The sequence below is a fragment of the Oncorhynchus clarkii genome, chromosome 17 (assembly GCF_045791955.1).
Source record: "Oncorhynchus clarkii lewisi isolate Uvic-CL-2024 chromosome 17, UVic_Ocla_1.0, whole genome shotgun sequence".
Taxonomy (NCBI): domain Eukaryota; kingdom Metazoa; phylum Chordata; class Actinopteri; order Salmoniformes; family Salmonidae; genus Oncorhynchus; species Oncorhynchus clarkii.
Window position 1 is genome coordinate 35,239,002 of NC_092163.1, and position 288,358 is coordinate 35,527,359.

Below are 288,358 nucleotides of genomic sequence, written 5' to 3' on the forward strand. Positions count from 1 at the left end.
TCTACCCCCTCTGCCAGACCAACAACGAGAAGGTTATTACGTCTGGATCGGCCCTCCAGGTCCACCACTTTCACAGAAAGCCTCTGCACACTATCCTGCAATGACGTGCATAGCTTCTCTAACTCGTCGATCCTACCAGCGTTGAATTCAGAAGCTTTCTCAGGGTCCACAATACTCTGGCCATGCGAAGCGACCGTTCGAATGATGCTCTCGATTTTGGTGTTCAGTTCAGCAATAGTGGCCTTAAGATCCTCAGCTATAGCAACACGTAGCTCCCCCAAAGCCCGGGTAAGTTCTGTAAGTGTCACGTTGTTGCATGTGCCTCCCGCCATGTCTGTCTCGTTGTTTAGTGGGGAGTAGGCCTCCGCTGTGGATTTATTGTCCTTATTACTCTGCATTTTCATATAAAAAGTTACAATCTTGTATTAGAAAGAAACGTTTGTTGTAAAAAGTGCCATAAAGTAGGTTCAATTAGATTATCTCGCAAAAAAGTTGCAGGAGCCTCTCACGCACAGCCGTTCACTCCAACATGCTAGCTCTGCCCCCGACTAGGGGGTGTTCTAGTCGATTATTTCTATGTTTGGGTTTGAGTATGGTTCCCAATTAGAGGCAGCAGATTATCGTTGTCTCTAATTGGGGATCATACTTAAGGTGTCCCCACTGTACCCACCTGCATTTGTGGGACATTGTTTTGTGTATGTGTATGTAGCACCACGTAGGTCACGTTTTGTTGATTGTTTATTGTTTTGTTGGAAGTTTCACTGTAAATAAAGATGTGGAACTCTAATCACGCTGCGCCTTGGTCCGTCCATTCTAACAACCGTGACAATTACTATGTGCAGGGATACTGGAGTGATAGAGGTAGATATGTATAGGGTTAAGGGGGGAAATAATATAAGATAAATAGAGTAGCAGCAGCTTGTACTGTATGTGAGCGGGTGTGTAAAGTCAGTATAAATGTATGTGCTTATCATGTGTGAGTTAGCAAATTATGGAGTAAAAGGTCAATAAAGATAGTCTGTGTGGCTATTTTGTTAGCTATTTATCAGTTGCATTGCTTGGGGATAGAAGCTGTTCAAGAGCCTGTTGGGGTCAGACTTGATGCACTGGTTCCTCTTTCCGTGTAGCAGCAGATAAAATTGTTTATGGCTTGGGTGGTTGAAGTCAGTGATAAACTGGGCTGTCCGCACAACCCTCTGTAGCGCCATGTGATTGAGGGTGGTGCTGTTGCCATACCAAGCAGTGATGCAGCCAGTCAATATGCTCTCAATGGTACACCTTTAGAACCTTTTGAGGATTTGAGGGCCCATGCCAAACTTTTTCAACCTCCTGTGGGGGAAGAGGCACTGTTGCGCCTTCTTCACGACTGCGTGTGTGTTTGGAAAATTTTAAGTCTTTAGTGATTTGGACACCGATGTACTTGAACCTGTCTACCTGCTGGGATGGGGGAATGCTCTCCCCCCTGTTTCCTGTAGTCCACATTCAGCTCCTTGGTCAGTGACTGGCAGTGACTGGTGCTGACCTCCCTGTAGGCTGACTCATCATCACCGGTGATCAGGCCTTACACCGTTCTGTTGTCAGCGAACTTGATGATGGCATTGGAGTCCTGGGTGAACAGGGAGTACAGAAGGGGGCTAAGCACACACCCCTGTGGGTTCCCGTGGGTCGGCCCGTCAAGAAGTCCAGGATTCAGTTGCAGAGGGAGTCTTGAGTCCTGAGCTTGGTGACGAGCATGGAGGGGACAATGGTGTTGAACGCTGCGCTGTAGTCAATAAGCAGCATTCTCACATAGGTATTCCTCTTATCTAGGTAGATGAGGACATTGTGGAGAGCAATTGAGATTGCGTTGTCTAATGATCGGCATGCAAATTGGAGTGGGTAAAGGGTGACTGGGATGGTGGAGTTAATGTGTGCCATAACCAGCCTCTCAAAGCACTTCATGATTACAAAAGTGAGTGCTACAGGGTGGTAGTCATTGTGGCATGAAGCCTTAAGAGTTCTTACTCTAAGACTGGTTGTACAGATCTTATTCAGTCAATTGATTTATTTTTGTTATGTTTTATCAATTCTAAACTCAGCAAAAAAAGAAACGTCCATTTTTCGATTAGGAGGTGGACGGTCCATCATGCTCTGGGGCGGTGTGTCACAGCATCATCGGACTGAGCTTGTTGTCATTGCAGGCAATCTCAACGCTGTGCGTTACAGGGAAGACATCCTCCTCCCTCATCTGGTACCCTTTCTGCAGGCTCATCCTGACATGACCATCCAGCATGACAATGCCATCAGCCATTCTGCTCGTTCTGTGTGCAATTTCCTGCAAGACAGGGATGTCAGTGTTCTGCCATGGCCAGCGAAGAGCCCGGATCTCAATCCCATTGAGCACATCTGGGACCTGTTGGATCGGAGGGTGAGGGCTAGGGCCATTCCCCCCAGTAATGTCCTGGAAATTGCAGGTGCTTTGGTGGAAGAGTGAGGTAACATCTAACAGCAAGAACTGGCAAATCTGGTGCAGTCCATGAGGAGGAGATGCACTGGAGTACTTAATGCAGCTGGTGGCCACACCAGATACTGACTGTTACTTTTGATTAAGACCCAGCCTTTGTTCAGTGACACATTATTCAATTTCTGTTAGTCACATGTCTGTGGAACTTGTTCAGTTTAAGTCTCTGGAATCTGGTTAGGTTCATACAAATACAAGTTTGCTGAAAATAAACGCAGTTGACAGTGAGAGGACTTTTATTTTTTTGCTGAGTTTATTTAGCCTGATGAATATGAGCATCTCAGAAGAGACCATAGAATTAACTTAATAGTGTGTGAGTGTAAGATTTTTCTTAGTATTTGTGATGTGCTAGTGTGCTTATTTTTGTTGTTTGTATTTACAATGTACCATTATATTATTATGTCTTATTTGTGATAGCATCGATGGGATGATGAAGTTGGTGCTGATGAGAGTGGTGCTGATGAGACCTGGAGTCCCTCAAAGGAATCCTAGGTGAATGAAGATTATGATGAAGAGGAGTCTGACGAGATTTACGATTTTAGGGACAGCAACTCAAATTGTCCTCCTTTTCAAATTCATGAACAATGGGATTGTTTCCAGTAGCACTTTTTTCAATATTCAGAACTCGTACTGTGTGGACTCAGTAAAATTGTTGGAGAAAAGGGATGTGATCATTGACCGTCTGCGAACCAAAGACATTGTTGTAGTCCTAGGTAGGACTTAATTGTTTGTGTGCTTACAGTACACCACAATTATTTAACACGGATACAATGGTTTTTTATTGATTACTTCAATGTCTCTTACAATTTCAGCTGATGGCCGCATGGACTCGCCAGGATACTCTGCACAGTATTGCACCTACACTATATTGGAGAATGATTCCAGAGAAATCGTCTCCGTAGTGAACATTGACAAGAGGGAGACCCAGAGAAACTGTCACCATGGATTAGGACCATGGATCAACTGATTACAGAGATCCCGCTAAAAATAGATCTGCACAGATGCACATTCTCAGATTCCTACTTTAAGGAGTAAGTTTGGTTATGACCATTATTTTGCAAGATTGAATCGTTTAGAAATATATACATCTCATATTTTCTCAGCCCCTGCAAAAAGAAAATATAAACACAGCGGAATAAAGCACTCTCTCGATATGTGGCATGGTGTGAAGATGTTGCTCCAGTGTTAGAATTGTTATCATATCTAAACAGCACAGGTTAAAGACCACGCAGAACTCATCATGTGGTTGAAGGAGGTTGTCAACCACTTTTGGTTGTTCTGTAAAAGGGCAGACACATATTAGGAGTTTATTGTAAGTCATATTTATCTTGTCTTAATTATTACTCTCATTTATGTATTATGGTTGAGTGATATTGTACTTACTGTATTGTCCTTTCTGTGAGCAAGTACTTGTCCCTGAGTTTGTGAAATCATATCTGCAATACGTGAAATGGGGAATAGCACTGATTATTGTTGAAAAAATGCATGCATTGCAATTGTATGTTTCAGGACCTGTGGAGAGGTATTATTCACCATGTGGTGAATAAACACACATGGACACTGGGACATTTCGAAAATGACTGCCTAGGGGACAACTTCACGAAGGAATGGATAAAAAAGGGTTAGGGTTAGGCTCATCAGGTATATTGGTCACAGAGGAGAGGGTTGGGAATCCTGGTATTAGGGTTATGTTTGACATGTACACATCCAAAGGATGATTACACATTTGTTGATTTCATGATGCATTCATTATGACTTGTCTGTGTTCAATTATTATTTAAACTTTTTTACAGATCAACAGCTGATTCGACCTGCTCGATTCGGTCTTATGTAGCAACATTTTGAAATTGTGATTTTTACATTAGATAAATGTAGAGACTCAGAGCTAGAAAATGGTATATCATACACTACAGTTGAGAAACAATGGGAAAGTGATTCTGCCTTTAAAGTTGATAAACTTGTAACCCCACTTTTGAAAAAATGGCGCTTGAATGTTTTGGTACACCTACTGGTGAGCTATTCTTTGTCTACACCCGTTCAGCATCATTCACACCCTCTTAAGCCTTATCCCCACCCATCTCTTTAAGGATTCACATGCATGACATCAGCAGCCTGGTGGTCCAAAATAGCATAACTGGTGTATTTTAACACCAATAATCACATCTGTTTAAAAATGAATTTAGTATATCTCAATCTAGCAAACCAGGCTACTAAAAGCTACTTTCTAAACAATGTTTTGGTTCGTTTCTAGCTTGTTAAGTTAGCTGGCTAGCCAGTTCAAATAATGACCATATCATATAGCTGACAACGTCTTTAGCTCATTTGTATTCATTATTACAGGAAAGGGCATTTCTGCCCCCAAAAATTCAAATGCCTCTCCTGTGACTTCACAGGCAGAAATGCCTTGTGGAACGTGTTTCCTGAAACAAGTCACATATGGAGTCTTACCAGAACCGTATTCTGATGTAGGCAAGCAAGCATTTTTCCTTTTCACCACCAGTCTATGAAGCCAAATAATTGCTGCACTAGCTTACAACTTCCACAAGGACAGACCAGCCAGGCAGAACGTACATGGCACCAAGTCCCCACTCTATTAAGTCGATAGGTTAGAGAAGGAAGTTTTGAACAACAGAACTTTTCAAGTCTGCCCACACACCTGTTCTCACTCACAAAATGGTTAGCTAGATATGCCTATGTAAACAAATCCACACGTTTTAAAACGAAAGAGAGAGTGTGCAAAGGGGGACTTTTGGCTTGTTGAGAAAGGGGGCGGAGGAGGGGCAGGGCAGGGGCGGTGGAAAGTTGTTTGAAAATAGCCTAACTGTTATTGTAATTCACCAAGCTTCCACAATGTGGAATCAGAGAGGTGCGGAGGGCTGCCTTAATCGACATCCACATCTTAAGGTGTTTACATGAGTAAAGCTATACTTGGCCTTCTGACATAATCAAATGAATATTGAATTATTAGTGTGCATGTAAACATACTCATTGTAGACAACCTTTAAAGTCCTATTTCTGTGCAATGTCTGAAACAATGATTTGTTGCATATTATGCATGTTTATGGCAGAGAAACAAGGGAATTGTAAGTGGTGGTGTTTGCAAGTACATCTGACTGTGAAAACAGGCGCCAATAAAATCCTCTAGGTACTTTAAGAGGTTCTCAGTCATGCTTTGCACAAAGTCAGCCAGAGTAAAATAAAACCCCATATACTTAATGAGCACTTACATTACAAAATAATGACAGAGTAATTGCAGGGAAAGCTGCAATAGGTGTTCTAAATGTTTTCCCTCAGACTGTTTGAATTACCCAGCACACTGTGTCCTGAAATGTGCTCTTTTTCCACAGAAAGGAGCCAAAACTTAAAAAAGGTCAGTCATTATTCTCTCCTGTTTTTCCGGTCATCACTAGTTACCAGAGCCACAAAGTCAGAAGCCCCTTCTACTTGACTAATCAGATGAGGGAGTGTGATTATGTGTATTCTGGTTTCTGGAGAAACGCCTCATTTTCTAAATGGCAAATTTGAAGTAAAATAACTAAATACATTCGGGATCAATAATGTCACTAGAATTCATGACATTGAGAAAGGACAAAAATATGAATTATCTTTTCTTTTTTGGGATTCCATGCGGGATTCCAAGCCTCAGTAATATAGAATATTATTGAACTTAAAAAAAAAGAACGCAGTTGGGAGAGTAAAAAGTCTCCCATTCAGGGGTGTTCTGTTTCAAGTTGTGGGCACAAAGACGTATGAATGCCACCGGGGGAAAGACAAACAAAAGTCAAAGAGAAATATGCTGCTGAAATCAACAAGGCCATAAGTTAAAAGACAGATCCTTGTAATTCATACCATACACTTTTACAATATTTATTTCATTTTGATCATGTTGAAGTACTAACTAACAATGGAATGTTCCTCAATGAAATTGAAGATGGGACTTTAAACGGGTGACCCAACTCTGTGATCACTAAAGATCCCGTGGGGGGGACCGTATATTTGTCCTGTTTTCACTGCATGTGTATATCAAACTGTATTCCTATCATGTAATACTGTGTATAAAAGTACCATGTATGTAAAAATGTATGAATAATCTACATGTAACAAAATCTGTAAAAAAAGTAAAACAAAGTTACTTTTGTCCTCTGAAGAAGAGGGTGGATGGGACAATGAAATAAATACAAATAAGGAGTATGTAAGGGGGGTTAGAAAAAAAAGTGATGTAATCAACGGCCAATGTTTACTTTTTTTAATTGGGACTATAACAGTCTATTACAAATCAATCTGAGTACTTTTGTCAGTATTTCAAGCTGAAGGAAGCATGGTTTGAAGGTATTGGTATCATCATTGATGATGTTCTGTCTCCCCCAGTCTGATTTGGTCTTGTCTACTCTGTTCTAAGGAGGCTTGTGGCCATTGTAGAGGGAAACGAAATATATGCGTGTTCCTGAGAGTCTTATCTTTCAGCAATGGAATCATAATATTTTGTAACTTAAACTGTTCAAAAGATAGAGCTACTGGAGGTTACTGAAGTAACCTCGGTTCTATGAACCAAGTGTGAGTTTAGCTTTTTTAATTTCAGAGTTTCTCCTGACCTCTTTTTCAAATGAGGCATCCGATTGTTGGGGACTCAGCAGAGGCTACTAGTAATGGGTTCTAGTCTTTGGTGAGATTAGCCCCTTATTGGGTGGAGGGTTCCATGTGAAGTTGTTGAGACGACGAATATCCTACTTGATGAGAGTTTCAATGCTAAGACAAGAGGGCTGCTAGCACACATGGTGTTGTGGTGCTATAACATATCACAGAAGACCAAACAAGTAAGATGATAGAAAGACCCAGCAAGATGATACCAATCGATACATTTCTCAATCTGAAAGCTGCAATATGTCATTTTCTATGTTCAAAAGCACCAATAAGTCGCTAGTGGTCATCCAATGTGATATAACATTAACAATATTACACCTCTATCATGCCTGAGAACCACTGCATTCATTACCTTTCATTTTCCCTGTCGAGTCCGATTTCCCCATCAGATTTTGTGCAACACATAAAGAGTGATGTGTTTTCTCGAAGGTGAGTTGGGTGGTGCCACTGTTCAAGGATATTCTAACGGGTAGTGGTAAGATATCTAGCTAGTTGAGCCCATGTCCACACTTGGCTTACGGATATCTAGCTAGCTGAGCCCATGTCCACACTTGGCTAGCGGAGACCTAGCTTACAGACATGGCAGATGTGAGGGGCAAATGACCTGATCTAGCAGTAACTACTGTACTCCTCCATCTAAGCCAAAGAAACAGAGACATTTGGAGAGCAGACAGGCGAAAAGGGAAAGTGATAGAGTCCTTGCTAAGGCACGAGTAAACCTTGGATTTGCGTTTACACAGTGGAGAGAACTAAAAGAGTTAAAGGGAGTTTCATTTTGTTGTGCTGTAAAGGTAAGACATTGCTAGCTAGATAATATATCACCAGAAAATAAATGGGATGAACTGAAAGCACATATATCCTACCAACGGGACATTAAAAAATATAATATCTTATGGTTCACAGAGTCGGGGCTGAACGACAACATTAAGAACATACAGCTGGCGGGTTATAAACTCTATCGTCAAGACAGAACAGCAGTGCCTGGTAAGACATGGGTCGGGGGCCTATGCATTTATGTAAACATCAGCTGGTGCATGATATCTAAGGAAGTCTCAAGGTTTTGCTCGCCTGAGGTAGAGTATCTCATGATAAGCTGTAGACCACACTATCTACCAAGAGAGTTTTCATCTGTATTTTTTTGTAGCTGTCTACATTCCACCACAGAGCGAGGTTGGCACTAAAACTGCACTAAAACACTCCTCCAGAGGCAGCGCTCCTAGAGGCCGGGGACTTTAATGCAGGGAAACTTAAATCAGTTTTACCAAATTTCTATCAGCATGTTAATTGTGCAACCAGCGGGAAAACATTTCTAGACCACCATTACTACACACACAGAGTCGCGTACAAAGCTCTCCCTCGGCCTCCATTTGGCAAATCTGACCATAACTCTATCCTCCTGATTCCTGCTTACAAGCAAAAATTAAAGCAGGAAGCACCAGTGACTCGGTCTATAAAAAAGTGGTCAGATAAAGATGCTAAGCTACAGGACTGTTTTTCTAGCACAGACTGGAATATGTTCCGGGATTCGTCCGATGGCATTGAGGAGTACACCACATCAGTCACTGGCTTTATCAATAAGTGCATCGAGAACGTTGTCCCCACAGTGACTGTACGTACATACCCCAACTAGAAGCCATGGATTACAGGCAACATTCGCACTGAGCTAAAGGGTAGAGCTGCCGCTTTCAAGGAGTGGGACTCTAATCCGGAAGTTTATAAGAAATCCCGCTATGCCCTCTGATGAACCATCAAACAGGCAAAGCGTCAATACAGGACTAAGATCAAATCGTACTACACCGGCTCGGACGCTTGTCAGATTTGGCAGGGCTTACAAACTATTACAGACTACAAAGGGAAGCACAGCTGAGGGCTGCCCAGTGACACAAGCCTACCAGACGAGCTAAATAACTTCTATGCTCGCTTCGAGGCAAGTAACACTGAAACATGCATGAGAGCACCAGCTGTTCCGGATGACTGTGTCATCACGCTCCCCGCAGCCAATGTGAGTAAGACCTTTAAACAGGTCAACATTCACAAAGCCGCTGGGCCAAACGGATTACCAGGAGCATGCGCTGACCAACTGGCAAGTGTCTTCACTGACATTTTCAACCTCTCCCTGTCTGAGTCTGTAATACCAACATGTTTCAAGCAGACCACCATAGTCCCTGTACCGAAGAACACTAAGGTAACCTGCCTAAATGACTAACGACCCGTAGCACTCATGTCTGTAGCCATGAAGTGCTTTGAAAGGCTCACATCAACACCATTGTGTTGATGGCTCACATCAACACCATTATCCCAGAAACCCTAGACCCACTCCAATTTGCATACCGCAACAACAGATCCACAGATGATGCAATCTCTATTGCAGTCCACACTGCCCTTTCCCACCTGGATAAAAGGACCACCTATGTGAGAATGCTATTCATTGACTACAGCTCAGCATTCAACACCATAGTGCCCTCATAGCTCATCACTAAGCTAAGGACCATGGGACTAAACACCTCCCTCTGCAACTGAATCCTGGACTTCCTGACGGGCCAACCCCAGGTGGTAATCGTAGGTAACAACACATCCACCATGCTGATCCTCAACACGGGGGCCCCTCAGAGGTGCATGCTCAGTCCCCTCCTGTACTCCCTGTTCACTCATGACTGCATGGCCAGGCACAACTCCAACACCATCATTAAGTTTGCTGATGACCCAACAGTGGTAGGCCTGATCACCGACAACAATGAGACAGCCTATAGGGAGGAGGTCAGAGACCTAACCATGTGGTGCAAGGACAGCAACCTCTACCTCAACGTGGTCAAGACTAAGGAGATGATTGTCGACTACAGGAAAAGGAGGACCGAGCACGTCCCCATTCTCATCGACGGGGCTGTAGTGGAGCAGGTTGAAAGCTTCAAGTTCCTTGGCATCCATATCACCAACAAACTAACATGGTCCAAGCACACAAAGACAGTCGTGAAGAGGGCACAACACAACCTATTCCACCTCAGGAGACTGAAAAGACTTGTCATTGGTCCTCAGATCCTCAAAGGGTTTTACAGCTGCACCATTGAAAGCATGCCGTGTGGTAGCAGAGAGAACAGTCCATGACTTGGGTGGCTGTAGTCTTTGACAATTCTCAGGGCCTTCCTCTGACACCACCTAGTATAGAGATCCTGGATGGCAGGAAGTTTGACCCCAGTGATGTACTGGGCCGTACGCACTACCCTCTGTAGTGCCTTGCGGTCGGAGGCTGGGCAGTTGCCATACCAGTCAGTGATGCAACCTGTCATTTTGGAAGTTACAAGCCTGAAACCTTGAACATAGACTGCTGACACTCGGTGCGGCAGGGTAGCCTAGTGGTTAGAGCGTTGTCCTAGTAACCGGAAGGTTGCGAGTTGAAACCCCCGAGGCAGTTAACCCACTATTCCTAGGCCGTCATTGAAAACAATAATTTGTTCTTAACTGACTTGCCTAGTTAAAGAAAAATAAAGGTTAAAAAAAAAGTCATAGGAATTGTATCCTGGGAGCTAGAATTCAGTATGTCCCTATACTTTCCATTGTAAGAGCATGGTCTCTCAAAAAAAATATACATATTCTGGTTGGATTTTCTCTTACCATATCTATTGTGCTAGCACTAACCCTACCTGCATGTACATAATTACCTTGACACTGGTGACACCACACATTAGCTCTGTATATAGCCCCGCTATTGTTATTTACTGCTGCTCTTTAATTATTTATTTTTCTTATCTCATACTTTTTTTCGTGACAAATACAATTTGATTCGATTTGATCTAGCTAGATATAAATTGAAATGACGGCTTTGCTATTTAGTTGTAAATATGTATGCAAGTGTTTTTTTGGATTACTTGTTTTGATTGTTGTTTTCAAGCCACACATCCAATAGTTTCTTTAGCTTGCTAGCTAACATTAACTAGTGTAGCTTATTAGCTGACTGACTGGTTTGTTTCATTTTTATATAAAATGTCACTTCACTAGATAGTCGTAATTAGTTAGCTAAATTATATGTATGGCTACTTTACCTTGTGTTATATTTCTGATTTCTGGCTTACTGGTGCTCTTCCATGCCGTCCCTAGGAGGGGTGTGTCACTTGAATGGGTTGAGTCACTGACGTGGTCTTCCTGTCTGGGTTGGCGCCCCCCCTTGGGTTGTGCCATGGCAGAGATCTTTGTGGGCTATACTCGGCCTTGTCTCAGGACGGTAAATTGGTGGTTGAAGCTATCCCTCTAGTGGTGTGGGGGCTGTGCTTTGGCAAAATGGGTGGGGTTATATCCTGCTGTTTGGCACTGTCTGGGGGTATCATCGGACGGGGCCACAGTGTCTCCTGACCCCTCCTGTCACAGCCTCCAGTATTTATGCTGCAGTAGTTTATGTGTCGCGGAGCTAGGGTCAGTCTGTTATATCTGGAGTATTTCTCCTGTCTTATCCGGTGTCCTGTGTGAATTTAAGTATGTTCTCTCTAATTCTCTCTTTCTTTCTCTCTTTCTTTCTCTCTCTCAGAGGACCTGAGCCCTAGGACCATGCCTCAGGACTACCTGCCATGATGACTCCTTGTTGTCCCCAGTCCACTTGGCCGTGCTGCTGCTCCAGTTTCAACTGTTCTGCCTGCGGCTATGGAACCCTGACCTGTTCACTGTGATTACTATTATTTGACCATGCTGGTCATTTATAAACAATTGAACATCTTGGTCATGTTATGTTATAATCTCTACCCGGCACAGCCAGAAGAAGACTGGCCACCCCTCATAGCCTGGTTCCTCTCTAGGTTTCTTCCTAGGTTTGGCCTTTCTAGGGAGTTTTTCCTAGCCACCGTGCTTCTACACCTGCATTGTTTGCAGTTTGGTGTTTTAGGCTGGGTTTCTGTACAGCACTTTGATATATCAGCTGATGTAAGAAGGGCTACATAAATACATTTGATTTGATTTGTGGTCAGAAAGCCACGCTGATATTGGCTAGCTAGCTAGCTACTTCACATACTACCCCAACTGGCACGGAATATCCCTGATCATAAAGCCCAGTTCAGATACATAAGATGAGACACGATGTAATGGTTAGTTTGGTCTGTAATTGGCTGGAGTTTCCAAGAAGATTCAACATGTAACTAGGCCTACAATAGCTAAACTCTTGCAATGAGACGGATCGATTTAGCTTATCATATTAACAGTGCGCTAACGTTCTGTGTTCAGCCAAGCAGAGAGCTAGCTAGCTATTTTGCTGTACATAGCTAGCCAAGCTATGCTGATATTTATCTAAGAGGTCAGAAAGTGTACCCTATTTCTGGTGCATGTACTGTATACCATGCGTATCCCATACATTCGACTACTAAAACTTGAAACTAACGGTAGGTTCGGAATCTGCTCGCTACATTCTGCCTAATAACCTTGTTTATCCAATGATGAAAAAAATACTAACTCCCTTTATCCTAAAGTGAATGTATTTACCCTGGAAATCTAAAAATGATGGTCATGAAAGAAAATTCTGTCATAATTGTGAAATGGTAAAATCATATTCCAAATTAGGATTGGGATTGATGGAGCATGTTTGATTTGTTGTCTATCTAGGTCAGGGATGGTCAACTCCAGTCCTCGGGGGCCCCAGCCCCAGCTGACTCCAATAATCAACTCATCATGGTCTTCAGTTTAGAATGCAATTAGTTTAATGCCAGTTAGACACTGGGGAAAAGTGTGACACCAATCAGGTCCCTGAGGACGGGAGTTGACCTTCCCTGATCTAGGTCTTAGCTGGAGTCCTTCCATAATCACATACTTATGTACGTGGATTGCTTTCCCTCCACCAGTCTACGAGGCTGGACCCTTACAGGCAGCACTTGACTCAACCTTTGTAACCTTCGTCCAGCCACTTGGAGATCTTGTTAGAGTAACGAGTGCGCTAAGAGTCGGGAAGCAAGTTCAGAGAAGGAAGGTTTTAATAAATAAAATAAAATATGAACACGAAACACAAACAACGCACCCACATGAAAGCAGAGCCAATAACACCTGAGGAAAGAACCAAGAGGAGTGACAGATATAGGGAAGATAATCAAGAAGGTGATGGAGTCCAAGTGAGTGTCATAAGATGATGGTGACAGGTGTGCGGGATAATCAGCAGCCTGATTACCTAGAGACCGGAGAGGGAGTATACGTGACAGTACCCCCTCTCCGACGCGATGCCGTCAAAAGGGACGAACCCGGGGATCAGGAGCGGAAAGGTCACACCAGCTGAGGCACAGGAACCTGCCTAGTCAGCTGGGGCACGGGAAACCTGACAGATCGGTTGAGGCAAGAGAACCTGACGAGCCAGTGGAAGCAGGGGAGCCTGGCGATCCGGCGGAGGCATGAAAGCATGACGAGACAGCTGAGGCAGGGAAGCCTGGCGATCTGGTTGAGGCATGAGAGCCTATAGCAGTTCCCGGAACCAACCATTACACAAAAAAACACAAAAAACAAAACAAAAACCACTTCCTGATGCTTCTCTTAGGTGATGTGTTATTCTGTAACGAGTGCGCTGAGAGTCGGGAAGCAAGTTCAGAGAGTGAATGTTGGGTCCGAGTGTCTGAACAGGAGCTACCTGGGAGGCCTCAGCCGGTTTGTCGGGTTCCCCTGCCTCCGCTGGCTCGACTGGTTTCCATGCCTCAGCGGATCGACAGGCTGCCATGCCTCAGCGGGCTCGATAGGCTACCATGCCTCAGCTGCTGAACAGGTTCCCATGCCTCGACCGAGGCAACCCAGGGAGGTCTCAGCTGGTTCATCAGGTACGTCAGCGGAGGCGACTGGTCCGCTCCGGATCCCAGGGATTGTCCCTTTGTTTCCTTCCCTAGGTGTCATTGCTCCTGTTTCATGTCTAGCATAGTATTATGTCCAGCTAGCAGCAGGAAGCTTGGTCACGAAAATCAGAAAAGCAATCAAATGAACCGTTTACCTTTGATGATCTTCGGATGTTTTCACTGACGAGACTCCCAGTTAGACAGCAAATGTTCCTTTTTTTCCATAAAGATTATTTTTATACCCAAAATACCTCCGTTTGTTTGTCACATTATGTTCAGAAATCCACCGGAAATAGCGATCACGACAACGGCGAAATTCTTTTCCAAATTATATCCATAATATCGACAGAAACATGGCAAACTTTTTGTATTATCAATCCTCAAGGTGTTTTTCAAATATCTATTCGGTAATATATCAACCGGGACAGTTGGCTTTTCAGTAGGACCGGGAGGAAAAATGGCTACCTCTCTCTTTTATGCAAGAATCACTCTGAGAGCCATCAGCTGGCCACTTACGCAATGTGTTTGTTTACGCTCATTCTTAAACATAAAGGCGTGAAACTACGTCTAAAGGCTGTAGACACCTTAGGGAAGTCGTAGAAAAATAAATCTGGTTGATATCCCTTTCAATGGGCAATAGGGATGCATAGAAAGACAGGGGTTTCAAAATAAGGGTCACTTCCTGATTGAATTTTTCTCAGGATTTCGCCTGCAATATCAGTTCTGTTATACTCACAGACAATATTTTTACAGTTTTGGAAACTTTAGAGTGTTTTCTATCCTAAGCTGTCAATTATATGCATATTCTAGCATCTGGTCCTGAGAAATAGGCCGTTTATTTTGGGAACGTTATTTTTCCAAAAATAAAAATAGTGCCCCCTAGCTTCAAGAGGTTTAAGAGGTTTTGAAGCCACCGTTCGGCGATATTGGCACTCCCCGGTAGGAGCTGTCCTCGATAGAAATGAATGGAATTCTTCAGTATTTCAATCAAATGTTTCAAGGACAGAATTACAAGTATTTAAGTAGTTATTTGTTGTAGTGGGGACAGTAACATTAGTAATAATTTGTTTTTTTATCTAGACATTATTTTTATATACAGTACCAGTCAAAAGTTTGGACACATGTTTCTACATAGAATAATAGTGAAGATGACTATGAAATAACACATGGAATCATGTAGTATCCAAAAAAGTGTCAAATCAATGTAGAGTATATTTTACATTTGAGATTCTTCAAAGTAGCCACCCTTTGCCTTGATGACAGCTTTGCACACTCTTGGCATTCTCTCAACCAGCTTCACCTGGAATGCTTTTCCAACAGTCTTGAAGGTGTTACCACATATGCTTAGCACTTGTTGGCTGCTTTTCCTTCACTCTACGGTCCAACTCATCCCAAACCATCTCAATTGGGTTGAGGTTGGGTGATTGTGGAGGCCAGGTCATCTGATGCAGCACTCCATCACCCTCCTGCTTGGTCAAATAGCCCTTTCACAGCCTGGAGGTGTGTTGGGTCATTGTCTTGTTGAAAAACAAATTATAGTCCCACCAAGCGCAAACCAGATGGGATGGTGTATTTTTGCAGAATGCTGTGGTAGCCATGCTGGTTAAGTGTGCCTTGAATTCTAAATAAATTGTTTCTCTTTGCTTATTCTCTTTGCTTATTTGAGCTGTTCTTGCCATAATATGGACTTGGTCTTTTACCAAATAGGGCTATCTTCTATATACCAACCCTACCTTGTCACAACACAACTGATTGGCTCAAACGCATTAAGGAAAGAAATTCCACAAATTAATTTTTAACAAGGCTACTTTGAAGAAGCCTTTTTAACAAGGCTACTTTGTCGTCTGCCACGACAAAATGCTTTTCACCAGTGTATTTAATTAATGCATATCCCGCTCAGTGCATGATGCAATTGTCTATCGGAACATTTGCCTCTACAATGATGATACCATTGATGGTGTGCTCCTGGGCATGCTACACTGTGAACAGGAAGGAGAGCAGGATGTCATCTGATGATGTCTGTTGCATCATAGAAGCAGAACTACATTCCTGTCCTGTTGTCTCATGGGCTGTAGGCTAAAACCCAAACCCACCCCAAGCCCCTGGACCAGAGTAGGGCACCCCACCTCAAGATGTGTGTAAGCGATGGAGCCAGCATTTATTATTCCACTGCTGTTCTCTCTCTGCCCCCCCCCCCCACCCCCCACCACTCTCTGTATGCCCACAATACATAGTTTACAGTTGAACAAACAAAAACAGAAAACAATGTTAAATAGTTTCAAGTCAAAACATTTAATTTACTACAAATAATGAACTTGTAAATAATTATTTTGATATGCCTATATCAAACCTACAGTGCCTTGCGAAAGTATTCGGCCCCCTTGAACTTTGCGACCTTTTGCCACATTTCAGGCTTCAAACATAAAGATATAAAACTGTATTTTTTTGTGAAGAATCAACAACAAGTGGGACACAATCATGAAGTGAAACGACATTTATTGGATATTTCAAACGTTTTTAACAAATCAAAAGCTGAAAAATTGGGCGTGCAAAATTATTCAGCCCCTTTACTTTCAGTGCAGCAAACTCTCTCCAGAAGTTCAGTGAGGATCTCTGAATGATCCAATGTTGACCTAAATGACTATTGATGATAAATACAATCCACCTGTGTGTAATCAAGTCTCCGTATAAATGCACCTGCACTGTGATAGTCTCAAAGGTCCGTTAAAAGCGCAGAGAGCATCATGAAGAACAAGGAACACACCAGGCAGGTCCGAGATACTGTTGTGAAGAAGTTTAAAGCCGGATTTGGATACAAACAGATTTCCCAAGCTTTAAACATCCCAAGGAGCACTGTGCAAGAGATAATATTGAAATGGAAGGAGTATCAGACCACTGCAAATCTACCAAGACCTGGCCGTCCCTCTAAACTTTCAGCTCATACAAGGAGAAGACTGATCAGAGATGCAGCCAAGAGGCCCATGATCACTCTGGATGAACTTCAGAGATCTACAGCTGAGGTGGGAGACTCTGTCCATAGGACAACAATCAGTCGTATATTGCACAAATCTGGCCTTTATGGAAGAGTGGCAAGAAGAAAGCCATTTCTTAAAGATATCCATAAAAAGTGTTGTTTAAAGTTTGCCAAAAGCCACCTGGGAGACACACCAAACATGTGGAAGAAGGTGCTCTGGTCAGATGAAACCAAAATTGAACTTTTTGGCAACAATGCAAAACGTTATGTTTGGCGTAAAAGCAACACAGCTGAACACACCATCCCCACTGTCAAACATGGTGGTGGCAGCATCATGGTTTGGGCCTGCTTTTCTTCAGCAGGGACAGGGAAGATGGTTAAAATTGATGGGAAGATGGATGGAGCCAAATACAGGACCATTCTGGAAGAAAACCTGATGGAGTCTGCAAAAGACCTGAGACTGGGACGGAGATTTGTCTTCCAACAAGACAATGATCCAAAACATAAAGCAAAATCTACAATGGAATGGTTCAAAAATAAACATATCCAGGTGTTAGAATGGCCAAGTCAAAGTCCAGACCTGAATCCAATCGAGAATCTGTGGAAAGAACTGAAAACTGCTGTTCACAAATGCTCTCCATCCAACCTCACTGAGCTCGAGCTGTTTTGCAAGGAGGAATGGGAAAAAATTTCAGTCACTCGATGTGCCAAACTGATAGAGACATACACCAAGCGACTTACAGCTGTAATCGCAGCAAAAGGTGGCGCTACAAAGTATTAACTTAAGGGGGCTGAATAATTTTGCACGCCCAATTTTTCAGTTTTTGATTTGTTAGAAAAGTTTGAAATATCCAATAAATGTCGTTCCACTTCATGATTGTGTCCCACTTGTTGTTGATTCTTCACAAAAAAATACAGTTTTATATCTTTATGTTTGAAGCCTGAAATGTGGCAAAAGGTCGCAAAGTTCAAGGGGGCCGAATACTTTTGCGAGGCACTGTAAACCTGTTCTGAGGTGACTATATTTATTTGATATAGAATGAGTAAATGACATTGTTTAATTTATTTAAATTAATTTAATTTCAGGTTCTTAATTTTTGCCACTTCACTTGATCCATTACATTTGGCAATATGTTGAATTATAACTTCAAATGTATCAATATATTGTAGCAACATCCATCACATCTTCCAGTTACATACACTGCCATTTTGAAATTAGATAGAAGGATCAAACTCTTGCAGATGCTTGGATCAACCCTTCTCCTTGGCCAGAGCGTCCAGTGAGCGTCCAGTGTGAATGAACAGACAATCTGACAACGCTCTGAATTTATGAACGAGTGCTCTCTGGAACTCGAGAGTGAATTTACGAACGCACCCATAGAAATAGAATGAATAGAACGGGTTTGGAAGCTCTAACCCTGGCAATTTGACTTGTAAACTCATGGCCCTGGGTACCCTCGTAATGGCTGCCTGGTATAGTGATGCAATTATTTCCATGGTAATTTGGAATGTTCTATCAACTGATGCTGAATTGACATGGTAATAGAATGTTCATTCAAATTATGCTAACTGGTGTGGCTCATGCAATGGAATGTCCTTTTTGTAATGTCAGTTGAGTTGATTTAACAAATCACAGCATAGAATGAAGGGTAAACTTCCTGCATTTAGGGCGCACACTTGACGCTCTGGCTGAGGAGTATGGTTGATCTGAGAGGGTTCTGACCTCAGAATGGCAGTCAAGCACCTAAGCTAACTGGCTAACGTTCGCTAGATAGCTACTTCCAGACAAACATGAGAGAACCTCACTGTGACCATTTTACTCGCCCAAGAAGAGCTGGTAAGGCTGTTTTCATGTTATCCAGAGCGTTGGTGACTGTCACTGTGATGCTGGCAACAATTTAACTACATTTATTTGCTGACATTTACTGGCACCGGCTGTATTCAATGGGTGTTGAGCGTTTTTAATTCATCAGTTATTCTGCGCTCTGGCACACTCAGATGACATGTTCTGAAATCAGATTAGATAGCCAGAGTGAATTTATGAACTAGGGATGGGTACAGTCGAAATGGCTGCCAGTCCACTCATTATGCCACCATTGACTTGAATGGGGACACAGGTTCTATTAATTATATTTCTGTGTTCATCTCTGCTGCCCCACCATTCCCCACCCCTTATCTTAAAATGAAGTGCACTGTTGAAAATGCGAAATTTTAACAATCTATGCTTAGCTTTTTTTAATCGACTTTGATGGGCCTACATCTCATAGAACACACACACACACACACACACACACACACACACACACACACACACACACACACACACACACACACACACACCAAAACAGGTAATGAGTGCTCCCACATCCCATGTTTAATATCCAAAGCTCCACCCCGAAATGTATCTCCCTCCCCGAGTCTAGATCAAGTAGCCTATGAGAGCGAGGAGCAGAGTGTAACTGGGTCCTATTCAATTCACAATTAATTGATGGTCTCTGCTGGAATATGCATTACCAAACATATTATGCAGGCGAATGATGAGTTTCACACCTCGCAACATATTAAACAGTATCTAGCGATTCGATGAAAGAAAAGACGCACAAAAGAAATGGGCACTGGACGGCAATTTGCAACAATTTCAGTAAACTCAACCCCGCGAAATCCAGGTTATTGCGCCCTGTTCGTTGTACTTACATTGGTTTTTATCCAGCAGTGCGCAACGTTTAACTTGGAAACGGAAAACCGCGTCGTCTACACTGGACCTAAGGACAGTTTTTTCGGTTATTCGGTGGATGTTTTCTACAATAATTCGTCTAGGTGGGTGCTTATTTATTTTACCCCTCGGTTAGCTTTGCTTTCTTTATATTGTTATAGGCAACTGTTTGGCACAAGAATACACAATTTCATTCACTTAAAAAGTTGTGATTTTAATGATTCCATATAGGCTATTTTGATATGGTTGTTATTCACAGTCTAATATCACAGTTTAGGCCGAAACTACATTACCATGTTATATAGCTGCCTAACAAGCATACACATACGATTTGAATAACGGTTTGTAGGCTACATAGAGGCAAAGGGAACACGTTTTTGACAAGCCCACCGCCACAGCTCCTGCCCCCTTCTTCCCTACAATACCACACCGCTTTTGGGTGGAATTATTCCCAATTTCCCCTCCTGGTGTGATATTATCTAAAGTTTTAGCTCAGGGGTATTCAATCAGGGGTCCACTAAAATATATATATAAAAGGGGGAAATATATATGTTTTATATCAAATGTTGTATGAATACAGCTAGCAACAAACAGTATAGACGGATTGTGAATTACATACCTACAGTATAAAAGAGGAGAATATCTTCTTTCAAATGATGTCAACTTTATTTATCAGCTAAATATATTGAGCAAATTACACTCGCTGGAGTATCTGACATAGGCTTTGTAAAAGCACCCGCAAATAGGCTACCTACCAGTCAGGCAAGTGCCGCTGGCTGCAGGGAAGCTATCTTGACTCGGACACCAACATATAGCTAACACATAACACATTTTTGGCAACACATAGCGAAGCTTTTTTTAAACCAGCTTAATGCCTCGAAAACACCTACAGTGTTTTGTGCAAAATGGTACGCAGCATCATCTGGACATGGGTGGAACAAAAGTTCAACATTCACCATCTGTCAAGCCTTCTACTTATATAATTTGATGCATATGTTCGATTTATCCACACAGAAAGCTGCTAGGCAAACGCAACGTTCCATTGAAAATGAATGTGCTTGGGTTCCAGTGTGTAAACTAGGGTTCCAGTGAGCATTTCTTGTAGTGGACAACTGTTTCGAGCTGTTACAAAGTCATTCATAATACTAATTTAAAAAAATAATGTGAATACATTAAGATTTAAAGGGGGAACATGGACACATTCAATATAATTCACGAGGTGAATCAAACCTATGTTTAAACCCTTTCTCATGCCTTGGCAAATTTTTTTTTACATAAAACACTCACCTTTCTTTCCTTACATTTATGATAATGTTGTTTGTTATATCATATACTAAGTATTTAACAATTTAATCAGACATTGACCTTGATCTTGTGAAATTCCTGGATATCGCCGTTGGACTCATTTTGTGTGTGTGTGGCGATCACGGAAGTGTACTGTAACCTCATAACATTTCATGTCTCCCTATGTTAAGGTGTAAAAACCGTTTTCATGGGCACACATCCAAAATAATGTATGTGTTTGCAAAATCCAGTACTTCAAGCACAAAGAGTAACTTTAATATTATTAATGAAACAAAAATCGATACTGTCATTAACAGAATTATTCAATAATTACGCATAATAGTTGTTTGATGTCTAGCTGTTTAGTTACATGGAGACATTATCGCACAACAGCTGATTCAGGAAATGATTTTCTGAATGACAGTCAAGTGATGAAGACCTTGTGTGATACTGCACACGATTTAACAACAGCCAAAGTGTGGGAATTCATGTTGACTTCGAGGATTAACAGATTGTTTTCCAAGTTAAAACGGAGCAATCGGGAACGTGGAACGCCTGGTCAAGTACACATCCAACACTTCCTCTCCTTTCAAAGTAGTTCACTCTTCAAACTTCATTCTATGAATCTATAATCTATTAACTCATGGATTAATAGTTGCTCATACTGTGCCACAGTGCCAAGATAAGGTACGATTTCTCAATTTCTGCATTATAGTTAGTATTAGTATATAGTATTAGACTTATTAATGAACTGCTGTTACTGTAAATGGTTAGCTGACTGATATTAGGGTTGGGCAGTATCATATCATCATACTGTCCTTTTCTACCCCGGGATTTACAGTATTACCGGTTTAGTACACAAGGTGGCGGCAAAAAAAGGCTATTGGGCATCTATAATCCAGAATGCTTTCAAATTAGTAAAAGTAATAGCGAGTTTCCATGGAGGCTGCTAGCTAAGTATGCTAACAAGCTTAAATGAACATAAACGAATTGCAGACAGGTAATCCAGCTCATAAAGATATATATATACAGTGGGGCAAAAAAGTATTTAGTCAGCCACCAATTGTGCAAGTTCTCCCACTTAAAAAGATGAGAGAGGCCTGTAATTTTCATCATAGGTACACTTCAACTATGACAGACAAAATGAGGAAAAGAAATCCAGAAAATCACATTGTAGGATTTTTAATGAATTTATTTGCAAATTATGGTGTAAAATAAGTATTTGGTCACCTACAAACAAGCAATATTTCTGGCTCTCACAGACCTGTAACTTCTTCTTTAAGAGGCTCCTCTGTCCTCCACTCGTTACCTGTATTAATGGCACCTGTTTGAACTTGTTATCAGTATAAAAGACACCAGTCCACAACCTCAAACAGTCACACTCCAAACTCCACTATGGCCAAGACCAAGGAGGTGTCAAAGGACACCAGAAACAAAATTGTAGACCTGCACCAGGCTGGGAAGACTGAATCTGAAATAGGTAAGCAGCTTGGTTTGAAGAAATCAACTGTGGGAGCAATTATTAGGAAATGGAAGACATACAAGACCACTGATAATCTCCCTTGATCTGGGGCTCCATGCAAGATCTCACACCGTGGGGTCAAAATGATCACAAGAACGGTGAGCAAAAATCCCAGAACCACACGGGGGGACCTAGTGAATGACCTGCAGAGAGCTGGGACCAAAGTAACAAAGCCTACCATCAGCAAGGGCATTGAAGATGAAACATGGCTGGGTCTTTCAGCATGACAGTGATCCCAAAAATTTGCATTTTATTGCATGACATAAGTATTTGATCACCTACCAACAAGTAAGAATTCCGGCTCTCACAGACCTGTTAGTTTTTCTTTAAGAAGCCCCCCTGTTCTCCACTCATTACCTGTATTAACTGCACCTGTTTGAACTCGTTACCTGTATAAAAGACACCTGTCCACACACTCAATCAAACAGACTCCAACCTCTCCACAATGGCCAAGAACAGAGAGCTGTTTATGGCCATCAGGGATAAAATTGTAGACCTGCACAAGGCTGGGATCGGCTACAGGACAATAGGCAAGCAGCTTGGTGAGAAGGCAACAACTGTTGGCGCAAATATTAGAAAATGGAAGAAGTTCAAGATGACGGTCAATCACCCTTGGTCTGGGGCTCCATGCAAGATCTCACCTCGTGGGGCATCAATGATCATGAGGAAGGTGAGGGATCAGCCCAGAACTACACGGCAGGACCTGGTCAATGACCTGAAGAGAGCTGGGACCACAGTCTCAAAGAAAACCATTAGTAACACACTACGCCGTCATGGATTAAAATCCTGCAGCGCACGCAAGGTCCCCCTACTCAAGCCAGCGCATGTCAGGCCCGTCTGAAGTCTGCCAATGACCATCTGGATGATCCAGAGGAGGAATGGGAGAAGGTCATGTGGTCTGATGAGACAAAAATATAGCTTTTTGGTCTCAACTCCACTCGCCGTGTTTGGAGGAAGAAGAAGGATGAGTACAACCCCAAGAACACCATCCCAACCGTGAAGCATGTAGGTGGAAACATCATTCTTTGGGGATGCTTTCTGCAAAGGGGACAGGACGACTGCACCGTATTGAGGGGAGGATGGATGGGGCCATGTATCGTGAGATCTTGGCCAACAACCTCCTTCCCTCAGTAAGAGCATTGAAGATGGGTCGTGGCTGGGTCTTCCAGCATGACAATGACCCGAAACACACAGCCAGTGCAACTAAGGAGTAAGAAGCATCTCAAGGTCCTGGAGTGGCCTAGCCAGTCTCCAGACCTGAACCCAATAGAAAATCTTTGGAGGGAGCTGAAAGTCCGTATTGCCCAGCGACAGCCCTGAAGCCTGAAGGGTCTGGAGAAGGTCTGTATGGAGGAGTGGGCCAAAATCCCTGCTGCAGTGTGTGCAAACCTGGTCAAGAGCTACAGGAAACGTATGATCTCTGTAATTGCAAACAAAGGTTTCTGTACCAAATATTAAGTTCTGCTTTTCTGATGTATCAAATACTTATGTCAGGCAATAAAATGCAAATGAATTACTTAAAAATCATACAATGTGATTTTATGGATTTTTGTTTTAGATTCTGTCTCTCACAGTTGAAGTGTACCAATGATAAAAATTACAGACCTCTGCTTTGTAAGTTGGAAAACCTGCAAAATCGGCAGTGTATCAAATACTTGTTCTCCCCACTGTGTATATATATATATATATATATATATATATATATATATATATATATATATATATATGACTCCACACAGACACAGGTCTGTGTGGAGTCTGGAGTCGCTACAGCAATGGGCCTGCCTGCTCTGATTGGAGAACAGGGGGGAGGAGCTAATGAGCAGAGAACGGAGAAAATGTATTACTAATTTATTTAACTTATTCATTTAGTATAACTAGAATTCAGCGTTTTTCACTCAGGAAAAAAATATGAAACACTTAAGAAATATCTTGCTGCGTTTTGCAAACGCAGATCTAAAATTATTCTTATTGTAATTTCTGCTCGGCATCAGACTAATTCCGTGCTTCAGTTGCACTTCTAAACTCTGATGAGAATTCACAAACGGGCATTCTATCAGCAGACGATCTGACTGATGTGTAGCTACTTTTCTCTGTTACTTTTATGTAGCCATCCTTTTTCTCCTGTAAAATGCATGATTACATTTAAGCAAAACATTTGGAAATGTAGGTGGTAACACTTTTTCTATGATAGGCCTAAACATTCGAAATACGAAGGCCATCCATAATTTTTGCAAAAAAATAACTTGCTTTTTCATTGTAAACTCATCTACTTGTGTGGCTGCCAGTTGCACTGATGAAAATTAAGCTAATGTATTTTCTGTGAAGGAAAGCTATAGTTGCACGTCCCTGATCACTCTATTGAAGCAAAAAAACACTTCAGACTTTCAATATATCAGCTCAACAGAGCTGGACCGTTTTCTCCCATTGTGCTATTTACAAACAAACACATGACTGGCTCAACTGTTCTGGGTAACTACACAAGTTTCATAATGTAAAATAATGTGACAGGTGAAATAAGAACGCAATCTGCTTTATCTCCTAACGCATTGCATAATTTGACAGCAGGTATTTACTTAGAAAAATAGCTGCACATTTTTAAATGTAAAGGTAAACTTCAAAGATATAGTTTCAACGGTATTGACGTATTGAAAAATACCCAGGTATACGGTATATAATATATACCGCCCAAGCCTAACTGATATATCCTACATTCCTAGCTAACCATTGGTCATCTTATTAAATTACGCTATTCAGCCAAAAAATCAGTATCTATTGATAGACTAGAGATATGCCCTAGCTGCAGTTTGCAGTTGCACATCTAACTGTTTGGATTGAAACAAGGATGTGTGGTTTCAATGGTTTACCGATTATAATGATTTCATTATTGGTTATTATTGTCAATGATTTTGTTGACAGAACCCAGATATATTATATTATTGTATTCAATTCTTATATCTATTTAAAATATAGAAATCCTGTTGTTTATCTTTTATATGTTTAACAGGGCTATACATGATTGACAAGTTGACTAAAGCACAGACAGACTTGGCTACTAGGCATGACAAAGAAAGATGCAGTGTCCATGTTTCATGTGACAATTTGAATGACATGTAGATGTTTTGTTTTGCTTGGAGTTATGGCGTTATGGTCTCATTGTGCCTATCTGGACTTTTATTCCTGTAACTGCACATTTGAAACTGAAAGAAAATAACATTTAAATGTATATCAAACCATTTAGAAATGTTGACCCTGATGTCACACATTGCAATGACGCTGTAGGTGTGATCGAGGCGTAACAGCTGTTCTTAGTGAAAATGTGTTTGGAGTTTCCTTTCTAGCTAATAGGCTATGTTATGATGTAGAGAGGTCAAAATAATGTAAAACTCTCGACCAAAACGATTAATTTTAAAATGTTGTTTACTTCTCCTTACCATTATCATCCACCTGATGATACTTTTTTTTCTTCTGCCAATGATGGTTTCTGGGTCACCAGTTTGCCTGGGAAGAGGTTCCTAGGCAAGAAAATGTTGAAGAAACTTGTTTTTGCTTGTAATATCTCTTTCATACACAGACCAAAATCCCACAAATGTACCATGCCTGCTTCTTTTTGCCTGTTTTTTGGTGTATCTGAAAGGGGAAAGGGGTAAAAACACATTGCAAATTCAAATCCACCAAAGACCTAATCACGATTCCTGCAATTTCACAGACCCTGTAATCAAAATACAGGTATCGGGTAAATTCAATAACACTTCCATTGTTTAACACCTGCCTAATTTAAAATGCAAACAGCCCCCATGGTTAAAAAAAACTGATTTGTATAAAAGGGTATACCTGCAAGAAAGTGGTATTTTATATTTTTTTATTTATTTAGGCAAGGCAGTTAAGAACAAATTCTTATTTACAATGACGGCCTACCCTGGCCAAACCCTAACCCGGACGACGCTTGGCCAATTTTGCGCCGCCCTATGGGACTCCCAATCAAGGCCAGTTGTGATACAGCCTGGAATCGAACTAGGGTCTGTAGTGACGCCTCTAGCACTGAGATGCAGTGCCTTAGACCGCTGCACCACTCGGTAAATAAGGGGCTGTTTGAATCAGGGTCATATAAACATTGCCATACATTTTTTACAGGTAATATATCACATTTTCTGTCCGAAATTGGTATAACTCAGCTAAGAAGGCCATTTGCCAGATGTTCACTTTCTTCAGCAACGCCTCTGATCAGTAACTAGGCTTGTACCAGATTGAGCATTTGTCATTATTCAGCTATTATTTTGTGATATATTACACACTTACATATTCAGCATTTTGTGGGAGTTGGATCATATATGTTAAGGGGAAATTCAAATCCTTGGGTGAATAGGGATGTCATTGACTTTGACAAATACAAGAGGGACCCCCTCCCTGCTGTTTTACTAATTGGTGAGTGAGATTAAATAAGATTCAAACATGTAGCTAGGCCTACTTAGCCGACGCCCACAGCAGGTAACACCACTTTTCACCTTTCACTAAAAGAAAAATCTTAGCATTCACAGCTGAAATTAAGTAACACAATTAGGCCTGTTCTACCAACTGAAATGTGTTTTTGTCTTGAGTACCATCAAATTAGGTACTCAAGAGTTGCATTCTTTTTGTCCAACTAATGTTATAGGAATGTAGTGGTACCACAACCTTCATGGATCAAATCAACAACTGAACTTGTGTAATGTGCTCGCACTTCATACAGTACATCACATGTACACAAATGACGCAGTGCATTGTAGGCCTGCTATTGTCATAATCACTTTGACAAGTGCGCATCGCTGCTGTGCCACCCCTACAACATCCCGATCCTTTAAGGAAAAATGCATTAAACTTCAAGTTCACTTGTTTATAATAAATTCTCTCATATTTACGGATTCATTGATATAAAATGATATAGCCTACAGTAGAAGGAAAAATGTCATGAAACTTTAACACCATTCCCCTAAAACCTCAAATTTTTCCAGGCCTATGCTGATAAAAAAAAAATATTCGAATGAATAGGCTTTTCGGGCAATTGTGGCAAAGGCTTATCCTACATTTTAGGACGGACACACACACAGCCTATTTAGAACGACTATCGTCATCAACAGCATCATGGCAGCTGAAGACAAAAGGGCATGGGCCGCAAGGCATCTGTTATAGTGAACTTACACTCCTTTTTCTTTTAAATGACCAATAGGAGACCATCAACAGAGAGGAACTCCAACGGTTTTGACTGAACTGAAGTATCATCTTGCCCTATTACTAAGTAAGCACAGCCCTTGTACATGTACTGTAGGTTCATCTCATGGTATCAATTGAGCCTGGGGACAACTACAGTGTCAAATAGTGAGAGATGACGCTCCCTAGACCTAGGTTTTGAAACTCTACAGTGTCATACTATGGTTGAACTAATCCTGAGAAAAGGGCATCAAGTTAGTCATGTAGGCCTAGTTCACAATGGGAACACTAGAGATTTAGCTGTGACATTATCATTAGGCCTATCGTGTAAGTCAGGGGTTTGGTCACTTGTTGCAAATGCTCATTTCACTAATTGTCAAGGACAACCCATTTACTCAAATCTGAGGGTCACCATATGGGCAGAGCCAATATTGGCATAGGGGCTGAGCTGAGTGATGTTTAAACAAATAGAGGCCTATATCAACTCCGGCTGCCACAGCGCCCTTTCTACCATCCTCTGAGGCAGAACTGGATTCATGCCATTGACTTAAATGTACACGTTGTCTGACACCAGCAGGAAGGAAATTGCTTAAGTCTCCCTCTGTTTGCTTAGTTAAGCATGGGGGGGGGGGGGGGGGCAGAATGTGTGTTGTGGAGCCATTATGAAAATGTTGATTCAGTCGCCTTGTAGGAGTTGGCTCTTTTTCCCCCCCCATGATGCATTTTTTTAATCTGGTTGTAAAGGAGACACTGAGAGTTGAGAAGCAGGTGAAACGTTTAATAAAACATGGAACGAGACAACAGTAGCATCTACACATAAACAATACTGACTGGGGAAAGAACTTAAGGGTGTGCCAGATATAGGGGAGGTAATGGAGTCCAGGTGTGTCTCATGATGACTTGCAGGTGTGTGTAATGATTAATGCCAGGTGTGTGTAATGATGAATCCTGGTCTGGGAGGGGAAGGTGGAAATCAAGGATGATGTTGGGTTCCAGAATGTCCTCCACCGGAACCCAACGCCACTCCTCTGGGTTCATACCCCTCCCAGTCCACTAGGTACTGGAGCCGACCCCCATGACGTCGGAAGTCCAGTAGAGATCTGACGGAATAGGCTATACCCCATCGATGTCCGGAGGGGGGGTTGCACTGTGGTGGTGATCTGCCTGCCCCTTTTGACGGTAGACGGCGCACTGGGTCTCAAGTGAGCGTCAAGTGAGCGTCCACACTTCTGCGCGCCTGAACCACTCATCAACTGCAGGGGCTTAGGTCTGGCCCGGGGTCCCTGGAGCCAGGACCGTCTGAAAACCCAGAACACACTGGAAGGGGGTTAACCCAGTGGAGGAGTGGCGTAGCGAGTTCTGGGAGAACTCCTCCCATGGAAGGAATCGAGCCCACTCTCCCTACTGGTCCTGACAGCGACTCCTCAGGAACCTACCCAGCTCCTAGTTCATCCGCTCCATCTGCCCGTTGGACTAAGGCCTATACCCAGGAGTGAGGCTGACCGTGACCGTCTGGCGAATGTCCACATTATAGGTGCATTTTTTAAACGACCCTCTCCCGAATCGTAGAAAGGACAGGGCATCGGCCTTGGTGTTTATTTAACCTGGGCAATAGGTCAGTGAAGTGAAGTCGAACCTTGGGAAGAAAAGGGTCCATCTTGCTTGGTGCGGATTCAGCCTCTTTCTGTCCGTGTGTACTCTAGGTTCCGATGGTCAGTGAAGATGACGAATGGTTCCTTGGCTCCCTCCAGCCAGTCTCTCCAATACACTAATGCCAACTTCACCGCCAGGAGCTCTCGATCACCGACGTCATAATTCCTCTCTGTGTGGGACAGTTTCTTAGAGTAATATGCACACGGATACGATTTCTGTCGTTGAGACAGAACTGCCCCCACGCCCACCTCTGAAGCATCCACCTCCACCACAAATGAGATCATGGGATCTGGGTGTTTGAGCAATGGGGCGTAGCCTCGTTGGCTGCTGGGCTCCACACCAACCTACAGGGGCCACCCTTGAGGGGAGAGGTGAGGCGACGGAGCTGAAGTTCCTGATGAAACGGCATTAGAAGTTGGCAAACTCCAAAACCGTTGTAACCCCTCTATGGTGGTTGGGACTGGCCATGACCTGACCGCATCTACCTTGTCATCCTTCCTCAGTCCCTGCGGGCTGATTTGGTAGCCTAAAATTGGCACTTCTCAGTCTTGACAAACAGGTGGTTAGCCAGGAGGCGTTCCAGGACTGCTCGAACGTGAGTGATGTGATCCTCCAGGGTAGCCTAGTAGACCAGGATGATGTCAATATACACGACCACCTGGCATCCCAGCATTTCCCTGAACACCTCATTAACGAATGCCTGGAACACTGACGGAGAATTGGCTAAGCCAAATGGCATCACCAAGTACTCGTAGTGGCCAGTCCTCTGTTATCAATACATGGACATGACCCTCCATTCTTCTTGGCTACGAAGAAGAAACCAGTCGACGCAGGAGATGTGGACGTGCGGATGAAACCTTGTTGGAGCGCCTCTTGGATGTAATGCTCCATGGCCAGAGTCTCAGCCACCGACAGAGGGTAGACGCGTCTGCGCAGAGGCACAGACACTGCCAACAGGTCGATGGCAAGGGTCTGGTCAATAAAGTTCCCCGCGGCGCCAGAATCCACTAACGCTGTAGACACAGTACATGAGGGACAGTCAACTAGTGTGATGGAAACCAAAAAGAGAAAGTGATAAAGATGGAATACTCAGTCCTTCCCTAGGAGGTGGAAAATCACGTGACCGTCCCTCTGCGCTTGTGGATCCCAGATTAGGAAGTGCCTGACACCATTGGAGCCCTCCTTGACCCAATTCAGACAGAGCCCCGGCTGTCTCCGTCACTGTCTCCGTGTGTTCAGGCTCTGATCCAGAGTGTTCACTGAGGGAGGGAGAGAAGCAATGAGAGTACCGGTGCTTCCGAAGTACGTTATCCAGATGGATGGCCATCACAATGAGTGCGTCCAAGGAGAGGTTGTCGTCACGACAGGCCAGTTCCGTCTAGACCTCCTTGTGCAGACCGCTTCTGAATAGCATAGAAAGTGCCGGTTCGTTCCATTCCCTGAATGCTGCTACTGTCCGGAAGGTGAGGGCATACTCAGCAGCCGTCTGGTCCCCCTGCCGTAATTGGAGTAGGCACTCACCCCCCTCTCTGCCCTCCGGGGGATGATCAAAGATGCATTTGAACAGAGCCATGAACCCCTCATATGAGTCTAGCTCTTCCTCTCTCCCATTCCAACACCCACCCAGTCAGCAGAGAAATAACCGTGGCAACCTTGGACCTCTCGGTGGTGGGGGCTCCCATCTGGTGCGTAAAGTAGAGGGAGCACTGAAGTAGGAAGCCACAGCATTTACATGGCGTGCCATCATATTTATTCGGGAGGGACAAACAGGTATCATTGACCTGAGCTAGTTGCTGAATGTGCTGTTGTGCTGGCTCGACTGGTTGTAGAATATCCTCCACTAGTTGATGACAACTCCTCCCGGCATGTTCGAGACGTTGCACACTGCGAAGAACCTCTTCCATAATTGTCTCCAGTTGTGCCAGCTGGTCATGGTGTTGACGTAGAAGGTATCCCTGCTTGTCAATCTCTGGGAGATATTCTGTTTTCCTGCTGCTTCCATTGTAACAGAGATGCTGAGAATCGAGAAGCAGGTGAAACGTTTAGTAAAACAACAAACATGGACCGAGACAACATAACAGTAGTGTCAACGCATAAACAAAGGAACAATACTAACTGGGGAAAGAACCTAAGGGAGTGCCAGATATAGGGGAGGTAATAAGTGAGGTAATGAAGTCCCGGTGTGCCTCATGATGAAGTGCAGGTGCGCGTAATGATTGATGCCCGGTGCGCGTAATGATGGATCAAGGACCGGTGGTTAGTATACTGGCGGCGACGAACACAGGAGGAGATGAGCGGGAGTAGACGTGACACTGGTCAGGACTGGACAATGTTAGTCTTTATGCTGAAATAAACAAAATAATTGAATACCTAGCCATTGTTGCCGTTTTGATTTCCCAAATGTTATCATATGCCTGTTGCAATTGTGTCTGTCTTGTTTGGGGTCATATAAGTCAAGTTGGGATAGGTGGAGCAGTTGCGGTCGTAGAGAGACAAATAGAGTGACACACTCGCCCGAAAATGTTCTGCTCAATTTCATGCATGCCACATATTAGATTGGATATCGCCTGTATGGCAAAACAGAGTTTGCTGTTTTTCAGCATACCACTGTTGTTTGTGTCTCGGCGACATCCACAGTGTAAGTCAATAAGCCTAGTTAAGATAGAAGGCCATTGTTTTGGTAAAGAGGGTGTCTGGCAATAATATGTAACAAGCATTAGCTGTAGAATGGTTTTGGTGAATAAGCTATGTTAATGCAGTGTTTCCCTTAGATTTTATTTTTTAAGGCAGGGCAACAACTGCAGTAACACCCTGAGATGACATCAGTTGAAGGGGAGGGAGTTAACCATTCCAATGTACCCGACCTGGGTTCAAATAGTAGTTGTTTTCTTTCAAATGCTTTAGTTGCACTTGATTTATCCAGTGGTGGAAAAAGTACCCAATTGTCATACTTGAGAAAAATTAAGATACCTTAATAGAAAATGACTCAAGTAAAAGTGAAAGCCAATAAAATACTGCTTGAGTAAAAGTCTAAAAGTATTTGGTTTTAAATATACTCAAGTATCAAAAGTAAATGTAATGGCTCAAATATACTTCTGTATTGAAAGTAAAATTGTAAGTATAAATCATTTAAAATTCCCTATATTAAGAAAACCAGATGGCCACATTTTCTAGTTTTTATTTTATTTACGGTAGCCAGGGGCACACTCCTACACTCAGTCATGATTTATAAACAATGAATATATGTTTAGTGAGTCCACCAGATCTGAGGCAAAAGGGATGACGAGGAATGTTTTCTTGATAAGTGCATGAATTTGACCATTTTCCTGTACTGCTAGCCATTCAAAATGTACTTTTGGGTGTCAGAGAAAATGTATGGAGTAAAAAGTACATAATTTTATGTAAAACTAAAAGTTGTCAAAAAATATAAATAGTAAAGTAAAGTACAGATACCCCCCAAAAAGTAGTATTTTTATTTCAGTACTTTACACCACTGGATATGGCTTGCCTGGTGTCATGGAACCAATGGAATAGACTCAAAGGTGCAAGCCCTACCCATATAGCACTCCAGGCAAGCTCAATCAAAGTACTCAAAGTAACTCAAAGTACTTGAAAGAAAACAAATATTATTTGAATCGAGGTGGATAACATTACTGTGTTGCTATTTGTTTGGCCAGTAGATTCAAGTTGGCTCATTCATGTGTCATTACTCTGATATTGTTACTCTAGCTATGGTATGGTTTCCCTTTGCTTTATGTTTTCATATTCTTTTTAGTTGTATATCATTGACTTAAAGGGCACTTAGCAACTCAACACTTTGAGAAATCACAGGGGAGCTCGAGAGTGTATCTGAAAGAGAACGGCTCCCAAAAACTCAGTCGTCAGAAGAGTGAGAGACTGCATAGTGAATGGTTTATAGGAAAGTTAATCCTGCCGTGTAAATATTCCTCTTATGCTCGCCAGACATTTGGGGGCCCCTTGACTCGGAGGCTGTCTGATCTCTGTTAATGTCATCATTCATTGACATCTAAAGCTTTGCAATTCCCCTGTGCTCGGCTGTTTGTGTGGCTGACTTGAAAGGGTAGACGGATTGTCTCTCTCGCTCTATCTTTCTCTCTTTCTGTCTCTGTCCCCCCCCACACACACACTGTTTTAGCTCAGTTAATTCTCAGTCCCACTTTTTCCCATTTAACATTTTACATTCTCATTCTTAGGAAACTACAAGGCTCCACAATGCCTAATATTCACTGTATGTCTATGATTACCATCTTGCAAAGTCAGAAAAACCTGCTAACTCCCAAACAGACATGCTTCCCACTGGACACAGACGTCAGTTCAACGACTGATTTTGATTCACATTTGGTTAGGTTGTCAACTAATCTGAAACGTGAAATCAACAAAGAATGTCACCATTTCATTGGATTTAGGTTAAAAGTTGAGACGAAACACCCTTACGTTGATTACTTTTTGCATATCCAACCAGTTTTCCGTGTTGATTCAACGTCATCACATAGATTTTGGGGGGGTTGAAATGACGTGGAAACACCTTTGATTCAAGCAGTTTTTGCCCAGTGAATTCTGTCTAGGTACACTTGATAGTCCTGTCAGGCAAAATCAAATCTTGATTCAGTAGCTTATTACTCAGGCATGGGTAGATGGATCCAGAGATCCTAGATGTTATCGTTTCATACCCTAGGAAAGCAAATACTTTTAAACCACAAATCCAAAACCCTCCACCCCAGCCACTCTTTAGCCCAATACCTCAATGGAATATGTGCCGTGTTTAGCTTCTTCGGTGGAATACTATCTGAACAACTAAATGTTTCATATGTAGTCTTTTTGATTGTGGAAAGATGTTTGAGCCCACTGGAAGTAGACTGGACTAGAATGGGTTTCCTGTTACTTCAGTCTCACCACATGTTCAAAAATGGCCTTTTCACTGTATTCAGATTAGAACCTCTCACTTTAGGTTATTTGAAAATTAAATGATCTCCAAAATATTGCTATTTTTGAAACAAGCCATATAAAGTTGGTTGCAATTTCAGTTTAATCCACCAGAAAAGACAGAACAAACGATACAAAAATATTGTGGTTAAACTCAAATGTACTAATTGATTAAAAACACATCATTTTTCAATAACATCAGAAAATGTATAATCTTTGTAAATGATATCATAAATAGGACTGGTGGAGTTATGTCACACATGCAGCTAACAAAAATGTATGGAAATGTCTGCTCTACCCAAAATTACAACCAACTAATTGCAGCATTACCGCAAAAATGGAAGGGACAAGTGGAATGAGGAAATAGTAAGGAACTTGTCTGTCGGCCCTGCATTAAAGACCACCATTGGTTAATTAAAGAAAATTTTAATAAATAGAAAAGTATACCAGTTTCCTCTACGACAGTGGTTCCCAAACTTTTTATAGTCCCGTACCCCTTCAAACATTCAACCTCCAGTTGCGTACCCCCTCTAGCACCAGGGTCAGCGCACTCTCAAATGTTGTTCTTTGCCATCATTGTAAGCCTGCCACACACACACGTTACGATACATTTATTAAACATAAGAATGAGTGTGAGTTTTTTGTCATAACCCGGCTCGTGGTAAGTGACTAAGAGCTCTTATAGGGCCAGAGCACAAATAATAATATAATAATAATCAATAATTTTGCTCTTTATTTATCCATCTTACATATGAAACCTTATTTGTTAATCGAAAATTGTGAATAACTCACCACAGGTTAATGAGAAGGGTGTGCTTGAAAGGATGTACATAACTCTGCAATGTTGGGTTGTATTGGAGAGAGTTTCAAGTCTTAAATCATTTTCCACACACTGTCTGTGACTGTATTTAGTTGTCATGCTAGTGAGGGCCGAGAATCCACTCACATGATACTCTGATCGCAGCCAAATCCAGAAATCTGGCAATGGCTTCTGATTATATTCAAATTTCACAGAATCGCTTGTTGCAAAGGCTCTCTTGTTCAGATATCAGTAAGTGGACTGGAGGCAGGGCATGAAACAGATAACGAATCCAGTTGTTTGTGTCATCCGTTTTGGGAAAGTACCTGCGTAATTGAGCACCCAACTCACTCAGGTGCTTCGCTACATCACATTTGACATTGTCCGTAAGCTTGAGTTCATTTGAACACAAAAAAATCATACAATGATGGAAAGACCTTTGTGTTGTTCTTGTTAATGCAAAAAGAGAAGAGCTCCAACTTCTTAATCATAGCCTCAATTTTGTCCCCCACATTGAATACAGTTGCGGAGAGTCCCTGTAATCCTAGATTCAGATAATTCAGGCGAGAAAAAACATCACCCAGATAGGCCAGTTGTGTGAGAAACGCGTCATCATGCAAGTGGTCAGTAAAGAAAACTTTAAGCTCGTCTCTCAGTTAAGAAAAACATGTAAATACTTTGTCCCTTGATAACCAGCGCACTTCTGTATGTTGTAAAAGCATTACACGGTCGCTGCCCATATCATTGCAAAGTGCAGAAATTACACGAGAGTTCAGGGGCCTTGCTTTAACAAAGTTAACCATTTTCACTGTAGTATCCAACACGTCTTTCAAGCTGTCAGGTATTCCCTTGGCAGCAAGAGCCTCTCGGTGGATGCTGCCGTGTACCCAAGTGGCGTTGGGAACAACTGTTTGCACGCGCGTTACCCCTCCACTATGTCTCCCTGTCATGGCTTTTGCGCCATCAGGGGCAGAGCACAGCTACGTGCTCTAGCACAGCTACGTGCTCTCTCTAATGTGTTTGAGCCAATCAGTTGTGTTGTGACAAGGTATTTTTTATTTATTTTTTTATTTCACCTTTATTTAACCAGGTAGGCTAGTTGAGGACAAGTTCTCATTTGCAACTGTGACCTGGCCAAGATAAAGCGTAGCAATTCGACACATACAACAACACAGAGTTACACATGGAATTAACAAAACATACAGTAGAACAAAAGAAAACAAAAAGTCTATATACAGTGAGTGCAAATGAGGTAAGTTAAGGAAATAAATAGGCCATGGTGGCGAAGTAATTACAATATAGCAATTAAACACTGGAATGGTAGATCGGCAGAAGATGAATGTGCAGGTAGAGATACTGGGGTGCAAAGGAGCAAAATAAATAAATAAATACCAGTATGGGGATGAGTTAGGTGGACAGATGGGCTGTTTACAGATAGGCTAAGTACAGGTGCAGTGATCTGTAAACTGCTCTGACAGCTGGTGCTTAAAGCTAGTGAGGGAGATGTGAGTCTCCAGCTTCAGAGATTTTTGCAATTTGTTCCAGGTAGGTAGGGTTGCTATACAGAAGATATCCCTATTTGGTAAAAGACAAAGTCCATATTATGGCAAGAACAGCTCAAATAAGCAAAGAGAAATGACAGTCCATAATTTCAAGAACTTTGAAATTTTCTTCAAGTGCAGTCGCAAAAACCATCAAGCGCTATGAAGAAACTAGCTCTCATGAGGACACTTCCACAGGAAAGGAAGAGTTACCTCTGCTGCAAAGGATACGTTCATTAGAGTTTCCAGACTCAGAAAACAGCAATTAACTGCACCTCAGATTGCAGTCCAAATAAATGTTTCACAGAGTTCAAGTAACAGACACATCTTAACATCAACTGTTCAGAGGAGACCAAATTAGGCCTTCATGGTCGAATTGCTGCAAAGAAACCACTACTAAAGGACAGCAATAAGAAAACGAGACTTGCTTGGGCAAAATAACAGGAGCAAGGGACATTAGACTTGTGTAAATCTGTCCTTCGGTCTGATGAGTCTAAATTTGAGATTTTTGGTTCCAACCGCCTTGTCTTTATGAGACGCAGAGTAGGTGAACGGATGATCTCCGCATGTGTGGTTCCCACCATGAAGCATGGAGGTGGAGGTGTGACAGTGCTTTGCTGGTAACACTGTCTGTGATTTATTTACAATTCAAGGTACACTTGACCAGCATGGCTACCACAGCATTCTGCAGCGATACACCATCCCATCTGATTTGCTCTTGGTGGGACTATCATTTGATTTTCAACAGGACAATGACACAAAACCTACCTCCAGACTGTATAAGGGCTATTTGACCAAGAAGGAGAGTGATGAAGTGCTGCATCAGATGACCTGTCCTCCACAATCACCCTACCCCAACCAAGTTGAAATGATTTGGGATGAGTTGGACCGCAGATCGAAGGAAAAGCAGCCAACAAGTGCTCAGCATATGTGGTAACTCCTTCAAGACTGTTGGAAAAGCATTCCTCATGAAGCTGGTTGAGAGAATGCCAAGAGTGTGCCAAGTTATCAAGGCAAAGGGTGGCAACTTTGAAGAATCAAACATGTCAATTATATTTTTATTTTTTGTACACGTTTTTTTTGGTTACTACATTATTCCATATGTGTTATTTCATAGTTTATATGTCTTTACTTTTATTATACAATGTAGAAAATAGTAAAAAATAAAGAAAAACCCTTGATTGAGTATGTGTCCAAACTTTTGACTGGTACTGTATATATTTACACAAAAATATATGGGGGGTTGGAAATGATGCAGACAACTACATTGATGGAATCTACAATCTATCTGCAATATTAAAGCTATATTAAAGCTGATCTACCTGCCCCCCCCGCCCCCGCCCCCCAAAAATGTGTTTCCTGTTTCTCCCACCTTTGCTCTCTCTTCTACCCCCTCACCCTTTTCCTCCCTCTATCAGTCCAGTAGAGTTGATGGAGATAAGAACTAGCCTTTGCTATGATCTGCCCTTTGTCCTTTATCTTTTCCCCAGATTCAGTACTGTCATCATCTGCTCTTTCAACAACTTCCCAAATGATAACCTTAGTTACGCAAGTCTATTTCCTGAAACGGATCTAATGGGGAAGGTTAAGACAGATTGGTGATGATGATGATAATGATAGGGCACCTCTAAAATGAGAGTTGGGGGACCTCTAAAATGAGGGTGATGCTCACACTGCATAGAGAGGATCCTTGTATTCACAAATGGTCTCAGAGTAGAAGTGCTGATCTAAAAATCAGTTTTGCCTTTCAGATCATAATGCAAAATATAGGCGAGAACCAGATCCTAGATCAGCAATACCTCTTCAAAATGCTTTGTGAAAGGCTTACAATTGTATTTTGGGTGGGATTGGATCTCTGACCTATCTGAAGGTATTCAGACCCTTTCACTTTTTCCACATTTTGTTACGTTAACACCTTATTCTAAAATTGATTACATCGTTTTTCCCCCCTCATCAATCTACACACATTACCACATAATGACAGAGCAAAACAGTTTTTTAGAAATGTTTGCCCATAAAGAAAATAATAATAATGGACCTTTTACTCAGTACTTTTTTGAAGCACCTTTGGCAGTGACTACCTCATTGAAGCTTGGCACACCTGTATTTGTGGAGTTTCTCCCATTCTTCTCTGCAGATTCTCTCAAGCTCCGTCAGCTTGGATGGGGAGCGTCGCTGCACAGCTATTTTCAGGTCTCTCCAGAGATGTTCGATCAGGTTCAAGTCCGGGCTCTGGCTGGGCCACTCAAGGACATTCAGAGACTTGTCCCGAAGCCACTCTTGCGTTGTCTTGGCTGTGTGCTTAGGGTCGTTGTTGGAATGTGAACCTTCGCCCTAGTCTGAGGTCCTGAGCAATCTGAAGCAGGTTTTCATCAAGAATCTCTCTATACTCTACTCTGTTTATCTTTCCCTCAAACCTGACTAGTCTCCCAGTCCCTGCCATTGAAAAACATCCCCACAGCATGATGCTGCCACCACCATGCTTCACCGTAAGGATGGTATTGGCCAGATAATAAGCGGTGCCTGGTTTCCTCCAGATGTGACGCTTGGCATTCAGGCCAAAGAGTTCAATCTTGGTTTCATCAGGACCAGAAAATCTTTTTTGTCATGGTCTGAGAGTCGTTTAGGTGCCTTTTGGCAAACTCCCAAGTATTCTGTCATGTGCCTTTTACTGAGGAGTGGCTTCCGTTTGGCCACTCTACCATAAAGGCCAGATTGGTGGAGTGCTGCAGAGATGGTTGTCCTTCTGGAAAGTTCTCCCATCTCCACAGAGGAACTCTGGAGCTCTGTCAGAGTGACCATCATGTTCTTGGTCACATCCCTGACCAAGGCCCTTCTCCCCCGAGTGATCAGTTTGGCCGGGTGGCCAGCTCTAGGAAGTTCCAAACTTCTTCCATTTAAGAATGATGAAGGCAACTGGGTTCTTGCGACCTTCAATGCTTCAGAAATCTTTTGGTACCCTTTCACAGAACTGTGCTTCGACATAATCCTGTCTCGGAGCTCCACGGACAATTCCTTGACCTCATGGCTTGGTTTTTGGTTCGACATGCACTGTCAACTGTGGGACCTTATACAGACAGGTGTGTGCCTTTCCCAAATCACATCAAATGAATTACCACAGGTGGACTCCAAGTTGTGGAAACAACTCAAGGATGATCAATGGAAACAGGATGCACCTGAGCTCAATTTCGAGTCTCATAGCAAAGGTCTGAATACTTAATGTAAATAAGGTATTTCTGTTTTTTTTGTTTTAATAAATTTGCAAACACTTAAAAAAAACTGTTTTTGCTTTGTTATTTGGGGTATAGTTTGTAGATTGATGACAAAAAAGTAATTGTATCAATTTTAGAATAAGGCTGTAACGTAACAAAATGTGAAAAAAAGTGAAGGGGTCTGAATACCTTCTGAATGCATGGATCCATGAAAGGTGTGTAGCCAAATCATTAAAAAATTATTACTTGGGGCGGCAGGTAGCCTAGAGGTTAAGAGTGTTTGGCCAGTAACCAAAAGCTTGTTGGTTTGAAACCCCAAGTCGATTTGGTGAACAATCTGCTGATGTCCCCTTGAGCAAGGCATTTACCCTTAATTGCTCCTGTAAGTTGCTCTGGATAATAGTGTCTGCTATATGACTCAACTGTTTATGCTTCCTGTTCTCCCACTTGTTATTTTTGCCCAGCTGTGCACTAATGTTGTGTTTTTGTGTTCTATTTTAACTTTATAGTGTCAGCATTCTGATTGGTGCTCCCAAAGCTAACACCAGCCAACCGAATGTCAACGAAGGTGGATCTGTGTACTCATGTCCCTGGAGCCAGGGCCAATCGAATTGCAGTGTCGTCCACTTTGACAATGAAGGTAAAATACCTGACTGAATAACCTGGTGGAATTAATAGTGAATGAGTAGCCCTAACGTAGTGCTAACGTGTCAACTATCCACTGTGTGATTCTCTCAGCTATTCCATCTCAGATCAAAGCCTTTGAGTAAATTCATTTTTTGATTATTTAACCTGTTTGAGGGGATGAGGATAATTACTTTACCATTCATTAGAAAACTGGTTGTTTGGATCCTGGATGCTGATTGGACTAGCAGCATTCTGACACATCTATGCCTGCTAACAGTTCCATCTGAAAATGATCACTGCACCTCCATACGAACATCATGTTCATGTTGCTGTCCGAATCATCGATTGTATTTATTTCAACTTGCACAATATTTCCCCTTGCTTCCAGCCTAGCATTTAGTTTTGTCTAGCGGGGGTTAATATACGCCTCACTGTTTGCAAGTCTGACTTCAGGGAACAATGTTTCACTTTTGAAATTTCGGATCTCTGAGACAAAACAACTTTTTCTACGCCAGTCGAAATCACTCATCAACGACATTATCATGGATATATCCAAGTAAATACCAATAGAAAAAAAGCTCAAACAAACAAAAATCCAGCTTGTGTACTGTTATTCCAGGTTCAATGTTCGACGTGACTGAGTTAGCTGAAGTTGGCTAACTAGCTAGCTAGCAAGTGACAAGAACGTTATCCAGCCTGCATAGCAACCATTTTGTTTAGTACTGACGACCAGTCCTTTCACGTCTGTAGCGATAAGGCCAAAATAACTAACAACCAGATTTTTGTCCCGACTATATTTTGGTGGAAGAATGAAATGGTATCAATTGACTTATCAAAATAAAGTTCTAATGAAAATATGTAATTCATTGTTATTTTAATATGTTGGTAACAGTTTTATAAAAGTGATAAGGTGCGCGAGGCTCTGCTATCATTTCGGGCAGAACAACGGCATTTACCTGTGACTGTATTCATGATACAGCACTGCAACATTTATTTATTTTACCTTTATTTAACTAGGCAAGTCAGTTTAAGAACAAATTCTTATTTTTAATGACGGCCTAGGAACAGTGGGTTAACTGCCTTGTTCAGGAGCAGAATGACAGACTTTTTTACCTTGTCAGCTCAGGGATTCGATCTTGCAACCTTTCGGTTACTAGTCCAAAGCTCTAAGCACTAGGCTACCTGCCACCCCAGCATTGTGTTTCCTTGTACAAACGTCTAATACAAACGTCGAAGAAATTACCCGATTAACAATGTTAACGTCAGGTGTCACAAAGGTTTCATACGTACATTTTTTACAAATAATGTATATCGCAAGGCTTTCTTAGCATACCTCCAGTTAGTTGGATTGTATATACAGAAACATGTGTCTTCAGCCATTAAAGAATAAGGCTTCTATTAGTGAGCTCACTGGCTATGATGACCCTGAGGTTATAGTGGCAAACCTCTCTGTCAGGCTTCGAGATTCTTCACCAACGGTGCTCTGTTTTTATTTAAACCATTCTTTGAAGTTTCTCCTCCTGTGCTTAGCAGTGAGTGAGCCCTGTCTCATCTTCCCCCTTTCCAAAGCCCCTAGTTTGAGGTAAAGTTTAGTTAAAGCTCTGTATCCACTACATCCAGTGTCTCCACAGGACTTTGGTTGATTTCCTGCCTGGCTGGATTGAAGCCCAGTATTGTAACTTTAATTAGGTCAAAGCAATGGGCCAGGGTTCCGGTCTAGAAACACTGTTACGACTGCTCTTAGAGTTTTGCTTTGGTACTGCAGTTTACTGACACCCAGCCCAGGAATACAATTTCCATACACGACCACATAGAGAAATCAGATTTGAAAATTTCATGGTGCACAAAACATCCATTGAATTATTCAAATAATTGTTGCTGAGGCTCATTTCTTTTCCCCTTCGCTCACAGCCCGAAGATATTAAAATGTTTTATTCATCCAATGTCTGCCGTGTTTTTGGATGACGTGATTCCGCCGCTGCTGCTCTCGCTACGCCCTGTCGGTTCGTATAAACCGGACGCAACCGGATATAAACGGTCCATGAATCAGCGAATGCAAACATGAGTAGATATCTTTGAGACCAACGGGCGGACATCTTGGACTCGGTCTCCAGTTGTTATTATACCTCATTGGGCCAAAGTCATTATGGGGACAAGGACCCCTGGGCTGCCTGCCCTAGCTCTCCCTGCCAGTGAAGCAGTCACAGCCACATCAGATATAAGCAGGAAGTGATAAGGTCCACAGTTTGAGGATCAGAGAGTGCGTTATCGCATATGCTCACACACATGCTACACATTACATATACACATACACACATACTCTGACACACACACACAAACGCACGTGCACACACATACATACATACTGTACATTACATAGACACATACAGACACTGGATACACATATTCAGACACACAAACATGCATACACAAAAACTGGATGCACGCATTCTCGTGTACCTAAACTGTTTATAAGTACACAAATATAGACACATGCACTGCTTACAAACACAAACTATGTACACAAACATGTACACATCCACAGGCTTACATATGCAGTCATGCCCACACACACCCCCTAATATGTACACTCTCCAAATTGAAGGCACAGCTGATGTGATATGTGAATTCAGGAAATTAGCTGACAGCCGTTTTGCACAGACAGTACAGGTACAGTAGACACACACACACACACACACACACTGCCCCAGGCATTTCCTTTCCCAATTGTGTGCAGTGCAGCTTTTCCCATGCAGGTCTCTGGGTTCAAAATGCATAGTGTGTACAGACTCCAGCAGCCAGACAGACAGGGCATTGCAGTGGTTAGGGAAGGTTAATGTCACCTGTCAAGTCCATGAGTCAGACAAATAAATCAAACCACACACCCAAGTCTACTGCATTAAAGGAATGGTTCATCCACATTTCTACATTTGTTCAGATTTTTCTTACCTTGTAAGTAGTCTATTGGCCAGGATTGTTTCACACCCTGATCTGTTTCACGTGTCTTGTGCTTGTCTCCATCCCCCACCAGGTGTCTCCCATTTGTTCCCATTATCCCCTGTGTATTTATACCGGTGGTTTCTGTTTGTTTGTTGCCAGTTTGTCTTGTCTTGTCAAGCCTACCAGCGTAGTTTTCCGTACTCCTGATTGCCTAGTCCTGGTTTTCTAGTCCTCCCGGTTCCGACCTTTTCTGGCTGCCCTGAGCCCGCCTGCCATACGATTCTGCCTGCCCGAACCTCGAGCCTGCCTGTCGTCCTGTACCCATCTGACTCTGACCTGGTTTACGAACTTCTGCCTGCCTCAGAGACTCGAACCATCTGCCTCCTGTGTCTGCATTTGGCTCTTGTCCTGTGTCGTTATAGATTGACTCTCTGCAGTTGAGGACACATGTTTTTTTAATGAATTTGCGTGAACTATCCCTTTAAGGAACATTTAAGGGTGTTCATAGCCAGGCTTGTCCTCATTCGTGTTCATTCTCTCTCAACTGTAAGTTTGACCTAATGTTACCACCCAGATATTTTGGGTGTACTTTCTCAAAGCCAGCTGCTCAATGTTTTTGTCTGTCACAGGAGACTGTTTTACCCCCCCCCCCCCAAATGTTTAGATTATAGTAAAAACGCGTTCCAAGTCCTGCTGAACAGTTTGACGTTTGCCAATAGCATGGTGGATGGATTAAGAGTTGAGGCTCGGAGACGGAGGTTATAAAAACAGCAACGCTTAAAAACCCAAGGACACGCATGGAACCATCTAACATGTGACAGGAACATCAAACAGGGATGACATGGGGGATCATGTTGAGACATAGTTACAGTAGAAATCACTATGGTTGTTTGGAAGTTTTACTCTCAAATAAGGAGTCACGCTATGATATAGTGTGTGGTCCTTCCACTATGACTCGATAAACCATGCAGTTTATTAGGATACAGATGAAATAAGTTATGAACTTCGCAGGGTGATGAAAGTGCACAGTGATGAGCTTGATGCTGCTTTCCAAGAAATATTGAGGGTCCTATTCTGGTGACACGATGATCGATGCTTGACTGCCATTTGACGAATAAAACTATTCTCGCTCTTATCCATAATAATCTCAACATGTAGACTAGACAACACAAACTGTCCACCCGCACTGTATCTGCGAGCAATTGGCTAGAGCACTGGTGCCAAGACCAGAATAGGGACATTTGCTATTTAACGTAACTGTTTTTGTGACAAAACTCTCGGTAAAGTTGAAAATGCGATGGAAACAATTTAAACTTTATATTTTTATTTGGTACATTTTGTCATGCACTGATTTCTGTCTGCAGCTAGTCCTTTTGGTGGAAACATACCATTAGTGGGAAAATGCATATATTTTCTCTACGCCCTATGGTAAAATGTGGAGAATTGTGGGAAATTAACTCTAAAATGTAAATTTCTCTCCTCTGTCAAGAAGGGAGCCGCTAAAATGCTTTGCTCGCAAGGTGCCTCCCCCCAATAAAATGTCACTTAGGGCCCCCAAAAGGCCAGTTATGACTGCATGTGTGGGTATGGATATGAGTATGCAGACCCGCAAGCCACTGTGGCCCCTCATGATGAGTTACATTTTTTTTTGGCCCCCAACCCATCAAAGTCGCCCATCCCTGCTTTAGGCTATTAAATTCATAGAAGTATTGTATTCTAAATGTAAATGTGCATTTCTTTGGCATCTTCCAGGAGATCGCCGTTTCCATGTCAACGACGTAGACGTCCAGGTGGAGTTCAAGTCCCATCAGTGGTTTGGGGCGACAGTGCGTTCCCATGGCAACACTGTCCTGGTAAGATACTAGGGTCTGTGGGATAGAGAGAATTAGGTCATAATCTAGCTGTCCAGTTAGAATTGATCATCAGAAAGCCAAAACGGACTTGATTGATTTGATGATTTTATGTGTATTTTGATATTGTTTATTATTTGACTACTGTCACAAGTCGACCATAGCCCCAGTCATGAAAAGCTTTTCATAGTGTGTCAGTGATGCCTATGAACATCTGACAGCATTGTCTTCCATCAGATAGCACAACAGTGGTTTTAGAAGGATGCCATCTGACAGAAGACAATGCATCTGACAGACGATATTAGAGTTTCTTGTGTGTTGTTTTGAATTTCAACCCTGCCTGACCCCTATACCCTTCTCTTGAATGTGTCCAAGGCTTGTGCCCCGAGGTATTACTGGAGAACGGAACACGACGCCCCCTTCTCTGACGTCACAGGAACTTGCTACCTCTCCGTGGACAACCTCAAGACATTTGTGGAGTACGCCCCCTGTCGCACAGGTACAGTACTGCAAATGACACCCTGATCCAAAATACTGTACCTGAAAGTAAATTGAATGAAGTAGTGCCAAGGCATGCAGCCACAACTTTGAGTTGCATGAGGGCTGAGTCCTGTTATGATACAGCTCTGGCTAGCCCATTTGGGTAGTAGCCTTTCAGTGTGACTCAACAATGTGTTCTGCTTCTCTTCCGTTTATCTCAGAGAGACATGGTCCTGCCGGACAGGGCTACTGTCAGGGCGGGTTCAGTGCTGACTTCACCAAGGTATGTTCAAGAGGAAAATGAACAGTTCAATTCCAATTCAAAATTGATTATCTTGGGAACTTTTTATATGGGGGCTTATGTCTTGGAGGCTGTTCCAGAAATCAGGATCAATGAGTTAGCCAGCTAACTGTCCCAGAAATCCTGATATAACTTCATCCTTTTGAGAAATGTATACTTGAAATTAGCATGGAGTAAATTGACTCGACAGCCAACAACCTATATTCAAGTTTAGCTTTCTAAATGAATCAGTAAATCACAAGATATATTTGACTGCTTATCAAAATTAGCTGGCTAACTGAAGGATCCTGCTTTTCTGGAACACACCACTGTAGGAATTCTGTACGTTTAGCGACACAAGACTTCAAATGGAGTTATACAGTGCCTTGCGAAAGTATTCGGCCCCCTTGAACTTTGCGACCTTTTGCCATATTTTAGGCTTCAAACATAAAGATATAAAACTGTATTTTTTTGTGAAGAATCAACAACAAGTGGGACACAATCATGAAGTGGAACGACATTTATTGGATATTTCAAACTTTTTTAACAAATCAAAAACTGAAAAATTGGGCGTGCAAAATTATTCAGCCCCTTTACTTTCAGTGCAGCAAACTCTCTCCAGAAGTTCAGTGAGGATCTCTGAATGATCCAATGTTGACCTAAATGACTAATGATGATAAATACAATCCACCTGTGTGTAATCAAGTCTCCGTATAAATGCACCTGCACTGTGATAGTCTCAGAGGTCCGTCAAAAGCGCAGAGAGCATCATGAAGAACAAGGAACACACCAGGCAGGTCCGAGATACTGTTGTGAAGAAGTTTAAAGCCGGATTTGGATACAAAAAGATTTCCCAAGCTTTAAACATCCCAAGGAGCACTGTGCAATCGATAATATTGAAATGGAAGGAGTATCCACTGCAAATCTACCAAGACCTGGCCGTCCCTCTAAACTTTCAGCTCATACAAGGAGAAGACTGATCAGAGATGCAGCCAAGAGGCCCATGATCACTTTGGATGAACTGCAGAGATCTACAGCTGAGGTGGGAGACTCTGTCCATAGGACAACAATCAGTCGTATATTGCACAAATCTGGCCTTTATGGAAGAGTGGCAAGAAGAAAGCCAATTCTTAAAGATATCCATAAAAAGTTTAAAGTTTGCCACAAGCCACCTGGGAGACACACCAAACATGTGGAAGAAGGTGCTCTGGTCAGATGAAACCAAAATTGAACTTTTTGGCAACAATGCAAAACGTTATGTTTGGCGTAAAAGCAACACAGCTGAACACACCATCCCCACTGTCAAACATGGTGGTGGCAGCATCATGGTTTGGACCTGCTTTTCTTCAGCAGGGACAGGGAAGATGGTTAAAATTGATGGGAAGATGGATGGAGCCAAATACAGGACCATTCTGGAAGAAAACCTGATGGAGTCTGCAAAAGACCTGAGACTGGGATGGAGATTTGTCTTCCAACAAGACAATGATCCAAAACATAAAGCAAAATCTACAATGGAATGGTTAAAAAATAAACATATCCAGGTGTTAGAACGGCCAAGTCAAAGTCCAGACCTGAATCCAATCGAGAATCTGTGGAAAGAACTGAAAACTGCTGTTCACAAATGCTCTCCATCCAACCTCACTGAGCTCGAGCTGTTTTGCAAGGAGGAATGGGAAAAAATGTCAGTCTCTCGATGTGCAAAACTGATAGAGACATACCCCAAGCGACTTACAGCTGTAATCGCAGCAAAAGGTGGCGCTACAAAGTATTAACTTAAGGGGGCTGAATAATTTTGCACGCCCAATTTTTCAGTTTTTGATTTGTTAAAAAAGTTTGAAATATCCAATAAATGTCGTTCCACTTCATGATTGTGTCCCACTTGTTGTTGATTCTTCACAAAAAAATACAGTTTTATATCTTTATGTTTGAAGCCTGAAATGTGGCAAAAGGTCGCAAAGTTCAAGGGGGCCGAATACTTTCGCAAGGCACTGTATCTGAAAGCCCCTTATACATTGATAAAAGGTTGCTTTATACCTAAGGTTCTCATCAGAGTGGTGATTTTTCCTGTTTGTTTCAGGATGGGAAGATTGTTCTTGGAGGACCAGGAAGCTTTTACTGGCAAGGTAAGTGCACTACTGGATTTATGATAGGATCCTATTGGGACCATGTGTGGATTTATATGAATTGGTTCAACTACAGGACGTAGAGATAGCATACAGTTTAGCCTTGAAAACCATTCATCAACTCGTTTTCCCCCCTTTACTTTAAAGGCTGGGAATTTCCAATCTTTCAAACGTTTCCTTTTTATTCAACAGATACAGTGTAGAGAGACACGAGAGAGATATTATTTACGTCAGCATAACGACGGAGCGGGATTGAAACCTGCGCAGACGCGTACATATGGTTTCCAAGCGGCGAAGTTACCCCCTAGACCAGTGGTTTTCAAACCTCTCCTCAGGCACCCCCAGCCGTTCCATGTATTTCATCCATTCCAGAGCTAGCACACCTGATTCCACTTGTCAACTAATCATCAAGCCCTTGACTAGGTAAAGCAGGAGCGCTAGTTCAGGGCTACAACAAAAGTGTGAAATGTCTGGGGGTCACCAAGGAGAGGTAATTTTACTGCAGCTAAAACCCCATAAGGCAAAGTTCAAAAGTCACAGCTCGTCTTTACCCCTGACCTCTGACCCTTATCCCCATCCGTCCTTCCGACAGGTCAGCTGATCTTAGCAACCACAAAGGAAATAGTCAAGGCCTACTACCCTTCCTACTTCCTGCTCTCTGTTGCTGGGCAGATCCAGACCCATCAGGTGCAGGGGAGCTATGATGACAGTTACCTGGGTGAGCATGGTCCACTTCTTCATAGGTGTTAGACAGAAGCTGCGTCTGAAATGACACCCTATTCAGTTCACAGTGCACTGCTTTTGACCAGAGCACCAAGTAGTTGCTTTACCCGATTTCGCATTGCACTACTCCCTCTTATTGACCCATCATTTTTCTCCCATTCTCTCTCTCTCTCTCTCTCTCTCCCCCTCTCTCTCCCCCTCTCTCTCTCACTGTCTGTTTCTCTGTCTCTGTCTGTCTGTATCTCTCTCTCTCCAGGTTACTCTGTGGCAGGCGGGGAGTTCAGTGGAGATAATATTGAAGGTGAGGGTCATATTTACGGCGCCAACTGACTGGCTTGCGCATGATTTGGCTTAGGGTTTGCTTACCCCATAATTCTGTCTAATAGTTATTAACTGTCGGAAGCCCATCTAAAGTCCCCTATGCACTAATATACTTGTGTGCTCTAATCAGTAGAGCTTTAGTCATTAGAGCACACAAGTATATCCAAAGAATATCAGAGCACAATGTAATAACCTACTTATTACATGACATTGGAGTCTACTGTACTTAAGTAGCTCACTCAAGGCTACAACATGAAGATGTTCTGCTTATTTGAAAATAAATGAGAAACTTGCACGATGTGCTTGGCCGTATCACCTCAGTTCATTGAGCTTTTAAGATTGAATGAAATTATTGGCATAGACCTGCAACAAGCAAACCTCAGCTTTTCATATTTTAAACAGTGCTTATGATCAGCAATGTTTTAACCCCTTGGTTGTTCATATTTGGAAGTGGCTGGAGTCCTAGCCCTAGCTTGACCTCAACTCTTGAACTTCCTTTCTCTCTTTCTCATTTTCTGTCTTTGCAGATTTCGTCACGGGAGTCCCCAAGGGACTCATGTTGTATGGTTTAGTAAGGAGTCCTCACATATTTTATACATATTTCATCATTCATTCTAGATGAAAGGTAATGAGGGGTGACATAGGGAAGACCTAAAGATGACATAGAGGAATGTTACTGTGAAGAAGAAGAGGGGGTGAGAGAACGCCAGTATATAAAACGGGAAAGGTTTCATGTTTCAATGTCACATGCACAAGTACAGTGAAATTCCTTTCTTGCAAGCTCTAACCGCAGCAATGCTGTCATCAATAACATTGTAATACTTCTGGAAGTGAATTAAGAGAGGGATTTAAAGAAAGATGTTCTTATACAAGAATGATGTGCATACATATTCATAAATGCATGTGTTACAACTAGGGCTGTTGCGGTGTCCGTATTACCGCCACACTAGCCGTCACGAGTCAAGAAGGCAGTCAAAATCCATGTTACCGTTGAGTCACGGTATTTAGGCTTCTCCAAGCTCTGATGAGGCTGATGGTCATTAGTAGCCTACCAAACTTGCTAAGTGCCTGGTACTCCACACTCTATTGTCCCTCTAATCACTCTGACATCAAAGCAAATGTATTTCGAAAATTGAATCAAACACTTCATGAGAGCCCATGAGCTTATATTGCGCAACATTTCTATAGGCTATGCAATTAAGTAAGAAAACAGAGTGATGGCCTCTATTAAAAAGAGGAGGATCCCATCAGCTTTCTATAGGCAAGGCCTACTATATTTATTTCTCAACCTACCTAATATTAAGCACATTGCTTCTCTTTAAAACAGTAGTATAGCCTACCTGGCTGGCATGAAAATAAACCACGGAGAAAAGCGTCCTCCATTCGCTATTTAAGTGCATAGATGACATGTCTTTTTTTCCCCTGCCCCTGTTTCGAGATAGGTGCATGATAATGGTCCATTCTAAATCAAAACAAATTTCACACTTATATTATTTTGAATATGTAAAGACGCGATTAAATCAAGAATAGTCGGATGGGTGACAATATTAGCCTATCACTTGTGAATGATATATTATCACTTGTTAATGATGCCCAGCATAAAGGAAACAGCGCATGCTTTTTTCCCGACTTTTTCAAATCATAGTCCCACACCTCATGTAGCCTAGCCCATAGCCCTATATGTTTTGATAAGGTTTGTATCACAACTAAAGTGGCCAAATAACTTCTTAAAATGAAGCACATTAATCCGCTTTATAATGGTTGTAGAGTCGAACTGGCATACATACGCAGCACGTGAGTTTCAAGTTTGGGGAAGATCATTTTTACCATCAAAATGCACCTTTATAATAAAATCAAATTTGTGGTCACTTTTGAGAATGGTATTTTTCTGCTAATGGAACATTCGCGCTTATAGCCAGCCTACTGCCGTGTGCGCATTGCTGCGCTTATAATGTGAAGAAATAGCCTAAAAGTTTATCAACATTTTAAGCTAAACGTTTTAACCTGTTGCATCAGGCGCATTGCTTAAAACAGTTTTTTTTATGCTAGTCGTTGTATTTAATTTGGGATCTATCTCATCCCACAACTGTCCTGGACTATGCTCGGAATATTTATTTCTCGCACAGAATAGAATAGGTAAACTTTTGTACTATGTACATAGGCTAGTGCTTTTGCTCTTCGTTAGGCCTACTCGTCTTGTTGGCTGACAAAAAGTAAATGTGGACAGTTCTTCCAATATCTTCAATATGTGCCTCGGAATTGGAGGACGCGCGCAGTTGCATCCCAGATGTGTCTGTCTTCACTTGTAGCCTGTGAGAAAGACCCGATCACTTGAGAGCCTTGTGAGTGAGAGGTGCTTCGGCACGCAGTGGGGAGAAGGGAATTATAATTATTGTATTCAGCCCAAGGGCATAACGGCCACTGACCTCAAAAGGCATATATTTTTTTAGGGGGATTATGGCCACACAAAGGGGATGCAGCCGGGAAATTCGAAGCATTATCAAGTGCATTATCAAGTGTGTACAGCCTGTGCAAAAAAAAACAAAGCAGAGCGCATGCCTTTCATGCAACTTTTTTCAAATCATCATTTGCGTCCCATCATGCAGCCTTAGAATGTATTGAAATCTTAACATAGAGCCCAATATTGGTATCACAACTAAAGTTACATAAATAACTCTAAATTAGCATATAGGAGTAGCTGTTTCTTTGTTAACCGCTCAACACAGAAGAGCCGCATGTGAGCACTCCCTTAAATCATTTCTAGAAAACATCCTTTCTATTTTATTCAGCTATGTTCAATTGTATTCTTCATACTATAAAATTATTCCACGGAATTCTAAGCAAATCTTGTCTACTAAATTAACTAGTGTAGCCCACAGCCATATGGCATAGTCAGATCAGCGCCTAAAATATGGACAATGCAGAGTATGCTATTCTGTTCTTATGAAATATACTAAATTTTTTTCATATCATGTTTCTTTAGACCTGTCTCAAATAAATCATGGATTTATTGTGATGGTGTAGGCTATATTATATTGATTTATTATGTATTAAAATGTAGATGTTCCAAAGGTCTGCATCAGTGGCTTGTAGGCTATGCATGGAATACAGGAGATGCTAAATGTGTTTATGTTAATTAAAGGTAAATTACAGTGAGATCGGCAGTTATTTGCTTACAATCACCGGCTGCCAAAATTGAATGACCGCCACAGCCCTAGTTACAACCAACAGTATTATTGCATGTCATTTTCATTCATTTTCATGTCATTTTCATTTCTCCTACAATCATGGTTGATAACTGAAGGTTTTTTCTAAACTCTCTCAATGCAGGTGTCCATACTCAATGGAACAGACCTGAAATCCATGCTGAACCTCACCGGAGAACAGGTTGGTGCAAATCTGCTTAACAGCAAGGGGGCTAGGCTGTACTGGACTTTTGGCGCCTCTATTTTCATATGTGGGTATATATAGGGGGGCTGAAGGAATTTGCCCCCAGGAGATAATGCTTTATCCCTGGGTCAGAGGTGAGCCCACAAAGCCCTATGTGTTCCATACCTTGTGAATCACGCAATCACATACACACGTAGACACACATACACCCAAGTACACACACACACATGTACATCTTGTACTAACCTTGTGGAGACACAAAATTCAGTCCCATTCAATATCCTATTTTCCCCAAACCCTAACTCTAACCTTAACCCCAAAACCTAACCTTAACCCTAACCCTAGCTCCTAATCTTAAAACTAACCCTAGCTTCTAATCTTAAACCTAAACATAATTCTAAACTTAACCCCCTAGAAATACCATTTGACCATGTGGGGATCAACAAAATGTTTCCAGTTGGTCAAATTTTGGTTTGTTTACTGGTCTCCACAAGTATAGTTGCACACACACACACACACACACACACACACACACACAGTGTTACATCTACATGTTGACTCAGGATTTTGTGTTGCAAAATAAGGGGGTGGGGAGCTTGTTTATGCCAACCCACCATTGTACCAAAGGGTTCGGATTCCTCATTGACTAAATTGCTGGATTGTTTTGAATATGTGACATGTGTTATTGCATGTTACTCCTGTAGTCTTCTAAATTCTCCATGGCTGATGAACAAGACAGCTACTATTGTACATGCATATGTGTGCTTTGTATGTATACGTTCTGTGTAAGCTGCTAATGGACTGCTAACTGCTTATTGCATAGTGAGAACGATCTGAAATAAACTCCTGTCTGGATTTGATTTGACGGTCTCTTTAGGTTGACTAGTCTCCACATGAGTGCTTTGGACTGCACCGTCGGACTCAGCTGTGTAAACAAAGCTGTGTAAACAATGTCTCCGTGCCATACATTTACATGTCTCAATACAAGTAGCCATACCATGAAATTGATCTTGCTGGTTCGAGTATACTGCTTCGAATTCGGGGGGTAGCTCAGACCGGGACTCCAACCCAGGTCCAGGGACTGTCAACCCAACACCTTAGCCGATTACGCCAAGAGATCCAAAACTTTGGACGAGGTGGCTATGTGTTGGGTTACGGTAGCTACACTACAGTAGCTCTAACATCACTACCTCTCAGATTTACAGAAGGACCACCATACTGTACATTGTCGATTAGTCTGGTGAAGTCATTCACCAGGGGGTAATAGCTGTGCAATAAAACTCTTGACAATAGTCCATCATTTATGGCATAATATAGAATCGTCAAAGATAACGACACTGAGTGACCGATCCTCCCTCTCTCTCTGAGATGCCTATAGCAGCTTGAGTCCCCCACCTCCTCCGAATGCCTACCTCCTTCTACCTCTCATGTAACGTACAGAAGCTCTGGCACTGAGCTTAGAGAAAACAGAGAGGAAAGAGGGGGATGGATTTGGGGGGCCTGATTGAAGAGGAAGGCTTCTAGGGCGAGGGGATATAAGAGAGAGAGAGAGAGAGAGAGAGAGAGAGAGAGAGAGAGAGAGAGAGAGAGAGAGAGAGAGAGAGAGAGAGAGAGAGAGAGAGAGAGAGAGAGAGAGAGAGAGAGAGAGAGAGAGAGAGAGAGAGAGAGAGAGAGAGAGAGAGAGAGAGAGAGAGAGAGAGACTATGCCCCCCGGTGTGATTACACGCTAACTCTGTCTGCTTTAATGTCTTCCAGATGGGGTCCTATTTCGGCTACGCAGTGGCAGTCACGGACATCAACAACGACGGGTGAGTGAGCTAGCGTGGAGAGAAGGAGGGAGCGATGGAAAGAGGGAAAGAGAGAGAAAGAAAAATGGGGTCGAGCGATAAAGAAAGAAAGAAAGTGTGCAAAAAGAAGGCAGGTAAGGGAAGATTTGGACAGACAGACTTGGACAGACAATGTATGCTAACAAGGGAGAAAGGAGAGAGAGAGAGAGATGGAGAGCAAGGAGGTGAAATACAGTATTTCAGAAGATCCCATGGTCATGAATTTCCCTCTGTCGTGTGTCATGAAAATTCCTTGTCATACAGTAGCTACTCCTACACTTCCTTTCTCCTGCTTTCAAGGTTCTCTATTGGCCAATTCCACTTCCCCTATCCTATTAGACTCATAGTCAGGAAACTCAGGACATCACACTTACTACACTAATGCACGCTAGCTCAACTTTAGAGGCCTTGATTTGACCTAAAGTACTAGTCTATTGTAAATCAGGAGAAGTAAAGTTAAACTATCTGGAGTTATTTATCTCTCCTCTCTAGGGCTGTCACAATTACCATATAACCGTGTTACCGACGGTTTTGGATGAAGACCGTCGTGAAAATAAAATAACATTCATAACCGTAAAATATATATATATATATTTTTAATTGTACCTTTATTTAACTAGGCAAGTCAGTTAAGATCAAATTCTTATTCACAATGATGGCATACCCTGGCCAAACCCGGACAACGCTATATCTATTTTTATGAACAGCTGACTGAATGAGCACACATTATCTCTTCCTCTCTCCTCTCTCTTCCCCAGGATGGAAGACCTTGTGGTGGGAGCTCCCATGTTCATGCAGAGGGGTTCCGACGGACTGCGTTGGGAGGAGGTGGGCCGTGTCTATGTGTACCTGCAGCGGCGACCCTTGCTGTTTGAACCCAGGCTGCCCCACCTGGGGGGGACCCAGGCCTTCGGGAGGTTTGGCAGCTCGCTGGCCCCACTGGGAGACCTCAACCAGGATGGCTTCAATGGTGAGAACTCTGGAAAAGCTTGGGTCATGTTCATTAATGAACACTGTAGCAAAACATTTTGCAATGGAAAAAACGAAAATTAGGATTTGATATTGGACAAGTTCAGGTAGTACCTTTCCTTAGTTTTCTCCATTTGATGCCTAAAGGCCGCACATAAGAATATGTGATACATTTCAATCATCCATGCAAGAACATAACTAAAATCAGGGCGGAGGGAGTGGGGATAAACCATTATCCTGAAGTGTCATAACTCTGTTGATTAACTTAGATATTGCCATCGGCTGTCCCTTTGGAGGAGACGACCAACAGGGATTGGTCCTCATCTATAATGGACATGCCAGTGGACTGATGGACATGCCCACTCAGACTCTAGCTGGCCAATGGGCCTCTGGCACCTTCCCCGCCAGTTTTGGCTACGCCCTCCGCGGAAATAAAGATCTGGATCATAATGGCTACCCAGGTAAAAGAGAAAGTGGTTTAGTCCAATTTCCCAATTTTGTTTTAAATTATTTAGCCTTTTCCTATTTCATAAGGCATCACATTGTTCTTGAATTAGTGTTCATCTTGGGGTCATCTTTGTACAGATCTCATCGTAGGTGCTTTTGGGGTTGACAAGGCTGTTCTGTACAGGTATATCCTCTCACCAGAACATTATTGGCTCATTGTACATGCAAATTAGCTAGCTGACCAATTACACCCCATTTTTGTATTTGTATTTTAATTAAGCATGTACCTTCATCTCAAATAATTGTTTTATACGTGACCTTTGTGTAATTTTGAATTACATAATTATTTTTGTATTGGAATCAAAGCTTTTGTTTAAGGTAATCATATCACGTCTTCCAATTGGTTGCTATTCTTCTATCAGGGCGCGGCCTATTGTCAATGCCAGTGCCTCTCTTGTGCTGCAACCTACCATGATCAATCCAGAGGAGAAGAGTTGTACGGTGTCCAATGGGAATGAGACAATCTCTGTGTCCTGGTATGTTGATACAGATGTGCAGTCTTAATTTGACCCTGCTTCTCACAGCAGGAAAATAATCCTGCAGCAATGGGAAATGTAAATTATTATGTGGATTATGGACATTTTTGTAGGGTTTGATACATTTTTAAATAGGGCAAATACAGTATGACATGTTGAAGTGTAAATTACACCCTTTAGAAGCCTTTTAAAACCTTGAATACACTACAATTTGTATTTCCTGAGGCGCCGGAAGATTCTGTGTGACAACAGATTGATCAAATTAAGATAACACATTTGTACATACTTTTTCCTTTTCAAATAGATCTGATTGGTTGAAACACTGCTGATATTCCATGGGTTAAGATCTTTGTGAAGTTAAGCTTAGCCGGTAACACTTCATTTTGAGAGTGCCCTTGTACAGCAAAAAAAAAAATCAAGCTATCAGTAACATGTCAATTGTACTTCCCGGACACCACCACTATTATTGACTAGGATATTACTATAGCCTCATACAGACCAACCTTGATAGGAGGGAAACTATCTTCCGCAACGATATAAATTCAAGCGCTAGACATATTATGTAGTACATTTTCCACTCTTAAACCATGTCAATGGACAAAACGTCCGGTATTCACCACTTGAGAATGTCAAATGACACCATGTTTGACAAGCTTTTCCAGTCTCCGGTCCAGTGTGAGGGTTTAATGGCGAAGTCTATATTCTGAGCCCAAGCCAAGGGAACAGTTTCCTACTTTTAGTCTCACAAAAATTCCTTGGGTAAATTAAAGTAAAACATGAATTATTTTTTAGACTCTTCAGAGAAAGTTATGACTCGTGGCTGGCATCTTGGTATCTGCCTTTAGTACAGAACAAGTCGCTTTTGTTTGTGTCTTGATTACCGTTTATGTTGCTTGGAGACTTGGGGAGGCAGCTGCAGAGGGAGGAGTAGAGGTGGGGTGCTGTGGACAGAGGAAAGGGTGGAGAGGGTTGGCATTCACTTTGAATGACATATTATTTGGCACACCAGCCTAGGACACAGAATGCATGAGGTGACACACCCACACACGCACATTCACACGTGCGCAGGCAGATGACCGTTGGCCACACACACTCAAACGCACATGCACAGATTTACAGTGGAGCATATTGATGTAGTATGTGCATGCACACCTCTCATAATGAAACACACACTCTCTGCCTCTGCTTGTAGAGTTTGGGTAATTTGTATTAAAGGGGAGAGGTTGAATTGGGCTTCAATTCTGTGCGGAGATTGAATGCATTTAAATTCAATGTACCAATAAGATGAAAATTCTCAGAGATGTCTTACTATCAAATCAAATAGATTTTTAAAGCCATTTTTACATCAGCAGATGTCACAAAGTACTTATACAGAAACCCAGCCTAAAACCCCAAACAGCAAGCAATGCAGATGTAGAAGCACGGTGGCTAGGAAAAACTCCCTAGAAAGGCAGGAACCTAGGAAGAAACCTAGAGAAGCACCAGGCTCTGAGGGGTGGCCAGTCCTATTACTTGATCATATGTTCAAACTTGAATACAAGATTAATAGATTTCCATTACAGGGTATCTATTCAAAGGTAGCATTTTTTTTTTATACATGGAATGCATCATTCAAAATGCAGTAGTATTGTATATTATCACCGTATGTATCTATATGGATCTATTGGATATACCGTATACTGAAATACTCCCCCTCACTATTTTTTCTCTGTCTTCACCCTCTCCAGTGTCAACCTCAGTTTCTGCCTCTCGGCCAATGGGAAGCACCTCCCTGCTGATCTAGGTGAGCCCAGTGTTTTCATTTTGAAAGACCCCGACACAGCTGTTCCCCATTACCTTCCCTTGTGTGGCCACAAATATGCCTGAACTCAGTGTGGTCAATTTAGCAGTTAAGATTAAGATAAAAGGACAATCGAGTAAGTACAGGGGAAACTTTGCAAGTTTTGTGAGTGTATGTGTGTGTTTATGTTTGAGTATGTGGGAGTTGGGAATGGGTATTTGTAATTGTGTGTATTGTGTTAGTGTATTCACAATAGCTGACTATGTAATTACATTAAATGCATGTGTGTTTCAATGGGTTTGTTTTTGTGAGTATAGTTCTGTGTTCTATCGTGTGTGTGTGTGTGTGTGTGTGTGTGTGCACGTGTATGTAACCCACCCTGTGTGTGTGGTGCAGGTTTTGTGGTGGAGGTACAGTTGGACCATCTGAAGCAGACCCGGAAGGAGTCGTCAGTGAGGAGAACTCTGTTCCTGGATAGCCAACAGCCCAGCCTACGGAAGACCATCACCATGGCCAATGGAGGACGAACGTGTCACGACACCCGCATCTACCTGCGAGTTAGTCACTTCAAACACTCAAAGAAATGTTGGGAGACATATGAAAATACTTGCTATAAGGCATTTTAAAGACTTGGACGTGCTTAAAACAAGTTATAAAGCATTAAACCTGCAGGCTTTAGGTAAAGTGTTATAGGAATGTTCAAAGACGCGTTGGAAAAATTGCCCATTTATAAATACGACAATGATCCAATGAACTCCTCTCAAGATGGACTTAAAGTTTGTGGGGAAATGTTGGCTAGTTATTTCGAATCCAGCCTTCAAAGACCAGTACATTGAAACATTTCATTTTACATTTTACAGTTAATCTTTTTTTGATTATAGTTTCAATATGACTGAAAGTGAACATTTTCCCTTACGCTGTACATTTAACGAGGCACACGGTGTCTTATCTCGACCAGTTGGTTGACAATAAGTCAAGGAACAGTTAAACACATCATGAAGTGTGTTTAACTGTGTGACACCGATTCACTTCCTCTTGAGTGTGATGCTGATGCCGTTGCCCTTCTTCCCCCATGTGTGTTGCAGAGTGAAGGGGAGTTTAGGGATAAACTTTCCCCCATTTACGTCACACTCAACTTTAGCCTGGACCCTCTCGCTTCGCTGGATCTCCATGGCCTGAGACCCATTCTAAAATACCAGACAACACACCTTATAGAGCAGAAGGTATGTATTAACTACGCTATTCAATTAGAAAACATTTCGGACTTGGAATTTCTGTTTATTTCCTGAATTGACTGAATTGAACTGGAATATTTACCCCAACCTTGCCAGACATCACACCTTATAGAGCAGAGAGCGTGTACTTCCAGAATATCATCATATTTACCAGACCCCATATCTTCATCGCTGGTATGTACATGACACTACTACTACTGAAACGCCAACACAACGTCTCCAGTCCACTCAACGTATAGAGGGTATGAACATAGGTGCACTATGGACAATGTAGTCCAAAACTATCAGACTTCATCACGAACACACATGTGCACCATATCTAAATCCTCCAATATCTACATCTACATTTTGCGCCATAAAGACTTGTTGAAGTAGAAAGGCATAAGTGGCCAGTTGAAACATGGACGACCCTTCAGTAGTGCTGGTCCCCATATGTCTAAAGGTTGGGGGTTAGTCCTGATACACAAAGCACAGAATTACAATATGTGGCAGCCATAGAGTTGGATAGACGGCACACTTGCTACAAAGCCTTTTTTTGCTTTACTTAAGATGAAAGCCTTCAATGGCACTACCCATGCTGTCACATATGCGATAATGGCAAAGAACATGGTGGGCCCTCTTTCCAATTCTATGGTGGTTGCCTTTCCGAATTGAGAATAGAATCTTCAGGGGTAGGGGTGGTGGGTTGAGTCACGGCTATGCGAAAAAACAGAGGGAGAACTGACAGCTCTTTCTGGGTGGGGCACTGAGGCTAACCATCTGGTTGTGGTTTGTTTATGTATGTAGCCTTTGGTCTCTGCCATGTTGCGAGCCAGACGAGCCAGGCTTGGAGCATGTGCATGCGTTTATATATGTGTGTGTGAGTATAAGTGTGTGCACATGCGTGTGTGTGTGTGTGTCTGTGTAAAAGTATGTGTGTGCTCAGAGCCTCTCACTTATTGGCAGAGAAACCAATACAACTTAGCAAGAACAGCGTTTGGGAATAGCTCAGACTTTCCACGCTTACGTTATTACACAGAAATATGTTTGCACTCTCTACCTCTTTCTCTTGCACTTCTCAACAGTAACGTTTGTACCGCCCTTTTTGTCCCACGGAGATGGAGGGCTGAAAGAACATGACAGTGAGTAAGTGGGGGGGGGGGGAATAAGCAGAGAAGGGCAACCCTTGGTGTTTCTGTGTGAACATTACTAGTCCCCGTGCACTCCTCCGTCTTGTGATCTTGTGCTGACTGACCGATTACCACAAGGACTTTAGTGAACGATAACATGGAGGACTTTAAATGAGCCATCGCCATGGATACGGAGTGAGTGACCGCCATGCCGACTCTTCTAGAATTATTTTTTGGGTCTAATGTTTTCCACGAGCTGCTGCCGGGATGGGGTAGTATCGTCACAATGGGTTCACAGTACACCGAGCAAGAGCAATGTTGGAGAAGGAGAGAGGCGGAAGAGAGTGAAGGGGAATGCGGTCTAATCGAATCATATTCAATTTATATTTTGTCTTTACACTTCAGTGACAAATTGCCTCACTAAGCAGCCCGTTTTCTTTTTTTTTTTCTCCCAATCCCTCCTTTCTTCACATTGGGGTCTGTCTACCTTTCTCGAACATCATTGCTCTCCTCATTCCACCACAACGAAACACTGTTTCCGTTCATTCCTTCACCCCTCACTTGCTTTCTCTTTTTCCGCCCTCCCCTTATTCCCTTACTTCTCACTCCGCAACCTTTCCCCCCCATTCTCTCATTTAAGGCTCTAGTCTTCATAAGCCTTTATTGCCGTGGTACATTTACCAGCGGTTGTTCCAAAACCAATGTCAATTGTCATAGAACTACATGCTGTTTTTGCAGTCTTAAGAAAATATACTGGTAGTACGTAATATGCTGAAAATCTTAGTGAGTTGTATTTATGTCTTTCTCGGTATTACATAACTCTCTTGCGCTCTCTAAATATCTCTCTCACTTTCAGTAGAAGTGCATTTTTTTTAGCATTCTAAGATGAGGAGCTAACTGAATTGGGAACGATAAAGTTTTTCTCAAAATCAAAATATCTCCCTCCCTCTCCCATTAACATCTCTCTCTCTCTCCACACTTCTGTTCTGCAGGCCCAGATTCAGCTGGACTGTGGTGAGGACAACATCTGTGTCCCTGACCTCAAACTGGCTGTTTATGGGTGAGCTGAAGTCCCCTCTCCATTACCTTAAACCAAGGCATTACTCCGGAATAGTCTACCTTGGTATTCTCCCTCTTGACCTATCGATAGGTGAAAGGCCTCAGTAGGTCTTCAGCCTATTGCTTTCACCTGTCATGTCCTCTTAAAGCAGTAGCAACCAAGAAAGAAGAGTAGGAAAGAAACAATTGGATACAGACTGTCGAGAGGTCTATAGTTGGGCTTTTGTGTTAAAAGGTTGCTTTTTCAAATTTTACTGGTGATGGCCTCCTTCTGATGGTCAGTCTGAGGGGACGGAGGGAGCAGCGTTGAGGCTGCCTCTTACACGTCTCACCGTCCCTCCTCTCTCCCTCCCTCCGCTGAGAAAAGGGGACACAGTCTTCCAGCTGATGGCGAAACTTACGTCGCCCTGCATTATTTCTGCCTCATGCAACAATTCATGTTGTTTCTCCCATGACCAGAGAAAGTGAAATATTCCTCGATATTAAAAAAGCCACAAATAATAGCTTATCGAAACACTTTGATTTACTCATTCATTGCTGCTGCAGCGGTGGTTGTAGCGTGAGTGGAAGTAGGGAAAATATGCATTTTGTGACTTATAAAACCGTTGAACAAAGTATTGACAGTGCTGAATAACTTAAACATGAACAAACTCATAAAAACAGCAATTCTTTGCGGGATTCGTTGGGTCTCTCTCTAGTCACGGTTTTAAAAGTTTTTAAATCTCACATTATCAACTTTGCTGTGCATTCGAGGCTTCTTTTTACAGTCTATGGTGCGAGGAATCTGAGCAGACACAGTGATCTGAGCCATCTGATTGGCCAGCAACAGGCCTGTAGGTGCGCTTGATTTGCTCTCTGGGACTGCCGGGTAGGCGGAGTTCTACCTTCAAACACATGAAATGGTTCATAATGGGAACACTTTGCCTTCCCGGCGCTGGAGTAGCTGAATCAAGTGCACCTAACGCCAACAGCAAAAAAAAAAAAAATTATAATAATAGGAATGCAAGTGTTTATCGTTGGGGGATTTACAGAAATGTTTGGTGATCGACTAGGAATGGCTTGGAGATCGACCAGTCGTGATCGTGATCGACTCTTTGGTGGCCACTGATATACATGTATGTTTATTTGTCCTTGATTTAAGAAATTCACTTTTATTCCAAGGAGAGTAACTTATATCCTCACGACTCTTTACTTGCTCATGGTTATTAATGGTTAATCATTGTTGTTTGAGTGTGGACAACAGCAGAGTATGTTGCACTATAGGCTGAATGGAACAACTGGGGCCATTCACAAACTAGTAGCTCTAGCTCTTTTCTTGCACTGTCTTGAGTAGTGTATTGCAGGACTTTGCCATGTGATTTTTATTAGCGGCAGAGTACAATCAAGTTAAGAGTTTCCCATGGGAAAATTGGGGAATGTGTGTTTTCTGTTTCCACGAGACCAAGTCAGTCAAAAAAGCTGATGATTCAGTACTTTCTCTATGCTGCTTCGACGACCTATCACCATTGGAATGTAATACACAGCTTGTCTTTTAGGACTTCCCGAGAATTCCCATGCGTGAGGTTGTTTTGTGTTCACAACCTTGAGGCCTATCTTAGAGATAAATGCCCTTTATTATCTGGGTTGAATTAAACAGTAGATTTGGAAAGTATTCAGACCCCTTGACTTTTTCCAAATTGTGTTACGTTACAGCCTTATTCTAAAATTCATGAAATTGTTTTCCCCCCTGACCAATCTACACACAATGCCCCATAATGACAAAGCAAAAACATTTTTAGTTTTTTTGCAAATGTATAAAATATAACAAAACTGAAATATCACATTTACATAAGTATTCAGACCCTTTACTCAGTACTTTGTTGAAGCACCTTTGACAGCGATTACAGCCTTGAGTCTTCTTGGGTATGACGCTACAAGCTTGGCACACCTGTATTTGGAGAGTTTCTCCCTTTCTTTTCTGCAGATCTACTCAAGCTCTGTTAGTTTGGATAGGGACAGCTATTTTCAGGTCTCTCCAGAGATGTTCAAGTCCGGGCTCTGGCTGAGCCACTCAAGGACATTCAGAGACATTCAGAAGCCACTCCTGTGTTGTCTTGGCTGTGTGCTCAGGGTCGTTGTCCTGTTGGAAGTTGAACCTTCACCCCGCTCCGGAGCAGGTTTTCATCAAGGATCTCTCTTGTCATTGCTCCATTCATCTTTCCCTCGATCCTGACTAGTCTCCCAGTCCCTGCCGCTGAAAAACATCCCCACATCAGGATGCTGCCACCACCATAATTCACCATAGGGGTGGTGCCAGGTTTCTCCCAGACATCACGCTTAGCATTCAGGCCAAATAGTTCAATCTTGGTTTCATCAGACCAGAGAATATTTTTTATCATGATCTGAGAGTCCTTTAGGTGCCTTCAGGCACACTCCAAGCTGGCTGTCAAGTGCCTTTCACTGAGGAATGGCTTCCGTCTGGCCACTCTACCGTAAAGGCCTGATTGGTGGAGTGCTGCAGAGATGGTTGTCCTTATGGAAGGTTCTCCCATCTCCACAGATGAACTCTGGAGCTCCGTCAGAGTGACCATCGGGTTCTAGAAAGTCTTTTTTATCAATTATATTTGTATATTTGAGTTTAACCATAATATTTGTTGTAATATTTGTTCTGTCTTATCTAGTGGATTAAACTGAAATTGCAACCAACTTTCTATGGTTTTAAAAATAGCAATATTTTTGAGATAATTTCATTTTCAAAAAACCAAAAGTGAGAGGTTGTAATCTGAATAAAGGGGAAAAGGCCATTCTTGAACATGGGGTGAGACATTCTTACTAATCTGCTTGAGAACCAGTTCGGATTTAAGTATGACTTTTGTATGACTGAAGCCTTTAGGGAGGCTTTAATAGTTCATAATTTCTGCCCTCCGAATTCATATTCATTATTTAAATAGGCCTGTTTAATTTTGTCTGGCTTGCCGTTCCAAATTAAATTGAATACTTTTTGCTCGTATATTTTTTGCTCGTATAAAAAACAATTATAAATGGATTATATTTCATGTAAATGTTTGTCTGTATCTGAAGATATCTTAAAAGCTTTGAATCAAATATAATTTTCTTACAGTACAATTCCCTCTCCCCCCACCACCTAAACCTTTCCTCCTCTCTCATAGTCTGCAGTGATAGAGTAGCGATGTTATCACCTCCTCTGCTTTTCGTTCAACTTTTTTTTTACATAGATCCCTGTCCTCACAAGGAACAAATTTGCCTCAGGGACCCCATAAGGTCCACCATTATGGATTTTCCGCCAATTTGAATTTTATGAAAAACATTGACCGATCTGCACAAAACTTGATATGTGGCATCTATGGACAAAGGTCTCTCAATGCAAAATTTGGTACACATGTTGCAAACAATGTCAAAACTCAACATGTGCAAGAACATTCATATCGACCTTACGGTAGTGCTATAACAGGCATGTGTTTATATCTTTTGATTTGTTTGGCTCAGAGTGATGAAATTTGGCACACATGCTCAGGGATATGAGTCTAGCTAACCCACATGATATCTCAGACACCACTGGCCTGATGTTAGTGAAACTTAGGCGAATTATGCGTATTTCCATAAATATCTGGCATTTAAAAAATGACACTGATTGGCCTAAGGGGGGCGCTATAGTAATCATTAGTCATATGCAATATAACAGACACCACTGGCCCAATTTTGACGAAACTTCGGTGAATGATGCGTCTTGTCATAAAGATTTGTAATTTACATTAATTACACTGATTGGCCCAAGGGCGGCGCTGCATCATTCGTGGGGGATGACATGTTTATTGTTGCTTTGTTTTACGTTGTTGTATTTTCTTGTGGTTTCCTTAGCGATAGGACGGAGGTGTATCTGGGTGACGATAACTCCCTGACCCTGACTTTCAATGCCAGGAACGAGGGAGAGGGCGGGGCCTACGAGGCAGAGCTTTACATGGTGCTTCCCCCAGAGGCTGACTACAGTGGTATAGCCCGCAACAATGCGGTGAGGGAGCAACCATCTGTCTTGTCCCTCTTAGGGGAAATGCTAACTCAAAACGATGCTACGGCTAATATTTCTAATAAAAATGACAATGCTAAGATAATAAATATCCACATGACAATGACCATAATTCTAGTAATATCAATGCAGTAATGTTGATACTAATGATGGCCTGATGACTAAAACGATGGTAATGACTTAAATGGTTAGAAAGAATTTGCAAATACTGTGAAGTCAAGTATATGTCTCTCTCTCCATGTTTGTGCTTGGATGTCATAAGCAGAGTCTGACTCAGCTAACCTGTAGCTACGAGGCAGAGAATCAGACCCGCTCTCTGGTCTGTGACCTGGGCAACCCTATGAAGTCTGGCACAAGTGTAAGTGGACCATCATGAACTAACTTTTTCTTAAATTCAAAGTCAAATGGAGCTTTATTGTTTTGAAGGGAACTTCCAATGTTGCTGAAGCAATATGGTACTTCTGTCCTTCTGATTGTGGGTTTCTGTATGTCTGTACAATTATCTGTCTTTACGAATGATGTTGTGTGACCCAGTGTGTGTGTGTTTATGACGGACTGTCTTTCTGACAGATCTGAGGTCAGTGTATCTCTAGTGTCTTTGTGGTTGATCGTGTGTCTTTTGTGTGGATCTTCACAGTTGTGGGCAGGCCTCCGCTTCACTGTGCCCCGACTGAAGGACACTTACAATACGGTGCAGTTTGAGCTCCAGATACGCAGGTAAGTCACATTTGTACCTTCAGCACAGAAATACTTCCACACTTACTCCCGTGTCCTGACTTGAGCTAAGCTTAGGGTTAGTGCATAGTTAGTTAAAATGTTGTCGACAGTTAAGTGAATGTCCAATGAACAATCTTTTTGGCACAATCTAAATGAATTCTCTGTTCTCTCTCCACTCAGTAAAAATGAGAATAGCTCCCAGAGCGATGTTGAGCTCTATAATCTTGAGGTGGCTGTGGTAGCTGATGTTATCCTACAGGGGTGAGTCAGCATGGATGGATGGATGGACGGATGGATGGATGGACGAACAAACAAATGAATTAGTGGTCTCCATCACTATACTAATAACATATTCCCTGTTTAGCTACACTCAAAGTGACTGGGTACCAATATATTGGACGTCAACAGCCCCAATTCCATTGGAAATAATGTTTCATTACCATGTTCTGTTGGGTATGTCTACTGCATCTTTCTACTATTTTGTCCTTTGTCCTACGGTGTTACTCTCTCTCTCTCCTTTTCTCGATTGAAGCGTTTCTCGTCCGGACAAGCTCCTCTTCCCTCCCCCAAACTGGAGGATGAGCCACAGCCTCCAAGAGGAGCAGGACATTGGGTCTGAGATCCAGCATGTCTACGAGGTACTCAACGTGTGCCGCTAGAGTCCATTTTGTTTTATTTTGTTAAGTGGGGTCAAGTGGAGTTGTAGGGTTAGGTGGTTGAACAAATGCTTATCTCAGCTTACTGGTACAGTATGCTGACATGGGTTCTCTCTCTCTCTGTCTCTCTCTCTCTGTTAGTTGGTGAACAATGGGCCCAGTATGATCAGTCAGTCGGTGCTGGAGCTGCGATGCCCTCTGAGAGCTCAGGGTCACGATCTTCTGTACCCTGTGGAGGTCATCACTCAGGGACCACTCAACTGCAGCTCCAACCACACCCTCAATGCACTGAAACTCAAGGTGAGGAACACACTTGCACGCACACATGTACACATGCATAGATGCATGCAGGCAGGCACACACACACACGCACACACTTGCTCATAATGGATGCACACGCTTGCTCATAATATACATCCACAGACACTCATCCCAGATACTGTATACATTCACACCCAAACCGAATACATTGTCATTTATTTTGTGTGTATTTTGCAGTATTTACACCAAGGATATGCAGTAGTCCAATATTACCCAAGTGTATGAGTCACAATGACCATATGAGAGTTTTGTGCTATGTGTCTATGAGTGGAACGGTACATGTGTAGTATTCTGTGTGTGTTGCCAGCTCCAGCCTCCTTCAACAGAACAGCCTCCCTCCTCACAGACGGTCAGCCCTGAACACCACATCCAGAGGAGAGAGGTCTACAGGGATCCTCTGGCCAAACAAAGCAACTTGGTGAGACAGCCGTGTGTGTGTGTGTGTGTGTGTGTGTGTGTGTGTGTGTGTGTGTGTGTGTGTGTGTGTGTGTGTGTGTGTGTGTGTGTGTGTGTGTGTGTGTGTGTGTGTGTGTGTGTGTGTGTGTGTGTGTGTGTGTGTGTCGTGACCCGTTAGTGGTACTTTTAATATGTAAAAAAAGGGTTCGCAGGTCAACTTGGTTTCTACAGTCACCTCTCATGTTTGGAGTAGCTTTTAGAGGGAGAAGCTTCACCTCATGTTTGGAGTAGCTTTTAGAGGGGGAAGGGAGGCTAAGTGGAGTTAGTGGGATGTTGTTGGCATGTACTGTGAGAGTGAATACATGTATGGCTGAAAGGAAACCACCAGCCCAGACCCATAAATTACCAAACTCATTGTAGCTACAAATTCTTCAAATGGAAACATGACCATGCACGCACTCACACAGTCATCCACTGACAGTACTGACCACACTCTCAGTCCCTACAGCATTTTAAAAACGCCAGCCAGTAGTGCCTCTCGAGAGCTGTTCATCTGATCCCCATATGAAGATTCCTGGAGATGTTTTCTCTCCTTCAACAGCCCTAATCTTCTCTCTTTTTACCTTTTCTTTTCTCTAGTTTCTTCATTATTTATTTATCTATCATATGTCCTTATTTTCTCTCCCTTTTCTTCTCTCCCCTCCCCTCATTCATCTTGTTTAGGGACTCGACATGCTTAACCCCATGTGGAGTCAACAGTGACACACGGCCGCTGAGGTCTGTTGACTCTAAAAACAGTAAAACAGCAGATACAGGCTGTTAAATGAAGTCACTTGGCACATAGTCCGGGAGCACAGAGATTAGAGAGTTAAGGGGTAATAATGAGTATCTTATGTGAGGCCTGTAGTTCACTAGCTTGTTAAATAGACTGGCCTCGAACGCTGCTGGTGCAGCAGTCATGTTTATTGGCCTGCCGAACCTCTTCTCTCTTGAAGTCATTGTCTGTTCTTTTTACTTTGTTTGTTGTTTTTCATTGTAATTCAGTCTCTTTTTGAGTCAGGGCTTTTGTTTCATGTCCTAACGATAGCCTTATGAGCTGAATTACCACAGACAAAACACTAAGAACCATCAGTGGCTTCGCTAATACCACAAAAGACAAACTGAAAGAAATGTATTCTCTCTTAAAAGAGATATGAGGATATCTATCATAACAAGATCTGCTCGTAATTATGAGTTATATAGCGTCGTTGTATGTGAAATAAACTTCTCCAAACAAAACTTCTCAAAACAGCTGTCAAATCAAAACGGCTCTCTTTTGTGTTTTTCCTTTATGCTCTAAAACCCATTATTATTCAGTTATGCAAACATTATTCATTCCCTCTCTCCCTGTCATTCAGTATTCTTTCACCTCAAAAAAACGAATGACCACAAAATGTTTTACAGCAAAATTAACAATGGCTCCCCACTTTTCACAAAGGGCACAAAACTACAACCTAGTATCATTCCCTTTCATTAAAAGCAAAGGGATTAGCTCTTTATGGAGAACTTGAAGATACACTAAGTTTAGTTGCTCATTGTTTACATAAAACGTTGGCTTGAATGATGCCCCAAAGGCAAAAGTTCACAATAGCCTCTTCTTACTGCTCATAATCACAGATTGTTAGCTATAACTGTGTGTGAGACTGATTGGAGTCATGCATTGGTGGTCTGTATTGATTACTGTTTTCCTTCCTCCATAGTCATGCTCTACGGTGGAGTGCTGGAGGCTGCACTGCCATGTAGGGTTACTGGAGAGAGGAAACAGTGTCATTCTGACCGTCCGCTCACGCATCTGGGCTGAGACCTTCATCGAGGTGAGAGAGCGTGCCTGTAGTTTGTACTACTGTCATATACCATGCAGTACTGTTTATATGAAATAATAATTTGGATAGCACATGTATATTGTGTTATGTACAGTCGTGGCCAAAAGTTTTGAGAATGACACAAATATTAATTTCCACAATGTTTGCTGCTTCAGTGTCTTTAGATATTTTTGTCAGATGTTACTATGGAACACTGAAGTATAATTACAAGGATTTCATAAGTGTCAAAGGCTTTTATTGACAATTACATGAAGTTGATGCAAAGGGTCAATATTTGCAGTGTTGACCCTTCTTTTTGAAGACATCTGCAATCCACCCTGGCATGCTGTCAATTAACTTCTTGGCCACATCCTGACTGATGACAGCCCATTCTTGCATAATCAATGCATGGAGTTTGTCAGAATTTGAGGATTGACCACAAATTCTCAATGGGATTATGGTCTGGGGAGTTTCCTGGCCATGGACCCAAAATATCAATGTTTTGTTCCCCGAGCCACTTAGTTATCACTTTTGCCTTATGGCAAGGTGCTACATCATGCTGGAAAAGGCATTGTTCTTCACCAAACTGTTCCTGGATGGTTGGGAGAAGTTGCTCTCGGAGGATGTGTTGGTACCATTCCTAATTCATGGCTGTGTTCTTAGGCAAAATTGTGAGTGAGCCCACTCCCTTGACTGAGAAGCAACCCCACACATGAATGGTCTCAGGATGCTTTACTGTCGGCATGACACAGGACTGATGGTAGTGCTCACCTTGTCTTCTCCGGACAAGCTTTTTTCCAGATGCCCCAAACAATAGGATTCATCAGAGAAAATGACTTTACCCCAGTCCTCAGCAGTCCAATCCCTGTACCTTTTGCAGAATATCAGTCTGTCCCTGATGTTTTTCCTGGAGAGAAGTGGCTTCTTTGCTGCCCTTCTTGACACCAGGCCATCTTCCAAAAGTCTTCGCCTCACTGTGCGTGCAGATGCACTCACACCTGCCTGCTGCCATTCCTGAGCAAACTCTGTACTGGTGGTGCCCCGATCCCGCAGCTGAATCAACTTTAGTAGACGGTCCTGGCACTTGCTGGACTTTCTTGGGCACCCTGAAGCCTTCTTCACAACAATTGCACCACTCTCCTTGAAGTTCTTGATGATCCGATAAATGGTTGATTTAGTTGCAATTTTACTGGCAGCAATACCCTTGCCTGTGAAGCCCTTTTTGTGCATAGCAATGATGACGGCACGTGTTTCCTTGCAGGTAACCATGGCTGACAGAGGAAGAACAATAATTCTAAGCACCACCCTCCTTTTGAAGCTTCCAGTCTGTTATTTGAACTCAGTCAGCATGACAGAGCCTTGTCCTCGTCAACACTCACACCTGTGTTAACGAGAGAATCACTGACATGATGTCAGCTGGTCCTTTTGTGGCAGGGCTGAAATGCAGTGGAAATGTTTTTTGGGGATTCAGTTAATTTGCATGGCAAAGAGGGACATTGCAATTCATCTGATCACTCTTCATAACATTCTGGAGTATACGCAAATTGCCATCATACAAACTGAGGCAGCAGAAAAATTAAGATTTGTGTCATTCTCAAAACTTTTGGCCACGACTGTAGATCAAATGTAATTTAACTTGGTACTAACAATCCTAATGTAGTATTAGTACTATAATACTACTGCTATTATTGGTAGTTCAAATGAAGAATGAAGCTTCTTCAGAAAGTATTCATACTTTCAGGGCAGCAGGGTAGGCTAGTGGTTAGAGCATTGGACTAGTAACCGGAAAGGTTGCAAGTTCAAATCCCCGAGCTGACAAGGTACAAATCTGTCGTTCTGCCCCTGAACAGGCAGTTAACCCACTGTTCCTAGGCTGTCATTGAAAATAAGAATGTGTTCTTAACTGACTTGCCTAGTTAAATGGAAAAAAATACTCCTTGACTTATTCCAAATTTTCCTTGTGTTACAGCCTGAATTCAAAATGGATTAAATCGTTTAAAACATTTTTTTTTATCTCACCCATCTACACACAATACCCCATAATGATTTTTTTGTTGTTAAAAATCTATTCAAAATTAAATACAGAACTATTTCATTTACATAAGTGAAGGCAAGGCACTGTAGGTTCTGCTAGTCGCTGGTACAATGTTGCCCTCTCCTTGTAGTAAAGCATATAACATTTTTTTAGAGTGTCCGTTTTTACAGTGAAAGGTGTTGTTTTTTTTTGTACACACTTTGGCAATATTTGGCTAACTAGTTCAGATGATCTATTGTCTCATGATTTATTTTCTTTGAACAAATGCTACAGAGGGCGTACAAGCAGTATGTGCTGGAGTGTTCTGCCCAGTACAGAGTCAAGAACATGCCCTATGCCATCGCTCCCAAACTCAAACCCAGTGGATCCACAAAGGCAAGTGCAATTTATTTATTAAACTGTTCATTTTTAGGTTTTTGATGGTTTAGGTCAGTCCTGTCTGTATGATTTGGGATATCGTTTGAAGTGGTTTGAAGTGCACACAAAACATTTTTTTTTAAACGTTCCAAGTGACCTCTGACTCCACCACGGTAGCAACATATCATTGCGTTGCAGGTCCTGACTCCAGTGATGTGGAACAAGCCGGAGAGCCAGTACATTGTACCCCTGTGGATTATCATTCTGGCCATACTGGCTGGACTGCTGCTGCTCGCCCTGCTCATATATGTACTATACAAGGTAAGTGTAGCGTAAAGGACAATAAACCCATCGGGAAAAATCACATGCATGTTACATCATAGGGGTGGCAGGGTAGCCTAGTGGTTAGAGCGTTGGACTAGTAACCAGAAGGTTGCAAGTTCAAACCCCCAAGCTGACAAGATACAAATCTGTTGCAGTTAACCCACTTTTCCTAGGCCGTCATTGAAAATAAGAATTTGTTCTTAACTGACTTGCCTAGTAAAATAAATAATGATGTAATGTTCTGTTTGTAAGCTGTTTTTATGGTTGGGAATACATTATATAACCAGATAATGATGTTGTCATAGGATAGACGTCATACTATTTCAATCTGTTTCTGGTTGCTAAAAATACATATAGAAAATAATTTTGCACCAGTATACAACCTGACCATGAAGTCCCATAAGAGGTCATCATGATATCATTGCAACCGGTTTTGCCAGCTAGGGAGAAGCATATCATTCTTAAAAAATATCTCAAAACTATCAAATAAGATCAAGATTAGAAGTGTTCAAAATGTACAGTCTTGAAAGCCTATGTTGTTAGCACATAACGATGAAATGCAAACTAACTGAACTGGTACTATGACATCTATGAGGGCTATTCATGTAATTAGTGCCTTTGAAATTGTAATTAGTCTCCTTTCTCTTTCAATCCTTCCAGATGGGCTTCTTCAAAAGATCCAATCCCTATGGTACAGCCATGGAGAAAGCTCAACTCAAACCCCAGGCTTCTTCTGAGGCCTAAATGGTGGACCATCCCAGACGTCGGTTCGAAAACTGGAAAGTCGTTGCGTTGGACTGAACTTGTATCTCCAAATGAACTACAGAATACTCATGCATGAAGGGCAGTCTTCAACTAATATCAGTAGGATGAGTACTACTTGGACCTCACTGGTATTCAGCCTGGTACTACACACTGAAATGCTCAAGCAGGCAAACACATAATGAGATGTCTGGCTCAAACTACAACAGAGCCATCCTGGCACGGTTGAATGGACAATAATGTTTTTAAAATCCTGCTTTTTGATTTGGGAAAATCTCCCAACAAAGTAGCAACACTGGATGGGGCAATGGAGCATTCATTCAATTGTTTTATTCACCAAATATATCTTTACCTAAATCAAATCAAAGTTTATTGGTCATGTACACAGTTTGGTAGATGTTATAGTGGGTGCAGCGAAATGCTTGTGTGACTAGCTCCTAAGAGTGCAGCAAAAATTTCAAACAAGTACAATTAGTTTTCTTTTATTAACTTGAAACAAGAAATCACGAATGGCAGAATGAATCCAGTTGATAATCCAAATAACACTATGGATCAGTAATCCAAATGGAATCTATGCGTATACACACAAATATATACTTAAGAACAAGGGAGGAAAAAGAACACATACTTGAGTAAAAGTAAAGATACTGTACCATAACAGAAAATGACTCTAGTAAAAGTGAAAGTCACCCAATTAAACGCTATTTGAGTAAACGTCTAAAATATTTGGTTTCACACTCCTAAGCAAACCAGACGCCACGATTTTCTAGTTTATTTTATTTAAGGATAGGCAGGGGAGGCCTCCCGGGTGGCGCAGTGGTTCGCGCCCAGGCTCTGTCGTAACCGGCCGTGACCGGGAGGTCCGTGGGGCGACGCACAATTGGCCTAGTGTCGTCCGGGTTAGGGAGGGCTTGGTCGGTAGGGATGTCCTTGTCTCATTGCGCACCAGCGACTCCTGTGGCGGGCCGGGCGCAGTGCACGCTAACCAAGGTTGCCAGGTGCACGGTGTAGCCTCCGACACATTGGTGCGGCAGGCTTCTGGGTTGGATGCGCGCTGTGTTAAGAAGCAGTGCGGCTGGTTGGGTTGTGTATCGGAGGACGCATGACTTTCAACCTTCGTCTCTCCCGAGCCTGTACGGGAGTTGTAGCGATAAGACAAGATAGTAGCTACTACGACAATTGGATACCATGAAATTGGTTGAGAAAAAGGGGTAAAAATGTAAAATAAAAAAAAAGGATAGGCAGGGGCATACTCCAACACTTAGACAATCATTTACAAACAAAGCATTTTTTTGTTGTGAGTCGGCCAGATCAGAGGCAGTATGGATGACCAGGGATTTTCTCTTGATAAGTGTGTGAATTGGACCATTTTCTTGTCCTGCTAAGCATTTGAAATGTAACAAGTATTGGGTGTCAGGAAAAATGTATGGCCTAAAAAGTACATTATTTTCTTTCGGAATGTAGTGGAGTAAAGGTAAAAGTTGTCAAAAATTTAAATAGTAAAGTAAAGTACAGATACCCCAAAAAACGACTTAAGCAATCATTTAAAGTATTTTTTACTTAAGTACTTTACACAACTGCTTAAGAATGATATGTACAGCGGTAGACTGTACATACCTACCTACCGGTAAATGAGGAGAGAATGTTGAAGAAAGTGTGTTATTGAAGGGAATCAGTGTGCAGCACAACGGTAACGGCCAAAGACCTCCAAATGCTAAGAGCAGAAAAGAACACATGGAAGGGTATCAGTCAAGGTAAATGTTTTCCTAATGTCACAAAACTCCCTCTATCCTCCCGACGTATGGATGGACCACACATTGAAAGAGAGTTTGCTACTCCGAGTTGCCTTACTTTGGCCCAAACAGGCCATGCCTGACCCTGACAACAAAGTCGGCGGCAGCTGACAATGCTAACAGTTTCATGTTGACCGTCAGTTGGTCATTGCGTTGCTGGTTATACCACCATATCTGTCAACACGGGTGCAATATCAGCTTGCTGACAGTGGTGTGCTGTCTCATAGCCACCAGTTGTCCAATAAAAGCTTGTTAGCTGGAGACTTTTTGATGTTGTTGAGAAAATGAAAATGGCCTTGTTGCTGATATATATATATATTACATTTGTCATGCACTTCCTGATGCATTATGTTACTGTGCAACTTGACCACATTTGTAAATACACTGCTAGAGCTTTTTTAGATACTTATTACAGTTGAATGATAGATATAACCTCACATCCACTAACCACTATTTATAACCCATTTTTTTGTGCATTCAACAAAAGGAACTTGGTCATACTTAAGGAAATGTTTTGTTAGGTTGTTTTTTTTGGGGGGGGGTGTAAGTTTCAAAGTTGTACACTTATAATTTTATGAAGACTATGTAAAATGCAGTGGAAATATGTTTTTTTGTAAAACTATTCTCTCCCATATTGGGAGTTGTCATATCTTTTTCATAAGTTGACTCAAAATAAATGTACCATTTCATATAACCTTATCCAAGTACTTTTGAGAAGATTAATGCTAATATTTAATGTGCTTCCTTCTGAAAGCAAGAACACTGGTGTTATTGGGGGGGAGGCATGTGTTATTCACCATAATTAGTGTGCCTTTAATTGCATTGAGGGGGAGGCAAGAAGTGCATACTTTGGGTGAAGGGTGGTAACTGTGTTTCCATGGTATCTGTGTTCCGATTCTCTACCGTTCTCCCCGTCAAGGATTTAACAATGTTGGAAACTCCCTCCAGCCAATGCTTACAACAATCCAAGGCTTTTTTAAATAGGGACGCAAGTTAGCTATATAGCACTACACTATAGCACTATAGCACTACAACTAGCTATAGTGAGAGAAAAAAACTTAACTCAGAATATATGGTGTGGCACCTTGCTTCAGCTCTCACGATCAGAGGAAACAAGAGCGGATACCAATTAACCACATTAAAAGTACAGTGCCTTCTGAAAGTATTCAGACTTATTTCACATTTTGTTGTGTACAGCCTGAATTCAAAATGCATTCAATCAATTTTTTTTCTCACCCATCTACACAATATACCCCATAATGACAAAGTAAAATGTATTAAATTAAATACAGAAATATGTAATTTACATACGTATTCACACCCCTTTGCTATGACACTCCAAATTGAGCTCAGGTGCATCCAATTTCCTTTGATCGTCCTTGAGACGTCGCTACAAGTTGATTGGAGTCCACCTGAGGCCAATTCAATAGTTTGGACATGATTTAGAAAGAAACACACTGGTCTATTTAAGGTCCCAGTTGACAGTGCATGTCAGAGTAGAAACTATACCATGAAGTCCAAGGAACTGTCCGTAGATCTCCAAGATATGAAAGATATGGAATATGGAAGTACCTAGACTCTGCCTACAGCTGGTCGTCTGACCAAACTGAGCAACAGGGCAAGAAGGACCTTGGTCAGGGAGGTGACCAGAGTTCCTACAATGAGATGGGAGAACCTGCCAGAAGGACAACAGTCTCTATAGAACTTCATCAATCTGGGCTTTATGGGAGTGGCCAGACGGAGGTCAATACTAGAAAAAGGCACTTGATAGACTAAAGGCACATGTCATCACCCGTCTAACACCATCCCTACCGTGAAGCATGGTGGAGGCAGCATTATGCTATGGGGATGTTTTCAGAGGCAGGAACTGTGAGACTGGTAAGGATAGAGGGAACAATGAATGGAGCCAAATACAAGCAAATCCTTGATGAGATCCTGTATCAGACTGGGGCGAAGATTTACATTCCAGCAGGACAATTACCACAAGCATACAGCCAAAGCAACACTGGAATCGCTTCAGAACAAGAATGTGAAAGTCCTTGAGTAGCCTTGAATCCCATTGAAAATCTGTGGAAAGATTATTGTTCACCGCCGTTCTCCATCTAACTTAACAGAGCGTGGGAAGGTCCGCAAGGTAGAAAATCCCCAAATCCACATGTGCAAAACTGATACACATACCAAAGACGACTCAAAGCTGTAATCGCCGCTAAAGGTGCTTATACAAAGTATTGACTCAGAGGTGTGAACACTCACATAAATTACATATTTCTGTACAAACTACCTTTGTTGGTAAATGTATTTAATCCTGAGGTGCTGTTGCACCCTCTATAACCACTGTGATTATTATTTGACCCTGCTGGTCTTCTATGAACGTTTGAACATCTTGAACGATCTGGCCTTCATGACCATGTACTATAATCTCCACTGGCACCGCCAGAAGAAGACTGGCCACTGGAAACCTTTCTAGGTTTCTTCCTAGGTTCCTGCCTTTCTAGGGAGTTGTTCCTAGCCACCGTTCTTCTACACCTGCGTTGCTTGCTCTCTGGGGATTTAGGCCCGGTTTCCGTATAAGCACTCTGTGACAACTGCTGATGTAAAAAGGGCTTTATAAATTTGATTCAATTGAATCAAAGTACCATATCTGGTTTTCTGAAAATATTGGTGATCATTTCCAGTTGTACAGTCATTAAGAATCATACTTTTTTTTGTGTAAGTGTCTTTATTTTATTTGAAGGATTTCTTTCTCACTGATGAATGATAAGGGCCATATGTTTCAAAAGCCGAATCGAAAGCGACGATTATTGCCGTTTCTAAACGTTAAAACACAGAGTCGGGATTGTAGTTCACATGAGCCAGTCACGGGCGATGCGAACTGCTGAAAACTGTATGGAGAAGGCAGAATGCAGCCTAGAGTTTGAGAGCTATGCAATAACATGTGGCATGGTATGCCAAAGCTATATATAAAGCTAGTAGGCAAACAAGCCAGCAGTATAAACTACAGAGCCGGTCTTAATTTGCATAAAAAACAAATACAAGAAAGGCGCAGCAACAACGTGTCAATTAACTACATGTAGCATAAACAAAACTGATCAATTAATCAAAATTGCTGCTTGACCTGGACTATTAGCATGTAGCGACCATTAATGTCTGAAATGCTACACAGCTTTTCTGTTTACTTCTTCAATGTGATAACATTTTGTACTCAAATTTTTATTGACGCATACTTTCAACGATTTCTCCTCACCATTTGGTGTGCGCTCACCTCTCTGAGTTCAAGAAGGACCCGAATTGAGGGAAGCACCCATAAACGTGCCTGTTTTTATACTTGTCCATAGAGTTTGCTAGACGGCACACCTGCCACAAATTCGCTATCTCCCCCTCCATGCACCAGACTGGGCAAATCCAGTACACATTTTGCCTTTAATCTAAACATACATCTTCTGATATGGGGGCCCAGGCTTTAGCTCAATGAGATTCACAAGTTCCTCACATGGTACATGGTTGTGTGGTTGAATGGGAACTTTCCAAATTATTTTGCCATCTTACTACCCCAGAAGTCGGGGGTTCATTTCCTGCTTCACCTGTCCCACTCCTTCTCTGTTTCTAATCTGTAAAAAAATAAGTGTTGAAAAAATATAAGTGTTTTACATAAGTCCATGTTCTATTGACTTAAGTCCATGTTAAGTCTACTCAACTGTCAAGTCCTGAAGACTGTCTGAATGGACTAAGGCAGTGTCTTGACAAGCAGGAGATCCAAATACCAGAGATGAAGGCCCTCATGTTACCTCATATATATTTTACATAGCCCTAAACATTTTGATTGTAACATAATTTATAATCTCACAATGGGCCTGTATCTTAATCAATGGAAATGTATATTTAAAGAGCCTACAATAATAGGCTTTATTGATTTAAAATGATCACCAATCAATATTTAGTCTATAAACCATTTGCATTTCTAAACCATTTGATTGTATGAGAGTCTGCCAAAAATATTTTTGGGTGTTTTGATGCTGAATTTTACAGTACATCCACTGAAACCTCCCCAAAACAGTGTGGTTGTTTGGTGCAAGGTTTCAATAATACATTTATTGTGTTCAACAATCTAGTATTAGAGCAACTGTACCATTATAGACTGACTATACCATTACGATCCCACCTACCCCACCCCCACCCATTTTGCCCTCAGATCAGTCTCAATTACAACCTGTATCAGGTTGGTGAAATTTTACCTGGTCAAAGGTCAAAACAGTATTGTCACTAGTTACCACAGCCACAAAGAGGAAGAGACATTAATTATTTTATCTATTGATCCATCAATGATTTGGTTATTTATTAGATATAGTCAAACCAACCGTTGTAAATGCAACTCAAGTTGAGTTTGAAAAACAATCGGATGTGTTTTTCAAACTCAACTTGCAAAGGTATTATCATTTTGCCCTTACTCATAGTTACTTGTTTTAACCAAACATACGTTTACTGTAATATCTGCATTGGTTTTTAAAATGGCATGTAGACAAACAAATTGACACATCTTGAATTTATATTTTTATTTTCAAAATCCACAAGTAAAACGAAGCTTCAGACATGTTCACAGAAGTTGGCTGATTTAAGATCAAACTTCAACCCAATCACTTTATTTGGCACCTAGGCACTTACTATAGTCATTTATTTAACTTAACTGGTCATTTGTACCCATTTCCATCTCTGTACAACGGCATGGTCTTCAAGCTATGGAAGATGGCAAAACATTTCATGTTGATAATAGATTGGACTTACATGGCGCTTTTCTAGACACCTAAAGCTCTTTCCATTGTAAGGGGAAACACACCACCCTAACTTCACTTACATACTCTTTATTTGTATTTCCTTTAATGCTCCATCCTCCCCCCTCTTCGGAGGAAAAAAGTCACTTTTTTTTATAGATCTTTTTAAATTATTTTTTTTTCCAGATTTTGTTACATATACAGTACATTCTTCATACACTTTACAATTATGGTACTTTTATACACAGTATTACATGATATGACTACTGTTTGATATACACATACAGTGAAAACAGGACAAATATAAGCACCCCACATGGGATCTTTAGTGACCACACAGTTGCGTCACCCGTTTAATGTCCCATCTTCAAATTTGTTGAAGAACATTCGATTGTTAGTTAGAACTTGTATAAATGTTGTCAAAGTGTATGGTATAAATTACAGTGATCCGTCTTTGAACTTACAGCCTCGTTCATTTCAGCATCGTATTTCTTTGGCTTTTGTTTGTCTGTCTTTCCCCTGCTGCATTCTTACGTCTTTGTGCACACAACTTGAAAAGGAACACCACTGAATGGGAGACTTTTACTCTCCCAAAAAACCAACAAGTTTTTTTCCTGCCAAAGGCTGTGCATCTGTCTGTTGAAGGGGGAAAAAATGATATATTACTATTAAAATAAAAGCCTTGTAGAGAAACAAACAACGTTGCTCTGTCATATCAAATAACTTCTCTGTGCTTGCAATGGAATTCCTTATACTAGCTAGCTAGCTCATTTAAGATGAGTAGCATAAGTTAGCTACTAGTAATCTACAAAATTAAAGTCAATCATTTCACAAATAGTTTAATCTTTTACTCATTAATTTTATACAATAATTAGACACAAAACTCATAACGGAGGCACCTGTATAAACAGATTTATGGTAATGTGGCTGTATTGTCTTTCATGAGGTCACAAACAAGAAACAAAACGGACTGGGTCGTAGCTGGCTTCTCCACCGACCGTTTACACATTCTTCAAAACATGGATATTGTTCAGTTCTCAAGTTCTGAGATGTAGAATAAGTTCCTTTGTTCTACTGTGAAACTCTCTCCCTCTGTACCGCACGGCCAGGAGGAGAGAGTCTCCTCCAGGAATTTACAACCTGAGATGACAGAACCTGGGTGTAGGAGAGGGCAATAATGAATTGCAAAAAAAATACCACTGCGCCAACCTCTGACCTGCATTTACACAAGCAAACTCATCACCTGGTATTTACATGTGCTGTTTGTTCAGTAATTGAAGTGTGAAATCTCATGTGTGCAATAATGCATGTCCTAAATTCTCACGTGTTAAACTTGTTTGTGAATGACATGCTCTAAACCAAAATGAGATGCGACATTCCTGCGTGCCTCTCTTTCTGCTTTGTGAAGAAAATGAACGGGGACTCCCTAAAAGCCCAAAGTGCACAGCCAGTTCGGTGACCTTTTACAGCATGTCACCAAACCGCAAACGTTTTTGGAATGTTTTTGTACCATTGGCTTCCCTATAAACAGGTACTGACAGGAGGCACGATGAGAACCCTGATCCAATGCCTCCCAAAAAACGGATTGTATTTTTTTTTAAAGTATTATATAAATAACTGATTGGAATAAAAAATAAATCTATTAGAATACCTGATAGGTGCATAAAAACATACTGGTTGTGCAAAAACCTATTTACAAAACTTTTTTCAAAATGCTCCATGTGTGTGTGTGGTGAACCAGAGCTGGCAGAACTCACACTGCACCCACTTGTCAATGTCGTCCTCATCAAAGGATACTCCTCCTTCTTCCTCTGCAGATCCTCCCTCTTCCTGCGCAGTTCCTCCTGCCTCCTCTGCTTTGCCTCCTCCTTGTCCTACTTCTCCTGGTCCTGCTGGATGAGCATTTCATTGAAGTCGTCAGCAGTGATGACCCGAGCTGGCCGGGGAAGTCTGCGCCTCGCGGTAGGCATCTGGACGTTTGTCAGCTTTGCTGAGATAATTCCTGCAGCCACCAGGGTTTCGGTTGTGGTGACCTGTTTGCAGGTGGGACAGCACACAGGGGATGGGTTTGCTGCTGCTGGAACTGTGGTGGTCTCTGCTATGGGGAGTGCGGTGGGGGTCGTGGTATTCACTGCGGTGGAGGCTGCTGTAGGAGCTGCCGGGGTCGCTGCTGTGAGGGCTTCGGTAGTCGTGGGCTATGAGTTAAGTGGTGGGGGCCTTCCTGAACCCACCCTTGATGTTTTCACTGCTCACCGCCTTGGGGTAGGCCTGGTGCAGCATGGCAGGGAAGTGTTTCTTGCAGATGACAACATCCCCTCGCACCGGGCCCAGGTGTGCCGCGTTAATGGTGAAGATCGACTTCAGGGGGCCGAAGACACTGATGTCCAGTGTGCTGGTGTTCTCCTGGCAGAACCTGACCAACACTCTGTATGCATGCGTTTCGTTCCTATCCATTATGAGGAGGAGCCTCTCAGCAGGGCCATGCTTCACAAAGAAGGCTAGCCACTTCATCAAGAGCTCCTAGTCCATGTAGCCCTTGGGGGAGACTCCATAAAGGGTGTTCTTGGGTCCATCCAAGGAGTAGGCAGTACTGGGGAGGCAGTGGGGGAAGATGATAAACGGGGGGATACTCTCACCCGCTGCTCTCATGCGTGCATGCACAATGATGTTCTCCTTGGTGGTGTTCTGTTGCTGATTAACATGCTTTCTGCCCTTCTGCACCAGCACCCGCTCCCTGGACTTGTCCCCAAACCCAGTCTCATCACAGTTAAAGATGAGGTGTGGCCCTATATTATGTAACCTTTTTGAAGGTCAGTCGGCAATATAATAATCTATCATAAGTTGTTCCCCTTTACAAATCGATTAAACATTTTGCCCTCATGTAGGCTGTAGGTTCTACAAGTAATAAAATGGAAAGGGGACTATAGTGGTTTATGCTGCCTTGAAGCCATGTTTCATCCTTTTTTCACATTGCTTGTAGGCTACTTACCATATCTTGACTGTCTGACATAAGCATGCAATTTCATCTGGGGAAAGTAACAGGATCCCTGCACGGCCTAATTAGTGCAACACTGTATCAGCCCCTTCAAACGCCCTTATTCATGACACCTTTCACGAAGGTCAACTGAGGTCAGAATTTGCCTGCATATTCAATGTAAGTATTTGCTTTTCAAAATGCAATATTCCCATCACTTTTTATTATGGTTTTCTCATTACTCAAAATAAAATCTCTAGGCCTACTAAAGTGGTTCAGACCAATCCACTGCTCATAAGTAATAGGCTCACTGCTCATAACCTATATCAACATTGTTCCTGCGGCCTATCTTATAGGCTTATAAACAACTTTATCAAATCATATGCTGCTGTAAATAGGCATGCAACGTTATCTCCCTCATCAGCCAGTAAGCTTCAATAGGACACATGGAAAGAGTCCCTATATCCTACCATTTGAAATGATGGTGCTGCACTGCTGAAATATGTGGGTTAGTGGCTATAGTACATTCTACTCAATATAAGATTTTCATTGACACACCGTTAACTGATTTATTGTCAAACAGAAAAACAGCATGCTGCAGTAACACATTAAATTAATTATTTCATACTACAGTGGTTCCTCCTTTAAAAGTTGTGTCATACTGCTGCACACCTTGCAGGCTGCTGCAGAATTCTATGGCACGTTATTTAATTGTCAGCCATTTTTACCATTAATGCAAAATATTGCTAGTTTGACCACCAGAGGGCATCTTTGAGAAACATTTGATCGTTTTCAATATTGGCATCACTAGAGAATTTAAAAAAACTTTTTTCTAATAACATAGTATATGGGATTGATTTTAAGAAATGTAGCTTAATTAATTAGATTAATATTATGGTGTTTCTATACCAAGAAATAAATGAAAAACGAAACCCTCAGGGTTTCAGTTAGAATGGAATGGAAAATATGGCGCTGTACAATGTGATGGTCGGGAGTAGGCTACATTACTAAGAGCATAAGAGGATTGTATGATTCTAAATTAATTTTTAAGGGGCATAACATTTCCACACCCTAATTGTAGTGTAACCAATACACATACGGAGATTCAGTGAAAATAAAAATCTCATTGATTTTTTAAGACCAGTCTCCATGCTTGTCTCAGAGCAGCTTGTAGGCTATTGCTTCTAACAGCACATTATTCAAAACTAGTGAGACTCATGTTGCCTACAGTATATCAAAAAATATTATGTGACTCTACGCCAATAATTACATATAGAGGATTGGAGGATTCTAAATTAAAACCCTAAACTACCTCATGGGTTTCCCAGTGGCAGCCACTCGGGAGGCCCCATCCACAATGTTTCAAAATACAGAGAGGTGTTTGTAAAGGTATATTGTCCTGCTAATAGCCTGTAATGGTACTTAGTACTGTAGCCTGATGAACCCGTCAGGTATGTTGACTCTGCCTGTCGGAGGTGGAGTTCCAGAGCTCACAGGTGTGTCTGGCATGGATTGTGACTCCATCTCGTTCCTCGCCCTCTTCAACGCATCATTCTCTGCCTGACTCTTCGCCAATGCAGCCTGGCTCTGGACCAATGAATCAGCTGTCACCCGTATCTCTGCCCTCAGATAATGTTTCTCTTTCTGCTGGTCTGCCTTCAATGACTCGATCTCGGTCTTCAAAGTTTGAATCTGATCCATGTGCACCTCCATCAGATGAGCAGAATGGTACAGCCCTGAGCGCCCATCGATTACAGTGGCCTATGATAGAAACGGTAGATCAATTAAGAATTAAAAGTGACTCCAACACATAAAAGCTGTGTACACATTTTAAGAATCTAGCAAAACTAATCGCTTTCTTGGCAACCATGCGTTTTTTTTTCCGGTGCGGCCCGTTGTCCAGCCCTTTGTCCACTGATCTCCACAGATGGTTGTTGGCATGGTTGTATGGTCTGCAAAAACATTATCACATTTTTAGTACGCAATCATTTTTATTGAACCTTTATTTAATTATCAATTATATTGTACAGTATGCCTACACATTGATAGGCTATATACATATTTTTTTCAAGAAAATGTACTGAAACCAAGATACCTTTAGTTTTGGTGATCCTTTCAGCTCCGGCTCATTTTCAAGTCCTCTCGTGGTTATGGTCCTAACCCTGGAACGGGTAGCACCATAGAAAGAAGCTGGCTTGATGAAAACAATGTCCATGTCGTCTGTTCTCTTTGGTCGCAATGTCATTTGTTTTTAGATAAAAAGCTCGTTTTTGAATGGTAACTGTATTAAGGGTGGAGTTTGGGGCAGGGTGAGGAGTACTTGTAAGGTGTGACTTTCACATCTACAGTAGCCGGGCTATAAAGAGTCTATTTTCCTGCTAATCTGGCTACAAGTGACTGAAAACCTGTTTTCAAGTTGCCACCAGCTGTCCATCACTACTGTAAATAAAAACACAGCATCTTGTTTACATTTTTCTATTGTAACCACCATGTCACAAATCATTTGTATCTACCTTTCCAATTACTTTTAGAGTTTGGGATTTACAAATGTGTGCTTTTCATGTATTTTTCGTTAAATTCAGTTCGGATTTAAGTGTAACATTTGAGTGACACCTTAAGTGAGAGGTCTAATACTTCAATATTTAATAATATCTACCTTTCAAATTCATATCTAAGGGGCATTTTTCACGGCATTATTTGTTACATTGTTTTAGTTTGAACGAGCAGACTGGCACTAAGAACAGCGGGAACGTTTCCCTAGTCAGCGCCATTATTAGTGCAATGCCCCTTAAAGTGTTGGTCCCCCCTCCCCATGGGCTAGGTCCATCTTCTGCGGCACATCCTGTGCCCCCTGCCCTTGTGCCTTGAACCTCACGCCCACCACTATTTTAGTGGATACAGCTGGAGAAATGCAAGGCAATCCCATTGCGTGCCATTCGGGAGCCATGACCAATATGACCAATACAGTTGTAGGTTTACATACACTTAGGTTGGAGTCATTAAAACTCGATTTTCAACCACTCCAAAAGTTTCTTGTTAATAAACAAACTATAGTTTTGGCAAGTTGATTAGGACATCTACTTTGTGCATGACACAAGTAATTTTTCCAACAATTGTTTACAGACAGATTATTGTACTTATCATTCACTCGATCACAATTCCAGTGGGTCGGAAGTTTACATACACTAACTTGACTGTGCCTTTAAACAGCTTGGAATATTCCAGAAAATTATGTCATGGCTTTTAGAAGCTTCTGACAGGAAAAATGACATAATTTGAGTCAATTGGTGAACCTGTGGATGTATTTCAAGGCCTACATTCAAACTCAGTGTCTCTTTGCTTGACATCATGGGAAAATCTAAAGAAATCAGCCAAGACCTCAGATAAAAAAATTGTAGACCTCCACAAGTCTGGTTCATCCTTGGGAGCAATTTCCAAATGCCTGAAGGTACCACGTTCATCTGTGCAAACAATAGTACGCAAGTATAAACACCATGGGACCACGCCATCACATCATTCTAAATTAATAATGGTAATAATAACAATCACTTTGTTTAAAAAAATAACATAAATAAAATAAATAATATTTTGGAGATGATTTCGTTTTCAAATAACGTAAAATGAGCGAGGAAAAAGGCCACTCTTGGACATGGTGTGAGACATTTGTAAATAAAGCGAGTTTGTTTTTTAGAATTATTTATTTATATTTTTAGAGGGAGAGAAACCAAAAACCTACAGTCTTCTAATGGATCTCCCAGTTGAGGCCGACACACGTAATGAACCAGCATCTTTTGCACCACTAAGGAGGTGTACAACATGACTGGTCGGGAGTAGGCTACAGTACCACAGAGACACTGCAGCACCTTGGGACCCAAAAGCATAATCAGTGCTCTAACTCCCCCTTGCTTTGGCCTGGAGCAATAAAGTAGTGACACCGGGTACCGTACTAAACCACAAATGACCTCTTAAGTCCTGCAGCATAATTGCAAAACTTTTAGTGGAGCAACCACTGTATGTAATCGATTGAAACACAGACACAGAGCTGTTAGTGCTTAATGAATGTCTATTAAGACCTTTACTTTATTTATTTTACCAGTCCCATTGAGACCAAAGACTCTTTTGCAACTCACAATTACACATAAATCACAGCAGCATAGAAAATACAAACAACAATCATGTAGAACAACCACATTCCTCAGTAAAGAGGTCCTCAGATCAATTTCTGAATTGATGATGATGTCGCCATAGTCTAGGACCGGAAGAAATGGAGGTGAGGAAACATGGCAACAAATGTGCCAAAATCTCAACTAGTGTCATCAGGCAAATCATATTTCCCTGGATAGGTTCAGAGGTGAGGGGTCAGGTGTCAACGTCAGGAGACCAGGCTGCTCCTGAAGTAGGTGGTGGCGGCCTTTTACCTCTCCTACTGGAGAGAGAGACAGAGAGAAAGAGGCAGGGGTGGTGTATAATTTCAGAAAGCATAGTCATCATCTGAGCTCTCAGCAATAGGACTATCTTCAGAGTCATCAAACATAGGGCAAATTACAAACATGACTCCACTGACATCAATGCAATTCTGAAGTAGAGAGACAGCGAAACATGAATTGTTCTACCTTCAGGCCACTGCTGCACCTCAGCAACTCACTCCTGAAGCACAGCATCATTGACGTCCTGCTTGACTTCCTTCTCTGGTTGTGTTGCTGGTACCAGGCTGATTGTGGCCACCCCATTTGAGCTATAATGCCATAATGAACAAATACATTTAAAAAATAATGTATTCTATTATTTAAAAAGTCTTTACAATATCCTTTCTGCATACCTCACAAGAGGTATGCGCTTTCGCATGCATGATGGAGGGTGCATTTTTAGAAGCTCCTCCAACTCTGGGCATGCCTGCATGACTTCTACAAATATGGCCAGCATTTGCATGCAACATCGCAGCAGAAGAAGCCCACCGTGCCAACAGAACACAACTCCTTCTGCAAGTACACTGCATAGATATATATTTCACACCTGCACATGTTGAGGACTTTGAGGAGCATGCCATGTCGGCAAACTGCTATCTCAAGGCCCTCATCTTTAGCCTGATGTGCCACACATTCCTTTGCCTGGTGTCTACAACATAATAATCACAGTGAAGTGCAGAGATTAACATAAAGCTATGTTATAGAAACTGTAAGAGAATAATTACACGCTTGTACTTTTTATGGACATGCCTTTCGCCTGGAAGACACTGTCGTAGAAGTGCCCTTCTCAGAACTAAATAGAGTCAGACTGCAAGATGACATCACAAAATTATACATCAAAGGTGGCATGTAGCTTAGAGGTTAGAGAGGTGGGTTGCTGGTTCAAGTACCAGACATCTGACAATGTTGCTCCAACCTCTCGGAGGGGTTTGGATAAAGCAAAAAAACAAATCACTTATACCCTGAACAAAACATCAACACATAAGAAGGTAGTACAAACACTGAGGATTTCTGGAAGTGTTATTCATTGCGATTTCCATTCACTACCATATAGCAAGCATCTCCTGTGAGCAGGCAGGACAACGGAGATCGATTCCACAAAGAATGTCTATTTCAAACTGCCATACGTTTTCAAATTACAATACAATAACAAAAAATACATAGGTCATCACTACATGTATATTTTCTCAGAAGAAATATAAAATAACCTTAAAGTAAAATAATAAAACCACTACACATAAATTGAGTTTCAAAAGTTAAATGACCTACAATAAAATAAGGTCAGTGGTTACACATGTACAAACCTATGATAGAGTTTAAGAATGCATTTGTTATTGATTAATTCTCGATATTTGATCAACTCTTGGATTTCAAGTAAAAATCTATTGGACAGATTTCAAATATTTGTTTTTGTATATATAACATTTACCAGAGATAATTAAGAAATTAACAACTAATTCAGTGGTTTTGTTTTAATATGAATAATAACATTTGACATATTTCATTGTAAATACATGAGTCTTGTCAATTAAATAAAAAATGTAGATACTTACCTCACTCCAATAAAATGTGTATAATAGTTTCCCGTTCTTTATCAGAGAAAAGGCATATTTCCTCTAAGTCCATGAATTTGGACACGTTATTACAAGGGTATATTTTGTACAAGATTTTAAAGTACATTTATTTAACTTATATACAAAATTTGTGAGGGAGCAACCAAGCTTTCTTCCATTCAATTATTCCAGAAGAAGTTCCCTCTAGGAGAGATCTTATTCTTGCATTCTTAAGAATGTATTATTACATTTCTTATCCAGTAGGGGGCAACCTTCTAACCAACCTTCAACCTTCTATAAGTTGTGCATCTATCTTGACATGTTCTCCAAAACACAAATGAGATTTAATTAATTGAGTAAGTCCTGAAGGTATTGCTTTGCGTATAAAAATAAATTCTGTATAATGTATTGGGAAGTTATTATTTTCTAAGAACTCTCTCTAAGAGAGTATATTTCCTTTATCAAATAAATCAAGCACAACTATAACATTTCTTTCAAACCACTTAAGGAAGAACAAAGACTTGTATTTAACAACAATATCTTTGTTGTTCCACAGAAGTGCCTTGTGAGGGGTGAAGTTGTGGACATGACATAGTTTCCAGGCTAAAAGGGCTTGTCAATGAAATTTGATGGGTAATTTTGCTGGAGAATACTTGCACATCCACAAAAATTGAAGACCACCCAATTTCATACAAATATGACAGGGAATGAAGTACCATATATATTTAGAGCTAAGCATACATCTTTGAATACAGTTTACTTTAAAGGTATTGTTGATATCAATGAAGTCTAGTACTTCAAGCCCACCATCAATCAGCTTTTTGTTGATATTACAGACTTCTTAAGTTTGTGTTGTTTTATTTTTCCATATAAAGTCTAAGAAAGTTTTGTTGATATCCTTGCTGGTTTGATAGCTACAAATAGGGATAGAGCAGGGTAGACAAAACATGACAGACCCTCTTCTTTGGACAATAAAACCCTTCCAATAATAGAGATGTCACGCTGGAGACAGTTATTAAAGATGGATGTTTTTTTTATCTCTTGAGAGAAATTGAGATGTTGACAGATAATATGTTTTTTTGCGATTTGCACCCACAGATTGGTATTTGAGTTAGGTATGGATGATAGTTTGCATTAATTTAAGTTAAGTTCCAGACCAGAAGCAGAAGAGAATGATTTGATAATATTAAGTGCAAAAGCAACCCGATCCTTGTCTTTTAGAAACAGAGCTGTATTGCCTGCTAATTGAGATATTTGTATTTCTTTCCAAATATTGAAATACCTTTTAATTCAGGGTTGTTTAAAATCTTAATAGATAGTAATTATACAACTAAAATGAATAAGAAGGCTGAAATGGGGCAACCCTGGCATACACTACGGTGAATATCAAATATTTTAGATGTGTTACGATTAATCATAATAGAACTATTCATATCTTAATAAAACATATTGATTACAGCGACAAAGCTAGTCCCGAAACCAAAAGTGTACAAAAGTGTATTAGTCATTTGTGTTCAATTGTATCAAATGCTTTAAAAAAGTGGAGGAATAAAACAATAGCCTCTGAGTCAATTAAATCAGTGTAATCAATCAAGTCTAAAACTATTTCATTAATAAGGGGGTTTTGGCCGCTTTTAAGTCTATTAGCATATGCTAAAGTTATCCATTAATCTGTATTTAATAATGCAATAGGTCTCCAATTATCTATGAAAAGGGATCTTTATCAGGTTTTGGTATTAAGGAAATAACCCCTTGTTTCATGGTAGTAATCATCTCACCCTTACACAGAACCCAAACCGGCTGCGAGCGTGCGCCATCATGCATAAATCTATTTTGTCCCCCTACACCAAACGCGATCACGACACGCAGGTTAAAATATCAAAACAAACTCTGAACCAATTACATTAATTTGGGGACAGGTCGAAAAGCATTAAACATTTATGGCAATTTAGCTAGTTAGCTTGCACTTGCTAGCTAATTTGTCCTACTTAAACATTGAGTTGTTATTTTACCTGAAATGCACAAGGTCCTCTACTCCGACAATTAATCCACACATAAAACGGTCAACCGAATCGTTTCTGGTCATCTCTCCTCCTTCCAGGCTTTTTCATCTTTGAACTTATATGGTGATTGGCATCTAAACTTTCATAGAATTACCACAACGAGAGGCAACACAGTTCATCTTTCAATCACCCACATGGGTATAACCAATGAGGAGATGGCATGTGGGTGCCTGCTTCTATAAACCAATGAGGAGATGGGAGAGGCAGGACTTGCAGCGCGATCTGCGTCAGAAATAGAAAGGACTTCTACTTTAGCCCTTGGCAACGCAGATGCTCGTTGACACGTGCGAGCAGTGTGGGTGCAATAATAGAATAACACAGATTTCTAAATTTATTTTGTAACGCTTGCGCATGCGACGCGAGCGGTGTAGTCAGGGTATTAGCTAGGCATTCTTGGAACATGTTGAATACTGGTTTCTCTAAATGTTCCCAAAAGTGTAAATACAATTAAACAGAAAAACTATCTGTTCCAGGTGCTTTGCCCTTCTTCATAGATTTAAGCGCATCTCTAATCTCTACTATAGAAACTCATCTTCACATATGGACTTCAACTCATCAGAACTAATTCGAACATGGCTATGGACATTTTTCATAAAATGTTCACATTCAATCCCATTAAAATTAGATTTATACAGATTTTCATAGAAAGAATACACAAAGCTAGAGATGATCTTAGGGTGGTAGTTAGCCAGGCGGTTAGAGTCAGTAGAGCCAGTAAACAAAAGGTTGCCGGTTTCAATACCTGAGCTGGCAGGGTGAAAAAATCTGTCAATGTGCCCTTGAGCAAACCACATAACTGTAATTTGCTATAGTACTATGGCTGACCTACACAATTCACTCCATGTGGCGATATATATATTTTGGGCTCCCGAGTGGTGCTGCGGTCTAAGGCACTGCATCTCAGTGCTAGAGGTTTCACTACAGACCCTGGTTTGATTCCAGGCTGCATCACAACTGGCCGTGATTGGGAGTCCCATAGGGTGGCGCACAAATGGCCCAGCGCTGTTAGGGGTAGGCAGTCATTAACTGACTTGACTCGTTAAATAAGGGTTAAATAAATTAATTGGATCTTTACACAAGGTATTATCAATATTTAAGGTAGAAAGAGATTTTCTCTTATAGTTCCTTTCTTGAAGAGCAAAATAATTGCTTGTGTTTTTCTCAACCTCCTCAACCCATTTTGCTCTAGATCTAATCAAGGTCACTTTAGCTAAATCAATGTACATTTGATCTAGTTATATTGAGATTTATTCCAGTCTGTTTCTTCCACTGCTGAAAGAGTATCCTTTTCTAAAAGAACATTCAATTTATTCATAAACTCATCTTCTTTCAAAAATGTTTGCCTCTTTAGTTCCTTACTGCGTGTAATGGTGATAGATCTTACTTTGAATTTAAATATTTCCCAGTTACTTCCATGCTTTGGTTCTAAATCAGTTGAGTTAAATGAGTCTATGATCAAGTTGTTTACGCTTTTGTTAAAGTCTGGATAATTTAGGAGTGAATTACTACATTTCCAGTGTCCTCAAATGGATTCTTCAGAACATTCTAACTTTAATAATATACTTTTATGATCAGTGAAAGGAGCATGTTTCTGACTTACTTATTGTACATACTGTAAAAGTGGGGGAGAAATGAGAAACAGATCAATTCTGGATCTGACCATCATTGACCTATTACAGCAGGTGTATTCGTTAAAGTGGGTATTAAAGAAATGCCATGTATCAACCACTGTCAGTTTACTGCAAAAAGAGGTGAAGATGTCACTATTCTTTGAGCTATTCTAGGTGGAAATCAATCTAAAGAGTTACCAGGTGTTTCATTCAAGTCTCCAGCTATTACAAGCCATGCATTTGTATACTTGTTTTGCATCTCAGTAAGCTTATCAGCAAGATCCCAAAATAAAGTCTTATTTGAGGTTTGAGAATTGTACCCGTACACATTGCATATAATAAAACAAGCATTGTCTAGTTTGGAGATCAATATAACCCATCTTTGGACACACAAGACTCTGAAATATCACCTCTAAACTTATGAAGCAATATCGTAGTACCAGCTGAATGAGTAGACCCGTGACTATAATAAACATTTCCCCATTGCGATTTCCAAAAACTAGATTCTGAATCGCATGAGTGCGTCTACTGGAGTAGAATGAAATCAGCATCAGTGTTTACAAAATGAAAAAAGTGATTTTCTTTTAGTTATGTTTCGGAAACCCCTGGCTTTTAGAGATATAATATTTAGTGCATTAAATTCAAAACGTTGCATAACCAGATTTCTTTTTAATAACAATAATAAAACAAATACAGTGTCATGATATGAATAGCTGGTTAAATAGTTGAACTACTAAGCTAGGTAGCTAGTAAGGAAACCTGAGCTTAGAGAAATAACTGGACTACCCTAAACCAAGGTCGTTGTGATCAATACGATGAACCCGTATTCACATTTACGAACCTGGTGATATAATGTACAAATTACAATTGACTTATTATTATTATTATTACCTCTTAACATTTTCATTTGACTTAGAAAGAATAGGACATCGATTTCAAGTCAATGTAGCTATATACCTGAGCAGTGTTTTCAATACATGCAGTACTCTCATGACATAAAGGCCACTGAAAGATGCTCTCTTCCCTTCTTCTTTGGCCTTACCACCGGCCAAAGTTTATCCCTTGCAGCATCATCTTCTGCAGTGAGTCTCTTTGACGCGTAGTTTATTATCCACGAGAAACCAGGTCTCCTTGATTTATATCCATACAACATCTCTGTAGATTCTCATTGTGAACCGAATGATAGTTGTCCGCGGAGATCCGTGATCCCTTCGTTTCCCTGGCGGTGCACTACGTCCGGGAGCTTGTCTTGAATCCTGGGTGCTACTTTGCCGAGGATGTCAATGGTAACGTTCCGTATGTTCTTCCCATCTTCACTTGGGCTGCATGCTTCTGTCTCGCTGCTAGCATCTGAGGTGATTAGTCTGTTCAGCCATGCCTTGCCTCTGTCGGTGTCCTCTGCTCATGTAGTCGTGTGATCTTGAGTATTGATCATAAGAAGGCCAGTTTTACTTCTTCCTTAATCAAAATGACAGTTTTCAGCTGTGCTAACATAATTGCAAAAGGGTTTTCTAATGATTATTTTTAAATGATTGGAACACAGGACTGATGGTTGCTGATAACGGGCCTCTGTACGCCTGTGTATATATTCCATTCGTTTTTTAAATCTGCCGTTTCCATGTATAATAATCATTTACAACATTAACAATGTCCACACTGTATTTCTGATCAATTTGATGTTATTTTAAATGGAAAAAAGTGTTTCTTTCAAAAACAAGGACATTTCTAAGTGACCCCAAACTTTTGAATATATATCTTGATGGCAAGATGGCACCGATAGAGATGACAGCTTCGCTTTTAGTCCTTAGGAAATTGTGCAGTATTTAGTTTAATGTATTATTTCTTACATTGTTAGCCCAGAAAACCTGTAAAAGGTGTTATTACATACAGCTGGGAAGAACTATTGGATATCAGAGAGATGTCAACTTACCAGCACAACGACCAGGAATACAACTTTCCCAAAGTGTATCCTTTGTCTGCACCTCCCAGGACATTTGAACTGATTCCAGAGGCCAACCCAAAACAACGCTGCCGGAGGAGAGGGTGCCGGAGCGGTCTTATAGTGAGGCTTTGGATGTGCACACACCACCCACCGCTTCCGAGTATATTATTCGCTAATGTCCAGTCCCTAGTTAACAAAATCGACAAAATCAGAGCAAGAGTTGATTTCCAAAGAGAAATCCAGGATTGTAACATACTCTGTTTCACGGAAACATGGCTAGCTGGGGACATGCTGTCGGAGTCCATACAGCTAACGGGATTTTCAGTGCATTGCGCCGAAGAAGAGTATGTTTCATGATTAACGACTCATGGTATAATTGTAACAACATACAAGAACTCAAGTCCTTTTGTTCACCTGACCTAGAATTCCTCACAATCAAATTTAGACCGTATTATCTCCCAAGAGAACTCTCCTCATTTATCGTCACAGTCGTGTATATCCCCCCGCAAGCGGATACCAAGATGGCCATCAAGGAACTTCACTGGACTTTAAGCAACTGGAAACCATACATCCTGAGGATGCATTTATTGTAGCTGGGGATTTTAACAAAGCTAATTTGAGAACAAGGCTACCTAAATTCTAACAGCATATCGATTGCAGTACAGGAGCTATTAACGCGCTCAACCATTGCTACTCTAACTTCCCGCGATGCATACAAGGCCCTCCCCTGCCCTCCTATTGGCAAATCCGACCATGACTCTCTTGTTGCTCCCCTCCTATAGGCAGAAACTAAAACAGGATGCACCGGTGCTTAGGTCTATCCAACGCTGGTCTGACCAATCGCATTCCACGCTTCAAGATTGCTTCGATCACGTGGACTGGGATATGTTCCGGGTAGCCTCAGACAATAACATTGACGCATACGATGACTCGGTGAGTGAGTTTATTAGGAAGTGTATTGGAGATGTTGTACCCACTGTGACTATTAAAACCTTCCCTAAACAGAAACTCTAGATTGATGGCAGCATTCGCGCAAAACTGAAAGCACGTACCACCGTATTTAATCATGGCAAGGCGACTGTAAACATGGCCGTCTAGTTATTCCCTCGGCAAGGCAATCAAACAAGCAAAGTGTCAGTATAGAGAAAGTGGAGTTATGTATGTTGCAGAGCCTATAGACAATCATGGATTACAAAAAGAAAACCAGCCCCGTCGCGGACATCGACGTCTTGCTTCCAGACAAATTAAACAAATTCTTTACGCACTTTGAGGACAATACAGTGCAAACGACGTGGCCCGCTACCAAAGACTGTGGGCTCTCCTTCTCCGTGGCCAACGTGAGTAAAACATTTAAACGTGTTAAACCTCGCAAGGCTGCCGGCCCAGACGGCATCATGAAGTGCTTTGAGAGACTAGTCAAGGATCATATCACCTCTACCCTACCTGTCACCCTAGACCAACTCCGATTTGCTTACCGCCCCAATAGGTCCACAGACGATACAATCGCCATCACACTGCACACTGCCCTATCCCATCTGGACAAGAGGAATACCTATGTAAGAATGCTGTTCATTGACTCCAGCTCAGCATTCAACACCATAGTACCCTCCAAACTCATCATTAAGCTTGAGATCCTGGGTCTCGACCCCGCCCTGCGCAACTGGGTCCTGGACTTCCTGATGGGCCACCCCCCAGGTGGTGAAGGTAGGAAACAACATCTCCACTCCGCTGATCGTCAACACTGGGGCCCCACAAGGGTGCATGCTCAGCCCCCTCCTGTACTTCCTGTTCACCCATGACTGTGTGGCCATACACGCCTCCAACTCAATCATCAAGTTTTCAGACGACACTACAGTGGTAGGCTTGATTACCAACAACGACAAGACAGCCTACAGGAGGTGAGGGCCCTTGGACTGTGGTGTCAGGAAAAGAACATCACTCAATGTCAGCAAAACAAAAGAGATGATCGTGGACTTCAGGAAACAGCAAAGGGAGCACCCCCCTATCCACATCGACGGGACAGCATTGGAGAAGGTGGAAAGTTTTAAGTTCATTGGTGGACATATCACCAACAAACTGAAATGGTCCATGAACACAGACAGTGTGGTGAAGACACAACAGCGTCTTTACAACCTCAGGAGGCTGAAGAAAATTGGCATGTCATCTAAAACCCTCACAAACGTTTACAGAAGCACAATTGAGAGCATCCTGTCGGGCTGCATCACCGCCTGGTACGGCAACTGCACCGCCCATAACCACAGGGCTCTCCAGAGGGTGGTGCGGTCTGCATAATGCATCACTGGGGGCAAACTACCTGCCATCTAGGACACCTACAGCACCTGATGTTACAGGAAGATATATCAAGGACAAAAACCACCCGAGCCACTGCCTGTCCACCCCGCTACCAACCAGAAGGCGAGGTCAATACAGGTGCATCAAAGCTGGGACCAAGAGACTGAAAAATAACTTCTATCTCAAGGCCATCAGACTGTTAACTTCATGTGGCTGCAGGGGCAGTATTGAGTAGCTTGGATGAAAAGGTGCCCATTGTAAACGACCAGCTCCTCAGTCTCAGTTGCTAATATATGCATATTATTATTAGTATTATATAGAAAACACTCTAAAGTTTCCAAAACTGTCAAAATATTGTCTGTGAGTATAACAGAACTGATATTGCAGGCGAAACCCTGAGGAAAATCAAAACAGGAAGTGGCTGCTATTTTGAAAACTCCCTGTTCCATAGCCTCCCTTTGCTGGATTTAAAGGGATATACTTGTAACTTTGTAGGCCATGTGCTGCACCAGAATTGCATGTTCTCTCCCTGCTTAATCGTGGTTTGAACAATGTTTGGAATTCCAGTCCGTATAATACAATACAGTAATACAGTTCACACTCAAAAATATTAGCCTACTAGAGCTCATTTTATGTATTTAGTGAAGAGAGCATATAGCTAGCTACGTCTATGGGCTTTAATGTTTTTATGTCGTGCATAATGGCAGTAGCCTATATCATGTGTATTGGCTAAAGGCACAATCCTCTGGGCTTTTTGGGGCTTGGGCTCATTAAATGTATTTAATGTATGGCTCATCAGGCTCAGGTAGCATCAGGCTTGCATATTCAATCAAAGCTCTAATCAAATAAAGACATAGGCCTATTTATATGCTTTATAATGCTTTTGAATGACACTTCCCGTTTTGGCGGGAAATATTGGGTTACCTGGGAGAAAAGTGATTTATTCTCAAGATGGAACATTTGTAAAATACCGGGAAAATATTCAACCCTAACGAGCCTCCTAGGTTTTGTATTGAAGTCAATGTACCAAGAGGAGGACAGAAACTAGCTGTCGTCTGGCTACACCATGGTGCTAACATAGAGAGTGCTGTTGAGGCTACCGTAGATCCTTCACTGCAAAACAGTGTGTTTAAATCAATTATTTGGTGACTTGAATATATTTAGTCGTTTTATCTAAAAAATTAGAACTTTTTTAGTGTCTCACTATTTACATTTTTTTCTGAAATTCACTGAGGATGGTCCTCCCCTATTTGTTGATGTAAAAATGTTATATATTTTGCCTGCTGCTTTGCAAGAATATCACAGAAGTCTTCCAAGAACAGAGTAGGAGCAGTTTCTCATGATTCTGCAGTCGCTCGAGCATGACACCTATATCCAATGTTGCCAATTTAGCAACTTTGTCGTTATATTTGGCAAGTATTCAGACCCCTCTAGCACAAATTTTCAAAAAAAGCGACTAGCGACAAATCTAGCTACTTTTTCTAGTGTTATTCTAGGCTCTTAAGTGGACCATAAGGTTAAAAACCAAACCAAATTAAGAAAACGAAACAAAAATAACAAAATAAAAATTTAAAAACGAAGTAACTCCGCCAGAGTGTCTATTTTGGGTAATTTATCCCAAGCCCGGATAAAAGAGGAGGGTTGGAATTGTGACATTTAAAAAAAAAAACAAGGTTCGACAGAAGAAAGTTCATTTGTATTTCTAAACATATTTAGGGTGTTTTTACTCACTTTTTGTCTCTCCCACGATGTTATTTCTCTCTCCTACAGCGCCCATCACAATTACGTTCACATGGTCAACTATGCAAATTAGGCGAAGACGTCATTTAGCAACTTTTAGGAGAGCCAATAGCTACTTTCCTTACTGAGGAGTTGGCAACACTGCCTATATCTGGTGTGAGGATTTCTTTGACACATTATTGGCTGTAAATATTAGATAACAACATTGTTGAGCAAATGTTTTTTTGTTTTACAAATAGGACACACTGTTCATGTCGTGTAGCCTTTTATATATGTTTCAACTTTGCCATTTAATTGTTGTCGCCTTTGCAGCTACATAATGTATTGCCATTCAGACATTTTTATACTAGCATGCACAAGCTAATATTCTGTCTGCAGCACAAAGGATGACGACAGTTTTTGGTAATGACAAAACCTTCAAAATAAAAGCCATCATTTAAAAACATTGACATTTGGATAACTCGTTCAAAAGAGAAAACTTCCAAATGTTCTCTACACCGCATGCCAAAATGCCTTGAATTTATTAGGGCCCTGACCGTCCCCCTCAAAAACGAACCATACCTGGTTAGTAGAGACCCTACTGAGTATTTCCCACCTCACTTTAGCTGAGAACATTGTTCGCTCTACAAGCAAATATGGCGACAACAATTTAAAAAAAAAGTATATTACAATGTATTGCATTGGGGGCTATGGAGGGGGTGGAGAACGAAGTGCTGCTGGATATGTATGACACAGCCCCCTCCAAAACGACACATATTTGGTTAGTAGAGACCTGACTGAGTATTTCTCACCCCAGTTTATATGAGACAGGTAGTCAAGTTTTTCTCTACAACCCAAAAAGTATCCCATATACCGTGTATTGCATTGCAGTGAATGGAGTGGGTGGAGTAAGGAGTCACCAGCACTCCGTATTAAACCCGTTACCCAGCTCAATAAACCAATTTCAGTTTTGTAGACTATTGAGTAATTCCAATAACATATATTTGTATTTTATTAAAAGTGTATTTCTTAAATATAGGGGTTCCCAAACTTTTTCACTCGTGGCCCCCCCCTTCCAGCAACAACCCGTGCACACGCACCACGTCTGTTTCTATGGGCACAAGCACTGTTCATAACACAAACGCTTCACACCCCTCTTGTTGGTGGAGAGCATTTTGTAGGTTTAAAGCTTATTTCCTGCAATTCTACACAATTGTCATGGGTGCAAAGACAATTTAGCAGTTTTAAAGCTTTTTTTGTTTGTATTTCCATATAGTTTGCAATATCTAATGTGTATTCGTGATATTTGAGTGACAAAAAAAGTACAACAAAATCTATGGGCTAATTCAATATTTTTTTAACTATACTTTAGCTGACATGGGCTAGTTGATCAGGACATTGCTAACAAGTTATAAATAGCTCTCTAAGGTATGCAATGGCTAACATGACAAGAGGAACTGATGATGCATATATTTGCGTCGCTTGCTCTATAACCCATTAATTCATACGCCACTGTGATATACAATAAGGCAGTGACAACAAATAGACAACAGTCACACAAAAAACTACACATACATTTGTTTCATCACAAAACCAGAGAGGAACATCTGTCCTGTGAAGTCCACAAAGCAAATATTGCAGTTAGCATGGTCAAGCGAGTTAATGTTTTCAACAGTTTACTAAACAACTACTGATTTAGAACCAAGTCAGCACAAAGACAACGGGAGCACTGCCTCGGCTACTCCAGCTCCCTTTCAACTTAAACATTTAAACATCATCAAATCAACAAAGCTATATATGCTTAGTTTAATACATTGAAAACAAACGTAAAGATACCAAAAACAATTTAGTCCAATCAATGTTGCTAAATATCATGTGGTTGTCCATGGTACTTATTTATTGCGTGCGCGCGCGTGCAAGTAAAACAAAAAAATCATTTTGGGGACTACTTGTAGACTAGTTGAACGCCAATGCCGTCCTCCTCTCTTTCATGTTGGCAAAACGGTCTATGGCTCCATACGCTTTTCGTTTTCATAGGCTACCAAAAATGCTTGCTAGCCTAACTTCCTCGCATGGGCAACAAAAAAAGAAGCTAAGTTAGCTAGCTAGTTAACGTGAGCCTACTAGGTTACATCTAGGCTACATATTGAACTTTAATCGTCTCAGGCCAGTGGCACAATATATTAATTTATGGTTAGATCAGAATCGCCGTCATAATCATTGGCCTGTACAGAGAATTAGGTCAAAACAACAAGTCCAAATCCCCATCTCCATCCATGGTTTAGGAAAATCCCGATTTAACAAGCTAGCTACTGCAAGACATCACCACAAGTGAACCAGAAACGGACACGTTTTTCTGGCAATTCTGACATATTTCTCATGGTGTCATTTAATTGCTGTGAAGCCAAATCCAAACTGGCCTCCCCTGGGGGACATTTTGCTGCACTAGGACAACCCACAGTTGAGCTCAGTTCAACGCTGATTGCATAATTATTTTATAATTGTTTTATCAAGGAAGGCCAAATGCTTGCTGTCATCAATCAATCAAACGCTACAGCAGCAACATGTCATACTCTTTTGTTCCAGACAGTATCAGATACATGGGGTACACGTACTGAGTCAGAGGGGCGCTGTTTCCCTCACTCAGATGATTTCTCCAGTGAGATTCAGACAATTGCGAATTGATGGAAAATGATGAAAACGCAGAGACAAAAGATAAATTATTTTATAATTGTTATTTTTTTTATTGGTCAAACCTGGGTTCCCTTGGCATCCATGAATACACACCATTGACTGCACTAGAGTGCAAAAATAAGATATTCCCAATAGCATGTCTTGCAGGGGGACTTTTATTTTGAAACAGTCCGCGATCGTGTTGGCAGCATAATATCCTGCTGCTAGGATAACTATAATCATCTGTTTAGCTAGCTTGAGTCGAACAGAGGTGAGTTTCTCAAAATAAGGCACTTGTTTTTAAACGTTGAAGTTATTGTTTTTTTCCCCCCATTCTACTTGTAGCGTGTCACCTGTCCCCAATGGGGTTCAATAAGACGTACATTAGTATCGGGTATGCCTCTTTTGGCATGCTTATGGGATTCTCAGCGTTTCTCGTGTGGAACATCGCGTACAACCAACAATGGACAGCTGCAATGGGAGGATTATCAGGTAAAGACAAGTATTAGCAAGAATGTAAACAAATATTTATTTCGTGGATAATATGTAACAGTATACACTGCAGTATTTTAAGGATTTACCTGTCCATTGGACTCGCATGAGCTGAACATTGCCACAGTAGGCTACCCATCTCTTACAGTACTGTTACACGATTTTAGAGTGACAAATTGTTAGAAGCCCACACTTTAATTTGCCTTTTCAAATTTCTAAACGTTCTACCTAAAGTCCTAAACGTTTTACCCCAGGCATTCTAGAAAAGTTGGACTGTTCAACTTCAAAGAATAGCTAACGTTACATGGCTATACACCACGCTGGCTCCATGATCTCTAAAACGGTAGCTAACGTTACAACTTTGGCAAAAAAATGTAGTAACATTCATGGCATAAGACCTATGTAATATCTAGAATAACTTTATTACCCAGTAAAACAATTAATAGGTGTATATCCAGCACTGTCTACTTTCGTCTTTCCAACGCATTTTCAGCTTTATGCATTCTATATTACCAGCTTGGTTAACCTGGAATTCTGGATCTTCCTGATGCTTCAACCACACTGGCCAAAAAACGGTCTGGTGTCAACTCAAACGGTGTGTTATTTCTGCGTACACTGCTTATTGGGACTGAAAGCTTTTGATACGTTTCCTCAGATGCATTTAGCACACGTGTCCTGCTACTCATCCCATTTGAAGTTTTCAGCATCACCATTATAATTTGCTGGTCTAGAGCGGAAGCCTGAACCTACCATAAAGTAATACTTGTTTTGCGCATTGAACATAATCTACTCTACGCCTAGTTAACAACCATGTAAAAAAACGTTACTTTAGAAAGTTACTGAATTGCTTAGGCCTAGTATTTGCATTATTTATGTGTTACATAATGGCCCACTAGGTCAGGGGTTCCCAAACTTTTTCATGCAGGCCCACCTTCCAGCATTGGGGAACACATTTTTATCATGGGGTGCAGAGAATTTTTAGCTGACATGGGCTAGTTGATCTGGACATTTCTGACAAGTTATAAATATCTCTCTAAGGTATGCAATAACTGATGATGCACTACCTAATTTCGTAATTGCGCCTTGTGCTTTCTACTGTTACAACTTTCAAGAGTAAATTGAAAGCTGGACTGAGTTCCTTCAAAAAAAGGAACCCTCGCCCTGCACATTTTAGGTAACAAGTGGTGCATTTATGGCTGTGAACGTTGTCCTCTCAGGTCAGCAAGCTGATATCTGTGTGACTTTCCTCTCACCTCTCTGCTGTAGGCCTATTGGCAAACAGAACAGTAGCTACATTTGCATATTTAGTGTTGTAGGTCAATTTCACTGACAGTGCATGTCTTGCTATTTTTTAACATGAATGAGAATGACTTTTATAAAGTGCACTGTCACTGATGTTCTTATCAAGGCCAAATCCATATCTTTGTTGTGATAACAGCATGTGATGCCTGTGCCAATACAGAGAGAATCAATAAGGGTGCAATTCTTGCTAGGGTTTTTCGTGGCATGTGCTTGATTGGTCATATGATTCTAGAGACCATGGGATGGGGAAATGAGTGGGGTCAGCATGGCAGATTGACACAGCTGAATAAGCCTATTCCCTCTAGAAATGACTCATGAGGGTCAATTGAACTTACTAGCTTGGCTGCATCCCGATTCTCTACACTTCCCCCAAAAAACTCCCGTCATGAATTTTAAAAGCATTGGCTAGAGGGAATTTCAACCATTGTTAGAGCCACGACAGGATGTGTGCAAGTGCACACTTCAGTTGAAGGGTGGGGAACTGTGGCTCAGCTCCACTCACTGTCTGACCATGCTTGAAAGGAAGCAAGTCGGGTACTTTCCAACCTCAAACACTGTTTTAACAACCAACCCTTGAAGAAAAAAACTAAAGTTTATGCAGGCTACTTGCTCATTAGTTTTGGGCCCATATTCAAAATGAGCGTCGGAGTAGGGGATGATTTAGGATCTTTTTCCATACGCTCCTTGACATTGCCACTTTGTCCTGTCTAGCATGGCCGACTAGTGAAGACCATTTTAGCCTAATATTGTGTAAGATGCAGTGAAAGTGGATTCATGAAGGATAGTGCTATACACTAGTGCTATGGTCCAGACCCAAATGTGGTGTGTGTGTGGTTATGAAACAGTAAAAGAGGAACATGGAGGAGTGAGTGAGTGACAGACCAGTATGATTTGAGACAATGACACAACAAAATAGTACATTGTTCACTGCTAAAATGTACAGTGCCTTGCGAAAGTATTCGGCCCCCTTGAACTTTGCGACCTTTTGCCACATTTCAGGCTTCAAACATAAAGATATAAAACTGTATTTTTTTGTGAAGAATCAACAACAAGTGGGACACAATCATGAAGTGGAACGACATTTATTGGATATTTCAAACTTTTTTAACAAATCAAAAACTGAAAAATTGGGCGTGCAGAATTATTCAGCCCCTTTACTTTCAGTGCAGCAAACTCTCTCCAGAAGTTCAGTGAGGATCTCTGAATGATCCAATGTTGACCTAAATGACTAATGATGATAAATACAATCCACCTGTGTGTAATCAAGTCTCCGTATAAATGCACCTGCACTGTGATAGTCTCAGAGGTCCGTTAAAAGCGCAGAGAGCATCATGAAGAACAAGGAACACACCAGGCAAGTCCGAGATACTGTTGTGAAGAAGTTTAAAGCCGGATTTGGATACAAAAAGATTTCCCAAGCTTTAAACATCCCAAGGAGCACTGTGCAAGCGATAATATTGAAATGGAAGGAGTATCAGACCACTGCAAATCTACCAAGACCTGGCCGTCCCTCTAAACTTTCAGCTCATACAAGGAGAAGACTGATCAGAGATGCAACCAAGAGGCCCATGATCACTCTGGATGAACTGCAGAGATCTACAGCTGAGGTGGGAGACTCTGTCCATAGGACAACAATCAGTCGTATATTGCACAAATCTGGCCTTTATGGAAGAGTGGCAAGAAGAAAGCCATTTCTTAAAGATATCCATAAAAAGTGTTGTTTAAAGTTTGCCACAAGCCACCTGGGAGACACACCAAACATGTGGAAGAAGGTGCTCTGGTCAGATGAAACCAAAATTGAACTTTTTGGCAACAATGCAAAACGTTATGTTTGGCGTAAAAGCAACACAGCTGAACACACCATCCCCACTGTCAAACATGGTGGTGGCAGCATCATGGTTTGGGCCTGCTTTTCTTCAGCAGGGACAGGGAAGATGGTTCAAATTGATGGGAAGATGGATGGAGCCAAATACAGGACCATTCTGGAAGAAAACCTGATGGAGTCTGCAAAAGACCTGAGACTGGGATGGAGATTTGTCTTCCAACAAGACAATGATCCAAAACATAAAGCAAAATCTACAATGGAATGGTTAAAAAATAAACATATCCAGGTGTTAGAACGGCCAAGTCAAAGTCCAGACCTGAATCCAATCGAGAATCTGTGGAAAGAACTGAAAACTGCTGTTCACAAATGCTCTCCATCCAACCTCACTGAGCTCGAGCTGTTTTGCAAGGAGGAATGGGAAAAAATGTCAGTCTCTCGATGTGCAAAACTGATAGAGACATACCCCAAGCGACTTACAGCTGTAATCGCAGCAAAAGGTGGCGCTACAAAGTATTAACTTAAGGGGGCTGAATCATTTTGCACGCCCAATTTTTCAGTTTTTGATTTGTTAAAAAAGTTTGAAATATCCAATAAATGTCGTCCCACTTCATGATTGTGTCCCACTTGTTGTTGAAACTTCACAAAAAAATACAGTTTTATATCTTTATGTTTGAAGCCTGAAATGTGGCAAAAGGTCGTAAAGTTCAAGGGGGCCGAATACTTTCGCAAGGCACTGTACATGACATTTTAGTCATTTAGCAGACGCTCTCATCCAGAGCAACTTACAGTATTGAGTTCATACATTTTCATACTTATTTTTTTTTTTTTCGGTACTGGTCCACTGTGGGAATCGAACCCACAACCCTGGCGTTGCAAGAGCCATGCCTCTACCAACCGAGCCACACACTGACATAGTCTATTCCAACAGGACCTAAAGCTCAAGATTGTAGTTAGACAAGCAAAGGCATCTCTTGACTTGAGAGAACCCCTCACCCTCCACAATGCTTTTTCAAATACAGTTCAATTCTATGCTGTGCAAATACTTGTGATAGGTACACGTGCTTGTCTCATGTCAGTAATTGACTTAGTGTAGGGATTGTGAACGGCCAGCCCCTGACTGTGAATGTGTGTGCTTGTGTCTTTCTCCCTCAGGTGTGCTGGCGCTCTGGGCCCTCATCACCCACATCATGTACCTGCAGGACTACTGGCGCACCTGGCTGAAGGGCCTCAAATTCTTCCTCTTCATCGGAGTCGTCTTCTCCCTGCTGGCCGTGGTGGCTTTCATCACCTTCCTCTCCCTTGCCATTACCAACAAAGAGTGTGAGTTTCACACACACCTCCCCCTTCTCTCATTCGTTCATTCATTCACTCTTCCTTTCATCCTAATTTGCTTCTCCTCCTCTCCCCTTCACTTGCTCTGTTCATTCACAAATGGCTACGTCTCTCCCCCCATTTGCTTCCCTTCCGTTTCATCCATTGTACTTTTTCTTGTTGTGCATTAGGATGTATTTAGTCATTTAGTATTGCATGTCTTAATCTGTTAGGGCACGTACATATGATGAAATCTATTTCCACACAAAAAGACTGCTTGCCAGAGATTGTTTGCTCTGGCATCACATGACTCCATGGGGTTATTCAATGTGAGATCCTTGCCCTTGTGTATGCTATGAGCCTGAAGCTTTGGTCACTTTTCCTACAGGATCCTTCATTGAGAAGCACCTGACTCAATGAATTGTGTAACAGTGTGCCAACCATGGCTTTTTCTCTGAGTCTACAAGTCTCTCATGTCTGTCGTATCTTGTGGTTCCCAGCCATGACTGACCCGAGGAGCCTGTTTCTTTCGGGCGTGTGGAGCTTCATGACTCTAAAGTGGTCCTTCCTGCTGGCTCTCTATTCCCACCGCTACCGCAAGGAGTTTGCCGACGTCAGCATCCTCAGTGACTTTTGATGAGGGCCCTTGAACAGCCCCCCCCCCACCCAATGGAGGTCTATGGAATACTAACTAGCAGGGCTCCTAACCTGAGGGTGCTAACTAGGGGAGAAGGGAGGGAGTGAAGATTTGAGGGGTTGGTGAAGCCAAGTAGTCATGACGAGGATGAGTGATGGAATGAGGGTTGATCTGAAAGGCGTGGGGTAGCTGCACATACACCAGATGTCTTCCACCAATCGCTTGCTTATAAATCCACGTGGGGGGTGTGAACGAGTACACACTTTGGGGAGAAGGGTAGTGGGGAGAAGGGTTGTGAATCGGAACGCAACCTGTGTGTTGTCTGTGTTAATGGGAGAATTAGTACCTGGACCTCTGTCCATGCCCGCACCTTCTCGGTTAGATTCCCCCCCCCCCCTCTCTTTCTATATCTGTAAACAGGGTATGCTCAACCCCTGCTAGGCCAGTCTATCCACAAGTTCATCCCTATGTTATGCCTTTTATGGATTTGACTGTTCCCATGTGTATGTATGTGACACTGTCTGTGCTCCTCTTGTATGTCTTCGACACATGTTTTTAGAGTCAATATCTCCCTTTTTTATGAGATTTAAATCTTATTTTTGGTGACTTTGTGGGTAATCCTTGTTAATTGTCTACATCACATGTGAAAACTCATTCCACGGAGGGCCTAGTGTCTGCGGGTTTTCGTTCCTCCCTTGTACTTGATTGATGAAGGTCACTAATTAGTAAAACTCCTTTCACCTGGTTGCCTCTGTTTTAATTGAAAGGAAAACCCCAAAACCTGCAGACACTAGGCCATTCGTGGAATGAGTTTACAACCCTGCTGTACATCTTCCTGTGCTTATATACCTAGGAACATATTCTTAACAAGATATATAATTGATGTGGTTATGATGGAGAATTCGTTTCCATTCTCTTGCCACAAGGGGGAGTCAGTCGATCAAATGTTGCGGCTGTTGGTAAAACATCCCACTCAGTTAGAAAGTTGTTAGAAAACAGAGCAAAGTTTCTGCACACATATAAAACATGCATTATACACAACAAAAGGACACGTCACAGGTCTGTTTGGGGAAATCCTAGTAGTCTTTTTTTTTTTTTTTTTTTGGATGACTGTTTTTATCTGTGTTATCGATGTGTGAACTTTTAGTCCACAGAAACCTGCTGTCAGTTCGGAGTCAGTGTATGTGCTGAAGCAACTACATTTAGAGTATCATGTCTCAACACTTATGTATTATGAAACGGTTATAATGCTTTGGAAATGAGACTTGTATAATGTCTTATAGCGTTACACCTGTCAGTGTTCGACACTATTTCAAAACATCCCCCAAAAATAGTTTTTGAAGAGATTATATGAAGAAGAATTGCACTACCATCACAGAATGTTAGAACAACTGCCTTTTTTTCACAACAGTTGCCAATGGAAACCCAACTGCCTCGTCTTATTTGAACGGAGAATGCTCAAAGGAGGGAGCTCTTTTTGTGGAATTTGTGTCATTGCTGTGCCTTCGCTTTAGCTCGCAAACGTTATTCACCATCATACTGCTGCTTATGGAGATTAATTTGATTGTGCTCTACCTTTTTTTTCCCCTTGACATCTGTTTGCTTCTCTGTGGGCTACCACATGTATCATATTGTACTATAAAGAAACATGACATTGTATATATCCACCTGTCTGTTGTACAGGTATGTCTGTGTGAGAGCCATAATAATAAAGTATAATTTTATGACAGCCGTGTGCATTACACTGGGAGTGTAGTACATCTCGCACAAATTCATACACAACAGTTGTAACTTTGTGTTGGACGTCGTTTGTACAACCGGCGTGTGTACTAGGCCTTGGGCATAGTGGCCATAGACTAATTTGATTTTTATAGTTCTTTTGAATTTGTTTTACTAGTAGACATAATGCTTTGATGGAAAAGCTTAGCTTAACTACATTGTGGAGGAAGTGATTGCCCTGTTGCTGGGGCGCACCCAGGGAAGGGGTTGACTTGAAGGGAGGGGGGGATTGGGTTCTATCACCTTAATGTTTGGACACAACACACACTACATGACATAAAGGATATGGACACCTGTTCGTCGAACATCTCATTCCAAAATCATGGGCATTAATATTTTGCTGCTATAACACCCTCCACTCTTCTGGGAAGGCTTTCCACCTCGAAGTTGGGGCTTGCTTCCATTCAGCCACAAGCATTAGGGAGGCCGGGCACTGATGTTGGCCGATTAGGCCTGGCTTGCAGTCAGCGTTCCAATTCATCCCAAAGGTGTTTGACGGGGTTGAGGTCAGGGCTCTGTGCAGGCCAGTCAAGTTCTTGCACACCGATCTCGACAAACACAAAGTTGGAAACACAGAATCATCTAGAATATCATTGTATGCTGTAGCATTAAGATTTCCCTTCACTGGAACAAAGGGGCCTAGCCCGAACCATAAAAAAATAGCCACAGACTATTTTTCCTCCTCCACCAAACTTTACTGTTGGCACTATGCATTCGGGCAGGTAGCGATCTCCTAGCATCCGCGAAACCCAGACTTGTCTGTTGGACTGCCAGATGGTGAAGCGTGATTCATCACTCCAGAGAATGCGTTTCCAGTTCTCCAGAGTCCAATGGCGGCGAGCTTTACACCACTCCAGCCGACGCTTGGCATTGCGCATGGTGATGTTAGGCTACTCGGCCATGGAAACCCATTTCATTACGCTGTCGACGAACAGTTATTGTGCTGATGTTGCTTCCAATGGCAGTTTGGAACTCGGTAGTGAGTGTTGCAACTGAGCACAGATGATTTTTATGCGCTTCAGCACTCGGCGGTCCCGTTCTGTGAGCTTGTGTGGCCTACCACTTCACTTCACTGCTGAGCCCTTGTTGCTCCTAGATGTTTCCACTTCACAATAACAGAGCTTACAGTTGAGCGGGGCAGCCTATCAGGGCAGAAATCTGACAAACTTACTTGTTGGAAAGATGGCATCCTATGACGGTGCCACGTTTATAGTCACCGAGCTCTTCAGTAAGGCCATTATACTGCCAATGTTTGTCTATTAAGATTGTATGGCTGTGTGCTCGATTGTATACACCTGTCAGCAACGGGTGTGGTTGAAATAGCCGAATCCATTTATTTGAAGGGGTGTCCACATTCCTTTGTATATTTAGTGTAAATCAGATGCATTATAGGACTTCTCATGGACAAACCTTATTAAACGACATTATAAAGGCTAATACATGGTTATAACAAGTTATAAAGCATTATACCTGCAAGATGGTATATACCTGCAGGCTGTTACCCAGTGCTAAAGTAAAAGTAAAGTGTCACTCATATTATGGTCTAATAAAAATGTATTTACTTCTGCCACCTACAAACCCCAAATTTAGCACCTGTGTGTATTTTTGTGGTTGTAGTACAGTTACCATGGTAATGTTTCTCAGATGGATTCTATGAGGGGACGAGGGTTAGAGTGTCTGGGGAACCCTGTGTGTTTTTATTTCGAGGGAAGGAAACATTGTTGTTTTTATTTAGCCAGGTCAGCCGTGTAGAAACAGACCTCAGCATTAGAGTGGGATTTACACTGAGAAGGAGGCAGCCATTTTCCAACTCACTCAGCCCACATTATAAAAGAAAACACCCTATAGCACTGCAGGCAACAGTAAACGCTCGGGCAATAACCTGCGCTTTGAAGCTTTTTTAATAGTTTTTTTTTAAACATGAGATTACCATAATAGGAAAGCAGTGTGAGTGAAGCTAGCACAGAGCTCAACCAATTATTTAATTAAGTATCTTCCAACTTTGATCCTTTATATGAGACCATTTTGCTGCCCTCATCCTACTTCCCTCATTCTACTCTTTTGTTTTAACAGCATTCTTGTTGGTACTTATATATTTATTGCATTACATTGGTTTGTTTGCAAGCCCTCAGAGTCACGTTGTATAAAGGTAATTGCAATGTTGTGGTTAAGTAGCCATAGCAACATTTTTTTTTATTTTTTTTATCTTGCTTGTTATAACATTTTACATTAAGACACTGAAAAACAATCCTCATTACTTTCCATTGAACAAGTTGTAGGGGTTGGACCGAAAGACCGTCCTATTAAGTTTATACTGTAGGCAGTAAAATGTGTGTGTCTTTGTGTGGTATGTAAAGGGAAGGGCAGGGGGGGGGACTCCTTTCCAGCAAAATCAAGGAAGGAAGTCATCTAAGACTTAACTGGCAGAAATAATGAAATTGAAAAAAGAAAAGGGAACTTGAAAAATGCAGGAATATTTCAAATTTCCTGTTGGAAAAAAATAAAGGTAAAAGTAAAACCTTTGCGTATCTTTTCACACTACACACCTTAATCAAATGTATTAAAATCATTTTTTATAATCTGATGTTTGCTATTTTTTTATTTTATATATTCAAATGATATATTCATTTTGTCAGACATACTTAAAATAAATTGGTAAATGCCAAACAGCAATTGCACCTAAAATATTGATGGGCCGAATATGACCTATGCATAAAGTTAAGTGATTAACTCTTCGTTATAGTACAGTTCAGATGGGACAGTCACAGTAGGCTTTACCTGTTCACCTTTTATTGTTCTTACAACTTCATCATATGGTAGGTAACATGTATATAGGAGGTCGTATAGCATTTATAAGGCCATATCCACATGATACCATAAGTACAATATATACTGCGTTCTATATAAGGTGAACACATTTTGAAGTTTATCTGTATTTAAAGTAAGCCTACATCTGTGTGACATCGATATCCATTGTTGCACTTTGCATACAGGAAAAAACGGCTATTAGGAAAATACCCATTCAGCCCCAAACATACTTTGGTTCATGAGTATTTATAAAAAAGAAAGTACAACAAAAAATAAATACGTGAATGAAAAGCGAACATCTTGATTTAGTAGAGAACCAGATGGCTGCTTTGACATTAAAAAGGCGCTTTGGCATTTTGGAGAAGGCAGTTTCGGAATGATTTCCGAGGAACTTCCGCAAAATGCAGTACAAAGCCCACAGATATTTAAGCAATATCCATTGCAATTTACTGTTTTATTTACAAACTGAAACATATGTCTCTGGACCTTTGGCTTCTTTTCCCTTTTCCCCACTCTCTTTCTTCTTCCTCTCTTTTACTGCTAAACCATCTCTCTCTCTCTCTCTCTCTCTCCCCCCTTTCTTTATAAGTAACATCAGGTGATTAACCCCTTCACTTGGCAGCAGTACAGTAGGATGGCCGACCTTCAGGTTCAATCAATGTTTGCCTCTCCGACTCTTTTGTTTTCTGTGCTGCTTCGCCCATGGACCACAGAACCTTGCATCTGAAACATTTTAGGAGACACATTTTTTTGCCGTTCTGAGCACAAAGGGATATGCCATGGCAGGGGCAGGCGTTTGAAGTGGCTTCATAGGGAGAACCAGTACCAGAACACGTAGCCGAACATAACTTTCGTAAGGTAATCTAATCTAATGGAAAAGGGGGATTGATTTGACTTTAAAAGTATTACGCTTTGAAGCTAGCTACAGAGTCATGTTGATATTTCTAATGCAATTGCTCTGTTCTACGAATGGTGATACACAGGGCCTGGTCAGAGACATCTTCTGGGTTTACTCTAATGCGTTCGATGTGTTCGGATTGAAATTAATTCTCCTCATGCCCAGTTGGTGCAGTGTGATCCACCCACTCACTCATCAATGCATTCCGACTCCTTGAGGGGTAGCAATAGATCACTATCCAATCACCCCCTCCACTGTAATGTCTGTGATCTAAGGTTACCTCAGTTGAATGGACCATCCAGAGACATTCCCATCTATCAGTTGACGGGACATTTCTTACAAGGGCCCAGTACTGGTTTTGTCACACTGTCAAGATAGAAACCTGCGTAAACCTTGTTCTAAATCTAGATGTTCTGCATATTAATACCAATGGGCAACGCTAGCTGGCTTAATGTGCTGTGCGTCAAGTAGTGATAGGGCACTTGTTCAGTCTACGGTCATTTTGTGACAAGTGTGAAAGGAGTTAGCAATGCTAATCTAGCTAAGGCTAGCTTTCACTACATAGTTCTGATTGGCTGTGATTTGGAGTGAGCTATGCTAACCTAGCCTAGCCTAACGTGCTCTATATAGTTCTGATTGGCTGTGAACTCCGCTGGGACTGTTTGTAATGTGCCATGGATGGACCCTGGGACTTAAGCACTGTAATCAGAGCCAGTGCAGGATATTGGCTAAATTACACATGAAAGCAGGGACATTTAAGGGAAGCTTAAGTGCTAAATATTTTTATAAATTATAGCCTAATATAGAGAGATAAGTCTCAGGCAAACTGTAATAACACAGGTTAGCACGCAGAAGTGGAGAAAAACCCCCGCTTTTAAAGCAGGATTTTTTTTGTTGGTGCTGCCTTGCTCTGTCCACACACACACATGCGGCACAGCGACAAACTGTGTGTGTGTGTGTGTGTGTGTGTGTTTTCAAAGGACCAGATTTGCCATAAGAATACATTGATTTAATTTCATTAGCCATCAAAAAGAAAAGTGGAGGAAAAATCTATTTTGCTGGCTGTTGAAGAGAATAAAAATGCCCCAGACCTGCCTCTCTCCCAGCTTCAAAGCCCTCAACCCCTCATCACTACTTATAGTCTATATCTATATACATCACCGTTCCCCCTCTGTTCACCACCCCCGTCCTTCACCGCCATGCACCCTCACTCTCCACCCACCCCCTCTAAGTCGATACCCCACAGGATGTCCTGCTCTACAGGGGGAAATGGGTCCCAGATGTCTGCTTGTGTCCCATGGGCTCCAGAGGAGGGATGGAGCAGTAGCGGTAGGAGGGATGGGTAGGGGGAATGGGGCGAGCGAACTTTTAAGGTGAGAAGTTTGGTGAAGAGTATATTCTCTGACTCATTTTCAACGGGAACTACATTACTCAATGCTTACATATTATGATAGAAGGTCCACATGCCATCGATCAGTTGTCTCTCCTCAAAATTCCCTAAGAACTTTACAGGAAGGCAGTAATTGAATTGACAGTATTATGGGTTAAGAAAAGTTTTTTTCTTCGTTGCTCAAAAACTTCAAAAGTCCGTCCTCATTCAACATACGCATTCCTCAGTACAGTATTTCAGTACTATGGATCAGTTCGGACTTAACCATATGTGCCAAACTTAAAGTGGACATTACATTTGCCTGTGCTCCTCTTTGATATCGAAGCCATCTCTATATATAGTGGGGGCCGAAATTGTTTGAAAATAAATACTTCTTATACTGAGGTATATTGTATGCAAAAAATAAATATTATTTTATGCTAACACAATTGCTCAGATAAATAGATTTTTTCAAAAAGGTGGCGGTCAAAATGATTGACACTCTTAAAGATTATGAGTAAACTAGCCAACAAACTCTACAAACTTGTTGGAGGAATTTGCTCTTTGTTTTGGTTGTGTTTCAGATTATTTTGTGTCCAATAGAAATTAATTATAAATAATGTATTTTGGAGTCAATTTTATTGTAAATAGGAATATAATGTTTCTAAACACTTCTACATTAATATGGATGCTACCATGATTACAGATATTCCTGAATGAATTGTGAATAATGATGATTGAGAAATTACAGAGGGTCAAAGATCCGACCCCCGAGACATGCTAACCTCTCCTGTTATTTATAGATAATGGTGAGAGGTTAGCATGTCTATATTTATAAGAATATTTAGGGGTGTCAATAAAAAAATGTATTACTTGTTAAACAAAATCTCTTTCTCTTAGTAATTGTATTAGTATAAAATAATATAATTTCCCAATTTTCTTGAGCATACATTATAGCTCAGTATTTGAATTATTTGTTTTATGCAGTCATTATTACTCATCTTTATCAAGGGTGTCAATAATTTCAGACCCCACTGTATATCCCTTTGATATGGTGCAGTCTATTTGCACCTACAGGAGAGGTTCGTTATTACCCCCCGAAAATAAAAGTCAAAAGAGAAACGGGCCGGAGTGTTTAGTGAAACATTATGTAGAGACTCTGACAAGGAAATGAAATGTGCAACATCAATCAGCCTATGAGGACGGAGATCAAACGGCCCTCCACACTCCTGCATCTGGTTCTGTTTGGACTGGCCTTTCTTTTTTCTCTTCCCCCTCCTTTCTTTCTTCTCTCTTTTCCCTTCCTTTATTCCTCTCCCATTCTCTGTCCCTCTCTTTCTTTTCCCCTCTGTTCTGCGCGAGGGGTGCGCGTTTCCATGCTGTTCCTGTTAGGCTGTCGTTCGCTCATTCTTTCCATGATGGTGGCATGGAGGCATGCTCTGCTAAGGTAAGCAACCCCAAGGTTAGCCCTGGACGGCCCAACACAACAATGGGCTACGTGTCCCTCTTCACAAATCCACTGTCTCCACCCGGAGGTTGGAGCCAATTTACATCTAATTCCAGGGAATTGACCTGGGAATTTTGGTTAAACATGTTAAAGGGCCCGTTGTGTAAATAAGACCTGTTACAATTCCAATGTGATGTTCACTTTGGCAACAATGCAGTATTAGCATGTATAAACCTTTATAATCTCTTGTAATAAGACTATGTCAGATTACATGTCAACATTTCGACAGACTGAAATTGGCTGGTATATAGTCAGGATCAATATGAGATTATTATAAGACATTATAAGGGGTTTTCCATGATACATGATCTTAGCAAGTCTTACATTGCATTTTAACTGCAGCATAATGCAGTATACCTACATGCTAAAGCACAGTGTTACCTCCACTTCGATACCTTAGCTGCTGGAATTCCTATTCTGAGTTGATGGAAGTTGAGTGGAGTTGATCCCAGCTCTCTTCAATATGCCCAAATTAAACGTGCCCTTTGCAATCACAGAGTTCACTAACCCCTCTCCAAAACCCCCCTCACAAATTCTCTATCTTTCTTTAAGTCCTGCTATAAAGCTGTCATAAGACAAATATAACATATGTCATAACCTAAAATGACAATTCATATAAATTACTAGAAGTAACTATTCCTGTCTACTGATACATTTAAAATCCACAAACTATGTTCATTGTCAAGATTTGAAATGGAAGGTTCTTTCTCATTCACTTTTTGCTGTCAACAGCTGTAACTATAGACAATGTTACGTAATTCTTTATTTCTCATCCACGGTAAGAATTATGATATAAGACAGCTGTTCTCAGCTAATGTTACACATTTATAAGTTTGACTCTTGCAGAAATGGAGAGAAATGTTAAAGTATTTTAAATGGTGTAATCTTAAGGATTGCACCTTTACGGATGTGTAACAACACTGTCATGCATGAAACGGTAAACCTATGCAACAGTTGGTTTTAATGCATATTATTGTCATATAATGTCATTTAAAAAATATATATATTTAACCTTTAACTAGGCAAGTCAGTTAAGAACACATTCTTATTTTCGAATGACGGCCTACTGGGGAACAGTGGGTTAACTGCTTTGTTCAGAGGCAGAACGACAGATTTTTACCTTGTCAGCTTTGGGATTCAATCCAGCAACCTTTCGGTTACTGGCCCAACGCCTTAACCACTAGGCTACCTGCCACCCCCCACCCCCCCCAAAGAAAAAGCAGTATACAGAAAATAGTCATCCTATTTGTTTTAGTTTCAGTAGATATATATCCTTGACATATTGACAATTCTATGTGTGTGTGCGTGTGTTTCTACGTGCATTTGTACGAGTGTGTGTGTTGTTCCTTGTGGTGTGGCCCTGCAAGCCCAGATGTGTGTTCCCCTGGGTTACTGGTGTGGAGAGAGAACATGTGTCTACTCCGCCAGAGGGCATGGATGGCATAATTAGCAGCCCTCTCACCTTAGTGGTCACAGGGTCAGAGCTTATACAGGGTCAGAGCTGGGCCATCCCCATGGCTACATCACTCCCATATAGTGTTTGCAGTGGATAATACAGTGGATAATACAGTGGATAATACATCGAATTATTTAAATGGAGACACCCATTCTAGTTATTCTATTTCTATGGAATAATGATGGAATATTAATACGGTAGATTTACCTGTCTGTTTTGAAAAGTTATTTAGAAATTCACATATTGACTGATCTTAATGTACTTTTGATTTACTAGGTTGTGTGGCATATTTTCTATTTTTATAGTGAGAAAATGTAAATTAAGGTTTAAAGGTCATGAACAGGCAAAATCATGTTTAATGAAATTGGATAATACTTGAAGGAAACCAGATCAAAGTATGAAGACCAAAGTATGAAAAATGACTGTTGCTTCTACATTGATAAAGTTTGATCATAAAGTTACTGGTCTCCTCCCCCATGTCAAACACTTGGATTCACAATTAAGGTGACAAGGTGACATCACCTTAACTCTCATTTTAATACACCAATGTTAACATTAAATTATCTTACCTAATTCAAATAAGTACCGCCTTGAAACCAACATCGGAGAAGGCGTGTTTGCAGAGGGGCGCGGTTTAAATAGCTAAATAGCTACTCTACTCATGACAAAATTTGACTGGAAGGGAGTCAACAAATATAATTCAAATTGACCCTATTCATCGATGGCAAAGATACTTACTTATATGTTTGAGCTTTCATCTGTGTCTGGTGTTAGATAGTTACAGGCTAGCTAGGTCTTCAGACAGCATGGGACTTTCAAAACACAGACGCTGTTGTCAAGTCAACACATCCGTCAGTGTTGCTATGAACCGCATCACAAGAGACATGCTAAATGGGAGATGAAGAAAACCTACGTATAATTGATGCAATTTCAATGTTTTTTGAGTTGCTTTGTGTACCACCACATTTGCTTGAAATGATTTTACTGCAAGACTGCTCACTGCATCCAAGTTGCTTGACATTTCAAAGAGCTGTCAGTCGAGGCAAGCTCCCGCCCACTCAGTATTTTCACAATGACTGTTCAGGACTTTTCAAATAATAATCACAGTGGTGTTTTTTTTAAGCTTGTGTGAGCTGTCTTGGTGAAATGTCTATTTAGGTATTTTTGTAAACAGAAACACAAGATCACTGTTTGTGAAAATCCGTCTAAAGATATTAATCCACATGTTATTTTCCCCGACTGGCACTGAGGAGTGACCCTTGGCTCGAGGGATGTGTTTTTACAGTATCATGTGATAGATATTAACCATGGCACACAAATATTAGGGAGATCACTTTGACACACTTAATAAATAATAAACACTTAATCCTATATCTTTATATAGAAAACTGTGGTCCTTGAGATATCATGCATCAAATGTTTTCAGTGTAAACTTAGTTTTAGGTATTACATCGACTTAATCTTCACATACCAAAGCATTCACGTCAGCATATTCATGCAGTACTAACACAATGGCTTTTATCGTCCCCCTTAATCAACAAAGAAAATGTTTCATGTCTTAGAAGTTGAAGTGCATCACAGACCTATGAGTCTCAAAGCATGTAATTAATTGATGAGAAGAGAGACAAGGGACAAACAGACAAGCGGGTGCAGGAGAAAGCCAGGAGTGCTCCAGCCGCAGAAATCTGGAACCTATAAAGACGTGGACAACTTCAGCAGCTTTTAACAAGGCCTCTCGCAATTGGCTGAGAAGGCTACTTACCCCCTTTTAAGCCATCCACCAACCTCAAGCTCACTTCCTGCTTCCAAACCACACCCAAAGAAGCCGGTGCTGTCCAATCGCAGCTGCCCGCAGGCCCAGAGTATGCGGGCGAGTATAAAGGGACAGGAGTTAGCCCAGCAAAGCAGATGGTTTGTTGTTGTTCTGCATGCAGGTTGAGGAGATGGGAAACTGTAGGTGAGCAATTCAGCAAAGAGACACAGGGAGAGACAGAAGTTTTGACTGGGAGTAAAGCCAAAACCTATGGATCTTCAACAGATTGCAGATTAGAAGCGTGAAGTGTATCGGCCTCATTCTTCTTGGTTTCACTGGAGGAAGAAGACTTCTAGGCCTTTGACTCTCTATCAGAACTTCCTGGGATAACGGTTGTCCCACACGGCTATCTGAAGAAGAGAAAAGACACGGAAAGAGAGAAATAAAGTGCAAAAACCACCCTGCCTCGGAAGGGGAAGAAGGACGGTGGTCCTAAGAGGGAGGAGATGCGCGAGGAGGTGTCCTGCGCCAACTCCCCCGAGGGGGGGCTGGGGGCCAGCGAGGAGGAGCTGGAGAGGGGCTCCAAGAAGAGCGGGCAAACAGGGGGCCGAAAGCGGGTGCCGTACCACAAGAAAGACAATCTGGGTCGGGCCGAGGAGAGGGCCATTGTCAGCGGGAGCCCCAACAGCCTGGTTCCGTCGGGGCCCAAGCGGCAGAAGAAGCAACAGAACTCCCCCATGGCAGTGGTGTGTGTGGCCCCTTCCTCGCTGGGCTCCAGCGGCCTCGGCTTAGGTTCGGGCGGCGAGCCCTTCGAGGACCTGCACACGCAGCGAGTGATCGCCAACGTGCGCGAGCGCCAGCGTACGCAGTCGCTGAACGACGCCTTCGCCTCGCTGCGTAAGATCATTCCCACGCTGCCATCGGACAAGCTGAGCAAGATTCAGATCCTGAAGCTAGCGTCGCGCTACATCGACTTCCTCTACCAGGTACTGCAGAGTGATGAGATGGACGCCAAGCTGGCCAGCTGCAACTACTTGGCCCACGAACGGCTCAGCTATGCCTTTTCCGTCTGGAGGATGGAGGGCGCCTGGGCCATGTCAGCCAGCCACTAGTGTCCCCTATCTGTCCTGCTCTACCCGTCCTGTTCTGTCCTAACCCCACTATCTCTGTCCTCCACCTAAGCCACTATCTCTGCCCCCTCTTGTAACCCCTAACCCACTATCGATGTAACCCCTAAAGCCACCATCTCGGTCCTCCTTTAAGCCATTATCTCTGACCCTCCTTCTAACCACAACCCAGAGTCACTGTTCACTCCCCAACCTTTTTACCCATTCTGTCCCAATGTGTCACTCACCTATCCACTGCCCCATCACTCCCACCATACCTGTTCACCCTTCGACCTTGCCCCTCCCCTTCCGCCTCAAATGCCCCCTGACAATGTAGCCCCTAACTCCACAAGCGTCTACGGTGCACCCCTGCAGGTATGTATAAAAACACACACACACACACACACACACACACACACACACACACACACACACACACACACACACACACACACACACACACACACACACACACATACACACACAGTGTCACATATGGCCAAACAGCCAGGTCTGTGGTTTCCCAAAAGTATCTTAAGTATATTGTTAAAACCTTGGCAGGAGCATCGTTGAATCTGTGCGCTGTTATTCTTTTCAGATTTACCATGAGGTTATACCTTGATGTTTTTTTTTTATGAACATGAATGACAACAATGATGAGAGCATGTGTTATCATTCAATACACAGGTTAGAAAAGTGGACACATCTGACATATTTGTGCATCGAAGTAATGTAAATATGCCTTTTCTAATTACATTTAACCAACCAAGTGGCCCTTGGGGTGATTCACAATGCAGGATCGTTAGCAAGCTAACCTTAGTAAACATTGCCAAACAAATGAGGATTTCCGACTCCAGCATGTTTAGAAAAGCGAGTTTTCTGTAATGTTCAGGTATTAATTTGCATCTTCCTCTAAGGAAGGCTGTTTTTATTTGTTTTGATTCAAGTTTAGTTACATTAAGTGGTAAGTGGGAATGAGTAGGAAATAGTGCATGTTGTTTTTAATTTAATATGGCAAAATGTGCGCAATAGGTAAAAAGGTACAGCCTAATCCTAATCTATCAGTGGGTAAATGTATTTGATAAATGTCACATGTCCACTGCAGTTGTGCGTGAGTGCATGCACATCTCTGTGTGTTGGTAACTATTGTATAACTTTAAAAAAATTTATACATTTTTTTAACATCATAAAAATTAACAACATAGTTCAAACAAAATGACAAATTATGAAATAAGAGTATTTGCATACTAGTCTAAATGACAAATTATAACACCTAGTAATGTGGGATCATAATTACAATATAGAATATTACATTTGCGTTCTAATTTTTATTTCAACATATGGTGTGCAGTTTGACAATTTTGACAAGATGACAAACATTTAAAAAAAAAACTATTTTATCAAATATCAAATTATTTATATACAGTAATTATAGTATAATAATTGTCTCCTTTTATCATTGATAATACATTCTATCAAATTGGCTAAACATTAAAACAATAATATTTAAGTTACACAAATATTGTTGCTACGAAATGTCGTATTTCATGAAAAAAGCATTTTAATGAAAGATGTTACTGTAATATGTAACAGATTAGCATAACACTGAATCATTTTACACGTTTGACATAAATATTTAGCTATCTGTCTTGGTGTACTCTTAAGATAAGAAAAGAGAATGCCTGACTATAATTTTCTGTTTTACATAATAAATACCAGTAGCCCACTAGCTGAAAATCAAATTATTGTTATAGTGACAATATAACACTTTAATTGCGCAAATATATATATATATATATATATATATATATATATATATATATATATATATATATAATATCATATAACATTTTCAACAACGAAAAATGGTTAAGTACATCAATGATCATTGAATGTGTTCGTTTTTTTTTTTTTTACCATGGACTCAGTCTTAACAAAATTGTTGTAGTTTTTAAGTATTTTTATCCAGAGCCTTATCTAACATACCTCAGGCAGACTAGACCAGAGGAAACAGAAACCGGGATCCTGCACAGGTATATCAGGCGAAATAAAGAGAGGGAAAGGGAAGGAAAGAGAAAAAGCAGATCTCCCTCCCTCTCTCTCTCTCCTTTTCTCCCCTGCAGCCTTGCCCTTTCTCCTCCAGGATCTTGTATCCAGTGTCGTGCAATCAGGCCCTGCCGGGTCCCAGACAAGCAGGAACCTTTAGATTGGAAACAGTTGTGAGGCATTAGGAAGGTGTATGTGCCAAGGGAGAGTTTGATGGTGTGTGTGCGCGCGAGCCAATGCATATATGGTGTATGTGTGTGTGTGTGCGCGCGTGTGTGCTTGTTTACGATGAGTTTTGGTGTGTTTGTGTATCACTGTGTGTAGCCTATACACTGGTATGTGTGTACTTGTGTGTTTACATGTGCATGTCTGTGTGTGTGTGTGTGTGTGTGTGTGTGTGTGTGTGTGTGTGTGTGTGTGTGTGTGTGTGTGTGTGTGTGTGTGTGTGTGTGTGTATACATACATACATGTGCGTGAGTGCATGCCATTTTTTCGATATTATCTGACTTTGTTATCTGCCTTTCCTCTCAGTCTCTTGAAAAATCACAAAGTAAACTTTGCGGAATTGGCGGACACTCACTCTTCTGAACGTAGATAAGAAGCTACAAGATAAGCGTTAATTAAAAGATAAAAGATGAGTGTGGGCTAACTGAAAAGCCTATCAGATAACCAGGAAGACAGGATGAAAAGGGAGAGGTAGGAAAGAATGACGAGCCAAAGAAAGGATGATGCGGTGCAGAGAGCAGAGGTAATCCATCAGAAGCCAAACTGTTGGTAATCCGTCAAAAACCAAACTCATGTAAACCTGGACTAGGCTGTCAAGGGAGAGCAGCACAGGAAAGGCAAAGATTTAGAGCAAGAACCCTAAATGTAACCCCTAACCCTAACCCAGCGTTTCCCAAACTTGGTCCTGGGGACCCCAAGGGGTGCATGCTTTGGTTGTTGCCCTCACACTACACAGCTGATTCACATAATCCAAGCTTGACTCTAACTCTAACTCTAACCTTAATTGTAACCCTAACCCCCAACCCTAAAATAGCCGTTTTCCTTGTGGGGACCAGCGAAATGTCCCCACTTTTCAGAATTGTCCTTGTTTTACTATCCTTGTGAGGACTTCTGGTCCATGTGCAGTCTCCAGGTGTTCCCCTTACATTACTATAAAATCCTCAACGGCCTCAAACGCCAGACTTTGAGAGTTCAACCACTGTGGTTGGAACCCCGAACCCGACACGTGGATGAGAATGTCCTTGAAGAGAAGCATAGTCATTACCTACTGTTCTGCATTCTAACATTATCCACTCACCTGTGGACAGTTAAATGAACTGAAATGGACAGTGTCAGTATAAGGAAGACCTAAAATGGTTGTAATTGATTCTGCTTTTAACATATCGGGGAAAAAAAATAGAAATTCCTTCCTAAACGAAACGTGCGTGTGCGTATTTGTGTACGTTCACAGTATGCTCCTAGTGTGTGCACGAAGCATATTTTTTTTGTGTGCAACAAGTGTTCGGATAAGCTGTGTGTTTATGTGAGTGGTGCATCTTGGGTGCATTTGTGTGGCTGTTTTATGAGGATGTGCGTGTTGTTGGTTGCATGTGTGTGTAGCATGTGGTGTGTATTTAAGCGGATATGCGTGTTACTGGCTGTATGCATGTGTGTATATGTGTGTAAAAATGTGGATCTGTGTTTTGCTGGGTGTGTGTGTGTGTGTGTGTGTGTGTGTGTGTGTGTGTGTGTGTGTGTGTGTGTGTGTGTGTGTGTGTGTGTGTGTGTGTGTGTGTGTGTGTGTGTGTGTGTGTGTGTGTGTAGCTGTGATTTAGAATAGACTGCTGTGTTTAACCTGGCAACAACACGCAGTGCTCCACTCTGTTTATCCTCCAATTAAAGGGCTGTCACTGTTCTTCCCTCTGCCAGAACCTCTGGCTCTGCATGTGTTTGAGTTGGTTGCAGTTCCTTTGGACTGATCTTGGACCAGTCCAAAGTAACATGTGCATGTGTTTTGGGGTTTCCATTTTCACGTTGGATCTGATCTCAAACCAGCTGTTATAGGTCCTCTGCGGCACATCTGCTTTTTTTAAAGAGCTTCAGAGCCTTGCAAACAGGCCGGTGGTTCCAAGAGTTGTGGGCTTCTGATACTCATCTTTATTTTTAGGGGTTTGAACTTTGAGCTGATGCTAGAGCAGGTGCTGTGTGGATGGATGGATGTGTGTGCATGGGCTGGGCTGTTCCAACAGCTGTAGTGCGTATGTAGTGTACGTAGTGCGCCCCTGAGTTATACACTTTGGGTTTGACACGTATGCAGGACCAGAGCACAAACCAAGTGGGAGTGTGTAGAAACAATAGGCCAAGTTAAGATATTGGTCTAATGCAAAGGGAGGTATGATATAGCTCTCAATCTATTATCAATACAGTGTTACAGTCTGTGTCAGGCAATAGGCAACAAAACAATATACATCATCCATGTGTTAAAGGTATAGCTCAGCGAAATTGCTTATTTAGATAGGAAACATATCTAAATGATGCAATATCACCGAACTATCCCTTTTAAGTTGTTGTACACACAGGTTTAACATGAGTAGGCCTCTGCCTTAGAGGCGTTGCAGATGAGGTCAATGCGTCGTAGGAAGACTAAAATGCTCCCATGCAAAGTGTGTGTGCATGTTGGTGCCTAAAACTGCATCAGTTGCTCCTTTGTAAATCAGCCGCACTTAACTTTTCATTTTGGGAGAAAGGGAGATCCACAAATGCCAAGGAGGCTCGACAGGATAGCTATTGTTACTCTGCCCAAATGCAGGCAGAAGAATGGGATCTACTGTACTTTTGTTCAAAGTGACGCTAAGATCACACAACTTGTTATTTGCTGCTGTAGCGTACCCCCATTTGGTATACCGAGAAAACAAGTCATTCCTGGCAATTAGTGCATTAGGACGTAAGCACAGCCATCTGAAAGAGGACACCCACAAACACACATGCTTACTGGACAGCTTTCTCTCTCTTGTCTTTGTCCCTCTTCCCTTTCTCTCTTATCTTTCTCTCTCAGCATGAAAAGAAACACTGTAATTACAGACAATTGGGAACACTCCAGATGGAATATTTGCTTGTTGCAAGACAAATAGCAGAAGTTTAGCGATGTTGGCTTTTTTTTTACACTATGTGAGAAGAATTAGCTTTGTTTGCCGGTTTATGTGTTTGTTTGGGACAACGACTTGCACGCACGACACATTAACGACTTCTCTGCGGATTTTCGCTCTCAGATATTATTTTCCTATACTGACAAAATGTACACATCCATGTCGGTTTCTTCAGTAAAACTTTTTTTTTTTTAAAGAAGCTTTTTACATCAGGTTGTGTGGTTGAATTAGGCTGAGATATGAGGTATAAAACGCTAAAACCAAGATAGAAACTGTTGTTGACAGTCTATTTTTCTTTCCCTTTTTTTTTAGGAAGGACGCCAAATGGATGGACTCATCTCCCTCTCTTTAAAAGGTCTGTTCCTGTCGAACCAGTAGTTCCCCCCGCTATACCCTTATCTCCCCTTCTTTGGAAGCCCTGCCCCACAGACATGGGCATTGGACCGGACACATGCTTCGGTTTAAGGACAGATATCCAGTCGACTCTCCTTGTGCAGCCTGACAGACAGTATGATAATGCCAACATACAGTATGTGACAAACTTCGGAACTGAAGTGAGGAGGATACTTAAGGGTCACATGATGAACTTTCTGGACGTTAAAAACGTCCAACGCTTCGGCCCTGTCCCTGTCCCTTTATGCCACTTCAAAAGACTCTTTAAAAGAGGAAGATTCTTTGACCACTGAGATGACTTATGATCGTGATAATTGCAGTGATGATCGTCATAAGGATGCCAGAGTAATCGATAGCTGGTGGTCCCAGCCCAACGAATGTTTACAGCAAAGATGCTTATAAGCTTTAGGCTTTTCAACCTCAGATGTATAGGTAGGAAAAGCCAAAGAAGCCTGACGCACATTTTTAGCAGTTGTATAAACTAATCGGCTTGATTTCTGTTGCCTTGTACATGTTTTTCTCTGTGTTGCATTATTTCCCTTCACAGCGAATGGATTTAGCATGTGCATATGCATATTACATTATAATGACTTTATATTAGAGTAATTAAGCAATAATCTATGCAGGCAACCTGTAATACATGAGTAATGCACACAGTTTTGTAGCATGCACAGATTATGGATAGATTAGACATAGACATAGTGGATAGATTCCACTAATGTCTTTCTGATATATTGTTACTTGTCTGTAGGATTTAAGTATGAAAAACGTAATATGCCAAACAACAATGGAATAGTACATTACATAAAGAGTAAAGATAACATTTTGTTGTACTTTGTGCAAGTGACGGTCTAGTAGTTTTAAATGCAAGTTTAGTAATTCCTCAGGATTTCTCTTTAACATAGTACTATGCACATACTGCAATACCCTATCAGTAAATGTATTAAGAATGGAAAACAGTGCCATGTACTTTTTAAAAACATTTGATAAATTCAGATTTTGTGCTACTGGGTATTGTTAGGTCACGTCAATGTTATCTGATATACTGTCGCCAGAAAATGTAGTTTGTCAATATTTTTTCATCCTAATGCTCAGCTGTGGTTCTCTTAGATTTTTTTTGTCTCCAGCTTTTCATTACATGAGCTCCTGTGGAAAATAATAATAAATGCTGTTTTAATAAAATACCACTGAAATAGTCTGGAAAAAGCCCATTTTCAAAGACACGTTGCATCTTTCTGTCTCATAGAAACTTGTCTAACACCTGTGCACATATTGAGAGTGTAGTATGCATAACAAAGAGTACATGGATAGACAAGACAATGTCTTATATGTTATATCTTATAAAACAAGATACAAAATAAGTGGATAGCAATAGCCTTTGTATTTGGACACAGCAAGGCAGGATCCAAGATTTTTGTCAAAATGTGTTACATTACAAAGTCATGTGTTTTTACATTACCGAAATAGCTGAGTGCTTGGTGCAAGTAAAATATTGCCCAATATTTCAAACATTATTGAAAGGATACAAAATATACACTTCAGAAAAAAACTACGTTGAGAACTTTAATTACCCTTTTATTGAGGAAAACAGTTTATAGAAAAAAATATAGAAAAAAAAACAAAACACAACATTATTTTTTACTGTACAAGTACAAAGTACAAACCAATAAAGACAAACAGTGAGAAACAAATCCCTATCTAATCTCTACTTGGCTTGTTTTCTAAATTAAGATTCAGTTCAATAAAGCTTCCTTTCTATAGGTTTGTCAGTATAATTCAAAGCACAGGATGTCTGTATTTTGGTCTCAGTAGCTATCGACAACATCAATAACCAACCACTCAGAGGAAGAGCAATAATTCATATTAAGACAATTAAAGGGATTGTTGATTCTCAAAAAATAGATTTACATTTACAGAACACAAATATTCTCGGAAGAATTAAATTAAACCGGAAATAAACCACAATAAAATATGAAATAGGACCTTTCTGAAAAAGATATCAAGAATGTATTTGTGGTGGCCATTTTGATCATAGGTAAATGTATTATTTCATTCTCAATGATGTCATTTTCACATTGTCAATGTCATTAATATCATACATATATTGCAGGGTCTTGTCAAGTACACTCTTTAAAAAAAGGTCCTATCTAGAACCTAAAAGGCTGTCCCCATAGGAGAAGTCTTTGAAGAAACCTTTTTGGTTTCAGGTAGAACCTTTCTGGGTTCCATGTAGAACCATTTCCACAGAGGGTCCTACATTGAACCCAAAAGGGTTCTACCTGGAACCAAAAAGGGTTCTATCTGGAATCCAAAATAGTTATCCTATGGGGACAACCAAATAACCCTTTTGGAACCCTTTTTCTAAGAGTGTAAGGTCTTGGTTGTATAATGTATATTATACAGCACCATTATAAACTATAACATGATAGTTCAAATTAACCTGTAGCACCATCAGATTTTCATAAAACACATTACATAAGCACAGCACTGCAAAGGAATTAAAAGGACAACATAGAAATCTATTACATCATTATCTCATGGAAAGGGCCAACAAGAAATGTAAGCAGTTTTTAATCCTTCTTTGGTGATATTTAGCTGCAAAATCTCTGTTTAGATACAATTACTATCAGGGATTCACAAGAATCTTTGAAGTTATGCTCAGAGGCCCTACCAGTCCACGACTGGCATATTGTTCCCATAAGACTTTTAGGCTTTTATTTCTCTCAACCTGTGTCCAATTGTTCTACATGGAAAGTCAACTAGCTCAACAAGCTAACTCCGACGGCTAAATGCTAACTGTCCAACAGCACTTTGGTCCAGGAACAAAAATCATTGACTGTTTTTGTAAATAGAGTGGTTTCAGAGGTGAACAAATCCTAGTTCACCTGTCTTTTAGATTTGTAGAAAAGCAAGTATCAAGAAATACAGCCTATAGATATATAAAATAGAGCAGGCATGTCAATCAATCCACATGTTAAAACACTGGTCTTTGTGAAATCACAACAGAACAACAATAAAAAAAGGCATCGCCAGAGTGGAATACACATAAAAAATAGGCCATTTTACTAAAGCACAATTCCAATACTTAAGACATCGTAAGTGCATTTCTTTTTTGTGAGTCCGGTGTTGTCTACATACAACTTTTAAGTGCCATCCATAGTTAAACAACTAATTTATAGTAACTGATCTGAAGTCCATTCAACTGTTTTAATAATCTGCGTTAAACCCAGCACCATTATTATAATATATATTTTTAAACTTTATGTTAACCCTCGCAAGCTGCCAGCCCAGACAGCATACCAATCTGTGTCCTCAGTGCATGCACAGACCAGCTGGCTGGAGTGTTTACAGACATATTCAGCCACTCGCTATCCAAGTCTGTTGTCCCCACTTGCTTCAAGATGTCCACCATTGTTCCTGTACCCAAGCAAGCTAGGATAACTGAACTAAATGACTATCGCCCCATAGCTCTCACCTCTGTCATCAAGAAGTATTTTGAGAGTCTCGTCAAGGACCATATCACTTCCACCTTATCCGACACCCGAGACCAATTAGAATTTGCATACCACCCTAAAAAGATCCACGGATGATGCGATCGCCGTTGCACTGCACACCGCCCTATCCCACGTGAACAAGAGGAATACCTATGTGAGAATGTTGTTTATCGACTACAGCTCTGCTTTCAACACCATAGTGCCCTCCAAGCTTGTCACTAAGCTCATTGCACTGGGTCTGAACTCCTCCCTGTGCAACTGGGTCCTAGACTTCCTGACGGGACGACCCCAGATGGAGAGGGTAGGCAACAACACCACTGCCACGCTGATCCTCAACAGGGGCCCCCCAGGGATGTGTGCTCAGCCCCCTCCTGTATTCTCTGTTCACCTATGACTGTGTCTATACACAACTCCAACAATCATCAAGTTTCCTGAAAACAAGACAGTGGTAGGACTGATTACCAACAATGACAAGACAGCCTACAGAAAAGAGGTTAGAGTCCTGGTGGAGTGGTGCCAGGAAAATAACCTCTCTCTCAATGTAAAAAAACAAAGGAGCTGATTGTGGACTATAAGAGACAGAAGAGGGAGCACACCTCCATCCACATCGACGGGGCTGCATTTGAGAGGGTCAAAAGCTTTGAGAGGGTCAAACGTTTTTTTGGCATGCACATCACTGAGGACCTGAAATGGTCCCACCACACCGACACCATAGTGAAGAAGGCGCAACCGCGCCTCTTCAATCTCAGGCGGCTGAAGAAAATCAGCACTTCTACAGATACACCATTGAGAGCATTCTGTCGGGGTGCATAACCGCCTGGTATGGCACCTGCACCGCCCTCAACGCCATGGCTCTCCAGAGGTTGATGCAGTCAGCCCAACGCATAACCAGAGCCACGCTGTCTGCACTCCAGGACATTTACAACACTCAGTATCAAAGGAAGGCCAAAGAGATCATCAAGGACTTCAGCCACCTGAGTCACAGTCACTCTGCTACCATCTAACAGACAGAGACAGTACCGAGAGTCTGAAAAACAGCTTCTATCACCAGGCCATCAGACTGTTGTACAGCCATCACTAGCCGGCTACCTGCCCGGTACTCTACCCTGCACCTTGAGACTAATGCCCCATGTACAGTGCATTCTGAAACTATTTAGACCCCTCGACTTTTTCCACATTTTATTGCGTTACAGCCTTATCCTAAAATTGATTAAATTAAAAATTTTCCTCATCAATCTACACACAATACCCCATAATGACAAAGCGGGGAAAAAAGTTGTTTATCATTTTTTGCAAATGTATTAAAATAACAACAAAAAATACCTTATTTACATAAGTATTCAGACCCTTTGCTATGAGACTCGAAATTGAGCCCTGTTTCCATTGATCATCCTTGATGTTTCTACTTGTTCGGATTCCACCTGTGGTAAATTCAATTGGAGCTCTGACAGAGCTCCAGAGTTCCTCTGTGGAGATGGGAGAACCTTCCAGAAAGACAACCATCTCTGCAACACTCCACCAATCAGGCCTTTATGGTAGAGTGGCCAGACGAAAGCTACTCCTCAGTAAAAGGCACATGACAGCCTGCTTGGAGTTTGCCAAAAGGCACCGAAAGGACTCTCAGACCATGAGAAACAAGATTCTCTGGTCTGACTAAACAAAGATTGAACTCTTTGACCAATTGTCAAGTCTGGTGGAAACCTGGCATCATCCCTACAGTAAAGAATGGTGGTGGCAGCATCATGCTGGGGGGGGGGGGGGGGTGTTCTTCAGTGGCAGGGACTGGGAGACTAATCAGGATTGAGGGAAAGATGAACAGAGCAAAGTACAGAGAGATCCTTGATGAAAACCTGCTCCAGAGTGCTCAGGACCTCAGACTGGGGTCTAACAGGACAACGACCCTAAGCACACAGCCAAGACAACGAAGCAGTGGCTTCGTGACAAGTCTCTGAATGTCTTTGAGTGGCCGGACTTGAACCCAATCGAACATCTCTGGAGAGACCTGAAGATGTGCAGTGACGCTTCCCATCCAACCTGACAGAGCTTGAGAGGATCTGCAGAGAAGAATGGGAGAAACTCCCAAAATACAGGTGTGGCAAGCTTGTAATGTCATACCCAAGAAGACTCAAGGATTTAATCACTGACAAATGTGCTTCAACAAAGTATGAGTAAAGGGTCTGAAAACGTATTTAAATGTGATATTTCAGTTAGTTTTTTTTTTGCAAAAAATGTCTAAATAACTGTTTTTGCTTCGTCATTATGGGATATTGTGTGTTCTCGTTCTGTCATTTCTTTATTTCTTGTTTTGATTATTTGTATATTTGTATTGTATTTGTATGACATTCTACTGCACTGTTGGAGCTAGTCAAATCAAATGTTATTGGTCACATACACATATTTAGAAGATGTTATTGTGGCTGTAGTGAATAAGCATTTCGCTGCACCTGTCATAACACCTGCAAATCTGTGTACGTGACCAATACATTTTGATTTGATTTTGATTTGACATCCATAAACATTTATTTTGTGTGTGGTCAAGCATTGAGTAGGACTTCTCCGTACAGTATGGCGGTGTGTGTAATTGGCTGAAACAGCTTTGGAACGTTTGAGCCGACTGTCTGTGTTTCCTGATTGAATTGTCTCACTGATCATATGATTCATTCCTAATAACTTTTATCACTCGAATGATAAAGAATGTGAAGATGCCCTCAAACTGCTGTCTGAAAGGGAGTGTTAAAAAAGTCTTACCTTCACTTTGCATGTTTTTTTGTCCTATAGAAGGAAAACAACTATAAAAACCTATCAGGGCCATGCTCAGACCTTTCAGGGGGGGCAGGTAGCTCGCCCCCCAAAAATGGCACCCCCCACCCCAAAAAATACTAATAATTCATATCTTGAAATTCCTAACATACCAAATGCCTCTGTTGTGAAAACGTTTACATTTTTGAGCATAGTAGGGCCAGTAGTATTGTTAAATCTCTGTACATGGCAGACTGGGAAACTGGTATGGGTTGACACAACCAATGGACGGGGGTGTGGGTTGACACAACCAATGGACGGGGGTGTGGGTTGACACAACCAATGGACGGGGGTGTGGGTTGACACAACCAATGGACGGGGGTGTGGGTTGACACAACCAATGGACGGGGGTGTGGGTTGACACAACCAATGGACGGGCGTGTGGGTTGACACAACCAATGGACGGGCGTGTGGGTTGACACAACCAATGGACGGGCGTGTGGGTTGACACAACCAATGGACGGGCGTGTGGGTTGACAAAACCAATGGACGGGCTTGTGGGTTGACACAACCAATGGATGGGCGTGTGTTTGGTTGGTTGTGTCAACCCACACGCCCGTCCAGTGTGGGGTGGCGAACTTGATGACGTCACGACGACTTGCAGTAGGTTCTGAACCACAATTTTAAAAAAAATAATTAACAAAAAAATACATTTTGGGGGGAAATTATACCACCATCCAAAAGGCCACTTTGGATACTGGAAGGGAAAAGGGGCATATGCTTTGCACAGGTATTCGTGCACGTGAATCATAGGGTTCGTTATGTGATGATAAAAAAATATGACCATTATGTATTGACATTTGCAATACAATATGCAATCGATAAAACTTACAATAATTCAATCAGCTTAAAAACACAAGTATGATCATTCATATGTTTTTTATCACCAATCCCAGGAGAGCTTCAATGGGGTCTATACTGGTTGGTTCACAATGGTTCACATGACAAAATGCAGAGTGCAAAAAAAGTCTGAACAAAATTCTCAGTCTCCTCTCTCTTTTTATTCATTTTGTTGGCGACGCATAAATACGAATGACATCATCGGAACGAGATGCGTTTTAGGTGTCCCCTGGTGAGTGTCCAATGTCTGTTTTCCTTCATAGGGACTTCCTGTGGGGACGTGGGACAACTTCCTACTTCCTTTTGTGATTCGGCCTGGCGATGCTCCGCGGTAACCTGTGACCAAGGCAACAAAAAGTTGTCCTCTTCCCCAGAGAGACTCTGTTTACAGCCAGCTGTCTAGCTGGTCTTTGTCAAGTCACTTCATGATACAAGTCAAGTCGTAACCTCCCCAGTGGTGTTTGAAAGCGGTTTGGAGTAAGGGTGTATATATATAAATATACACCCTTCCAGTTTCTGCTCAGGTCTGGTGCTCCTCTCCTTCTGTGTCCTCACAATTCACAATGTTACATGGTAATGGAGGAGTAACACACCCGGAAAGGCACGGAGTGGCATGCCAAGAACACAAGTGTTCATTGTCCTTCCTCTTGGTCCTCCTTCACCCTGTTAATGGGATGTCTTCTCAGTGTGTGGTTAAGTTGCGGTCGAAGCAGGCGAGTGGTCTTAGTAAGGCCAGTAGTACTGTGTTCCGATGAGGTGTAGGAGTGTGTGAGGCGTACACTAGTCACTTTGACTATTGAGGTCAGAATGTGGTCCGTATAGTGACAACTGGAGGCAGTGGATTCTGGTCCGAGTGAAGCAGCGCCGAGTGGATGACAGTGGATGACAGTGTGTTTGTCTGTGTGATAGGTTTATCAGAAAGTGCACTTGTCTACATGGAGTCACAGTCCCCCTCCATGAGTTCATCTCTGTGTGTCCTGAATAGCAGGGAGAGAGGAGAGAATAGATTTATTTAGCATGCTGGTGTATAGCCTATTGCAGTAGTACAGCGTTAATGTTGTATATTTCCACAGGATACAGACGTGGCAAATAGTTCTAGAGAATACGGATGCAAGTACCTTTAAGCAAATAGATGTGATGCATATGTTTGAAGACAACACCTGTTTGAATCGGGTTTTAAAAAAGGGAGAGAGGTGGCGGTGTCAATGTTGTGTCTTTTGTCAGGGCGTGGTATAGCTCGTGGGCAAACGGAATGCTATACCTTGAGAAATATGAATGTGTTTTTGTTTTCTCACACTCTCTTCCATAGAAATTAGAACACTAATTGATTTATCTTCTGGTTCAAAAGCCATAGGGATTAGTGTTGGAAAATAGCACTAATCAAAAGCAGTATGGTGATATGCAGCTGACAGCTGAGGGCCTAATATTTGAATTGTAGTAAGGCAATGTTTTAATTGAATACATATTTAAAAAAAAGGGGTGGTTCACTGATGATTTTCCGCATACCTACAGTAGGCTGCCAGCTTTCAGTCCAGGAAAGACAATGCTAGGCAGAGGCTGCTGAAAGTAACTAAATAACCTACATTTGCACTTAGGTCGAAAAACAACTCCACATTTGAATGTGGATTGAACCATCCCTTTAACTATAATTTCATGTCATCACACTTCACTTAATATTTCATTATATTATATTGATATCATATGTGACTACAGGGTGTCAGTGATGTTACCTGTCTGTTTGGACATCTTGAGTGAACCATCCCTTTTAATATAATTTCACGTTATCACTTCACATGATATTATATTATCTTGAAATGATGTGAGATGACATTGTGTCAGTGCTGTTACTACATGGTGTCAGTCCTGTTACTACATGTTGTCAGTGCTGTTACTACATGGTGTCAGTGCTTTTGTTGGCCTGGTCTTGTTTGATGTTTTTAGAATGCAGAGTTTTTAAAAACACCATTATGATTATTATTTTGGTGAGATCGATGCGCAGTTTCTCTAGTGATGAATCAGAACAAAACCGAACTGTGTGATGTAGTAGGGAGTTCTAGTTTCTAAGAGGCCAATATTCTACATCATTTCGAAAGTGTGGCAATTAACTACAATGACCATAATCCATTGCGCACCTACTTGTCCGGTCTGTGTGGCACACGGAGAAGGAGAGAAGAACGCGCGACCGAGAGGGATAGAAAGCATTTGCCTCACAAGGTATCTCTACCTAAAACGACATGATCTAAGTGACTGATAGTTGGTATTCAGCAGTCATTAAAGTATGCCTTATTAACCTTGAAGAACTACTAAAATAGTGATTTTGTCAGACAGCATAGGCAGCAGCTCTATGGAGATGAGATGATGACTTGGAATTAAATAGTAAAGTCATCAAATAAAACAAATGTAATTTTACACAACAACTGAAATATTTGACTCCAGTAAAGTCATATGAATAAAGGATGGTTAATAAGCGGTAACGAGCAGTCACTGTCATCATGGGACTGTTATTGTTTTATTCTGTGTTCAGAACCACATAATGCACAGTGCATTTAATGTCCACTTTTATTTTTTTTATTTTTTTTTACGAAATCGACAACCGTGACTATTTCAAATAAATGATCAAACTGAAGACGAACCGAGCTCAAAAAAAAAAAGCACAAATCGCTCAGCACTAGTACTGTTACCTGTCTGTGGTGAGGCTAGCCATGGAGAGGGAGGCCATGGCGGACACAGTGTTGTTGTGGTCCTCTGAGTTCCGTCTCAGACTCTGTCCCTGGGCTTGCATGTAGGACTGATCCACTGTGTGGGCCACTGCCCTCAACGACCGCCAGTACTCACCTGGATAGAGAGGGAGAGAAATAGAGAGCAAGAGTGAGAGAGATGGAGAGAGAGAGAGGGCAAGAGAGAGTGAGAGAGATTTTTTTTGGGGGGGGGGGTTGGGTTTCATGTTGCCTCCGTAGCGAGTACTGTCTTTGAAATGTGTGAACTGTATTCTATTAAGCAATATTGCAGCTACAGTAATACTTGTCTGTGTGTGGTCGGAATAAAGGATCAATACGGCCATTTTAATTCAGCATATCACAAAAACACACATTATGCCACATTCACATGCCATCAATCCCATCTTCAGAACAAGCTTGATTTATACAATATTTTGAGTTGCATGTGTGATTCTGACATTAGCATAAATCAATATGGGTTCATACTACTCATCTTCTCAAGCTCTTTTCGTTTAGGACATGCGTGTGTCTCTTGACACATGGCGGAAGGAAAATAAATCATTGGATATTTGTGTGTTGAAGAGCCTTGGTGTGTGTGATGTGTGTGTAAGAGAGAGAGAGGGGGCCATAGTGTGTTTGTGTGTGTGCACGCATGTGTGTGTTCCCAGTATTCACCACACATATATTTCACCCTCTGCCTAAATGAAGGGGCTTAACATTCTTGTGGCTTTGCAAATATTTTGTATTAATCTAATTGGATTGGGATAACATTTGTGCGCAATCAAGAGGGGATGTTGTGAAGGTCGTGTGCCAAAGAAGTGTTTGAAGTTAATTGGAGCCAGGAAGGCTCTCTCTCTCTGTGTGTGTGTGTGTGTGTGTGTGTGTGTGTGTGTGTGTGTGTGTGTGTGTGTGTGTGTGTGTGTGTGTGTCTGAGAGAGAGAGAGAGAGAGAGAGAGAGAAGAGAAGAGAAGAGAAGAGAAGAGAAGAGAAGAGAAGAGAAGAGAATAGAGGGAAGGAAAGAATGAGAAGGAAGGAGGGATGAAGGCAGGAGAAAGGGAATGGATGGAGAGTGAGGTGGTCAGAGAGAGAAATGACAGCAAGATAGATGGGGAGAGGAGGTACTACAGATAGAGGGATAAAATAAATAGAATGACCGAGGCTGGAGTGGCAGAGATGGAAGAGATGTGGGAAAGAGTGGACGGAACAAGAGAGGTGTACAGGGAAGGCTTGAAGAAAAACAACGAGAGAGAGGGACGTGCAGAGTAAGAGAAGTAAAGGAAGACAGAGAGAAAAGAAGATGGGGAGAGAAAGAGAAGTGAAAATAAAAACACAGCAAGCGAGAGACTGAGATGGTGTAAGAAAGAGAGAGAGACTGAGATAGAGGGAAGATACTCTAGAGTGAAAGACAGATTGGCAGAGGGAAGAGTGATGAAGACAGTAAGACAATGATAATGAGAGAGAATGTAGATAGTGTTTATCATCAGATGTTTACCCTGGGCCTGTATGACTCGCTGTAGAGAGAGGACAGCGTTGCGACAGGGTCTCCTCTCCAGAACAGCTTGAGACAGGGGCTCCACCTGGAAGGGAACACACACAGAGGAAGACAGGGGGGACGTCAAACATTGGAGTAAAACATCACACACACAGAGACAGGCACTCAAACACACATACGCGTTGCACGCACAAACATAGCACGCGACACGCACACACACACACATACACACAAAAGCGGTGGGTGTGGTGTACTAAAGTGAAAGACCTTATATCCCTCTAAGGACACATTATGCCTCCCCTGCCAACAGGTGTGTTGCTGGCACTGCATGGCTAGAGCAAAAGCCTGAACCCACAACAGGGTAAGACTACCCAACACTGTCCTAGACAATAATATAAGGTCAGCACTGTTCTGTTTTCCCTAATGGTTATGGTTAGGATTTAGGGAGGGGTAAGATCTGCCTAAGGGGCAACATCCTCCCGCAGGGTAAAGGCATCAGCACCTTTCAGTTCAGCTGGCAGCTAGCCAAAGTTGGCTAGACGAACCGAAAGAGTGTGCTCGCATACTGCCCTTAAAAGACATTCGCTTGAAAAACAAGAAAAAAAATGGCAATAGTACTCTTTGGCCATTTTGAGAAGCCGTAGCCACTTTCTCAAAATAGTCAGAATTAATCTACGATAACTCAAGGTATCTATCATTAATTTTGACGATTTTTGCAGACGAGATCTTAGTCGCACAATTTTACATCTGACTAAGATTGGTGCAGCATTTCTCAATGAAAACGTGCATAAAAACGAGTCGAATAAAAACGTTGAATGAAAACAAAGACTTTATTGAAGAATCCCTACTGTTGACCAATCACAGACGAAAGGGCGTACACTTCGACTCTTGAACTTTAGCTGGCCTCGAGAAAAAATGTGGTGTCCCCAAACAGCCAAAAAAAAACTTACCCGAAGTCCAAAACTAACAGAAACGTCACAAAATGTCATCACAATGTATGCACGAACTCTTCTGAACTGTTTCGGCTGGGAAGCACGTGAATGCCTCAAGACTACCCATCACTGTCCTAGATGCTGATCGAAGGTCAGCATTGTGTTTTTCCCCCTTATGGCTCGGGTTAGAATTTACAGAGGGTTAAGCTGGTGTCTACTGTGTCTACTGACCTGAGTGCCCAGCAGGATGCGGACGCAGGCCTCCGACGCATCGCAGATGGCCGTGAGGTCGTGACCCCCCTCCAGGGCCATGACAACCCGGCCCCCCGCCAGCCCCATCAGCTGATGTGTCAGGAAGCCAAAACCTGAGGGAGAGATACATTTATACACTTTATTAGAATTCACACATTAAAATGAAAAGGATTAAAACATTCCAAAGGTCACAGATGCATGGATAAAATTGTTGATACAAAAAGCCCCTTCTCCATATTGCCAAGCACACACACAGGATGTGTGAGAACCCTGAGGAAAAAAGCTGTTATGCTGAAATGTGCTATTTTTTTTTTAAAGGTACAGTGCCTTCAGAAAGTTCTGTATTCACACCCCTTGACTTTTTCCACATTTTGTTGTGTTACAGCCTGAATTTAAAATGTATTCCATTGAGATTGTATGTCACTGGCCTACACACAATACCACATAAGTGGAGTTGTGTTTTTACACATTTTTACGAATGAATAAAAAATGAAAAGCTGAAATGTCTTGAGTCAATAAGCATTCAACCCCTTTGCTATGTCAAGCCTAAATAAGTTATGGAGTAAAAAGGTGCTTAACAAGTCACATAATAAGTTGCATGGACTCTGTGCAACAATAGTGTTTAACATGATTTTTTGAATAACTAGGTCATCTACAGTATGTACCCCACACATGTACGGTCCCTCGGTCGAGCAGTAAATTTCAAACACAGATTCAACCACAAAGACCAGGGCAGTTTTCCAATGCCTCTCAAAAGAAGGGCACCGATTGGTAGATGGGTAAAACAAAAAAAAAAAGAGAAATGTAATAGTCCTTTGAGCATGGTGAAGTTATTGATTACACTTTGATGGTGTATCAATACAACCAGTCACTACAAAGTAACAGGGGTCCTTCCTAACGCCTTTGCCGGAAAAGAAAGGAAACCGCTCAGTGATTTCACCATGAAGCCAATGGTGATTTTAAAACAGTTACAGTATAAAGGCTGTGATAGGAGAAAACTGAGGATGGATCAACAACATTGTAGTTACTCCACAATACTAACCTAATTGACAGAGTGAAACGAAGGATGCCTGAACACAATAAAAAGTATTCTTAAACATGTGTCCTGTTTCCGACAAGGCACTAAAGTAATATTGCAAAAAATGTGGCAAAGCAAATGAACTTTTTGTCCTGAATACAAAGTGTTATGTTTTGGGGAAATCCAATACAACACATTACTGATTAGCACTCTCCATATTTTCAAGCATTGTGGTGGCTGCATCAAGTTATGGATAGGCTTGTAATCATTAAGGACTGGGGAGTTTTTCAGGATAAAAAAGAAACGGAATGAAGATAAGCACAGGCAAATTCCTAAAGGAAAACCTGGTTCATTCTGCTTTCCACCATACACTGGGAAATTAATTCAATTTTCAGCTGGACAATAACCTAAAACACAAGGCCAAATCTACACTGGAGTTGCTTACCAAGAAGCGTGAATGTTTCTGAGTGGCCTAGTTACAGTTTTGACTTAAATCTGCTTAAAAATCTATGGCAAGACTTTAAAATGGCTGTCTAGCAATGATTAACAATCAATTCGACAGAACTTTAAGAATTTTGAAAAGAATGGGCAAAAATTGTACAATCCAGGTGTGCAAAGCTTTTCAGTGACTTACCCATAAAGATGCACAGCTGTAATTGCTGCCAAAGGTGATTCTAACATGTATTGACTCAGAGGTGTGAATAATTATGTAAATTAGATATTTCTGTATTTCATTTTCTATAAATTTGCTCAAATTTCTACAGCAAGTTTTCACTTTGTCATTAAGGGGTATTGTGTGAGAAAAAAACTATTTTATACATGTTTTATTCATTTTGAACGTGGAATAAGTCAAGGGGTATGAATACTTTCTGAAGACACTGTATACCACTTGATTTATTCCACCTTTTGTGTTAGAGCTTGAATTCAAAATGGATAAAATATATTTTTTTTTCCCACCCATCTACACACAATGCCCCATAATGACAAAGTGAAAACTTGTTTTTACAAAGTAGACTCAGCGATATGACATCATCATACACAGTGGGGCGGCTTCCTGCTCACAGACATAAACATCAAATCAGCCAAGACTGACACTGTTTGCTCTTTGTCAGGAACAAATACAGACGAAACTACTGAATAAACCCTGTGAAATAAAGAACTGTCTGATCGACGAAGTAGAACTCTTAAGATAGTGAGGATGAGGTAGAAATAGGTTGCTCTTAGAACAGTTTAGAAGGTTAATTTCAACCTGTAAGATCCATAGAAGGTAAAGTAAGGTATTAATTTACCTTCACAATCACATTTTAACTGTATTTTATATCTATTTGAATCAAGCCGTTTTGGATTGGCTGAGCTAAAACCAATGGTGAACCAGTAAAGACAGCTAGCTTGATTCTTATAGTGCCAGCTAAAAGGGAAAAGTTTGAAAATAAACCATCTGAATGATTGGTATTTAAATTCCCACAGGTGATACAACTCATTTGAATAAAAGCAATAATAGAGAACAATTTGAGTACTTTGCTACATCAATCCTTTTGATTTGCTTTGACATGGGAAAACACCAAGGAATCAAAGATGGCTGCCAACATGTGATTATTGAACACTACTTTAAACAAACTGTAGCATAGGCTACTCAATTTGGGCAAGTTTATTTTACCACGGTTACATTTCTGACTCCCCTAACTCTCTAGCTATAAATATACTGTATGTACTGTAAAAAATAAATAAAGCATAGATAAATAAATAAAGTAGTTAGATATTAGGAGAGGATTAGTATTTACAAAAACACTTCCATTAAGTCTCAACTATGTTTGTCAACTACAAGAAAAATGTCATAATGTGTGATCGCATGAACTTTTGAATGTGTGTGTGCGTACGCTCAAACGTCTATTTGCATGCGTGTCCCTGCATGTGATTCAGTGAGGAACTGACGAGGTGTTTCGTGAGCTTACACTTGGCCGACACTTTGTAGCCCCCCAGCGGCGCCGGATGTCCCTTGACGGCATCGAAACCAGATGAGACCAGCACCATGTCAGGAGAGAACTCGTGGGCAATCGGCATCACCACAGTCCTGGAGACATACAGGAGAGAGAAATCAGACGTTCAAATCTTCAACGCTGTTGTAGGTCAAGCACTCAAACTAGTACGTTTTCCTAAACCGTCTCAAAATCATTTAAAACAGCATAGCTCATTAGGCGTAGTAAATGTGCTTATAATGCAAGGTATTCATAGAAAGTGTCACAAAAATAGTAGTTAGATATTAGGAGAGGATGTATCCACGTGAGAAAGTAATTTCTGAGCCTGTGTGACAGACGAATGTAGTTGCTAGCAAGAGCTCAACACAATTCTTCAGGGTCACAAGAGAATAGCATACTATATGTGACTTTGACCCTTTAACTGACTGTACATTTCACACCAGGCTTGGGCGGTATACAGTTGAAGTCGGACGTTTACATACACTTAGGTTGGAGTCATTAAAGCAAATTTTTCAACCACTCCACAATTTTCAAAACTATAGTTTTGGCAAGTCGGTTAGGACATCTACTTTGTGCAGGACACAAGTAATTTTCCAACAAGTGTTTACAGACATTATTTAACTTATAATTCACTGTATCACAATTCCAGTGGGTCAGAAGTTTACATGCACTAAGTTGAATGTGCCTTTAAACAGCTTGGAAAATTCCAGAACATTATGGCATGGCTTTAGAAGCTTCTGATAGGCTAATTGATATCATTTGAGTCAACTGGAGGTGTATCTGTGAATGTACTTCAAGGCCTACCTTCAAACTCAGTGCCTCTTTGCTTGACATCACAGGAAAATCAAAAGAAATCAGCCAAGACATCAGAAAAAAAATTGTAGACCTCCACAAGTCTGAAGGTACCACGTTCATCTGTACAAACAATAGTACGCAAGTATAAACACCATGGGACCACGCAGCCATCATACCGCTCAGAATGGAGACGTGATCTGTCTCCTAGAGATGAACGTACTTTGGAGTGAAAAGTGTAAATCAATCACAGAACGACAGTAAACGACCTTGTGAAGATGCTGGAGGAAACAGGTACAAAATTATCTATATCCACAGTAAAACGAGTCCTATATCGACATAACCTGAAAGGCTGCTCAGCAAGGAAGAAGCCACTGCTCCAAAACCGCCATAAAAAAATCCAGACTATGGTTTGCAACTGCACAAAGGGACAAAGATCGTACTTTCTGGTCTGTCTTCTGGTCTGATGAAACAAAAATAGAACTGTTTGGCCATAATGACCATCGTTCTGTTTGGAGGAAAAAGGGGGAGGCTTGCAAGCAGAAGAACACCATCCCAACCGTGAAGCACGGGGGTGGCAGCATCATGTTGTGGAGGTGCTTTACTGCAGGAGGGACTGGTGCACTTCACAAAATAGATGGCATCATGAGGTAGGAAAAGTATGTGGATATATTGAAGCAACATAAAGACATCAGTCAGGAAGTTAAAGCTTGGTCGCAAATGGGTCTTCCAAATGGACAATGACCCCAAGCATACTTCCAAAGTTGTTTGACCCAAATTAAACAATTTAAAGGCAATGCTACCAAATACTAATTGAGTGTATGTAAACTTCTGACCCACTGTGAATGTGATGAATGAAAGAAAAGCTGAAATAAATAATTCTCTCTACTATTATTCTGATACTTCACATTCTTAAAATAAAGTGGTGATCCTAACTGACCGAAGACAGAGAATTTTTACTAGGATTAAATGTCAGGAATTGTGAAAAACTGAATTTAACCGTATTTGGCTAAGGTGTATGTAAACGTCCGACTTCAACAGTACCATATATACTCTATACCGGGGTATTTTGAAATAGCCACGGGACAGTTTTTCAATATCGTCAATACCGTTGTAACTATTTCCTTGAAGTTTTTCAATACATTTGAATATTTGTAGCTATTTTTTAAGTAAATACCTGCAGTCAACTTGTGCAATACATTAGGAGATGAAGCAGATCGCGTTCTTATTTCACCTGTCACATTATTATTAGTATTATTCATTTACGTTATGAAGCGTACTTAGTTCACCAGCACAGTTGAGCCAGTCACGTGTTTGTTGGTGAATAGCACAATGGGAGAAAGCGGGAGCAGATGAGTCAAGCTGTGTCACATGGGGTCATGTTTTAAATTGAAAGTCAACCGTGTTTTTTCTGCTTCAATAGAGCGATCAGGGACGTGCAACTATAGTCTATAGTTTTACTTCACAGAAAATATGTTACATAATATATCTTCATTTTCATCAGCTGACAAAAGAAGTGCAATGCTATTTGGCTGGCAACCACACAAGTAGATGAGCTTACAATGAAAAAACAAGGTCTTTTTTTTGTCAAAAACTATGCATGGCCTTCATATGTCTAATGTTTAAGCTTATCATAGAAAGAATGTAGCCAGCTACATTTCCTAATGTTTTGCGTACATTTTATTTAGCATTTTACCAGAGAAAAATAGGCTGGCCACACTGAGAAAAGTACAGGAGAAAAGAAGCTACACATCAGTCTGAGCTCTGTCTGCTGATAGAAAGCCAGTTGTGAATTCTCATCCGAGTTTAGAAGTGCAGCTGAAGCACAAAATGAGTCTGATGCCGAGCAGAAAGGACAATGAGAAGCATTTTAGATCTGTGTTTACACAGCAAACTATTTCTTATGCGTTTTAGATATTTTTCTGGCGTGAAAAATGCAGAATGTGTTATGTGTTAACATGACCCCTAGTTTCACTTGCTATCTAGGTACGTAGCTGAGTTAATACGGTGACGGGGCATCCTATTGTGTTAGTTTCTGACGTGTTTGAGAAGGCAAAGTTGCCATCTTGATTTCCTAGACTTTTATCCTCCTCTCCGTTTTCTGCCTGTCTGTTCGTTTCTCTGGTGCCCCCTTTGTGTACTAACGCGGTAATGCCATAAATCCCGAGATGAAAGAAGGACGGTATGACGATATGAAAATCTGGATACCGCCCAACCCTATTTCACACCCTAGCCTCTCATGACACACAAAACACGCTGTGCTTTATTGCTTACTGTATATGACATGCTCTTGAAGAGTAAAGCGGGATGTAACATTTTTGGTTGGGAGAGATGTACAGTATGTGTATGACCACATGACAAGGCAATTCACAAATAAATCACTGACTACCAAGTCACATTTGGGTAACATTTTGAAGAGACATGGTCAAATTAAACCCCATGTTCCACAGATCTAACTAAGTTTGTGCGGTCTTGCCAACACCTATGGTCATTGCGAAACAGCACAAATAAATCCAGAACCAGGCTACCATTGATCATTCCAACTGTCTGAACCGTTTCAACAAACTCCTAGGTAACATACCCATTGTGACACAATGTCCCGAGTGGTGCAGCGGTCTAAAGCACTGCATCTCAGTGCTAGAGGCGTCCCTACCGATACCCTGGTTTGAATCCAGGCTGTGTCCAAGCTGGCTGTGATTGGGAGTCCCCTAGGGCAGCGCACAATTGGCCCAGCGTCGGCCGGGGTAGGCCGTCATTGTTTTAAAGAATTTGTTCTTAACTGATTTGCGTAGTTAAATAAAGGTTAATATATATATATATATTACATGTTTTAATTAAAAGTAGATGAAATTTGAAATGCTAACCACATGGTGCTCTAACTCCAGCCTCACATAATAGATGTACAAACATAACATCAAGTTGCACAGATACCATGTAGCTGAACGATAGTTACACATCATTTACATATCTCTGTTTGATAACATTTAGTGTGAAAACACAGTCACTAAACTTCATTAAAAACCACATTTGGCCTCTTCCTTGAAATGTAATAATTGTTTTATGTATCTTATATGCAGTTGCAAGTAATACTTGAGTACCTACTACGATACATTCTGGTTACCGTGGTTACCAAAGTAGTTAAAGTTGCCCTTGCTGGCATGTAGTTTATGTAAAGTGCTACCAAACAGATGAAAACCATCAGGACCAAGAGAGAGTGATGTCCAGAGGGGAGTATTTGTCGATGATGCCAGCACAGACTCTCTATTTTCATCTTCTGGGACCGCTTCCCTTGTTCTTCTCCTCCTCCTCCTCCTCTTCCCTTCTTCCTCTTCCTCCCATTGCTGCTGCCGCTAGTGATTTAAGCTAGCACACACGGCCCATGCTGTGATTCCTCTCGCTACCTCTTTCTCTCCCCCGCCATCTCCTTCTCTCTTTCTCTCTCCATCCCCCCTCTGTCAACCCCTCCGTCCCTGCCTCCTCCTCTCTCCTTCCACCTTCTCTCTTCCTCTCTCTTTCTGTCCCTCCCCTCCTCCCCCTCTCTCTCTTTCCCTCCCTCCTTCTCTCTCCCCTCTCTCTTTCCCTCTCTCTCCGGCCGCCAGTTCAAAGCGTTTCGGCGGGCGGCTGGTTCCCATTAGGGGCTCGTCCCTCTTCTCACGTCACTGACAGCCAGCCATCTGGTATCCATTGGGCTTAATTACGCCGTCTTTGGATTCCCTAACAATGCACCCCCCCCCCCCCCCTCCATTTTTCCCCGCCATGCACTACCAGACCCTGCAGCTCGTGTTGTGGGGGTGCACCTCCTCATACACACACATGAATGTACATGCACGTGTACACGCACAAATACATACAGACGTGCACGCACACATATACACGCAGATACACATGGTTGTGCACACCCGCACACAACCACACCAACAAACACACACACTTCCTCTTCAATGCACACTCACAAGTACGACCCCCCTCCCACCAAGCTTAACAAAAAATCCACCAGGCTATATCAACCTCCACCCATAAAAAAACACTACCTCATCAGATTCTAACCCCTGCCACTGACCCCCTACGCCCCCACATACAGCCCCTTTACCTGACCCTCCTGCCTAGTACCACATACACACAGCACGTTTTACCCCCAACTCCAAAGGAATCCACCAGATTATACCGAAATCCCCCCAAACCACTTCAAATCCTTTTCAACCAGAATCTACCCCTTCCCCTTTGACACACGCTATTTACCCCACCCCTCTCACACACACACACACACACACACACACACACACACACACACACACACACACACACACACACACACACACACACACACACACACACACACACACACACACACACACACACACACACACACACACACACACACACACAATATACAGAAGAGGTTGCCATTTTGGAGGCAACCCAAGATCCCTCAGCCTCTGAATGGCAAGATGTGAAATAAACAGAACCGGTCCATGTCTATGCACCAATACATATGCTTCTAACTGGGAGATTGAAATCTCAATCATGAATATGAATCAAATTAGAAAGATGGCAGGAAGAATGGAACCAGTCACTGTACTTATTACATTTACGGCCATTGCAGAAACTCTTCAAATTGGGTGCATCTTGTCTGGCTGTACAGGAAGTCTAGTTGAAAAGTGGCTCAGTCACAGAGATCTTTCTTGCACCGAGTCGACAATATATTGCTTTACAGTGTTTGTTGGTGGATTACGGTGGGGGGAACGCTGTGAAATCATTTTCACATGTAAATACGTGTTTTAAAGGTGAACTCCTGGGATTTTACATTAGGATTTTCCAATTCCACACCAGGATATAGCCTATAGGCATAGAAGAAACAGTTGCTAGGTAACATCTACATGTAGGCTACTGGAAACTAAGTGATAGTTGCTAGGTAACATCTACCTGTATTGAGAGATACTGTTAAAAAAAAGAAAAAAAAAAGAAGGTTGTTGGTAACATACACCTGTACTGAGAGCTAATAAAACATTACAGTCGAAAAAGTTACTAAGTTACGAGGTAACATCTGTCGTAGGTAACATCTAGGTAACAAACACCTGTATTGATAACTACGTGAGATATGCTAGATTACTGGGAACTACCTGTACACAAAACGAAGGTAGAGTTGCTAGTTAACATACACTTGAACTAAGGAACATTTTCCAGTTTCATTTTTCCTTTTATACATCCAGTGAACCAACACAGACTATACTGCCTAAGTGGTTCTCAGATAGTTAGCAAATAGCATAGTATGCTAAGGGCAAACATTGAGCCTAGCGTCTCCCTGTTGAAACCGATAGCTTGTAACGGTACAGCACGGCTTTACCCGTTAGCATCGTGAGTTTGACGAGCTTGGCCCACCCACGGTGTGTGTATGCACCATACAGACCTCACATACTGTTTAACGGCCTGGTGGCGAGCCAACACCGCTGACAGGAACGCTCAAAGTTCATTATGCTGCAAACCGAGCAGCTATTCATTCAGGGGCTGTGGCTTGAATGAAGTGGAAAGTGCGGTGCACAGAAAAAAAGACATTGGGACGCACTTCCATACAGTGGCATGGATTTACACCATGGGCTCTATTTCCGGCAGCCGTTAAGCCAGCGCCATTGTCAAACACAAAATGTGAGCGGACAAATTATTTTAGCCAGATACTGTTATTATTTTGGATATGCGCAAAACCCCTCATGTAGGCTACATGTCCATAAGCCCATCATGGTATGAAAGATGACTGATACCGCTGACCCTATTTAGAAACATTTAAGTTATTTTTCTGTTACAATTGCTTGTTTTCTGTTTCATGTGATTAAAAAACACATTGTCAGTAGGCTACCCGTACCCTAGGCCTATTACAGCGAAAGCTGTTTCAACTGCAACAAGTTGCGTGTATTTCTTAACCTGGCCATGCATTAGCCAAGGAGCCGATCTATAAAATATTTCTAGGTCACACTTTATTTGGATAGTCCGGATAGTCATACTATCAACAAACTATCTGTCAATAAGCAACTGCTTGCTAAGGTTAGGGTTAGGTTTTAGAATAAGGGTTAATGTTAGGGCTAGGGTTGAATTTAGGATGAGGATAAGGGTTCAGGTTAGGGCTAGGGTTAGTAGATAGTTAGCTGAAATGTTACTGATAGTCCATCTGTAGGTGCTCTACAGACTATTTAAACAAAGTGTTACCGATTTCTAAATGGTCTACTCGTGAGGATTTTGCCATCATTCTTTGGCATTATTCATAATGAAAATAGGCCTACCTGCAGTACATTCTCCATTCGGCTCGTATCCATCCCTATTTCCAAAAAGTGTCTCTTGTCCATTTACCTAAGAAACATTCAATCAAAAATATCGAAATGATTCAGTCCTACTGCATAAGGCCATATCAACGGTAGGCCTAGGCTGTATCTTGCTTATTGAGAATGTGCCTCACACATGCAATACAATTTAGTATCCTAGGCTCCTGTCAACAATGTTGACTGTCAACACTCCACCGCTTACTGCTCTTTACTGTAGCCTGTGCTATTTAATAAACTGTAGTATCAATTCACAATGGACTAGGACGAGAATATTCTGTGCCCCCCCTTACAGAAAATAACTATGGTATTCCTATAGGATATTATAGGCTTATAGCGTCCTATAATATCTCGCTCCCTATATAATATTCTTATAAGATTTCCTGCCAGATGTTTTCTGTAATAATACTCAATAGTACTTGTATAGTATTATCATTAATCAAAATCTCTATAGTATTCATATAGTGAGTTTTTAGTAGCTCTCTTGCATACCTAGCATAAATGCGCTTTTTTCAATGAAGAACAATGTGCCACAGCAAGTTAAATTGGCTGATGTCATCGCAGCTCTGGCAAAACGTAATCTAGCGACTTCTAGCGACAAAACAAACAGCAAATAGCGATTTTCCATGAAAAATTGTTGACAACACTTGCTTCTTGTGCTCTTGCCAGTTTATTGAAAGAGCCAACTGAAAATTGAAGAGAGAAGCACCAGATAAACACATTTATTTTAAACTATCTTCATGGTGAGCGTGTTATAAAGCATATGATATAAAACACCAAGTTAAGCGGAGTGTAATGATATTATTTTTGTTATTTTTTATGATGTTTTGAAAGTTTAATTCATTTATAAATCTGTATTGGTATAGAAGCTAACATCGGCTAATGTTAGCTCCAGTCAAGCTAGCCTGTCAGTCATGGCGACACAGGACTCCAACGAAAAATCACACAGAGAGTGTAAATAAAGGGAAAGATTGTAACTTTGCTATCATTAGAGATATGTTGAGAATGACATGATGGAAATGTACTGATGAGATGCATGTCCTTCATCTTGAATCACTAGGGTGGATAATGAATATAATGTCCTTAAATTCTTTCATTTATGAGGCTGTTTCTCCAAAAAAGCAATGTGTTCCCCAGTTGAAATGGCCTTTCATGTGTATTTATTACTAAATCGAACAATTCTGTTTTGTAGAGCTTCCAATGCTTCTCATAGAAGTGCAGGAGTTTAGGATGGAAAGGAAAAAGCATCCCTCACTTTCTTAACACAGAATGAAATTGTCCTCCTTTGTGAATGACATAAACACCTGTTTAAAAACATTAACAAGGATACATTTATCCTCGCATATCACATCTCATGATTTGAAAAGTGACCACAATTGCCTAAACTTATGATGTGCCTTTGTGTTTTCTATAGGTAAAAACTGGAAGAGGGCTCCAAAATCTAAATTTCGAACCTCTGGGAAAAACTTGTTTTAATGACTCCAACCTAGGTGTATGTAAACTTCCGACTTAAACTGTACAGTGCCTTGCGAAAGTATTCGGCCCCCTTGAATTTTGCGACCTTTTGCCACATTTCAGGCTTCAAACATAAAGATATAAAACTGTATTTTTTTGTGAAGAATCAATAACAAGTGGGACACAATCATGAAGTGGAACGACATTTATTGGATATTTCAAACTTTTTTAACAAATCAAAAACTGAAAAATTGGGCGTGCAAAATTATTCAGCCCCTTTACTTTCAGTGCAGCAAACTCTCTCCAGAAGTTCAGTGAGGATCTCTGAATGATCCAATGTTGACCTAAATGACTAATGATGATAAATACAATCCACCTGTGTGTAATCAAGTCTCCGTATAAATGCACCTGCACTGTGATAGTCTCAGAGGTCCGTCAAAAGCGCAGAGAGCATCATGAAGAACAAGGAACACACCAGGCAGGTCCAAGATACTGTTGTGAAGAAGTTTAAAGCCGGATTTGGATACAAAAAGATTTCCCAAGCTTTAAACATCCCAAGGAGCACTGTGCAAGCGATAATATTGAAATGGAAGGAGTATCAGACCACTGCAAATCTACCAAGACCTGGCCGTCCCTCTAAACTTTCAGCTCATACAAGGAGAAGACTGATCAGAGATGCAGCCAAGAGGCCCATGATCACTCTGGATGAACTGCAGAGATCTACAGCTGAGGTGGGAGACTCTGTCCATAGGACAACAATCAGTCGTATATTGCACAAATCTGGCCTTTATGGAAGAGTGGCAAGAAGAAAGCCATTTCTTAAAGATATCCATAAAAAGTGTTGTTAAGAGTTTGCTACAAGCCACCTGGGCTTCACCAAACATGTGAAAGAAGGTGATCTGGTCAGATGAAACCAAAATTGAACTTTTTGGCAACAATGCAAAACGTTATGTTTGGCGTAAAAGCAACACAGCTCATCACCCTGAACACACCATCCCCACTGTCAAACATGGTGGTGGCAGCATCATGGTTTGGGCCTGCTTTTCTTCAGCAGGGACAGGGAAGATGGTTAAAATTGATGGGAAGATGGATGGAGCGTACAGGACCATTCTGGAAGAAAACCTGATGGAGTCTGCAAAAGACCTGAGACTGGGACGGAGATTTGTCTTCCAACAAGACAATGATCCAAAACATAAAGCAAAATCTACAATGGAATAGTTCAAAAATAAACATATCCAGGTGTTAGAATGGCCAAGTCAAAGTCCAGACCTGAATCCAATCGAGAATCTGTGGAAAGAACTGAAAACTGCTGTTCACAAATGCTCTCCATCCAACCTCACTGAGCTCGAGCTGTTTTGCAAGGAGGAATGGGAAAAAATGTCAGTCTCTCGATGTGCAAAACTGATAGAGACATACCCCAAGCGACTTACAGCTGTAATCGCAGAAAAAGGTGGCGCTACAAAGTATTAACTTAAGGGGGCTGAATAATTTTGCATGCCCAATTTTTCAGTTTTTGATTTGTTAAAAAAGTTTGAAATATCCAATAAATGTCGTTCCACTTCATGATTGTGTCAACTTGTTGTTGATTCTTCACAAAAAAATACAGTTTTATATCTTTATGTTTGAAGCCTGAAATGTGGCAAAAGGTCGCAAAGTTCAAGGGGGCCGAATACTTTCGCAAGGCACTGTATATGTGTGTGTATGTGTGTGTGTGTGTGTATTTATATGTATGTGTACAGTGTGCATGTGTGTTATATATATATTTACAAAAAAATATGGGGTATTGGAAATAATGCAGACAATTACATTAATGGAAGCTACGATCTATCTGCAATATTAAAGCTGAACTACACCCTACATTTAAAATAAATACTAATAAATAAATAAAAGACAGTACACAGGCTCTGTCGCAGCCAGCCGCGACCGGGAGGTCCGTGGGACGACGCACAATTGGCCTAGCGTTGTCCGGGTTAGGGAGGGTTTGGCCGGTAGGGATATCCTTGTCTCATCGCGCACCAGCGACTCCTGTGGCAGGCAAGGCGCAGTGCACGCTAACCAAGGTAGCCAGGTGCACGGTGTTTCCTCCGACACATTGGTGCGGCTGGCTTCTGGGTTGGAGGCGCACTGTGTTAAGAAGCAGTGTGGCTTGGTTGGGTTGTGTTTCGGAGGACGCATAGCTTTCGACATTAATTTCTCCCGAGCCCGTACGGGAGTTGTAGCGATGAGACAAGATAGTAATTACTAACAACAATTGGATACCATGAAATTGGGGAGAAAAGGGGCTAAAATCAAAAAATATATATTTTTTAAAACTAGTTTTTCAACACTAAGTTGACTGTGCCTTTAAACAGCTTGACAAATTCCAGAATAATTCCAGAAAATTATGTCATGGCTTTAGAAGATCCTGATAGGATAATTAACATAATTTGAGTCGATTGGAGGTGTACCTGTGGATGTATTTCAAGGCCTACCTTGTCTGGTTCATCCTTAGGAGCAATTTCCAAACTCCTGAAGGTACCACGTTCATCTGTACAAACAATAGTATGCAAGTATAAACACCATGGGACCACGCAGCCGTCATACCGCTCAGGAAGGAGACGCGTTCTGTCTCCAAGAGATGAACGTACTTTGGAGCGAAAAGTGCAAATCAATCCCAGAACAACATCAAAGGACCTTGTGAAGATGCTGGAGAAAACAGATACAAAAGTATCTATATCCACAGTAAAATGAGTCCTATATCGACATAACTTGAAAGGCCGCTCAGCAAGGAAGAAGCCAGTGCTCCAAAACCGTCATAAAAAAAAATAAAAAAAAGCCAGACTACGGTTTGCAAGTGCACATGGGGACAAAGATCGTACTTTTTGGAGAAATGTCCTCTGGTCTGATGAAACAAAAATAGAACTGTTTGGCCATGATGGCCATCGTTATGTTCGGAGGAAAAAGGTGGAGGCTTGCAAGCAGAAGAACACCATCCCAACCGTGAAGCACGGGGGTGGCAGCATCATGTTGTGGGGGTGCTTTGCTGCTGGAGGGACTGGTGCACTTCACAAAATAGATGGCATCATGAGGTAGGAAAATGATGTGGATATATTGAAGCAACATCTCAAGACATCAGTCAAGAAGTTAAAGCTTGGTTGCAATTGGCTCTTCCAAATGGACAATGACCCCAAGTATACTTACAAAGTTGTGGCAAAATGGCTTAATGATAAGAAAGTCAAGTTATTGGAGTGGCCATCACAAAGCTCTGACCTCAATCCCACAGAACTGAAAAAGGGCAGAACTGAAAAAGCGTGTGCAAGCAAGGAGGCTTACAAACCTGACTCAGTCACACCAGCTCTGTCAGGACGAATGGGCCAAAATTCACCCAACTTATTGTGGGAAGCTTGTGGAAGGCTACCCGAAATGTTTGACCCAAGTTAAACAATTTAAAGGCAATTCTACCAAATACTAATTAAGTGTATGTAATCTTCTGACCCACTAGGAATGTGATGAAAGAACTAAAAGCTGAAAAAAATAATTATCTCTACTATTATTCTGACATTTCACATTCTTAAAATAAAGTTGTGATCCTAACTGACCTAAAACAGGGAATTTTTACTAGGATTAAATGCCAGGAATTGTGAAAAACTGAGTTTAAATGCATTTGGCTAAGGTGTATGTAAACATCTGACTTCAACTGTAGTATGCTTATTGGTCATAGTATGGATATAGCTAATATGCCAAAAGTTCCCAGATGCCGTACTAAATTCGCCAAAATATGAAGTATACAAGAAGTGGACACTATTTCCGTGCTTTTAGGGCCCATAATGCAATTCTTCATGAAATGGGCGTGGCTTCACAACATTTTCAGATTTGAAGAAAATGGTGGAAAATATGCAGCCGAAGTCCTTAGAGAGCGGATACAAATTCATTGCTTTAACTTATTATGACAAATGTTAAGAAAATGTTGAGCAATGTAATAAAGTAATGACTTTTCAAATAAGTTACGTTACACGTTATGTTGGCTGACAATTTGTTAGCTACGTTATCCTTACAAACCGCATAGCATTACTGCAGTATGTTCCAGCATGTTAGCTAGTTACCTAACGTTAGTTGGCTACTAATACATCGAACTTGCCAGGAAGCATATTAACTATCTGCTAACTAACTAAACAACATTTATTGACTTGATTATTCACATCATTCTTAGCTAAGTGGTATAGTCGTTGTGCGTTTCAATGGACATAGTTAATTCTGGCTATCTACTCCGATTTCAGAGCACTCTTGCGCAGAATATGGCCGGTGTCAGTAAACATGGGCAAAAAAAGCATAATTAAATTGTTGCCAGCAGCACAGTTACAGTCTCCAACACTCTGTATAACATGAAAACAGCCTAACCAGCTCTGCTAGGGGGAGTAAAATGGTCAGAGTGAGGTGTTCTCTCATTTGTGTCTGGAAGTAACTAGCCAACGTTACTCAGATAGCTTGGGTGCTTGACTGCCGTTGAACGCTCGGATCAACCCTACTCCTCGGCCAGAGTGTCCAGTGTGCTCTCTGAATGCTCCGATAATTGTTTTTACAAAAGGACAATCTGTCTACTCTCTGGATTTACGAACGCCCAGAGCGCACTGTGGCACTCCAGATCGAATTTATGAACACAAACGAAATCGTAAAATGTCTAGCTAGTCATTTGTCATGCTAACAAGCTAGCAAGAGTTTGCATAGCAACAGCATCAACTTCCGGTAGACAGGCGAAGCACTAGTATGCTCAACTGAAACGATACCATTCGTTTACAATATACTAAAATGAACTAATAGTATGTTGTATATACTCATTAAGTATGTAGTATACAGTATGTTAGTATGGGTATTCGAACACAGCTCTAGTCTTCACCCAGTAGCTCAGATTGCGACAGGTAATTTCCCCTTTCTTGCATGCTTTTAATTCTGACTCTTTGTGTATTAGGCTATAGGCCTAGTGGAATGTATATAAGAAGAAATTTAAGTTAAAAGCCAATTATTGTTATTATATGCCTTATTTTGTCATTCCAGTTAAATTCTGATTTCAGATTATCAATCCTTACCAAATAGGGAAGACTCAGTATGCTCTAAGTTTTTCTCTATCTTCATTAGGAATTTGTGTAAGTGGCAGCGGTTTGGGAAAAGACACACAAAGATACACATTTTCAAAGGAGTTTTTTCTTGACTGATTACCATTTGATTGATGTGGTGCGATTGCATGTCATATCATTTGAAAGGGCTGTTTCTCAGCTTTCAAAATATGTATTACGTTTTCACATATGGTCTGACACCAGCAAAGTATGTTCATTAATGTACGCTGGTCTCAGTACATTCATGAATTCCCCCATGGATTGGATGGCATCACAAACATCCAACTCGCACCACAATATAACACCTGAACACATGACATACATGTCTGTTATGTCACAGCTGTCTGTTGTTATTTCAAGGATGAGTGAAGAGGTTCGGTAAGACTCCCTATGAATCATTAGCGAGCACCCCTGGCTTTGACTAGAATATAATCTTCTGTGATTTTATTTTAATGTGAATTGGGCTGGAGGTAAAGTGAGGTAGGTTAGGTGTGTGTGTCTCTACTGTACCGGAATGCCGCCAGGTATTCAGCGTCGCCCATGGGAGGGTCCAAGCCTCCCGTCCACGCCACATTGACATTGAAGCCCTCACCTGCTCCTGCTCCAACCTGGACAGAGCGGGAGAGAGAGTTATGTCTTACTTCATGGAAAGTTGTGCTGAGAGTTGAAAGGTCATGAGATATTTTGCATCAAATGTTCACAAACTTATCAGCACGGTTGTTGAAAAATGCGCATTTGTTACAATTGAGGAAAAGCCGCGTCACATTTCAATGACATACGGGAGTGATTACGATTTCCAAATGAAAGACGGCTGGCCATTAATTCAACGCCTCCATCAACTCAACTATTTCGATTTTTGATACAATTTGTCAAATCGGCTTATAAATCCCTCGCAGCAACAACAAAACTACACCCAGATTAAGTCCCAGTTTTAACACACTACAGGGACGTACGTATATTCCTGAGTCGGCACTTGGCGATATTCAGTTTCTAGTTATATTTCACATAATCTCCGCACCCAGAACCAAATGTTAACATCTGTCGCGAGAGACTATATTTCACCGGTGGATGTCTCCCTGATTTGACCTCACGTTCGTGGGATGGCATACTAACTGATCCCCTGGTCTTAAGAGGAGAGTAAGCCTTAAAAATGTCTGCTAACGGCTATTTAGCTTTTGAAACTCCTCCGCCATCGCTCAATGTCATGGTGAGGAGATAGTGAGGACTCTGAGTGACACACTCTTGGCAACAAATTGCAGCAATTTCCTTTGTGTGTGTGTGTGTGTGTGTGTGTGTGTGTGTGTGTGAGGATGATGTGCATTGCAGAGTGTCTGACTTGACTCTCTCTCGGTAGACGGGATGTTCACAGGGCAAACTCAAAACACATGAGCTCCGCCATCCACTGCCAACTAGTCACTCTCCCTCTCTTTCTCTTTCTCCATTGTTCTTCTCTTCTTCATCCCCTTTCTTCGGCCCCCCCCCTTTCTGTTATTCCTTTCATGTTTAAGAGACGCTGGAGCGGATTACGGGTACCCTGATGTTTCTCTGTGGTACCCCTGATGACATCAATGCTACCCCTTAGTGTGTTATATAGGTACACAGGGTTGTGGTCGAGGGACACAGAGACCCCAGAGGTTTACCACACAGCTCAGTGGCGGTCGAGGGGCCATTTAAGGCTAAGCCACATCCAAGCCAGCATAGCATCTAATGGACCATCCTCCCATGATGAAGAATATGGTAAAACATCCCCTTTTTTTATCCTCCTTATTTGGTGAGAATGGAGTGGGTAGTAACAAACGCTAAAGGCGTTTCAGACTATTGGGCAGACACAATCCGTTCTGTGCTGGCTCAGATGTTTTCTTTTTTTCCCCCACATGAAAAGACCAATCATGTATTTGATGGGGGAGCATGATGTACATGGTGGTGGATCGTCCAACATAACTTACCTCGGCTGGGTTACCGCTACCGGGGAAGAAGTTGCCATTGTCATAGCGATGCAGGGAGATGTACAGCACGCTGGAGTCGTTGTAGAACACTGACTGGGTACCGTTGCCATGGTGAACATCCTGCACATTGGGGATACAGGTCAAGGGGTCGTCATATGTAGTATGCTTGACCAGTCTCATACTTGCTCTGGATGTTTGCATCTTATTTGTCTTTACAAACCAGGTAGTATTTAAGTGTGCATGTGTTCCAACGTGTGTGTGTGTGTGTGTGTGTGTCTGTCTGTGTCTGTGTTAACGCCCAGACTCGTGGCGGGCCCAGACTCATGTGAAAAGCAGAGATCAGTGTGAATGTTGACACCACGCGTATGGTCAATATGTGTGTTGTGTAAGTAAGCAAGTGTTAAGCTCTCATGTGTGGACCAGTGATGGCGGTCATCTCTCACCCAGTCCACAATGAGGATCTTGCTGATGCTGAGTTTGTGCTGGAGCTGCTTGGCTGCGATGGCCACGGAGTTGAAGAAGCAGAAACCCCTTTGGAAAGACACATATGGACTTATGAGGACATAATCAGGACAGGAGGTCATGTCCCCATAACGTGACAAAAGACACCCAATGTCTCAGAGAATGTCCTCACAATACACACACTAGGTGATGTGAGGATATTAGTGCCAATGGGTCAAACATGCTTTGTTTCACTGGACATGCACTCATATTTAGGCTTGGTGTGAATGGCGAAGGGGCAATGTATGAATGATGGGAAAAAGACACGGCAAGTAAACATCTGACAATCTCAGACAAAAGAAAACCATAACAGAAACAAAAGCAAAACACAAAGACGAAAATACTCTCCGCATATCCAAATAAGTTCTGGTGAAATAACTTCTCGTGACCTGAAATCATTTCTCGTGACCTCCCTCCTCGCGCATTTCAGAGAGCGTGCTCCGCATAAAACCACTTACAGTAAGCCGGCTCGTACCCAATATCCGTAGGATATTGTGAGACAGGGAAGGTGTGAGAGAAAGAGTTGATGTATGAAAATGAGAAGAGGAATGTTGAAAGCGGTGTTGTCAGCAGGAGCTATAAGCTCGGCGAGTGTGAACTGTAGATCATATCTACCGGCCAACTCCTTTCCTCCAGTAAGTCTTTATCGACACATAAATTACTAGTGACAGGCACTGCTGAGTACACACACTATCGCGCGTGAACCCACTCACGCATGCAAGCACCCACACACACATAAGCTGACGTATGCAAGCACACACAGCTGAATGTGGTTAGCCTTCTAATGCATTCTATTTCAGACTGATGCACAGACATGCACCCACACACACACACACACATGCACACAAGCCTTGGGCAGGTAACGCACAGACTCCATACACACACATAACACACACTTTTGGACGGTGCTTTTGATGTGTAGGGGAAACCCTTTGAAATTATTTTAGAGACCTCCTGGCTGCGTGTGTGTGTGTGTGTGTGTGTGTGTGTGTGTGTGTGTGTGTGTGTGTGTGTGTGTGCGTCTGTGCAGTACTTACAAGGGGGTAGAGCGGGCTGCATGGTGTCCAGGGGGCCTCACCACTGCAAAGCCATTCTGTGAGATGTAAATAGAAACTGTTACACTTTGGCTCTCTCTGAGCACATCTTACAATTTGATGTTCATCAGTTCAGAATACACTGAATGGTACTGATATAGAAAGGCAATTTTTAAATTCCAATTTCATGTGAAGTTCATAAATAATGAACAGAAATGACATTATGCTTCAATATCCAAGTGCATTAATGTATGTTACAGTGTTGACAATTCTGACCAGTTGTGTTACGGCCTTGACATAACTAAGTGGGGGTGTAACTGAGGTGACGATGAACGTTTGGCGGTCTCACCTTCAGCTCTCCCTGTGCTACCCTGAGCGCCAGTTCCGTCACGCTGCCTGCCGCCAAGCGAGACGCCGTCGACGTGTGTGTCTCATTCCAGATCGTATCGTTGTCCACCTGTCAATCATGCAAAACCAGGATTTTACCAGGGGGCGGGATCAAAGTTAAAACCACTAGGAGAAACAAGGGCATCGTTTAGAAACATTATAAGTTCATTGGTTGAAATAGGTGTCACTTGATATCAACTATGTGACAGCCCAATGAGGTAAAGAGGAAGTCATGCAGTGGAATTAGGAAACAGAGGTGACGGGTTGTGGTAAGGACTGGATTATTACAGTGTTGGATTACAAAGTCTCTACTGTGAACCAACTAAATGAAGAGTAGCATAACTTATTGGGAGTCAGGGGGATAGAAGTGGCAAGGGTAACATTTACCCACACAAATCACCACAACCTTGACTTTAACTGCTTATGATGACAGTAAAGGGGGTAGTAGAGTATTCCTGTTCTCAGATTCTCAGATTCTCTCTCTCTCTCTCTCTCTCTCTCTCTCTCTCTCTCTCTCTCTCTCTCTCTCTCTCTCTCTCTCTTCTCTCTCTCTCTCTCTCTCTCTCTCTCTCTCTCTCTCTCTCTCTCTCTCTCTCTCTCTCTCTCTCTCTCTCTCTCTCTCTCTCTCTCTCTCTCTCTCTCTCTCTCTCTCTCTCTCTCTCTCTCTCTCTCTCTCTCTCTCTCTCTCTCTCTCTCTCTCTCTCTCTCTCTCTCTCTCTCTCTCTCTCTCTCTCTCTCATTCCATGTTTCAAAACTCCACATTTCTGGCGGTTTGGCACGACAGAACAATGAAATCCTAGGAATTTATTTTATCACTTTCTTCGCCATCTTGTTTCAATCAGCTCACCTCACCAGAGGAACCAAAGGCCGGAAATCCAGGCAGATCAGGCGCCTTATCAACACCATGCAAGCCCTCCTCTACTCTCCTCTTCACCCTCTTGCTCTCATCTTCTTCCTCCTCCACTCATCCCCTTTTCATCCTCTTCTTCAGTGTCCACATAGTTTTTTTTCATCATGACTATACACAGTCTACCTCCTTCTCTTTTACTCTTCAACGCTCATCTGCCCCTTCTCTTTCATCTTCATCATCCTCCTGCACTCCTCTCTTCTTCAGTGTCTGCATTTTCTCTTTCCTTATCCACACCATATTAGCAGCATTCTTCCTCCTTATCTCTTCTCCCCCTCTCTCCACTCATCCTCTCTTCATCCTCTTCTTTAGTGTCTAGGTTCTCTCTTTCCCCACATCCCTTCCTCCTGAATAAATTCCCCTCCACTCAACCACAGTTCCCCAGGCACCCCTCCAAGCGAACGATTCAGAGTCCACCCCATTTCTTCCTCTCTCTCTTCCTCTCATTTCTCACCTCTTCTTTGCCTTTGATATCTGATTGGCGTTTTGACCGTGTCCCCGCCAGCAACAACAGCCTCCACAATTTGTCGCTCTATTAGCTTAATTGTGTAATGAGGTATAATCAAGCTTGTAATGTTTGCCATTTTGTAATGTGATTAGATAAGTGGACAGATTTCACATGACTCTTTGATTGTTTGTTACAGGGTCTGTTGAGCTGTTTGCCTGTGTACTGTGTGTGTGTGTGTGTGTGTGTGTGTGTGTGTGTGAGATTCTGAGTAACTCACTCCAACTCCTCCACATGGTAGCATCACAAACATCCTTTGAGATAAGATTCCTGAAAGAGTGAGATAAATCCAATACATTAATCTTACATTCATTCAATACTTGATGATCCATGCATATGTGTGTAGTTCCATGTGTGTGATTATGAGTGTGTAAAAATACTTAAGTGTGGCTATTACTAGGGCTGTTGCGGTGACCGTATTACCACCACACCGGCGGTCACGAGTCACGAAGGCAGTCAAATTCCACGTTACCGTTTAGTCACGGTAATTAGGCTACTCCAAGCTCTGATGCTGCTGCTGGTCATTAGTAGCCTACCAAACTTGCTAACTGACTTGTACTCAGCACTCTATTGTCCCTCTAATCACTCTGACATCAATGCAAATGCATTCGAAAATCTAATCAAACACTTCATCAGAGCCCATGAGCTCATGTTGCGCAACATCTCTATAGGCTATGCAATAGTGGCCGCTAAATAAAAAGAGGAGGATCCCATCAGCTTTCTACAGGCTAGCCCTACTATATTTATTTCTCAACTTCCTAATATTAAGCACATTGCTTATATTTACATTATGAGTATAGCCTACCTGGCTGGCATGAAAATGAAAATGAAAAGCATCCTCCATTCGCTTTTTAAGTGCATAGATGACATGTATTTTTTCCCCCGGCCCCTGTTTCGAGACAGGTGCTTGATAATGGTCCATTCTAAATCAAAACCAATATCACACATGTATTATTTAGCATATGTAAAGACAAGATTAAATCAAGAATAGTCGGATGGGTGACAATATTAGCCTATCACTTGTGACTTATATATTATTACTTGTGAATGATGCCCAGCATAAGAAACAAATGGCTTTTTTTGTGTGACTTGTTCAAATCATAGTCGCACACCTCATGTAGCCTAGCCCATAGGCCTATATGTTTTAATAAGGTTTGTATCACAACTAAAGTGGCCAAATAACTTAAACTTAAAATGAAGCACATTAATCCACTTTACAAGGGGTGTAGAGCCTAACTGGCATATATAAGCAGCGTGTGAGTTTCAAGTTTGGGGAAGATCCTTTTCACCATAGAAATGCACCTTCATAATAAAAGCATCACACGCATAAACAAATACCCTTTTGATAAGTGTTTTCCGCTAATGGGACATTCGCGCTTATAACCTACTGCCGTTTGTGCATTGCTGCACTTATAACGTGAAGAAATAGACAAATAGTTTATCAACATTTTAAGCTAAATGTTCTGATCTGTTGCGTCAGTCACATTGCATAAAATAAAAGGTGTTTTGATGCTGGTGGTTGTATTAACTTGGGATCTATCTCATCCCACAACTATCTCAGACAATGTTTGGAATATTTATTTCTCGCACAGAATATAATAGGTCGACTGGTGTACTATGGAAGATAGTAGATTGACATAGGCTGGTGCTTTAGCTGTTCGTAAGGCCTACTCATGTCGTCGGCTAACGAAAAGTAAACGTGGGCAGTTCTAATATCTTCAGTATGCACCTCGGAATTGGATGAGGACGCGCGCAGTCGCGTCCCCCGATGTGTCTGTCTTCACTTGTAGCCTGTGAGAAAGACCCGATCACGTGATGGAGAGCAGTGTGAGTGAGAGACACTTCGGATTGGCAGCACACTCAGGGAGAAGGGCACAACAGGCAGCACTCCGGGCCGCAAAAGGCATGGATTTTTTTTTATGGTGCATTACGGCCACAAAGGGGATGCCGCCGTGAAATTCGAGGCGTTAATTAAGTGCTTGGCAAATTGTGAATGAGAGACTATTGGAGTGTGTACAGCCTGCCTTTCAAGCTACTTCTTTTGGGAAATGATCATTAGAGTCTCATCATGCAGCCTTACAATGTACTAAAATCAAAACATAGAGCCCAAAGTATGTAGAACAACTAAAGTTACATCAAAAACTCTAAATTAAGCATATCGGAGTAGCTGTTTCTTTGTTAACCGCTCAACACACAAAATAGCCGCGTGTGTGCACTCCCTCAAATCCTTTGGAGAATAAAAAATAAATAAATATTCAGCTTTGTTCAATTGTATTCTTCGTACTATAAAATAATATAAAATAATGCCACGGAATTCTAAGCAAATCTTGTCTGCTATATGAACTAGTGTAGCCCACAGCCATTTGGCATAGCCAGATCAGGACTTAACATAAGTACAACTCAGAGTATGCTATTCTGTTCTTCTGAAATATACTACATTTTCTTCCTATCATACTTCTTTAGACCTGTCTAAAAGAAATTAGGGATTTATTGTGAAGATGTAGGCTATATTTACATGGATTTATTATACTTTTTTTAAAATGGCTTGTAGGCTGTGTGTGGAAGCCAGGAGATGCTAAATGTGTTTATGTTAATTAACGGTCAATTACCATGAGACCGACAGTTATTTGCTTGACAGTCATCGGCTGACAAAATTTTGTAACCGCCACAGCCCTACCTATTACCTATATGCCCAAGTGAGTGTGAGTGTTTGACAATGAGATGTGTCAGAGCGGTGTGTGTGTGTGCGCGTGAAGATGAGCGTGCATGTTTGTGTGTCGGTGTATGTGTGAGAGAGAGAGACTGAGTGCGTGTCGCACCAGCCAGCTTGCGGTTGTCCAGTTTGAGGCGGTTGAGTGGGTTGGTGCCGTACAGCAGGACGTGTTTCTCAGAGTGGACAGACTGAAGCTCCTCCAGAGTTGCCTTTCTGCTCCGGATACACTGGAGGAGTGCACACACACACACCATGCCATTTAGAATTAACCAACGCACCACACACACACACACACACACACACACACACACACACACACACACACACACACACACACACACACACACACACACACACACACACACACACACACACACACACACACACACACACACACACACACACACACAGGCGCATGCAGGCAGGCGCATACACACATTGGTCCACATGCATACACTCGCAAACGCACTCACGAATGCACACATACACCCATGAACGCACACAAATTACAGCATCGGTACACACACAGGCCTCCCTTGGAAAATAGGTCTTCTGACCTCAATGGGACTGTTTAAAGTGACAAACAAAACACAAAGTTTGATCTAAGAAAACCTGGGCCTTAGCAAAGGAAGGGGGGGTGCAGTGCTGGGGTGTAACCCTAGGTGGCAGCAGTGTTCATAACAGGAGTTTCAACCAACATATTTAGTTCTGTGGTGTCGTGTAGAAAGGGAAAGGGAGATACCTAGCCAGTTTTACAACTGAATGTATTTAACTGAAATGTGTCTTCCGCATTTAACCCAAACCCTCTGACGCTAGAATATTGTAGTGTAGTATGTGCTGCTGTGTAGTGCTTTATATTGTACCTACCTCACACTGGTTCCTGAGGCCTCTCTCCTGAAGTCTGGACCAGATGCTTTGGATTCTTCCAGCATGCTCGGGGTGTCGGCTGTTGTCGCCACAGGTGCACTGGTGCTTCAGCATCTGAGAGTCATACACCAGACCTACACACACACCGACACACATTGTAGTTTAGAGACCATACAAAATAGGTAGAAAGCCAGCCAGACAGATAGATAGTAGACGGGACCACAGAGATCCTAATACATTAAGTGCTAATAATTCTATGGATGGGACCTACAGCACCTTCTGAATATACAGTATGTTGTACACGAGATACAACAAGATACAACAAGCACGGTGTATCGTACAGCACTCCCCAAGTGTCTCTCACCAGTGGTGAAGCGTAGCTTGGCGGTGGTCTCCGGACCAGGGCCGGCCAGAGACTGTGGAGTGTCTGTGGGCCGTGGAGGAGGGGGTAGAGAGGTGGAGGCAGGGGAGGACTGGGCGCGACCGAGGGGCCGGTGGGCAGGGCCCAGAACCACGGGCACACCCAGGGGGTCCAGGTGGGTCGCTTGTCTACGCCTGTCTGTCGGGACCTGGAGGTGCCTGGGCTGCTCCCAACGAAATGACTGGAGGGAGGGGGGATAGATAAAAATATAGAAAGGGAGGGAGAGCGGGAGGGGGAAAAAAACGTAGGTGAAAAGTTAAAAAACAAACATTTTAAAGGCTAAATGTTTGTTTACTTGTTTACCCAGAAGGTTATTAGGAGTTACTTTAGCAACAACATAAAATAGCCCAACTACAGCACCTTGTAAAAGCCATGACTAAGGGATGACTAACAGAGTGAGCCGTAATGCCATGGCACCCTCTATTGGAGAGCCAGAAAGGTGGCCTGAACTGAAGCTACAAATCAAAACTAATTGTATTGGTCACATACACATATTTAGCAGATGTTATTGCGAGTGTAGCGAAAGGTTTGTGTTCCTAGCTCCAACAGTGCAGTAATATCTAACAATTCACAACAATACACACAAGAAGAAGTAAAAGAATGGATTTAAGAAATATATAAATTAGGACGAGCAATGTCGGAATGTCTTTGACTAAAAAGACAGTAGAATAGAATACAGTACATACATATACAATTAGTAAAGCAGTATGTAAACATGATTTAAACATAATTAAAGTGACTTCTGTTCCATTATTAAAATGAACAGTGATTCCATGCCTATGTACACTGTATATAGGACAGCAGCCTCTAAGGTGCAGAATTTAGTAACCGGGTGGTAGCTGGCTAGTGACGGCTATTTAACAGTCTGATGGCCTTGAAATAAAAGCCTTTTTTCAGTCTCTCGGTCCCAGCTTTGATGCACAAGTAATGACCTCGCCTTCTGGATGATAGCGGGGTGAACAGGCAGTGGCTCGGGTGGTTGATGTCCTTGATGATCTTTATGGCCTTCCTGTGACATCGGATGTTGTAGGTGTCCTGGAGGGCAGGTAGTGTGCACCCGGTGATGCATTGGGCAGAGCGCACCACCATCTGGAGAGCCCTGCGGTTGCGGGCGGTGCGGTTGCCGTACCAGGCGGTGATTCAGCCCGACAGGATACTTTCAATTGTGCATCTGTAAAAGTTTGTGAGGATCTTCGGGGCCAAGCCGAATTTCTTCAGCCTCCTGAGGTTGAAGAGGCACTGTTGTGCCTTCTTCACTACATTGTCTGTGTGGGTGAACCATTTCAGTTTGTCAGTGATGTGTACACCGAGGAACTTGAAGCTTTTCACCTTCTCCATTGCTGTTCTATCGATGTGGATAAGGGTGTGCTCCATCTGCTGTTTCCTGAAGTCCACGATCAGCTCCTTCATTTTGTTGACGTTGAGGGAGAGGTTATTTTCCTGGCATCACTCCCCAGGGCCTTCACCTCCTCCCTGTAGGCTGTCTCGTCATTGTTGGTAATTAGGCCTACTACTGTTGAGTCGTCTGCAAACTTGATGATTGAGTTGGAGACGTGCGTGGCCACGCAGTCATGGGTGAACAGGGAGTACAGGAAGGAGCTGAGCAAGCACCCTTGTGGGGCCCCTGTGTTGAGGATAAGCAAAAATGGAGGTGTTATTTCCTACCTTCACCACCTGGGGGCCCGTCAGTAAGTCCAGGACCCAGTTGCACAAGGCGGGGTTCAGACCCAGGACCCCAAGCTTAATGATGAGCTTGGAAGGTGCTATGGTGTTGAAGGCTGAGCTGTAGTCAATGAACAGCATTCTTACATAGGTATTCCTCTTGTGCAGATGGGATAGGGCAGTGTGCAGTGCAATGGCGATTGCATCAATTGCGGTTCCATTGGGGCGGTATGCAAATTTTAGTGGGTCTTTGGTGTCAGGTAAGGTAGAGGTGATTTGATCCTTAACTAGCCTCTCAAAGCACTTCATGATGACAGAAGTGAGTGCTATGGGGTGATAGTCATTTAGTTCAGTTACCTTTGCTTTCTTGGGTACAGGAACAATGGTGGACATCTTCAAGCAAGTGGGGCCAGCAGACTGGGATAGAGAGAGACTGAAAATGTCAGTAAACACTCCAGCCAGCTGGTCTGCACATGTATGACCAAAAGTATCTGGACACCTGATCATCAAACATCTCATTCCAAAATGATGGGCATTAATATGCGGTTGGTCCACCCCTTTGCTGCTATAACAGCCTCCACTGATCTGAGAAGGATTTCCACTAGATGTTGGAACATTATCGCGGGGATTTGCGACCATTCAGCCACAAGAGCATTAGTGAGGTCGGGCACTGATGTTGGGCGATTAGGCCTGGCTCGAAGTCGGCGTTAAAATTCATCCCAAACATGCTCAATGGGGTTGATGTCAGGGCTCTGTGCAGGCCAGTCAAGTTTTTCCACACCGATCTCGATAAACCACTTCGGTATGGAACTCGCTTTGTGCACAGGGGCATTGTCATGTTGAAACAGAAAGGGCCTTCCTCAAAATGTTGCCACAAAGTTGAAAGAAAGTCATTGTATGCTGTAGCGTAAAAATGTCCCTTCACTGGAATTAAGGGGCTTAGCCCGAACCATGAAAAACAGCCCCAGATCATTATTCCTCCTCCACCAAACTTTACAGTTGGCACTATGCATTGAAGCGTGAATTATCACTCCAGAGAATGCGTTTCCACTGCTCCAGAGTCCAATGGCAGCGAGCTTTACACAGCTCCAGTCAACGCTTGGCATTGTGCGTGGTGATCTTAGGATTGTGTGCGGCTACACGGCCATGGAAACCCATTTCATGGAGCTCCCGATGAACAGTTCTTGTGCTGATGTTGCTTCCAGAGGTAGTTTGGAACTCCGTAGTAAGTTTTGCAACCCTGTTAATAATGTCATGGTAATAAGTGTACACACTCCCTTACATAAATAGACCCACCGAGGTCAAAAGAGGTTGGCTGGTATTGCAAATGAGGACAGATGATTTTTACGCACTACACGCTTCACCACTCGGCGGTCCCGTTCTGTAAGCTTGTGTGGCCTACCACTTCGTGGCTGAGCGAGCCATTGTTGCTCCTAGACGTTTCCACTTCACAGTAACAGCACTTACAGTTGACTGGGGCAGCTCTAGCAGAAATTTGACGAAATTACTTGTTGGAAAGGTAGCATCCTATGCCAGTCCCATGTTGAAAGTCACTGAGCTCTTCAGTAAGGCCATTCTACTGCCAATGTTTGTCTATGGAGATTGCATGGCTGTGTGCTTGATTTTGTACACCTGTTTGTAACGGGTATGGCTGAAATAGCCAAATCCACTTCTGTATATAGTGTATATTTGAGAGTGGGACTACTATAATAATTGTGTTTATGTATGACCTATAGGTCTCTTTGTGTGTGTTTATATGTGTGTGTATATCTGTGTTTGTGTGTGCGCACCTACGTGCATATGTTTGTGTCTGTGTACCTGATTCATCAGAGGTGTGTGTTCCATGGTGTGATCTCCTAGGTAATTGCCTGAGGAGGTGGACTCTGTGTCCCACATTGACTCAGTGCTACTGGTCCCACTCTGTCTCCTCCTCTGGTAGCCGTCCCCAGGCCCGGTCTCCGCCGGGTCCATGTCCTTCGAGGGGATCTGTGTGACACGAGGCTTCTCACTGGACTTGGTCATGAGCTGATGAGGGAGAGACACAGACACACTCTTAAAGTCAAAGGTCATGCATCAGTCTTCCCTCTTCTTTTTGTGTTGGTGAGCACTATTATGCGGTATCTAGATGTAATTTGTATTGTGCTGTGTGTGTGTGTGTGTAAGTCCACACAAGAATAGTAGACAAACAAAATTTGACCAACTGGGGACATTTGTTCGTCCCATCGACGTCAAATGCTACTTCTAGGGGGTTTAGGGTTAAGGTTAGAATTAGTGTTAGGGTCAGAATTACGTTAAGAGTTAGGGTTAGATTTAGGGTTAGGGTTAGGAGCTAGGGTTAGGTTTAGGGTTAAGGTTAGGTTTTTGGGTTATGGTTGGGGTTGGGGTTAGAGTATAGGTTAGGGTTAGGTTTAGGGTTAGGGAAAATAGGATTTTGAATGGGACTGAATTGCTTGTCCCCACAAAGTTAGCTGTACAAGAAAGGAAAGAGGAAAGGGGGATACCTAGTCAGTTGTAGGGTTAGGGTTGACCCTAAACCTAACCCAACCCCTCTGAATCAGACTGTGTGTGTGTGTGTGTGTGTGTCTTTGTCTATGCCCCTCTTTAAGATCACCTTGGTTTGTGTGTGCATGTATGTGTGTGTGTTGCTCAACAGTCCCTAAAATGTGTGTGTCCAAAAATGGTGTGTTCTCTCACCTTGCCCAGGTGTGTGTTCTGTTTGAGTCTCTCCAGCAGCAGTGCGTTGTGGTACTGCTGCATTAACTGGTGCTGGTGGTGGTGAGAGTGCAGGGGGGGCTCAGAGCGGGTCCGACCCAGGGGTCTGTGGGGGCCCGGGGGAGCCAGGCATTCCAGTCTGGAGGAGGGGTACTGGAGAGGGCCAGGGCTCAGGCCTCGCACTGAAGGAGAGAGAGGTGGGGTGAAGGGGAGGCAGAAAGAGGCGAGGGGGAGGGAGAGGAAGCAAGGAGGGTGAACATGGAGAGCGATAGGGATGGGGGAGAAAGAAAGGGTTGAGAGAAATAGAGAGGTCAGGATCATCATGTTTGACTAAAACGTTGTGAGAACGACCAGAGAGGAAGCAGACAGTGTGGTGGAATGTTCTGATTGGCTAGGTCTGTGTAGTCACTCCCAGATCAACCAGATCCATTATAGAGTAGGGAAAGTTCCACATGTCTAGATCAGTAGGATAAGTGGCATTCAGTCAAACGATCAATAGAGGGCAGTGTCGCTCCGAGTGTGTTTCTCTTCATGTGCAGCCGTCCTGAGGACTCCAGGATGACTGTAGGTGTGGCGTGTGTGTTTGTGTGAGTATGCATACATATCTACACTGAGTGTATTAAACACTAGGAACTACTAATATTGAGTTTCACCCCTTGTTGCCCTCAGAACAGCCTCAATTTGTCTTGGGCATGGACTCTACAAGGTGTCGAAAGCGATCCACAGGGATGCTGGCCCATGTTGACACTAATGCTCCACACAGTCATGTCGGCTGGATGTCCTTTGGGTGGTGGACCATTCTTGATACACATGAGAAACTGTTGAGTGTGCATTGCAGTTCTTGACACACTCAAACCGGTGCGCCTGGCACCTACTACCAGACCCCATTCAAAGGCACTTAAATCTTTTGTCTTGCCCATTCAAACTGTGAATGGCACACATACACAATCCCTGTCTCAATTGTCTGAAGCATTAAAAATCCTTCTTTAACCTGTCCCCTCCCCTTCATCTACACTGAATGAAGTGCATTTAAGTGACGTAGCTTTCACCTGGATTCACCGCATTCACCCGGTCAGTCTATGTCATGGAAAGAGAACCTAATGTATTGTACACTCAGTGTACAGTATATGTACCCTATGAGTGGGAGTGCTTGTGTGTGCGCGCGCGTGTGTGTGTGTGTGTGTGTGTGTGTGCGTGTGTGTGTGTGCGCGTGCATATCTGTGTGTGTTTCTCACCAGTGACTAGCTGTGTGTGCAGCAGCACTGAGGGCTCCAGGATGAGCAAGGGCTGGAGGCGTTGGTGAGCCAGCTGGGCAGCACTGAGGCCCTCCATGGGCAGGTAGACCTGGGGCAATACCCTGGCCACCCTCTGGTGGCTACCCGACTCCCTGTCACCCTGGGTGGGCAGCCTGGCGCTGTTGGTGGGCAGGGCGGTGGAGCAGGGCAAGGAGAAGTTGGCCAGTGTGCCATCCTGGAGCAGCAACCTCTGAGCCTGATGGAGGGAGGGAGGGGACACAATAAGTCACGCACACTGTAAAACATAACTGCCAAACCCGCCTGCCTTCATGTACATATCTATAATAGCTTGCACCCCTGCACATTGATCTGGTACTGGTACTCCCTGTATAGAGCTCCATTCTTGTGTGTTTTATCCCTCGTGTTACTATATTTATTTGTACTTTCATGTTTTAGCTCTGCATTGTTGGGAAGGGCTCGTAAGCAAGCATTTCACGGTAAAGTCTACACCCATTGCATTCGGCTCATGTGTCAAATACAATTTCATTTGATTCAATTGAAATAAATTGGTGTTGACTCAAACAACTTTAGTCATTGGAACTTGATTCAGTTAAGTAGTATGTCCTCAATGACGAACTGCTGGGGTATCAAACTTCAGTCCTCCGTGATTCCATGTCTGTTAGAATAGTTTGAAACTTTTATTACTGTACAGCAAATTGGCCAGTGTTAATGAATGTTGATTTTTCACTGTAAGTGTTTAATTAACACTCATTGGTGTAAAATAACCCTAGTGTTACTACTACAGTTGAACCAAAACCACGCCCATCATTATCCTATTTCCCAGCATGCTCTATTGCAGGTTGATTTTTTAGAATGGTTTGTTTCAATATCTATGTTTTTGCCTGTACATTGATAAATTAATCTTATGCTACTTAAATATAAATTACATACGTTTTCTAAACTTATCCAATATGTTACTTGGACATATTGCATTTGTTACTGAAATGGTTGTTCCAGTTAAGTTGCTTTAGGTAGTTTCATATCATAGTTTTCCCAACCCGTGTAGTTATTCTGAATGTAGATTGCGGTTAGGGCTGGCACAATTACCGTATAACTGTGTAACCTGTGAAAACTGTAATACAAATAAATTAACAGTCATAACCGGCCTTCGTGTGGTTGAGTCCGTTTTTCCATGGTAACATGGACTCTTAAAAACATGCTGAAACTTTGTTGCTCCTTGCTGAAACAAGCAAGGTGTTTTTGCAAAAGACACTCCCTGCAGCAGCACACATAGAAATAGAATGAATATAACGTACTTGGAACCTCTAACCCTGTCAATTTCACTGGTAAACTCATGGGTACAATCGCAACGGTTGCCTGGTATTGTGATGCAATCATTTCCTTGGTAATGTAGAATGTTCATTCAAATTATGTTAACTGATGTGGCTCATGCAATGGAATGTGGCTCAATCAACACTTCCTGTGTCACGCCCTGACCTTAGATATCCTTTTTATGTCTCTATTTTGGTTTGGTCTGGGCATGAGTTGGGGTGGGCATTCTATGTTTTGTGTTCTATGTTTTCTATTTCTTTGTGTTTGGCCGGGTATGGTTCTCAATCAGGGACAGCTGTCTATAGTTGTCTCTGATTGGGAACCATACTTAGGTACCCTTTTTCCCCACCTGTGGGTGTGGGAAGTTGTCTTTGTTTGTAGCATTATAGCCCTTAGGCTTCACGGTCGTTTTTGATTGGTTATTGTTTTTGTCAGCGTCATCCGAAATAAAGGAATATGTACGCTCACCACGCTTTGGTCCTCCTCATTCAACGATCGTGACATCCTGCTTTGCTTCTATGGGTACACTCGCAATAGCCACCAGTCCATCCATTATGCCATCATAGACTTGAAATGGGGACGCCCGTTCTATTCATTCTATTTCTATGGCAGCACATGCAGTCAGGTGCGGAGGAGAGGTGAAAATGTGTCTTCAATTTAATTTTTTTGATATTCAAACGTTTATTATGGTCATTTGGCTGGCCAATAACCATCATCCAAAATTCCATGACTGTAACAGCCCTAGTTGCAGGTCATTCCAAAGGTTGAATATCCCCACTCTGGCTGGATTCCAATAAGAGTTACACATCACTTTGCAAGCCAGCATAATGGTATACAGGCCTGTTGTGGCCTGTATACAATGAGTATCAGGACAAAAACTAGGCCCTTGAAATAAGGCCTTATGAAATACTGTACTGTGTTAAAGAATGTAATTTTAATGTTAACATATTCGCTTTGGATCTCACTTGGTGAACTCCACAAGACTGAAAATGGATGAATGCAACAACCATGTCTTTGTCACTGACAAATACAGTCATTGGTAGTAACTCTACAAATCACTCGAATGGCAAGGCACTATGGGAAATATGCAAATAAGTCTTTACACTAGGCAGTGTGTTAATTTAACACTGTTCCAGTGTCTATACAGGTCCACACTTTTAGTGTTGATTTAACACTGAAGAATTTGCTGTGTGTAGTATAAGTGTAAGCAGAAAAAAATTCAGATTGCTGAAATCTGAGTGATGAAAAATCATTTTACAACATGTTCTTTGGAAACTGAAAAGGGCATGTCATTTGAACATTAATCCAATGTTAATGTGTAATGTGTCATGGTACAGTACAGTCGGGTGGCCAAATGTTTTAAACTGGCCTATTGAAGAGAGAGAATTAATTACTTAAAAATCATACAATGTGATTTTCTGGATTTTTGTTTTAGATTCCGTCTCTCACAGTTGAAGTATACCTATGATACAAATTACAGACCTCTACATGCTTTGTAAGTAGGAAAACCTGCAAAATCAGCAGTGTATCAAATACTTCTCCCCACTGTATCTGTTGTAGTAAAGGAATACAATTCCACGGGAGGAAACATGTTGAACGCCATTTATAGCTAATAAAGTTATTTTAAACCTGAACACACACACCTCACTAATCTTCGTGGGAATCCATAACCAATTCTGGCCCTGACACTCATGTTGTTCTTATACTGAGATTCTGAAGCAACTGTGATACTGTATCTAGTGTGTGTTCTAATATGGTAGTGAATGTGACATCGTGTGACATTGTGTGTGGTGGTACGAAATGGCTCAATCAGGTATGGAAGTGTTAATTCTGTTGATGCTTGTTGGATACAGGGGGAGTTGAGCAGAACAGGCACATACTATACTGCAGAGGTAGGCAACTAGATTCAGTCGCGGGCCAATTATTGTTGGAGCGGATGGTCGTGCGGCCGGAACATAATTATAATCATTTGTACACTGCAAATTGACCACAACTAAGCCCAAAAATAAATTGTATTTGAAAATAACAATTATTTCATATCTTGATTACGTCGAGATACGATCACTTATGTCTCGTTTTTTATTCATGGGAATGCTTTGGAACAGATTTCATGAATTAAAATCAGTTTTAGCTTCTTTTTTTTTAAATTACAATAACATATTGTATACATAAACTGGGTCACACTTAACATTAGTGTGATCATTTTTACTGTGAAATTATTCTTATAGTTACCAGTATTGTAATTACTGATTGTCACAATATACTTATAATGTACTTGGGATTACAGTGGGGTTGGAGGAGAGAGGTGCGAAGGGTGGATGAGTGGGACTCACCTCGTGGGCCAGTCCGGTAGTAAGTGGGCTATCCGAGAGGAGGCTGTCATTGGGCGAGCTGCACCCCGACACTGGAGTGCTACTGCTGCTGGGGGAATAGTCTGCAGGATGGAAGGGAGGGATAGCCAATCAGCTAAAGAGATACTGACATATAGGATAACAGATTTGTGTGTGTGTGTGTGTGTGTGTGTTAGTGGCGGTACACAAACACTAGTCCGCCCAGCACTAACACACCTGATTCAACTAATCACTTCATCAACAAGACCCTGGCCATATTCATTTGGCACCAAAGGGATGTAAACTCACTGTAATTGTCCAATAGGAAATGCTTGTTTACATTTACCGCTGAGAAAAAATATATATTCTACTTTGTGCCCTAATGAATACGACCCAGGAATGTTAGTGTTAGGCCGAGGCCAAAGTGCTCAGACACTGTGGCTACAGCACCAGGAAGAGATAGAGGTTGGTTTGATAGACGGTGTACACAACGAGGCAGGAAGGACTACGTTACCCTGAGTGTCCGGTGTTCTGTGCTTGACAGTAGGGGGAGCACTGGTTTTGCGTTGGAGAGGGTTCTGTCTGGAGTTGATGTGCTTCTTCAGTTTACTCTTCACCTTCAGGATGGGCTCCGAGGCTGAACACACACACACACACGAGCAAACATGCGCAGACGCACACAAACACGCATTAATTAACGCACACACACGTACATGCAAATACACACACACACACACACACAAAAAAAACAAAAAAAAGTAGATTGTGCCGAATATCTGAATTCCTCCTTCGCCATTCCATAACCGACCCCAACAGTATTAAACTAAAAATGGCTACAAATCCATAATGTGCTATGTCAGCATAAAGCAATAACCTTTTACATAACAAAACCCAAAACCTCTTCTACACCCCAGCTGAACAAATAACAAAAGAGTTGACAGCAGTGCCAAAAGTTTCATGTTTACTTTGGCAATGGCCACAATAGGCCTAACCAAACGATCAATCAGCGAGTGGCTTAGCACAGACAAAAGACACCCATGACAGTATGGTATTGTTGTCGGATTTTAATACAGAGGTAGAGGGGTGTGTAGCCGCAAATGTCCAATGCTGCTACGGTAACACAGGTAAATAATGGCATTGCAATAGTCCTCCAGGTGACATAGTTTAGTAGGGACCACTCCTTAGTAGTACTTATGCATATAATGGAAAGAGGCCACACCTTTGCAATTGTTCAACTCTGTGACCATGGCATTGAGGACTATCTCTATCCTATTAGTTAATTTGTGCATGGTGGAAAGTTTGGCCTCTATGTCCGCACGTCATTCACACACCCAGTCAGAAAGACATGTCTGACATTCTCACACGTGGTTCATTTTACACATACTTTAGTCTCTCTCTCTCTCTCTCTCTCTCTCTCTCTCTCTCTCTCTCTCTCTCTCTCTCTCTCTCTCTCTCTCTCTCTCTCTCTCTCTCTCTCTCTCTCTCTCTCTCTCTCTCTCTCTCTCTCTCTCTCTCTCTCTCTCTCTCTCTCTCTCTCTCTCTCTCTCTCTCTCTCTCTCTCTCTCTCTCTCTCTCTCTCTCTCTCTCTCTCTCTCTCTCTCTCTCTCTCTCTCTCTCTCTCTCTCTCTCTCTCTCTCTCGTCGGAGTGCATGCTGGGAGTGAGTCGTCAAGCAGAGTGTTTGTGAGAGCGAATGGAATTTCTTTTCACTCTATTGGGTTTTGGTATGTACATATATATATATATTGATTAGTTTAGTTGTTTTAAGGGTATATTGTTTTAATTATCAATAAGCACGTATAGGGGTGGTGGGATCTTTGAGGTTGGTTTTTCGCGAGGGCACAACCAGCGGGTGGGGCTGGTTGCAATGGCCACTCGCGGAAATGTAGAGTTTGAAAAACTTAGTCGGAGGCATGGAGTAAAAATTCCTGCTGCGGCTGGGTGTTCAGTGGAAGAATGTAGCTTGGCTGTGGGTGCTATCATTGGGTATGATAGCATTAAATCAGCCTCAAGGATGAATAGCGCTGTAGTGATATTCTTAGATTCAATTGAAAAGGTGAATAAGATAGTTGAGAGGGGTGTTGTGTTGCGGGAGACACAGACGCCGGTATTTCCGCTTATGAATCCGGCGAAGAAAGTTATGCTTTCTAACGTGCCACCATTTGTTAGAGATGAAGTGTTAGAGCGAGAGTTATCTCGCCATGGTCAAATCGTATCTACAATAAAGAAGGTTCCTTTTGGATGCAAATCTCCGTTGTTGAAACATGTCGTGTCTCATAGGAGACAAGTGCATATGATTTTAAAAAAGGAAGGAGATGAACTGAATTTAGCGTTTAGTTTTAAGATTGATGGATTTGATTATGTCTTCTATGCATCTACTGAATCAATGAAATGTTTTGGATGTGGAAGAGAGGGGCATTTGGTGCGTAATTGTCCCGAGAATGAACGCGCTGAGCCTGGTAGTAGCTTTAGTGCGGGTGCAACTAACGTACCACAGCGAAGGGATGAAAATACTACAGGTGTAGGGGAAGAGAGAAGGTGGGCAGATGTGGTTGGAAAAGTAGGAGAGGAAGGCATTGTGGATACGGGGGCAAGTGTGGTAGATCAGAACAAAGAGGGAGGGGAAACACTAGGTGAGATTGCGACTGCCGTCGCTGAGGTGGTGCTGGAAAATGAAATTGGAGGTCAAGAGGAGATTGAAATAACGGAAAAGGAAGCGGATGTTTTCAAAATACCGAGGAGTAAAAGGAAGAATTTAAGGGGTGGTGAAGGGTCTAATTCTAAGAGAAAGGTAGAGATGGATAAATCAGGTGAAGATGACCAGGTTGTAGAGATGGGGTTTTCTTCTGGGGAGGATAGCGAGAGTGAGTCATCTGACGCGTCACAACAATATAGTGAGATAGATGGGGTGGAAGGGAGGTATGGGATCGAGAAGATACGTCAATTTCTGAAGTTGACAAAAGGGAAGAAATATATGCAGGATTACAATGTAACTGATTTTTTCCCTGAACGTGAATTGTTTATTGAATCAGCAAAGTTTCTGATGTCAAAAATTACAGGGGGAGGTTTGAAAAGCCCTGAAATTGCTAGACTCAAGAAAGTGGTCACGAGAGTAATAAGTGATGCAAATTCTAAAGAAAATGAAAGAGTTCAGTTGCAGTTTTAACTCTGTAAAGAGATGTGGTGGCTGTATCTTCCTCTGTATTTTTTTCTTTTCCATGAGCAGTTTTAAGATCTCTTCTTTAAACGTAAATGGGGCAAGAGATGTTAAAAAAAGAGCCATGGTGTATGAGTTAATGAGGGGAAAGGGAAGTGACATAATTTTTCTACAAGAAACGCATAGTAATTTGGAAAATGAAGTTATGTGGCAACAGGAGTGGGGGGGGACAGTGGTGTGTAGTCATAAAAACTCAAAAAGTGGGGGTGTGGTTATCTTGTTCTCAAAAGGGTTTTTGCCTTTGTCATATGAGGTTGAAGAGGTAGTTGAGGGGAGGTTATTAAAAGTTAGAGCAAGGTATGAAAACATCAATATGTGTCTGATAAATGTATATGCCCCTGTGGTGACAGTTGAGAGGGTAGGTTTTTTAGAGACATTATCAAATACCATTGAGAAATGTAACAAAGAAGATTATTTGTTTATTGCTGGGGATTTTAACTGCACAGTTAGTGATTTAGATAGAAATCACCAAGAACCTCATATAGCCTCAAGGACGTTTTTAAAACGCCTTATTGTAACAAATGAACTGTGTGATATTTGGAGGAGTCAACATGGAGGAACAAGGCAGTACACCTGGGCGCATGTGAGAGAGAACATCATCTCTATGGCCAGGTTAGATAGGTTTTATGTTTTTGAGCATCAATCTCAGGTCTGTAAATCAAGTGTGATAACTCCAGTGGGATTTTCTGATCATTGTTTAATAACAGAGGTGGTGTTCATTAACGATGTAAAACCTAAAAGCGCATACTGGCATTTTAATATAACTTTATTGAGTGATGCTCACTTCAGGAATTGTTTCAGTTTTTTTTGGGAGAGGTGGAGGTCTCAAAAGGCCAGTTTTGTATCCCTTCAACAATGGTGGGATATAGGGAAAATCCAGATTCAACAATTTTGTAATCAATACACAAGGAATGTCACCAAGGATATCACCAGATCAATGAAAGCCCTAGAGATTGAAATAGTGGAACTCATGACGTTGGTTGAGACCACAGGAGATCGAGGCCATACTCAGGCCCTCAAGAGGAGAAAAGCTGCATTGGCAGATCTGCTGGGTATCAGAGCACAGGGGGCATTGGTGAGAAGTAAATTTCAGGGCATATCTGAAATGGATGCCTCATCCAAATTTTTCTTTGGTTTAGAGAAAAAGAATGGACAAAGAAAAATTATTCATTGTCTCAAATCAGCTGTTGGACAAGAGCTCACTAGCCCTAGTGAAATTAGAAAGAGGGCAGTAGAGTTCTATGCTGAGCTCTACAAGTGTGAGTACAAAGAGGACAAAACAGTGACACAGCAGTTCTTTGATGGGCTCCCAAAGGTGCCTGCAGAAGCTCAGGTTGAGCTTGAGCAACCATTGTCTTTGCAGGATTTATACACTGCATTAAAAGGCATGGAAAATGGAAGGGCACCAGGCATTGATGGGCTTCCCGTTGACTTTTTTAAGTCTTTTTGGGCTATGTTGGGAGAGGATTGGTTAGAAGTAGCTAATGATAGTTTAACCGGAGGGTTACTACCAATAAGCTGCAGAAGGGCTGTCCTCACCCTACTGCCTAAAAAGGGTGACCCGAGGGAGGTGAAGAACTGGAGGCCGGTGGCTTTATTGTGTACTGATTATAAAATATTGTCAAAGGCTTTGTCCAACAGGCTGAGGGAGGTGATGGGGCAAATCATACATACGGATCAGTCCTACTGTGTTCCTGGCAGGCAGATAGGGGATAACATTTCTCTGATTCGTGATTTTTTGGACGTCTCTAGGGCTATTGGGTTGGATGCTGGTCTAATTTCAATTGATCAGGAAAAGGCATTTGACCGAGTTGAACATCAATATTTATGGCACACGTTTGAAGCGTTTGGGTTCATCTCTGGTTTTATTGCCATGATAAAGGTGATATATGGTGACATTGAAAGTGTATTGAAAGTTAACGGTGGTTTGAGTGCTCCTTTTAAAGTGTGTAGAGGTATTAGGCAGGGATGTTCTATGTCAGGGATGTTATATGCTATTGCTATAGAGCCACTACTAAATAGCATTAGAAGTCGTATTGCAGGGGTGTGCCTTTCAGAGGATATTCCTCCTATTCGTCTTTCAGCCTATGCTGATGATGTAGTTGTGCTAGTGAAAAATCAAGCGGAGGTGGATAGTTTGAGTCTAATGGTTGATCGTTTTAGGGGAATATCCTCTGCAAAGGTAAATTGGGAAAAGAGTTGTGCTTTACAGATTGGAGAATGGTCTGGGGGGATCATGGCTTTGCCAGGGGGGCTAGAATGGTGTAAGGGAGGTTTTAAGTATCTTGGAGTGTACCTAGGAGATGAGGGGACTATGGAAAAAAATTGGAGTGGGGTGGTTGAAATGGTGGAAGGGAGGATGAGGAGATGGCGTTGGTTACTATCTCGTATGTCATACAGGGGGCGTACTATTATAGTTAACAATGTGATTGCATCTGCACTGTGGCATCGGTTGTCAGTTTTAGAACCACCATCTGGCCTTCTGGCTAAGATACAGGCAATTATTGTGGATTTCTTTTGGGATAAATATCACTGGGTTCCACAAAGTGTTTTGTATTTGTCAAAAGAGGAGGGGGGACAAGGTCTTGTACATCTTGCTAGTAGGGCTGCTGCTTTCCGGTTTCAGTTTATTCAAAGGTTGCTTTATGGACCGGAAAATGTGGTGTGGAGAGGGGTGGCAGGTCTTATATTACAGCGGGTTGGAGGATTAGGTTTAAAGAAGGCTTTATTTCTGGTTGATATTAGCCAGATTTCTAGGGAGGGAGTACCTCCGTTTTACAGAGGCCTTCTCAGAGTGTGGAGCGTAATGAAGGTGTCCAGAAGAACTTCAGCGGAGTCAGTGCATTGGCTGTTGGAGGAACCTCTGGTGTATGGGGCAAGACTGGACTGTACAACTGCAGCTGTTCCACATTTCTCCAAGATTCTGGTGAAGGGGAAAATCATCACCTTAAGACAGTTAATGGCCATGGCTGGGCCCGCCTTAATGGATGGAAGACGGGTGGCAGAACATTTGGGGATGAGGTCGGAAAGGATTGTCGGACAAATGCTGGGGAGCTGTAGGAAGGCTCTGTCAGCGGAAGAATGGGGTATGCTTAGTAGCCACAAGAAGATTGTGCAAGATGAAGACGTCTCATTTCCAAAACTAGGGATTACACCAAATATCCCAGAGTCAGAAAGAAAGGCGTTATTGCTGGATTTGAGAGGGTTGGAGGAGGTGGGTTTGGATGAGGTGAATGGGAAGGACTTGTATAGGGGGTGTGTCAAGGTGTTGAATAAAGATAAATTGAAAAATAGAAAAGATACTCCATGGAGGGTAAAATTGGGCATTGATGACAAGGTAAAGCCAGCATGGAGAGCACTGTACAAACCACCGTTACAAAAGGGTACTGGTGATATGCAATGGAGGGTTTTACATGGCATCATTGCAGTTAATGCTTTTGTATCTGTTATTAACTCAGATGTTAGAGATGGATGTCCTTTTTGTAATATAAGAGAAACCATTTTTCACTGTTTTATGGAGTGTGAGAGGATAAAACCTCTATTGGAAATGCTGGAATCTTTGTTTAAAGCTGTAGGGGAGTTTTTCAATAACACTGTTTTTATTTTGGGGTTTCATTATAGTAAACAACAGAAAAGAAAATGTCAAATGTTAAATTTTGTTTTGGGACAAGCTAAGATGTCAATTTTTCTGAGTAGGAAACATAAGATAGAAACGGGATATGGGCAGGATGTAAGATGTGTTTTTAAAGGTTTAGTGAAAGCAAGAATAAAAGTAGATTTTGAGTTCTTTTCAGCTGTAAAAGATCTCCTATTATTTGAGGAGAAGTGGGCTTACGAAGGAGCGCTTTGTTTTGTAGAGGAGGGGAAATTATTTTTTTGCTGATGAAATAAGTTGAATGTATATGTTATGTATTTATTTTTGTTTAGGAATTACATTTGTTGTTTTATTTCTGAAAAGGCAGTGTGTCATTATTTTATGTTAACATTTGAGTAAAAAATAAAGGTTTTATAAAAACTCAAACTCTCTCTCTCTCTCTCTCTCTCTCTCTCTCTCATTTTTCCTTCCTTGTAGGCTTGGTAACTCCCACTTTGTCTCTGTCTCTTTCTGTGTCTGCCTCTCTCTACATCAATGTTCGGTATATGTGTGTTAACATGCATCGAACTGCATAACTCACCAGACAACTACAAATGGAAGTAATGTGATATGGCTCCTTTTAAAATGAATCTGTATTGCCTTCTCAAGCATTACCTACTCTGTGTTAAAAGGCATGTAGTACCTTCATTTGCTCTGGAATACCTGGGCCGGTATTCATAAAGTGAGTATAAGAGTGCTAGGATCAGGTCCACCCCCCCTGTCCATGTATCTTATTCATGACGTACTCAAAGGCAAAACAGATCTTAGATCAGCACTCCTGTGCTCCAGTTTAGCCCGCCATTGATGGCAGACCCCCAAACCATTGTCAGGAGTCAACTGCATGACACCATAGTGTCACCTCATGACACCATAGTGAGAACAGGAAATGATCTTGTTCTAACTGTACTGTACAAAGTACAAATGTCTCTACAAAGAAAGTACAAACTACATAAAAAAAAATGACTCACCTGTTCTTCTGAGGGGCATGTCCTTGCGTTGGTCACATAGTGGGTGATGGACATCAGGGGTCACCATGTGAGGCTTTGGGGTCATGTCAGGATCTGGGGCCAATTCCCTAAACAGCCAGTTGAGAGTCATCCACCAAAACCATGAACAATAATTGTTAATTGTTTGTTGTATTGTGCTGTATTGTGCTGTATCAATTTTGTGTATGTCCTGGTGACCTCACAACAATCATTTTGATGAAAATGGACAGTAAAATATTGTATTGTGAAATAATGCTTCACCTGTGGCACAACCATTGATTAGAAGTCAGTCAGCCGGGCTTATTTAACCTATCACCTAATCTAATGAGTCACTCGGGCTTATCCAAATTGTCTTAGAGGTAAATCTTCCTTACTTCCATCTCTTATGAGGATCATTTGTGGGACAAGATTGGAAAGGTGAAAAGAACAAGATGGTACTCCCACCAAAGCCACGCGAGTCTAATAACAGTGTATTTTCACGAGTGGACACAGCTCTCTCGCGGTCACTTTAAAAAAAAAACATTTCCGTAGAAACTTTAATCAAAGTCTTTCCTGGCTTGTCTCTCACCTGTAACCCCTGGGCGTGGTGCTGCCGAAGAGGTTGGAGGCGGTCCTCTCCAGGGCGGCCTGCTCCTTCCTCTTCAGGATTTGGCTTCTGAGTTTCTGTTTCACCAGGGGACTGGCCACAGCACCTGTCCGTCAACAGAGTCACCCAATCAGAGACAAGAACCTGGAAATGAACCAAAGCTAGGCGCAGCATTCTAAATTGACTGAATCTTAATCTATTTGGGTTAGCGGAGGGACACAAACAATATATTCCAATATACCGATTTATCTGTATTGTATAATAGCTGACAAGCAGTTTCACTCTGAGTCAAATATCTATAATCTACTAAACTAAGTACTCAATGTGCCTACCTACGATTTCAACATTAGATAAAGAGGAAAGATGCTAGGCATTTCCCTTGTAATTACTAGTCAGATCTGACTGCTATGACTTGGATAATGCAAGTTATTCAAGGACAATTTATTGAAGCTGAACTTTGAAGGGCGGGTTCTTAGGAATTTGGTGACTGACAGATAGCTAGGTCGTATTCTTTAGTAGGCACTTCCTTCCCGAAAGTAAAAGACAACAAACAACATGACATTTACAATTATTAAGTGACTTGCTTCCTTTTTCTGACTTAGGTTTCATGTGAAAATAGACTGTGACTAATCTCAAGGAACTCCCTCTGTTACAGACAACCACATTCTGAGGATCATAGTGGGGCCTCAAAAATAAACAACCGAAAACCATGTGCACAAACACCTAAACTACCTACAAGATCGCACTGCTGTCATCATACATTGCATTTCTAAAAAGACATTCATGGTCATCATAGTTTACATGGTACTGTAAGCGATCCTTATACATAACATACTGATAACGTTGCACTCATTTCTATTGCATGCCATTTTTCCTCCACACAGCTATGGGGCGCTGTAACTTACTCTGCTCGCTCTTATCCTTGTGCATCAGCTGCTGCAGCTCCTGTCTCTTCTCCTGCTCTTTCTCCTGCCGACTCTGCTCCCTGTCAAACTCGTACTGAAACGAGAACATTAACATTCCCATTCATTTGGGTGCAGTGAAGACTATATTTAGGAAGTGATATCAGTCAATGGAAAGAGAGGGATTATATGGAAAGAGGGCACACCTATCTTTGCCATTGATTTCTTTTGTGGCCGCTTTGGCAGCGCAGTTGAGGACTATTTACATTTTAAAGCAGGCTATGTTGGAAGTGTGCTCTCTATCCATCTCTATGGAAGGGATGCTCACCTGGATGTGCTGTGGCAGGAGCTGCTGGGAGTACTTGGCACAGTGCTGGGCTGAGAAGGTCCCCAGGAACGGGGGGAGGTGGGGGGCCAGCATGGCTGAGTCCGGCCCGGGTCGCACCAGCCCCTGGGTACGCAGGTCCATGGGCCGCACCGGCCGGAGTGGTGACGAAGCCTCGCGAGGGATTAGCCCATCCACTATGGAGAGAGGGAGGGAGGAAGAGAGGAGGTAAAAGAAAGAGGGAGATTATTAGTGATGAAGATCCAAGGCTTTCTTTGTTAGATTGGACAATTAGACTGGAGAATGGGTAAACTAGGAATGAACCGAAGCTGAGGTGCTACATTCTAAGCACCAGACTGAACCACGTCAATTGGTCTCCGGACTGTCCCTGCTATTGGGACAAAATCCCCCAAATAGAAAACCCTGCCATGACTCTCAAGCTCTCCCTTTCTGTCCTCTCTTTTTCTCTCTCATTCCTTTGTGTTGTTTCTTGTCACCGCCCAGTCAAGGCCCCCATGCTGATGTCCGTACCGGGCCACACTTGAAAAGGGATGACTGACCCCATGGAAGTGTCTAGACTTGTGTGATGAAAACATACCAATGATGGTATGCACACACACACACACACACACACACACACACACACACACACACACACACACACACACACACACACACACACACACACACACACACACACACACACACACACACACCATAGCAACAACCATAACCCTATCCAACACCTGGTCTTTGTCCAAGTATTTAGATGATCCAGGGCAATGAACAACTAGCTTAGAGCAAAACAAAACATGGGCTGATGATCAAGTGTAAGAGAGTATCTACTAGCTAGGCATAGCACGGCATGTCCAGTCCTTACAACAGGCCAGTCATCGTCGGATAACGTGAGTCAGTGTGTGTGTGTTGAGAGTCTGTCCATGTGTGTGCGCATTATGTACTTGACTTTAGAATAACAGTCGTACTTCATTCACGTCAGCCTGCTCTAAGGGACTTGGCCACTGACCCAAAATTGCATTCAGTGAAAGGAGAGGAAAGAGAGAAAGTGAAGAAAGAAAGGTTGCCACAAAATAACGAAAGAACTAAGAAAGTGAGGGGGAGAAGAGGGGATTAGAACAATGTGTGGCAAAGGCATTTGAGTCATATGCATGCATTTGTCACCTCTATCGAGCTTTTACCAGAAACAAGGCTAAATTTAGCCAGAGAGTGCGAGACAATAAAACCAAACTCAGTGTCATGACCCGCAACAATCGTCCCAGAAATCTTTCTTACTTATTTTGAGTCACGGGTCACTGAATGAACATTTAGTGGGCATCAAGGTTAACTACTTGTCGAATCATGAACCGTTCATGAACTGTTGTTCCTTTACATGACCCCAAAGCCTCACATGGTGACCCCTGATGTCCATCATCCACGATGTGACCAACGCAAGGATATACCCCTCAGAAGCACAGGTGTGTAATTTTTGTTATGTAGTGACACGTTTGTGTGTAGTTAGTGTAGGCATATAAATAGTGTAAATCAACCATATAATGTGTATAGTGCAATGATGGAAGAGAACCTGACTGACAAATCATAACAAATATTGCCCATGATGGTAGCTAAATTCACGGGACAAAAAGGGGCCATATTATACTCAATAAAATTATCAACACAACATGTAAAGTGTTAGTCCCATGTTTCATCAGCTGAAATAAAAGATCCCCTACATTTTCCAAACGCACAAAAAGCTTACTTCTCTAAAATGTTGTGCACAAATTTGTTGACATCCTTGTTAGTGAGCATTTCTCCTGTGCCAAGAAAATCCATCGAGCTGATAGGTGTGGCATATCAAGAAGCTGATTAAAAGGCATGATTTTCACACATGTACACCTTGTGCTGGGGACAATGAAAGATCACTCTAAAATGTCCAGTTTTGTCACATAACACTTCACATACATACACTACCCTTCAAAAGTTTGGGGTCACTTAGAAATGTCCTTGTTTTTTAAAGAAAAGCAAATTTTTTGTCCATTTAAAATAACATCAAATTGATCAGAAATACAGTGTAGACATTTTTAATGTTGCAAATGACTATTGTAGCTGGAAACGGCTGAATTTTTATGGAATATCTACATAGGCGTACAGAGGCCCATTATCAGCAACCATCACTCCTGTGTTCCAATGGCACGTTGTGTTAGCTAATCCAAGTTTATAGTTTTAAAAGGCTAATTGATCATTAGAAAACCATTTTGCAATTATGTTACCACAGCTGAAAACTGTTGTTCTGATTAAAGAAGAAATAAAACTGGCCTTCTTTAGACTAGTTGAGTATCTTAAGCATCAGCATTTGGGGGTTTGATTACAGGCTCTAAATGGCCAGAAACAAAGAACTTTCTTCTGAAACTTGTCAGTCTATTCTTGTTCTGAGAAATGATGGCTATGCCATGCGAGAAATTGCCAACAAACTACAGATCTCGTACAGCGCTGCGTACCATTCCCTTCACAGTACAGCGCAAACTGTCCCTAACCAGAATAGAAAGAGCAATGGGAGGCCCCGGTGCACAGCTGATCAAGAGGACAAGTACATTAGAGTGTCTAGTTTGAGAAACAGACGCCTCACAAGTCCTCAACTGGCAACTTCATTAAATAGTACCCGCAAAACACCAGTCTCAACGTCAACAGTGAAGAGGCGACTCCGGGAGTTGCAAAGAAAAAGCCATATCTCTGGCCAATAAAAAGAAAAGTACACAGACATTGGACAGAGGAACTCTGCCTAGAAGGCCAGCATCCCGGAGTCTTCACTGTTGACGTTGAGACTGGTGTTTTGCGGGTACTATTTAATGAAGTTTTGAGGGAGCGTGCAATTGACATGCTGACTGCACGAATGTCCACCAGAGCTGTTGCCAGAGAATTTAATGTTCTTTCTCTACCATTTCTTGTTTTAGATAATTTGGCAGTACATCCAACCGGCCTTACACCACGTACGTGTAAGTAAGCCAGCACAGGACCTCCACATCTGGCTTCTTCACCTGTGGGATCGTCTGAGACCAGCCACCCGGACAGCTGATGGAACTGTGGGTTTGCACAACCAAAGAATTTCTGCACAAGCTGTCAGAAACAGTTTCAGGGAAGCTCATCTGTATGCTCCTTGTCCTCACCAGGGTCTTGACCTTAACCAGGGTCTTGACCTTGGATACAACGCAGTTCGGCATTGTATCCAACTTCAGTGGGTAAATGCTCACCTTCGATGGCCATTGGCACACTGGAGAAATGCGCTCTTCGCGGATGAATCCTGGTTTCAACTGCCCCGGACAGATGGCAGATACCGTGTATGGCGTCGTGTGAGTGAACGGTTTGCTGATGTCAGCGTTGTGACCGGAGTGCCCCAAGGTGGCGGTAGGGTTATGGTATGGGCAGGCATAAATTACGGACAACGAAACCAATTGCATTTTATCTATGGCAATTTGAATGCAGAGGTACCATGACGAGATCCTGAAAATGTCCCAGTTCTTCCATGGCCCGCATACTCACCAGACATGCCACCCATTGACCATGTTTGGGATGCTCTGGATTGACGTGTACGACAGTGTGCTCCAGTTCCCGCCAATATCCAGCAACTTCTCACAGCCATTGAAGATGAGTGGGACAACATCTACAGGCTACAATCAACAGCCTGATTCAACTCTATGCGAGGGAGATGTGTTGCTCTGCATGAGGAAAATGGTGGTCACACCAGACTGGTTTTCTGATCCACGCCCCTAGCTTTTTTGTTAAGGTATCTTTGACCAACAGATGCACATCTGTATTCCCAGTCATGTGAAATCCCTAGATTAGGACATCATTTCAATTGACTGATTTTCTTATATGAACCGTAACTCAGTAACATTTTTGAAGTTGTTGCATGTTGCGTATATATTTTTGTTCAGTGTAGATTTGTTTATTGATTCAACTTACACCAAGCCATGTTTAGGTGTCGAAAGGATTTTGACATTGGCTCTTCCTCCAAGCAGTTTCTATGTCCTTGTATGGAAGGCTTCATAAAAAATACTACAGATAGAAAGAAAGGACAGAAATGGAGGGTGGAGACACCTTTCCCCTCAGGGTGGGAGCGGAGGAATATGATGGAAATGTACCACGGTTTCTGAATGCCATGACAAACATTAGTCAGCAGCATTACTCACATACTTCCCGTAGGGGGCCCGTGTCCTAACACTGGCATACCCCATTCAGCTAGGTAGGACAGGTAAGGATTAAGGGGCTCACTGTCAAAACAAATGGAAATCCTCCATCATCAAACCTTAGTGAACTATCTGTATAGCTTGCTACACAATGTCCAGCACTCTTTACCGTGACACAAGTCCACGAGTCACCTTCATAACACTTACACTACCATTTATGACCTGGTGAACAGTAGTTCATTAAGACAGTATTAGTGAATAGTAGGAGTAAACAATGTTCCTATAATGTATCGTTTTCTATGAGCCACCAGTGTATAATGTATGAATACACTTATAAATACCTATTAATAAGATTTGTGGTGCGTTATAATACTGGGTAGAAGAGTTACCCAAATAGCATTGGTCCAAAATGACAGTATGCAATCGTCAATGGAATTGTATTCATTATGATCGGAAAGGAAAAACTGATCCAAGATCAGCACTCCTACTCTGAGACAATTTATGAATATGTACCCCGAGTGGAGAAATGACTAAGAGAGAGACGTCTGCGAGACGGTTCAGTCAAACAGTACTTTCAGAGGGAAAACACACCCACACACGTATTACTGCAGGTCAAATATGCATGACACACAGCCCCATCACCAAACAACAGATTCCAGTACATCTGGAAAACTCTTGAAATGGGGTGTGGGGCAAGTAAGATTGAAACACCTGGAATAACTATTACATTTTAGTATAATAAACCCTCATTACGTCGCCATAATAACTAATAAGAGCCATGAGAGCTACGGTGTGGAGTGTCTTAAGTGTGAGTAACATTGGTTCTGTGTCTGTATGTGTGTTTACATGCATGTGCGTTTTTTTTACAGACAGAGAGAATGAAAGAGAGAGAGAGGATCCAGGTTGAAATTGAAAGCGGTAAGAGTGTACTGAATCTCGAGTGCATGTCTCATTCTCTCTCTCTGTCTATCACCCCCTTTTATTCAAATGTGTTTAATAAGAAACATGAATGTGTTGAAAATCCATTGCATTGTCAACTTACACACAGCTCTGACAATCACACTTACTCCACCAGACATGCCACCAGGGGACTTTTCACAGTCCCCAAATCCAGAACAAATTCAAGAAAACGTAAAGTATTATATAGAGCCATTATTGCATTGGAACTCCGTTGCGTCACATTATTGCTCAAATGAACAGAAAACCTGGTTTCAAAAAACAGATAAACCAACACCTCACGGCACAACGCCTCTCCCCTATTTGACCTAGATAGTTTGTGTGTATGTACAGTGGTTCCTCCTTTAGAAGTTGTGAGCTTACACCTTGGGACTTAGGTAATTTGTGGTTTTGTATGGTACCCTGTGTCACCGCTTCATTGCTCCAGACCAGCGCAAGGCAGAGTTAGAGCACTGATTATTCTTTTGGGTCCTACTGTGTCTCTAACTGACAATAAATGGGCGACATAAACCTAAATAGAAACTGATTGTGCACGACTTCAGTATTACTTACTAACACTGTAGTTACACTAAGGTTTTTCTTATTTGATTTTGTTAGGATTATTTTGCTCTTACTGTTGTACCCACTCCCAACCGGTCACATTGTACAGTGCCTGAGTGGTGCAATGGTCTAAGACACTGCATAGCAGTGCAAGCTGTGTTGCTACATAGTCTGGTTCAATACGCGTGCCGTCCTCGACTGGAAGACCCAAGAGATAGGTTCGATTTTCTCCCTCCAAAAACAGAAATCATTCTAAATAACAAACTGGTTTTTATTTACAAATTAGTAACAATATCTCACCCCATGTTCAAGAATGGCCTTTTTCTCACTCATTTTACATTATTTGAAAACAAAATGATCTCCAAAATATTTAAGGGGCTTTGCACTAATAATAGCACCAACTAGGGAAACATTCCTGCTGTTCTGTTCTTAGTGCAAGTCTCCACATTCAAACTAAAACAATGTAACTAATAATGGCATCTTTATGCTTCATTAATGAAATAATTATAAAAATACTCTTTCAAAATGCTGATGTTTATTTAGTTATGGATACATAACGAATTACTATGGGAACAAATATCCCTGAATTACAGAAATATCCTCCAATCCTCTGTATGTAATTATTGGTGGAGAGTCATGCCATATTTCTTTGAAATTACGTGACTCTCCACCAATAACATGAGTCTCACTAGTGTTGAGTAATATGCTGTTAAAAGTGGTGTAGGTCATATTTATTAAAAGAGCATTTTGGAAGTTAGAAGCAATAGCCTACTTTTTCAGCACCGTTTCGAGCTGCTCTGAGACAAGCATGGTAACTGGTCTTGATAAATCAATGCTATTTTTATTTTCACTGAATCTCCGTTTGGGTATTGGTTAGATTAGGGTGTAGAATTGTTATGCTCTTAGTGTAACCTTTATTTAACAAGGCAAGTCAGTTAAGAACACATTCTTATTTACAAGGACAGCCCACTCTGTCGGGAAATTGAACCCAGGTCTCCTGCGTGCTCGCAGGACACTGGATTCTTTAGCTAAATAGCCCAGTACTGTACTCCCAACCATCACGTTGTACAGCACCATATTTTCCATTCCACCCTGACAGAAACCCAGAGGGGTTTCCATCATTACAGTAGTAATGGACAGCTGGTGGCATTTTGAAAACAGGTTTTCAAACACTAAATTAGCAGAACAATAGACTCTTTATAGCCCGGCTACTGTCGATGTGAACATCCCCCTACCTGCGATGTATTCGATGCTTAAGTACTCTGAAGTGTTGCATTTCTAACTCAAAACAGCAGTACAGTATTTATTCATCAACATCTTTATGCTTTCGTTAATAAAATAATGATAAAAATACGCTTTCAAAATGCTGATGTTTATTTAGTTATGGATACATTTACTATGGGAATAAATCAGTGAATTACAGAAATATTGTAACAAAGTTGTCTAATGAAGGTAAACAAATGGTTGCTTATTGGAAAATACTCTTTCAAACACATGGTCACGTTGTACAGCACCATTATGGCTATTAGCAGGGCTATATTTTGGCCTTTATGGGTGGCGCACAATTCTCCCAGCGTTTCTCTCCCTCTAAAAACAGAAATACATGTTTTGGCCTTTACAAATATTATTTTGGCCTTTATTCAGATTACAATCGCTCTCTTTCGAAATAACCTCCAAAATATCGTTATATATTATCAAGTTGATGACAGGCACCTACATAAAGCTGAGTGACTCACCCATTCATGGCTCGATGACTCACTCATTCAACATTCTTTCGTACAGTCTTTAATAAAGAAATGTTTTGGTTATTCTGACCTGGACACCATGTACAGTATTATAATAGCCCGTTATGGGCTATTAGCAGGACAATACTGTATACCTTTACCAACACCTCTCTGTATTTTGATACTTTGTGGATAGGGGCTCCGGAGTGGATGGGGGTTCCCGCAGTGCAAAATGGGTTGCTACAGGTTCGATACCCGTGCCGGCCGCCACCGGGAGACTCATGAGGTGGCTTTTGATTTTAATTTAGAATCCTCCAATCCTCTATATGTAATTATTGGTGGAGAGTCACGTCATGTTTTTCGATATACTGTAGGTCTACCGTAGACGACATGGAATCATGTAGTAGCCAAAAAAGTGAACATATATTTTAGATGTTAGATTCTTCAAAGTAGCCACCCTTTGCCTTGATGACAGCTTTGCACACTCTTGACATTCTCTCAACCAGCTTCATGAGGAATGCTTATCCAACAGTCTTGAAAGAGTTCCCACATATGCTGAGCACTCGTTGCCTGCTTTTCCTTCACTCTGCGGTCCAACTCATTCCAATCTCATTCCAATCTCAATTAGGTTGAGGTCAGGTGATTCTGGAGGCCGGGTCATCTGATGCAACACTCCATCACTCTCCTTGGTCAAATAGCCCTTACACAGCCTGGAGGTGTCTCACTGGTGTTGAGTAATGTGCTGTTAAAAGTGGTGTAGGTCTTATTTATTTAAAGAGCATATTGAAGTTAGAAGCAATAGGATTTGAAGCAAAAGCCTACAACTATTTCAGCACCGATTCGAGCTGCTCTGAGACAAGCAAGGGAACTGGTCTTGATAAATCAATTAGATTTTTATTTTCACTTAATCTCCATTTGGATATTGGTTAGACTAGAATTAGAAAATGATGGTGCAGAAAAGTTATGCTCTTAGTGTAACCTTTATTTAACTCAGCAAGTCAAATTCTTATTAACAAGGACAGCCTACTCCTTCCTCCCCATCGGGGAATTGAACTCCGGTCTCCCGCGTGTCCGCATTTTCTAGTACAGCCATTATTGAAGGCTATCAAATACTTCTCAAATATGGCCTCTGGTGGTCAAACTAGCGCCAACTAGCATTAATGGCACCAACTTACCATAGAATTCTGCGGCAACATGCAAGCTGCGCCGCAGTACGCTGCAACTTTTAGGAGGAAGGAGGAACCACTGTATAGATATGTAGGCTACGTAGTTCTGTTCTTGTCTATTAATGTTCTGTATTATGTAATGTTTCATGTTTTGTGTGGACCCCAGGAAGAGTATCTGCTGCTTTTGCAACAGCTAATGGGGATCCTAATAAAATTCCCCAAAAACCAAATACCCCTCTCTCTGGGCTGTCACTTGCACCCTGCCTTAAATATCAGTGAGGTAAGACTCAACCAGGATGCCAGACGAGGATGCCCAGGTGTGACCAGCATCACCTGATCTTATTCCATCCAGACACATTGGTATTTCTGTGAACTCACATCAGTGTGTGCATGAGTAAGTGTGTGTGTTTATGTGTGTGTGTACAGCTACAGTACATGTTTGTTTTCCATCTCGATTTGGGTATTTGAAGAAGTAGGCACTTCAAGATTCAGTGTGGTACTTCAGTATGGATACATTTATTGACGTTGCCATTTCTCTTCATGCTTGAGAACAAAAGCAGCTACTACAGGAATGAGAACACTGTGTATTACCAGCATAAAGAGATGTGTGTTTTCAGAGGAAATGGTCGGGGACACACACACACACACACACACACACACAGCAGACGACTATAAACAAAGCGTGAGCCCACTGATTTATGCTAGGGCTGGGCGGTATACTATATACCGGTATTAATTCACAGACCGGCTTGAATTTGACTTTACCTTCTACAACGGTATTTCAATGTTTGGTTTGTTAAATGTGATACGCAACTCTGTCCGTTTTTATAGTTTACTCGTTTGCTACTTGAGTAATCTCTCTCCTTCTCATGCTGCTCTATGTCGCTAACCATGCCAAGCCCTGCCCCCTGTCACTCAAGGAGAGAGCAGTTGCTCAACCACGGAGTCACTGAGAAATGTCTTGCCTTTCATTTTGCCTGGTCAGATGGATGCAACAATGTTGGTGACATGCTGCTTTCCACAAGCGTTCTATAATTACACTATTAGTTTGTGTATCTAACTGTCTGAAACTACTGCTTGTTAGTTTGTCTTTTCTTAGCAAGGTGTTGTCTCCCAGCTCTAAATTATGCCCTGATAGGAAACGATCAGGAAGTCTCTAGTGAACAACAAACAACCACCAGCTGTGTTCTTACCATGGAACCACAGCCATGATGTCGCTCAGAAACACTACACCAACTATCGACAGTATACTTTATGTAATGTATGCTACATTTTACATTCAACATGAAAATGCCAACCACAGATATGAAATACAGCCAATCATATTTATAAATCAGAGAACTTGTGAGTTTTTGTAGAACTTGGCTGTCTGTGTAAAGTATACCTGTTTTGCACTACTTTGAAGTGATTAAGGACACTTTATGACTGCATTGTTATGAAGTGCTTTTTGAGACACATATAGGAGACATCTCTATCACTCATAAAGTGCTTCAAGTGTAGGCTACCCTTACGACCACATAAAGTAGCGTGCTCAGTCAGTGAAATGTTGTCGTAGTCCTATTTGAAGCACAGAGCACAAATTTGGTCACACCCTGTGTGCAACACCAAATTGTTTTTCTCCCTGATGTGGTAAATGGAACACATAAGATTTAATCATAAGGTGTCAAAAATAGGGGGAAAGACGATGATAATATTAACACGATTAACAGTTATCACTTCCGTTTTTCTGTTGCTAAAAATAGACACAAGGCAAACTTCTGGTCTATGTTGACATCTTAGCTTTCACAACCATCGTTTTTCTCTCTCGGGTGCTGCTGCAACAGCCTACCACCACACACAGACACACACACACAAACACACACAGACACGCACAGACAGACATACTCATACATGCATACAAACACACACTCACAGACACACACACACAGAAACTGAAACAGTGACATCCTGTTGCTAAAGTTAGTCTGCACCATTGACATCCTCTTTTTCATTTAGGCAAGCAGACGCTGCTATTTTGGATGAATGTGTGTATGCGTTCCTGTTATTTTTAACAACTCAACCTCACAATCAAGATATTGTTTATTGTTGGGTGAAGGTGAACGGAAAGTAGCATAGTGGAGTTGCTAGTGGAGTTGTATTCTGCTATCACAGAATACATACAGTGGGGCAAAAAAGTATTTAGTGGAGGACAGAGGAGCCTCTTAAAGAAGAAGTTACAGGTCTGTGAGAGCCAGAAATCTTGCTTGTTTGTAGGTGACCAAATACTTATTGTCCACCATCATTTGCAAATAAATTCATTAAAAATCCTACAATGTGATTTTCTGGATTTTTTTTCTCATTTTGTCTGTCATGGTTGAAGTGTACCTATGATGAAAATTACAGGCCTCTCTCATCTTTTTAAGTGGGAGAACTTGCACTGTAGAGCTAGACCGCCGCTGTTTTCGTATCCTAGGGGGCTTTTTGTCCCATATAAAGGGTAGTATTAGGCCATCGATCGTTTTGAAAAATGTATTGGGAAGGCACAATCGGAAGGCACTGATGGAGATATAAGAATTTATGGTGAGCATTCATTTTAATATAATAAATTATTGCGACTAAGTAGAGGTGTAACAAAGACCAGCGTTCCAAATCATCCTTAGTACAGGTTAAAAGAGGAGCAAAGTTGTCTTGAAAAAGTTTTTCAAATCTGATTGTGACATGTTCCCATATTGTGGCCATATTAAGCGACATCAATTGGCTTTTACTGAGATTCAGTTCATACCCTGATAAGTGACCGAAGGATGCAAAAGTGGCAAGGGCAGCAGGAACAGAGACAGAAAGGTTGGATGTGTATAATAATAAATCATACAGAAGTCTCATCCCCTCAATTTGGAGCCAAAGGCGAATTTATTTAGAGTGTAAAAAATGTATTTCCATTCCACCCAGTCAAACGCTTTCTCCGCATCCAGGGATATAATGGCTTCAGAGGTATTGGTGACAGAAGGATTATATATAATATTAAATAATCATCGAATATTGACGTCTATTTTTAATAAATCCTGTTTGATATACGGAGAGATAATTGATGGGATGACTGTTTCCAGACGCGTTGCCAGAAGTTTGGCTAGAATTTTATAGTCAACATTTAGCAGGCTAATTGGACGGTATGATACACAGTCAAGAGGGTCTTTGATTTTTTTAAGAATAAGACAAATGGTTGCCTGAGTGAGAGTCTGTGGGAGAACACCATTTACAAATGTTTCATTGTACATTTCAATTAGAATAGGAGCTATTTTGTAAAGAGACTTTTAATAAAACTCTGCCGAGTAGCCATCAGGCCCTGAGCTTCTCCCAGATTGAAGGCATTTGACAGCATTAGATAATTCTTCAACAGTGATCGGCTGCTCTAATATTTTTTACCAAATCCCGGCTGACCGAAGGCACAGCAAGTAAGTGGAAGAAATCATCCAATTTCAATGTATCCGCTTTACTTTCAGAAGTATATAGAGACTGGTACAATCTCTTGAACTCATCATTGATCCCTCTATGGTCTAATGATATCCCAGACGATGTACAAATATTAGGAATCTGAAATGACGATGATAGTTGACGTAACATATGAGCTAATAATTGGATTTATATACTGGCTTTATATCCTCGTTCATAGTAAGTGCTCCTAGACCTGACAAGCAGTTCAGTAACCTGGTCTGTTAATAATGTGCCAAACTCTGCTTGCAAAGTTAAACGTTCCTTATAAATAGCCGGAGATGGTGAAACGGCATAAATGTCATCTAATTGGGCAATACAGCGTGTTAGCCTATCCCTTTTCAGTTTGTTCTCATGTGCGGTGTAGGAAATCATTTCACCTCTGATGTAAGCTTTCAAAGTTTCCCAAAGAGTAGACGCAGAGATGTTTGGGGTTCTATTTGTAATCATGAAAAAGTCGATTTGACTTTAAACAAAATTGACAAAGTGTTCATTTACTGAGCAGTTGAGTATTTAGCCGCCAAGGTGGTTGCAGATTGTCAACAGTTTGAATGACTGCTTTCATGGCAACAGGGGCGTGGTCAGATACAACAATTGGATCATATGAACATGAAGATATGGAATGGAGAAGCCTGTCATCTACAAGGAAGTAGTCTATGCGTGTAAAAGTGTGGTGAACCGGTGAGAAGAAAAATAGTATTCTTTTCCAGATGGATTAAACATTCTCCAGGGACATGAGACTTCGAATTCAGACATAATGGTTCGGACAACTCTAGCTAAGGTTGATAAGGTGGTAGATTTAGTGGAATATCGCTCCAAATGTGGGTCTAACCAACAGTTAAAGTCCCCGCCTAAGATCAACATATGGGAAGACATATGTGGAATTGTATAGAAAACCATTGCCCCAATTAGGAGTATAAATATTAACAAGAAGTGCATTCGTATTGAGCAGCTTATCACTGACATTTATGTATCTACCATGGGGATCTGAAATCACATATATGTGAAATATGTGAAAGGTACCGATCTGTGAAGTAAAATAGCTACTACCCCTCTTGCCTTACTCTGAAATGAGGAATGGAACACCTGACCCACCCATCTGCACTTAAGACTTGAGTGTTGTGATACCTTAAAATGAGTTTCTTGGAGAAAGATGACGTGAGCTTTAAATTGATGAAGGTGGTGTAGCACCTTACTACGTTTAACTGGGTTATTTATGCCCCTGCAGTTCCAAGTAAGAAAATTAAAGCCATTCCCTCCAGCAGGATGGGCTACACTAGGCTGAGTCATGTCTTAAGAGAGAGAGAGGATGTGTAAAGGACAAGGTACAATGTAAACTAAAGATCTTAGTTGAACCTAAAAGTGCAAATTTAAAAAACAAAGACAAGCGACGAAGCACAAAAACATATAAAAACTATATACAAATAAAGAGGGAAAAACCCCTTCCCTCACACCCTCCCTTGATGAAGCATCTCACCAACTGAGATGCAAGCAAAACCCTAAATACAAAAAAAGTTTAGAGCAAAGCATGACAACTCTTACTCTGTGCTACCTGAAATGGGTGACCATTTAACCAGAGTAAGCCAAATATACATAGATTTGTCCCCAGCAGAGTCTATGGGGGAAAAATCTGGTTAAGAGAGGTTTAACAGCAATACAGATAGTAAAACTACGACTGAACCATGAAAACAGCCAGATATTAGCATTAGAGGCTGCAACCTGGGTTGGATTTTTTTTTTATAATTAAAAAGAGAATGACATTCAAATGTCAATGAACCCGGCAAAGTTGGCTTCGCTAGCCAACCAGTCTGCTGGCCGGCCTGCTAACTAGCCTCCTTCGAAGACCAACTAACCAACCATTTGTTCCACACCGTGCAGTACAACAGCCACTTTCACGTTATTGTTGATGAAATTGGCCGCTAAAGCCGGGTCCTCAAATCTGTGCGCGGAGCTGTCCGGTAAAGTCAGTCTCAGAACCGCAGGGTAGATGAGGCCGAACTTCACGCCCGTGCAGGCGCGTAGCTGGCGCTTCACAGCTCCAAAGCTAACCCGCTTCTTAGCCACAGCTGTGGTGTAGTTCGCAAATATCGAGACTCTATTACCCTTATAGAGGAGAAAGGATTCTTCTCGCAATCTCCTCAGTATGTCATTGTGGACGTGAAAGAAATGCACCCTGATGACAAATGGTCGCGGGGGTTCTCCATCCTGGGGTCGGCTACGCAGAGTGCGGTGGGCACGATCTATCAGTGGTTTCTCCTCCAGACCGGGCAGCTCCTGAAGCAGCTGGGCCATGAACTCTGTGGGTCTTGGGCCCTCCACTCCCTCCATTATTCCCAATAGACAAATGTTGTTCCTCCGCATTCTACTTTCCATATCTTCGCATCTATTGTCGAGGTATGCCACCCTAGTTGCTAATGAGCCAACGTTAGCTTCTAGCTCACTAATGCGAGTTCTGTGGTCTATATCACTTCGCTCCAGCTCCGATAAGGCCACTCCGTGTGTGTCGGGGTTATTCTGTATACTCTCGATAGATTATTTTAAGCTTGTCTTTGACCATTGATATCTCTGACTTGAGATTGGTAGAGAGAGAGTCAATTTTGCCAAAAATATCGGTTTTGAGGGTGCCTATCACGGATTGTAGCATCTCCACAGTCAGAGTTCCCGCGGGGCCGGCATTAGCAGCATCCAGTGGCGGGGGTGAATCAGAAGAGAGCGCGGGCTTGCTGCGGCCTGCTCTTTGCAGACTCCATTACAAACTTACATTTCTCAAATTTGATCTGAATTGTTTAGGGGTCCCTTCAGACGCCTGGCCAAACAGAAATATATACAATTTTGCAAGGTTAAATATATAAATGTGGTCACTAACACAGGAGCGATAGGGAAAGGCGTTCTACATCCTTGGCTTCCAACAGCGCCCCCAGAACTACATCAATTTAAAAAAGGCACACGTATCATACATATCAATATATTCAGACAAACTATCTACGTCAAATAGGGGTGAGGCGTTGTGCCGTGAGGTATTGCTTTATCTGTTTTTTTAAACCAGGTTTGCTGTTAATTTGAGCAATAGGAGATGGAGTTCCATGCAATAATGGCTCTATATAATACTGTACCCTTTCTTGAATTTGGTGGCATGTCTGGTGGCGTAAGTGCAAACATTTTAGGATTTCCAACACATTAATGTTTCTTATAAAAGGAAGAAGTGATGCAGTCAGTCTCTCCTCAACTCTTAGCCAAGAGAGATTGGCATATTTATTTTAATCCTCTGATTACAATGAAAAGCAAGACGTGCCACTCTGTTCTGGGTCACCTGCAGCTTAACTAGGTCTTTCCTTGCAACACTCGACCACATGACTGGACAATAATCAAGATAAGACAAAACTAGAGACTGCAGGACTTGCTTTTTGGAGTGTGGTGTCAAAATGCAGAGCATTTCTTTATTATGGACAGACCTCTCTCCATCTTTACAACCATTGAATCTATATATTTTGAACATGACAGTTTACAATCTAAGGTAACACCAAGTAATTTAGTCTCCTCAACTTGTTCAACATCCACACCATTCATTACCAGATTCAGCTGATGTCTAGAAGGAATTATTTGTACCAAATATAATGCTCTTAGTTTTAGAGTCGTTCAGGACCAGGTTATTACTGGCCACCCATTCCAAAACAGACTCCAACTCTTTAAGGGTTTCAGTGACTTCATTAGCTGTGGCTGCGGATGCATATATAGTTGAATCATCAGCATACATGGAGACACATGCTTTGTTTAATGCCAGTGGCAGGTCATTGGTAAAATATAATAGATTAAAGGGCCTAGAGAGCTGCCCTGTGGTACCCCACACATTACATGTTTGACAATAGAGAAGCTTCCATTAAAGAAAATCATCTGAGTTCTATTAGATATATAGCTCTGAAACCACGATATGGCAGAGGTTGAAAAGCCACGTTTTCTCAACAACAGGTTATGGTCAATAATATCAAAGGCTGCACTGAAATCAATTTATTTCAACCAACCATCAGTCATTTCTGTCAGTGCAGTACATGTTGAGTACCCTTCTCTATAAGCATACTGAATGTGTGTTGTTCATTTGGTTACAGAGAAATAGCATTCTATTTGGTCAAACACAGTTTTTTCCAACAGTTTGCTAAGAGCTGACAGCAAGCTGATGGGTCTGCTGTTAGAACCAGTAAAGGACCCTTTGCCACTCTTGGGTAGCAGAATTAATTTGGCTTCCCTCCAGGTCTGAGGACAAAGATTTTCCTCTAGGATCAGATTAAAGATATGACAGATAGGAGTGGCTATGGAGTCAGCTACCATCCTCAGTAGCTTTCCATCTAAGTTGTTAATGCCAAGAGGTTTGTCATTATTGATCGATAACAATAAGTTTTCCACCTCTCCCACACTAACTTTCAAAATTCAAACTTGCAATGCTTTTCTTTCATTATTAGGTTTTATACATGAGTATGATGGCTCATTGTTCGTTGTTGGCATTCCCTGCCTAGGTTTTCCCACTTTGCCAATGAAGTAATCATTAAAATAATTGGCAACATCAAATGGTTTTGTGATGAATAAGCCATCTGATTCGATCTTTCTGCCCAAAATGTAATTTAAAGTACTCCAAAGTTTTTTGGCTTCATAATACAGTTTCTTCTTCTTATTGTTGAGTTTAGTCACATAATTTCTCAATTTGCAGTAAGTCAGCCAGTCAGATGTGTAGCCAGACTTATTATCCATCTCTTTCAACCATATAGTTTTTAAATTCCTCATCAATCCATGGAGACTTAACAGTTCTAACAGTCAGTTTTTTTTAACATGTGCATGTTTATCAATAATTGGAAGAAGCAATTTCATAAATTCATCAAGTGCAGCATCTAGATGCTCCTTATTAATCACATCAGGCCAACAAATATTTGTAATATTATCCACATAAATGTAACAGCAAAATCTTTTGTTTGGTCTCTTAAACATACCACCATATTGCTAACACCTATCTGACCATTTCGGGTTCATAGAGCGGCCATTTTGGATTGAGCGGTTGTGGTTGCCAAGGCTCAGTCTTTAATACAGCCCAGCAGCTGCCTTCCCCACAGTGCCCCCTACTCAGTGCCCCAGTCATGAATTTACAGCAGGTACAACCAACTGGGGGGGGGGGGGGGGTTGTACCCGCTGTACAGTAACAGTAGGATCTTGATCACCCTGTGGCAAGAGAACTTTCCTGCAACGCATGAAATGTAAATCTTGTAGTCTATTTGAGGTTTGAAAAGGCTTCTACAGTCTGAAATTTCTAAGTCGAAATTATAAACTTTAGAAGACTTTTTATGCCTCAAATAGAATACAAGTATTACATTTCTTGGATGGAAAGTTCTCCTGCAACAGGGTGATCAAGATCCTACTGTACATCTGTATAAGATCAATTGCAGATATAACAACAATCTAACTTGGCATTCTGATGGAATTAGTTGGAACACATTGAGCCAAACTAAGCTGAACCAAGCTGTAAATATCAGAGTCAGCACTGTTTGGCATGGTAGTGTGAAAATGGTAAGCAGCCACTGTCCTAGGACCCCTCCCTCCATCTCTCCCTCCCTCCATCCCTTCCTCCCTACATCCTTCCATCCTTCTCCTTCACTACTGGAGGAATCCACAGCTGTTGGGGACATTCTGTCCCCCTGCTTGCAAGCAGCTGGAGAATCCATCCCCTTCCTTACTGTGTGTGTGTGTGTGTGTGTGTGTGTGTGTGTGTGTGTGTGTGTGTGTGTGTGTGTGTGTGTGTGTGAGAAAAAGTGTGTGGGTGTGTGTGTCTAAGTACGCCTATGTATGCCTGTGTGTGTCAGTCGAGTGTGTTTATGAATGTCCGTGTGTGTGCCAGTGTATTAATAGTGCACATTTGTCTCTTTACGGCACACAGCACGTCTTTGTGTGGGTTGAAGTAGTATACGTAGGTAACTAGGCGTGCTAGTTTATTTATAGTGTCACCTGTTGGGTAACACTTGTGTCACTGTGAATATTCCTGCAAAGCACGTGTGTGCATATGTTCAAGTGTGTGTGTGTATATACTGTTTATATATATATTTATAGCATCACCCCGCTTGCCACACATTTGTCTCTTTGTGAGTGTATGGCGTGTTTGTGTGTGCATGTGTGGTATATATGCATGTCAATGTATTAATAGTGTCATGAATTGCATGCACACACTCGTGTCCTTGTGTGTATGGTGTGTGTGTGTGTGTGTGTGTGTGTGTGTGTGTGTGTGTGCGTGCGTGCGTGTGTGCGTGTGTGTGTGTGTGTGTTTGTCAATATGTTCAGCCTTGTATGGAGTCCTATGGAGGGTGTGTGGAAGAGAATGTTTACTTACACAAACCATGCGATTGGCATTGCTCTTCCATGCAATGTAATGCATACAAAGCAGCATAGAGTGGATGCATATTTATGCTGCTTTGTATGCATTAGATTGCATGGACATATTATGCTGTACTAACATACCCAGCTAACAAATCTAAGTAAAGAGAACATTTTTGTAATGTTGCCCGTAATGTTCCCCAGATGTTTGAGTGTCCAGTTTTCCGGCACAGCGTCGTCCAGGTTAGGGTTTGGCCGGGTTAGGCCGCCATTGTAAATAAGAATTAGTTCTTAACTGACTTGCCTAGTTAAATAAAGGTTCAATTAAAAAAATTAAGATAAAAAAATATCTTGTATACTGAAAACATGGCAACCATATTCTGTGTATGTTTGGTGGGACGTTGATAGAATATTCTCTTAACCCTTAGAAACCTGGACACAGGAATGTTCTTAAAACATTCCTATGAAATGAGTCTAGAAAATGAATATAGAATATTCAGAGAATATGGTAACCACGTTCTGGGTAAGTTCTGTTTGACAGTAAGGGAATGGTCTCTTGGAAACAGTCCTTGCACGTCACTGGAACATTCCTATGAAAACATTAGGTAATGACCAGTGTTGGGGAAGCTACTCTGAAAATATAGTTACCAAGCTACCAATGAATTCAACCTGGAAGAAGTTAAGCTACACTAAAGCTACCCTTAATATAAATACTAAAGTTACTTTCAAAACGTAGTTCACTACAGATATTTTCAAAAGCCAGCATGATGAAGTAACAACTAACTTTGCCACCGCAAAAGTAACACTTCCTCTTACTTGACTATACCAATTTAACTGGGTGGCACAAAAAGACACTTTGTGCAAAAGAGGCACTTTCTCACTCACTCACTCACTCACTCACTCACTCACTCACTCACTCACTCACTCACTCACTGTCTTGCACTCTCATTTCAAGCAGTCTTCCTCTCTTTTCCTCTCTCTCTCTCTCTTTCACTTTATCTCTCTTTCTCTCTCTTTGTTAATTTTGTACTTCATCCTTCCCAATGGCTCCACTCCACTGTAACTGTGTTGGAACAATGGCCGATCAATCAAAAGGTCAGAGGTCAAAGTCATGGGTGTGTCAAGTCCTTTCACGAAGCCGATCCCCTCAGGGCTAAGGTGAGGGGTCGCTGACTCATAGTTGAGAGACGAGAGAGACATTAGATAGAGAAAAGGAGAAAGATGTGTGAGAAAAAGAAAGAGAGAGAGTCACAAGTCCACCAGTTCCTAAGCATGCTGCTCAACATTTCTCACGGCTAAAACAGACTCACAATTGTTAAACGCAGTTCAAAGGGTCAAGAGAGCCAGGTTTTGGGCTATGAAAAACAAGTGTAAAAAAGTGTAAAGTGTAAAAAACGGAGGTAACATTCTCAGAAGTAGAGGCTCATAACAATGTCATGAGATTGACTTGATGCCTGTGCTAACTTGACAATAGATACGGTATAACACTGGTATAACATGGTATAAATATATTAAATAATTTATTAAAACACACTGTTTTGCAATGAAAGACTTTAACAGGGTTGCACCATGGTGTAGACCGAGGACAGCTAGTTTCTGTACATTGACTTCAATACAAAACCTAGGAGGCTCGTGGTTATCACCCCATACCTTAGACTTACACAGTAACTATGACAACTTCCGGAGGACATCCTCCAACCTATCAGAACTCTTGCAGCATTAACTGACATGTGGTCCACCCAATCAAAGGATAAGAGAATGAATTGGATACTGAAAGCATAAGCTACAGCCAGCTAGTACTGCAGTGCATAACATGTGGTGAGCAAAGAGAGAGAAAGTCAGCAGTTTAACAGTTTTGAACAAATGTATTTATTTAAAAATAAAGGAGAATCAAGCCACCGGGGCCCACCGGTATAACTGCTAAACTGCTCGCTGCCGACTGTACTGCGTGATTGTAGGGGGTTTACTAACATGTTAGTTCTAGTAGCTATGTTGACTATGATGTTAATATGAATGGCGACAGAGGGAGATGGCTGCTGTTTTATGATCCCAGAATCAATTGAGCTATTGTGTATGTTTTCGCATTATTTTTAACTTATTTTGTACATAATGTTTCTGCCATGGTGTCTGTCCGGCGCCGACAGAGATGGCCGCCTCGCTTCGCGTTCCTAGGAAACTATGCAGTTTTTAGTTTTTTTACGTGTTATTTCTTACATTAGTACCCCAGGTCATCTTAGGTTTCATTACATACAGTCGAGAAGAACTACTGAATATAAGATCAGCATCAACTCACCATCAGTACGACCAAGAATATGTTTTTCGCGACGCGGATCCTGTGTTCTGCCTTACAAACAGGACAACGGAGTGGATCCTATGCAGCGACCCAAAAAAACGACTCCGAAAGAGAGGGAAACGAGGCGGTCTTCTGGTCGGACTCCGGAGACGGGCACAGCGCGCACCACTCCCTAGCATTCTTCTTGCCAATGTCCAGTCTCTTGACAACAAGGTTGATGAAATCCGAGCAAGGGTAGCATTCCAGAGGGACATCAGAGACTGTAACGTTCTTTGCTTCACGGAAACGTGGCTTACTGGAGAGACGCAATCCGAAGCGGTGCAGCCAACAGGTTTCTCCACGCATCGCGCAGACAGGAAAAAACATCTTTCTGGTAAAAAGAGGGGCGGGGGCGTATGCCTTATGACTAACGTGACATGGTGCGATGAAAGAAACATACAGGAACTCAAATCCTTCTGTTCACCTGATTTAGAATTCCTCACAATCAAATGTAGACCGCATTATCTACCAAGAGAATTATCTTCGATTATAATCACAGCCGTATATATCCCCCCCCAAGCAGACACATCGATGGCTCTGAACGAACTTTATTTAACTCTCTGCAAACTGGAAACAATTTATCCGGAGGCTGCATTCATTGTAGCTGGGGATTTTAACAAGGCTAATCTGAAAACAAGACTCCCCAAATTTTATCAGCATATCGATTGCGCAACCAGGGGAGGAAAGACCTTGGACCATTGTTACTCTAACTTCCGCGACGCATATAAGGCCCTGCCCCGCCCCCCTTTCGGAAAAGCTGACCACGACTCCATTTTGTTGATCCCTGCCTACAGACAGAAACTAAAACAAGAGGCTCCCACGCTGAGATCTGTCCAACGCTGGTCCGACCAAGCTGACTCCACACTCCAAGACTGCTTCCATCACGTGGACTGGGAGATGTTTCGTATTGCGTCAGATAATAACATTGACGAATACGCTGATTCGGTGTGCGAGTTCATTAGAACGTGCGTTGAAGATGTCGTTCCCATAGCAACGATTAAAACATTCCCTAACCAGAAACCGTGGATTGATGGCAGCATTCGTGTGAAACTGAAAGCGCGAACCACTGCTTTTAATCAGGGCAAGGTGTCTGGTAACATGACCGAATACAAACAGTGCAGCTATTCCCTCCGCAAGGCTATCAAACAAGCTAAGCGCCAGTACAGAGACAAAGTAGAATCTCAATTCAACGGCTCAGACACAAGAGGCATGTGGCAGGGTCTACAGTCAATCACGGACTACAGGAAGAAACCCAGCCCAGTCACGGACCAGGATGTCTTGCTCCCAGGCAGACTAAATAACTTTTTTGCCCGCTTTGAGGACAATACAGTGCCACTGACACGGCCTGCAACGAAAACATGCGGTCTCTCCTTCACTGCAGCCGAGGTGAGTAAGACATTTAAACGTGTTAACCCTCGCAAGGCTGCAGGCCCAGATGGCATCCCCAGCCGCGCCCTCAGAGCATGCGCAGACCAGCTGGCCGGTGTGTTTACGGACATATTCAATCAATCCCTATACCAGTCTGCTGTTCCCACATGCTTCAAGAGGGCCACCATTGTTCCTGTTCCCAAGAAAGCTAAGGTAACTGAGCTAAATGACTACCGCCCCGTAGCACTCACATCCGTCATCATGAAGTGCTTTGAGAGACTAGTCAAGGACCATATCACCTCCACCCTACCTGACACCCTAGACCCACTCCAATTTGCTTACCGCCCAAATAGGTCCACAGACGATGCAATCTCAACCACACTGCACACTGCCCTAACCCATCTGGACAAGAGGAATACCTATGTGAGAATGCTGTTCATCGACTACAGCTCGGCATTCAACACCATAGTACCCTCCAAGCTCGTCATCAAGCTCGAGACCCTGGGTCTCGACCCCGCCCTGTGCAACTGGGTACTGGACTTCCTGACGGGCCGCCCCCAGGTGGTGAGGGTAGGCAACAACATCTCCTCCCCGCTGATCCTCAACACTGGGGCCCCACAAGGTTGCGTTCTGAGCCCTCTCCTGTACTCCCTGTTCACCCACGACTGCGTGGCCACGCACGCCTCCAACTCAATCATCAAGTTTGCGGACGACACAACAGTGGTAGGCTTGATTACCAACAACGATGAGACGGCCTACAGGGAGGAGGTGAGGGCCCTCGGAGTGTGGTGTCAGGAAAACAACCTCACACTCAACGTCAACAAAACTAAGGAGATGATTGTGGACTTCAGGAAACAGCAGAGGGAACACCCCCCTATCCACATCGATGGAACAGTAGTGGAGAGGGTAGCAAGTTTTAAGTTCCTCGGCATACACATCACAGACAAACTGAATTGGTCCACTCACACAGACAGCATCGTGAAGAAGGCGCAGCAGCGCCTCTTCAACCTCAGGAGGCTGAAGAAATTCGGCTTGTCACCAAAAGCACTCACAAACTTCTACAGATGCACAATCGAGAGCATCCTGGCGGGCTGTATCACCGCCTGGTATGGCAACTGCACCGCCCTCAACCGTAAGGCTCTCCAGAGGGTAGTGAGGTCTGCACAACGCATCACCGGGGGCAAACTACCTGCCCTCCAGGACACCTACACCACCCGATGTCACAGGAAGGCCATAAAGATCATCAAGGACATCAACCACCCGAGCCACTGCCTGTTCACCCCGCTATCATCCAGAAGGCGAGGTCAGTACAGGTGCATCAAAGCTGGGACCGAGAGACTGAAAAACAGCTTCTATCTCAAGGCCATCAGACTGTTAAACAGCCACCACTAACACTGAGTGGCTGCTGCCAACACACTGACACTGACTCAACTCCAGCCACTTTAATAATGGGAATTGATGGGAAATGATGTAAATATATCACTAGCCACTTTAAACAATGCTACCTTATATAAATGTTACTTACCCTACATTATTCATCTCATACGCATACGTATATACTGTACTCTATATCATCGACGGTATCCTTATGTAATACATGTATCACTAGCCACTTTATACTATACCACTTTGTTTACATACTCATCTCATTTGTACATACTGTACCCGATACCATCTACTGTATCTTGCCTATGCTGCTCTGTACCATCACTCATTCATATATCCTTATGTACATATTCTTTATCCCCTTACACTGTGTACAAGACAGTAGTTTTGGAATTGTTAGTTAGATTACTTGTTATTACTGCATTGTCGGAACTAGAAGCACAAGCATTTCGCTACACTCGCATTAACATCTGCTAACCATGTGTATGTGACAAATAAAATTTGATTTGATTTGATTTGATTTGATTATGACCGAAAAGAGCTTCTAGATATCAGCACAGTGATTACTCACTCCATACTGGAGGAATACTTTTTCTTCAACGAGTCAGACGGGAAGGATTTACTTCAGACGCCCGACAAGGCTCTCATCACTGTCATTCGCAGGAGAAAGAGACTTAGGTATTGGGGACGAAGGTCCAGGTGCATTGTAAGGATCCGATACCGAGAGGGTAATCTAACTTTACCATCGGTCCTATTAGCCAACGTACAATCAATCGATAATAAAATAGACAATTTACAATCACGTATATCCTACCAAAGGGACAAGGTACATACAGCTGGTGGGTTTTAAGCTTTTTGGTAGGCCTCTGGTAAGACAAGGGGTGGCGGTCTATGTATATTTGTAAACAACAGCTGGTCCACAAAATCTAAGAAAGTCTCGAAGTTTTGCTCGCCTGAGGTAGAGTATCTCATGATAAGATGTAGACCACACTATTTACAAAGATCATTTTCATCCGTATTTTTCGTAGCTGTCTATATACCACCACAAACCAATGTTGGCTCTAAGACCGCACTCAATGAGCTGTATGCGGCCATAAGCAAACAGGAAAACGCTCATCCAGAGGCGGTGCTCCTAGCGGCCGGGGACTTTAATGCAGGGAAACAAATCCGTTTTTACCTAAATTCTACCAGGTATTTTCATCAATAAGTTTGTCATCCCCAAAGTGACCGTAAGTACATACCCCAACCAGAAGCCATGGATTACAGGCAACATCCGCACTGCGCTAAAAGGTAGAGCTGACGCTTTCAATGAGTGGGAATCTAAACCGGAAGCTTATAAGAAATCCCGCTATTCCCTCCGACGAACCATCAAACAGGCAGAGCGTCAATACAGGACTAAGATTGAATCGTACTACACTGGCACCGACACTTGTCACATGTGGCTGGGTTTGCAAACTATTACAGACTACAAAGGGAAGCACAGCCGTGAGCTGCCTAGTGACACGAGCCTACCAGATAAGCTAAATAACTTCTATGCTCGCTTCGAGGAAAGTAACACTGAAGCATGCATGAGAGCAATCACTGTTCCGGATGACTGTGTGATCATGCTCTCCGTAGCCGATGTGAGTAAGACCTTTAAACAGGTCAACATTCGCAAGGCCAGACGGAGTACCAGGATGTGTACTCTGAGCATGCGCTGACCAACTGGCAAGTGTCTTCACTGACATTTTCAACCTGTCCTTTATTGAGTCTGTAATACCCACATGTTTCAAGCAGACCACCATAGTCCCTGTGTCCAAGAACAGTAAAATAAACTGCCTAAATGACTACTGACCCGTAGCACTCATGTCTGTAGCCATGAAGTGCTTTGAAAGGCTGGTAATGGCTCACATCAACACCATTCTCCCAAAAACCCTAGACCCACTTCAATTTGCATACCGCCCCAAACAGATCCACAGATGATAAAATCTCTACTGCACTCAACACTGCCCTTTCCCACCTGGATAAAAGGAACACCTATGTGAAAATGCTATTCATTGACTACAGCTCAAAATTCAACAGCATAGTGCTCTCAAAGCTCATCACTAAGCTAAGGACCCTGGGACTAAACACCTCCCTCTGCAACTGGATCCTGGACTTCCTGAAGGGCCGCCCCCAGGTGGTAAGGGTAGGTAATAACACATCTGCCACGCTGATCCTCAACGGGGGCCCCTCAGGGGTGCCTGCTAAGTCCCTTCCTGTAATCCCTGTTCACTCATGACTGCATGGCGAGGCACGACTCCAACACCATCATGTGTTGGAGTCACACAACAGTGGTAGGCCTGATCACCGACAACGACGAGACCGCCTTATAGGGAGGAGGTCAGAGACCTGGCCGTGTGGTGCCAGGACAACAACCTCTCCCTCAACGTGATCAAGATAAAGGAGATGATTGTGGACTACAGGAAAAGTAGGACCGAGCTCTCTCCATTCTCGTCGATGGAGCTGCAGTGGAGCAGGTTTGAGAGCGTCAAGTTCCTTGGTGTCCACATCACCAACAAACTATCATGGTCCAAACACACTAAGACAGTTGTGAAGAAGGCACGATAAAGTCTATTCCCCCTCAGGAGATTGAAAAGATTTGGCATGGGTCCTCAGATCCTCAAAAGGTTCGACAACAGCACCATCGAGAGCATCACTGCCTGGTATGGCAAATGCTCAGCCTCCGACCACAAGGCACTACAGAGGGTAGTGCATACAGCCCAGTACTCGGGCCAACCTTCCTGCCATCCAGGACCTCTATACCAGGAGGTGTCAGCGGAAGGCCCTAAAAATTGTCAAAGACTCCAGCCACCCAAGTCATAGACTGTTCTCTCTGCCACCGCACGGCAAGCGGTACCGGAGTGGCAAGTCTAGGTCCAAGAGGCTTCTTAACAGCTTTTACCACCAAGCTATCTGACTCCGGAACAGCTAATCAAAGGGCTACCCTGGCCGCTCCTTTACTCTGCTGCTACTGTCTGTTTATTATCTATGCATAGTCACTTTAATAACTCCACCTACATGTACTGATTACCTCAATTACCTCGACTAACCGGTGCCCCCGCACATTGACTCTGTACCGGTACACCCTGCATACAGCCTCGCTATTGTTATTTTACTGCTGCTGTTTAATTAATTATTAGTAACTTTTATTTTCTACACTTTTTTTTCTAAAAGCATTGTTGGTTAAGGGCTTGTAAGTAAGCATTTCACTATAAGGTCTAGTTGTATTCAGAGCATGTAACACATTTGATTTGATTCGAATATGGTGACAACAATGTAGGCTGTGTTTAGGCTGTGTGTATCTGTCACCTTGATTACTCAAATTTCTCTCAACCTGTGCAACTATGTTTTAAACTTTAATTCATAGGCTAGGTTGTAGCAACCTTATGATGGATATAGGGAATAGAGAAAAGTTTGAGTATCATCATCAAACCTATCGATGTGACAGTCATCCAATATGCTGTAATAGAAATAAGGCCATGCTCATACAAAGATAATCATCCTCCCTCATCTTTAATGACACCGACCGCCACTGGTGTGATATGCAGAAATCACTCCTCCATTTCCTGGATGCTAAAATTCTAATAGTTTGCCTAATTTCAGATTTCGTGAAAAAACAAGGTCCCTTGTTATTGTACCACCTAAACTGCTGTAAAATATTTTCAATAACCAAAAAATATAGTATTTTCAGCTGTTTGAAGCTGGTGTACAAAACCAAACGTAACATACACAAATAATTAAACTTTAGGATGGGAAGCCTAGAAATAGTACACATAGAACAGATCTACCGCGTCTTAGACTTGGTTTCAATGAGAATGACAGATCTATAACTCACATTTCTATGTGAATTTCATCACCCAAAAAGTTACATATTGCAGCTTTCAATGGCTATAAGGTTACAGTTGAAGTCGGAAGTTTACCTACACTAGGTTGGAGTCATTAAAAATAGTTTTTCAACCACTCCACAAGTTGCTTGTTAACAAACTATAGTTTTGGCAAGTCGTTTAGGACATCTACTTTATGCATGACACAAGTCATTTTTCCAAAAATTGTTTACGGACAGATAATTTCACCTAGAATTCACTGTATCGCAATTCCAGTGGTTCAGAAGTTAACATACACTAAGTTGACTGTGCCTTTAAACAGCTTGAAAAATCCAGAAAATTATGTCATGGCTTTAGAAGCTTCTGATAGGCTAATTGACATCATTTGAGTCAATTGGAGGTGTACCTGTGGATGTACTTCAAGGCCTACCTTCAAACTCTGTGCCTCTTTGCTTGACATCATGGGAAAATCAAAAGCAATCAGCCAAGACATTAGAAAGAAAATTGTAGACCTCCACAAGTCTGATTCATCCTTGGGAGCAATTTCCAAACGCCTGAAAGTACCACGTTCATCTGTACAAACAATAGTACTCAAGTATAAACACCATGGGACCACGCAGTCGTCATACCGCTCTCCAAGAGATGAACGTACTTTGGAGCGAAAAGTGAAAATCAATCCCAGAACAAAAACAAAGGACCTTGTGAAGATGCTGGAGGAAACAGGTACAAAATTATCTATATCCACAGTAAAATTAGTCCTATATCGACATAACCTGAAACACCGCTCAGCAAGGATGAAGCCACTGCTCCAAAACCACCATAAAAAAGACAAACTACGGTTAGTAACTGTACATGGGGACAAATATCGTACTTTTTGGAGAAATGGCTTCAAGTCTGATGAAACAAAAATAGAACTGTTTGGCCATAATGACCATCGTTATGTTTGGAGGAAAAAGGGGGAGGCTTGCAAGCCGAAGAACACCATCCCAACCGTGAAATGCAGGAGTCGCAGCACTTGTTGTGGGGGTGCTTTGCTGCAGGAGGGATTGTGCACTTCACAAAATAGATGGCATCATGAGGGAGGGAAATTATGTGGATATATTGAAGCAACATCTCATGACATCAGTCAGAAAGTTAAAGCTTGGTCGCAAATTGGTCTTCCAAATGGACAATGACCCCAAGCAAACTTCCTAAGTTGTGGAAAAATGGCTTAAGGACAGCAAAGTCAAAATACTTGAGTGGCCATCACAAAGCCTTGACCTCAATCCCATAGAAAATTTGTGGGCAGAACTGAAAAAGCGTGTGCGAGCAAGGAGGCCTACAAACCTGACTCAGTTACACTCTCAGTTACACTCAGTCAGGAGGAATGGGCCAAAATTCACCCAACTTAATGTGGGAAGCTTGTGGAAGGCTCCCGAAACGTTTGACCCAAGTTAATCAATTTAAAGGCAATGCTGCCAAATACTAATTGAGTGTATGTTAACCTCTGACCCACTGGGAATGTGATGAAAGAAATAAAAGCAGGAATAAATAATTCTCTCTACTACTATTCTGACATTTCACATTCTTAAAATAAAGTGGTGATCCAAACTGACCTAAGACAGGGGATTTTTACTCAGCTTTAATGTCAGGAATTGTGAAAAACTAAGTTTAAATGTATTTGGCTAAGGTGTATGCAAACTCCCGACTTCAACTGTATGTGTGCACATATCATGTTTTTTTGTTTCAAATGCGATCTGTGTAGACAAATGTGATGTTAGTTTGGTAGCTCACACATGCATGTATGCAAACACACACACACATACTGCAGTACTGCTATATTTTGAGGGAGTGCGTGTGCGGTCAGCTGAGCTGGTTTAAAACCAGGAAGAGGCAACAACGTGATCTTCACGTCTAGTCCTGTCCAGCCACAACACTATCCATATTGTCAACACTGCTCTCTCACACTTGGGTTTTTTTAAGTGGTTTTTCAGTAGAAAATAAAAAATACACAGAGGTAGAGCAGCCAATTCCCTGTCCAGAACATCCACTTAACCCAAGTACCAACCAAGTTATATTACTTTCTTCGCTTACCTCAAAGAGTCTGTTAAGATATAGTCATGTTAACACACTCTGTTCACATTTGACATTTTTGTCATTTAGCAGACGCTCTTATCCAGAGTGCATACATTTTCATACTTTTTCCCCCCCAGTACTGTCCCCCGTGGGACTCGAACCCACAACCTTGATGTTACGAGCACCATGCTCTACCAACTGAGCACACACAAAAATAGCAACAAGCATATTATTGAGTGAACAATCACTTCTTTGATACATATCAAATTACTAGCAACCAGTGTTTCAGCAAGGTCTTCTTGTTAAGGGGAAGAGGTAATGGCTAGCCATTTGATAAGCATGAATAATGCATTGTTCGGCCAAATGAGCAACTTGGCAAGATGCATGTCGCATGGATTATGTTGTCATACTGTCACACTTTCCCCAAGTTATAGCACACACTATGTTACATAAAGCAAGTTCCTAAAAGACTATGAGCTGGTGTCCCAGACTGAGATTAAACCCAGACCTGGTCTAAAAATATTTTTTGAATGGAGATTTCCCATCGAGCATGCTCTTAAATCCAGAACTAGGCTTAATCTGTGTCCAGGAAACCACCCCCAAGAGTTTAGTCTGCATCGTGTTTTCCTTCTTGCTATGGAAAATGTAGTATCGTGATAGCACCCCATGAGTAAAAGTGTAGTTCAAACCCTGCACACATGGCAGTGGCACATAACAGAAACCTCCAAGGTAAGGTTATAACATTTCACTTGAACCCGCAATCACAGTCTCCTTTACACTGTGTCTGTTATAACACTTGCAACGACTAAACAAATGGCAGTCACAACAACTGGAGTCAGCCTGAGGCTGTGACTATCCCTGTGTAATGACACTTTCAGGTAAAGTGATACTAAAAATGTTTTTAGCGCCTCTATGCAGGCACGCACACACACACACACACACACACACACACACACACACACACATGCAGACAGGCATGAGGGGCAGGTAGGCTCGTACACTCACACAATGAACTAAGTTGGTTATCGGAGAGGGATGGAGAGAAAGAGGGAAAGAGGAGAACAAGATGGAGAGAAAGAGATCTAAAAGGCTATACAAACGGAGAGTGGTGTCGATTCCTCTGGCGTGGCACACGTGAAACTGGCGTAACTATATCCTCACATTACTATGACTATGACCTCATCCTGACTAGTGTGTGTGTGTGTGTGTGTGTGTGTGTGTGTGTGTGTGTGTGTGTGAGCTAGTCTCATGTGTCCAGGTTTTTTCCTTTTCTCATACACACACACATGCACACACACACACACACACACACGCACGCACACACACACACGCACACACACACACACACACACACGCACGCACACACAAACACAGCTGCTCTCCCATTGCTACAAAACATCAGCCATACTCATAAACTACTGTAGCCTACAGTACATCAAAGAACCAAGTGTTTTGCCCATTGCATGAGTCAAACTTTTCAATGACTTTATAGGTCGTATTTGAGCCTCTTGTAAATGTAATACCTTCACTGACAATAAGGCTATTCTGTCCAAGCGTATGCCTTAGTTGCACAATTACACGATTACCAATGATCTATATCACCTTTTCTAGTAATTGAGGCAACCTTAACCTACATTAAATACATGGTGTAGAATACAACCGTAGAATACAACCACACCACCATGCAGTTAGCGCACTCCTTTCAACAGGAAATGTAGCCTTCATTAGTTTACAGACGCACCTGAATCTACCTCAGGTTACACTACACCTGGATTCCTGACAACCTTGATATGAGTGAAATATGGAATCCTACCCGTCACCGTCGAAACGCGTCTTTCCAGTCCGCCTGTCTCTATTTGAGGTCCATCTGTTAGAAAGTAAAGGAAAACAATCGTGAGTACAACATACATTCAGCACTGAGTGAGTTGAGGTGCACCATTTAAGTGCATCATCACTTTCTGATGGGCAACCAGATGACGCGAGAGAATTGATTGTTTCAATAAATGGCTAATCAAATACGTGGGTAAATGCAAAAGCGTGATGACCTTTCACACGCGCTAAACTCTGCCTCAATTCTCCCAACATAATGCAAACGAAGAATTGAAGATTATCTTTTACATTTAAATTGTTCAGACTATTCAAGAGTAGACCAAATAATAAGTAGCCTACCTCCGTGGTTACTATTTGACACATTAATTTGAGAACAGTTTTCTAATTTATTGACGTCTTCAACGCTGATATTAATTAGCGAATGAAATTCAACAGGGGAGCAACATGTGGTCCAATTTTGCGATACATGTAGGCCGTCTGTAATATGAGGCTACTGTAAATGTAGCGAATGAAATATCTTGACAACTCCAAAAGAAATTGACGAGCCTACTTCCTTTCGTCAAACGCGCAACAAAAAACTAAGCGAGAGGTGTTGACATAATCTGTCTAATTTTCGCATTGTAGAAGCTATAATTTCTGCGACGTTACTGTTGAGTTGATCTGTTAGTCTAACGTTCATCTCCTTTGAGGAACAGTAAAATGAGCCAGTTCGGTCTCAGGGCTCCACCTGCTGAACTCAAAATACTCTTTGCGTGTGAGAGGGCGCGCACCCATTTTATCAGCCTGTCTGAATCATGTCCATTTGAGCTAAAAGTGGAGACCACACAATCGCACAATAACATTGGAACAGCTCACTCGAAATGCAGGGCTTTATTCAATCTGTAACGGTGAGGCGTTATGGGCCTACAGATTCTGCCCAAGAAATGTAAAGGTGATTTCAGATTGAGCCGAAATTTGCATTATTGACCGCTCGGCTGACAGGAATATTGCCTTTAACTTTCAATCGCGCTGTAATGCTGAATTTCTCTATAGAGATTGCTGCAAGGATAATAACGAGTAAAGAAAGGATGTGGTATATTGTGTTGTTATAGAGGATTTCGAGTTCACACACACAAACAGAAAGGCATATGCAAGTGCCTGATGAAAAACTACAAATAGCAAGAGACATGTAGAAAATACATGCAAAGGCATTATAATAAATAATATGGTGTTAATTGTACTGTATGTATGTGTATGAATGTAGAGTAGCAATTAGCAAATTAACACAAATAAACAAACAGACAGAAACCCACAAACAAACACAGACAATACTAGTGCACTGCCCTGATGTTCACATCCAGTAGTGTCCATAGACAGACTCTTCAGAGTGTGAGGGTAAGATAAGGAACATGGCAGGGAGGGAGGGAGAGACGAGATGAGTGCAGACAATGTACAGTGCCAGCCTCACTCTGCCGGAGTAGACAAAAACATGAGGTGCCAAACACACATACAACACACTCCAACAAAACTTTATTGAAAATAGGTAATGACCTTGTCACTGCAAATTCAAAACTGGACAAAAAAAATGTATCTGTTGAGCAAAGAAGAGGGATAACTCCTTCTATTCAGCTTACAGTTGTAAAACATTGTGGTGTGAAATAATAGGAAAAAAATGGCAATTACTTTTAATTACCTTTTGGTATGCCAAAAGGATTTTCCCTTTTCACTCTGTGTGTGTGCTTCTGTGAAGTCAAACATCAGAAGGGAAGTGGCTGTATAGCAGTTTACCTCAACAGCATTTGCTTTGAAATCATGTACGGCTTAATGTAAAATTATGTGTTCCTAACATATTTTCAAAGAATCAAACATGAATCTAAATTTTGAGAGTACAAATTGGGGCCACAATTAATCAAGGATGGACCGCAAACGGTCCCCGGGCCACAACATTAATATAAATTGTGTATTGATCCATGGGAGTGCCGAGTTTAAATTCAAGCTACAAGCACGTATCCCAAGTTAGGATTGGGTCCACCCCACAGTCATACCCATGACTTGTTGGCTGATTACTCTTGCCATAAGTACCAAAGGAGAGACACTAGCTGTGTTGTATTATGGTTCTGATAAACTTGTTGATATCAGTTTGTTTTGAGTGGAATTGTAATTTCACCTTAAATGAACTGAAGAGAGCCAAAGTGTAAACAGTGCCAGACTGGTTCAGACAATTCCAAAAGATTAACTGACTGAATCTATTTGACCATCCCAAATCAGGTTAGAGTTATCTCCATGGGCCGTGCTCAATGACATATTGTAGACATAGGGTGGATTTGGCCGAATGGAGAACATTTAGTCTCATTTAAAAGGGAATAATCCTATTATCTAGGAGAGTGAGTTGAGGAGTGGCTGCTGATCTGACCCAGAATGACCAGGATTGTGAGAACTAAGAGTTCAGCTGTGACTGTGGCAAATGGGCCAGACTGCTACTGCTGTTGTGTCTTACAGAATGTTGTCACCATACAGATGGAGTTCAGTAGATTTTACATTCCTTCCAATATAATAAATATACAGCGTAAAAATAATAGGCCCTAAAACTGAACCCTGGAGGACCCCCTTCGTAAGCCGTCGAAACTCACATTTCCGTGCCCTCCTGTACCACACATTGTGTTCTGTCAGAGAGATAAATGCTGAGGTGTCTGTGGGTGAGGACGGGTAGAGCTGAGCGAGATGGGGAGGAGGACAAGTGAGGTGGAGAAGTACAGAGAGAAACAGAGAGGGAGAGAGAGATACCATGCACACATGCCTCAGTAATACTGAAATGTACAGCTCTGAGCTCTATGACCAGTGGGGTGCCAGCTCCGCTCCCAGGCACAGGAAGCCAATAGGAATGAAAGGAATGCAGTCAGGCAATGCAGTGATGGAGGGAACAGAAGTTACCATACACACAGGGCAGATTACCAAAAAGAAAAAAAGACAGAAAGAAAGATAGATAGATACATACTGCACCTATCACAGTGTTCAACATGTACATGTATATGGCATAATTAAATATTAGATGTAGAATATTCGATAGAGATTATTATTATTATGAGGAGTCCTACTGTAGCTTCATGCAGTGTTATGATTCCTGGAATATGTCATATTATCTCAGTCACAGATTTCCTGGTACTGGGTGGAGGCCTGAGGGTATATCCCTGGGCAAACACTCATCTGTTATTCAATCTCTGGGGGGGGGCACAGGGTGTGTTCACCACCCTCCATCTATTTATTTCAGTCTCTCTGTTCTGTGGCTCTGCTCTGTTCTGTCTGTCTGTCTGACGGTCTCTTTCTCTGATAGTGAGACACACCGGCTGAGCTATGACTGCTGTGTGTCATTGAGCAAAACTGTCCTTTCCACTGGCAAGGCAGAGCAGGAAGCGTGAAAGAACTGAGAGAATGAATGTGATGGATCATTGTTGTGTTCCAGCCTTTCCCATGCACATGTGAAAGATGTGGTGACATTTATCTTTGACACTTGCAAGGTCTTATATCTTTTTGGGGGGTGTATAGTTATGGTATAATCCATTTACTGATATTCTATTTACTGTCTCTCTCTGCCATTACATCAATTCCCTTTCATATCAGGGTAGTGTGTTTTCTATCAGAGACCACTCTAGTCAACGTCCTGTAACAAACCTCAGACTCGACTGTCTCTAGCTAGCAGTGGTGTGGTGACTGTGAAGGTGTTGAGATGCTAGCGAAAATGGGTTGCCTTTCAGCCTTTCCATTCCTGGTAGAGATGCTATGTTACGCTAAGCCACAGAGAAGACAGATAAAACACACTCACTTCGTTTCACTGGAAACAGAGATGCTGGAAAGCGCAGTGATATGACGCCCTCACACACTCCTCTGTGTGTGTGTGTGTTTGTGTGCGCGCGCGTGTGTGTGTGTGTGTGTGCGCGCGCGTATCTGTGTATGTGTGTGTGTGTGTGTGTGTTTGCGCATGTACTGTAACCTCAAAGGATTTTAAATGTCTTGTCTTATGTCTTGCTCTCTGCAGGCAACAACTTGAAATTAATGACATCAAATGTAGGTTTCATTTAAACCCTGCGCCTGACTCCTTTGAGACCACGGGAACGAGTTGAAACTTTGTAAGCTAGTATCATGTACGTTTCAAATCTAAAATGCTCGACAAAGTTCATTCACGTGGAACACACCTCGTTGATGACAACAAATTGAAAAGACGAGGGAGGCCATGAATAATGGATAGAAATAGACAGTACAGCATTTTTCCTTTCTGTCTATGTTGCTATTAGTGGGTTTTCCTTCCACCCCCAAGTGAGAATTGAGAAAAGTTGTTAGTCATCATACATCCAGCATCACCTTTTACTGCAGTGGGCTAAATCAGGGTCAAACAGAGTGTTTCTTGGTAGTCTTAAACAAATCTATTTAGAAACAAAAGTATACACCTCACACGCATGGTTATGGGTTATGAGTTGAAATGTATTTCATTTTTAGTTTGCATCCCAATATTGCACTATATACATCAGAGAAGACTGAAATATAATATAATATAATATAACAAAACCGTATAAAAACATGTTTTTTTTATGTATTAATGATACAATTATGAAAAATATGAATAACATTCCATCCATGAGGCTAAAGAGGGTGCTTTTGGTCACTAACTGCTGAAAAAGGCTACCACTTCTCCTTTTGCACATACCTACAAATCTCCCTTTCCATCACCCAGTGTCTGTGCCCCTTTCAAAAGCTACCTTTCAAAGTGACAACAACAACTAGTGATTGTTGGTCATTATATGGTATATAGTTTTGCAGTTATAATTTTGAGCAGCAGGTAGCCTAGCGGTTAGAGCGTTGGGCCAGTAACCCGAAAGGTCGCTGTTGCATAATACCAGAGCCGACAAGGTGAAAAATCGTCCGATGTGCCTCTGTGCAAGGCACTTAACGCTAATTTACTCCAGGGGTGCAGTACTACTATGTCTGATCCTGTAAAAACAGCACGTTTCACTGCACCTATCTGGTGTATGTGATACTAAAACATCCATTTTTGTAGTATTATTACCGAAATATACTGAGAGTCATGCAATGACTCAACTTTTCCAGCAGGGGGTGGCAGTTAACGAACCATTTGACCACCCTGAGGCTACAGTACTTCTCATTGAATCTCAACATTGGCTAAAGCCCAAGGGAGTCTTACCATGACAAAAATCACCCATCACACATCCTCTTTACCCATTATGCACAATAATTCCCTCTCTGCACTTGACCTGTGGTCTCGGTCACTCCTCTACTAAGACTGAGAGTCAACTACTGTCCCAGAGAGAGTGTTATGTCCCAATGGGCTACTTCTGTCTGACCTTTTGACGTCTTGACCTAGTGACCTCCACAGGCTAAACACAGTCTGTGCTGGAAGATTTATCACCACAACAGAAATACTGGCCATAAGTAATTAAACGGAGGCTGATTACCCAATCTGGCATTTCACAGAGAGAGTTTCTGTTCCGCTAAAATGAAATTCATTTGATTGAATTTCAAATTCATGTAATAATCAGAGAACTCATACCATTGGTCCAAGAAGCATAACACAGGGTGCAATCATAGTGGTTACTATGCAAATATGACCAATTTGAACTTTTCATAACTAGGTATCGAGGGCATTTTGTGAAATATCACTGTTTTGCACACTGTAACTCTCAACAAGAGTTGGTCTGGAGTGAGATACCATCTCTATTATGGAAATACTTAATTTGTGTGTTATTTACAACACATCATCTACGTCTCGTATAACTTCAATGGTGAGCAGTGAGCATCTATGAAACAGTGCACATCTACAATATGAATTCATCGAATTGTTCTGCTTAACAGTAGAGATTTATTTAGGTGTAGATGACATCAGTCCTAAACCTCTATATGAAGTGCTTTCAACTCTCAAACCAACAAGAACTCCTTGGACTGTAATTTGAGTTTGTCACCTCCAAGTCAGAGCAAAATAGCTTGTGAATGTCCTCATTATGGACCATTATTGTCAAAAAGGGCATAAAACTCCTGAGTTAGGAGCTCAACAAACCACACATACACAACTATATATATATGGAGTAGCCCTGGGAAGATTAAAAATAGAGAGGAACTTTAGTGTTTTGGGCAAGAGAGTGAGCAAAAGGCTGAGCCATGAGTTCAGTCGTGTTTTTTTAAAAATCAAACTAGATTTAAGTGTGGTGCACTGTAAGTTCAAGATGAGGAGGATCAAGAAATCAAGAGCTGGGAATGCTTTGCACTCTGTTTTTGTGTCTTATGATGACTAGTTTTGATCTAGTCTCTGATAAGACTTTATGTTTTCAACTTTTGGTTGCCTGAAGATTGTCCCACGCCGTAGAAATACAATCAGTGGTAAAGTACACAAATGTCGAACTCTACAGCTAGGACAGCTTTTGTAGCCATACAACTAAGAAAATGTTTGTATGTTGCAATTTCAAATTGCGCTATCGCTATCATAAAGGCGGTTTTTCAAAGGAATAAGAAGACGTGTGCCAATGGACAGGAAGGGAGAGAGGGGGGAAATGAGATGGACAAATTGCAAGCACATTTAGTTGATTTGTTCTTTTTCCCTGCTTAGGGACCTGTAGGGCAGTGATCAGTGCTGTGGGACACATGGAAATACATTGGTCAGATTATGAAAGCAGGCCAATTCACTCTCAATGCTCCTAGCTATCTCTCCTCCTTCTCACTCTGCAAGCTTTATTAACCGTATGGGGAGAAAGTAGCACATCAGAGTGATCAAAACAAAATGAAACATTAGGAAATTTCCCCTTACCCTGTCTACTCTCTCTGTTTCTGTGTGTGTCTCTCTCTACACACACACACACACACACACACACACACACACACAAACACACACACACACACACACGCTTGCACGCACAAACACACGCACATGCACACACACACACCCTGACACTGGTGGTGGGACTGTTGTTTTGTGTTCCCTTCTTCTGAGCGGACTGACTAAGTCTCAGGGGTGGGTGGGGTCTGTTTCCAATTTTCGACCCTCTCCCCGTCCCGAGTCCCAAGCAACATCACCTCCGAATTCTACGACAAAAGGAAAAACCTACTGTAGGTACAATAATCATATTTTCCTCCGAATGCCCAGAGTTTTTCCGCCTGTGATATTAGTGTGGTATCATTGAACATGAACAACAAAGCGAGTGTGGGAAGCTACATCACAAAGCGAGGAAGAACCAAAGCTAAAGCTGTTCTCCAGAAACGCACAATGAGAGACTTGACACATGAACATCTGCCGGGGAGTTTGACTCAAACAAGATGACAACAACAATGAATCAACAAAACCCCGTCTTTACCAACTTGAGTAAACAACATATCTCCTCATCTGCACACGTGTTACCCTTACTCTCTAACGTGAGCATGTCAAGTACAGTGGAGTTGAAGTGAAGTGTAAAGTGACATCTCATTCTCTTGTCAGCCCATCTCTAATCGCATAGAACCCCTGAGAAACCAGATTGCAGAGTGATACAAAAGTACCCATCTGATACAGAACAGTAAAACTATTTTTTTCTTACCAGTATTAGATTTGGACAGCCAGTGTTAGGTGCTTTCTTGTCCCTCATACAGCAGTCAGCAAGCAGGTCAATCTCAGAGGGACGGGTTGAAGTGGGTGGGTGGGTTAGATACTTGCTGGACAGCGGGGTGGGTAGAGAGCAAGTGTGTACGTTCAAGGAGAGAGAGAGAGAAGAAGTGCTTGAGACAAGGGGCTTGCTCTGCCTTTTGAGCCACTCTCACTTCCGTTCTCTCTCTCTCTCTCTCTCTCTCTCTCTCTCTCTCTCTCTCTCTCTCTCTCTCTCTCTCCCTCTCTCTCAGACTCACACAGTTGCTCAGCTCTATCAGTGTAATGTAGGTTTTGTCAGTGCAACCCCCGAACCAGAAGCTACAGGGAGAGTAAGAGAAAAAAAATGGAAAGTGTGTGTGAGCAGTGGTGTAAAGTACTTAAAGTAAAAATACTTTAAAGTACTACTTAAGTCGTTTTTTGGGGTATCTGTACTTTACTTTACTATTTCTATATTTTTGACTACTTTTACTTTTACTACACTACATTCCTAAAGAAAATAATGTACTTTTACTCCATATAATTTCCCTGACACCCAAAATACTCTATACATTTCGAATGCTTAGCATGGCAGGAAAATAATCGATTTCACGCATTTATCAAGAGAACATCCCTGGTCATGCATTCTTCCTCTGATCTGGCAGACTCACTAAACACAAATGCTTTGTTTGTAAATGATGTCTGAGTGTTGGAGTGTGCCCCTGGCTATCCATAAATTAAAATAACAAGAAAATGGCACTGTAAGGTTTGATTACAGTTTTTTCCAACTGCTTACACACGTTTTCAAAACTGTCTCCTTTTTTCAAAACTCTACACACAATTCCCAAAACTGCACACACAAAATGCAAAATGTCTCACATCTCCTTCAAAATGTAACACTGCATTCAAAATGCAATAAACACATGTCAGAATGAAGCATTTGCATCGAATGGCAAACACTGCTTTCATAATAGTACATTTTTGGATATACCCTGTAAACACTGTTGTTCTAAATCTAGAGCTCTTTGGTCTTTCATAGGCTTATATCTACATTTCAATACAATGTTCTACAGTGAAAATAATCTGCTGAGAGGGGTAACAAGTACACTGTAAACACCAATACAATGTAGAAACAGAAAATATTTATTATGCCAAACATTACTGTTGTATACAGTAGCATACAACAAAACCATAAACATATGTAAACCAAAAGTATATTATTTAGAATACAGTAAAGAACACAATTGTGTGTGTGGGGTCCCGGGGGGTCAGTCCAGGAATTGGTAGGGGAGGGGGGGGCTTCATCTCTTCTCCGGCCTCTTCTCCGGCCTGGGTCTGGCCACAATACTTCATCCACATCACAAGATACGTTTTCTCTTGCCAAACATCGAGGGAAGTATCTCCTAGCATGACGTATCCAACCTTGGACAGAGGCAACCTCTATGTCCCCACATGCGTCCTCCATTGGCTGGAGAAGCGGCATGCGGGCATATGGTTGGCGATCAACCATATGCCCGCATGCAACTACAAATTGTGGATGGGTGGCAAACCAGTTTTGGACCAGAACAGCCCGGTGAAAACTAACATTGGTGCCGTTGGAGGATGCGTTGTATGGTCGACAGGCTTACAGCATTGATGTTGTTAAATATGGTGTCATTATTCAAGATATGCTCTCTTATCTCTCTTGCATTGTTGGCCAAAACCATATTTATAATTGCAGTCTCTTGTACATCTGTAAACAAGCGTCCTCGTCCTCCATGATGTCTTTGCCTTTCCACTCTGTACAGAATTCAAACACAGTATGTGTTCAGCATAGGAACTGTAAACAATGTACAACATTTTTTACTTTTTCCAACACTGTGTGTGTGTGTGTGTGTGTGTGTGTGTGTGTGTGTGTGTGTGTGTGTGTGTGTGTGTGTGTGTGTGTCAGAGAGAAAGTAAGAGCGAGAGAGAGAGAGTGTGAGAGAGCGAGAGTGAGAAAGAGAGAGAGAGAAAGAGAGAGAGAGAAAGAGAGAGAGAAAGAGAGAAAGATAGAGAGAGAGAGAGAGTGTGTGTGTGTGTCAGAGAGAAAGTAAGAGCGAGAGAGAGAGAGCAAGAGTGTGAGAGAAAGAGCGAGAGTGTGAGAGAGAGAGCGAGAGTGTGAGAGAGAGCTGAGAGAGAGAGAGAAAGAGAGAGAGAGAGAGAGAGACTGTGGCAGACATTGACAATGGCAGGAAATGTTGTATCAGGATGCACTGTATGAAAATACAAACAGTAAAATCAAATAACACCCATAAAAACAACTTAAAAACACATTGTACTAAAAATATCCTTTAGGAAGGTAGTGTTTTAAAAGTTACTCTACGTTTTTAACCTGGCAATGCAATATCCCTCGGGCCATAACAATGTATCTTGTAGAGGGCTTTTACTGCAGATTATTATTTATTGATAGTCACTGGTTCAGGGAGGTATCTCACAAACCATGATCAATAAGTGGAATGTGTTATTAGTCATATATACGGGATACGCATGGAATACATTTTCCAACAAAATTCTTACTCGCAGGTTCCTTCTCAACAATACAACAACAATAATAAATAAGAAAAGAAAAGAATACAAACATAAAGTAAATGGCAGTAGAATAATACATTTTAGTATAAGTATAATACAGGAAGGCACAATTTATAGTCCAATATTTGCACCTGTATTGGGGAAGGGGGGGGACAAGTGTACAAATATGTGTGTGTGTGTGTGTGTGTGTGTGTGTGTGTGTGTGTACTGTATGTCTGTTTGGATGTGTGCATGAGTGAGTGAATGTGTGGTAAGGTGCGGACATACAGAGCAGGTGGTCTGTCCAGTTCAAATGTTTAGCAGTCTGATGGCTTGCAGATAGAAACTGTCTCGGAGACGGTTGGTATCAGACCTCATGCTTTGATGCCATCTACCCGACGGTAAGTGAAGGAACAGCTCGTGGCCTGGGGGGTGTGGGTTTCCTTGATGAAGCTGCGTTCCTTCCTCGGGCCCCATTTCGAGTAGATGTCCTGGATGGGTAACCGTTGTGTATTTATTGGCTGCAATGACTGCCAATTTACCAATATTAACTGGAAGAACAGAGTCATCTCCAAAAATAATAAGGGAAAGATCTAGTGGTAGTCATACTAGTGACCTGTGATAAGATCTGAATCATTTCTTCCCAATAATTGCCTAGATCAGGGCAGGACAAAAAAAACATATGCAGAAGTGTGCCCACACCCGATTTACATCTTGGGCAAAATGTTGAATATTTCAAATGTATCTTTATACAGTCTCTCAGGTGTAGTAGACCCTATGTAAAAGATTCAATTGCATCAACTTGTGCCTTGTGTTAAATGAAAGTTGCTGGGCATCTAAAAATCGTTTTCTCAATTTTTCGTCCTCAAAAATGACGCCAAGATCATCATGCCACTGCATGCAAGCCTTCAGGGCTTCATCATTCCCTAACAGAGCTTGAAGACTAGAGGACTAGAGGACTAGACTAGAGGACTAGACTAGAGGACTAAGAAATTAAATCTTTTTTACCCTTTCCTCTACAGTCACAATGTATCAGTTGTAGATTTTACTCATGGGCTGAGTCCTACCTCCCTGTTGAGTGGCAATATAATGCCTAACCTGTAAGTACTTGAAGAAATCAGTTTGAGGTAACTGAAAATGAGATGCCAGTTGTTCAAAGGACAGCGGTTCACCTTCTCTATACAGATGACCAAATTTTTTAAATTCCTTTGTTGAACCAAGAAAATGTAATACCATCTCTCAGGGCTTTGGGTAAGATGAGGTTAGTTAATATATAGAGCTATGCCCTTCTGTTTGTTTACAGACTTCAATCAATATGTTTTGGAGTGTTTTCAATTAAAATGTTGTTTATCAGACCTAGCAAAGCTTTAGGTGGGCTAATATAAGGTATAGATGCCAATGAAACAGGGGAAAGACTATTCCTCTATCTGTCTCCAAGAGGGTGAACATGTTGTATCTTGCCATAGCCACAGCCTTTAACTGAGATTCCCAGTAATACAACTGGAAGTCAGGTAGAGTAAGACCTTCCGAGTATGGTTTGCATAAAGCTGTGTGTTTCAGAGACCTTCCTATTAAGTTGTTTGTAGAAAACTTTGGGAGTAGGAAAGGCCAAGGTTTGAAAAAGGTACAGAAATTGTGGTAATATATTCATCTTTACAGAATTGACCCGCCCAATAAGAGAAATGGGTAAATCTTGTCATCTATCCAATTCTTCCCCAACCTTTTTGAGAAGTGGAGTTGATTTGTCTTAATATTTTCAGAAGGAATTTGCAATCCCAGATATGTCATTTTCGGATGTCTCCAAGAAAACGGCTGGTCTAGAATTGGGTTCTGCATAAATGCCCTGTTAAAAGGCATGATTATACTCTTTCATATGTTTATTTTATATCCTGAAAAGGTCCCGTACTCTTTTAGGAGGTCAACTAATGCTCAGAGTGAAATTTCTGGTTTAGTGAGGTAAAGCAAAATGTCATTGGCGTATAACCAGACCAGATGTTTGCGCCCACCTATACGAGCACCATGGATGAATGGATGAGCTCTAAAAGCTTCCGCCAATGGCTCGATAGCCAAAGAAAAAAAGAGAGGACTAGCGGGACAACCCTGTCTTGTGCCACGTGATAGAGAGAACTGGGAGGAAACCTTTCCATTAGTCAGGATCTGAGCTACCGGACATTTGTACAGTAATCTAATCAGACCTACATACTTAGGTCCAATATTCATCATCTGTAAAACTTCAAACAGGCAGTTCCATTCTATGCGGTCAAAAGCTTTTTCTGCATCAAATGAGGCCGCCACCACACATTCTTGGTCATTCTCTACATAATGCATACTATTAAATAATCTTCTGATATTATCAGGAGATGAGTGGTTTCTTACAAAGCCTGTTTGGTCCATACCAACCAAATCAGGATGAAACTTGTCTAGTCAAAGAGCTATGAGTTTCGCAACAATCTTATATGTTCAATAAAGATATTGGTCTATTCAACCCACAAAGCAGAGGATCTTTCCCAGGTTTTTAACAAAACTGTGACCAGTGCTTGTTCAAGTGTGCCTGGGAGCTTTTCTGTGTCTATGGCATGAATAGACATATTGCAAAGAGCCTCAATTAGTTTGGGTAAAAATGATCTATAGAATTCAATAGGGAATCCATCTAACCCTGGTGATTTTCCCCCAACAGTTTTGAAAATTGAATCTCTAACTTCCTCAGATGTAATCTCTTTCTCCAAGTACTGTCTATCGTCATCAGTTAAAGCTTGTAAATTGAGTTTGTTCAAAAACTCATGCATTGTGGCAGGGGCATCCCCTTCAGACTTACAATGTTTGTACAATGTACAATGTTTCATGAAACTCCCTAAAGACTAGATTAATTTCCTCAAGGCCCTGAACAACTGTGTTATTGGGCAGCTTTAATAGAACGAATAGCCTTCTTAGTTTCATCTCGCCTTATCTTCCAAGCAAGCAACTTTCCTGCTGTATCTCCATGTTCATAGTAGTTTTGTTTTGTCCTCCTAAGTGCATGTTATATTCCAATTGCTTTGAGTCAAATTTTTGGTAGAGTTGAGTTGTCAAATGTTATACTATGTTAATTTTCCAGATCTCAAATGTCTTTCTCCAACAAATCTACTTGAGCCTTATACATCTTACACCTACTTTACATATTACACCTACTTTAGGGGGGGGGGGGGGCAGAGTTGTTATTGGTGCTAAAAGATGTTGATATGAGTGTTCAGAGATTATTTAGTATGTGCCAAACCTCCACCTTCTTGAGGGTGTTTTTAAAAAAAAATCACCTTTATTTAACCAGGTAGGCTAGTTGAGAACAAGTTCTCATTTGCAACTGCGACCTGGCCAAGATAAAGCATAGCAGAGTTACACATGGAATAAACAAAACGTACACTCAATAATACAGTAGAACAAAAGAAAACAAAAGTCTATATACAGTGAGTGCAAATGAGGTAAGTTAAGGCAATAAATAGGCCATTGTGGCGAAATAATTACAATATAGCAATTAAACACTGGAATGGTAGATGTGCAGAAGATGAATGTGCAAGTAGAGGTACTGGGGTGCAAAGGAGCAAGATAAATAAATAAATACAGTATGGGGATGAGGTAGGTAGGTAGATGGGCTGTTTACAGATGGGCTACGTACAGGTGCAGTGATCTGTGAGCTGCTCTGACAGCTGGTGCTTAAAGCTAGTGAGGGAGATGTGAGTCTCCAGCTTCAGAGATTTTTGCAGTTCGTTCCAGTCATTGGCAGCATAGAACTGGAAGGAAAGACGACCAAAGGAGGAATTGGCTTTGGGGGTGACCAGTGAGATATACCTGCTGGAGCGCGTGCTACGAGTGGGTGCTGCTATGGTGACCAGTGACCTGAGATAAGGCGGGGCTTTACCTAGCAGAGACTTGTAGATAACCTATAGCCAGTGGGTTTGGCGACGAGTATGAAGTGAGGCCAACCAACGAGAGTGTACAGGTCACAACAAGAGCATACAGGTGGCAGTGGTGGGTAGCATATGGGGCTTTGGTGACAAAACGGATGGCACTGTGATAGACTGCATCCAGTTTGTTGAGTAGAGTGTTGGATGCTATTTTATAGATGACATCACCGAAGTCGAGGGTCGGTAGGATGGTCAGTTTTACGAGGGTATGTTTGGCAGCATGAGTGAAGGATGCTTTGTTGCGATATAGGAAGCCGATTCTAGATTTAATTCTGGATTGGAGATGCTTAATGTGACTCTGGAAGGAGAGTTTACAGTCTAACCAGGTATTTGTATTCTACGTCAGAGCTGTCCAGAGTAGTGATGCTGGACGGGCGAGCAGGTGCAGGCAGTGATCGATTGAATAGCATGCATTTAGTTTTACTTGCGTTTAAGAGCAGTTGGAGGCCACGGGAGTAGAGTTGTATGGCATTGAAGCTCGTCTGGAGGTTAGTTAACTGACTGGTAATGAAGCCGGCAGGGCAGAATTATCTGATATTAGTTTTGGTAAGTACTTACACCCCGTAGTTAAACTTCCCTTGTCTGCAGGAATAAGAAATAAGTCAATTCTAGAGTAACTGTTATGGACTGAGGAGTAAAATTAGTATTCTTTAACTTTTTGGTTGTGAAATCTCCATATGTCTTCAAGTCCAAAATATTTTAACATTTTAGCTACTTGTGTGAGGTTGATACTATTAGAGGAAGATATATCATTGGAAGAGTCCAGTACCAAGTTAAAACCCCCTGCCATTATTATCTCTGATGAGGGGCACGTTAACTTCAGTAAGATGTGTTGGTAAAATGTAGGATCATGGTTAGGCCCCATACACATTCACAATGGTAATGGGCTCAATGTTAATGAAACCTTGAATGATCACAAACCTTCCCCCCCTTGTCTTTAATCTGAGATTGTATCTGAAAGGGGCAATGCTTATTAATGAGAATGGCCACCCCTCTTGCCCGAGAGGTGATAGATGAACAGTACACTTGACCCACCCACTCTCTCTTCAGTTTATCAGGCTCAGAGTCAGTCGGGTGTGTCTCCTGAAAAAGAGCTATATCAACCTTATGCTGCTTTAGATGAATCAGAATGCACTTGCGTTTGACTGGGAATTTAGTACCCCTAATGTTAAGTGTCATAAATGTATAGTTATTACAAACCCCTCCCCAAATGAGGGAGTTAAAAAAAAACATACCATTAGATGCCAGTCTTTAAGCTACATGTACTTGTTATGCATAGCATCACCCAAATTAGGTTAATTCTAAATGATACGTATAGTGCATAAAGTGCATTGACTGTTCCCTATAACATGAAAATGTTGTCAGTCGAGTCACAAAATAAAATGTGAATCAAAGCGACAAACATTGGAAACAAAAATGGAAACAAAAATGGAAACAAAACAGCGACAAACATTGGAAACAAAAATGGAAACAAAAATGGAAACAAAAATGGAAACAAAACAGCGACAAACATTGGAAACAAAAATGGAAACAAAACAGCGACAAACATTGGAAACAAAAATGGAAACAAAAATGGAAACAAAAATGGAAACAAAACAGCGACAAACATTAGAAACAAAAATGACCGGACTATTTATCCCCACATGAGCATGTCTCCATCAAAACCCCCCAAAAACACAGAGGATGCGTTCATGGTCACCACCCGCGCCTTGTCAACCAATCGACATTCCCCAAGGCGCCCCGAAACGTGTGCCACGCAAGCAACAAAAGTGATGACCACAAATGCACCCAAGCAGCACAGGAAAAAAGACATCAAGCTGCGATGAATAAATGGAAACCTTTTCCAGACAATAACTATCATCCCTCAAATATGAAATAGGGACAATAAGTTAAACAATCAGCATCGTCCTGAGTTCACCCTCAAATGTGCACTCACCATTCTTGATTTCGATCCACAAAGTCGCTGGCTAGCGCAGACCGTATACCAAGCCAGCCTGCCGCAGTAGCCTCTTGAGTGGGGAGAAAGCCATCCTCCTCTTGTGAAGTATGGATGAAAGACCCGGAAAGGTCATGATTCTGGCATCTCCGTACTTGAACTCTCCCTTTGCTCGGGCAGCAGATAGGATGCGGACAGTGTCCTGGGACCGTAGCAATTTAATGACAATTGCCCTGGGTGCAACCTGGCCAGGCAGCCGCCTCCGTGGTGTGTGATTGGCCCTCTCAATTTCCAGTGGGTGCGCGGAAGGGGTAGATCCAGGATTTTGGGAATCCATTCCTGTACAAAGGCGCTCAAATTCGAGCGCCTTTGGAAATGTTTATAAGATTCGAATTGCTCCTCGAGTTTATAAATGGCATCTTCCAAGATCTTGTACTTTTGATCCACATCCTCGTGGACGTCCAGGATGGCAGCATGGTATTTTTCTAACTTTGTCACTCGTCCCTTTGTGACTTTCTGGTCTTCGTGGAGTTTATCGACCAGAAAATACATTTTGATGAGGCGTTCAGAAAGTGTCTCTTCAATGTTTTTTTTCAATGTTTTTTATACCCTTGTCCATCTCCATTCTGAACCATGCTGGTGCTTCTTCCGAGCTAGCATCCACTGAGGCTGATGAAGGGTGGACAGAGGGGGAACCTTTCCATGCCTTTCCAACTCACTATTAACAAACAGGACAACCCTGTCAAAATGCCTTAAAAAATGTCAAAAGTTCGAGGACGATATGCAGACGCGTCTTGTTAGAGCTTTGCCATTGCAGGAAGTCCAAGTATTCACTCTTTTGAGAGTTATCCTCACATCAGCCTCAGAGTGCGAAAGCACCTGGTCGCCCGGAGCAGCAAGATTCTTCCTGGATGGCTCAGTATTGTCTGCCTCGTATCGAACATAGAATGTGTCTGGGAGGGAGGCTTTGGTGGGCAATGCACAGCTGGATTTGCCAATAGGTTAACCAGATCATTACTGAAAAGCCTGATCTGTCCTAGTTCACAGAGAAATATTAAATTAATATGGACATGGCATGGCCTAACTGACTCTGTATAACTCACGTTCAACTTTAGTTTAATTTAAGTGTTTATCAAAGTTAGCTGGCTAGCTTATTGATCCTGCTTTCTGAAATGCAATGTTACTATGGTAACAACGTACAGTGGCAGTGTAAAGACACAAATGAGCCATTCTCTGTAATCACAAACACAAACCGACATTTTTCACTGATTCGATTTCAGCTTGAGTGAAAGTTAATGATAGGAAAATGGGGAGGATGTGGGTGATATGGAAAAAACAATTGAGGCAGGAGGAGATTCAGAGCTTTAAGTAGTGGTTGGACCTGGAATTGCTGAAATTATTGGTTTATAAATAAATCTTTGCTTCAAACTGAGAGTAAAAATACTTTCAGAGAGGCAACTGAGGAAATGTAGGAAGTTAATGTAGGAATATGAATACTACTGTAGATGATCCTCAGTGGTGCTCTGGTTATGGATTACGAAGGATAAAGCTTGACTTGGTCGCACACACATGCACCCACACAAGCACATTATTACATCTCTGCATGCACACACTTCAGAAACAGTGCACACCAAGGACATGTAGGCTACAACACCATGGAAGTAAACACTTGACCGCCTTTATTTTTCCTTTTCTTTAATGAATCAACATTATGCTTTCCTTTCACCTATCAAAACAACTCCAGCCCCACCAGACAGAACTCAAGGACAGAACGAACCAGACAAAACAAGTCAACAACTGCCATGTTAAGGCTAGGTGACACTAGACTATGCTAGGTTAATTAACACCAGGTACCGTGCTAATGCTAACATTAGCAATGTTATTGTGGATTCATGTGTTTGTTTGAAGGTGGCACATGACCTTAGACTTCCTCTGTCAGTCGACTGAAACAGAAACTGCTCCCTTGGAGGGATAATAGGAGAAGTGGCGAAGGTTGAGAACTCGCGTGACCTGGGCCTGTGGTCTGGCTCTCTGCGCTACGGCGCTAGCCACCGTGGATTAGCTAGCCGTCCAACTGTAACTCCATCCTTTGGGAAAACACACTGACCAAAGGGGACGCGTGTTTGTGGGTTCTGACATTTTGTTTTCTTGGCGAAGCAAAATAATTCTTGGTTAGGCTTCCCCCCTGGTTTCAAATCCTCTCCAAACAAACAAGTTCCATGAGCAGAATGTTGACTAGAATCTTGTCCATTTGCTCTGTGTACAGTATTGTCATAATTACAGGGTCAAGAAGGTGAGCTACAAAAATAAATGTAAGCTCTAATTGCACGAACAGAACAAGTAATGTAAAACTATAGCCTACAACATATGCTAATCATAATAAGGAGTGACCTTATGAAAAATATGTTTATTATGGTATACTGTTATTAATCTAAAGGAATACTCGTGAAGAAGCGTGGGAGGTTTACAAAGTGGAAAATCCTGCTCCTATTATCGGTTACAGTGCCTTCGTAAAGTATTCAGACCCCTTTACCTTATCACATTTTGTTACGTTACAGCTTTATCCTAAAATTGATTAAATAAATAAAACATCCTCAGCAATCTACACAGAATACCCCATAATGACAAAGCAAAAACAGGTTTTTAGAACTGTTTGCAAACGTATAAAAAAAATTACAACTTTATTTACAAAACTATTCAGATCTTTTGCTATAAGGCTCTAAATTGAGCTCAGGTACATCCCGTTTACATTGATCATAATTGAGATGTTTCTACAACTTGATTGGAGTCCACCTGTGGTAAATTCAATTGATTGGAAATTGTTTATAAAGGCACACACCTGTCTATGTAAGGTCCCACAGTTGACAGTGCATGTCAGAGCAAAAACGAAGCCATGAGGTCAAAGGAATTTTCCGTAGAGCTCCGAGACAGGATTGTGTTGAGGCACAGATCTGGGGAAGTGTACCCAAAAATATCTGCACCGTTGAAGGTCCCCAAGAACACCTTGGCCTCCATTATTCTTAAATGGAAGACGTTTGGAGCCACCAAGTCTCTTCATAGAGCTGGCCGCCCAGCCAAACAGAACAATCGGAGGAGAATGGTCTTGGTCAGGGAGGTGACCAAGAAACCGATTGTCACTCTGACAGAGCTCTAGAGTTCCTCTGTGGAGATTGGAGAACCTTCCAGAATGACAACCATCTCTGCAGCACTCCACCAATCAGGCCTTTATTGTAGAGTGGCCAGACGGAAGCCACTGCTCAGTAAAAGGCACATGACAGCCCGCTTGGAGTTTGCCAAAAGGCACCTAAAGACTCACAGACCATGAGAAACAAGATTCTCAGGTCTGATGAAACCAAGATTGAACTCTTTGGCCCGAATGCGAAGCGTCACTTCTGGAGGAAACCTGGCACCATCCCTACAGTGAAGCATGGTTGTGGCATCATGCTATGCAAATGTTTTTAAGCGGCAGGGACTGGGAGACTAGTCAAGATCGAGGGCAAGATGAACAGAGCAAAGTATAGAGAGATCCTTGATGAAAACCTGCTCCAGAGCACTCAGGACCTAAGACTGGGGCAAAGGTTCACCTTCCAACATAACAACAACCCTAAGCACACAGCCAAGATAATGAATCTCTGAATGTCCTTAAGTGGCCCAGCCAGAGCCCGGACTTGAACCCAATTGAACATCTCTGGAGAGACCTGAAAATAGGTGTGCAGCAACGCTCCCCATTCAACCTGACAGCGCTTGAGAGGATCTGCAGAGAAGAATGGGAGAAACTTCCCAAAGACAGGTGTACCAAGCTTGAAGCGTCATACCCAAGATGACTCAAGGTTATAATCGCTGCCAAAGGTGTTTCAAGAAACTACTGAGTAAAGGGTTTGAATACTTATGTAAATGTTATATATTTTTTATTTTATTTTGAATAAATTAGCAAAATGTCTAATATCCTATTTTTGCTTTGTCGTTATGGGGTATTGTGTGTAGACTGATGAGGGGGAAAAAAACAATATAATCCATTTTAGAATAAGGCTGTAACCTACCAAAATGTGGGAAAAGGCAAAAGGGTCTGAATACTTTCCGAAGGCACTGTAAGTGTGCGAAGATTGGTGGGGACATGGTTAATGTGGCCAGTTGAGTTACAGCAGCTGTGTTCTGAATACCCATCACCACATTTACCAAGTGTACTGTTAGTGTGCTAACATTGTGAAATGAACTACACCATTCTTCGCCTGCTTATGACAGGCTTCCTTCAACTCCTCAAAAGCTTGACTGGAGACTATGATTAGTTGATGAGTAGAAAAGTTGTGCTACTGCCTGGCCGGAACAAAACCCGGACCAATGTTTTGCAGGGTTTTGCCAACCCCTGCCCTAAATCATGGACAAAATAAACAAAGTCAAATTGCCTCACTAAAGTTCAGGTTACAAACGGAAAAATCTATCCAGGCCTAATGTAAAAATAATTATGTTGCTTTACAGATATATTTAGATGTACAAAGGGGTTCACTACTGGATGTGTTTTGTCCATTGTGTGTCCCAACTGTTAGCACTTTGTTGCGTTCATATATGTCTGTTACCATGAGCAAGAGAAGGCGTCTGCAACTGATACAACCTCTTTGCAAATGCACTGGTTGTACCCCCGACACAATGTAACGCATTCACTGCGATCTGGAAACCCTGAGGGCTATGGTTAAGTTATTACAAATGGCTAAATTATTCATTTTCCAATAGAGAGAGAAAAGAAGGCAAAAAATACGTCAATGCTGACAGGAAGCAGGTTAAGGAGTCCTTGAGGAGTACAGTGGGATCTGCATCATCTGGAAACATGAGGCACGCGTAGGCCGATACAAGACCCTAAAGATCAGTAGGATGAGGAGGATGAGGAGAGGAGAGGGTGGCTTTATATGTAGGATACAGTTGAGATATATCCATGTTGGATGATAACTGTAAATTATACATGGCATGAAACTGGAAATTATACTATATTCTATTCCTGAAAAAAACACAACTCTGTGATCCGCATCATCTGGAAATATGAGGCACGCGTGGTGGTAACAACACCGTGAAGATCAGTGGGAGGAGGAGGATTAGGAGGAGATGATGGCGACTTCATCTGGAGAACTAGTTTAGATTCACGGTAGATGAAAACTCGATGAAAACATGACTTTGTGTTATCATGATTCAGTAAAAGGTCCACTACTCAAGTAAAAGATGTACACTGTGAATAAACATACACACATGCGCACACACACACACACACACACACACACACACACACACACACACACACACACTTCCAGGAATTTTCTGAGTGTTTTTTAGCTTTCAATCAGCCGCCCGGCCCGGCGAGCCAACCTTTCCAGCGACGACGGGACAGACAGGAAGTGAGTGTTTCCTGAAAGGTCAGGGGCCGTCCAGCCAGACCAAACAAAAAGCTAATTGCGTTATTTGTCGGCCTGCTTTCTATGTTAGCACTTTTTTTCCTTTGTTTATAATTCCCAGTCTATTACCTGAAGACTATGTCTGTAATAGGAGTTTGGAGGAGGTAGGCTAGTGGCAAGGACCCATAAATGAGATAACCTTACCCTAGATATGACGAAACACAACCTGACAAAAATGGATACAGTAAAACGTTTTTTTTTTTTTATGTTGTGGCTATTGTGGCTATTGTAATCGGCTCTAAGGGAAACAATTGGTGTCAGACATTGAAATTACATTTTTGGGCGTCCAAGATTCCTTAAATGATTTTGTATCATTATGCTCTAGACTTGCAATTACGTAATTTGCCTCAAATCCAATATGGTGGCCAAAATCTAATAGAAGTTAAAACACCTGTAAATATTCATTTTGTAAATGAGAGTCATGCCTATAAAGACCGTTTGGCCAACATAATTTACATTCAAACACCTTCGACTGCATATAAGTAGCCCTTATTCATTTTGTATTATGTTATTCTTTCTTTAAGATGGTTTCACAAGGCTTTTGGTATATCTAGGACTATGAGTGGCACTGCCATGCCTCTGTTGTGTTTGAATAGTTGAAGCAAACTAGTTGTTCAATGTGTGTTCATGTTTTAATCTTATTCACACACTTACAGCATTTTAACAATGGGCAATTCCACAAAATATAATAACAAACACACAGTAGTGTAACCAAGTTACAGGAAAGCAACCGTAGCATGCTGACCACACATTTCCCATCTCCTCATTGATTTTTAGGAGCATATACCTACGTGGGTGATTGAAAGATGCACTGAGGTCCACACTCCAGTCCAGTCGGTAGTGGTAATGCACATTAAAGTTGGTTGCCAACCTCCATATAAAGTCAGACGAAGAAGAAGCCTGAAGCAGGAGAGATTACTAGAAACAAACGTTTTCCATGTTATCTGTGGATTAATTGTTGGAGTAGAGGACCTTGTGCATTTCAGGTAAAATAACAATGTTTATATCCCAGGACAAATTTGATAGCAAAAGCAAGCTAGCTAGTTAAATAGCCATAAATGTTTAATGTGTTTCGACCTGTCCCCAAATTAATATAGTTGGTTCAGAGTGTGTTTTGATATTTCAACATGCGTGTTCTGATCACATCTGGTGAGGGTTGACAAAATCAACATGCGCACGATGGCGCACGCGGATGCACGCACACGTGTGGTCTGGTAAGCATGTAATACAACAGTCAGCTACTTTAGGACAGCCCTTTTATCCCACTAAAACTAAGTGTGCAAGGTTGATTCAAAGTCTTGAGGTGTCCAGGACATGAGTGAGTCCTAAAGGGTGAGGAGACAAAGTAGCCAGTGGTGGTTGTAGTTATGGGGTCTGACCAGCTTGCACAGCTGGTTGTGAAGGAAAGTTTGTGAATAGGCTGTCACAAAAAGACTTGCCTTTCGATCTTTCTAATGCCTAATTGGCCCGTGGGTGGATTTTCTTAATGTTGAATGTGGCAAAAGGTCTTGAAGGTCACATCCAACATATTTCTTTATATTCCTTTGGAAGTCAGGTAGGATGATACTTTGGCCTATATTAACTGTGGGTGGTTGGCATTGATTACGGACTACTGGGGCATGTCCAGCAGGAGATGTGGAGAGTGACAGAACCTCTGAGGGTGACCTCAGGTTACTTAGAGTGTAGCTAGGTCATAGACCAGTGTTGTAGTACTCCAGTCCGGTCTCAAGATCACATATTGAGTGTCTCGTCTTATATTGGTGTCGGATACATTTGTACTCGGTCTTGACTCGGACAGTAAGGACTCGTAAATTCTTCCTGAGACCAGCAGACCAGCGGAGTAAAAAACTCCGCTAATCTAATTATCAGCTTCCATTCAGTCAGCGGAATAAACCGCTTCGCCAGGCCAAATATGTCAATGTCAATCCGATCAAATTAGCAAGGGCAATGATCACAAGTCAGTCATAATGTGGCTAATAGGCTAGCATATATATTTATATAGCAAGCTAAAAACACAGAGCCTGATGTTAGCTAGATAGCTAGCTAGCTGCTAGGAGGATGTCATGTCATGCCATCCACTCATATCGTTTTTCGGTGGCTAAACAACTTGAATGACTGTTATCCAGTTAGCATATCACTTGGGTTCGCAAATTCGCTCTGGCTATCTACTCCGATTTCAGGGCACCCTCGCCTGAGTGTGCCAGAGCGCAGAACCACTGATGAATTTACGAATGCTCAACACCCACTGAATATGACCGGTGTCTGTAAATGTGGGGTGAAAAAGTCATAGATAGTCAAGAACGCTCTAGATAACATGTAAACAGCCTAACCAGCTCAGCCTAACCAGCTCATATGTGTCTGGAAGTAGCTAGCCAGCAAGCTAGCTAACTTTAGCCAGTTAGCTTGGGTGCTTGGTTGGGACAAGCATGCATTAGCAGGCAAGCTGCAGAAGAATGGGGAGGCAAAAATTCCCTATCATTTATCAGTGCAATTTTGACGGCCAACTAGCTGAAAAAGTATGAGAAGGTTTATTTAACGTTCCTTCGTTAGATTTTTAGCTCATCTTGCTCTGGTTAGCATTAGTTGTTGTTGATGTGCATTACTGAGAGAGAGACTACATTTTCATGGTTGTTTGATCAATGGAACTGTAAAGTTCCCAAATGTAATTACATATTTTCAGAAATCTATTCAGGTGTATTTTGTGGCTTTTGGCGAATGCGTTCTAATGATCTAAAGTCACACTGTTGCAACTGCCTGTAAATACACAGTACGATTCAAAGAAAATGATAGCAGGCCCGTGTGGCAAATGGCTTGTTTGTATACAGGCTTATGATGGCTCTGATTGGCTATAGCGCACCGGGCTGTGTAGAGTCCGGTCCTGAACAAGACAGATGTTTTTTTTCTTCTGTTTTATTTACTGCAGTGACTATTAATTGTCCAAACACATGGCTGCTTTCCCACTCTACTGTATATTGTTACAGCATTTTCACAAAGGCCTTAAGTATACTAAATTCCAAAGCATTCTAAGAATTTATGAAAACGTGGAAAGGACTTTATCTACATCGTTGCTTGTCAGAAAATGTTGCTAAAATTGTGACGATCCTCCCACTCTGTCTGCTGAATTCTTTCTCTTTGCTCTTGTTTTCCTTAACAGGATGTCGGTGAGCATAGCTGGGAGGGTCGCCAGCGACATGGGACACACCTGGGCCCGGGTGTGTCCCGGGATAAATACACCTCTTCCCCATTCATCGAGGAGACTCTCTCCATGCAGACACAATGATAGATTTTGGTTGTGGCATTTTTGTGGCCGCTTTATTTGTTTGCTTTGGCACCTTTCAACACCACTCATTATCACATCTATGCACGCATCCACTCACTTACACTGCTGATTACTGACTACACACACCATTGTTGATTGTATTTAGGTTACTTCAGTTAAGAAAATATATTTTTGTTATTCCTTACCTCCACGTTGTCTCCCTTTTTGTTACGGACTTCGAGCCGTAACAAAAAAAGTTACACTTTAAAGGCAACAATGTTTCACACACAAGTTATTTTCAATGATAAAAAACACAGTTCCACTCACCAGATGATAATCATTTGAAACGTGTCATCTTGTTGAAAGTTATACTTGATAAGGGAGAAGCTAACAAATGAGCAATAACATCCTCTTTGATAACACCTGCTGCAGCCGCTGAAAAGTCCGTGGGAAAACTACTGCTTGTTATTGCGCAGTGACCTGTTGGCATTCGAGAAGGCAGAGGTTCCCATACATTTTTGTAAAAATGGTCCCATCCATTAAGTCAAAATGTGATTGGTAGATTCCACTGTTACTCCAAAATTTTGCCTTAATACAGTTGAATGGCAGATGGCTTTATCTAGCTTCTGATGGCCTAGCCAATGGCTGACTTGGCTAGCTAGGTTTATCTCCCCAGAGACCAGCAAAGAAAAATCCTGTTTGGATATGTTTTTCTCTTCAGTGTTAACTCTTACCTTTCCAACAAAACTGAAGAGCCAAGAAACACGAGCAATGGACATTAGGCTCGTGGAAATCTGTCCTTCGGTCTGATGAGTCCATATTTTTGGTTCCAACCGCCGTGTCTTTGTGAGATGCAGAGTAGGTGAACAGAGGATCTCCGTATGTGTGGTTCCCACCGTGAAGTATTTGTCTCCTTCATTTGTTTTTCAACAGGACAATGACCCAACACACCTCCTGGCTGTGTAAGGGCTATTTGACCAAGAAGGAGCGGGATGGAGTGCTGCATCAGATGACCTGGCCTCAGCAATTACCCGACCTCAACCCAATCAAGATGGGTTGGGATGAGTTGGACTGCAGAGTGAAGGAAAAGCCTTCAACAAGTGCTCAGAATATGTGGGAACTCCTTCAAAACTGTTGGAAAAGCATTCCTCATGAAGCTGGTTGAGAGAATGCCAGGAGTGTGCAAATCAGTCATTAATGCAAAGGGTGGCTACTTTGAAGGATCTAAAATCTAAAATTTGGATTTGTTTAACATATTTTTGGTTACTACATGATTCCATATGTGTTATTTAATAGTTTTGATGTCAACTACTTTTCTACAATGTAGAAAACAGTACAAATTAAGAAAAACCCTTGAATGAGTCGGTGTGTCCGAATATTTGACTGGTACTGTACATATACATGTGACTACACCACCATTTAATCTTAATGTGGCAGCCATATTTGATTTTGGACGCAATATTGGATTTGGATTTAAATCTAGCGGGGCCCCTAATTGCAAGAGTACGTGCTAAACATATCAAATCCACAGTGGAACCTTTGACTGGAAGAAAATCACAGTTTTTAGTCAGTTAAGAACACATTATTATATACAATGACGGCCAAATCCTAACACGGACGACACTGGGCCAATTGTGCGCTGGTTGTGATACAGCCTGGAATTGAACCAGGGTCTGTAGTGACGCCTCTAACACTAAGATGCAAATCCTTAGACCGTTGTGCCACTCTGAAGCCTACTTACTTAAGAGCTGATGTACAATAGCCACAACATTTTTTTTAAACGTGTAACTGTATGCATTTTTGTCAGGCAAGACCATACAGCACTGAATGAGAGCAAATTTTACTTGGAAGTTGCCTATTGAACAGCTACCAAACAGTGAAATTTGCATTCATCATAAATATTCATAGTGGATACTTCCGATTGTATCAAAATCAAATCCAATTGTATTTGTTATATGCCCCAAAGGTGTAGACCTTACAGTGAAAGTGTTTACTTGCAAAGCCCTTAACCAACAATGCAGTTTTAAGAAAAATACCTAAAAAATAAGAAATAAAGTAACAAATAATTAAAGAGCAGCAGTAAAATAACAATAGCAAGACTATATACAGGGGGGTACCGGTACAGAGCCAATGTGCGGGGGCACCGGCCAGTCGAGGCAATTGAGGTAATATATACATGTAGGTAGAGTTATTAAAGTGACTTATGCATAGATAATAACAGAGAGTAGCAGCAGCGCAAAAGATAGGGGGGGGGGGGGGGGGGGGGGGGGGGGCAATGCAAGTAGTCTGGGTAACCAAATGACTAGATGTTCAGCAGTCTTATGGCTTGGGGGGTAGAAGCTGTTCAGATGGCTCCCGGACTTAGACTTGGAGCAGTCTATAGAACAGTCTATGACTAGGGTGGCTGGAGTCTTTGACATGCTCTCGATTGTGCAGATGTAGAACCTTTTGAGGATCTGAGGACCCATGCCAAATCTTTTCAGTCTCCTGAGGGGGAATAGGTTTTGTCATGCCCTCTTCACAACTGTCTTGGTGTGCTTGGACCATGTTAGTTTGTTGGTGTGAACACCAAGGAACTTGAAGCTCTTAACCTGCTCCCCTACAGCCCCGTCGATGAGAAAGGGGGTGTGCTCGGTCCTCCTTTTCCTGTAGTTCACAATCATCTCCTTAGTCATGATCACATTGAGGGAGAGGTTGTTGTCCTGGCACCACACAGCCAGGTCTCTGACCTTCTCTCTATAAGCTGTCTCATCATTGTTGGTGATCAGGCCTACCTCTGTTGTGTCATCGGCGAACTTAATGAAGGTGTTGGTGTCGTGCCTGGCCTGGCCATGCAGTCATGAGTGAACAGGGAGTACAGGAGGAGACTGATTACGTACTCCTGAGGGGCCCCCGTGTTGAGGATCAGCATTGCGGATGTGTTGTTACCTACCCTTACCACTTGGGGGCTCCCCGTCAGGAAGTCCAGGATCCAGTTGCAGAGGGAGTTGTTCAGTCCCAGGGTCTTTAGCATAGTGATGAGCTTTGAGGGCTCTATGGTGTTGAACGCTGAGCTGTAGTCAATGACTAGCATCCTCACATAGGTGTTATTTTTGTCCAGGTGTGAAAGGGCGTGTGGAATGCAATAGAGATTGCATCATCTGTGGATCTGTTGGGAATGCAAATTGGAGTGGGTCTAGAGTTTCTGGGGTAATGGTGTTGATGTGAGCCATGACCAGCCTTTCAAAGCACTTCATGGCTACAGACCTGAATGCTATGGGTCGGTAGTCATTTAGGCAGGTTAGCTTAGTGTTCTTGGGCACAGGGACTATGGTGGTCTGCTTGAAACATGTTGGTATTACAGACTCAGACAGGGAGAGGTTAAAAATGTCAGTGAATACACTTGCCAGTTGGTCAGCACATGCTCGGAGTACACGTCCTGGTAATCCGTCTGGCCCTGCGGCCTTGTGAATGTTGACCTGTCTTACTCACATTGTCTGCGAAGAACGTGATCACACAGTCGTCCCCGAGGTGGCATACAAGTACATATTTCCAAGATGCATTAAGATATCCTAATGATGTTTGTTTGTGTATGTACAGTAGGGCAGACAACTGACTACTTGTATTCCACATTTTTCAATATCAGAGCTTGCAGTTTTGGGTTACATGAGCTTAGGTGCATTCTTCTGCACTGTTTGAGTTAATGGTGTGTGTCACACTATCTATCAATTTACTTTGGCTGTAAAACATTTTTATACAACCATCCATTTCATATATGGGAAACCTTAGAGATACGGAAAAACATGGCTGTGCTTTGTCATATCTCAGGTAGGGATATAACAACGGGGCAGCAGGTATACTTCTAGATCCTAAAAGGGTTATTCGGCTGAACCCTTTGAAGAACCCTTTTAGGTTCCAGGTCGAACCCTTTCCCTTTTGGTTCCAAGTAGAACTCTTTTGGGTTCCATGCTGAACCCTTTCCACAGAGGGTTCTCCAGGAATCCAAAAAGGGTTATCCTATGGGGACGGCCAAAGAAACCTTTTGGAACCTTTTTTTTCTAAGAGTGTAGCCAAGCGGTTAAGAGGGTTGAGCCAGTAATCGAAAGGTTGCTGGTTTGAATCCCCGAGCCGACTAGGCGAAAAATCTCCCGATGTGCCCTTGAGCAAGGCACTTAACCCTAATTGGTCATATACAGTAAGTTGCTCTGGATAAAAGTGTCCGCTAAAGGACAAAAAATGTTGAAATGGGTATCTCAGAAACTAAAGCCCTTTTTAAAGATTGGCCATTAGCCTAAGGGTGGGGGAGAAGGAGTGAGAAGAGGGAAGGGAGGAAGGAAAGCCGAAGGAAGGCATTGACTGAGAATTTGCGACCAGTGGTTGTCGTGATTGGCCCTAATGGGGTGTCTCTCCCACTCTTTTTCTCCTTATTTCCCTCTCTCCCTACCCATCTCTCTCCCACATCTTGTCTGGATATATCTAAAAATAGACGGAGCAGGAAGGTGCTTATAGGATACAGGGGAGGGATAAGGGGGCAAAAGGAGCGGCATTGAAGTAATTAGCCAGAGACAAACAGCTGGGGAACACACGGTGTGTGTGTATGTGTTGGGGGTTGACTCCATGCAGCTGTGGGTTGTCTGTCAGAGTCTACGTCCCTCTCAGACTGTTACATAGCCCGAAAACACACACACACACACACACACACACACACACACAGCAGGAAAGCGAGTAATGGGTCCCTGACAGCCAGAGCCCTAAAGAATGAAAGAATGTGCAACATGAGGCAAAGGAACAGCTGTATAGGGAAGTGGGTTTAAAGTTTTGGCTTTTTTGGCGGGTATTGGGATACGGCCTGAATTGAAGGATAGAGAGAGAGAGAAAGAGAGAAAACAAAAATAGAGAGAGAGGGATGGGAAGGAAGATTGAGAGGGCGTGATGGGAAGTTTACGAACATTGTTTGACAGAGGGAAATACGACGAGAGGTAATTATATAAAAAGCAGTTTAATTAATTGATTCATTGATTCAGTCATTTCATTCGAGCTTCAAATGAGAATTTCCTGCCTCAGAAATAATAGCTCCACCTATGTCTCAATCAGCTGAAGTATTTGGACTTAGGTCATCAGGTTAACTAAAGCCGGATATATTTGTCCCTGGTGTGTTAAGCCCTTTTTAAAACTACCTGGAGAAAAGTAGTGGATAAAAAACAAACACTCGCTCAAGGGTACGCATGCGCGCGAAGCACACAGGCATGTACACGACAGACCACAGTGCCCTGTGTGGGTGGGCTGGAAATAAAATAATGTCATCATCGTTAGGTGGGATACAAGCTTTTCGGGGGGAGGGGGTGATGATCCATGTACTGCATGTGTTCATACTGTACCTGGAAATACTGATTCAAAGCCATACATTGTGTGCACACATAACACTCGCTAAGTCACGCAGTATGCACACACACATGAACACACATACACACACCTCTAACAATACTATCATGTGTCAGAGGAATACATCTGTTGACGCCTTTTCCGCAACACTTAGAGATTAGGACAATCTTGGCTAAGTGCATGCAGTTATGCAATACTCATCCCTTTGTCTTCACTTGGACAACAGATTTAGCAGTAGTTACGATTTTAGCTAGATGTACTAATATACTGTCCTATTACATCAGTTGTTCTGTTACAGTTACCCTTACAGTTACCCTGGCATAATGCCTATTTCCTTTTAGCTATTTTCCATTACTTCTTTGCGTGTCGGTGTCTGTGTTTTGCCTTGTCTCTTCCTCTCTTGGAGATAAGAGCAGTAGACAGCACCTGGATGTCTGTGGTTGACAGTGTAACTCTTAGACCCTTCAGAAAAAAACAAACCACACTAACTCTAAAACACACTAAGACAATATTACCAAGAAAGCAGCAGGAAATAACTTTTGAGCAGCTACAAAGGATTTTTAGACACAAATCATTATTATGCATGCACAAAATTACCTAACCCTAACTCCAAACCCTAAATCTAACCATATTAACAAAATGTCTCCACTTGTTCAAATTCTCCTCCTTATACTATCCTCGTGAGGACTTTGTGTACCCGCACGGATAGTTAAACAAACACACACACACAGTTTTGTACAGCTAACCTTGTGGGGACACACAATTTGGTCCCATTCAAAATCCTATTTTCCCTAACCCCTAACCCTAAACCTAACCCTAAAACTAACACACTGTACACCCTAACCCTAACCCTAACCTTAACCCAAAAACCTAACCTTAAACCTAGCCCTAAACAGAACCCTAGCTCCTAACCATAACCTTAAAACTAACCTTAGCTCCTAACCCTAAACCTAATTCTAACCCTAACACTAATTCTAACCTTGACCCTAAACCCCCTAGAAGTAGCATTTGACCTTGCGGGGGCCAACAAAATGTCCCCAGTTGGTCAAATTTTTGTTTGTTTACTATTCACACACACACACACACACACACACACACACACACACACACACACACACACACACACACACACACACACACACACACACACACACACACACACACACACACAAAACACTTTGAGTAGGTCAATGCCGATCATCATTACATGTGCACGTTCAAGAGCCTTTGGTTTTGAGGCCTCCTCTTGTGAAATTCCCCTTACAGTGGTTCTACTGAAAGCTTGACTGTCACCGTAGTAGTAGACGTGACTTCATCAGAGCAAGTGTGTGGTGTGTGTGTGTGGTTGATTGGGAACAGGGGCGACATATTGACACACCTGCATACTGCCGGAAATGCACCCGGCAACTCACCGCACACACAGCATCTGCACTGTAACACTATTCTGTCTCTCCAAACGTTAGTCTCTGATATACAGCATGACCATAGTCTCTAATTATGTCATTCAAACAATGGTCATACAGAACTAATTAACGTCCTAAGTCCTAAAAAAAAATGATGGGCCCTGATGGGCAGGGCTCATTTCAGTGTGGACAAAGAGGGTTAGGTACAACAACACACGTGCATTTACCTCATTAGGACTCGAGGGACAGTGATTGTGTGTGTGTGTGTGTGTGTGTGTGTGTGTGTGTGTGTGTGTGTGTGTGTGTGTGTGTGTGTGTGTGTGTGTGTGTGTGTGTGTGTGTGTGTGTGTGTGTGTGTGTGTGTGTGTGTGTGTGTGTGTGTGTGTGGGTGGAGAGAGACAACTCTCTCTCACTCTTGTCTGTGCAAGAGATAAGTTACAGGCGGCGTAGGAGAAGTAGGAGAAGTCTTTACTATCCATATCTGCTCCCACACACTTCCTTCACTTAGTGCCTCGTCCCGCTGCGATTAATAGGGAAGAAAGGGAGAGGAATTAGGGAACCTCCCTGTTATGTTACAAACCTTTGTGCCATTGACAGACATACACACGCACACACACACACGCACACAGGCATGCCTTACACACTGTACACATACAGGCACACACACAAGCTTGCACACCAACACTGCATGCACACACACACACACACACACACACACACACACACACACACACACACACACACATCAGAATAATAGAGATAAATGTGTCAGGCAAGTAGATCTAACGTCTAAAAACAACATTTTCTACAACCCCCGATCTACCCCAAAGTCTCATGGAAGGTCACACTGTCTTTTTGATGTATCCAAGTATCCCTTCTCCCCTATAGACATAAACATAAACAAAGTTATAATCAAAATCCACAAGCTTAAATAGAGGCACTTGTGTGACACACTCATTTTTAAATAGCCTCAAGGTGATTGAGTGTGTGTGTGTATGTGTGTGGGTGGGTGGGATGGTATAGAAAGTTTAGAGGAAAGACGAATACACTGCGAAAGGAAGAATAAAGAGAAGGCACATGTTTAGGGCCCAATTCTTCCCAGAAAGAGGAGCCTGGGTGGAATCAAGTACCCTTTACTTTAAATGTAGTCAACTGAAATACAAAAATTTTGCGTGGAAAGGAAGAGTTGACAAAAAACTGTCTCATCTGGGTTGCGTTCAGCAGGGCATAACGCAACAAAATGTTTAAAAAGGAAAATGAAACATTTGACATGGCAATGAAGAGTTGACAAAATCTGTCTCCTCTGGGTTGTGTTCAATACGGCATAACGTAGCAAAGCTTTAAAAAGGAAGAGGAAACATTTTAATTCAGGTTGAACAAGTTCAGATACTATCTCCATTTCACTGTTTCTCCTGTATTGTGCCTAAAAAATCAAACAAAATCAAATCAAATGTATTTGTCACATACACATGGTTAGCAGATGTTAATGCGAGTGTAGCGAAATGCTTGTGCTTCTAGTTCCGACAATGCAGTAATAACCAACGAGTAATCTAACTAACAATTCCAAAACTACTACCTTATACACACAAGTGTAAAGGGATAAAGAATATGTACATAAAGATATATGAATGAGTGATGGTACAGAGCGGCATAGGCAAGATGCAGTAGATGGTATCGAGTAAAGTATATACATATGAGATGAGTAATGTAGGGTATGTAAACAAAGTGGCATAGTTTAAAGTGGCTAGTGATACATGTATTACATAAAGATGCAGTAGATGATATAGAGTACAGTATATACGTACATATACATATGAGATGAGTAATGTAGGGTATGTAAACATTATATTAAGTAGCATTGTTCAATTTCCATCAATTCCCATTATTAAAGTGGCTGGAGTTGAGTCAGTGTGTTGGCAGCAGCCACTCAATGTTAGTGGTGGCTGTTTAACAGTCTGATGGCCTTGAGATAGAAGCTGTTTTTCAGTCTCTCGGTCCCAGCTTTGATGCACCTGTACTGACCTCGCCTTCTGGATGATAGCGGGGTGAACAGGCAGTGGCTCGGGTGGTTGTTGTCCTTGATGATCTTTATAGCCTTCCTGTGACATCGGGTGGTGTAGGTGTCCTGGAGGGCAGGTAGTTTGCCCCCGGTGATGCGTTGTGCAGACCTCACTACCCTCTGGAGAGCCTTACGGTTGTGGGCGGAGCAGTTGCCGTACCAGGCGGTGATACAGCCCGACAGGATGCGATTGTGCATCTGTAGAAGTTTGTGAGTGCTTTTGGTGACAAGCCGAATTTCTTCAGCCTCCTGAGGTTGAAAAGGCGCTGCTGCGCCTTCTTCACGATGCTGTCTGTGTGGGTGGACCAATTCAGTTTGTCTGTGATGTGTACGCCGAGGAACTTAAAACTTACTACCCTCTCCACTACTGTCCCATCGATGTGGATAGGGGGGTGTTCCCTCTGCTGTTTCCTGAAGTCCACAATCATCCTCTTAGTTTTGTTTGACGTTGAGTGTGAGGTTATTTTCCTGACACCACACTCCGAGGGCCCTCACCTCCTCCCTGTAGGCCGTCTCGTCGTTGTTGGTAATCAAACCTACCACTGTTGTTTCGTCTGCAAACTTGATGATTGAGTTGGAGGCGTGCATGGCCACGCAGTCGTGGGTGAACAGGGAGTACAGGAGAGGGCTCAGAACGCACCCTTGTGGGGCCCCAGTGTTGAGGATCAGCGGGGTGGAGATGTTGTTACCTACCCTCACCACCTGGGGGCGGCCTGTCAGGAAGTCCAGTACCCAGTTGCACAGGGCGGGGTCGAGACCCAGGGTCTCGAGCTTGATGACGAGTTTGGAGGGTACTATGGCGTTGAATGCCGAGCTGTAGTCGATGAACAGCATTCTCACATAGGTATTCCTCTTGTCCAGATGGGTTAGGGCAGTGTGCAGTGTGGTTGAGATTGCATCGTCTGTGGACCTATTTGGGCGGTAAGCAAATTGGAGTGGGTCTAGGGTGTCAGGTAGGGTGGAGGTGATATGGTCCTTGACTAGTCTCTCAAAGCACTTCATGATGACGGAAGTGAGTGCTACTAGTCGTTTAGCTCAGTTACCTTAGCTTTCTTGGGAACAGGAACAATGGTGGCCCTCTTGAAGCATGTGGGAACAGCAGACTGGGATAAGGATTGATTGAATTTGTCTGTAAACACACCAGCCAGCTGGTCTGCGCATGCTCTGAGGGCGTGGCTGGGGATGCCGTCTGGGCCTGCAGCCTTGCGAGGGTTAACACGTTTAAATGTTTTAATCACCTCGGCTGCAGTGAAGGAGTTTTGGTTGTTTTGGTTGCGGGCAGTGTCAGTGGCACTGTATTGTCCTCAAAGCGGGCAAAAAAGTTATTTAGTCTGCCTTGGAGAAAGACATCCTGGTCCATGACTGGGCTGGTTTTCTTTTTGTAATCCGTGATTGACTGTAGACCCTGCCACATACCTCTTGTGTCTGAGCCGTTGAATTGCGATTCTACTTTGTCTCTATACTGACGCTTAGCTTGTTTGATTGCCTTGCGGAGGGAATAGCTACACTGTTTGTATTCGGTCATGTTTCCGGTCACCTTGCCCTGATTAAAAGCAGTGGTTCGCTCTTTCAGTTTCACGGGAATGCTGCCATCAATCCACAGTTTATGGTTTGGGAATGTTTTAATCGTTGCTATGGGAACGACATCTTCAATGCACGTTCTAATGAACTCGTTCACCGAATCAGCGTATTCGTCAATGTTGTTGTTTGACGCAATACGAAACATATCCCAGTCCACGTGATGGAAGCAGTCTTGGAGCGTGGAATCAGATTGGTCGGACCAGCGTTGAACAGACCTCAGCTCGGGAGCTTCTTGTTTTAGCTTCTGTCTGTAGGCTTAACATGACACAGGCCCTACTTAGGTCAGGCATCATGGTAACCATTGGCACTGGCAATCTTTATTTGATTAGTTAAAGGACACCTGTCATAAGCCTTTCTCTCTTTGCATGTCCCTCTCTCACCCTGTACTTTTCTCTTTCTCACTGTTAAGTGTATGTAGGTCAATGTAACCACAGGGCTGAACTGGAGCTCTACAGGTGTCCTGGATCCACAGCTGTGAAGCACAGAGAAGCCTGTGGTTTTTACACAGAAAACACCCTGCTCCTGTACACGGACCTTATCACAGGCTGTGATATGGTCCGTGTAGCAAGATGTTGTCTGTGTATTATGCACAGTGCTCAGCCACAGTCCTGTTGCAGGGGAAATCTCATTACGACTTGGACACACATGCACACAGAGAGAACCAAATACTCATGGCTTACTGTATTGCGCAATGTTTTCTTTGTCCCACCTAGGGGTTTAGAAAACCGCAGAGGTGCAGCTTACGTATTTGACATTTACACGACACAGTAACATTCACAGCCCCGAGTCTTCAATATATGCCACTTAGCAGACTATTCTATCCAAAGCGACTTACACTCATGCGTGCATACATGTTACATACGGGTGGTCCCAGGAATCAAACACACTATCCTGGCATTTCAAGCCCAGTGCTCGACCAACTGAGCTGCGGAGGACAACAGTCTCACCACTCCGTTTGACGCTACATGCCCTTGCTATAGAGCTTTTACATCTTTCTCTCACCTCTAAATTGCATCAGATCCATTTCTGTGGGTATAACTAACAATATGCACTGAGTGTACAAAACATTAAGGACACCTGCTCTTTCCATGACATAGACTGACCAGGTGAATCCAGGTGAAAGCTAGGATCCCTTATTGATGCCACTTGTTAAATCCACTTTAATCGGTGTAGATGAAATGGAAGGAGACAGGTTTAAGAAGGATCTTTAAGCCTTGAGACGTGGATTGTGTATGTGTGCCATTCAGAGGGTGAACGGGCAAGACACAATATTTAAGTGCCTTTAAATGGGGTATGGTAGTAGGTGCCAGGTGCACCGGTTTGTGTCAAGAACTGCAACGCTGCTGGGTTTTTCCCACTCAACAGTTTCCCCGTGTGTATCAAGAATGGTCCACCACCCAGAAGACATCCAACCAACTTGACACAACTGTGGGAAGCATTGGAGTCAACATGGGCCAGCATCCCTGTGGAACGCTTTTGACACCTTGTAGCGTCCATGACCTGATGAATTTAAGCTGTTCTGAGGGCTTAAGTGGAGGGGGCAACTCAATATTAGGAAGTTATCCTTAATGTTTTACAGGCTACTGTGCTTTTAGCCGCATCAATAAAGTGTTACTGTTTCACTATCTCACAATCAGAGACCAACTTCTCTGCCCTTTGGCCTCTGACTCATGATTTCTAACATCGCTTTACAGTTCTAAGGTCAACTTATATGGATTGAATTCATATAAAAAGTAAGTTAAAGCTGTAACACATAGGGTATATCTCGCTTCGGTCTTCGTATCCTAAATTTGGCGAAAAAAAGACAATATGATAAATGAGCGGATCATTTTGCCACAGCTACTTACACCTTATTTTACAGTTCCAGGGATTTATTAAGAAATGACATGGTAAACGTAGTATTTTACAATAACAACCAATTAACTAGAAAGAGAGACTACTTAATACTGGATTTCCCATCAAGTTGACATAACATGTAGCCAACAGTTAAATCTCAGTGAGGCTTAAATCTCCATCTCTTTACTCTTGCTCAATCACCATCCTGATTGATTTATTTTGTATACGTTTAATTAACCTTGTATAAGTGAAAAGTGATATGACATTTTCCCAGATGCCTATTGTATGTCGCAATCTGTTTGCAGCAAAATGCTACTGTGTGACAGTGCAGTGTGCTTCGTCCAGTGGATAATCTATGTCCCCACATTTGTGGTGGTGGGTCTACCTCTCAACATGGCTGCTCTGTGGCTACTCCTCTTCGGAATCCGTCGATGGACTGAGTCCACAGTGTACCTCAACAGTCTGATCATCAACGACAGCCTGCTCATCTTCTCTCTGCCCTTCAAGATGTACACCTATGAACACATCATGTGGCTGCGCTGGTCTACTTCCTGGCCAAAGAACCGCACGGAGGAGCCGGGCATCATCGACCCCCTCAGAGACTTTGTCCACATCAGTACCTGCGTGAGCAGCGTCAACTGTCTGATGGATGGGGTTTGCTACTATCTCATCCTAAAGGAGCTGACTGCCAGGCAGGAGAGGAGGAGGCTGTCCACTAGAGGAAACATGGTGGGGAGGCCCGGGGAAATGAACCAGCTACAGCCGATGGGCAACGTCTAGGCCAATGACCTTTTGCAGATACCCAAAGAAACAGGCTCAGACATCCAAGTCCATGGATTCAGATAAGGCTTTCTAGACAGATCTTACTTATCACTTCTTAGGGTGTGCAGAGTGAAGAGCAGGGTGGAGACTCATCTCTTAAAGATGGATGGCTATCACCTCTGACAAACAGGAAATTCAGATAAGTCTCACGATAGACTCTGAATTAATGAATGAAGACGGAAGAAATATGTTTTCAAATGAGTCATCCAACCTTCAGGTTTATGTTTCATTGTATTCTTATTTTCTTTTATTAAATGTAATGTTAAGGGGTGGATCAGCTTTAATATTGTGGGTAGATTGTTGCTTCCATCAATGTAATTGTCTGTATTATTTCCAATCCCCCATATATATTTGGGATAAATATATATATCCATAAACAGTTGTGGCCAAAAGTTGAGAGAATGACACAAATATAAATGTTCACAAAGTTTGCTGCTTCAGTGTCTTTAGATATTTTTGTTAGATGTTACTATGGAACACTGAAGTATAATTACAAGCATTTTGTAAGTGTCAAAGGCTTTTATTGACAATTACATGAAGTTGATGCAAAGAGTCAATTTTTGTAGTGTTGTGCCTTCTTTTTCAAGACCTCTGCAATCCACCCTGGCATGCTGTCAATTAACTTCTGGGCCACATCCTGACTGATGGCAGCCCATTCTTGCATAATCAATGCTTGGAGTTTGTCAGAATTTGTGGGTTTTTGTTTGTCCACCCGCCTCTTGAGGATTAACCACAAGTTCTCAATGGGATTAAGGTCTGAGGAGTTTCCTGGCCATGGACCCAAAATATCAATGTTTTGTTCCCCGAGCCACTTAGTTATCACTTTTGCCTTATGGCAAGGTGCTTCATCATGCTGGAAAAGGCATTGTTCATCACCAAACTGTTCCTGGATGGTTGGGAGAAGTTGCTCTCGGAGGATGTGTTGGTACCAATCTTTATTCATGGCTGTGTTCTTAGGCAAAATTGTGAGTGAGCCCACTCCCTTGGCTGAGAAGCAACCCCACACATGAATGGTCTCAGGATGCTTCACTGTTGGAAAGACACAGGACTGATGGTAGCGCTCACCTTGTCTTCTCCGGACAATTTTTTTTCCAGATGCCCCAAACAATCGGAAAGGGGATTCATCAGAGAAAATGACTTTACCCCAGTCCTCAGCAGTCCAATCCCTGTACCTTTTGCAGAATATCAGTCTGTTCCTGATGTTTTTCCTGGAGAGAAGTGACTTCTTTGCTGCCCTTCTTGACACCAGGCCATCCTCCAAAAGTCTTCGCCTCACTGTGCGTGCTCACACCTGCCTTCTGCCATTCCTGAGCAAGCTCTGTACTGGTGGTGCCCCGATCCCGCAACTGAATCAACTTTAGGAGACGGTCCTGGCGCTTGCTGGACTTTCTTGGGCGCCCTGAAGCCTTCTTCACAACAATTGAATGTCTCTCCTTGAAGTTCTTGATGATCCTATAAATGGTTGATTTAGGTGCAATCTTACTGGCAGCAATATCCTTGCCTGTGAAGTCATTTTTGTACAAAGCAATGAGGACAGCACATGTTTCCTTGCAGGTAACCATGTATGACAGAGGAAGAACAATGATTCCAAGCACCACCCTACTTTTGAAGCTTCCAGTCTGTTATAGTAAAAATTACTTGTCTTAAGATCACCACTTTATTTTTAGAACGTGAAATGCCAGAATAATAGTAGAGAGAATGATTTATTTCAGATTTTCTGTCTTTCATCACATTCCCAACGGGTCAGTAGTTTACATACACTCAATTAGCATTTGGGAGCATTGCCTTTAAATTGTTTAACTTGGGTCAAATGTTTCGGCTAGCCTTCCACAAGCTTCCCACAATAAGTTGGGTGAATTTTGGCCCATTCCTCCTGACAGAGCTGGTGTAACTGAGTCAGGTTTGTAGGCCTCTTTGCTCGCACACTCTTTTTCAGTTCTGCCCACAAATTTTCTATGGGATTGAGGTCAGGCCTTTGTGATGGCCACTCCAATACCTTGACTTTGTTGTCCTTAAGCCATTTTGCCACAACTTAGGAAGTATGCTTGGGGTCATTGTCCATTTGGAAGACCCATTTGCGATCAAGCTTTAACTTTCTGACTGATGTCTCTAGATGTTGCTTCAATATATCCACATAATTTTCCTCCCTCATGAGGCCATGTATTTTGTAAAGTGCACCCGATCGATCCTCCTGCAGCAAAGCACACCCACAACATGATGCTGCTTCCTCTGTGCTTCACGGTTGGGATGGTGTTCTTTGGCTTGCAATCCTCCCCTTTTTCCTCCAAACCTAATGATGGTCATTAGGGCCAAACAGTTCTATTTTTGTTTCATCAGACCAGAGGACATTTCTCCCTAAAGTACGATCTTTGTCCCCATGTGCAGTTGCAAACTGTAGTCTGGCTTTTTAGTTGGTGTTTTTGGAGCAGCTGCTTATTCCTTGCTGAGCGGCCTTTCAGGTTATGTCGATATAGGACTCGTTTTACTGTGGATATAGATACTTTTGTACTTGTTTCCTCCAGAATCTTCACAAGGTCCTTTGCTGCTGTTCTGGGATTGATTTGCACTTTTAGAACCAAAGTACATTCATCTCTAGGAGACAGAACGCGTCTCCTTCCTGGTCCCATGGTGTTTATACTTGCATACTATTGTTTGTACAGATGAACGTGGTACCTTCAGGTGTTTGGAAATTACTCCCAAGGATGAACCAGACTTGTGGAGGTCTGCAATTTTGGCTGATTTCTTTTGATTTTCCCATGATGTCACTGAAAGAGGCACTGAGTTTGAAGGTAGGCCTTGAAATACATCCACAGGTAGACCTCCAATTGACTCAAATTATGTCAATTAGCCTAATAGAAGCACCTAAAGCCATGACATCATTTTCTGGAATTTTACAAGCTGTTTAAAGGCACAGTCAACTTAGTGTATGTAAACTTCTGACCCACTGGAATTGTGATACAGTGAGTTATAAGTGAAATAACATGTCTGTAAACAATTGTTGGAAAAATGACTTGTGTCATACACAAAGTAGATGTCCTAACCAGCTTGCCAAAACTATAGTTTGTTAACAAAACATTTGTGAAGTGTTTGAAAAACGAGTTTTAATGACTCCAACCAAAGTGTATGTAAACTTCCGACTTCAACTGTACATACATACATACATACATAAATACATACATACATACATATATACATACAGTGCCTTGCGAAAGTATTCGGCCCCCTTGAACTTTGCGACCTTTTGCCACATTTCAGGCTTCAAACATAAAGATATAAAACTGTATTTTTTTGTGAAGAATCAACAACAAGTGGGACACAATCATGAAGTGGAACGACATTTATTGGATATTTCAAACTTTTTTAACAAATCAAAAACTGAAAAATTGGGCGTGCAAAATTATTCAGCCCCCTTAAGTTAATACTTTGTAGCGCCACCTTTTGCTGCGATTACAGCTGTAAGTCGCTTGGGGTATGTCTCTATCAGTTTTGCACATTGAGAGACTGATTTTTTTTGCCATTCCTCCTTGCAAAACAGCTCGAGCTCAGTGAGGTTGGATGGAGAGCATTTGTGAACAGCAGTTTTCAGTTCTTTCCACAGATTCTCGATTGGATTCAGGTCTGGACTTTGACTTGGCCATTCTAACACCTGGATATGTTTATTTTTGAAACATTACATTGTAGATTTTGCTTTATGTTTTGGATCATTGTCTTGTTGGAAGACAAATCTCCGTCCCAGTCTCAGGTCTTTTGCAGACTCCATCAGGTTTTCTTCCAGAATGGTCCTGCATTTGGCTCCATCCATCTTCCCATCAATTTTAACCATCTTCCCTGTCCCTGCTGAAGAAAAGCAGGCCCAAACCATGATGCTGCAACCACCATGTTTGACAGTGGGGATGGTGTATTCAGGGTGATGAGCTGTGTTGCTTTTACGCCAAACATAACGTTTTGCATTGTTGCCAAAAAGGTCCATTTTGGTTTCATCTGACCAGAGCACCTTCTTCCACATGTTTGGTGTGTCTCCCAGGTGGCTTGTGGCAAACTTTAAACGACACTTTTTATGGATATCTTTAAGAAATGGCTTTCTTCTTGCCACTCTTCCATAAAGGCCAGATTTGTGCAATATACGACTGATTGTTGTCCTATGGACAGAGTCTCCCACCTCAGCTGTAGATCTCTGCAGTTCATCCAGAGTGATCATGGGCCTCTTGGCTGCATCTCTGATCAGTCTTCTCCTTGTATGAGCTGAAAGTTTAGAGGGACGGCCAGGTCTTGGTAGATTTGCAGTGGTCTGATACTCCTTCCATTTCAATATTATCGCTTGCACAGTGCTCCTTGGGATGTTTAAAGCTTGGGAAATATTTTTGTATCCAAATCCGGCTTTAAACTTCTTCACAACAGTATCTCGAACCTGCCTGGTGTGTTCCTTGTTCTTCATGATGCTCTCTGCGCTTTTAACGGACCTCTGAGACTATCACAGTGCAGGTGCATTTATACGGAGACTTGATTACACACAGGTGGATTGTACTTATCATCATTAGTCATTTAGGTCAACATTGGATCATTCAGAGATCCTCACTGAACTTCTGGAGAGAGTTTGCTGCACTGAAAGTAAAGGGGCTGAATAATTTTGCACGCCCAATTTTTCAGTTTTTGATTTGTTAAAAAAGTTTGAAATATCCAATAAATGTCGTTCCACTTCATGATTGTGTCCCACTTGTTGTTGATTCTTCACAAAAAAATACAGTTTTATAGCTTTATGTTTGAAGCCTGAAATGTGGCAAAAGGTCGCAAAGTCCAAGGGGGCCGAATACTTTCGCAAGGCACTGTACATACATACATACATACATACATACTGTGGCTTGTGAAAGTATTCACCCCCTTGGCCATTTTTCCTATTCTGTTGCCTTACAACCTCGAATTAAAATAGATTTTTTGGGGGGGTTGTATAATTTGATTTACACAACATGCATACCACTTTGAAGATGCTAAATATTTTTTATTGTGAAACAAACAAGAAATAAGACAAAAAAACGGAAAACTTGAGCGTGCCTAACTATTCACCAAAATCAATACTTTGTAGAGCCACCTTTTGAAGAAATTACAGCTGCAAGTCTCTTGGGGTATGTCTCTATGAGCTTGGCACATCTTGGCACCCTTTTTCACCAATTTGGACTATTTTGTGGAATGTCCAAATAAAAATCAATTTAAATTACATACCTACATGTTGTAATGCAAAAAAAATAGAAAAAATGCCAAGGGGGTGAATACTTTCGCAAGCCATCATATACACACTTTTTCCAGAATATATCTTTATTATTCCCCTCAAACCCCACCATCCCTCCCCCAATTGGAGCAAACTAACAAACAAGAACACTCAGGCTTCAGCTCATGCGTATTATACACATTTTACAGACACAATCTAATTTACAATAGCTATATTTTGTCCGTTTTTAGTCCTTCCTCTATTTCTGATGTCCATCCAGTTTGATTTCTATTTGTGTTATTTCACAAAATTTCTGAACCTATATATACATATATTTCACAGACCCTGTATGTTTTACATTGGTTATCTTGTTGTTATTAGTCTCACCCTTCAGCTCCATTCAACCACGCCCATCTATCTCTTAACACCATCCATTTTAGATTTCTATTTGCCAAATATTTTTCATCTGTGCTGTGACGCTTCACAAAAGTATTGAACCTTTCTATTCTCATAGCTTATACAGATTGTAAATTAAAGATAAACATTTTTACTAAAATAATAATGATATTATTGATTGATTGACCTTGAATTTCCAAATCACCCAATATTGCTATCTGCAGCGTTAGTTCTCAGTAAATGCTGCAATTCTTCAGCCATTCCTGGACCTGTGACCAAAAACGACATATGGACAGTACCAAAATAAGACAGACAGACAGACAGACAGACAGACAAACAGACAGACAGACAGACAGACAGACAGACAGACAGACACGCTAAGCTCACACACCAGAACCTGAATATCCATGGCTTACTGTATTGCTCTATCTTTTGTCCTGCCTAGAGCTTTAGAAAACCACAACAGGTGTATTTTTTTATTTGGATCCCCATCAGCTTTTGCAGAAGCAGCATCTACTCTTCCTGGGGCCCACAAAAAAAACGCAAAACATGACAAGTAGCAAAACACTGATACACTGATAAACAAGGAAATTTAAAATACAACGATACACAAACTATGTAACTAAAAAAGAATACACACAATACAACAACAAAAACGAGTGTGCCTGTGTGTGCCTGTGTGTGTCCCTTCACAGTCCGCTCCGTTCCATGAGTTGTTTTTTAATTTGTTTTTTTAAAAGGTTATTTTGCTGTTTGGAGATGGAAGGGAGTTCCATGCGATCATGGCTCTGTATAAAATTGCATGGCCATGTATTCATTTTGGACTTGGGGACTGTGAAGAGACCCCTGGTGGCATCTCTTGTGGGGCATGTATGGGTGTCTGAGCTGAATGTTATTTGATTATGCAGACAATCTATTTTGTCAATACTTCTCAGAAAAACAATGAGAAGCAGTTATTATCTCATCAACCAGGAAAGACTGGCATGCATTTTGTTGATGTTAGTTCTGTATGTGCAGTTAGGGTTAGGGTAAGGCGTGCTGCTCTGTTTTGAGCCAGCTGCATCTTTGCTAGATCTTTCTTTGCCATATTACTGGACAGTAATCAATATGGGACAAGACCAGAGCCTGAACAATAAGAACAGTTGATTTTGTGTAAAAAACACAAAACATATTTCTATAACAGACATACCCCTTGCCATCTTCACAACAACTCTCTCAATATGACTTGCCCATGATAATTGACCATTCAATGTTATACCTAGGAGTGGAGCTTCCTCAACTTGCTTACTTAGAAGCCCTTTCCCAACAATGCAGAGTTAAAAAGTAAGAAAAATTTACAGAAAAAAAAATATGTAGTAACACAATAAAATAATAACGAGACTATATACAATGGGTTCTGGTACTGAGTCAATGTGCAGGGGTACGAGGTAGTTGAGGTAATTGAGAAAATACAGTGAATTCAGAAAGTATTCACACCCCTTCCCTTTTTCAACATTTTGTGACGTTACAGCCTTATTCCAAAATTGATTAAATTATATTTTTTCCTCATCAATCTACACACAGTACCCAATAATGAGAAAATGAAAACATGTTTAGATTTTTTTTTAAACATTTCTAAAAATACAAAAACAGAAATACCTTATTTACGTAAGTATTCAGATTTCTTGCTATGAGACTCAAAATTGAGCTCAGGTGCATCCTCTTTCCATTGATCATCCTTGAGATGTTTTTACAACTTGGTGTCCACCTGTGGTAAATTAAATTGTTTGGACATGATTTGGAAAGGTCCCACAATTGACAGTGCATGTTAGAGTAAAAACCAAGCCATGAGGTCAAAGGAATTATCCGTAGAGCTCCGAGACCGGATTGTGTCGAGGCACAGATCTGGGTAAGGGTACAAAAAAAATTCTGCAGTGTTGAAGGTCCCCAAGAACACAGTAGTCTCAATCATTATTAAATTGAAGAAATTTGGAACCAACTAGAGCTGGCCGGCCGGCCAAACTGAGAAGGGCCTTGGTCAGGAAGGTGACAAAGAACCCAATGGTCACTCTGACAGAACTCCAGAGTTCCTCTGTGAAAATAGGATAACCTACCAGAAGGACAACCATCTCAGCAGCACTCAACCAATCAGTGGCCAGACAGAAGTAACTCATTAGTAAAAGGCACGTGAAAGAGCGATTGGAGTTTGCCAAAAGGCACATAAAGACTCTTAGGCCATGAGAAACAAGATTCTCTGGTCTGATGATACCAAGACTGAACTCTTTGGCCTGAATGCCAAGCGTCACATCTGAAGGAAACCTGACACCATCCCTACAGTGAATCATGGTGGTGGTAGCATCACGCTGTGGGAATGTTTTTTAGCGGCAGGGACTGGGAGACTAGTCAGGATCGAGGGAAAGATGAATGGAGCAATGTACAGAGAGATCCTTGATGACAACCTGCTCCAGAGCTCTCAGGACCTCAGACTGGGGCGAAGGTTTACCTTCCAACTGGACACAGACCCTAAGCACACAGCCAATACAATGCAGGAGTGGCTTGGGGACACGTCTCTGAATGTCCAAACATCTCTGGAGAGACCTGAAAATAGCTGTGCAGAGAAGAATGGGAGAAACTCACCAAATACAGGTGTGCCAAGCTTGTAGCATCATGCCCAAAAAGACTCAAGGCTGTAATTGCTGCCTAATGTGCTTCAACAAAGTACTAAGTAAAGGGTCTGAATAATTATGTAAATGTGATATTTTAATTTTTTTTTATTTGCAAGAAAAAACACGTTTTTGCTTTGTCATTATGGGGTATGGATTTAATCAATTTTAAAGTAAGGCTGTAACATAACAAAATATGGAAAAGGTTAAGGGGTCTGAATACTTTCCGAATGCACTGTAGGCTACATCATGGTTCAGAATGGTGTGAATAAAGAGTGAAACTTGAAAGTAGGGGGATTGTGAGCTGCAGTACATTAGAAAAAACGAATGTGGGTAAAAAAACAAAACATGCGCAGAATGTGACCCGGATACTTAGCTTTAAGTAAGAGGTTTCTGGAGGGGTGGGCGGGTGGGCGGGGGCAAGGCATGGGCGGTAACTCTGAATCCTTAGCCATGGCCTACAATTTATCCTAACATTTTTACCGATCTGCATGCCAGTTATGATTTTCATATGTGCATTTACGTGGAACAGTTTCATTTCAACAATACAATTTTTGTTTCTCAAAATCATTGTCACCTGGTTAATCATAAAATGAATGTGAGAACACCAGCCTCTGCCATATGGACATATTGATACACCGTGATCCATTGGTGGATATGAGCTCATGGAACTCAGAGATAGCCTATATGCCAATAGAGCAGTAGGCCTATAACTTCCATTGTCAAGTTTTATATCTGTCATCACATGGCTATCGCTAGGGAAGTGCAACAATGTATCAAATCAATCAACTGGGTCTAACCCAAAGCTATTGCTAGCGAACTTGCAACATTGTATCAATAGATATTCCGTGCCAGTGGCGTAGTGCAGTTTCACGAAGTCCCGCAAGGTCCGATCAATTTCATTAAATGCAACTAACTGGATTGATGTAAACCTTGTCAGACACCATAAAAGCCATTTCATTTGTACAATTATTGTCCACCAAGTGTTTACAGGCCTTGATTGTTTAATTCAAACATTAGATTATTCAAATATGTAATAGAAATCTACAAACTTTTTATTTTTGTTTTTATAGCTAATCTCTTTAGCATTTTGGCATGTTTTTCTAGATTTAGAACATAAAACAACAGTTATAAAGCAAATATCACCCCTTAGCTATAGCACAGCAAATGCTCCAATTGTTCAAGCATATGTTGCAGAACAGTGATTACATTTCTTTTCAGACCCCCCCAAAATATCTTAGGGTTTAGCTATCAGTGACGGAATTGGCAAACCACTGACAGAGTTGACAACAGATACTCAAAACAGACATATTTTTGCCTCTAAAACTAAAGGTTCAATGCAAACGTTTGTAAAATATGGAAAATTATGAATGTGAAAATCCTCAATAAAAATATAACCATTCTATAAGATTGTATAGCGCTCTGACGGAGTTGAGGTTAGACAACAGTCTGACAGAGTTAACAAAAATTGTTTACAAAAATAGAATTGTTCTTCATTATTCAAGTGTTAGACACAGTAGCAATTTAGTTTTTGCTTTATGACTCTAAAACCTAATTAAATGTAACATATTTGGACCAAAATCAGGTTGACAATTTAAGGTTGTGACCAAGGTGATTCCGATATTGTTTGTTTAAATCTATCAAAAGTAGAGAAATTTACAGACCATGAGTGGTCTTGCTGCACTACATCTAATGAGGACATGAAGAAGGGGTACTTACTGTAAAGCTAACCTTGATCATTCCTGATTAATTTAGCATTTTATACATATCTGACGGAGTTGACCAGATCTCTAAACAAATCTTTAAGGAAAAATATGATTTAAGTCACAGAGGTAGACACAGCAGGCCAGGTACTGTGTGCTCGGGCGTGAATGCTCCCACAACATTATCAGGACACATGGAGCAAAGACAATGAAATAATTTACAAAAATGGTTATAAAATCAACCAAAACTTCTTCCTCAAAAGTGTAACAGGTTGTGAACTCTTGCAAACAACGTTTCCACTTTGAGAATGAGAACAGTACATTACTGTAATTAATACATGTTAATGTTACCAAAATGCTGCCCAGCTAGCACAGTCGATCTGGGCTGATTCCGGCTGAGAGTCAGGGCACTTTGCTGAGAGTCAGACTCGCCGACGTCATGTGACCTGAGTCTGGGCCGCCTTCGGCAGTATTACTTACGGAGCATGTACACTAGATTGAGGCAAATTGCTGCGTTCCCCTTAGGCCACCCATTGTGACTCGCCTGTGGGCATGCTGGCAGCTTATGGCAGTTGAGTTGCATGTTCAGTTGTGCGTCAAGAATTCAGCATAGCAAGTTTGTATGAAGGTCTGGTTATTAAATGGGTACATAGTTCAATCATAATATCCTCTAAAATGCTCTGGTGACAAACAAACTTTGCTGCCCTGTTTCCAGTTGTCCACATGGCTGGGAGAGTATATTCAAGTAAGTAAATACATTTCGAAAATGTAAAAAAAAACATATATTATTAGCTAACTAGCTACAGTTCAGGCTAACTCAAATGAGCTGCTAAATGAGCTAGCTAAGTTGGCCAACTTCACATACTGTATAGATAGCTAGCTAAGTGAATGAAATATCACCATCTACCTAACTTCATATTAGTTAGCTATCTTGATGTACACTGCTCAAAAAAATAAAGGGAACACTAAAATAACACATCCTAGATCTGAATGAATGAAATATTCTTATTAAATACTTTTTTCTTTACATAGTTGAATGTGCTGACAACAAAATCACACAAAAATTATCTATGGAAATCAAATTTATCAACCCATGGAGGTCTGGATTTGGAGTCACACTCAAAATTAAAGTGGAAAACCACACTACAGGCTGATCCAACTTTGATGTAATGTCCTTAAAACAAGTCAAAATGAGGCTCAGTAGTGTGTGTGGCCTCCACGTGCCTGTATGACCTCCCTACAACGCCTGGGCATGCTCCTGATGAGGTGGCGGATGGTCTCCCGAGGGATCTCCTCCCAGACCTGGACTAAAGCATCCGCCAACTCCTGGACAGTCTGTGGTGCAACGTGGCGTTGGTGGATGGAGCGAGACATGATGTCCCAGATGTGCTCAATTGGATTCAGGTCTGGGGAACGGGCGGGCCAGTCCATAGCATCAATACCTTCCTCTTGCAGGAACTGCTGACACACTCCAGCCACATGAGGTCTAGCATTGTCTTGCATTAGGAGGAACCCAGGGCCAACCGCACCAGCATATGGTCTCACAAGGGGTCTGAGGATCTCATCTCGGTACCTAATGGCAGTCAGGCTACCTCTGGTGAGCACATGGAGGGCTGTGCAGCCCCCTAAAGAAATGCCACCCCACACCATGACTGACCCACCGCCAAACCGGTCATGCTGGAGGATGTTGCAGGCAGCAGAACGTTCTCCACGGCGTCTCCAGACTGTCACGTCTGTCACATGTGCTCAGTGTGAACCTGCTTTCATCTGTGAAGAGCACAGGGCGCCAGTGGCGAATTTGCCAATCTTGGTGTTCTCTGGCAAATGCCAAACGTCCTGCACGGTGTTGGGCTGTAAGCACAACCCCCACCTGTGGACTTCGGGCCCTCATACCACCCTCATGGAGTCTGTTTCTGACCGTTTGAGCAGACACATGCACATTTGTGGCCTGCTGGAGGTCATTTTTCAGGGCTCTGGCCGTGCTCCTCCTGCTCCTCCTTGCACAAAGGCGGAGGTAGCGGTCCTGCTGCTGGGTTGTTGCCCTCCTACGGCCTCCTCCACATCTCCTGATGTACTGGCCTGTCTCCTGGTAGCACCTCCATGCTCTGGACACTACTATGACAGACACAGCAAACCTTCTTGCCACATCTTGCATTGATGTGCCATCCTGGATGAGCTGCACTACCTGAGCCACTTGTATGGGTTATAGACTCTGTCTCATGCTACCACTAGAGTGAAAGCACCGCCAGCATTCAAAAGTGACCAAAACATCAGCCAGGAAGCATAGGAACTGAGACGTGGTCTGTGGTCACCACCTGCAGAACCACTCCTTTATTGGGGGTGTCTTGCTAATTGCCTATAATTTACACCTGTTGTCTATTCCATTTGCACAACAGCATGTGAAATTTATTGTCAATCAGTGTTGCTTCCAAAGTGGACAGTTTGATTTCGCAGAAGTGTGATTGACTTGGAGTTACATTGTGTTGTTTAAGTGTTCCCTTTATTTTTTTGACGAGTGTATTTATCACTGTAAAAAGCAAACTCCAAATGCATTTGTAAGTAGCTAACTAACAGCCATGGAGGAGGGTGAAAGGATAGCAGCCCCAACTGTCAGTGAGAGAGTAGGCTACTCTGTAGCGATGGGTCGTTCGCAAACGAGTTGGCTCTAAGAGCCGGCTCTTGTAGGTGAACGTTGGGAGCCGGTTTGCATATCAGAAGAGCCAACTTTATTTATGAAAATATACAAAATTTAAGATATGAATTATCAAAAGACTTAAATGAATAGAATTAACAAATTCAAAGAACGAAAAAATAAATAAAATAATACAGGCCTAAATGCTCAAGCGCACATACATTCGTTCTGACTTTCTGCTCAGACTAACAGCATCACCTGTTCCTCCTGTCAATCAGACACACAGTGTCAACCAATGAACCAAAGATGCGTGAGGGAGGTTCGAGCCAACTCACTCACAGTCAAACACTTAGCAGCCGAGGAGAGCGAGGAAAGACAGCTGTGAAAACAACAGCTGGAAAAGGAGTCGGAAGCACAGTAGCATTTGGATGCATTTTAATAATGTTGACAATGTTAGAGCACAGTGTAGAATTTGCCAAAACAAAATCTAATATAAAGCTGGTTCTACGCACAACCTACACCGGCATATGGGAACTGTGCACCCAACTATGAAGCTAGCTCTAACGGAGCTTCGAGAAACTAGCGGGCCTGCTAGTGATAGTGGTGGAGCCAGCACCTCCATAGGTGGAGATGTAGTAGGCCTACTCCGCGACCCACAGCATCGCAGTCTTCTATGGACCAATTTATGCCAAAGTTTATGTCAGTAGCAAAACAAGGCCAAATTGATATTGCATTGGCTAAAATGATTGCCACTGACTTCCAGCCACTTTCGATCACGGAGCACAGAGGTTTTAGAAATTAGAGCAATAGTCTAAATCCAATGTACACAATTCCCAGCAGGAAAACCCTTTCAAAATCACTTATTCCACAACAGTACGAGAGCATACAGGCTTCAGTGCGGGAAAGAGTCCAAAAAGCTACTGCAGTTTGTCTTACCACTGACTGCTGGACATCAAGGGTAACCACTTCTTACATGTCGGTTACATGTCACTTCATTGAAGATGTTTCGATGTCTAGCTGTCTTCTGGACTACTTTGAGTTCAGCGACAGACATACCTCAGAGAACTTGGCGGAGGAACTGTTGAGAGTGGCCAGAGAATGGCAAGTAGATGGAAAAGTGGTCTATTGTGTTAGCGACAATGCAGCTAACACAACCAAAGCCATGAAAATGTCCATGTCTTGCCCACACAATTAACCTGATTGTAAGAGATGCCCTGAAGGTGATGAAGCTCACTATGGACAAAGTGAAAGCAGCTGTAGGTGCTGAAAAGTAGGTGCACAGTAGGTGCTGAAAAACTGAACTCTACACAACACCAGATGAGGATACCTGAGCTGAGGCCTAGACAAGACTCCACTATAAGGTGGAATTCAACATTTTATATGTTGAAGCGGTTTCTTGAGTCTACCTTGGCCATTGTCAATGCACCTCTGACCCAGGAGGAATGGGAGGTGTGCAGAGTCCTGGAACCCTTTGAGCAGGTCACTCTGGAGATCAGTGGAGAGAGGCAGTTATTACAACATCATTATTTAACCCAGAAATATATATGTATATGAGCAGTAGATGAAAATGTAGTATCAGTAGACAAAACATGAACCTGAACTAATAAGTTACTGTTCTCTCTTTTCAGCTATGTGACAGCCTCAAAAATGATACTCCTGTTTAAGGGTCTGCAGCGAATCACAGCCAGCCACCAGAGAGAAGCAAATGTAACCACAGGACATGTGACAGAGTTGATGGACACCCTATGTTCATCAATGGACAGAAAGTTCCACAGAATGGAATATAATCACGTGCTATCAGAAACCGCTACACTTGATCCCAGGTTTAAGAAGTGATGCCAGAGCGATTGATGAGGCTCTTCAAAGAATAACCTCAGCAGCAGGGAGGGACAGCCCCAGCAGTCAGCTGGCTCAGGCACCAGGGCAACAGGAAGAAGAGGGATCAGATGGAGCACCAACAGTAGTTCCACAAACGTCTGCTGTTTGACGAGAGAGCAACTGGGGATGCAGCACGAAGGAATCTCTCAGCAGATGCCATAATGGAGGTCCGATCCTATTTCGAGGAGCCCCTCCAGCTCTCTGAATGCAAATCTCTCATAAAAACAAAATATGGTCAGCATTGCTGTCTGCTGCTGGTTATAACATGGCAATAAAGAAGAGAGAGAAAAGAGGGACCAGTTTAATGTTTTAAGTGGGATGCTGCAGTTTTGCACATTGTTATTTATTTTTCTTTGATATGGTTCAATATTCTGTTATTATGTTGTTCAGATTGTATTCGTTTTGAATTGTTAGATTTATATGCACTTTGTTAATATACATTAAAAATGTATACTTTAAATGCAAATGTTTAATAGCATTATATTTTCATAACAAACCAATGCATTGTTAAATACATTGTGGTTAAGGCAGTGTATGATTTCATTAATCATTTAATTAGAATTGTATTTAACACCAATCATAGCCAAACTATCACAAACTGTTTGACTTGAAAAAATACAAAACATATTTTTTAAAGAACCGTTTGGGAGCCAAAAGAGCCGGCACTTTTTGGTGAGCTGAGCCGAACGAGCTGGCTTCATGAAAAGAGCCGGAATGCCCATCACTACTATTCTGGATAGGGCAGGTACTTTTGTGTAGTTCCTGTCCCTAGAAGTGAGTATGGAGATAATAGTAACATAAATTACACCGCACTGAATATTGACTGTAATGAAGTCTGTGTCACGTGAGGTTTTCTGTCCTCAGATAAAGAGAGCTATGAAAGCCTGTCTACGTATCAAGAGGTCCCAATGAAGAGCAGTGGTTCTCAGTCCTGGTCCTGGGGACTCAAAGAGGTGCACATTTTGTTTTTGCCTTAGCACTGCACAGCTGATTCAAATGATCAACTCATCATCAAGCTTCAAGTGGTACTTATGTATCCATTTGTGATGCTATCCTTGATATCCTCCTGTTATTGTCACATGCTACACATGCACATATGTGTGCCCATGCATCTATCAATCCAATGTTATCATGATTTGTTATCAGTGATATTATACTTTAGTAATCCACAATGACCTGGTGATGTTAAAGTCTAATAATTCGGTTGTCATCCATATTCCTACAGATACCTTGTAACTGGAGATTCCTTCAAAATGAAGTTAACTGCCTACAGTTAACGTGTAGGGCACCGCAAGGTTGGGTGACCAGGGCCATCTGGGACTGCCTCCTGGAGAAATTCAGGTGTGTGAAGGCTACCTGTGTCCTGCATATCTTCATGAGGCTGGACACGAGGACCAGGAGGGGATCTGCAGCTTGCCGCCGTGTGCCAGAGGAGAGGTCTGCTGCTCTACAGGATGTTTCAAGGATGGGGTCCAACAATGCAACAAGAGAGGCAATACGTGTGCGGGAGATCTTCATCTCCTACTTCTTTGAAGAGGGTGCTGTTCTCTGGCAACACCATAGACTACACTATGTACAACCAAAGGCTCTTTTAAGAGCCATTCACATAGCAATAAGAGTATTATTCCATTTACTTAGCTATGTCAGCTGCAGTTATTCAATTTCCCAGTTTCTCTCCCTTTGATTTCTACTTCTCAGGTGAGGGTGCTGTTTAGGTGAGGGTGTGATGTCTGTACAAAAACAAAACATGCTATTTTAAATCACCCATATTGAAAAAATGTAGAACAATTAGACACCCTATAACCCACACCAACACATTCCTGTATCAATCTGATTGATGGATTGTGTTGTTCAGTAATCAGGCTCAGGTAGCTCATTTCACCTTCAAAGAATAGGCAAGATGGCCAACCATGGAGAATAGTAAGACACTTCATTATTTCTATAACTATGCTATATTGTTTGTCCTCGTGTGTCCGTTCATGTTTTTCAGCATAAAGTACTCTGCAGCCACTTAGTGTGGTGTGGACACCAGGTGAGGCCACACACACAGATTCCTGTTGAACACCGTATCTTTAGCTACCTTCTTTTCTCAATAACAGTCTCTCTCCTTCACTTCATCCCTCTCTCCTCGTCTCCCCAAATCCTCTAGGTCATACAGTGCCTTGCAAAAGTATTCATCTCCCTTGTCATTTTTCCTATTTTGTTGCATTACAACCTGTAATTTAAATTGATTTTTATTTGGATTTCATGTAATGGACATACACAAAATAGTCCAAATTGGTGAAGTGAAATGAAAAAAAAAAAAACTTGTTTAAAAATTTAAAATGAAAATTCAGAACGGAAAAGTGAAGAGTGCATATTTATTCATCCCGTTAGCTATGAAGCCCCTAAATAAGATATGGTGCAACCAATTACCTTCAGAAGTCACATAATTAGTTAAATAAAGTCCACCTGTTTTAAATCTAAGTGTCACATGATCTGTCACATGATCTCAGTATATATGCACCTGTCCTGAAATGACCCAGAGTCTGCAACACACCTAAGCAAGGGGCACCACCAAGCAAGCGGCACCATGAAGACCAAGGAGCACCTCCAAACAGGTCAGGGACAAAGTTGTGGAGAAGTACAGATCAGGATTGGGTTATAAAAAATATCAGAAACTTTGAACATCCCACAGAACACCATTAAATCCATTATTAAATGTTTTAAAGATTATTGCACCACAACAAACCTGCCAAGAGAGGGCCACCCACCAAAACTCACGGACCAGGCAAGGAGGGCATTAATCAAAGAGGCAACAAAGAGACCAAAGATAAACCTGAAGGAGCTGCAAAGTTCCACAGCAGAGATTGGAGTATCTGTCCATAGGACCATACACTCCACAGAGCTGGGCTTTACAGAAGAGTGGCCAGAAAAAAAAGCCTGTGCTTAAAGAAAAAAATAAGCAAACACGTTTGGTGTTCGCCAAAAGGCATGTGGGAGACTCCCCAAACATATGGAAGAAGGTACTCTGGTCAGATGAGACATGGCCATCAAGGAAAACGCTATATCTGGCGCAAACCCAAACACCTCTCATCACCCCGAGAACCTATCCTCTCAAGGAAGCATGGTGGTGGCAGCATCATGCTCTGGGGATGTTTTTCATCGGCAGGGACTGGGAAACTGGTTAGAATTGAAGGAATGATGGATGATGTTAAATACAGAGAAATTCTTGAGGGAAACCTGTTTTAGTCTTCCAGAGATTTGAGATTGGAACGGAGGTTCACCTTTCAGCAGGACAATGACCCTAACCATACTGCTAAAGCAACACTCGAGTGGTTTAAGGGGAATCATTTAAATGTCTTGGAATGGCCTAGTCAAAGCCCAGACCTCAATTCAATTGAGAATCTGTGGTATGACTTAAATATTGCTATACACCAGCGGAACCCATCCAACTTGAAGGAGCTGGAGCAGTTTTGCCTGGAAGAATGGGCAAAAATCCCAGTGGCTAGATGTGCCAAGCTTATAGAGACATACCCCAAGAAACTTGCAGCTGTAATTTCTGCAAAAGGTGGCTCTTCAAAGTATTGATTTTGAATAGTAAGGCACGCTCAAGTTCATTTTTGTGGGGCATTATTTCTTCTTTGTTTCACAATAAAAAATATTTTGCATCTTCAAAGTGGTAGGCATGTTGTGTAAATCAAATGATACAAACCACCCCAAAAATCAATTTTAATTCCAGGTTGTAAGGCAACAAAATAGGAAAAAAGCCAACGGGGTGAATACTTTTGCAAGCCACTGTATCAGCTGTGTCAGTGAACCCCTCCCGCATCTGAACTGGCTACATAGAGGGCACAGCATGATCAGAGGTGAGAGGTCAATTGGTCAGGTCAACAGGAAGTATTATTAAAGAGATGTTTTACATTGAAATACAGATAGAGATGCAGTAGTCCCAGAGTTACTGATCCAGGGTCAGTTTTGCATTTCTCCTCCTGATTATTATAACTAATAATGTTAGAACAAAAAATTCAAACACAAGGCTTAAACATGCTATCTCTCTCTCCATCTGTCTCTCGTCTGCAGATATGTTTTGATGTGAGAGAGGATGCCAACCCCCAGTCCCATCATCGCCACCTCACCAGATTTTAAGATAACCTTCGGGCTGACTGGAGACACTATTTTGTGAGAGAATATTTGGGTTGCACTGTGATCCAAATATTCTCTCAATATACTGAGAGAATATTTGGGTTGCACTGTGATTCATTAATCATATGCTGCCTTCCCTGCTCCTATGTTCTTACCTCTTTCCCTTTCTGTCTTTTACACCTCACTCGCCACCTCATCTTTCTTCATCTGTTTTTATAATGCACAACAGATGTGCATTGAAGTACAGATTGAACTTGTATTTATAATATTACAAATATAATATTTATAATGAATCTATTTATAACACTTGGATAATGAACTTCTTTCAATTGAAATGAAGTCTCTCTTTTGATGAAACTACACCTATCCTGTTTATCAGATGCAGATGAAGGGCATTAGATATTGAGATTAAACGGTTTTAGAGTATTTACATGATACATAGGGAGTGTACAGTAGTGTTCTATTCTACTTCTGTATATATGAATTACAAATCAGCCTATTAACTAGTGTCACGATCATTAGAATAACTGGACCAAAGCGCAGCGTTATCTGGGTTCCACATCTTTTTATTTCTCGGTGAAACTCACAGCAAAACAAAAACAATAAATCTCAAAACAAAAAGTGAAGCTAACAATAGTGCTAACAGGCAACTATCCATAGTCAAGATCCCACAAAGTACAAAGGGGAAATGACTGCCTAAATACGATCCCCAATCAGAGACAACGATAAACAGCTGCCTCTGATTGGGAACCATACCAGGCCAACATAGATGTATAAATCACCTAGATAACCTAACCAACATAGAGCATATAAAGCTCTCTATGGTCAGGGCGTGACAACTAGTTAAATCCTGTTTGTAGTCTATTAGTTACAATGTGTAACCATTGATGTCCCAGGACCAAGATTGGTAAACACTGTTGAAGTGTACAATTGTAGTACATACATGCAGACACAGCATCATTCAGAAATTGAAATTTTCGTAAATTAACTTTATGATAAAAAAATATGCATAATTGTTTGTCTCTACATTAACTAAAATATTTTTGTCAACTGATGGATTGATTCATGATTCGTTATGACATTATAATCACTTACATTTGCTTCCATCCTAGTATTTTGTCAGCCATATTTGCTGAAGAAAGTCTTAACATTTCATTATTTATTTTTCCATATTTTTTCATTGTTTCTGTGATCAAAAAATACAATTAACATATAAATGAAAATCATTTAAGAGTCCTGTGTCGTTTGTGCAACACAACTGATAAGCATTAACAGCTTTGTGGATGGACCCTCCCGAGTGGCACAGCGGTCTAAGACACGCTACAGATGCTGGTTCGAGACCTGTGCCGGTCCCACGCACAATTGGCCCAGTTAGGGGATGGTTTGGCCGGTCGTATGTTCTTGTCCCATCGTGCTGTAGCGACTCCTGTGGCGGACAAAATGTATACATTAATTATATTTGCATCGGGCGCTTCTGGGGGAATTCTGGTAAAATGCCAGCAAAGTCAGCTGAATTCCGTAAACTGGAAATGGCCCAAAATGGCCCGATTCTGGGCAGTCAATCATTTTGATTCGGGCCGAGTGCACTCGATTCTGGGCCGATTCAATCAGTTCTGGCCCCCGGAAGAAGGCCACTTCTGGGCCGATTCTAGCTGGGTGGGATTAACCATACATTTACTAGGCCTACTGGTGACCAATGTCCCCTCTAAACTGTGCGCGTGCGCTGCCACGCAGAAGAAATGCAATGTGGTGCAGAGATGCAAGAGATTGAACTTCACTGAGTTCGCCCTATTAGTTTGCACTATACAGATCAATGTTTTTTTCTGTGATACAAACAACATTATATCAGACCCTTTTAAATGCAACAAACCGAAACAAATATAACTTTGCAAGATTGAGTCTGTGATTTTGTTGTATTCAGAGCCAGAGCGCAACTGAGTAGAAATATATTGGCAGGGGTAGCCCAACAGCAGTCTTTCAATCTCCTGCAAGTGAATGTTTCAATTCAGTTCAGATGAGAGCGCAGAGCCTTGTGTGCACATTTGTTGATATTCTTAGTTAGCGACTTATTAGTCCAGTTATAGATCAGTAAACTGTATGTCAGAAATGGGGAGTAACTGCTTCCTACAAGAGCACAAAACATGTTGTTTACATTTCAAGCTGTCTTTAAAAAGCTAAAAAGCGTATGTCTTATTTAAAGGGGCAATGTTGTATTTTGAGACAGGCTTGACAATGCAAATAAGCCAATAGGCAGAGGGGTAGCCTACATTGTCTAATTCTCTGTATGGTAATAATAATTACTTTTATTTTGTAAAGTGGTTTCTTGTATCATACAATGCAATTTACAGGCACCTATTTGGCCCATGGTGTTGCATACCAAGTTAAAAAAAAATATATATAATTAATGTCAAGCCCTTCATAACGGAAAAACATGTTTTTTTAAATCTCATGCAATGTAGGCCTGCATTGAACACCACATATTGGCTACTGTAGGCTATATCACAGAATTCAAAAGCTATTTCCATGTGAGAATGTTATGGTATTTGGATTAGTTGGTAGGCCCAAATAGCCACAATAGCATATTGGCTACTGTCTAAAACTATAAGGGTACAGCCTCAGTGTTACCTGTAAACGCACGCCAGAAGTTGCACCAAATTCTCACAACGCTTAAATTTGCTCAGTGCCCCAAAATGTTTTGAGGGAACATTGCTGGTGACGTTTGTAATGGGAAATTGATACAAATAAACAATCAAAGGTCAAACAATTCACACAATGAAGTAATGAAAGTGCAAGAATAGGCGGGAGACAGTTGAGCACATTCTGGAGAGCTGAGTGCATGCATTCTGGAGAGACACAGTCCACCTAAGCCACACACCCCTCCCATTCTTCTCCTCAACATTTGAAATTATACTCAAGACATAATCTTCACAAATATTTTATGCTTTTCACTGACAACTCAATAATCAGCTAGGCCTATTGACACGTGGGCTTCCTAAATAGGCATAGGCCAATGCGCTTGTGATTAGATTTTTTTTGAAGAAGCTAATGATCCTCTGTGGCTAAGTCATGCTCTCTGGTGAAGTATTTTGAATGATTTCATTTAGACAGGAGTAATTATATAATTTTGGCAAAACCAATTTATTTTAGGGGAAGCCAGCATATGAACAGTGCACTGTGTACATCAAATCAAATGACATTTCTTTATAAAGCTCTTCTTACATCAGCTGATGTCACAAAAGTGCTGTACAGAAACCTAGCCTAAGACCCCAAACAGCAAGCAACCCGGGGCGCCAACCCGGACAGGAAGACCACATCAGTGACTCAACCCACTCAAGTGACGCACCCCTCCTAGGGACGGCATGGAAGTATACCAGTAAGCCAGTGACTCAGCCCCTGTAATAGGGTTAGAGGCAGAGAATCCCAGTGGAAAGAGGGGAACAGGCCAGGCAGAGACAGCAAGGGCGGTTCGTTGCTGCAGAGCCCTTCCGTTCACCTTCCCACTCCTGGGCCAGACTACACTCAATCATAGGACCTACTGAAGAGATGAGTCTTCAATAAAGACTTAAAGATTGAGACCGAGTCTGCGTCTCTCACATGGATAGGCAGACCATTCCATTAAAATGAAGCTCTATAGGAGAAAGCCCTGCCTCCAGCTGTTTGCTTAGAAATTCTAGGGACAGTAAGGAGGCCTGCGTCTTGTGACCGTAGCGTACATGTAGTTATGTACGGCAGGACCAAATCAGAAAGATAGGTAGGAGCAAGCCCATGTAATGCTTTGTAGTTTAGCAGTAAAACCTTGAAATCAGCCCTAGCCTTAACAGGAAGCCAATGTAGAGAGGCTAGCACTGGAGTAATATGTTCAAATATTTTTTTTCTAGTCAAGATTCCAGCAGCCGTGTTTAGCAATAACTGAAGTTTATTTAGTGCTTCATCCGGGTAGCCGGAAAGTAGAGCATTGCAGTGGTCTAACGTAGAAGTGACAAAAGCATGGATTAATTTTTCTGCATCATTTTTGGACAACAAGTTTCAGATTTTTGCAATTTTACGTAGATGGAAAAAAAGCTGTCCTTGAAACAGTCTTGATATGTTCATCAAAAGAGAGATCAGGGGTCCTTCACAGTTATATTTGAGACAACTGTACAACCATCAAGATTAATTGTCAGACTCAACAGAAGATCTCTTTTTTCTTGGGACCTAGAACAAGCATCTCTGTTTTGTCCAAGTTTAAAAGTAGAACATTTGTTGCCATCCACGTCCTTATGTCTGAAACACAGGCTTCCAGGGTGGGCAATTTTGGGGCTTCACCATGTTTCATCGAAATGTACAGCTGTGTGTCATCCGCATAACAGTGAAAGTTGTCATTCGGAAACATAATGTTATCACCAAGAGGTAAAATATATAGTGAAAACAATAGTGGTCCTAAAACGGAGCCTGAAACTGAAATTTACAGTTGATTTGTCAGAGGACAAACCATCCACAGAGACAAACTGATATCTTTCCAACAGATAAGATCTAAACCAGGACAGAATTTGTCCGTGTAGACCAATTTGGGTTTCCAATCTCTCCAAAAGAATGTGGTGATTGACGGTATCAAAAGCAGCACAAGGTCTAGGAGCACGAGGACAGATGCAGAGCCTCGGTCTGACGCCATTAAAAGGTTATTTACCTTCACAAGTGCAGTCTCAGTGCTATGATGGGGTCTAAAACCAGACTGAAGTGTTTCATATACATTGTTTGTCTTCAGAAAGGCAGTGAGTTGCTGTGCAACAGCTTTTTCAAACTTTTTTGAGAGGAATGGGAGATTCGTTATAGGCCGATAGTTTTTTATATTTTCTGGGTCAAGGTTTGGCTTTTTCAAGAAAAGCTTTATTACTGCCACTTTTAGTAAGTTTGGTACACATCCGGTGGATAGAGAGCCGTGTATTATGTTCAACATAGGAGGGCCAAGCACAGGAAGCAGCTCATTCAGTAGTTTAGTTGGAATAGGGTCCAGTATGCAGCTTGAAGGTTTAGAGGCCATGATTATTTTCATCAATGTGTCAATAGATATAATACTAAAAAACTTGAGTGTCTCCCTTGATCCTAGGTCCTGGCAGAGTTGTGCAGACTCAGGACAACTGAGCTTTGGAGGAATACGCAGATTTAAAGAGGAGTCAGTAATTTGCTTTCTAATGATCATGATCTTTTCCTCAAATATTTTCATGAATTTATAACTGCTGAAGCGAAAGGCCTCCTCTCTTGGGGAATGCTGCTTTTCAGTTAGTTTGCGACAGTATCAAAATGTAGGATCCTTCTTATTTTCCTCAATTAAGTTGGAAAAATAGGATGATCGAACAGCAGTGAGGGCTCTTCGATACTGCACGGTATTGTCTTTCCAAGCTAGTCGGAAAACTTCCAGTACTGTCTTTCCAAGCTAGAAGACTTCCAGTTTGGTGTAGCGCCATTTCCGTTCCAATTTTCTGGAAGCTTGCTTCAGAGCTGGGGTATTTTCTGTATACCAGGGAGCTAGTTTCTCATGACAAATGTTTTTTGTTTTTAGGAGTGCGACTGCACCTAGGGTATTGCGCAAGGTTAAATTGAGTTCCTCAGTTAGGTGGTCCTTGGGTAGGTGGAGGGAGTCTGGAAGGGCATCTAGGAACCTTTGGGTTGTCCGAGAATTTATAGCACGACTTTTGATGATCCTTGGTTGGGGTCTGAGCAGATTATTTGTTGCGATTGCAAACTTAATAAAATGGTGGTCTAATAGTCCAGGATTATGAGGAAAAACATGCCAACTTTCCTTTCCAATTCACAAGTGGCTGCCTGAAACCAGAGATCTGTATATAATGACAAGATGCTCATGTCTCCGCCCAAATAATGTGAGTTGTTGTCCCAAAGGCGGGAAGGCATGTGACAAATTTCGGTCTGCATATTAAGCTCATAGAAACGCATTGGGCTTATTCGTGACAGATTTGGCTGAGAGTGAGCCCTGTTGCTTCGCCTCTTCCTCTCTGCTGAAACAATCTCACTGAAGAAAGCGTCCAAGCAAGCAAAAGAGTGCCCCTCTGTCTTACTATACTCTATGTAGCCCATGTCTTTGATGCTGTCTGGATAAAAAAAATTGTATGTCATGTCATACTCTTTTTGTCCAGACAGCATCAGATACACGGTCTACACATACGGAGAAAGAGGGGCACTGTTTTGCTCGCTCAGATGCTTCATCTGAGATTGATGTGTCTTCCTGTTGCCGTGCATCTCGGTAAAATAAATAGATCCAGACCCAGTGAGTGGAGATCTTGACAAGTTAAAGATCAAATGTAGGTGGTCTTGAGTGGTCTCAACACGAAGACCACAAAATGTCTTCTGTGCTGTAGGTGATTAAAAAAATATATTTGTACCTTTATTTAACTAGGCAAGTCAGTTAAGAACAAATTCTTATTTTCAATGATGGCCTAGGAACAGTGGGTTAAACTGCTTTGTTCAGGGGCAGAAGTACAGATTTGTACCTTGTCAGCTCAAGGATTTGATCTTGCAACCAATCGGTAACTAGTCCAACGCTCTAACCACTAGGCTACGCTGCCGCCCCAGGTGTCCTTCTGCACGCATTCATAAAGACATTTTAACAGCTGAATAATACATTACAATACCTCTCATAAACTGTCATAAGTAGCTTTCAATGGTTATGAGTCATGGCATGAGATGTAATAAAACGTTATTATAATGGGTGTTAAAAATGACTTCATCATATCAGGAGCAGGAGAGCAAGATCAGGCGCAGGAGAGCAAGAATTCCAAGAAGGGCGTTTAATTTACTGGTCCACCAGCACAACAGGTACCACAAAAGCAGCCACAAGAAAACAGGAATGCAGTCTAGAAAAAAACGGAGGAAACACACTCCTCTACTAAATGAACGTGCGGGAAAAACAGTCCCGTTAAAATAAACCTGCTTAAGAGTAAAAAAACGCAGCCCAAACCAACGACAGTAACACAAACAATCCTGCACAAAACCTAGCGGGTAGGGCGAGATTAAATACCTCACTGATTAGCTAAACCAGACACAGGTGAACACAAGACAGACAAAACCAAATGAAAAAGAAAAGGGATCGTGGCAGCTAATAGGCCGGCGACGTCAACCGCTGAGCGCCACCCGATCAGGGAGAGGAGCCACCCCCCCCTCCCCCCCTGATGCGCGGCTCCCGCAGTGCGCCGACGCCGGCCTCGAGGATGACCTGGAGGGCCAGGCGCAGGGAGTGATCCAGATGGGGGCTGTGGAACTCACTCAGCAGAGATGAGTCCAAGATGTCCCCCACTGGCACCCAGCACCTCTCCTCCGAACCTTACCCCTCCCAATCCACGAGGTACTGCAGACCCCCCACCAGACGCCTAGAGTCCAGGATGAAACGTACTGTGTACGCCTGGGCCCCCTCGATGTCCAGGGGGGGCGGAGGGACCTCCCGCACCTCAACGTCCTGCAGTGGACCAGCTACCACCGGCCTGAGGAGAGACACATGAAATAAGGGGGAGCTGTAACCTATAACACACCTCGTTTATCCTCCTCAAGATTTTAACCTCTCTAGGGTAGGGGGCAGCATTCAAAATTTTGGATGAAAAGCATGCCCAAATTAAACCACCTGCTACTCGGACCCAGAAGATATGATACGCATATAACTGGTAGATTTGGATAGAAAACACTCTAAAGTTTCCAAAACTGTTAAAATAGTGTCTGTGAGTATAAAATAGTGTATGTGAGTATAACAGAACTGATCAGGCAGTATTTTTTTTGTTGGTTTTGTAGTTTTCTATTCAATGCCATTACAGTATCCATTGACTTAGGACTCAGTTTGCAGTTCCTATGCCTTCCACTAGATGTCAACTATCTTTAGAAATTGAGGGAGTAAGACCAGTCTGAATGAGTGGACCCTGACGTGTCACAGCGCTTTTTCATGCGCAATCCCGAGAGAGTGCATTTCTTGTTTACCTTTTATTTTGACAACGTTATTGTCCGGTTGAAATATTATAGATCATTTAGGCTAAAAACAACCTGAGGATTGAATATAACATCGTTTGACATGTTTCTATGAACTTTCCGGACACAATTTGGATTTTTTGTCTGCCTGTTTTGACTGCATTTGAGCCTGTGGATTACTGAAGAAAACGCGCGGTTTTTGGATATAAATAGACTTTATCGAACAAAAGTATCATTTATTGAGTAAATGAATGTCTTCTGAGTACCACCATATGAAGATCATCAAAGGTAAGGGATTCATTTTATCTCTATTTCTGAGTTTTGTAACGCTTCTGCTTGGCTGGTTACTGTTTGTAATAATTTGTCAACTGGGCTAGCTACTGTTTGTAATAATTTGTCAAAATTAGCTAGCTAGCTAGCGCTAGCAGATTGCTAGATACCTAGCCATTGGTGGGTCAACAAAATGTTGCAATTGCAACATCTACTAGCTAGATACTCAGTTCCCTGATTAACTAGCCATTTCTTCATAATATAGCTGTCTTTGTTAATGTAGCCTGCACAGCATCTTCATTTTTTCACAGCTGTCACAAATCATGTTGTGCACCATGCAATGTTGATTTTGTTGTCCATTTTGTTTCAACATTGTTTTTTTTGGCAAGTTGGTGGTATTATTGTGTCCTTAACCTCATAACCTCTACAGGATCGGTGGGTCCCCCGCGGACGGTTGAGCTAACGTAAACTAATGCGATTAGCATGAGGTTGTAAGTAACAATAACATTTCCCAGGACATAGACTTATCTGATATTGGCAGAAAGCTTGAATTCTTGTTAATCTAACTGCGCTGTCCAATTTATAGTAGCTATTACAGGGAAATAATACCATGCTATTGTTTGAGGAAAGTGCACAGTTATGAACTTGAAAAGTTATTAATAGACCAATTAGGCACACATGGGCACTCTTGATACAAAAGTTTGAACCAAAATGTATCTTGCATTTCAAAGATCATGGTACAAAAAACAAAAAGAACAGACGCATGGTTTTTGCTTTGTATTATCTTTTACCAGATCTAATGTGTTATATTCTCCTACATTCATTTCACATTTCCTCAAACTTCAAAGTGTTTCCTTTCAAATGGTATCACGAATATGCATATCCTTGCTTCAGGTCCTGAGCTACAGGCACTTAGATTTGGGTATGTCATTTTAGGCAAAAATTGAAAAATAGGGGCGGATCCTAAAAAACACCTCAAATTAATGTCACTTTACTTGAAGTGTCCGAGCACACTCTATAAGAGCATATGACATTGTTGTGATGCCCATCATTCCATTCAATTTAATAATGTGACACAGAGGTTGGTAAATTACATAATAACCTGTTATAACATTTCGTATGTTGACTCTTATGTAGTATATAATAACATATTACATAAGTTATCATGTAGACTGTGTAATATCAGTTGTTATTAACAGGATGAACAGTTGTTTTTAACAAACATTATAACCACTTTACAACATCTCATGCCGTGACTCATAACCATTTAAAACTACTTCTGACAGCGTCTGACAAAAGTTGTGTTGTGTAGCTATTATAAATGCTTTATGAATGCATGCATAAGGGCACAACGTAAATTGTTACCCAATGTAATACAGGTGCAATACAGCTGTTTTAAATTCAATATCAAACAATTTTTGTGTAACAATAAAGTCACAACTGTTTTCAATTCAAATTGTCAATTTTATTTTTAAATAACAAGATCCAGGCCAATCAGTCCTTTTGGTCCTTTTTCCACGAATGTAGTCATATAGAAAAAACAACTTTGATTTTCAGTTTCTATTAGTCACTGGCATAAAGTTGTCTTGTTTCATTGTTTATGTGTGATTCAGGTTTGGCGTCAATCCAAATTGAAGTCAGTCAATTTAGGAAGCAAACTGCGTTTACAATTCAATAACTCAAAAGGAGAAGCTAATTAATCAATCAATGAATTCAATCACTGCTGTGATCTCTTCCCAAGTAGCCCTCTCACGTTTTGATAAATACCATAGTACCAGCAACAAACACAATCTAATTGTTACACATACAGTGCATTCAGAAAGTATTCATACCTCTTGACTTATTCCACATTGTGTTGTGTTACAGCCTGAATTCAAAATGTATTAAATGTATTGTTTATTCCCATACATCTACACACAATGCCCTTCACAAAGTGAAAACATGTTTTTAGAAATGTTATCAAATGTATTTAAAATTAAATACAGAAATATCTAATTGACATTAGTATTCACACCCCAGAGTCAATACATGTTAAATTGACCTTTGGCAGTGATTACAGCTGTGAATCTTTCCGGGTAAGTCTCTAAGAATTTTGCACACCCGGATTGTACAATATTTGCCCATTATTTTTTCCAAAATGTTTCAAAGCTCTGTCAAATTGGGTGTTGATCATTGCTAGACAAACATTTTCAAGTCTTGCCACAGATTTTCAAGCAGATTTATGTCAAAACTGTAACTAGGCCACTCAGGAACATTCACCGTCTTCTTGGTAGATTTGGCCTTGTGTTTTAGGTTATTGTCCTGCTGAAAGATGAATTCATCTCCCAGTGTCTGGTGGAAAGCAGACTGAACCAGGTTTTCCTATAGGATTTTGCCTGCTCTTAGCTCCATTCTGTTTATTTTTTATCCTGAAAAACTCCCCAGTCCTTAACAATTACAAGAATACCCACAACATGATGCAGCCGCTATGCTTTAAAATATGGAGAGTGGTACGCAGTAATGCATTGTATTGTATTTGCCCCAATCATAACACTTTGTATTCCGGACAAAAAGTGAATTGACAACCTCCCGGGTGGTGCAGTGGTCTAGGGCACTGTATCACAGTGCTAGCAGTGCTAGAGACTCTGGGTTCGCGCCCAGGCTCTGTCGCAGCCGGCCGTGACCGGGAGGTTCATGGGGCGACGCACAATTTGTCTAGCGTCGTCTGGGTTAGGGAGGGTTTGGCCGGTAGGGACATCCTTGTCTCATCGTGACTCCTGTGGCGGTGCACAGTGTTTGACACATTGGTGCTTCTGGGTTGGATGCGTGCTGTGTTAAAGAAGCTTCTGGGTTGTGTTTCAGAGGACGCAAGGCTTTTGACCTTTGTCTCTCCCGAGCATGTACGGGAGTTGTAGCGATGAGACAAACACAGACTAACAATTGGATACCATGAAAAGGGGGTAAAAAAGTGAATCGACCACATTTATTGCAGTATTACTTTAATGCGTTTTTACAAAAAGGATGCATGTTTTTGAATATTTGTATTCTGTACAGGATTCCTTCTTTTCACTCTGTCAATTAGGTTAGTATTGCGGAGTAACTACAATGTTGTTGATCCATCCTCAGTTTTATCCTATCACAGCCATTAAACTCTGCAACTGTTTTAAAGTCACCATTGGCCTCAGAGTGAAATCCCTGAGCGGTTTCCTTCCTCTCCAGCAACTGAGTTAGGAAGGACGCCTTTGTCTTTGTAGTGACTGGGTGTATTGATACACCATCCAAAGTTAAAATAATAGTTTTACCATACTCAAAGGGATATTCAATGTCTGATTTTTTTTTACCCATCTAACAATACGTGCCCTTCTTTGTGAGGCATTGGAAAACTTCCCTGGTCTTTGTGGTTGAATCTGTGTTTGAAATGCACTGCTCGACTGAGGGACCTTACAGATAATGGTATGTGTGGGGTACAGAGATGAGGTAGTTATTCCAAAGTAATCTTAAACACTATTATTGCAAACAGAGTGAGTCCATGCAACTTCCTATGTGACTTGTCAATCACATTTTAACTCCTGAACTTATGCTTACCATAACAAAGGGGTTCAATACATGTTGACTCAAGATATTTCAGTTTTCAATTGAATTAATTCTTAAAAAATGTAAAACACACAATTCCACTTCGACATTATGGGGTATGGTGTGCATGCCAGTCGCAAAACAAATCTACATTTAAGTCCTTTTGAATTCAGGCTGTAACACATCAAAATGTGGAAAATACCTACGGGTGTGAATACTTTCTGAAGGCACTGTACACATCAATGATTTGTATCCTTAATTGATGAGCCTATCCAGCATTGCTACTCCCAATATGCACTGGGCCTGTCTCATTCCCCAAAATATTTTACTATGAATGTTTTATTAAACGTTTTAGGTTCAAATAATTGGTATTTTATTATTGAAACATGCTTTGTTGTCTTTGTGTAGTCCACGCCTGTACCATGGCTCTCCCATCCTCCTCAATGTTTCAAATGACCAGACTTCACTGACACACACACGCACACAGAGACACACGCACACAGAGACACACGCACACAGAGACACACCCACAATTGTGTTTTGTGAACTCAAATCTGAACCTATGCATATGATGTCTTACTTTCAGGCTGAGTATGAATGTAAAGCACGGGGGAATGTTTGGCTGTGAATGGCCTTATTACACACATGCACACGCACAACATATGCAGGCATACAAACATAGACACAGACAGACTCACACACCCACCCACCCACACTTCCCTCCTTCAATCTCTTCTAGATCTGCCCTCTTCCTCGAGCCTGCTCGGAGGAAAGTAAGAAGGGCACACGCAGGAGGGAAGAAGTCAAGTTATTTCTCTTTCCTTTCTTTGGAACAATGTCAAACAAAAGTGCAAGAGCGAGAGAGTATATTGATAGAGAGGGGGGGGGGAATGAGAGCTTGAGTGTGGTATCATCTATTTGATACTTGCAGATATACAGATAAATACATTTTGCTTGTATTATATTCAAGTACTCCTTTGAAAAATGCATATTTTTTTCAAAATAACTTTCTCCCTTAAATCCTGTACTGGCCAATCTCAATCTCTGGCCATGTTTCAACAATTCTTATTCTTACCAAAGTTTCATATTCTCACAACCCCAAGCTTATTGTTAACTCTTCTCATAATCTTCAATTCACGTACATTATAATAAACACGATTTTTGGGAATACTCCGATTAATATAGCAGTTTGATAAAAACTTTTACATGCTCGAAGAACGATTTCCCTAATAATCCTGTTTACATGGACACATCTGAAATCAGGCTACCCAATGGGACCTTGATGAAGGCCGGAAATTGGCAATCAAAATAAACGTTCTGCCACAGCGACCATGTCATTTTTGGGAAGCCTATTTGATTTCGATTTCAGACATATAAAGTCTGAGTGTGAAAACTATTTCTAAGATGCATACTTTCAGTCTTCCCGAACTCTCTTCATTGGCACAAAAGAGGAATTCGGATTAAGGTGCTCACATGTCCAAATAATTTGAAAGATTGCTAAGAAAGGTGTTGTAATCGGTGTATGCTTACTTCGATTAAGACCTTATGCTAATTAAAATAAGTAAAGTAAGGTGTTTAAATGACTGATGCCATACTCGGCCTACTGCCATAATCAGTTGAATATCAAATTATTAGTGTGAATGACGTGCTTGATAATATAAAATCAATACATAAAGCATTGTACTGGGCTTGGCTCTTGCGTTTGTGCTCACCAAAACACTTTTATTGCTAACCCTAACCATTAGCTTGTGACCCATATTCTGTCTATCAGGCCGCTAATTCTGCCAGCTGAACCGCTAACCATCGCAAAAACAAAAGTTTATTTAAAAACTGTATGTAGCTCGAGGCTCTCTCGACCTTGAAAACTCTGAGGGGAAAGACTGTTATTCTGCCCCAAAAGAAGGCAACAAAAATAAAGAAACATCTATGTGATATCTGTATGCGTTCCAGACATTCTCCAGGAAACCACATGGTGGGTTTGCAGTAATGATATTTGGATGACTTGCATCAAGGGCATCCAACTTTCAATCTAGATAAGTAGACAGAGAATTAATAGAAAATGAGGAGAGGAAAAGGGACTTCTTTCTATAAGGCGCACACACACACACACACACACACACACACACACACACACACACACACACACACACACACACACACACACACACACACACACACACACACACACACACACACACACACACACACACACACACACACACACAGGATGGACAAGACGGACAGACAGACGCAAACACAGAGTGTCATTCACAACATAAGGGTCCACACACAGGTAATGCATGAGTTTTAGATTAGAGGCAATTGCATCATCATCAACTCAGCAGGCATACCCCAACTGGAACGTAAAATATAACACACTTCTGATTATACCAAGGCACTTTCTCAGTAAAAAGTACAGTTGCATTTGGCGCGTAGACAGAATCCCATATCAGTATGCCCATAAGCTGTGTCTCAGTGGATTTCTGATACGAGGAGGCGGCCACCAGTTACCACCCTTTGTATTAATACCCGCTATACAGACAGAAATAAATGCTAATTCAGGGGCCGCTCCTCCTTGGCATTTGAGCCAATAAACCACGCTTTCTCCGCGCCTTCGCTCTACATCTTCATCTGGTGCCCTTTATTGGTCCAGACCTCGCCCGAAGAACGCAGCAGGGCCAATGGCACGCTTCCAAGAAGCTGTCCTGGCCTGACCCGGCACCGCCGCTGACTGCGCAGCATGAACAGAAAAGAGGAGCACTCATTGGCAGATCATGGAGGGTTAATGTGAAGGGGGGGTGTCCGAGGTGTCCTCCTCCTGAACATTTATTTTAAGAGGAAAATTATATTCTATTATAGAAAGACTTTTACAATTACAACAGGTAAATGGTACATGTTGTCAGGTAAATACAATTGTAACGAAGAATAGTGCACATTTCTATCGGGTGTACTGTGGGGTAGGAAGGAGAATAAGGAAATATCTTGCCCCCACCCAATTGTATTTTATTGATGGCACGAGCTTCGACTTCCAGGCCTTGCTTTCATACCTGGTAGCGGCTATGTAGACGCTTACTTGACATCTGATTTAAGGCACAAAATGTATAGCAGCTGAAGGGTGGATCATGCATATTTTTATAAAGGGCATAAAGGGGTCTTCCCTTGAGGGTAAAAAGTGAACTATGTTGTCATGCATATATACTGTACCTTGTAACATGCAGGCAAATGTAATATAAGTATATGAAGGCATAAAAGGAAGAGAGGATGCCCACACACCACCATATCTCATAGTCGTGAGTAGTGAAAATGTCTCAAATCTTTTGCATTCAAAACTCCTCGGGGAAAACATTCCAGGAGGACTACTGTGATAAATCATAGTCTGATATGTTGCGTGGTTGAAATGTCATTTGTATGACTAATTGTATTGACAACTCCTCATGATAACAGTTGGATGATGAGCACCATGGCACAAAATAGCTGCCCATCTAAACCAAGTGGAAGGCGCACAGTGTACTACCACGCTAAGATTAGAAGCTGCACGATTGCAATAAATATTCGAGTTGTCATTTTTTGTTGTTATTGTATCTATTGCATTCCAAACTTTATTATTTATTTTTTTACATTCTCCTATACAACAATGTGTGGGTCTCTATATTTGATTTTACCTTGTTGAAACCAGTGCACCTGTGACTGGTACTGACAGGCCTACTAGGCTTAGGTCTATACAAAAGCAGTGGGTATGAATGCTATGCTAGGAAAATACCACTACTGTACTGAGAACAACCAACCAACGGCCTCACCTAGAAGACGTTCTCCTCATCTAAGCCCTATAGGGGTCTAACACTTCACCCCTCACCAAACCGCACTTACACAGCCTTATCAGTGCACAAGCAAGTGCCACCGCTTCATAAAAACACTGACAATTAACTGTCACAATGCTGACTGGATGCTCTGATAACCTTTTATTTTTCCCCCTGCACATACGCCATACATGCAATCTCTCTCTCCATTCCTAGAGAAAGGGGGATGTGGTGTGTGTGAAGGGGAGGACAGTGACCTGAAATCTCTTCTCAATGTACTTGGAACATATTCTCCAAAATCACACAGCAGCACGATAGGCCTAACTGAGAACCAACAAGGGGCATTATGTTGACCGAATGGCAGCAGCATTGAATTAGAACAGCCCTGAAACTTGTACAATGCTTTTAAAGGGGAGCTATTGCAGTGGGTTTTCGTTTAGCCAACCCATTATAGCTAAGCTAGCACATTTTAAGCACAATGTACACACCTATTCCTCTGTTGAACTCAAAAGTTGAAAAAGAAGGGTCATAGGTTCAATGGGTTTAAAAAAAAATCACAATAGGAAACACTACCCTCTACTGGAAAATAGATTAAATGATAGTAGGAGTACAGACATTAGGACAATCAAGGATCAAGGATAATCAACAGATTCAGCCGTGGGCCAATTTTATGTTGAGAGGATGGTGGGGGGCTGGAATTTAATTACAAATAATTTGTAGACTGCATTTTGGTCACAAGAATCCCAAACAGATATGTTTGACAAAAACATAATCATTTCAAACCTTGCTTACATGTGTATACAATCACACATCTCTCTATTATGCGTGGGAATACTTGGGAAAATATTTCTTAAATTAAAATCACTAGGAGCTGATTTCCAGGTGTTTTTAGTCCTTTGTGTCCAACAATGAAAATAAAAAAGAATAAAACATATTTTTTTTTGGCTCATAAAACTTGGGGGGCCAAATGAGACCACTGGCCCATGGCCCCCAGTTGGGGAACCCTGCTGTAGGAGATAAAAACACAACAGATACAGAACAAACACATCAGAAATTGAGGTTGTTTTAGAACATGGAAATATTTTTAACTGACACCAAAGCTCCAAAGCTTTGAAAAAAGTTCAACGTGTTTTAAAGTATTCCAGATATTGTAGATATTTTATGTTTTTAGATAAAGCAACAACATAAAACGTTGTCGGACAGTAATTCAGTCACCTTGCGGTCTTTCCTACGTCTTCCCATATGAATCTTCGATAAACCAAACACGCATCTCATCCGTTCCAAAAATACTTTACAGCAACCCGAAATGTGTATAATTATATAGACTATTAAATATTAGTTCCCCACATTGTTGTGACATCACCAAAACACTGGTTTAAAGTTGGTGCCAGAAGCTTAGATCCACCGCTTGTACAGTATGCTACTCCACCACATGAGACAGTTCTGCCCGTTCAGTTTATAGATTTATCTCTGTAATTGTATTTGAGTTATATTGACTAGACTATTCACTCATGCAGCAGTGTCCAAGAACTGCTGAACCAATACACATTGGTTTTTAATTCTTATTAAACCTATCACATAAATGTTATGCGTACAATCAAGCTCAAACAGACAGAAACACAACACTATGCACAGTCGTTTATTATTTGATTTGCAAAACATCGGACAAAAATAACATTACATAAACACCCATTTATAATGTCTGTTGTAATAGAAAAAAAAACATCTTAAAAAGAAATAAAAACAAAGATCATACATTGCAAGAAATTAGACAAATGACTTTGATAATTGCAGCCATATAACGCTGACATCGACAGGCAGTAATTGATAGCATATTCATCCAAATGTACGCATTGTGTTACAAAACAATACTGTAAGTGCTCTTGTTGTTTCGGTCTTTCCATCGAATGTGATGTGGTGCAGTGTCTTAAAAACAGGATTATTCATTTAACAAGCGAATTTTTTTTTAGAAACAATTCTCAAACAACTCAATTTTCTTGCCAATAAAGACAGCTAAAGTAGAATCACCGTCAGTTGCTAGAATAATAGGTTATTAAGTAGTATTGACCAATCTTTGAAATAAGCCATCTTGAGAAACAATATATATATATTTTTTAAATAGTTTTAACATACTTGAAAAAGATACTTGGAAAAGTTTGCTTGCTAACTTTCTAATCCTGCTTCACGAAACACTCCAATCTTCCAAAGGTTCCTATAGGCACTCAACTCAGGCCCTGAAAGGCCACAGTGTCTGCTGGCTGTCAATACCTATAGCTAATCGCTACTAATTCTGAACTCCTTTCACTCCCTGCATTGTACTCCAAAGTGTAGAGTGAGGAGTACATGGGAGCCAATTCCCCATTTTCTTTGGGAAAAAGGAATTCTTTGTGAATGCAGGTAACTTTAAGGTACTTTTGAACTAGCTTCTATCGATTTCATGTGTAGCAAGGTCTACATACACTACCGTTCAAAGGTTTGGGGTCACTTAGAAATGTCCTTAGAAAAGCTTTTTTTTTTGTCTATTAAAATAACATCAAATTGATCAGAAATACAGTGTAGACATTGTTAATGTTGTAAATGACTATTGGAGCTGGAAACGGCAGATTTTTTTAATGGAATATCTACATACGAGTACAGAGGCCCATTATCAGCAACCATCACTCCTGTGTTCCAATGGCACGTTGTGATAGCTAATCCAAGTTTATAATTTTAAAAGGCTAATTGATCATTGTAAAACCTTTTTGCAATTATGTTAGCACAGCTGACAACTGGGGTGCTGATTAAAGAAGCAATAAAACTGGCCTTCTTTAGACTAGTTGAGTATCTGGAGCATCAGCATTTGTGGGTTCGATTACAGGCTCAAAATGGCCAGAAACAAATAACTTTATTTTGAAACTTTTCAGTCTATTCTTGTTCTGAGAAATTAAGGCTATTCTATGCGAGAAATTGCCAAGAAACTGAAGACCTCGTACTACTACTACTCCCTTCACAGAACAGCACAAACTGGCACTAACCAGAATAGAAAGAGGAGTGGGAGGGCCCGGTGCACAACTGAGCAAGAGGACAAGTACTTTAGAGTTTGAGAAACAGACGCCTCACATGTCCTCAACTGGCAGCTTCATTAAATAGTACCCGCAAAACACCAGTCTCAACGTCAACAGTGAAGAGGCAACTCCGGGATGCTGGCTTTCTAGGCAGAGTTGCAAAGAATAAGCCATATCTCAGACTGGCCAATAAAAATAAAAGATTAAGATAGGCAAAAGAACTCAGACACTGGACACAGGAAGTTTGGAAAAAAGTGTTATGGACAGACGAATCTAAGTTTGAGGTGTTCGGATCACAAAGAAGACAATTCGTGAGACTCAGGAAAAGTGAAAAGATGCT

The 288,358-nt window shown here is 41.8% G+C and overlaps 5 protein-coding genes across 6 annotated transcripts in view; 3 read left to right on the forward strand and 2 right to left on the reverse strand.

Moving 5' to 3' along the window:
• The first annotated feature begins 19,373 nt into the window (after positions 1 to 19,373).
• LOC139370732 (integrin alpha-5-like) lies at positions 19,374 to 75,361 on the forward strand. The gene is made up of 30 exons (XM_071110396.1): positions 19,374 to 19,711; positions 40,259 to 40,389; positions 45,069 to 45,169; positions 45,542 to 45,665; positions 45,868 to 45,929; positions 48,004 to 48,049; positions 48,642 to 48,767; positions 49,029 to 49,073; positions 49,621 to 49,664; positions 52,424 to 52,480; positions 54,239 to 54,291; positions 55,068 to 55,279; positions 55,548 to 55,739; positions 55,864 to 55,909; positions 56,148 to 56,261; positions 57,989 to 58,044; positions 58,438 to 58,598; positions 59,127 to 59,264; positions 61,378 to 61,445; positions 65,303 to 65,453; positions 65,734 to 65,826; positions 66,106 to 66,185; positions 66,366 to 66,446; positions 66,718 to 66,823; positions 66,983 to 67,141; positions 67,470 to 67,580; positions 69,298 to 69,411; positions 71,708 to 71,809; positions 71,990 to 72,112; positions 72,776 to 75,361. The coding sequence occupies exons 1-30, from the start codon at positions 19,503 to 19,505 to the stop codon at positions 72,857 to 72,859; spliced, it is 3,189 nt and encodes a 1,062-aa protein (XP_070966497.1). The 5' UTR covers positions 19,374 to 19,502; the 3' UTR covers positions 72,860 to 75,361.
• A 25,593-nt stretch (positions 75,362 to 100,954) lies between these two features.
• On the forward strand, positions 100,955 to 108,024 carry LOC139369718 (heme transporter hrg1-A-like). Its single transcript, XM_071108978.1, has 3 exons — positions 100,955 to 101,220; positions 105,500 to 105,667; positions 106,159 to 108,024. The coding sequence occupies exons 1-3, from the start codon at positions 101,091 to 101,093 to the stop codon at positions 106,293 to 106,295; spliced, it is 435 nt and encodes a 144-aa protein (XP_070965079.1). The 5' UTR covers positions 100,955 to 101,090; the 3' UTR covers positions 106,296 to 108,024.
• Positions 108,025 to 118,039: 10,015 nt separating this feature from the next.
• LOC139370733 (twist-related protein 2-like) lies at positions 118,040 to 125,745 on the forward strand. Its single transcript, XM_071110397.1, has 2 exons — positions 118,040 to 119,346; positions 124,461 to 125,745. The coding sequence occupies exon 1, from the start codon at positions 118,372 to 118,374 to the stop codon at positions 118,975 to 118,977; it is 606 nt and encodes a 201-aa protein (XP_070966498.1). The 5' UTR covers positions 118,040 to 118,371; the 3' UTR covers positions 118,978 to 119,346; positions 124,461 to 125,745.
• Positions 125,746 to 126,104: 359 nt separating this feature from the next.
• LOC139370734 (histone deacetylase 7-like) lies at positions 126,105 to 213,127 on the reverse strand. Its single transcript, XM_071110398.1, has 24 exons — positions 213,081 to 213,127; positions 181,910 to 182,103; positions 181,585 to 181,678; positions 180,662 to 180,785; positions 180,076 to 180,182; positions 172,773 to 172,895; positions 172,262 to 172,362; positions 168,597 to 168,852; positions 167,344 to 167,543; positions 166,468 to 166,674; positions 162,931 to 163,168; positions 162,567 to 162,700; positions 161,806 to 161,926; positions 159,207 to 159,256; positions 157,537 to 157,644; positions 157,191 to 157,246; positions 156,096 to 156,183; positions 155,653 to 155,772; positions 154,217 to 154,314; positions 140,038 to 140,156; positions 137,047 to 137,180; positions 135,884 to 135,968; positions 134,356 to 134,509; positions 126,105 to 132,651 (listed from the first exon to the last, which is right to left on the reverse strand). Exons 2-24 carry the CDS (start codon positions 182,048 to 182,050, stop codon positions 132,606 to 132,608), a joined length of 2,904 nt encoding a protein of 967 aa, XP_070966499.1. The 5' UTR covers positions 182,051 to 182,103; positions 213,081 to 213,127; the 3' UTR covers positions 126,105 to 132,605.
• Positions 213,128 to 286,597: 73,470 nt separating this feature from the next.
• LOC139370744 (vitamin D3 receptor B-like) overlaps positions 286,598 to 288,358 on the reverse strand; it is a 74,443-nt gene continuing 72,682 nt past the window's right edge. For both annotated transcript variants that reach the window (XR_011627171.1, XM_071110414.1), the window contains exon 11: positions 286,598 to 288,358. This exon is cut by the window's right edge and continues 1,723 nt beyond it. The gene's annotated coding sequence lies outside the window, so the exon portion shown is untranslated.

What these genes read in the sequence shown, in the direction of transcription:
- LOC139370732 (XM_071110396.1), top strand. Translation starts at nt 19,503, where the DNA reads ATGGGCACTGGACGGCAATTTGCAACAATTTCAGTAAACTCAACCCCG. An exon ending in TGGCCAAACAAAGCAACTTG is followed by an intron (nt 67,581 to 69,297) that starts GTGAGACAGCCG and finishes CTTCCTCCATAG; the next exon opens with TCATGCTCTACGGTGGAGTG. An exon ending in TCATATATGTACTATACAAG is followed by an intron (nt 72,113 to 72,775) that starts GTAAGTGTAGCG and finishes CAATCCTTCCAG; the next exon opens with ATGGGCTTCTTCAAAAGATC.
- LOC139369718 (XM_071108978.1), top strand. Translation starts at nt 101,091, where the DNA reads ATGGGGTTCAATAAGACGTACATTAGTATCGGGTATGCCTCTTTTGGC. An exon ending in TGCAATGGGAGGATTATCAG is followed by an intron (nt 101,221 to 105,499) that starts GTAAAGACAAGT and finishes TTTCTCCCTCAG; the next exon opens with GTGTGCTGGCGCTCTGGGCC. An exon ending in TGCCATTACCAACAAAGAGT is followed by an intron (nt 105,668 to 106,158) that starts GTGAGTTTCACA and finishes TGTGGTTCCCAG; the next exon opens with CCATGACTGACCCGAGGAGC.
- LOC139370733 (XM_071110397.1), top strand. Translation starts at nt 118,372, where the DNA reads ATGCGCGAGGAGGTGTCCTGCGCCAACTCCCCCGAGGGGGGGCTGGGG.
- LOC139370734 (XM_071110398.1), bottom strand. Translation starts at nt 182,050, where the DNA reads ATGGACCTGCGTACCCAGGGGCTGGTGCGACCCGGGCCGGACTCAGCC. An exon ending in CAGAACACCGGACACTCAGG is followed by an intron (nt 172,363 to 172,772) that starts GTAACGTAGTCC and finishes TCCATCCTGCAG; the next exon opens with ACTATTCCCCCAGCAGCAGT. An exon ending in GCACACACAGCTAGTCACTG is followed by an intron (nt 167,544 to 168,596) that starts GTGAGAAACACA and finishes TCTCTCCTTCAG; the next exon opens with TGCGAGGCCTGAGCCCTGGC.